Source organism: Adiantum capillus-veneris, chromosome 28 (genome assembly GCF_014529385.1).
Source record: "Adiantum capillus-veneris isolate H3 chromosome 28, ASM1452938v2, whole genome shotgun sequence".
Taxonomy (NCBI): Eukaryota; Viridiplantae; Streptophyta; class Polypodiopsida; order Polypodiales; family Pteridaceae; genus Adiantum; species Adiantum capillus-veneris.
In genome coordinates, this window is record NC_140958.1 from 94,447,008 (window position 1) to 94,735,365 (window position 288,358).

General features: G+C 43.3%; 2 protein-coding genes and 1 pseudogene across 2 annotated transcripts; all 3 read right to left on the bottom strand.

The window, feature by feature from the left end:
- Window positions 1-438: 438 nt before the first annotated feature.
- On the bottom strand, window positions 439-22,931 carry LOC147420910 (polarity axis stabilization protein). Its single transcript, XM_086504814.1, has 3 exons — window positions 20,460-22,931; window positions 20,177-20,369; window positions 439-1,184 (listed from the first exon to the last, which is right to left on the bottom strand). The coding sequence occupies exons 1-3, from the start codon at window positions 22,424-22,426 to the stop codon at window positions 948-950; spliced, it is 2,397 nt and encodes a 798-aa protein (XP_086360940.1). The 5' UTR covers window positions 22,427-22,931; the 3' UTR covers window positions 439-947.
- Window positions 22,932-23,623: 692 nt separating this feature from the next.
- On the bottom strand, window positions 23,624-24,164 carry LOC147420911 (uncharacterized; annotated as a pseudogene).
- An 84,198-nt stretch (window positions 24,165-108,362) lies between these two features.
- Window positions 108,363-222,659, bottom strand: LOC147420912 (P-loop containing nucleoside triphosphate hydrolases superfamily protein). The gene is made up of 25 exons (XM_086504067.1): window positions 222,453-222,659; window positions 222,311-222,370; window positions 207,847-207,926; window positions 207,701-207,762; window positions 207,358-207,590; window positions 207,161-207,270; window positions 206,968-207,046; window positions 206,684-206,725; window positions 206,484-206,603; window positions 206,337-206,399; window positions 206,062-206,227; window positions 205,668-205,754; window positions 205,502-205,584; window positions 204,870-204,935; window positions 195,892-195,947; window positions 195,700-195,778; window positions 195,552-195,611; window positions 195,363-195,467; window positions 156,325-156,407; window positions 156,080-156,230; window positions 155,915-155,995; window positions 114,916-114,979; window positions 114,750-114,835; window positions 108,739-108,808; window positions 108,363-108,653 (listed from the first exon to the last, which is right to left on the bottom strand). The coding sequence occupies exons 1-25, from the start codon at window positions 222,468-222,470 to the stop codon at window positions 108,601-108,603; spliced, it is 2,157 nt and encodes a 718-aa protein (XP_086360193.1). The 5' UTR covers window positions 222,471-222,659; the 3' UTR covers window positions 108,363-108,600.
- Between the last annotated feature and the right edge of the window lie 65,699 nt (window positions 222,660-288,358).

Sequence of the window (288,358 nt, forward strand, 5' to 3'; positions counted from 1 at the left end):
ATCACCCATGCAAACACTTTCACCTCAATATTAAGAGTACATTAGACTTTGAAGTCTCACTTTCACTCCTGAAGTTACTCCATTAAACAAGGTGAAGGTTCACGTTGGCATTCTAAAAGAAAAAAATGAAAGAAAAGTCCAGCCATCTAAGGCTGTGAAACAAAAAGACCCAGCAATTGACAAATTTAACACAAGAAGTTTCCAACTATTCACATGAAACCATAGCGCCAATAATAAAATTTCAAATGTCCGCCCGACTCTCTCCTCCTCTTTAAGGCTTTTGTTAGAAAGCCAAAAGTTGCAATGCCACAAATGCGTACCTGTATGGTTGTGCACATTCTCCTTGCGCGAGTTAACCAAGATACTAGGCTCCATATGAACACATAATCAAGGTCAATGACAAGCAATGCATGTTCCATAAAAATGTTGTAACCCAAGTTCAACTCTACAAATTGCACAATTCCAATTAAAATGAGAATGTTTTTTCAAGGTAAGATGAGGCAAGCTCGTTTGGCACAATTAGCGTACAATGCCATCAGTAAAAAACCTAAGCAAGCCAATGATGCTTACCCCGAAGACTTTCACATCTTTCCGACCTCGGCGGTCATTAAATTATGATGCCCTTTTCATGATTAGAGAGCTTGGGCTTTTGCAGAAAAAAATGTTATTAGCTAAAGTACAAACTATAAACCTCCTCTATCAATGATCTTTAACAAAGGGAAAGAAACGTCTTACACCTTGGGAGAAAAAACTGAAGCGACGGCACTTGGTACCACCACACTTTCTTCCTTCATGATACCTGGTGCTAATGGTCAACAATAATGGGATTCAGTGTGAAGCCTCGAGACTGAGATCCCTGTCGAACAAAACCGTTATGCTCTTCCATGCTCACACCCTCCTGTTATCGAGTATCTCGAGATCTTGCAAATGGCCAAGCTTTCCACCACTTATATATTGGGACTGTCAGCAGGCGACGATTCAGTGCTTTTTGATACTAACACAGAAAGTCTACCTGGAAGTTTCACAAACTCTTTGCTTCCTTGAAGAAGAGCTGCTTTTTGAGGATTGAACACCATCAGCTGCTGCATGTCCAATGGCAGAGCATTAAAAATCGTCCGCAGGTCAGTCCGCAGTTTCTGGCAAGCTGGAGACTCTGTTCCGCCAATGCCAGCCCGCTGCAAAGACTGTCAAAAACAAGAAAACAGACAATTTGAACTATGGCAATTGCTTATATAGTGGTCTTTTAAAACATAACACGAAGCAAGGCATGTGCCAGACTGACATTACACCAAGACATGCCTCAGCTTGCATTTGTCACATGTGTTTTTAAGGCCATGCAATACAAGAAGAAAACTTCAAGTCAGACAATGAAACAGGTCCAAAGGTACCTAGAAAGTAGCACCCAAAAGGTTTCCACAATCAATGGCACCAAACATTTATTCGCATTGATGAAATTCAAGACCGGGCCCTTTCAAATGGCTGGAAACATTTCACCACTGACAAAGTCTACCCGAATACTAAACACAGTCTACCCAAATGGCTCTTAACATGGGTACTTTCAAAACACCAGTTCTAGTGGGCTCCCTATTTTTGTCCTGCGGCTCTTCATATTCCCTGTTTTATGGGTCGTGGGGTATTAGAGGGGAGTCAAGCAGATGAGTTTCACCCCTACATAGGGGAGAGGGGGGCGTTCCCCGTCTGGCCAGAGCTGTGTGCCTTGTCCTCTCTCGTTATAGCAGAGTCGCCCGCAGGGCTTATCCGTAATGTTGAGACACCAAACTTAACTCTTGTCATGTACTACGCTTAGCTCTCATTTCATGGAAACTCCTTAAGCATGGCATATCCACATAACATCATTGCTTAGGTCATCTTATATCTGCATTACTGCTTATACAGTTCCTCTACTCACTTGTATATAAACCCTCTACTCTCCAATAAAATTAATAAGTGTTTAGTGTTCATTTGCATTGTCTCTCTCTTGATCCTCAATTTCATCATGATATCAGAGCTTTAGGTGGTTAGAGAGATGTCTAAAGTCCTGATTTCCTCTGATTGATCTCTTTAGTTCATCTAACACCCTCTTTAGTTACTTAATCTTAGTCCTGATTTAGGTCTATTATTTAGAGAGAATGTCTTACTAATCTCAATGTCTCATGGAGTTTTTCTTTGGTCTGAACCTACTAAGATAATACCTCACTCTTTGCAAGTTCCTCATTAACAGTATCTCTTGGCTCACTTCATATGCCTGGCCCCTTCATGTGTTGCTGCCATAGCTTCAACCACCACTAAGTTGGTCACTCCCATCGTACACACACAACATCTCAGTGTGCACCCATTTGCATTTCATCACCCACGAGAAAAGTCGGTCCATCAACCCCAAGCACAGCGCTAGTCCTTTGATGCGGTATCGTGGCACAGAGGGGCGGCAGCTAGTGCGCGTCAATCCTTGGTGAACCGCCATGTGTTAATACAAATCATCACCACTGATGTCAGCATCCAATTGGTGAAACTTTCGTCCACGTTATCTCCTGCCTGTTTGTTTGTGGGCTAATTCTTATTTAAATGTTTTCTTTAACAAAAATCCTTTCCTCATCAAGAGTTTGTTCACACACCCCTATGGACACACAACTCTTGGGCAACCTTGTAGTTGAGGGACCCATGCTAAGCTTGAGCAAGGGACGCGACTAAGGCAAGCTCACAATGGCCTCCAAGGATTCCAGAGCTAGATTCAAGTGCCATGGTTCTCACACAATTAAATTGATGTTGATGAAGAAAGTCTTATGGGCTATTAACAATGGTAAGGAAAGAAAGCCACAAGATCCAGCTGCAGCAGCTGCTTGGAAAGAGAAGGGCAATCGAGCTCACGCTGTCCTCAAGCTTCAACTTGACAACACTTACATTCATCATGTTGACAAGTGTGAAACACCCAACGAGACCTGGGATCAGCTAAAGCTCAAAATTTGAGCAACTAATCGAGTTTTTTAACTTGAAGTGTGGCATCAAAAACCCCTCTTGAATCTCATCTCTATTACATGCAAACTTTGATGACTCATTGTCACCACTCTCACAAACAAGCAGACCACTAAACGTCTTGATGTGCAAGCATCTCTTCTAGAAAAAGAAAAGAAGATGAATGGTAAATCTGAAGTCAAAGACGTGGTTGTCAGTACACACAAGAAAGCTTCTTTCAATAGAAAGAACAAACAGAAAAGTATTATCAAAGGTGTGCTCGTGTGTGACTTCTGTCACAAGCCTGGTCACATATTAAAATAATAATCATCAGGATGCATTGCAGGAAGATTTTTTCCCCATAAGGTTTTTACCTTAAGTCTAAAATTAAATCATGTAAGTCTTTCTTGCATTAAAGTGTTCTAGACATTGCCCATGTCATTGACATGTGGTAAGACCGCCTTCTTTCGTTTTGCAAATAATGCCCTTCAGGCTTAGCATGGTTAGGTGGTAGCATTGTATACTGAAGTAGGTTAAAATGTTGGATTTGAGGGAGGGTGTTAAGAGACCAAAGTCAACTCTAAGTCAATGTACCAGGCCTAGCTCTCATTCTACGATACACTCCTCTAAGCATGGCATATCCATAGGACATCACTGCTTAGGTCATCTCATATTGTATACCGAAGTAGGTTAAAATGTTGGGTTTGAGGGAGGGTGTTAAGACACCAAAGTCAACTCTAGTCAATGTACCAGGTCTACCTCTCATTCTACAATACATCTCATATTTGCATCACGGCTTATGCAATTCCTCTACTCATTTGTATATGACCCTTTCCTCTCTACTGAAATTAGTAAGTGTTTTGTCTTCATTTGCGCTCTCTCTCTCTCTCTCTCTCTCTCTCTCTCTCTCTCTCTCTCATATCAAGACACCCATGTCCTACCGTGTGAGACGGGCCATCACCTTGATGCGGACAAGATCACACATGCTCAAAAGTGAAACGGGAGGATGGCTGAATATTGATGCAAACATGAGGAGATGCACTCAATGCAACTTGAATTCATTGGAAAATGAGGCACATGTAACCCTTGAATGTCCAGCATATGCACACATTCGGGTCGACTTTCCCCAACTTATTCAAGGATGTACTACATTTGAGGAGCTTCTCTCAAGAACACATCCCTCTCCAATAGCACTAGGCATCTATCTTGCCAAAGTGCTAGAACATCACACCACACTCACAAACAAAATCACCACAAAATCATGACACGTCCCCTCCTTCACATGGGAAGGGGGGAGTCTCATATATGAGATTTTGGGTCCCATGGGTCATTTTGGCCCCCCTAGGACGTAAATACATCATCATCATCATCATCTCTCTCTCTCTCTCTCTCTCTCTCTCTCTCTCTCTCTCTCTCTCTCTTTGATTGGCAGATAGCCACTGGGCACGGATTGAGAGACCACAGATCTATATGAATTCTCGCCTGTTTCGAGGCAAGCACACAGTGCCACTGGACATTGTCACAAACTGCTGACGTGTCAAAGCCCAGAAGAATGGAGCCAACTTGCAGATCCTGGCCGAGGTGCCTAAACCCTAAGATAAACAAGTAACAGAAGAAGAAGTCCTACCAACTTATGGGGACCCCGTCCGATGGGACCCCAGTGACAAAGGAATTAAAATAAAGCAGAACCCACCCACACACACGCACGCAGCTGATGACGTGGCAGCAGTACGGACGCTCCGGAAATTACGTTGACAGTGCTCACGTGGCAAGCCGTACGGATTTCCGCGTTTTGTGTTGACATGCTGATGTGGCAGGCTATACGTATTTCCGTAAATTACACTGGCAACTTTTGGACATTGCTTTGGACCAAATGCTTTTGAGTTTGAAGGCTTTTCATGTAAAACTGCTTTTGGGGCCTAGGGCCTTTAAATATGAGGCCATGGGCTCATTCTCTGGCATGCTTCCTGGAGAAGGTGCAGAGTCTGGAGTACCGGCTTGTACAATATAAAGAAATACCGAAAGGGGCGCCAAGGTTTGGGATCAATACTCTCTGGGATGGAATTCCGCTACGCCGTGTCGCGTGTCGTCTCTCTCTTTCAATTCAATTGTTATTGAAGTGAGTCTGTTCTTTTCTATTGGCACGTGGTGCCCGTCTTGTGATAGACATCATCAGGGCAAAGCTTGCCACCCCCCCATGGTAGAGGACGCACTCTTCCAGACGGTCTGCTTCATCCAGCTCTCAAAGTTCAGTTGTTATTGAAGTGCTAAGAGTCTGTTCAATCTGTTCTTTTCTATTGGCACGTGGTGCCCGTCTTGTGACAGTGGTATCAGAGTGTCACAAGACGGGCACCACGTGCCAATAGAAAAGAACAGACTGAACAAACTTTTAGCACTTCAATAACAATTGAACTGAGAGAGAGAGAGAGAGAGACGACATGCGACACAGAGTGGCGGAATTCCACCCTAGAGAGTTTTGGCCCCAAACCTTGGCGCCCCTTTCAGTATTTCTTTATATTGCATCAGCACAGTACAAGCCGGTACTCAAGACTCTGCACCTTCTCCGAGAAGAATGCCAGAGAATGAGCCCTGAGCACATGTTTAAAGGCCCTAGGCCCCAAAAGAAGTTTACATGAAAAGCCTTCAATTCTAGTCCAAAAGAAATGCCAAAAAGCTGCCAGCGTAAATCACGGAAATCCGTACAGCAGTCAACACAAAACACGGAAATCCGTAAAGCCTGCCACGTCATCATGTCAGCGCAATTTTCGAAAATCTGCCGCGTCGTCAGTTTGCGCAAGTCTTTTGTGTGTGTAAGAGTCCGGCTTTATTTGAATCCTTTATGTCACTTGGGGCCCCATCGAACGGGGTCCCCATAAGTTGGTAGGACTTCTTCCTCGGTTACTTGTTCTCTTAGGGTTTAGGCCCCTCGGCCGACATCTGCAAGTTGGCTTTATTCTTCAGGCTTTGACACGTCAACAGTTTGTGACATCTCCCCTTCTTGAAAGAGAGTAATCGTCCGCGATTACAGTATACCTGCAAAACAACTCAAGCTAGCTTAAAAATTTCCGAGGGACATTCTGAGGGACATTCTGAGGGACAATCGGTTTGCTCTTTTTGTTAAGGAGTTAGCTTCTCCTTTCAGCTCTTTTGCTTAAGGAGTTAGCTTCTCCTTTCAGCTCTTTTGATCAAAGAGTTAGTTTCTTATTTCGTCCAGATCGGAACTCTTGATATTCCGGCGTAGTAGAATTAGCAATCACACCCAAACCGTATTGATCTTCCACGAGTGTCTTCATGCACTAAAATTACATACCCAGGCAATCTCATCCAATTAGGAATATTCAGTGGTTGGCACATCACAATGCAACACAAATGCTCACATATGCATGTTACAAGACATAGAAACATAAAGCCGTCAATGAACACTCCTCCCGCATAACCTAACAAGGTCCGGGCCGGGAGATATTCAACGACTCCCTCATCACTCCTCCCACATAACTTAAAAAGGTCCGGGCCGGGAGACATAGAGACCTTTTATAACCAAACGCCCCCCAGACCGCAGCCTGTGTCGTTTGGAGGTGCTGAGAGTAACCACTACTCAAACTTCTTTTTTTTTTTTCGAGAAAAAGATCCTTCTATTAGTTAATGAAACTACCCATAGGGCTACAACCACCTCTTCAAGAGAGTGCTACAACAATCATGATGGGGAGACTCTCCCAATGAAAAAACAGCAGATGTACAATGAGGCTAAATAAGAAAATGGGAGGAGGGAAAAGCCACACAGGTGGACGGTAATGCCATCTGAGTACACCCTGGACCATGGTGAAAAAAGGCCGAGGACGCCAGAGTCGAAGGAAAGCCTCTCGGCGCTCCCGCATGCGGTCGGAGCTGCCCTAGAGTCTCGAGCTGTCCTCTATGAGTATGGATCAGCTCTAGCCAAAGATCGCGAATAGTCTCTGCTGGTGGTACAAGGCGAACCTCAGAGATGCGGAAGCATCGGGCCCGCTAGATGAACCAGAGTGTCAAGCTACTAATGAGCTCCCAGCACTCCTCTCTCTCACTGCACCACTCTTGTGGAGTAAGCTCTATGGCAGGCTGGAGTGTAGGTCGCCCCCCCCCTGCATCGCTATCATCCTGCTGCTGGAAGATAGCTCAAACTGAAGTGCCAGGCCCGTGAGAGTGGAACAAGCAGCAGCCCCCCAGGTGTACTGCCGAGCTGTGAAAAGAGCAGGCCTCAGCCGAAGAACACGAAGCCACACCTGTTGTGCCAAAGAACAGTCCCAAAGACAGTGGCGCTGACTCTCCACAAGATGGTACAAGCTGCACATGCGGCCGAGAGACCGCAATGTACAAGCCAGCTCCCAACTGCTGTAGCTCTGTGTGCGATCAGCCACTGGAACAAAGTGACTCACCTCGGCTGTCTGGAGTCCCACAACTTCTCCCAAAAAGCTGCCAAGAACTCAGTTGTGAGACCCTCCTCCTGCCAATGAGGTGCTGCCGCACGGCGAGTGTCACAAGGCGGGCACCACGTGCCAATAGAAAAGAACAGACTGAACAGACTTTTAGCACTTCAATAACAACAGAACTAAGAGAGAGTGAGACGACACGCGACACGGAGTGATGGAATTCCACCCCAGAGAGTATTGGCCCCAAAGCTTGGCGCCCCTTTCGGTATTTCTTTATATTGCATCAACACAGTGCAAGTCGGTACTCGAGACTCTGCACCTTCGTACTGAAGCATGCCAAAGAATGAACCCTAACCTCATATTTAAAGGCCCTTGGCCTAAAAAGCAGTTTACAGTAAAAAGCCTTCAAACTTAAAAGCTTCTGGTCCAAAAGCAGTTTACAGTAAAAAGCCTTCAAACTTAAAAGCTTTTGGTCATCATGCCAACGCAATTTTCGGAAATCTGCCACGCTGCCCGTAGGGTTAGGGTTAGGGTTAGGGTTTCTGCAGTTTTAGGGTTTGCAGGTTTTAGGGCTAGGGTTTCCAGAATTAGGGTTTCAACAGTTATGGTTTCTAGCAGAAATTAGGGTTTCCATTCTTTAGGCTTTGACACGTCAGCAGTTTGTTACATCTCCCCTTCTTGAAAGAGAGTAATCGTCCGCGATTACAGCATATCTGCAAAACAACTCAAGTTAGCTCAAATATTTCCAAGGTCATTCCGAGGGACATTCCGAGGGACAATCAATTTGCTCTTTTTTAGTAAGGAGTTAGCTTCTCCTTTCGGCTGTTTTGATCAAGGAGTTAGCTTCTCCTTTCTGCTCTTTTGATCAAGGAGTTAGCTTCTCCTTTTGGCTGTTTTGATCAAGGAGTTAGCTTCTCCATTCATCCAGATCGGAACTCTTGATATTCCGGCATAGTAAAATTAGCCATCACACCCAGACCGTACTGATCTTCCACGGGTGTCTTGATGAACTAAAATTCGTACTGCTGCATACTGGTGGACTTTTTTTTAAAAAATCCATTCATCTAAAGATTCCTTTATTTCGTCGAAGGTGCTCCCTCCCCTCCCTCTGACCATCTCCTTCGCCATACCCCCCTCTGCGTTCGCCCCCAAGCCTCCCTTCTCTGCTCTACCTCCCGATCTTCCAGCTTGCCCTGCAGGTCTGTCGAGGATGTATGGAGAGCTCTCTCTCTCTCTCTCTCTCTCTCTCTCTCTCTCTCTCTCTCTCTCTCTCTCTCTCTCTCTCTCTCTCTCTCTCTCTCTCTCTCTCTCTCTCTCTCTCTCTCTCTCGGGATAGTTTCATCGGCTGTCAATACGACAACACAAAGGAGGGGTAGGAGGGGGCTCGGTGCCATGCAATTAACTGAGTCAACATGCAAGGCTGGGTCAATACGAGGACGCAAAGGAGTGGTAACTGAGTCAGCATGCAATCGAGAGAGAGAGAGAGAGAGAGAGAGAGAGGGGAATTTCCTGAGATTCCTCTATTCAATGATTTTCTGAAATTGAGCAGACATACTCATCCAATTTGGAATATTCAGTAATTGACACATCACAATGCAACACAAATGCTCACATATGCATATTACAAGACACAACAAACAGCGCCGCTGAGCACTCACCCGAGACAAACGGTCTGCGGTATGAAGCTACTCAACGAGTACCTCGTCACTCCCCCCGCAAATAACCTAAAAAGGTCCGGGCCATGAGCTCAGAGGACTGTACAACCAAACGCTCCCCAGACCACGGTCTGCATCGCTCGGAGGTTCAAGCATACAACCAAACGCTCCCCAGGCATCGGCCTGCGTCGTTCCGAGGTTCAAACAATATCAAGACAGTATTTCTCACTCCTCCACTCAAGAGTAAAAAGCACCAATCAATGAAATCAGTATTGAAACTAGAGTCAAACATTTCAAATTGGCACCAAGCCAGGTTTAAAGCAGATAGCATCCATTTCAAACAAAGTTCAAACAATACTTTCTCAAACAATGTTCAAAAGTATCTAAGTAGAAAACAACTAGAGAAGTCATTCGGGGTTTTGTTCGGACAATCGAACTTTGAGGACAAAGGCTTGCCCTTCTGCATCACGGTGATGGTTCAGTTCCGGACTTGAAGAGTTGCATCATTCTTGTCGTGCCAGGGCATGCCCAAGAGAACGTCGCAATTGCCCAACTTCATAATGTGGAAATCGGCTTTTCCATGATAATCTTGTATAGTCACTGGAAGTGCACCAATGAGCGGTACCACTTTCTGAGTTTGCCCCGTGGCTAGCTCAGCTTCAATTTCTCCACCCTCTGCATCATAATCAAAGTGCATCTGCTTCAAGAATTCTGGATGGATGAAGTTCTCCATGGCTCCGGGGTCAAAGAAAATAAGGGCTTTCAAGCCGTTGACTTTCCCATAAGCTCTGCATAATTCATTAAAACTCTCGAGGTGTATACCATAAATATCGGGTACTAGTCCAATAGCAGGTCTAGGCTTCTTGGCCGGAGGTGGCCGCGGGGATTTGTCTGTCGTGGGAGAAGAAGGTTGCACTGAGGACGTCGAGGGTCGCTCAGGACATGTATTGAACGTATGCCCTGTTTGGAAACATTCGAAGCATCGTCCTTCTTGTAACAAGGCGTCTCGTTGAAGTTGTGTCAAACGAGGCTGTTGAGGTTGGTTTTCACGGGATTCTCGAGAATTTGTTCGTTGTTGCCAAGAGTTCTGGTTAGTGACCGAAGGTTCTTCTATGGTAAACTCCAACTTTCCTTTCATGAGCTTGTAGCCGACCGCAGCATGGTCCATAAGCTCTTGCATGGTAGAGACTTGCTTGGAGAGACAATATTCCTGCAATGGTGATGGTAGTCCAATGGTGTAGCGCTCGCACTGGCCTCCAAGGGAATGAACTTAAAGAAGGACACCGGAAGGTACACGTCGAGAAACCTTTGGTTATAGTCGTCCATGGTTTCGGTGGCAAACATTTTCAAGTTGCCCCACTCTGCCAAAATCCGGACTTCAAACATTGAAGTCATGTAACTACGCGCAAAAACTGTCTTAAAAGCTTGCCAGGTCCTTGGAGCATGCGGTTGAGTCGTGATTGAACTCCACCATTGCATAGCATTATCTTTAAGAAATCCCACTGCTCCAGAAATCTTAGATTCTTCTGTATAGTTCCCCAAAGCATAGATGTTGTCGAATTGCTGTAGGAACTGCAATGCTTTCTTGCGATCTTTCACCCCGGAAAAAGTGAAAAATTTGACTGTCGTGCCACCATCTTTGAAATCTTTGGGTTGGTTAGGCGCATGTCCCGGGTATGGATAATAAGGGTATCCATATGGGCTCCAAACATTGTAGCCTGGTGGCAGTGGTGGTGGAGGTGGGGGCAATGGCGGTGGCAAAGGCGGTTGCACTGGATTAGGGTCAGATGGCTGCACCATATTCCTGAAGACTCCCCCGATCAGAACAGACGGCTGAGAAGGTTGCCGATTGGAAGCTCTCATACTTTCTGTCGGAGGAGGAGGTACCACCTGGGGCATCAGAGGGGGTAACATGTAGTTCAAAAATTGTTGAAAACTTTGCAGCATCGAAAGATTCTGCTGAGGATGCCACGAAAGAATGTCGTGAAGCTCGTTGAGCAGAAACTGCAAATATTCTGCTGAATCCATGAACTCCAAGTATTGGATTCTTAATTGGCTTAGGCCCTATAAGACACTGCGGTGAAGACGGGAGCGCGCCCGATGCGCGATGAAGTAAGGGTGGGAGTGGCTAATAAGTCCGGGTTGGAAGGCGAGGATACCTCCCAATAAAATTCCAATAGCTCTGTCTGCTCTTTTGTAGGACCGGTATGCTTTCAGAAAAGCACACACCTGATGCTCTGATACCACTGTCACAAGGCAGGCGCCACGTGCCAATAGAAAAGAACAGACTGAACAGACTTTTAGCACTTCAATAACAATAGAACTAAGAGAGAGTGAGACGACACGCGACACGGAGTGATGGAATTCCACCCCAGAGAGTATTGGCCCCAAAGCTTGGCGCCCCTTTCGGTATTTCTTTATATTGCATCAACACAGTACAAGCCGGTACTCGAGACTCTGCACCTTCATACTGAAGCATGCCAAAGAATGAGCCCTAACCTCATATTTGAAGGCCCTTGGCCTAAAAAGCAGTTTACAGTAAAAAGCCTTCAAACTTAAGTGCTTCTGGTCCAAAAGCAAAGCCAAAAAGTTGCCAACGTAAATCACGGAAATCCGTACAGCCTGCCACGTCATCAGCCAGCGCAAAACGCGGAAATCCGTACAGCCTACCACGTCATCATGCCAGTGCAAAACGCGGAAATCTGTACAGCCAGCCACGTCATCATGCCAACACAATTTTCGGAAATCTACCACCCTGGCCTTAGGGTTAGGGTTAGGGTTTTTGCAAATTTTTAGGGTTAGGGTTTTCAAAATTAGGGTTTGCAGGTTTTAGGGTTAGGGTTTCCAGAATTAGGGTTTCAGCATTTATGGTTTCTGGCAGATATTAGGGTTTCCATTCTTTAGGCTTTGACACGTCAACAGTTTGTTACAGCGAGCCTCTCTCTGTGGTGGCAGTATGTGACGTCCCAGGCGAACAGTGTACTGAAAGAAAGGGACACTCGGGTGGTCTACAGAAGAGAAGGGGTCCCTCCAAAGCCACTCTCCAGGATCCCACTTTACTCGTGCCAGTGGAAAGGTCTCCCAAGCCCACACTCTCCAGTGTCCAGTCTCCAGAGCTGCTGGGTCAGGATCGATGACACAAGTCCTCCCACAGATGCCCACCACTCGGATCCTCTGGAAACAGCACTCTGCCACCTACGGGGCCTCTACTGCAACTCGGTGTAAGCATCCCTCACCCTGTATCTCGAAAAACAGGGAGAGTACAGTCTCTGAGAAGCCCGAACTGAGATGAGAACCTCCAGTCGCATGAAGGCTCCCATCCATCTGGGCACTACTCTCTCGAGAGGCGTGAGCCACTCAGCTGGTACTGCCTCTGAGATGTCCTGGCACATGCTATGCACCCCTCTCATGCCCTGAAGCCGAAAGCCCTACAGCTCCTCTGACAAGCCTGAAAACTGTAGCCAGTCACCTAAAGAGCGTGCTGGACCCGCTGCCATGGGACCCCAGGAAACATGAGGCCGACTACCAACCAGGTGGCCTCTTTGAGTGCTAACATGGGGTTCCAAACAAGGGGCTGTCTCAAGTGCTCCTCCATGCAAGTAGGTTGACGCTGCTCCAGGCCTCGCCGCAGATACTCCCAAGATCGGAGTAAACTCACAACGAAGCAGTCCTCCAGTCTTCTGCTCAAGCCAACTCTGCGCATCTCTGTGAAAATCCATATGGTCGAAGGTCGCCAAGGGCCTCCAGCCAGAGGCACCCTAGCACGAAGCCGTTGTAGCAAGAACTCCTTCCAGGGCTCCCCACCTGGAAGAAGTCCTCTGACGATGAACTTCCCAAGAAGAGCTCTGCTCTGCTGTGCTGGGTCTATGATCCCAAGCCCTCCCTAAGAACAAGGAAGAGTGATGACCTGCAAAGCCACTTTGGCCCGAGCTATCTGAGTGTCACGCCCTGACCAAAGGAAGTTCCTGATTAGCCTCTCTACCTGGCTGATACAAGAACTCGAGAAAATCCAGCAAGAAGTGATGTATCACATAGTAGCCAGCAACACCTGGTTAGCCACTACAACTCTGCCTGCCAGAGAAAGCCGTGCAGAGCTCCAATGTAACAACTTCCTCCTGATAGACAGGAGGAGAGGGACAATCTGCTGCTCGGGAGACAAGTCTAAACCAACCTGACAACCCAAGTACCGAATTGATGTCCCTGGGGGAATCCACCTAAAACCCTCACCTGGCATCCAATCGGGCCTAGGAGCACTACCAACCGAGAAAGCCACTGTCTTTCTCGAGTTGATCAGTGCGCCAGATGCACAACAGAAGGTCTCTAGAGCCTGCTCACACCTGTGAAGGTTGGCCTCCTGGCCATCCAAGAACAAGGCTGAGTCGTCTGCAAACTCAGCGTCCAGCAGTTCATCTCCCCGAAAGGAAGTGCTAAGCCCCGTAAACCAACCTGCTGCGACACCGAAAACCTGCTCATCGCCTCAGCATAGAACAGAAAGAGGAAGGGGGCAAGAGGGCAGCCCTGTCTGACCGAACGTGTGAGCATGAAACGATCACCTTTACCTCCTGACAAAAGCACCTGATTGTGTGCCCATCTGTACGAAGCTAACACCCTGTGATCAAAGCATCTGAGAAGCCGATCCTGCGTAGAGTGTCCTCCAAGAAGTCCAAGTCAACTCTGTCATAGGCCTTCTCAAAATCGAGAAGAAGAATCACCAGATCCACACTACGGAACCGCGCTAGAGCAGAAGTCTCCCAAAAAGTAAAGATGTTGTCAAGAATACTACGCTCCTTGATAAAACCTGTCTAAGTCCCATGTATAAGGCTCTCGAAGTGGCTGAATCCTCAAACTCAGAGCCTTGGCAAGAATTTTGTAGGCTGAGTTGAGGATGGTGACGGGGCGCCACTGTCGAATCTCATCCAAGGAGCCACCCTCCTTGGGAATGAGGTAAATCAGGCCCTCACTCATGTTGTCACACATCTCTCCTGTGTGCAAGATATACTGAAAAGCACTACAGAGATCTGAGCCAAGCAAGTCCCAATACTCAAGAAAAACTGGGGAGTCAAGCCATCCTCACCTTGACAGCTACCACAGGGGAGTGCACTAAGAGCCGTGTGCAACTCCTCAAGCTGAAGTGGCAGCTCAAGCCTCTGACGCATCTCCTCAGTCACAAGACAAGGCATCTGTACCCCCACCTGCTCTCTGCATGCATCCTGACACTCTTACTGAGGCTCTGCAGACAGTAACTCACGATAAAAGTCGGTAGCAACTGTACGCATGTCCTCTGGCTCAGAAGCAACTGAACCGTCGGGCCTCCTCAACTGATTGACCTTGGCATGCGTATGCCGAGGTCCCACTGCCTCAAAGAAAGCAGCAGTCACTCTTGTCACCCACCTATGTCCACTAAGATCTTGTCGATGGAAAGCAAACTCATGGCGCCGCTCCTCTGTGCTAACAAGCTCCTGGCGAGCCTGCTGTAACTGCTCCTCCAACCAAGGACTGTCTGGATGTTGCTCCTGCATCCTCTGCAAGGAAGCAACGCCCCGTCGAAGACGCTGCTCCTCCTCTCTCGCTGCAGCCAGGTGAGCCAGAGACTCCTGAAGAAAGAATCGACTAAGTTGAGCTAGTCCTGAGGCCACTCTGTCAGCAGGAGAATCCTGCATGTCTAAGCTCTCTGTCCAAAGAGTCTCCACTCGCTCTCTGACTGTAGAGTCCAGCAAGACCCTCTCAGGGATCCGAAGCATCGTGCTCCCCCTCCTCTGCCTATCTGTCACTGTGAGGATCACTGGTGCGTGGTCCGAGATGGAAGTCCCTGCCAGAATGCCAATTGTCCCACCCAAGTCACAGAAGTGGTCACTAGTGTAGAAGCGATCTATCTGCGATAGATTCACTCCTCCCACTCTGCGGTCCGAGTGAGAGAAGGCCAGGCTGTCTGGGGGCCTCACAAAGCTAGAATGCCGCCACACATCCGAAACCCTCAGAGTCATACAAAACCTCTCCCAAGCTGCCAGCTCAACTCCTCCAACATGTTGAAGTCACCCCCTATGCACCAATGCTCTACCTGCGGCAGAGACTCAACAATCTGTGACCAAAACTCTGCTCGAGCACTCGCCACAACATAGATGTTCAGGAAGCCCACAAGACAACCCTGAACCTGCATAGTGATCCACTGAGCCCTGCCTAGCACAATAATCCCTCTGCCCACAATGACTTGCTGCCAAGAATCCGCAATAGTCATACATACCCCACCCTAGATGCCTCCAGGTCCAAAAGCAGCTGACCAAAAAGTATCACATCGTCCATGCAAAAGCTGACCACAACGTCTAATGCGGCTCTCACACAGATGATGCTCCTATAGCATAAGAAGGTCAATCTCTCCTCCCACAAGGCATCACTGAAGCTCTTGACGTAGTCGGCCCCTCTGACACTGAAACTGAGGCCCACCTAATCCCTGTATGTTCCATGAGTTGATCCTCATGGGGAGCGAGAGAGAACAGATGCTGCCGCAGTAGCTAAACGTGCTATCTTCGAGGCTAGCTCGGATGGGGAGTAATCCGCATCCGAGCGTCCTCTAGATAGGCGTGACTGCAAAGAGTGCCTGGCCCAAGCCCAAGTAGACCGAGCCGTACGTAAAGCAACCTCCTCTGTCCAGGAGTCCTCATGAATGTGTACATAGCATGGTGGGCACTGCGTATCAGTAAAGAAGTGAACCACAATGTGTCTACATCCTGCTACATCTGGAGGTGTCACAGCAAACTTGGCCAATGGCCAAGTTCACTCTTTGGCCAATGGCCAAAGAGTGAAGCATGTCTATAACTCTTAGGTCTCCCATGTGATGAGAGAACTCTAGAGCCTGTGTCTGTAGCCACTCCAACACTGAGTCGAGAGTCCACTCAATCTGGTCCCTGCCGCAAAGGGGAAAAGAGAAGCCAACCACCGAGTCCAAGGCCTCTATCCCCCTAGCTACAAGGAACAAAATGTGAACCTTGAAGAAGGCTGCCTCAAGGTCTGGTGAGGAGTTGCCGAGATAGCGTGTAAAGTTGTAGGCAAAGAAGTCCCCATCGGCGCTGAATGTCGAAGCTCGTCAGACCACGAGGGACTGCTGCAAAGGGAGACGTCTGTACCAGAAGAGGGGGTCGCAAGAAAGGCTGTCCCTCTCTCACCGAGCGACTCGTAGAAAAGGCGTTGTCAAGAGATTTCCTAGCAGCCGAGGATGGCCCTGCCCCCTGGGTCGACTGTGGGACTGGAGCGAGAGGGGGGTGCAGGAGCAGGGGGAGGGGGGGGAGAAGAGGGGCGAGGGGAATCGGCAAAGGTAGGGGGGCGAGAAGGAGAGGCGGAGGGAAAAGGAGGCGGGGGGGGGCCTGAAGAGGAGGGGGGTGGAACTCGGGAGGAGGGGGGGGCTGTCGAGGGTGAAGCTGGGGTGGAGGCTGGAGCAGGGACCTCGTCCTACTGAAGAGGACCGAATCGGTTCCCCGTGGGAACCCACTGCTGCTGGGCAGGCGCTTGAGGACCACTCTGAGTGCCAGGCTGTCGTTGAGGCCCCTCCGTCGACGACCACGAACCTGATGCCATCCCTCCTCTGCTGGAGCCCCAGGCTCAGAGGGTGGCTCTGCCTGTGTGCTTTGTGTGTCTGCCTGCTGCTGCTGGCCATCCCTTGAAGGCTGGGGCTGGGCCTGTGGTGTAGGTCGGGGCCTCCTCCGTGGACAGGCCTTCGCAAGATGGCCCATCTGTTGACAAATGAAGCATTGATTCGGGAGGCCTGAATACTCCACGCTCTGTCTAAACCAGCCCCCACTCATCCAAGGAAGTGGGATGACCTTCGGGAGAGTGTGGGTGTCCCTAACCAGAATGCGAACTGAGGGAATGCCGGCCGCCTTGGCAGCTTCTATGGTTGCCGTGCGAGGTGTTTCCAGGACAGCCCCAATCGCTGAGCCTATCCTGGACAAAAGTGGTAGGTACTCCCTTTGCAAACCAGGAAAGCAGACGGAGATGGGAAGGTCTACCTCCTATACCAGAACATCTGAAGCAGGGTCAAAACCATGTCTTCACTGTCGAAAGTGGGCTCGTACTGCTCGGATGGTCAAGGGGCTCATGGCGATGACCTTGGACGCCATCTCGGAGGTCTCAAACTCGATCTGATAGTAGCCTCGTCCGAGGAACTGAACATCCAAGATCTTGCCCACCTCTACGAGAAGGCGGGCATGTAGAAGATCACGCAGCTCTCCTCTGCTGGGTCTGGTACCGAGAATCTTGCAGATGACGGAAGTCGCCTGTGCAGGCGGTCCACCTCTGCGGCTAGGCTCGCTTGCTCTGTCAGTGAGAGAGCAAGTCGAATGGTGGGCTCAGCGGGGTCGGGCGAGGGGGCTTCCGTGGTGTCCCTCTGTGGCGGAGCATGAGTCTCTATTTGTGTCTACTGCTGTGAAGAAAGCGGAGGAGCGCCGACGAACGAGGGAGATCCTGCTAGACCAAGCACGTCGAGGGTGCCGGCGAGACCCGTCAAGCAGGAAAGAGAAGTCGATGGAGTGTAGACGAATGCTGGTGGTCGAGGCACACGGAAGGCAGGCGGGGGGTTGGGTAGCGGCGGGCGGGCGGGACGGGTGGGCGGGCGGGCGGGCTGTGGGCTATGGGCAGCGAGCGGGAGGATGCAGCGGCAGGTGTAACGGGCAGGGGGCAACGGGAGGGCAGCGAGTGGAGTGGCGGGCTAGTGGGACTGCTACAGCACGCAGGGGGCGGGCTGAGGGCTGCACGCAGGAGGAGGAGGGGATGAAGCTACGCGAGCGCGGGGCCAGGGAGCAGCGATGGCAAGAGCAGGGGGGTACGGACAACAGCAGCAAGCAGCGTTTTGACTGTCGCACGAGCACAATTTTGGTCTCATCTTTGAGTCCACTGCTCAGACTTCTTAATACTTCTCCCGCATAACCATCCAGGTCCGGGCCGAGAGTCACAACAACACTTTTCAATCATCATTTCTCACTACTCCACCTGGGAGTAAAATCACCAATCATTGAAACCAGTATTAAAACCAAAGTCAAACATATCAAATCGGCACCAAAACAAGTTCAAAACAGATACCATCCATTTCAACAAATTTTCAAACAATACTGTCTAGCTATAAGAAAAACAAGTAGAGAGAGTTCATTCAAGGTTTTGTTCGGACAACCGAACTTTGAGGACGACTGGCTTGTCCTTCTGCATCAAGGTGATGGTTCGGTTCCAAACCTGGAGAGTCGCATCATTCTTGTCGTGCCAAGGCATGCCCAAGAGAACGTCGCAATTGCCCAACTTCATGATGTGGAAATCAGCTTTTCCATGATAATCTTGAATAGTCACTGGAAGAGCACCAATGAGTGGTACCACTTTCTGAGTTTGCCCCGCAGCTAGCTCAGCTTCAATTTCTCCAACCTCTGCATCATAATCAAAGTGCGTCTGCTTTAAGAATTCTGGATGGATGAAGTTCTCTGTAGCTCCGGGCTCAAAGAAAATAAGGGCTTTGAAACCATTGACTTTGCCATATGCTCAACACAATTCATTTGTACTCTCAAGGCGTATGCCATAAATATCAAGTAGTAGTCCAATAGCGGGTCTAGCTCTCTTAGCAGGAGGTGGCGTTGGGGTTCTGTCGACCGTTGGTGCGGACGTCGGCTCCTCTAGTCTATCAGTGCGTTTGGGACAACTGTCCTGTTTGAAAGCATCCAAAGCATCGGCCTTCTTGTAGTAAGGTGTCTCGTTGTTGAGGCGTCAAACATGGCCTTGGCGGTTGATTTTCACGAGACTCGAGAATTTGTTCGTTGTTGGCGAGAGTTATGGTTAGTGGCCGAAGATTCTTCTATGGTAAACTCTAGCTTTCCTTTCATCAGTTTGTAGCCGACCGCGGCATGGTCCATAAGTTCTTGCATGGTAGAGACTTGCTTGGATAGACAATATTCCTGCAATGGTGATGGTAGTCCAATGGTGTATCGCTCGCATTGGGCCTCCAAGGGAACAAATCTAAAGAAGGACACCGAAAGGTACACGTCGAGAAACCTTTGGTCGTATTCGTCCATGGTTTCGGTGGCAAGCATATTCAAGTTGCCCCACTCTGCCAAAGTATTAACTAGGATGGTTATTTACGAGGGGATTATTAAGTAGGATATAGTCTGAGCAGTGGTTACTCTCAGCACCCCCAAGTGACACAGTTTGCGGTATGGGGAGCATTTGGTTGTAGAAGGCCTCTATATCTCATGGCCCGGACCTCTTACCCGTTGGCAGTCCATTATGCTTTAAATAAACTTCCATAAGCTAGAGATAAAGGATAATTCTACATCTAATGTAAACCACTTTCAAGGTGCATTGTGCATGCCTATATATATCTGTTACCGACACATACACATTGCTTCAAGGATCAAAAATAATGCACTTGATGCTAGCAATTTTGGCATACACCAGACTAAACAAGTGGAACAACCAACAGCACATTCACACAGGTATCAACCAAAATAGCTTTAAGAAAAAGTTTAACCATCCAACTACAGATCCAACCAGCTTGATTCAAGGGTCTGCAGAAGCTTTCTTTGTTCTTTCCCAGAAAGTAGCAGTTTGGTTATGTGATACTCACAAAATGAGCGAAAGCAGGGGCCATAGGAAAAGGAAACAATAGGGACAATACACAGCCATAGTTGCCAGCCGTTTCGGAAATAGTGAAACAGAAATGGCTGGGGAACTGGAGAAACAAAATTTCAGGCCTAGGAGGAAATGGGGAAACACAAAATGGGAATAAAATAAATACATAGATAGACTATATAAGATATTATAAGGAGATGTTAGATATAGCTTGTACTGAAAACTTACGACACTGAACAATTCTCATTAACCATTATATACACTTGAGACCAGTGACCACTGACTTGACCATTCGGACTTCAAAGTTCGGACCATTCACTTCACAACAAAGATACATCATACAAAATATTATTCATGATCAATGTACCACAATTCACATCAAGAGTTAAAGTCAAAAGACTTAGACTTCCATTTGAACAACAGAGTACATACTGCCCTGCCTCTGAATTTCAGAATTTCAGCTTGAATCGAAAAGCATTGTATATGTGTGTGTTAAATATTTGTTCCATAAATTCCAAATCACAAAGGACACTTAAACCACACACTTGCCGATGTGAAGCAGAATAGAAGTACCTGTATCTCAACAAGCAAATGCCTCTCAACGGCATTAAATGAATCGACCACCTCAATTTCAGACATCTTTGAAATAAAAACACGTATATCAGCTTTAATCCTAGCTTGTCTCCAAATGCGGTGTTGTTCATGTTCAGCCACAGCACGCCTTCTTTGAAACCATGGCATGAAGTTGGGCCCATTCAGAAACCTTCTGTTGAAACAAAGTAGTTGAACTGTTCATCAGAGCTGGAAAAGCCACCAAATAGATCGCAATGGAAAATCAACAGCAAGTGTGACTTACCGATAAAGCTCAAGCCAATTAGAACGCAAACGCTTCGCTAAAAACTTTCCTGGACCCCTTGCTCCAAGTCCCTCAAGAAATCCATGAGCATCGAAAGGAGGCAAAGGTGGAGGATCAACAAAAGGCGATGCCCCCTCCTGTGGTGTTGTGGCCCTCAAATAAGGTCCGAACGGGGCAAGAAAATTTGTAGTGAGCTCCAAAAAGTGTCGGCGTAATATTTCATTGTTGACTAGTGACATGGACTCCTCAATTCTTGGGGATACACCAGCATCCACAAGACGGTTCAGCACGGCTGTATCTGGCTTTGTTGTAGGGGTGTAGTTTGTCCACAAAGCCTCTCTATGCTCTGTCATAAGACATAGAGGTCCATCTCTCTTCACTCTTGCATTTTTTATCAAATTTGTTGGGGAGAACTTCTTTAAAGGAGAAAGCTGTAGCTGCAGCTGCAATCGACCTTGATTAATTCCACGATTGGGTGGACTTGGCCTCGTAACAAGTGTGATCTTGTTTGGTGCAGCCAAAGAGGGTCCAACAGACACGACATGTGGAAGGGTTCGTATCACCTTCAAAAAAAAGAGATTCGTGACCCCTAGGATCATGGGAGGAACTTGCTCTCCTTCTCTAAGTGAGTTAAGCACAGAAAAATCAGGATCATGAATCGTAAAATAAGGCCGGAAATCAACACTGCAAGGCAAAGGAGCCATAAGACCTACCAATGCTGCCACGGCTTCACAGCATTGTGAAGGAGTGGGTGCAATTACAAGCAATGGTTCTCCTACTAAGACCAGCTCCCAGAGCTCCCACAACTGCATCAATATACCTCGAAAAATCCCAAACACATCAGCCTCATGAAAGATTCCATGTGGGATAGAGGGGTTCAAGGGGCCAGAAGGAGCCATAGCAGATGTGAAGTCATCCATGGGGGTTCCACAACCTGGAGGAAGGGTATGTGCGGGAGGAAGATGCCCTCTGAGAGTTACATTTCCAACAGGAAGCTCCATTACAGCACCATGAACAGGGGCAGGCCATTGAGACACATATGCAGCTACCTGTTCCAAACCTTGTGCCCCAATATCAAAGTAAAGTGGACCCAAAATTTGCAGAAGTGATCTAAATACATTGGAATACGGTCGATCTGACAGAATTACAACTGATTTCTGTTCCCCTCCTCTTTTGAGCCGCTCATCCTTCCTTTGTCGATTAAAAACAAAACCATAGAGATACCTTGGCCCACCACTACCTGGCCCTCCTCTGGGCCCGGTGATTCCACCTGCAGATGATGTTCCTGAGACGCTTGGTGGCATAATCTGTGTTGTGGAATTGAGGAGGTGAACTGTCCCAGCCTCAGCTTCAGTACCTCTGGACCTCGCATTTGGTGAAACAAGATTGGTAAGGATCCCAGGCAACGACCATCTTCTTCCAGCTTCATCGTCATATATTCCTTCCAAACGTGCATCAAATGATGCGGAAATCTCTCTTGATATTTTCTTATTTACGTGATCAGAAACAAGAGAAGATACTGGAAACCCATCTTTGGTCACTGCAGACCCTCCTCCCGAAGAATCCCTGCTTTGTGCTCTTTCCTTGATGCCTTCTACATCTGTTCCAGAGAATTTGTCTGCACTAGAAAGCTCTGGTGTTATCGACAAAGTAGTACGAGGAATGTTGGCATTTTGTGAACTCGCAGAGACTGTGCCACGCCTCCGAACACGAAAGAAGAACATGCAATCATAGACACTGGTTCGGTTGTGACTTTGTGACATAGAATCTGGAAACGAACTAAATGCAACATCAAGCTCTTCCTCAGGACTTATAACTCCTGTTGGATAACAAGCTTCGACAACTTGACCTTGCTCCAAATCAAATCTGATGGCACAAAGGGCAAGAATCCAACGCCGCAAGCCCACAGAATCTGGCCTTGAATTGGGCTCAGAATTAGGCACTGATAGAGAGACACTCCTTCTCATAATGACTTTTACAGTCTCAAATCATAAGCTTGATCTAATCCCCAGAAAATATACAAGGAGATGTGTTTATACAGATGCACACTCCACAGGAGAGGTCGCTTCAACTTGGCTTTTCAATGAATAGAGCCAGCAAGAATACTTCACTTTGAGGCTCGGAAGCTATCATCTTGCAGCAAGTTATCCACAGGAAGAATAGCTAGCACAAAGTCCATACCTTCTTAACATTGAGCTAAAATATGCTGCAAAGAGAAACTCGTGAATGGACTGATCGACTGAGGCGCAATTCTGGTCAAAAACTGCATCCTACGAACGCCGGAGAATTGATTAACTGGACGTTGGAGGAAATGAGGGGAATGGACGTGTTTCCAGCAGGCGATCGCGATGGCGCTGAGCATGCAGATGGTTATGGCGGAAAAATGACGATGCAGTGAGCTCTTTTGAATTGGCAGACCATCGATTTGTCGATGCGGGGCATCCTATTTCATTATTGCAACCCCAGGAGATGTCTCTCTTCGAAGTACAAATTATAATCCAACATTCAATGCCATAAAATAGATAAATAACTAGTGTGCCATTATTACTTTGCAAAAAAATTCAATTCAAGTCAACACTCACTAAGTAACTCACAAGTGAATATGCTTCAATGGAAGGCAGCGCACGGGCTGGGGTAGAACTCTCGCCTCTCGTCAACTACTTTGGTTGGACATCAGTTAAAGCAAGCAACATTCACTCATGTGGATTGACTTGTGTTTTAAAGAGCGGGGGTAGAAGACGGGGCTTCCCAACTTTGCCAAAGTGAGCAAAGTTGGAAAAGCAAGGCAATGTTCACTGATGTAAGGTAGTACAAAGCCCATGCGCTACAATTAATAGACTATTTAGGAATTAAAGTCAAAAATTAAATGGCATAGTTTAGCTTAAGGTCCTGATACCTACTTAAAGCCAATTAATAGACCAAACTCAAAGAGAAGAACAAGGTACTAGAAGTTTGAAAAAGTTATAGCATCCAAATTGGCAATGTCACAACTTCATTAATTTTATGCATTGTTAGAACTCAAATGACAAAATGCAAACATGTAACTGTAGAAAGCATAGATAAAAGGAAGCTGATATAATGGAGAACATCCATTTGTAACATGTAAACATCCATTGTCGTTGTCCTTCGAAAGCATCCTTATGTAGTCACAAACTACACAATAGTCACCACCAAACATCCACCTTCTAGAGGTACATCAATGAAAAGAGGTACCAATTTTTATTGAACACAATTAAACAACATAAGTAATCCTAACATAATTATTTGCACTCCCTCTAGAGAGTCAAGGAAATAGGATATTGTAGAGATTGGGGGGAACCCTAAGGCTAAACCCCTATCCTCATCGTCAAGAAAAACAAAGTCATCATCTGTGAGACCATAAGTGTCATCCGTGTAATCATATAAATCGTCTTCGTCATTAGAGACACCAATGTTTACTAAGAAGGTCACTAGACGTCTATAGTCATCTTGGTCAAAAGGGTAGGCTTGTGCAATGGGAGAAACGCTCTCTACTAAGTATGGATCAATCGTGGTCAAGAGACGTATTAGCCATTCTAACTCATTGAAATTTCTCTCACATGCTAGCGTACCTACTAAATCCCATTCACAGGCAAGCACCGGAAAGACCATGTGAAACACTTGTGAAAAGTAACGAGGGTACCTCTCACCCAAGGCAGGAGTGGATGACTCTAGCGTACTAGCCATATCTGTACACACAGATAGATGATGGTTAGAGTGCAAATATTACAAGGGTCGTGTCAAAAGGTCGTGCCCTTGTGCATAATGTGTTTTTATGATTTTGTGTTATGTATAGAACTCGTAGGTTTCCAGATTTTTGTTTGGGGGCTCTTGCTCTTTTATTTCTTTATCTTGTTTTTGGAGTATAAGGCTTTATATATACATTCTTTAAGATTGGGAGATTAAGAGATCAGAGAGGAAGGTTGAGAGGGAAGCAAGTGAATGATGGATGTCAGCAAACACTCCCCCCTTCCTTGGGTAGATCATACCTTTTGGAATGATGTCATCACCTTTTGGAACCAATTATTCCAAGTTGTTATGGGTGAAGACGTTAACCAATAGTTTTCGACCGCCCATTGCGTTTCATCTAGTTGCAAAGGTGGTAAGGTACTCTCCCATGATTTTATTTGCAACGTTGTTGTAGGTAGTGAACTTACAACGGGAGGTGCAAACTCTTCCTTGTTTGTATGGATATGTACAATGGTAGGTGGAGGTTGTGTCGAAGCTTCTATTTCCGTATAGAAACTACATGAAGAGCAAGAAGCTTCATTTGACTTCCCTGTTCTTGAGCTAGGCGGAACAAATTGTTCTTTCTTCAGTACCCAAACTAGCTCTGGAGCGGGTGTACAGCATTCTGTGATTTTTTCTTTTCCACAATCTTCAATTCATTTTGGAGCTACGGGATTGGGCTCACATGGCCAGGTGACAAGTAAGAGCACAATTTACGTTTTGGGACCCAGATTTGATCATTTCCTTCATAGTATCCTTGGGCTTCCAATAGTTTTTTAGGAATCCAACGCGCAACGTTTCTTCACATTTCTTGGGGCAAGTGGGACGTCTCTTACCAGGCTCCTATCTTTTAGCACTAGCTATGTTTGCTAAAGAAGCTTTAGGGACCCACTTGTATATTTTCTTTGTTATATTATGATGGATCTTGTGTGTCTCAAGCTTTATTTTTCAACTACAACAGTTGAAGCTCTAGAGAGTTGGGATATGGGGACATATGGTTCAACCTCTTGGACATGCAATGGTAGGGCTAAGTGGTAGGGCTAAGAGTTGGTTTCTGCATCGTGACACCCCCAGTCCCCCAATTAATAGTGCATTTGGTGGCTATCATCCACGTGCGTCCTAGGTTTATATTACCCTCCATAGTTCCAGCAAGCATGACCAAAAATTCTTGAGCTACAACCCCATTGTCATAACTAACAGAAGTGTGCCAGATTCCAAAAACCGTAGTTTTTTTCTTATTGACACCCTTGACTTGGATAATACTCTCAGATAGAGATGGCTTTCCTAACTGACACCACACCCCATATGATAGCAGATTATACTTAGAACCCGTGCCCAATAAGGCATTATATAGCACTTTTCCATAGGCGCTATTTAGCTCAATAGGGTATCGTAGAGGTGTGTCAGAGTCCAACCAATCATCCTCTGTTTCAACGTGGAATGCATGTATAACTCCAAGGTTGGCCTCTCGTTGACGTCTTATGCGTTGTTGTCGCTCTTTAGCCTCAGCTTGAGCTTGTATCTTCTTCAATTCTGTTTGTGCCTTGGCTGCCTTTTTTTTATGGATGGCATGTAGCTCCTCTTGGCTTAAAGAATCATAGTATCTTTTAAATTTTCTCCCACTGAGGAATTCAATCGTTTTAACTCCATCAAGAGTTTCCACACGAATGGTTCCTTGTGGAGTGATTTCACATACTCTATATGGTTATTTTCTCGCATATTTCAACTTTTTCTTTTTGTTACGCACTCCGTACATAAGGACTTTATCACCAACATTGATATCTTTGTTCTTTAGATGATAGTCAAACCATTTCTTCCTTCTATCTTTCTCCACAAGTGCATTTTGCACAGCCAATTGCCTTTCTTCATCTAACCTCTCAAGGATATATAGGTGCTCAACTAAAGGGTTACCATCCCAACCTTCTTGTGAAGCTACACGTAGACTAGGAATTACAAACTCCAATGGCATAAATGCTTCTTGGCCATATACCATTTTGAATGGTGTACAATTAATAGCTACTTTGTAAGAAGTATGATAAGCCTATAGGACTAAAGTCAAGGACTAAAGTCAGCTTCAAATCCCAATCTGTGCGATGAGCTTCCACCGTTTTGGTCAAGATAGATATTAAGGTCTTGTTGGTTCTCTTAGCTTGGCCATTTGCTTGTGGATAATAAGGTGTGGATTTATGGTGAGTTATCATGAAGTTGGTAGTGAGTTCACTCCATTGATAAAATGAGTGCTATTGTTACTCGCAATCTCAAAGGGACAACCAAATCTTGTAATAATGTTCTCAAAGAGAAACTTGGCAGTTGACCTTGCATCATCCTTACGTGTTGCCCTAGCTTCCGCCCACTTTGTCACATAGTCAGTGGCAACAATAGTATATCGAGATTGAGTGCTACAAGCTGCCGGACTAATTGGGCCTACAAAGTCCAACCCCCATTTTTCAAATGGTTGAGTCACTTTAACAGGATATAAGGGCATGTTATCCTTTTGTTGTGTGCTCTTGTAACGTTGGCATTCATCACATCCTATTGCAAAAAGTGATGCATCTTTGAATAAGGTAGGCCACCAATAGCCTGATTGCAACACCTTTCTAGCTGTTAGTTCCCCTGAGAAATGTCCTTCGGCTATACCCATGTGGGCTTCTTGTAGTATGTATAAATACTCATCGTCACGAGCACAACATCTAACAATATCATCCTTCCCTAGCGTGTAGAGAGTTCTCGCAATGAGAGAATAATGTTTACATTCTTTTAACAGTTATCAAGCTATGTCCTTACGAAGCTCTTTGGGTGGAAAACCATTAACTAAAAAGTTCACAATCTTCTCACTCCATTCAGGTATGGTTTCGACTAGGAATAGAGAAGTATCGAGCAATTCATCATCGACTCCATTAAGGGCTTAACCATTAGGTATGCGAGACAAATGATCCACCATGACATGTCTTTTACCAAGTCTCACCACAACGGTAAAATCAAACTCAAAGAGAATTAACAACCATCGTGTAATTCTTCCCATGGAACAAGGTTTATTTACTAGATACAAGGCTTGATGATCCATATAGAAAACAAACTTGTTGACAAGAAGGTAGTAGCAAAATTTCTTCACTACGTAATCATACCTAAACTTTCCCTCTCTGTAGTGGTGTAGCTTCTCTTGGCATCATTCAATTGACGACTTGCAAAGCTAATGGGGTAGTCCAATTTATGTTCTCCTGGTTGAGCTAGAACACAAGTTCGATGCATCAATATGCACATGAAAAATTACATTCCAATCGGGCACTCGTAGAATAGGAGCGCTTGTCAATGTCTTTTTCAATGACTCATAAGCATGGTCACACTCCGCGGTCTAGTGGAACTCAATAAGAAGCTTGTACAAAGGACAAGCTATCTAGGCAAAGTTTAAAATAAACCGTCGGTAATAACCAACATGGCCCATGAACCTTTGAACTCCTTTATAGTTTGTAGGTGGTGGAAATTCAGCAATGGCTTTAATTTTGCTCTCATGTGTGGAAATCCCATTTTTGGACACTATGTGTCCTAAAATGACTCTATATTTAACCCAAAATTGGCATTTGAAAACAATTTGCACTTCTCAAACACTTTTTGTAAGCATGATAGATGTTCTCTCCAAGAGGAATAAACACAAAGGTCATCTAAGAAAGCTTCGCAAAACTCCCTCAAATATTCTATAAAAGCAGTGTTTATTAATCTTTGAAAGGTAGCAGGGGCATTGGTTAAGCCAAAAGCCATAACACGAAATGTAAACACTCCAAATTCGGTTATAAATGTTGTTTTAGCGTGGTCCTCTAGGGCAATTGTAATTTGATTGTAGCTAGAGTACCCATCTAAAAATCTATAAGCTTCCTTCCCTGCAACTCTTTCAAGCACATGTTCTGAATATGGCAGGGGTAATGGTCCCTCCTAGTGGCAGCATTGACCTTCTCGAGATCCACACACACTCTGAGTTTCCCATTCTTTTTTGGCACAATCACTATTGGAAACACCCATCTTGAGTGCTCAATAGGGTATATGAATCCTCATTTCACAAGCTTTTCAATCTCTTCTTGAACGATCTTTGCATCTTTAGGATTCATTGGGTAGGGTCGTTGCTGAACTGGTTTAGCCATGCTATTCATGTGGATTGGTGTGTTGCACCATGGAAGATGAAACACCTTTCATATCATGGTATGTCCAAACAAATATATCCCTAAATTCCTTGAGAAGTCCTTTAAGTACACACTCCTCAGTTTTCGTTAGATCTTGGGCAATGAAAACAGGTTTGGACTCTTCTCCTGGGTCTGCGAACTCTATTTCCTTAACTATCGCTGGACCGTCATAAACTCCATTGCTTCCATCGATAGGTTTTCTTTGAGCCTTTGTATACACAACCTTACGTTCCTCCGTGGTGCAGGATTTGAAATGTTCAGGTTGTAGGGTGTAAGTCTGTGGGGTTCTGTTGTTCTGTGGATTGTGATTTCACTTCCAATTCCTTTTGTTGTTGAGCTAACTCGCGCTTTTGTCGTCTCCTTACGGTACAGTTCAACTTTGGCTTCTCTGTAGCCTCTAGTTGTGCGATGTCAATGGGGTTGTGGTCTACATCACATAACGCTTTGAAGGTATTCACCCCAGTTATCTACCAACTTCTGATGAGCATCACATGTCCCTATATAATTAAGCCATTCTGCGATAGATTCTTTTCATTTATTCTAGCATGCACATTTGCTCAATATCGTCGCCTCTTATATCTCTTACTCTTCTTGTCTAATTTTTGACACGGCCGATCTCTAGTGAAGAGTCACTAGATGAATCGCTACTTGTGTCTTTTGCTCCCTTGGATAGATTGTCATCTAGGGTACCACTGGGCCCAGAATGGTTTGTCCCCACATTTGCACTAAGATTTTTAACTCAGATTCTTCGTCCTCATAGTCAATTTCAAGCAATGATTCTGACCCCAAATCGTGTGGGCTATAGTCTTGTGAGACGCTACTGGTTCCAATGCCAGTCAGACCTTCATCTTGTAGGTCATCAGAAGCTATATGCATTGCTTCTAGCATATTTAAGGGTATGAGTGGTGGCATTTCATACCCCTCAGGTGTTACCCAATTCGTCCCCCTGTTTCCCCAAGTGTCTATGGTTGCTGCTAGGTGGACCCAATCCACATTGTCCGACTCAGTCATCCCAGGTAGTACATCCATATAAGGAGAATCTTCCCCAACATCAGTGTCGGCTTTACACGTGTAACAATCTGCAATGGGGCCGAATGAATTGTGGTGTCAGATCTATGATCAATTATAAACCTATTTCCTAGAGGATGTGCTCGACCAGTTACAAGATCCAAACGAATGACAGAATCTCGGAAGTGCAAGTAGACATGGTTTTTAGACCAGTCATGCACCATTTTTGCTTCCCTCATGAAAGGACATCCTAAGAACATCTCAGATGCCATAGTATGCTTGGAGAAATCCATAACAATGAAGGTAATTCTTATTTTATGTCCAAAGACCTTGATCTTGAGATCTTCTAGCATCCCAATAGGTTAACAATAGACCCATTGGCCATCTTTACTAGTATGGTTGTGGTCCCAAGGTGAGGTCTTCCCATATTTTCCCATCAATTTTTAGTCACAATGTTAATCCTAGCGCCACCATCAAGGATTCCCTTCACAGTTAATCCCTTGGCAATGATTGGTATGGTTGCATTGGATTCATCTCCCTTAAAGTATTGTCCCAACTTGTTAACATATATTTGTACAACAAGGTTCTAATCTAGTTTGGGTTGTGGATCTAAGTGTTCCTCCTCTATTGGCATCTCCCTAGCTCCATCCATCTATGCAAATTGTGGTAGCCCAACCTTTAGTTCTCCATTGAGGAAAGCTCGAAGAGCTAAGAATAGCTCAGGGTCTCCATACAGTTTGGACATGATGGTGGTTCTAACCTCTAAAGCCATGAAATCCATCAATTTGGAAACATTTAACGACACCTTTTGGGCTTCCGTCCCTTGACGTGGGAAAGATGGGATCTCCATTTTTTTTATAGGGTCAGGTATTCCCTCTGTAAACATTCTTTCCAACAAGAAGTGAGTACGTCCACTTTCCCATGACTTTAAGTCACTTTCTTCTTCGATGACACTAGGTATGGCTAAGGGTCTATGGACTTGGTGAGGTTGTTGTTGCATAGGGAACACTGTGTCTGTAATCTGGATCGGCCTAGGTGCTGGCTCCAGATCCCTTTTGGTCTCTTCTACCAAACCCATTAATTGCTTGACTCGCTTGATCTCCTCTGTAGGGTTTGGGTAAGTTCCTATCTTTTTCTTGGATCCTGGCCATTGTGGCTCATGATGATCTTCCTTGTTGATTTCTATCTTAGTGGTCATTTTGGTCTCCATGGTTTCACCTAATCAGAATCCTCTTTAGCGTCGTTCATATATACGGGGTCGTCACCAGTCCCTATGTTGATCTTTGAACTGGGGTCTGAACTGGGGTCTGACTTCGCTACTTTTTGCGATCTCTTCCTTCATGTTTTCTTCTTCTTTTGAGATTGGGCAATTGATGCCGTTTCTCTTTCTTCAAGAATATAATTTTATTTTTGGAGCATCGATCGTGTGAGTACATTTACTGGTACCACAAGTATACTTTGGGATGGATCCTTGGTAACCTCAATCAAGTTTAACGGCGTGATCTTCGGTGCATTTGGATTATTCAAACATTGGGCAATCAAATGATCTATGCCACATCGATTACACGTGAGTATCGGCATTGTAGACGTGCTCGCTTGATTGGTTTGCATTAGTGTGGCGTTCTTTTGTAGCCTAATAGGACACTTGGCCACATACCTCCACACTCATAGAATTGAAGAGGTGGTCTCTTGGCAATGTAGTTGATATTTTGGCCTCTTGCAGCAAGAGCAACTACTTGATAGACAGGTTTGATTAGTCCCCAATAGTCTTTCATGTAGTATTGTGGACTTTCTTCAAGCGCACCAAACCCATAGGCAATATTAGGGTCTATATCTTCCTCACAACTTTCCAAATAAGCAATAGATGACTCACAACCCACTTGATTCACAGACGTGATTCTCGGATGTGGTGGTTGCGGTCCTAGCACTGAAGGTGGTAAGGGTGTTGTTTGAACAACATTTTGGGCCCTAGGGACCATGTGTTTTGACGTTTGTTCAAGAGGTGGGGCCAACACCAATGCACACACTCAAAGTGTGTCTGTCCATGCCAAGGTTGGTCTATTGGCAATCACATGCTTAAATACTATGCAATCCTTAGCTTGATGACCATACCTCCCATAGACATTGCAATTCCCATTAAATTTTACTCTAAAAGTAGGGCATTTACTGGTACTATGCGGACCATAGCATATTGAGCACCATTGTTATTTCCTTCTTGGATACATATGATTGTTTTGCGGAGCACAATTGTCTCTAAGACTCTCTTGAATGGCCTTGGTGAGATCTGCTAAAGTCACCTTAGATATCTTTTGCTCCTTAGCAATAGGCTTTGGGGTCATTGGCTAATGCCCCAATGCTTGCGAGCTAATAGATTTAGGCTCAACAGAGACTCTTTCTCCTTGAATCATTAAATTATCCTCAATTTGGATTGCATTGGTGGTGACTGCTTCCCAAGTGGTGATACCTCTAATGACTATTCCATTGTAGTTATCCTCATGTCGTAATCCCCTAATGAATATATCAAGCAATTGATTATTATTGAAGCGCTCATTTGGATTACAATGAGAATTCAAATGCTTCAAGCGACTAATAAAGTCTCTCACCGACTCTCCTTCCTCTCTTTGGGCTTTCTGGAGTTGAGAGGCTACACCCTAAAGCACTCCCTCTCGTATGCATTCTTTCAAGAACAATCTCCTAAGAGTAGGGTAAATCGTTTTTTCTTCCACCCTTAGGGTTCTATACCAATCCCCAGCCTTCTCTCTTAAGGTTAGGCTTAAAGCATTACTCTGATACAGGTCATTGTGTTCTCCTAGAGAATTTCATATTTGTTCAAACACTTTGATATACTTTCTCACATCCCCGTCTCCACTAAATTTTTGTGTGAGCTTGGCTATTTGAACTACCTTACTTCTAGGCTCTCTATCAAGCATGTTTACGCATATTCTCAGCAATAGATCGACCAATAGCTTGAGAAAATGTTGCCAAGTCACCTAAGTGAGCACGCACTGTGGGTGAAGGTGCTCCAGAGACTACATGTGGAGTAGGTATTGGCATTGGGCTTGGCACATAGGAAACCCTTGGGTTCCAAGTTTGGTAAGGTGTTGTGCCATGTGGTGGCCCAAAGTTCATATGTGTGGCCCTAGGCATAGCAGACATCGGATGTGACATGCTAATGCTAGCCGGTATGGTCCCATTGAAATAAGATCTTGGGTGTTGTGGTTATGGAGCATAAATTGTTGAAACAATGGGAGGTGTAGGGGCTACATGAGTACAAGGATCCATAAGTGTATACGATCGGTACACACTTGTAGGTACTGTTGCACGCATTGAGCTACCATGTAGCGGTGCTTTACTAACAAATGAGGTCCATGGCGTGTTTCTTGGCATGCCCATCATTGGGGTGAGCATGGTAGCCGTGGTGTCATCAAGGGAAAGATGAGCTAGACTTGGAAAGGTAAAGCTATCACTTGTGGGCTCAGATTGCACTGAGACCCCTGGCGAAACAACATATGGAGGATCCATCAGACTTACCGAGGGAGTCTCCATTTGCGATAAGGTTGGTTGTTAAGCCTTCCCTGTATCCAAGAATCTCATGAGACCCATTGAAGGCATGTGGATCCCCTCGTTCTATCTCTCTAGCTCAATAACCCTATGGATAATCTCACAAACTCTTTGTTGTTGATCCTCTACACTAGTAGCACCCGTTGTGGATTGTAGGACATCTAACCAACCCACGTGATAGGTGTGACCTGTGTATAGGTTGGTTAGAGTTTCTGTTTGTAGTTCGTACTCCCAGTTCTCATTTAAGAACGCTCCATCTAGGATTGAGGTGCTAGGGGTGTCTTTTGAACTAGATCCAATGTGGCTCTCTATGGGTTGACCCTTAGTGGTCTCTAATTTAGGAGCACTCGATTGCTCTCTTAGCAAGGATATTGACATAGGGGCTTTCGCTTTTAACTCTCTTTGTTGCTCTGCCTTGCGTAAGCTCTTGATTTCCTTTTCCCTAGCCGCAATGATATATCGCTCAACCTCTTGTACTTCGGCAAGGCTTCTACCATCACGTAATATAACCTCGGAGGGGAATAGCTCTGAAGAGTTAGAGGGTGCAAAGAATGGAGTATTCACGTGAACACTCTCCAAGAGCATGGGGTCTATGTTGGTCATGAATGGCGAATTTACTTCCCCACCCCCCTCATTTACATCGTTAGCTCCATGTTTGGAGCGAGTGGCTCTACTAAAGGTTTCCTTCAAGTGGCTAAGCACGCTTGGCCCGAACCGTGGGCCCATGGTATGCATGTCTTGGCTTGAGCTATCAGGATTAGGCATTGGGTAACCCTCCATGACGTCATAGTCAGAGGAAGAGTCACTAGACGCAATATGCCAGTCCTGAGTGGTACTACCTTGGGTCCCCACCGAGGGCCCGAAACCTAAGGTAGGTGGGTATTGAGAACTCGTGTAAGTCAAAATGCTCACTAGTTGCTTGGCCTCTAGCACACGACCAGAGCGCAGATGCATGTGCCTTTGGCACCCTACAAGCGTCGGCGAATACCCTTGAAGGTCAACCGATTGATTTTTTATTCGTTTTGCACCCCGTTTTCACTCGTTTTTTTATGTTTTTAAATGTTTTTTAATGATCGGTTTTTGGATTAGAGTGTGTGATAGCTCAAAACGAGCGTATTGCTCAGGGGATCGTGGTGTGCTTTACAACACATCGTTCGGTTACCCGAAGCTCCATTGTTCTCAAAAGGGTCAATTTTTACTTAAGCCTGAGGCTAAAATAAGTAATCCTAAAGGGTGACTGAGGCCTGAGCCTGAGCCTGAGCGTGGGCTTGGGCTTTGGTTTGGGCCTGGGGGGAATATTCTCGATCTTGGTCCTACCTTTAGAAATTTTAATATATATATATTTTTGGGATAAGGTCGTTGCGGTTGCGTTGCACGCGCGAGCACACACACATCTAACCTACCTACTTACAACTAACAGAGCTACTGTTACACACTAACACAATACTGCAACAACTAATTAACTAACAGATCTACTTATTGTACCTTACAGAACTAACATTATAGATCTAATACCTTAAGCTAGCACCTTATGAACAGAAAACACAGTACCTTACATAGAAAAACTAACACCTTATTAACAGAAAACAATATACAACAAAAACAAAGGTAACAAATCCTTCTCAACAAGCCACACACCTTCTTTCTCTACTTTTCCTACATTTCATAATGTACCACAAAGCAGCATAGAGTGCTATTCGAGCTTAATGCAAGGAATTTCCCCGACAGCGATGCCAAAAATGTGCGCATCTGTCACACGTGTCAAAGCAAGGGACTTGCCGTACATTGTGTGAGAGCCACAAATGGATGCAAGCACACAACCACACTAATCTAGCAAGCTCAAGAGAGCAAGGGTGTGTCACTCACCACCCTACGCTCGCCTTCGTGGAGGATTCCTCGCCGCGAAGAAGAAGGAGCTACCGCCGTGCAGTGCTCAACCGCCTCCCCGCCATTGTGCCGTCGCAATGCTCGATCACACACACACTCTCTCTCTCACGCATACACACACACACACAAGGAGATGAAGAAGGAGATGGAGATGGAGCAAGAGCACTCTTCAATTGCACAAATGAGAGAATGAGTAATTTTTAGGTTTAGGTAACTTTTATATGAGCTCGCCCATTCACACTTGCCCATGCTTAGCCAACTAACCCTTGAATGTTCTAGTTAGAGTGCACCTCTCATCGGCGATCACTCTTGCCCTTTTCCTATTGGACTGACAAGCCCGGCCCACGACTACTAGAAGTGGACGCTGGCGGTTAGCACATAGCCAAGAGCGTTGGTATAGGCTCCCTCTCTCTCTCTCTCTGTGTGTGTCTCTCTCATACACACACACACACACACACACACACACACACACACAAGGGTCTCTCTCTCTCTCTCTCTCTCTCTCTCTCTCTCTCTCTCTCTCTCTCTCTCTCTCTCTCAACAACAAGATTTGAAGCAGAAAGTGGAGCGTTCTACATACACTACAACAAAGAGACAACCAGTGAATTCATGCGAACACAAAATTGAAAGTATGAGTGATCACCATATGATCTTTTCTTCCTCTATGTGATTAAACAAAAACGATTAAAATAAACTCAATATGAACAAAAATTCTTGATAGTATAAACAAAAATGATTGATACAAACTAAATATAAGCGAAGAAACTTAACAGTATTATACAAGTAGACTAGAAATGACTGGAGTAGACTGAATATATAAATCATCAATGTATGTATATATACACAATGTTAATACCCAAATATGATCATCTATCTAAATGCCACTACAACTATGTATTAGTATCAGACTCGTCCGCACAATCCTTCTGTCCCCCAGCATGTGAAGACGATGCATTGCATGCCCGTTTCTCGTCTAGCCTCCTATCCTCCTCCTCCTCTCACGCAACAAGCTTGAGATCTCTCTCGTCGTGAACCTCCTGCATTCATAAAATTAAAATCAAATCGATTGACAATAAAAAACTAATTTGAAAACCATTTTAACTTAAAAAAATAACTCAAAGTTATAGCTATGCCTGCCTTCTTCACACTGGGTGGGTAGCAATAATGATGGAGCAGCATATGGTCATCATGAAGAGCGTCTACTACCTTGTTGTTTTTGTCGATGTGGTATTTTCTTTTGATTGTGTAAATGGAATGTACACACAATGCAACTCTACCAACTCAAATAGGGATTGTTTCTGTAATAACTCTTTCATAATGAAGCACATCCAAGATTGATTTGATGCACCTTTGAATTCGTCTCCATGTGGTATGTCAATGGCCTCCTATGGGTTGAAATGCACGCCCAATGTGAGAGGAATGAAGGGCTAAAAGCGAAAATCTTGTGCCTGGACAATAATGGAGCACTCAATGTTGGCGAGGAAAATGGCCGAGGAGAAGCTTAATGGGCTTTTGAAGTACTGGACCGAAACTAGACAATTGTTGGCACAGACTTCAAGCCGATCTAACGAGGGATAATGGGTTGAAATCTGAAAACAATGGTTGACCTGCTGCAAACATCTTGGTATGACCTGAAATCTAAAAATGTTGGTTAATATGCTGTGGTTGAGACCATGGCCTGATTTTGAAGCAAAAATGCTCAACCAATGTGCTACCAATTGTTGGCACTGTGGCTGATCTACAATGGTAATTCCAAGGCTAGCTAGTTGGAGCAAAACGGTGCTTGATTAGAGGAAAAACATTGGGCTAAACCCAAAAATGTGATGGCTGCTTGCTTCCCACTAGGTGGGTAGTAATAGTGTTGAAGCAGCATATGGTCGTCACTATTAGTACCCACCTAGTGGGAAACAATAGTGAAATCTGAAAACAATGGCTGACCTAATGCAAACGGCTTGGTATGGCCTGAAATCTGAAAATGTTGGTTAATCTGCTGTGGTTGAGAGCATGGGATGATTTGAAGCATAAACACCCAACCAATGTGCTACCAATAGCTGGCATTTTGGCTGATGTACAATGGAAATTCCAAGGCTAGCTAGTTGGAGCAAAATGATGGTTGATTAGGCATGGCTCCTAAATCAATAAAGAGAGAAATAGAATTGTCGTTTGTGGATGCGTTGGCTTCATCATATTCGAATTGGTCATCCTCCATCTTATCATCTTCATCATCATGACAATCATCCTTGCTAAGACTTGCAGCCGCCGAACTTGATTCGTCATTCTTCCTCTCCTCTGTCTCCCCCTCATCCAAAGTAGGAGGTGGAAGAGGTTGAAGATGGTCTCCACTTCATTAGTGGAAAAAATGGTTCTGCCCCGAGGTGTTACGGGAACTACAAACTAAAGTTCTGTTGGTGGATTGCTGGAATATAGATGACCTATAGAAGAGAAGCTCAAAGTGAGTAACATTGGTAACATTAATGCTAAAAGCAAATGAGAATAAAAAAGGTAGTCACTCAACTGCTCACAATTGTGGGGCAAAACTAAATTGCCATACCTCCCTGTGTGATGCACATTAGAGTCCACCATGTAGAGGCCATTCTCATGTCGTCTAGACACATTTTCAAGCCACTTGCACTCAAAGATGAAGATATGAAAGGTTCTAAAATTAGCCTTTAGTATCCTTTCAATAGTTCCACAGTACCTGGCTTCCTCACCATCTGTGTCAAAGTTTCCCATGATTCCACAATCCATGGTGGTTCTACGGTTGTCAATGTGGCACGTACGAAAGTGATGACCCTTTGACCACATAGAGTTAAAGGAAAGGTGGAGGGATTCCTTACATTTAGAGCCTCGCACCAATGACACCTTAGTCTACGGCCCCTACTTACCGTCCTACTCCCCTTCCATCGCAGAGTCCCACTCCCATGGCATTGCGGGGTCCCACGCCACTCCATTCCACTCTTGCTTTGCCAAAGCACCGTCGACGCACTTCTTATAGCGGTGCACGTTGACGCTCGTCTCAAGGTAGCGAGCACCAAAAGAGATGAAGCGGCGGGGTATCTTGTGGCTTCGCTTGTTTTGATAGTGGGGGGGGGGGGGAGACAGAGTCCCCTATTTCAGAGCGTGTCGCCCTTGATGCAAAGGATGGGGATACTGATTCACCCGTGCCAAACACGCATGGGTACTACTACAAGGTAAAATATGGTGGGGAGGTGGACTTCGGCATAACACAAGGCAGGGTGTTTTGACACCATCTTCAAATTCTTATGCATTCGACGTATAAAAATTGTTTTGTAAAGTTTAGAGACGAGCTGCCCGATCATGAACGCTACACTGAGGACATGCTGCATGCTAAATTTCTAGATGCCCCTGATCAATGTTCTTCACAACAGCGGTTGGAGGGCTACATAAAAATATTTCTGAAAAACAAGCATTCCAGTGTACGGAGAGCAGCGTCCAACCAAGTTAGAGATCTAGATAGAGCTATTGTGGTGGCAACATGGCAAATGTAGAGTGGGAGTGGGCAATGCAAAAAAAGAGCGATCAAGCTACAATGGGCTCATCCTACAAACAACAACGCAAAGCTCAAGCTAGACAAACTCCCACGCACTATGGCTCCAGAGGCAAAGCAGCATGGAAGGAAAAATATGTAAGATTGGTTAAATTACAACCTAAATCCATGATTATAAAGATTACAGTTGATGATTTGTTAGTGTTATTTCTAACTTATAGGAAAATATCACTCTTAGGCAACCAACCAGAGAGATGGTCTTTGGGAGCGGCATACAGAATTTGAAACTTGGCGATAGTTGTTCGAGAATAACCACATCTCTCACAAGAAATTCGACGCAGCGGTTGGATCACTACAAGCGGTAAGTTTAAAAAATAATTTTGTATCAACTGTTTTGAGCTGTTGATATTTGTTTAATTTGGTTTGGGTTTATGTAGAGTCAAGGTGATTAAATGTAGGTGCCTGTGGATGACGATGAGGAGGAGGAGGAGGAGGATTAGATAGAAAAATATTTGTCCAAACTTTCATAAAGTCCCAATGTGGCACAATGTATATACAACTATTTTCATTTTATTTGTAACTTTTTTAAATAGTTGATCTTTTGCACATAAAATTGTCAAGGTAAATTAAATTTAAATTCAATTTTTATTTTTTCTATATACTCGTTCAAAAAACAATTGATGTTTCATTGTTTTATGCAGGTAAAAAACAAAGGTGCTCATTTGGGTCACACAATTTTGGGTGGCCCAAATGAGGACCTTTATTTTTGAATAGGCATTTAGATGTACTATATGCGGTAATAGCAGCGGCAAGGCACGCGGTAATAGTTGCGGGTATATACCCGCGACTATTACCGCGTATATTGTTGCTTAACCACTACCGTCTTTTTTGCTCATGCTATTGCCGCATACACAATATTTTCTCTTTCTATTTTCCTTTGTTGTTCCGCGGCAATGCTAGCGGTTGTGGAATGCTCCTCTTATAGTGCTACACACCTTGTGAAAAAATAGGCCTCCTCAAACCTCGTGTGGACTCCACTCCCTAGCTTTACGTAGTGTGTTGTAATCACCCTACATGCATGTGCAACATATGTTGCATGGCCTTGATGCTATAGATGACATGATAGCCTCCCTTATTGAGGCATCACTTGGTGGTCATATAGGGTCATGCAAGCATGTTTGCCATATATAAACACCAATTTTCATGTTGGATCTAGACTCTTTGGAACAATGCTTTTGTTTCCATTGATGAGCGGGAAATATGGTTTAGACCTTCTTGCTGCATGCTTCATTGATATTTCCCCACATACAAGTATTGCATTTTCTCCATTAGATCATACTTGCATATTTTTTTGCTATGAATGCCTATGAGAGCTAGATTTGTATTCTTCAATGAGTAATCTTTTGGATCACGTCTTCGTCTAGGCATGCGATTAGATTACAGGTTCATATTTAGGAGAAAATGTTGAGAGCACGAGTAGACTCATAGCTATTTGTACAAACAGAGTCTCACCATAGCCGCGCTATGCACTCCAACACACTTGCAGACATCACATCATTGCCATTGTAGAACCCAAAGCCGGTTCATCTCAATCTTGATGGTCTCCTCTCAAATCGCTCTACTCTTGGCTTCATCTCCTCTTCAACACCATATTTGGGTGCACCCCAAAGAAGAGCGACAACTCTTGATCCTTGGAGTCAACTTACCACCTCCACCCATATATATTTCTTCTATGGATCAATTAGCACCTAGGACCTCATCGGGCTCGTTTGCAAGATCACATATTGAATGTGAACCTATTCTATAAGGAACTCACTCTCATACGCAATTATTTCACTTATGCTGCTCCTAAAGTTTGCTCCTAGTCTCTTGGTGCACAAGGTGCATGCTTGCTTGTCTTCGATTGTGCTGAAGATTGTGGTTGTACAAGGCTCCTGCTCGATGCTCATGTTGCGTCCTTTGAACTCGCTCACCTCCTAACTTCATAGTGTAATTTACTCCTTACTCGTAAAATGTTTGGCTTAAGAAGTGTGTAGCCTCTCTCTCTCTCTCTCTCTCTCTCTCTCTCTCTCATACAAGATCTAGTATGATGTATCAATTCCTTCCTATCGGGTTAAAAAGAGAAGGGTATGACCTTTTGGCTCCTTCAGATGTTTTGCATAACAATAATAAGTGCAACATCGAGGTAGCATCTAGATAGTTTCTCTTGGTTGCTTTGGAAAGAGAATCTCAACTGGAAACGTTCTTGTTGGAATAGGGTTGCAGGGGAAACACACACAACTTGGAGAAGATGAAGAAGCTCAAGGCACACAATAGAGAGTGGTTTACTTATTATGCAATAGAAAGATAAGTTAGCCCTAGAGTGATGGGTTTATACACAATGCAGAAGGGAAAAACCTCCTAGTGAGGAAAAAAAATGCCATGATGGTCCTATGTGTGTTCACACACATCACTACTACATATGTATGGTAACAAATCCCCCATGGGAGTGATGCGGTGAATGAGAGCTTGCACATAGAGTATAGGGAAGTGCGATGCCCTGAGGACATGATGAGTCCACAAAGGGGAGTACGCCCAAAGATTTGTAAAAAGCTTCAAATTTCTCACAAGACAATGCCTTAGTGAAACATCTGCAAGGTTTTCCTGTGTTGGTACATAAGCCAAGGTGATATCTCCTTTTAAGAGTCTCTCTCTCACGTAGTGATAATGCACCTCAATGTGCTTTGTGGGATCATGGAAAACTAGGTTTGTCGCAGCTGTCAACGTGCTCTGACTGTCAATTTAGATGATGTTGGCAGTGTCCTGTCCAACACCCAAATCAACCATAAGGCATCTGAGCCATACACACTCAATCGTAGCTATGAAGACTGTCTCGTACTTAGTCTCACAATTGGAAGTGGCCACAATAGGTTGCTTCTTGCTCAACCATGATATACATGAAGTGACAAGCATGAAACAAAAATCACTCGTGGACACTTGTGGGTCATAAAAACCAGCCCAATATGAGTCCAAAAAAGCATGTAAATATGGCAGCAATAATCTCCCCTTGGGATAAAACAACCCAAGATGTAAAGTGCCACTCAAGTCGCGAAAGATTCACTTGACAGGCTATCAATGCTTAGACCTTGGGCTATACATAATTCTGCTGACCTTTGAGACTACAAACTTAATATTAGGCCTTGTGTTGCATACATAAATAAGGCATCCAACAATAGTTTGGTAAAGAGTGACATTGGTAGGATCACGAGCATCATGAAGACTCAATTTCAAACCTGTTTCCATGGGAGTGGCATAGGTTTGCAATCCTCAAGTCCAAACTTACATAGAAATGTCTCTATGTAACTTGTTTGACACAAAGCAATACCACCATCTCACTGCTTAAACTGTATGAGAACTATTGCCCAAGTAATGATGCAACAACCCCAAATATTTCATCTTGAAATTAGGATTAAAATTAGTCTTAAATTCAACAATATGTGTTTCATTGGGATGAGTGATCAACAAATCATACACATACAATACAACAATGAGAAGTACATCTCCCTCACGCTTTACATATAAAGTGCTTTTTGTTGGTGGACTATTATGAAAGACTCGTTTGACCAAACGAGTGTCAGCTTTCTCATACCAAGCATGAGGAGATTGCTTCAAGCCTTACAAAGTTTTCTTACATTTTCACACTTTATCTTCTTGCCCTTAATGACAAATTGTGAGGCTCCGTTACATAAACTTCCTCAAATAAGTCACCATTCAAGAAAGCAATAATAATGTCTGATTGATGTACATTCCATCCAAAATGAGCTGCTAATGCACATAGAACATGCACAATCATCATACAACAAGTGGGAGCAAAAGTCTCTTCATAATCTATGCCTTTTTGTGATGCATAACCTTTTGCAACATGTCGAGTCTGATAGCAATCAATCTCACCATTTGGCTTGCATTTCAACTCGCAAACCCACTTTGTACCAATGTCCTTTTTGCCAGGAGGCAAATCACATAAATTCCAAGTGCCATTTTTTATAAGTGCATCATGTTTTGATTGCATGATAGCCATTCAAATTTTTTGAATTTTGGGCTTCATAAAAAAATAGAGGTTCCTCAACATCACATAAGCTAGAAACAACCAAAGCATAACAATGTGATGCATAAGATGCATGTTAAGAACATGAATGAGTATGACTAGAAAAGGGTGCATCCAATTTACTGTCACGCAAAGTATGCACCAACCATTTTTACATGCCTCTAGCCTACTCATTGTGAATTCTTTCCACACCAAGTCGTCATTGCATCAATAATATCCTGATTTGTAACATTTTTAAAAACCCCCATAGCTTGTTTATTTGCTTCATTGAAATTTACATTGAAATTTCCACCTCTAAAAAGAGGCAGCAAACTATCATAAATATCCTGTGAGCTTACATTATTGTCTTTAGTACATGACATCAAGGGCTGAACAGAGTCTCCCACAAAAACAACATCCCATGAAACCAAGATATTCTTTGTTTGTGGATGGTACAACCTGTAACCTCTGCTTTCGGCACTATAACCAACAAAAATGCATTTGACAGCCTTCTCATCCAACTTTTTGCGCTGCATTTGTGGCACCAAAGCATAAGCCAAATAGCCAAAAACACAAATGTGAAAATAGATGGCTTTCTATCATGCCATGCTTCATAAGGATTCATAGACTGCAAAGCTTTTGTAGGACACCTATTAAGTACATAAGTGGCACAGATGATAGCCTCAACCCAAAAAAATGTGTCAAAGCTTGACTTTTGACCATACATCATGCAATTTATGTAAGCGACATATTTTTTATTTCAACAATATCATTTTTTTGAGGTGTATATGGCATTGTGCATTGGTATTTTATCCCATGACTAACTAGAAATGCATTGAACTCGTAAGACATATACTCCCCCCCTCAATCTGAAGGGAGAGTGCCCATAGTACATTTAGGGACATTTTTAGCCATAGCCAGAAATTGCTTGAAGTACATAAACACTTTGGACTTATCTTTTAAGCAGATATACCCATTCATGTCTAGAGTAATCATCAATGAAAGTCACGAAGTAAAGATAATTGTCCAAGGATGGAGTTTGCATGGGCCCATAAACGTCACTATGCATAAGCTCCAACCTGCATGTAGCCCTTACTAAACCATCCTTTGGAAATTTTGAACGCTGCATCTTACCCAAAACATAGCCTTCACTAACATGCTTCACAGGTGCTTGTGGAGGTGGAAAAAAAGTAACCATATCAGACTTTGCAAACGCAACAAATTGACAAAATTCATATGGCCAAAATATGCATGCCAAAATTTTGCATTGAAAACAACCTTTGAATCCACAATTGCAATTGAAAAATTCTACCCAAACTTGTCATACAAAGTGAGCTTATATAGCCCACAATACAAAATACCCAATGCAACAATTTCATCACCAAAATTGAGATCATGAACTGTATATCTGTCATCCAAAAAATTGACAACAAGAACAAGTCTAGCAAGTGAAAATACAGACAAAAGATTCTATTTGATCCCAGGTACATAAAGTGCATCAACGAGTGTGAAAGAACTGCCCTTCGTAGCAGTCAACACAATCTTTCCAACTCCCTCGATCGGATAAGAGGCATTGTTGGCACAAGTGACTAAATTTCCATGCGGAACATCCTCAAAAGAGGTAAACAAGTCACGATGAGAGGTAATGTGCTTTGTAGCACCACTATCAAAGTACCACATATGAGCATCTGCAACAATTGATATACATGTATCATGGACATAAGGATAATAACTTCACACTACACTAAAAGCCCATTCTACATCAACATTAGTATCACAATCTCCTTTCACAAAAGACTCAACAATAGCTGCATTTGTAGTGGAACCAACCTCTTTCTTCTTAGCCTCTTTTTCCTTCAGCTTAGGACACTCCTTAATCAAGTAATCATTAGCCTTACAATAATGGCAAACAACAATGTGCATAATGCATCAAACTTGACAACTTTAGGATTTTGTTGGGTCGTAAGTCTCCAAGTACAAGCAAAAGTCTAGTAAGAATCTAGCAAAGCATCAAGAACAACCTCCAAAAGGGAATTGTCAGAAATGACTTCGCTTGAAAAAATAAGTATCTCATTAATATCCTTGATACTAGGAAAGAAAGTGTCCAATTCATCTTCCTCATGCATAATGTTTGACTCCAGCTCTTTACGCAACAATGCAATTTTAGCCTTATTGCGACTTACATAAAGACTATCCAAAATATCCCAAGCCTGTTTTGCAGATTTAGCTGAACAAATGTGAGGAGTAATAGTGCGCTTCACAGCCAATGCAATCAGTGCATAAGCCTGCACATCTCTTACATCCCACAATGAGCTTGCTTAGCCGTTAGCAAAATAGCTCTAATAGCAGCAATCCTGCCACCAAAACCTGCAACATCCTCAATATTGCATGTATCCATAGAACCAGGACGTACTTGCACAAGATTCCAAACACTCTTTGACACAAGAACATGTTGCATCATGTAAGACCACACTGGGTATTTGTACCCATCCAATCTATCCTCACTAATAAACATATGAATAAATCTGTGTTGTTGTCAGCCGTGGAGATTGGATGTACCTGATGTGAAAACTACCTGAAAAGAGGAGAAATAGCACAGGACTAACGCGTGATGTAGAGAAAATTGTGAAGAAGATTGTAAGGGACCTGTTATACAAAAAGCAGCACTACCAAAAGTTATACACAAAATGACAAAATTGCATACGCAATAGTCCCTGCTGTGGAAATGGAGATCAAAAAGAGCCCGAATGGAAAATCTAAGCAAAGCCTCAAGTGTAGCTGATGTGATTATAAGATGCAAATATATTTTCCACTTTTAGTAGGTTATTTAGCACTTCAATGAGGACATCAATGTGTATTGTTCTTTCATGCGCTTCATCAAGCACAATAATAGAAAATGCTAAGAGTTGGCTATCCACCACCCCTTCTATCAAATGTATTCCTTCTATCATAGACTTGATTTCAGTTAAGCCAAAGTTGGCATGATGTATTCCAATGAGCCGCGCCTCATGCTTGGCCCGAGAGGCCAATGCTTATTTTCCTGAAGGGGACTCCAATCAGTCATTTGACATGTAAATGCTACCCTACCTTAATGAAGCTAGATTTAAGACAAACTTAGAAGGGCTACTTAAAGACGTTGCATGCACAAGCAATCACACAAATAAATAATCACATGAATGCATCTAGAAAGAGCAAATAAAAATTGAAAAAGCAAACAAAACGAACTTGTGTATAAAGAAATTAGAGAAAAAAAAATTGAAAATTGATCCAAGACTCACAAATGCCAAGGGCGAAGTGGGAAGGAGGAAGGGACCGACAAGAAATGTATGTGAGCAAAAAAAGTAGAAGGCCCAAGCTGGTGTGTGGCAAACTTAGCCTGATAGGAGGAGGCACCACCATTGACCATAGGGGAGGAAGGTGGCGTGCATGAGATTTGCGTAATTGAACAACATAAAGCATGAAATTCCTCTCTCTCTCTCTCTCTCTCTCTCTCTCTCTCTCTCTCTCTCTCTCTCTCTCTCTCTCTCTCTCTCTCTCTCTCTCTCTCTCTTTCTCTCTCTCCGTCCCCCCCCCCCCCCGCCCCCCCTTTGGAGAGGCCTCTTCACTTGTATCAATAGGCCCAGAAAGTTGAAAAAGGCCTTTATGAAAGTTTCTTTGTTCTCAATTGCACCTTCAAGATAGAGGAGGGTTTGACTAGCCTCTACATCAAAGATGTACCTCTATATTGGCCACAACCTATTGCTTTCTAGGCATTTTGTGTGACATGCAAGTAGACCCCTAGATAGAAAATATGGTTTTCCCCACAAATAGTATGGGTAACACTACATGATTCAACATTATGGGACTCCATCCACTTTGAGGAGAGGCTCTAGGATAGTAGGTCTATAGGGAGCACTCCTGGAGTCTTGCCACTTGGGAATGTTCCTAGCATTGTTCCAAAACAACACCTTTATTGGTTGCCCAATGGGGGGATCCTTATTGTTGTTAACTAGCATTGGGGCAAGACTTTTGATTGGTGAAGGAGATAGGAACTACTCAATATGCACCCAAATTAATTAATGGGTCAGTAATAATTACATAGAAGCTATCTTGTGAAAAGGTATTTTCAAAGTTCAAACAAAAGGGTAGGGGAGAGAGGGCCCATTTCCAGTTTGAAGCAATTATCTATTGGCATGTTGTGTGTGTGTGTGTGTGTGTGTGTTTGTGTGTGTCTTTTCTGGTTTTGAGAGGGAATTCATGCATATCACCTTCCCCATGTCTCTCACTCTTTGTGTCACCAAACCTCCTATGTATTCTTGAGTTCTTGTGGTTTCCTTACACACCATGTACCTAGAAATATGTTATCATCATGCAATCATTCACGAGTTGGACATGTCATCAAACTGTGGAGGTTTTGAGAGTGATGGTCGGTGATAATGGGCTAGGGGTTCTTCTTATTAGCTATATTTTAATAAGTAAGGTTGGGTTCAAATTAGCTAGCAAGTAATTGCATATTTATGTGAGGTTTAAAGAAATAAAAAGTCTCAAAGGTTTGTACTTGGTGAGTTGCACACCCACGGGAGCCTCTTCTTTGAAAGGGCCCATACTTAAAAACTAATCTGTTTGTGTATACTTGACTATGCTAATACTTGGTAATGATTTTTTAGCCTGGGAATACTTGTCATTATAATTCTTGCATGGATTAATTTCTATTTATAAATCTATTGGAAGCAAAGTATGGTATTATGGTCCTACTGAAATCTCAGTATGATAACCTTTACTTCTTCACTAATTTGCATGGAGCCCACCTAGCTAAGCACTTAGCAGTACACCACCTTTGTACTCTATTATATTTTTGGAAATGCTCTGTCATGGGTTATGGTGGAAGATCTATGTTTGATGGATTCAATATACGAGCACCCACCTAGCCGGGCACTTAGCCGTACACCACATTTGTACTCTATTATTTTTTTGAGCTAGTGTAGCTACACTGTGTGTAAATCATGATCCTACAGTAGCAAATTGATTCCCTGAGTTGAAATTCTATCATGATATGTATAATGATGTTAATGTGAAAGGGAAGCTCTATAGAGCAGGGAAGGTTAACATATTAAATGAGGCACTTTATAGTACCAAACTCGGATTGTACAATATCAAATTTTGCATTGGCAAGGTCATCCATGTGATAAAAACAGTTCAGACTCTCTGTGTTGAGTTTTACATTACTGAAATGTCTCCAAAATAAAGGCATTAAGGAAGCATGCTTAGGTGTTTGGTTTGGTAGAATGAGGCTGTCTAATGAGCTTTGTGTTTCCATATTGTAGGAAAAAATAAAATGGAGGAATACCCTCTTCTAACCAAGTTTTTCTATACAGCTAAAGAGCTTCATGAGTATGGTATGAGCATGCAGGGTGTGCTTCCAAAGGATCTTATGGAAAAAGATCTCCCTGATGACCAGTGGATGGTTGTTTTCAAGCAACACTACCTGAAGAATGCAAAAATTTACTTGAATCATGTGCATCCAAGTCTGGTTGACAATTGCAATTTCCTGTTCCACAAGGTAAACCAAGCCCCTCCATCTTGTCGGGAGATCACTTCAAAGTTTGTATGTTTCTTTGCTTTTGAGAAAATATCATGCAGCAAAAAAGGACCCTATGCACCATAAGGTCGCATGTGTGAGGTTTGGAGAGAGTGTACTCAATATGTGTGCCAGCCGCCCGAGAGGGTTGGAGCAAGAGGTCAAAACATGGCGAAAGAAAACGGTGCCTCCCACGGAGGAGACCCGTCATCTATTAAGAAGAAGTGGTAGTAATCTCTGTACAGAGGTAGACCCCCCACAACGTCACATGTGGACACCTGACTATGTTACAGGCCTGGACAGTATTGTTGAGAGAGTGCCTCAGACATGTGCATCTGCATCTGATAGGCTCAAAGAGTGAGAGAAGCTCTATAGCAGGACAATGAAACTTTGTTGAAAGTAGAGGGTTCCAATATTGTTGCAAAGTGGATAAAAGATGACATAGAGCACTATGAAGTGCAACTTGCAAAACTAAAGTAGGAAAACCCTTGCAATGATGAGGACATCAAAGAGGTGGAGGTTGATGTGGGAGCCAGTTGGCTCACCGACTTGGAAACAGTGAGGACATGAGAAAGCTTGAGAAGGAGGTTGATATGTAACAAGTAATTTTTGACATCCATGCCTTGAGAAAGTGGTTTTTGGAAGCTTTTGGTAGTGTTAATAACTTCTATTTGCTACTACATTGGTACTTCTAATATATTTGGTGGTTCATGGCAGTATTGGTAGATTCTAGTAGGTATGGTAGTTCTAAATCATTTTGGTAGTTTTTCATATTCATGAAAGCTCTTGGTATTTTTTTAGTATCCGTAAATCCTATTTTGGTAGTTTTGTCAGCAATTGGTCCTCTTGTTTTTGTATAGTATTTGCATATTTTAGGTATATTCGTAGCTTCAGGTAGAGTTTTTGAATTTTGTATATGCTATTTTGGTAGTTTTTGTTCAAACTGGTATTTTTTGGGTCTTTTTGGCTCTTATTTCTTGTTTTGGTATCTTCTATCATGTTGATTTTAGATGTTTGATAGTCTGGTAATTTTTATGTTCTGGTTGTTTTGCAGTCTTGGTAGTTTTGAAATTTTTGGAGGCAATGGTAGTTTTGGTTGTGTTTCTAGTAGCTCTAATGAAAGCTTTTGGTAGATTTTGGTCATGCTTTGGTAGTTTATGGCATGCAACTAACAAGGTTTTTTTGGTAGTTTTGGTTATGTTTGGGTAGTTTATTTTTGTCTTGGGTGTATTATAATGCTTTTGGTACTAACTGGTATCTTTTGGTACTATTTTGGTTTCACCTTTGGTGCTTTATGGTTGTTTTCTATCAATGGTGTTTTGGTGGTATTGGTAGTTTTAGGTAGTTATGATACCTTCTGACAATGCTCTTTTGGTGGATGTGAAGATTTTTGATTTCTCTTATGTTTTTGCTACTAATTGATAGTTCATGGTTCTTAATTGATTCTTTTTTTTGTAGTTCATGACTTGGTAGTTTTGGTACTACTTGGTAGTATAATGCCTTTAATACTACATGCTAGCTTTTGGATACTATTTTGGGATTGCTTATATTGTTGTTGGTTGGCAATTTGCTGAGTTTGATATGTTGGAGGCAGCATGGAAGGAAGCACAAGGCCACACCCTCTTTGTGAAGCATATGAATGCTGATGTTAGGCTCGGAAAGAGATTCATATTATATCCTAGGCCCCAGGTTGTGGATTCGGTGGGTATGATCCATGCGTTTGGTGTGTGTGCTACATGTGGTGAGTTGTTTGAGTCTGGAGGGGTCGTTGGAACCTTTATGCTTGAGTACCGACATCGATATCACCCCTTTGCTTTAGTGCTTTGTTATAAGGAGGGATCATTGTGCCAAACCTAGTTGTATTATGGTGATCTCCGAGGTGGCAAAGTGTTGGGTCAATGGGCATCATGTTGTGAAGAGTAATTAGTATGCACGTGTATTGCAAATCATATGCTTACGTGCACTAAAACGAGGTTGCTTGTAAGTATGTGCTATCTTTCTCTGTTTTTGCAGAGGAAAAGGATGTTGCAAGGGTTGTGGGCCCAATGGAAGAAATGGAGAGGTGGTCAAGGATGGGCAAGGTGCCACAAAAAGGACGATGAGGTTACTAAAGAGATAGGGGATGTTCTCCAGGATTTAAAGTATGGTAGTGTGGAAGGGAAAGAGATCGGAAGGGACATCAATGTGATACCATGGGTTACATTGAAGCAAACAGTGAAGAAAATGGTGACTCTGAGGACAAAGATGCTAAAAAGACTAAAAACAATGTGGGAGATAAAGTTCCTCACATAGTGGAGCTAGATGTTGCGGACAAGATGCTGTTGACATAAATCATGGAGATCAAATTGCTAGCAAGGATGAGAACAGGCAAGGGGAAGGTGCAGCGGTCAAGAAAGGAGTGGAAGAACCTAAAGGCGTAGGGAAAAAGGCCAAGCAGGGGGTGGAACCCAAGAAGGAGGATGAGGGGGAGGCCGAGAAAGGTTGGAAGCCAAGAAGGGGGATGAGGGGGAGGCCAATATGGAGGTGGATGCCAAGGGGGGGGGGAAGGGGTAGATGATGCCAAGAAATGGGAAGGGGCACAAGCCAGGAAGGGGGAAGAGGTAGAAAGGGGAAAGGCAGGCAATGCAAAGAATAATGATGGGGCCGAGGATTCCAAGGGGGAAGTGGCAATAGAGGATGCCAAGGAGGAAATGGTAGCAGAGGATGAAAAATTGGACAACATCGACGGGGGTGTGGATCCAACAACTGGGGATGTTGTATAGAATCCAATAGGAGATTCTATTGATTTGACGACCTTGTCGGATGTTTTTTGTGTGCAAAGAAAGAAGCACAATCGCGCCCTTGGTCAATTGTCTTGTGCATGCAAATTGTAGCCCTTCTTATATGCTTATGTATTTCGTACAATGTTCTTTTTAGTTCACTGAATCAATTCATCTTTTGGTCTTTGTCTTTCATCTCTTGTTCTCTCTATGGTATTCTATTGCGTTCAGCTTGTAATTGTGTTCCAATGTTACTATTTATTTCCAAATCAAGTACTACACACTACAATACCAATTTGGTACCATTTATTACGAAAATGGCCCTTTTGAGTACAAAGTTTTAGTGACATACCAATTCTTTTTTTTGATATGATAATTGCATCATCTGTTTGCACTGTCTATTTGCCTCCACTCATTTGGACTATTGGTATTGTAGTAAAATCTTGGTGGCTAGATGAGCCACCGGCAAGCACAGTGCTTGAGGCTGATGTGGCTGCTAAATCTGGGTGGATGATTATGCTTGATCTCAATGGGGTAATATCGACAAGCTGCAACGAGATTCCAACAGACCTTTGGGTTTTGGACAAGAAGCTCCAACAACAGATCGTCAATGTCTATAGATTGCTAATTTTTCTTGTAAGGCCAGATGCTGACGAGTTGTTAATAACTCTAAAAACAAAGCCAAAATAATTTTGTGGTCCTACTGTAAAAGGAGAAAATTGATAGATATGTTGAACGCTTGCTTCCTCCAACATGTGAAGCAAAAGTATTTTGTAGGTAACTCATGTGAGCCTTGAGTGTTTCAAAGGTTAAGTTACACATGCTTCTAACCTCCTTTTGGCATGGCAGATGTACTCTCTTAAGAAGAATGTGAGACCTGGTGGCAGAGTATGGTGGAGGTGCTACATGCACCCAAAAGTGTGGGCGACAATCCTATTTACCTGAAGAACCTACAGACAATGTGGGAAAGGCACCCTCATTTTGAGGCTAGCAACACAATTCTGGTGGATGATTGTAGATACAAGTCGCTCAGAAATAACTATGAGAACTGTCTTGCAATCAGATCATACTACCCTGTGGTGGAATACCCTTTTTACTTGAAGGACCTCATTTTATCGTGGTTGCTTGGATGGATACGTGATCAGTACCCAAGAACGTACACTCGCAATAACCCAACCTTTGACATAGAAGATGATAATTTTAGGTATGTTGCTGATTACTTTATACAGATGGAGGGTTACTCTTATAGGTTTGATCCCCTTGACCTAGGAGATTCTTGAGCTATTATACTTGGTGAAATTTTGTATCACGACACATAATATACAATGAAAACCCACTTTTTTGGTACATTATCTCGGGATCTTGATCTCTAGTGTCTTTTCTTGTGATGTCTAGTAGTTTGTAGTCTAAAATCATATTTTTTGAAATCCTTGACATTGGTGTTAATACAATGGTGAAAATGTACAATATTTGGGGCTAGCATAGTGCCAAACTTGGTGCTATTAAATACAAAATTTGATGCTATAGCAGTACCAGACTTGATGTTATGTAGTACTAAACTTGGTGCTATGAAGTACCAAACTCGGTGCTATTCAGTACCAAACTTGAGCAATGAAGTACCAAACTTGATATTTCTTGTCATCGCTTTGGTACTGGTTAGCTCTTGTTTGGTACATGAGCTTATGCAAAGAATGCTACAGTAAAAATTTTGTAACCGCTTGTCAGCACTTTGGTGCTAGTTACTTCCTTTTTGGTAGTGGTTAGTATTATCTTGGTACTAGTTAGGGGCAAGTTGGTATAGAACTTGACAATCAATGTACAACAACCTCAGATACTAAATAGAGGAAGTGAAGAATAACAAGAAAAATAGTAAATCATGAGGAGAAAAAGATGTATTCTATCTAGGAGAAAAAGCCCACTTAAGGGTTATGGAATTGAGTTTCAAGTAACATGAATGCACCATCATCACTCTCATCATCAACATATGGCATGCTATTGTATATGTTCTCATATACTTCAATAGATAAAAAGAATTGATTGAGGACTCCTGCAGTAGGCTCCATCGGGAAACATATGGCCTTTTCAAGATGTGAGTAGATCATGACTAGAGATGTTTGATCCAATAGTCCATATGTATCAGCTTTTCCTTCAACTTGACCATAGTAAAATCCTTTAACAACCTTCCCTCCTCTAACAATCTTGTTATGCCACTTATCCTTTTGTGCTCTCACTGTCTAATACAACACTTTTGTGCATTTGATAAGGTAGAAGTCCTCTTTAGCTTAGGTTGCCTTGACTACAAAGTTATCGTCAATGGACAACATTCCCCATAATATATAAGGGAATCCTTCATACAGTGGCATGTTAGAAACTTGGCTCATTGACATAGATATTGAATATCCATCCTTCTCATCATCACCCTATTTGTCATCCCTTCCTGTATTACCAGACCCTGGTAGTCGTTTGATAGAAACATATTTACATTCTTCTATGTGCATTCTGTTTTTGCATCTTCTCCATAGCCCACTCATACATGGATCACAAAATCATGAAAGTGTTCATAGCGTACGGCACACGGGTAGTCCTTTGAATATCCATTAACACAATAAAACAAGTGAGAGCTCACGATGCTCTCACAGTCCCACTAGAAATTGTGTTGCAAATCATCCACACTAATAAGCCAGAAGACTCTATGTGTACTACACTTGTGAGACTGTTCTCTTGGCTGAAAAGTTGCATTCAAAAAGTTGACAACATCAGCCGCACACTTCATAGGCCAGCCATCTAATTTCAATTCCTCATGCGTCAAGGTTCTCTTGATGATTGTTCTTGCCCAATCATGCTCTCCTTTTCCATGGCTCGATGCTGAGAAGTTATGCATCATGTGCAAGCCTGTCAACTGATAGTACCTGGCCAAAAAATAGTACGGTCTACATGCTTTGAATTGTGAAGCAACACCATCTGACCAAAACCAATGGTGTTACAAAAAATATCCATGTTGTTTCAATCACTTTCCATGAAGCATGAAACAATGATGCACAAAAAATGTATCATGATGCATGTCATAAGCACACATGAGCCAGCCAGGGAGACATTTCTCTGCTGATAAAACGACAAAGCTAGTACTTCACTCAGGCATATGGTGGACAACCCTATTTGGGGATGCAGAGGCCTATGTCAAATGATGTGATGAATGCCAACGCACAAAACCACCCCTACGAAGAAATAAAATGCCATTAAGGCCAATGACGGGAGTACGTGCTTTTGCCAAATGGGGCATCGACTTTATTGGCCCCATAATACTGCCTGCATATAGGTCGCACGCACAATACATCATAGCAGCAGATTACATGACCAGATGTGCAGAAGCAAATGCAACACATAAAAATGATGCACGGACTACGGCTCAGTTCCTTTTCGAACATATCTTTACAGGATATGGTCTACCCATTGATATAGTGAGCAATAGGGGAACACACTTCTTGAACAACATCATTGAAAGCTTACTTGGAAAATTCATGTGATCCGTAAAAAATCAGCACCCTATCACCCACAAGCTAACACACAAGCAGAGAGCACCAACAAAATCATGTGCACTGTGCTCACTAAAATAGTCAGCGATTCAAGAATGATTGGGACAAAAAGCTACACCCTGCATTATGGGCTTACAGAGTAGCTTTTCAAACTTCCATTGGGACGACTCCTTTTAACCTTGTGTTGAGGATTAATCCAATTCTATCCATGGAATTCTTAATAAAAACACTACGAGTTGCAACACAATTAGGATGGAAGGGACACGAGCTCTCGAAGAGACTAGACACACTGGAGCAATTGGATGAAACAAGAGTAAGAGCGGTAGCCAGGATATATGCTCAGAAAAGACAAATGAATGCTTTTCATGATCAACATGTGATTAGCAAGGAGTTCCAAAAAGGGGATTACGTTTTAGTGTATACCCTAAAAAACACTCCAAGAAACTCAAAAAGCGAGGGATGGGATCTTTTGTAATACTTGATATATCACAAAGTGGTGCCATCAAGCTTGCAACATTGGCAGGAGAGGAGATGCCTAACTGGATGAGTGGCTGTAGATTAAACAAATATCTTCTTCTGCTGATACAAGAAGAACTCCAAACAATACATGCGGCAACTCAGCACAAAAGTCGAGCCCATGACATTCAGGAACGGGCATAACAAGAAGCAAAAACTAGAATATTGAAGTGGAAGGAACATGCAATTCTTCAGAGAAGGGCCCAAAACAGCAATTGTATCAACTCCCCTCCAATAGCATCCATAAAAACGGAGGATACATGGTTAGATGGCATGGATTTACACATTATGCTGCTGCAACTTGCCGATGGCACCATAGAGCATGCATTAGTAGACAGTGGGGCAAGAGAAAATGTTGTCAACTACTCCACTTTTAGGAAATTAACAAAAGAACCTCTAATGCCAAATACAATGGAGTTCAAAGTGGCCAACAAAGGCAAAATGAACGGTCTGGGACATGTAAATTTACCAATATCGGTTGATGGCACAATTTATCCTCATCAGTTTCTTGTAGTCGAGGATAAGGATCTTAACAAAGTAGTTATTCTGGGAGTGCCATGGATGCACACTTATCAAGCACACCTAACTGGCATGATAATACTTTACAACTCAAGCAAGATGACAAATCTTTCGCCACACCCTTTGTACAAACAGACTATGTATGGGAACCTCTTCAATCAACACATGATCCAATCCAGAGATGTTCTGCAATGATGGTCAATAAAATCTGGGTAAAAAAGTCCATTATGCAAACAACTTCGAAGAAATTATGGATACCCAAGCGACACGGCAATGCTAGCCCACCCACAATGCATCAACAGAAACCCGACCTCGATAAACCACCCAAGGCTTTTGTCAAGCAACCTAGGCCAATCCAATCTCAACATCGACAAGCAAAAGTGGTCAAGTGGGTATGGAAACCAAGACAAACTAACTTACCGGATGGCTTGACAATGAAGTCCACATCCAAGCAATTTCAGTGGCAACCAAAACAGAGCCCTCAATCACAGAACAAGGTAAAGTCACAACTTTAGGAGGCCACTATCCAACATAAAGCACGTTCTCTACAATTACTTCTGTTCGGACCACGCAGCTTCAACATAACCTCACCATCAAGAACCATTGAACTTATTGTTCAGAACCCATCTCTTGCACAACATTTTGTTACCACATGCATATCCTCGATTCGCATCATAGAGCCACAATATACGGTTATGCGTAGACACATACTTCCTTCCCATGCCCTTTGACACATGTTCGTCTAGGACGACTCACTCTAGGAAGGGGGGAAAATGCAGCAAGATCATCATTTTGTATATATTAGCATCATTATCATTTTTTTTCTTTTTCTTTTTTTGTCTATTAACAGTTTTTCAAAACTTTTTAACTCTTAGCAGGCATAATTATGATCCATATTAACACCATCTAAATGCCAGGTTAAGAATATGTATGTATGAGAGATTACACCAATTTTGGCCAATTAATAATAATTATAACTAATTTTCCTTTACTGAAAAGCTAAAAACGACAAATAATCAACAAAAATCAATAAGTTGAGCTAGGAAAATTGGAATTGACTATTGAAAGCAAATGTCCAAACTTCAAATCAAGGGCTTCGAAGCAAATATGGAAAGATCCAGCACATAACGGATTTTGAGCCAACTTCTAAAGGATCAAAACTGCAGATTGAAGGCTATTTGTTGACTGAATATCAAAATAAAGAACGATTCAAATTGTAGGTGATATGAACAACAAGATATGATCAATGGAGAGGTAAGTATGAATGGGACATTCCGGGTAGATTGGGAACATATAGCCAAATGGGGCATTCCGGGTAGATTGGGAACATATAGCCAAATGGGGCAACATAAGCTCAATTGCATTCAGAGAGAGAGAGAGAGAGAGAGAGAGAGAGAGAGAGAGAGAGAGAGAGAGAGAGAGAGAGAGAGAGAGAGAGAGAGAGAGAGAGAGATAGAAGCATAGGGTTTTGCACTTTGTTTCTGTCCGTTGTGACCACCTCGGTAGCTCTTACTACACCGGATTTGACAAGTATGATCATTAACCCTAGAAGAACATTTGTGTATGTCCCATACTACACAAACAACACCAAACCACCAAATCAGAGTAGATCAAAGTCGCAAAGTTTGCAAAGTGTAAAGGCCAATGGGGGACTTCAAAACTCACTCAAAACCAAAAACTTTTCATCAGTAGACCCCTAGTAACTGGTAAAATCAGGCAGTGTAAAACAATTGCAAAAGGTGGTGGAACATGGATTGCGATCCATGTTCCCCAAACCCTAAAATTAGAAAAAATTGCACAGAAGCTACCCCACAGGCCCAAGAACAACCTCCCCTAGTTGGAATTGCAAAATGCTTCCCAACATGGATCGCGATCCATGTACCTTTTTGCTAAAATCAGGGCAAGATTGTTTCACTAGCTGGGGGATGCAAAATTATGACTAACCATGTAGAAATAGTCATAAAAATTGTTTTTAAAATCATCAAATCCTCATGGTTTGTTACTTTCAGTCTGCAAATGGTTTTTTGGCAGTAATAATCAAAGGGAAAATGGTCTATTTCCAAAAAAAAACTCATGGAGTAGGGTTAGGATAAGAATATGAAGCTGCCACACAGGCCAGAGCAGCAAATGGAACTTTTTAGGGCTCTATTCCAAAATCATCTGAAACAGAAGGAAGTCTAAAAGAAAGTGGAAGACAATCATCAAAGAAATGTAACTTAAAGATGTAATTAGGGTAAAATCAAAGCAAAAGAGTACCTACAAAATTGAGCAAATTGCCGGGACTAGTTTCCCCTTTCAAATAGATTCAGATACTGATGAAAATTGGTGGGAAGCTAGGCAAGGTTGTGCTTCTCAGACACAAATCATCCAGAATCAAGACAACAAAAGATGTCAGTCAAAGGAAGTGCCCAAGAGTGGTTTCAACAAACCAATATGGTCAAGACGGAAAAAACATGGCCATAAACTAGGAAATTGAGTAAACACATGGAAAACATGTCCAAATTTGAAAATATTTCACCAGTGTGGTAGGAAGACCTATAGGAACATGTGTGCAAAAGGCTGTATCAAAATCCTTCCAAATATGTACCTTTTTGCCCAACCAAAGAAAAATTCTTACCATTTGACACAGTATATTCACGAAAGCCTAGCCATGAAGTTTCAAGTCACTTGGATTCCAAAATCCACATCAAAATGCCAAATTTCTCTAAGTCTCAGAAGGATTTTTAAAAATTGACCTAAGTACCAAACCAATGATCCAAATTCCAAATTTTTTGAACCAAGGCACCATCTTGATAAGCCCTACCAGCTGGTATTATTAGATCTTCAATATGTTACCAAACATGGATCGCGATCCATGTTCCTCAAACCCCAAAACCAGAGAAACTTGCACGATCGCATCCCTAAGTGGCTAGGAACAACCTCCACCAGTTGAAATTTCCAGATGCTTCCCAACATGGATCTCGATCCATGTACCTTTTTGCCAGAATTCATATGTTACATTATGCCCTTGTGCCTATAGTAATCCTAGATGCAATGGTGAAATTTGGGATAGTTTTGACAAAGTTATGCTCATTTTTCATTTTATGATCAAAGTTTGCATTTTCATCAACTTTCTGACAGTTTTGATCAATTGCTAAATCCTGTTTCCAATCTAAAACTGACCTCAGGATGCCTCAAAGGAAAGCACAAAGGGAGTGGGGAGCACCACCATATGAGATCATAGATATATCCTTGAATGAGAAGGCCCATATCACAGAACAGGTGCTTGAAGAAATACCAGCCAATATATTCATTGGAAAATTTCAAGCAGTGGACGGAGAGATAGTAAAGACTACCACCTTTTCAAGAGAATTATGGACACTACACCAAAAGTCATATGTGCAAGCAGGAGCCAGGTGCCTAGAGTTGGAAAACTTTCTACGACTACCACCATGGGGAACGGATTTCAGAAGGGCTCATGAACTCATAAGCTCTATTCAATACAATGGGGAAGCCACCTTAATAGACAAAGATGGAGCGACAGGGTCAAAGCATGGTTTGGTGGTACAAAAAGGAGTGTCCTTGACACAACATATGCTTGGTGATTCTTGTGTGTAAAAACCATGGGCATTTTTTTGGAACTGGGGGGGGCAAATAAACTTCTTTTTTAAGTGGACGTTTTTTAACTTTAGAAGCATGCAATCCTGAGAAGGGGTGGGGGGTGACGGCGGGGCCGGGGGGTGGGTCACGGTTGGGAGCTTTCACTCTAGCACCTCTCTCTCTCTCTCTCTCCCTCCCTCCCTCGCACGTCCCTCTCCCTGTGTCTCTCTCTCAGTTTTGAACCTTCTCGCCTTCCTTGCCGCCTCCATAGCCACCGAGCTGCTGTGTTCGAGTTCTCTCTCTCTCTCTCTCTCTCTCTCTCTCTCTATTTGCAAATGGATAGTAGCACAAGAGATTACTGGCTTGGTGATGCTCATGACCTTTCTTTCGATGAGATAGAAGGTGATGCTCATGACCTCTCTTTCAACGAGGTAGAAGGTGAAGCACAGCTCCTCTCGACGAGGTACAAGGTGGCCCAAGCAATGTTCAGCAGATGCACATCAATTCCATTAGCACTAGTATTCCAACTGCATGTGCCGATAATCAGGCTTTTCTTCGTGATTATTGGGCTACAAAGAAATGCGCACAGAGAAGCAAGGAAAGACATCCTACGTCTGGTCTTGGATTACGGGAAGCCAGGTCAAGAAAGAACATTTGTGCAGCGGTGGCTCGATGTTGGTGCAAGCAAATAGTAGGGATTGCAAAGAATGAGCAGAAGGAAATATTTCGGCAACTCCTGGACCACCAAACATTTTCCTTGCTGCAACCATCAAATTTCAGCAAAGTCGAAGACACTGTTGTATTGGGTGTGCGCAACACTTTGACTCAAATCAAGGTCCCTCATTCAACAAGTGAACTTTTTGTAAAGAGAAGCTCTTTGGCAATGATTCTGAACAATAGTACCAACTCACAATCAATAAACCAATCCAAAATGGCTACTATCCTGGGGATCCATCCAAGGAATATAGCTGCAGCAAGCTCACGGCTAGAGAATAAAGATGAAGATGAAGTGTTGCCATTGAGTGCTTGTGAGAGACAATTGCCATGAGAAACCGTTATTACCAATGAAACAAGAGATTTGATATATGCCTTTTGGACATCAGAGAGCAGAGTTTCACCCAACAAGAAAGACATATGCAAGATGAGAATTGGAAGGAAAAGTGTCGTCAAACATCCTATACATCTACTTGACGAATCTTAGGTACCAACAACTTCTAGTAATTGTACATCTTGTTTGGTGCTACTTAAGGCTTATTTGGTCCAGACAGTACCAAATTTGGTAGTCTGTTGTACGGTAGAGGGTGTTTACAGTACCAAAGAATATCTATAAAGTACCAAATCCTAGCTATCAAGTGCCAAAGCCTATCCATAGAGTTTAAAACCCTCTCTATAGAGTACCAAAACCTAATTATCCAGTACCAATGCCTATGTATAGAGAACCAAAGTCTATTTACAGAGTACCAAACTCAACGGATACCACCAAAGCCTCTCTGTAGAGTACCAAATCCTATCACTATAGGACCAGGATCTATTTACAGGGTACCCCACACTTCTGATATTACGAAAGCCTATATGTAGAGTACCAAATCCTGTCTATCGAGTACCAAAGGCTATCTATGGAGTACCAAAGCACATCTGTAGAGTACCAAATCCAGTGTATCGAGTACCAAATCCTATGTATGGAGTACCAAAGCAGATCTGTAGAGTACCAAATCCGGTATATTGAGTACACAATCCTAGCTATCGAGTGCCAAAGCCTATCCATAGAGTTTCAAACCCTCTCGATAGAGTACCGATACCTATTTATCCAGTACCAATGCCTATGTATAGAGAACCAAAAACTATTTACAGGGTACCAAACTCATCGGATACCACCAAAGACTATCTGTAGAGTACCAAATATTCTCTGTAGAGTACCAAATCCTATCTGTAGAGTACCAAAGCCTATCACTATAGGACCAAAGTCTATTTACAGGGTACCCCACACTTCTGATAGTACCAAAGCCTATATGTAGAGTACCAAATATTGTCTATCGAGTACCAAAGCCTATCTATGGAGTACCAACTCAGATCTGTAGAGTACCAAATCCGATATATCAAGTACAAAATCCTAGCGATCGAGTGCCAAACCCTATCCACAGAGTTTCAAACCCTCTCGACAGAGTACCAAAACCTATTTATCTAGTATCAATGCCTATGTATAGAGAACCAAAGTCCATTTACAGAGTATCAAACTCATCGGACACCACCAAAGACTATCTGTAGAGTACCAAATCCTCTCTGAAGAGTACCATATCCTATCTGTAGAGTACCATATCCTATCTGTAGAGTACCAAAGCCTACCACTATAGGACCAAAGTCTATTTACAGGGTACCCCACACTTTTGATAGTACCAAAGCCTATATGTAGAGTACCAAACTCATCGGATACCACCAAAGACTATCTGTAGAGTACCAAATCCTCTCTGAAGTGTACGAGATCCTATCTATAGAGTACCAAAGCCTACCACTATAGGACCAAAGTCTATTTACAGGGTACCCCACACTTCTGATAGTACCAAAGCCTATATGTAGAGTACCAAATAATATCTATAGAGTACCAAAGACTACCGACAGTACCAAATCTACGGTACCATATTTGGAACTGTCTAAAGCCAGTTTTGGCACTACTGCAGTAGTGGAATTTTACCAGTACCATGAAGTTGGTTTTTTTCTGAATCGTTTTGTTTTTGTGCCATAGGTTGAGTTGTACCAAAGATTCAAGAAGGTTCACCCAACAGTGGTAGTGTCTCTTAGATGCTTCGAGGCATTGAAGCCATACTTTGTACGGAAGTTGAAGGACATAAATACTTGCTGCTGTGTGGTTAATGTGCAGATGCTCTATTTCAAAGAGGCCCTTAATCAAATGCAGCAGACAAGTTTGGGCACCACGGGAAAGGTCACCTTTGCACTTGCTCCATTTTTTGCAGAGGTGATGAGAGAGGAACTTGTTTTGCAAACCAAGCAGTGTGTCAGCACATCACCGGTATGTGGGAATCCATCATGTGCCCAAAGCCTCCAAATTGTGAATACCATGCAAAGAAATGCGTGATGGGGAACTGCTCACAATGTGGAGTACGAAGGTTGACATTTTGTCCCGATGAGATAACAGAGGACAGCAAAGAGGTGTCTGTGAAGGTTTTCATGGAGGTTGGAACAGGACAGGTTCACGAAGGTGGGAGTGAAAAGAAGAGAAAGGACTTGATTGTGCAACGGATGAAAAGTGGGACTTTTATTAGCCCATTTTCAGCCCATCTGACAAGCTTCATCAGTCACAACTTTGTCTTTCGGTGGCAAGCCCAACAATTCAAGGACTGTTTGCAGAATTTTCCTAGCAACATTGTAGTATCTGTTATTGACTTTGCGGAGAATTATTCCTTTAAAGTTTAGAATGAAATTCAGTCAATGCATTGGTGGTCTACCCAAGTCACAATACTTGTGCACATCACTTATTTAAGAAATGCAGCAGGTGGTACACAGAAGACGCTACACTTCTACATATCGGATGACAAGCAGCATGACACATTGTTTGTACAACATTGTTTCTTGCTGCTTGACAAGTGGCTGAAAGAACGAGGACATTCTCTGCAACAACATTGGGTTTGGTCAGATGGTGCCGCTTCACAATTCAAGGCCCGTAGACCTTACTATTTTGTGGCCAGGTACTATCAAATGGCAGGCTTGCACATGATGCATAACTTCTCTGCATCCGGCCATGGAAAAGGTGAGCATGATGGGGTAGGGACAGTCATCAAGAGAACTTTGACGCATGAGGAATTGAAACCAGATGGCTGGCGTATGAAGTGTGCAGCCGATGTTGTCAACTTTTTGAAAGAAACTTTTCAGCCAAGAGAACAGTCTCAAAGGTGTAATACGCAAAGAGTCTTTTGGCTTATTGGCGCGGATGAAGTGCAGCACAATCTGCAATGGACTGTGAGCGCATCATTGGCTCCCGCTCATTTCATTGTGTTGATGGCTATTCACAGGACAACCGCACCGCCATACGCTTTCGATCACTTTCATGCTTTTGTGATCCATGTATGCATGGGTTGTGGAGAAGATGTAGGAACAGAAGGCACATTGAAGAATGGAAATATGTTTACATCAAACCATTGCCAGAGTCCGGGGATACAATTAGGGATGATGAATCAGATGACGAGGAGGAGGGTGGAGATTCAACATCGATTCCGATGAGCCAAGTGTCCAACCTGCCACTATATGAAGGATGCCCTGAAATGTTAAGTGGCATGCTGTCCATAGGGGATAATTTTGCTATGAAAGCAGCTGAGGGAAATGAAGACTTCTACATTATCAAATTCACAGAAGTGTTATACCAAACGGTGAAAGCACAAAAGGATAAGTGGCATAACAAAATTGTTAGAGGAGGGAAGGTTGTTGAAGGTTTTTTTTATGGCCAAGTTGAAGGAAAAGCTGATACATACCGGCTATTGGATCACACATCTCCTGTAATGATCTACTCACATCTTGTTAGGGCCATACGTTTCCCAATGGAGCCTATTGCAGGATCCCCATGTCAAATTTTACAATACAAGTTGTCTACTGAAGTATATGAGAGGATATACAATAGCATGCCATATCATGATGATGATATCGACGAAGGTGCGTCCATGTTACTTGAGGGCAATGAGAAGCCTTGATTGAACAACTGAATCCGGTAGTCAATAGTACCAAATCCGGTAGTCAATAGTACCAAATCTGGTAGTCAACAGTACCAAGTGTATTCCGCACTATGTGCTTTTTAGTGACCGAGTCAAGTTGTTTTTTTGTCCCTGAGATTTATATGTTCTCTCTATCTAGTTTTGTGTTGGTATGTTACCTTACCTTTCATTACATTACTATTTCAGTTGTCCTCACTATATGTGCATTAAAGCACCAAATTCGGTACTTTTTGGTACTATTGAACTTGGGTGCACGTCTGTCCACTATTACAGTACCAAATTTGATACTTTTTGGTACCGTTGAACTTGGGTGCACGTCTGTCCACTATTACAATACCAAATTTGGTACTTTTTGGTACTGTTGAACTTGGTGCACGTTTGTCCACTATTACAGTACCAATTTGGTACTTCTTGAACTTGCTGTATCACTTATGGTTTACTTTATTGCTCTATTTGGTTCTGTGTTGGTATGTTACCTTTTATTACATTACTGTTTCAGTTGTCCTCACTATATCTCTACTTTTTGGTACTGTTGAACTTGGGTGCACGTCTGTCCACTATTACAGTACCAAATTTGGTACTTTTTGGTACTTTTGAACTTGGGTGCACGTCTGTCCACGATTACAGTACCAAATTTGGTACTTTTTGGTATTGTTGAACTTGGGTGCACGTCTGTCCACTATTACAGAACCAATTTGGTACTTCTTGAACTTGCTGTATCACTTATGGTTTACTTTATTTCTTGGTATTTTTCAGTTTGTCTATTCGTATTTGATACGACCACCTTGAGCAATGTCTGGAACTACGTTGATAACATGAAAGGTATGCCAAACATAGATGCTATCTGCCTCAAAAATTAAAATGTTGGGCAACTTGGTTAGCTCCAAGAGGTTTCAACAGAATAGAGATCAAGATACCAAGATAGTATGAACAAGAAAAGTGGTTTTCCATTATGTATAGTATCGGGTTACAAAATTCCACTATTTACATGATTATGGCAATCTCCTACCTCGGGGGATCAAATTTATAGGAGTACCCCTCCATCTGTATGAAGTAATCAGTAATGTACCCAGAAATATTGTCTTCAGTGTCAAAGACTGGATTTTTGCGAGTGTACGCTGTTGGGTACTGATCCCTTATCCACCCGAGCAACCAAGGCAAAACAAAATCTAGCAAGTAAAACAGGTAGTCGGTTCCTACTACCATGGGATCGTATGATCGGATTTCCATACAGTTTTCATAGTCATTTTTAAGAGACTTGTATCTACAATCATCTACAAGAATAGTGTTGCTGGCATCGTACTTCGGGTGCCTTGCCCACAGCGTCCGTAGCTTCTTTAGGAAAACAGGCTTATCGCCCATGTCTTTGGGCACAACTGGCACCTCCGACATACGGGGCCGCCATATTTCACAGTCCTCTTGGGAGAGAATATCTGCTAATGCCAAAAAACGAGGTTAGAGGTATGCGTAACTTATGTCCTGCAACATTCAAAGCGGGCATGTCCTGCAACATTCAAAGTGGGCATGCTTTACCTGCAAAATATTTTTGCCTTCTATGGTTGGGGAAGCACGCATTCACCATGTGTAACAGTTTTTCCCTTCTACAACAGGAACACAACATTAGGCTGGCTTTCTGTTTAAGCCGTAGGATGAACTGCTCCGCATTCGGCCTTACAAGACAAATTACATCCTTTTGGAGATAGACTACCCGTGGCATGTGCTCCTTTGACAGGCACTCAAGTTCCTCAGGGATTTCGCTGCCGCTGGTTATTACCACGCCATTAAGATCAAGCACAATCATCCGCCCGCGTCTAGCAGCCACATCAGGCTGCAGCAATGTGCTTGCCGGTGTCTCGTCTAGCCACCAACTTACTACAACACCAACATACATAATGAGTGGGGACAAATACACAGTGCAAACATCATATCTAAAATAGAAAACTGGACCAAAAACTACCAAATTTGGTATTGTATTGCACAAGTGATAAGGGCTATCCGAAACAGCAAGTTGAAGAAGTACCAAATTGGTACTGTAATAGTGGACAGACGTGCACCCAAGTTCAACAGTACCAAAAAGTACCAAATTTGGTACTTTAATGCACATATAGTGAGGACAACTAAAACAGTAATGTAACGAAAGGTAACATACCAACACAGAACCAGATAGAGAGAATAGATAAAGCTCAGGGCCAAAAAATCAAGTTGACTCAGTCACTAAAAAGCACATAGTGTGGAATACAACAGATTCTGACTGGCTACAGTTTGCATGTACGGGATAATTGATCACGGGCGCGATTGCGCTTCTTTCTCTGCAAATCGGAAAGTTCTTACAGGGTCACGGAATCAGGGGAATCACCTCTTCACTTCGAAACAACATCGGCAACAGTAGAGTCAACGCCCCCGTCGGTGCTGTCCACAACAGTATCGTTCACAAGTACTTCTTCCTGCTCATCCTCGGCCTCCCTCCGATATTTGTTGCCTTCCGACCCCTCTTTGGCCTCCCCTTCACTCCCCTTTGTGGTTTCCAACCCCTCCCCAACACCCCCCTTCGTGGCTTCTTCCTCCGTGCCTTTGGGTTCTTCCTCTCCCTTCTTGGCCGTTGCATCATCGTTGCATCATCGAGCTTTGTGTTGGCAACATCCTGGCTTTCCTCCGCATCCAGCTCCACAACAACAGGGACTTTACCTTCGTCCTTGTCCTTAGTCTTTTTACCATCTCTGGCCTCCTCCTCACTTTTACTTTCGCTGTCACCTGTGGTTTTATCATCTCTGGCCTCCTCCTCACTTTTACTTTCGCTGTCACCTATTGCCTCACATCTTTGCCCCGTCACATTGTCTTTCCCTACATAATTACCTTGCTTCAGATCATAAGGAACATCTGATATCTCCCTTGTCACGTCATCCACGTCCCATATTCGACTTGCAGCCGACTTTGTGGTGTGCTAGTCAGCAACTGCAGCATCCTGCTCCTCTGCAAACACAAAGAAAGACAGCACATACTAACTTGTATGAAAACCTCACTGAGTTGCAAGTGCGCATATGTATTAAAAAATGCACACATACTTATTCTTGACAACTTGAAGCCCACTGGCCCAGGACTTTGCCAAATCAGAGATTACCATATTACAACCCGGCTTGACACACTGATCCGTGCTTTGTAACAGAGCACTGAAGCACAAGGGATGATACTGGTGTCGGCACTCTAGCATGAAGGTTCTGACTACATGTGCGTACTCCAAGGGCTCACCTCATGCAACACACATACCAAACACCGAGATCACATTTACCGAATCATTAACCTGGGGCCTAGGATATAGCAGGAACCTCTTCCCAAGCCTGATATCAGACAACATCTCCTTCACAAATAGGGTATGCTCTTGACCTTCCTTCAATTTTTGCTCCAGAGTGTCATACTCAGCCTATTGACAACCAGCGGTCCCAATTAGTTTCAAAAACTACCAAGAAGTCATACCGAGACTGGTATTTCTAAGTACTGTACTACCAAACAGAACCCAAACTACCAAAACCACCAAAACTACCAAAAACTATCAAACTCGGAAATCATATAGTACCAAAAACATATAAATACCCTCAATGCAGAACTAAACTACCCAAACCCTATCAAAACTACCAAAAGCCACTTTTTGCAGAACTTTCAAATACTACCTAAAAGTACCAAAACTACCAAAACTACCAAAATCAAACTACCAAACAAGCTTTTTGCAGCACTTTCAAATAGTACCTAAAAGTACCAAAACTACCAAAATCAAACTACCAAAGCTACTTTTGCAGCACTTTCAAATAGTACTTAAAAGTACCAAAAGTACCAAAACTACCAAATCAAACTACCAAAGCCACTTTTTGAAGCACTTTCAAATAGTACCTAGAAGTACCAAATGTACCAAAACTACCAAAACCACTTTTTGCAGCACTTTCAAATAGTACCTAAAAGTACCAAAAGTACCAAAACTCACAAAACGATCAAAATCAAACTTTCAAATAGTACCAAAACAACCAAAACTACCAAGACTACCAAAGAAACACTTTTTGCAGCACTTTCAAAAACTACCTTCAAGTACCAAAACTACAAAAATTACCAAAATCAAACTACCAATTACACTTTTGCAGTACTTTCAAATAGTACCAAAACTACCAAAGCTATCAGAATAAAACTACCATAACACCTTTTGCATCACTTTCAAAAAGTACCTTAAAGTACCAAAACTACCAAAAAGTACCAAAAATACCAAACCATAAGACAGAAGGAAACCATAAACTACCTAGAATAAAAATAGTTCTACCATAAGTACCTAACACTACCAATCCCACCAAACCAAGCATAAACAGTTCTATCAAAGGTACCTAACACTACCGATCCCACCAAACCAAGCATAAACAGTTCTACCAAAGGTACCTAACACTACCAATCCCACCAAACCAAGCATAAACAATTCTACCAAAAACTCCCAAAACTACTAGCACCTGTTTCTCTAGAATCTCCTTGTTGAGCAATGACGTATCTTCACTGATTCCGTATCGGCGGAGCATCCTTCGACTGGCAGCCAAATCAGCTTCTATCACATTGATTTCTGTGTCATCGCCAGTGTTGGCCTCTCTCAGTGTTTCCAGCTGGGTCTCATACTCCTTGATGTCGTCCATAATCTGCTTGACAAGTTTATTGGTACCCTCCGCCCTCAAGAGTGATTCTTTCTTCTACTTCAGAGACATTGTCAGCTCTTTCAGCCTATCGGCTACCCCCACACATGTCCGAGGGACTCTCCCAACCATAGCTTCAAGGTCCACAATATAATCAAGTGTCTTCTCCTCACGACGTTGTGGGGGGACTTCCTTTGTAGGGGGCATACTACCGACTGGCGTAAGTCGGGGCTTCTTGGTATTTGACGGGTGGCCTCCTTGGGAGGCACCGTTTGCCTTTCGCCAATTCTCAACCTTCTTTTCCAAGCCTCCTGGTTGGGAGGAACACATGTTGAGTACACTCTCACCAAACTTGGCCCATGCAACCCTGTGGCCCGCAGGGTCCTTTGTGGCTGCATGACACTTCTCATATGCAAAACAACGGGAAAATTTTGTAGTGATCTCCCCACATGATGGGGGGCTTGGTACACCTTATGGAATAGGAACCTGCATTCATCCTGAAGCCGTGGCTGCACGTGATTTATGTGAATCTTTGTCTTCTTCTGGCTGGAATGCTTGAATACAGTGAGCCACTGGTCATCGGGGATGTCATCTTCCGTAAGATCCTTTGGCAGCACCCCCTCCATGCTCAATCCATACTCATCATGAAGCTCTTGTGCTGTATAGCAGAACTTTGTCAAGATAGGGTACTCCTCCATCTTGTTTTTTCCTTCGATGTGGAAGCAACACGCAAGTAAAGACACGCCCTCATTCCAGCAGTCCAAATACCTGATTATTCACCCTATATGCCTCATTTTAGTTGTGCAAAACAAAACACATGGAATGAAATGAATGTATCTCATTTAGGTGACAATTGAAAAATTCAGTTGTGTACAGAGCCAAATTTGGTAGTGGTTAGTATCAAATTTGGTACTAACCAAATTTGGTTATGCTGACAGCCCTACTCAGCTTCAACTTTGTGCTATGCTCATGCACAACATATACTAATTTTTGCACTTGCATGCATGCAAGTTAGCAATCTAAAGAGCAGCTTATCCATGTAACTTTGTAACTTTCCTAAACCCTAAATTCCTAAGAAAATCCCAAACATGCACATGTACTTGCTGCATGCAAAAAAAGCAAATGCAGACCTCATCAGATAAAAGACATGCAGAAGCTTGCATGCATGGAAAAGAAAATGATAAATCACTAGAAAACGCAAAGCTCTCATAGCACCTACCTTTAGATGTTGTAGATGACCGTGGAGTCTCATCATCGGCAAAAAGAGGCCCAGGCTTAAATGAAGTCTCCACGGACACAGCAGGTTTCTCCCTCTCCACAAAGGAGGCCCCCTTGCTAGCCCTCTATTTGGGGTGTCGATGTTCCAAGGGGATTTTGCATCCATTGTCCTCTTCTTCTTCTTCCCATTGTCCGGTGACGCTTTGCCTGCTGATTTCCTTGCTGGCATCCTCATCTTCCTGATTGTGAGTAGCCGGGGAGCATGCTACCTGCAAATGTAGTGGTTTACAGAAGGTGCTGTAGTAAGAGAGCAAGGCGGAAGCTGGAAAATGTGTTGAGCAATTGCGCCGCTCACAAATGCATAGTACTGTGATGGGACTTTTGGCACAGTTTCAAAACACCACTCGCATTACTTATTGCCCCACCCACGTTTTCTTTCACGAAAAGTTTAAATCATAAAAATTTCCCTCCTACCATTCTTTAACATAGATAAAAAAAGGTTCCCTCCAAAGTGTGGACATATGTAGAAGTACCAACCAGGTAGAAGCAAAATAGGTCCTTTTTTTGTACCACCAAACCATGCTTTCACCCGATAGTCAAAGTGAAAATTATTGCAGAAATCATCAAAGAAGCTCTCCATTTGTACCAATGGACACACAATCTATTGCAAAAGACAAAAGCAATAGATAATGACAAAGCCGTCATGAAGCAAAGAGGACACAAGCTGACATATCAAGATTTGATCTACTCAGAAATAGAATTGTCGTTGCGCATTATATCGCAACATTTCAAAGTACATAAGCCACCAAGATACACTGAATCGCTGTTGCACATGGTAGTAGTAATGGCAATGGGCCTAGCAGAAAGAAGAGTGGTCAGTTGCAACTTTGGCAACTACCTCCTCGACGACATAGTAGAAGCAAATCTTAAGGGGAGCCAAAAAAGCAAGACCTACATGAATGCGGGACCAGTGCTGACTCGAATCGCCTACCAAGCATTGGGAATGATTGCTGATCTACCACCTGCAGAAGCACAGATAGATTTGATCCACAAATCCAAAAGAGCACTAAAACTTGTAGAAGGACCATCCACAACACCAAAACCAGAGGTTAAACAAACAAGGCAGAGTGCAACAAGAACGAACACTAACAGTGAAAAGACAGAGCCGGATGCATCGAATAGCGAGGAAGCAGGGTCTAAAGAAAGAGATACCCCTTCAGAATTTCAGTCTTTAGATGAGGAGTAGGGGAGTGAGTTTTCCATGAGATATACACGATTAAAAAACAGGACATCCCAGTCGGCAGAGGCCATCCCAATTACCCAAGCCAGAAAAACAATGGAAGAAGCGCAAGCGCTAAGAGAAAGAATTTGACAAAAAAAGTACGAAGAGAAAAGAAGCAAGGGAGCATAAGCGGACAATGAAAAAGAGGAAGAGGAAAAAGAAGATGTCCCTTTGCTATGCAGGCAGACAATAGCTGTAAAATGGATCAAACAACGGAAAAGACAGGAAGCGGAGGAGGCTCTAAACATTGCCAATGACATGCGGCAATGGATTTAAATGAGCTCAAACAGAAGATGGAGCAAAGAGAAAGAGAAAAGGCAAAGTGTCCATGTGTCGGTGATCTCGAATCATTTGACGAATCTACAAAGGCCAAGGAAGAAAATGATAACCAAGAAGAAAAGGGGGAGCAAGACATGCTAGGCCAGCAAGGTTATGATTTTGAATCTCCTAAAGACAAAGAGGTACCTTCAAAGGCTGGAACCAAAAAAAAAAAGTTATAGACCTTCCAGAACAAGGGGCAAATAAGGTGTTGTCACAAGAGAAGGTGGATCAAGAAAAAAATATAGCACTGCCAGAAACTACTACAGTTCCAGCTGATGTTGAAGTACTGAAAACAAAGGAAAGAACAACAGAAGAGGCTAGAACATTGGAATAGGGCCAAATAAGCCAGCAAGAACCGTGATTGCCTTGTTCGCAAGCTATAGTAGATGAAGGAGAAAACATGATCAAGTCATCGACATTGATGCCTATTTAGAGCAGATCAAGCTCCAATTCCAATGCCAAAGAGCTCTGTACAACTTGCACGAGCTAGAGCTGGAAGACACCAAGAAGGAGGCATCTAAAGCAGCTAAAAACACTCTACAACTACAAGACAAAATAGAGGAGTTGCAAAAGTTCAGCTACAACTGCAAGCAGAGTTGCAAAGAGAACAAGAAAATGTAGCCTATTACTACAAAGAAGTCCAGCAATTTAATGAGGCCAACACTACTCTGCAAGTCGAGCAACAACGACTAGAGGAGGAGCTAACTAGAGAAAGAGAGTAGAGTGAAAAGCTGCAAGAGTCTTACGTGGTGGTCAGCAAGACTCTGACCCAGCTTTTAGTCCTGCAGGAGACACCAAGCTCATCAAGCTTGACAGCTAGATCAACCTCGCTGAACAAAGAGGTCCAAGATCTAAAGGAGTCCCTTGCTCAAGAAAAATATGACAAACAAATCATGACAGCAGGGCATAGAACACTGCAAAAAGCCAAAGATGAGGAGATTAAAGAATTGAGAAAGCAGTTGAAAGAGGCCCGGGGAGATTTGGAGGCTCTGAGGACAGCACAAGCAAAGCCTGAACAAACAACCCTAGTGGAATTTGAGCAAATAGGAGGACTTGAGCATTCCACTTTTGAAGCTCACCAAACAGATGTGTCGGGTACAAGCACAGGAAAAGTAATGTAAGAATTTGAAGATCCAGCCACAACATCTATCTCGAAGTTGGCCAAGGAAGAAATTAAGCACTGGATCTCAGAAGTCAAAGACCCCTCACACAAAGAATATCTGCAATATGAATTGAAAGTGTTGGAATTGGCTGCCCTGCCCATGATCACTCCAGATGAAGTGTTAAAACCTTGGGCATGAGATGATCACCCTACCACTGATGCGGCAGGAGGCCAGATTATGGAAACAAATAATGCTACCTGCTCTAGAGCTAAACAATAGAGGGGATTACATATATGTTCCTGTCACAACAATACAAATTCAGACTATCATTGACAATCAACCCCTCTGGTGAAAGAAATGGTTTGAGCAGTGACCCACGTATAAAACATATTATAGGAATGCTCCGCAACATCTCATGATCTACCCAACTTACTGTCCCATCAACATACAACGATCCTGGGGCAACTTTTACGCATGGCAAAGCAAAAGACTGATAGTATTGGACTACCCGGTTATAACAAATCCAATCAATAACAATCCCCCATCAGAGAAGTATATGGTTCATATGCTTAGAGGGGTCATCAACATGATGAAGGAGATCCAAGATATTGCATGCCAAATGCTTGTAAAAATTACCAAGATGCTAATCACCTACATAACGGCATTCAATGATATAGAGGCAACAGAGCATCCCTTGCAGATTTTTGTCATAGGCACAAGAGGGCTCTGTTGGAATATGGAGACAAAAATCCCAAGCAAAAATTTCATCATGGGATTCTATGCAAGAGTCATGATCCTATCCTCCGACTACATGCAGAATTTTGAGGAGGCGTTCATGACTGGATCCTTTGAGGTAGACTCCTCCATATTTAATCCCATGACTAGAGATTTGCTAGCCCGACATATAGCCTATCAAAGCACTCTCAACAATAATCCTTTTAGAGAGCTGGCGACAAAAGTGGAGATCGAGGCAAGGGTTAAAAAATTAGCACCTCACTGTGACACTAGAAAAAAGATGAGTCAACTACTTGAAGACACTCAAAGACAGATTGCACAAGGACGTGCAATGAATAGGAAGGGGGGAATGTTTGGTGGACACACGGACTGATACGTAAAAGGCGGATGCACACCAACCTTGTAATCCTCGCTCATTTTTTTGAAAGAAGCTGTGTAATTCAGCTAATGAGGATTCATTTTGTAATATATTTTGTCATGCCCTCTTAGCCTCTCTGAGTCTACACCCCTTGTAAGTGGCCGAATGGCCGCGGGAAAGTCCCCTTAGCTCTTAAGTCAAAACCCTTAGTTTTTGACTTAAGAGGAGTATTGGACGTTCACTGTGAGAGCCTCTTGCTGCTATAGTTTGTAATCCACTTTTCTCCTTGTCTGGTAGTCAGAATTCATTTCCAAATAGCACATTGTGTTCCTTGTCTCTTGCTCTAAGTGTAGTCATTCTCGATTCTATTATGGTTCACAAAGTCTTGCTTGTGAGCTTAATGCATTGATTTGAGGTCTAAAATGGTTGTTTTTTTATGTTTTGACCTTGGATAAGTGTTTCTATGCTTAAGGGGGACCTTTCCGTCTAGTTCTATTTCAATTTTTTGCACATTTTTTGTGATGGATTGTGATTTATGTACCTTCCTAGATGACTGCAGAACTTGGTAGGATTGTACCCTTAAGTGTTGTAATACCTCTCCTTAAGTTTCATTGCATTCCAAACTCGTTTGGATGCCAAAAAGGCATGATAACATAGAGCCGTGAGATCAGACATAGACTAATTTTCTGACTAGGAAGTGGTTGATTTACTTTTGTTGTAGTATGAATAGCCCTCTAAGTTTACTTTGGTGAGATTGACACTCTCATTAAGTCTCAGTGCCCCATCCCGAGTCGCTTCCTTGCATATTGACATTATGTTAGTACCAAAAAGCTATGCTGTAGATGTCCATCGCGGCGATCTGATAACAGGCGCAAGCAATGTTGTTTAGTTTGATAGATTTTTCTTTTATTATGTGATATTCGATATAGAATACTAATCATTGTTTTTGACAAGAATCGTTTGCAAATCCTTATCTTTGCAACTGAGGACAATCTTGCTGTGCTGGCATAGCACTCCACTCTAGGAGGTGCGCTTGCACGTGATTTCTCATTCTATTTTGCTCTCTGTCTCTCTCTGTTTGTGTTGAGCTCGATTATGGATTTGTGCAAGTCGTGAGGTATGCAGATTTGTTGGTTTCATGGCTTGTAGCATGTTTTATTGGGTATTTTTGCAGAGCCCTCGTGCATCCGTCTGTAGCAGACCCATTATATGTTGTCTTGACACATTTGGCCTCTTGAGATGGTCTGAATTGTTGTGGTTCAATCACCAATCTAGCCCATTCATGGTCACTTGCAAACACGTCCCTTACTCTTTCTTCTTGTCTTGGAGAAAATCCTGGTGAAATTCCACACTCAAAATAGCTTGGATATGCATTGTTTTTAGCATGAGTAATGAAATCCGTGGTCACAAGTGTGGATGATGGTTTAATCTTTGGTACCCATTTGTACTTGATTGTGCTTGGCTTTGTCTATACGACCTTGTCAGACTCTATCCTCATTTTGGATTTGATTTCCAATTCGTGCTTTGGTTTACAAACCCACTTTGTCACTTGTAAAATTGCAATTTTCATTGACAATGTTGATAGGATGGTTCCACAGTAGGCTTTTTGCATGTGTGCAGACGTTTTTTGGGTGCCCAAATTTGTTCAGGTTGGTTGATGAGCTAACTTTTAGGTATCTAAATTTGTATGGTCCCCTGCATGTTATGATTGTGAGAAGAAATCTTTGGCGAAGCAACAATTGTAATTGTATCCAATGACTCCTGGTTTGTCGTCGCTTTCCACTCTTCCTTGCTGTATGCAAATGGTACCTTCACATATCCTCCTTTAAGTTTAAGCTCTAGAATTTTGGCATCCCAGTCTTGTATTGCTTTATAGGTTTGCATCCATGGAACCCCCAAGATTAAGTCTTCATTCATAGGTTCATTCGCCACTATGCATAGGAAAGTATGCGAGCAAGAGAATCCACGAACCATGATATTCAAGTTGATTTTCCCTAAATTTGGAGTGACTTTTTTGTTTCATCCCTTGAAAGCGATTTGACAATATGCAAGTGGTTGAGTAGTTGCTTTGTGATAAGTAGAATAGCTAACTACACTGATTCTAGCACTTGTATTAGCTAAGGCCTTGATCGTGTAATCCTCTTTAAGATTCATTGTGATTCGCATATCAAGACCATCAAGCCATTCGTCATTACTTTTGATGTCAACATCTGCTGGGAGTTGAATCTAAATAGTATTGAGGGGTAGAACTTGATGAATCAATTGCCTTGCTGTTTTTCTCTTCACAATGTGAATACATGTTTCTTGTTGAGAGCTTCCTCAATCACCTGATGTTGTTTAAGCTTTATTTCTTTTGTTGCATGCATTCTTTGATAAAACTCATTAGTCAAGGGTAGATGTTATTTGTAGGGTCGACGTCCACTAATCCAATTTTCCATCATTTCTCCATCTAAGGTAGCTAATTTGACAACACCACTCGATGAAACATCTTTAATGACAAAAGGATCGTGTCATTTTCTCTTGAATTAAATTATATGTTGTTTCAAGGAGTAAACTAGAACCAAATCCCCTAGTTTGAAAATTTTTAATAGCAAATGTGAGTCAAAAAATTATTTTTGTTTTTGTTTCTGTGCATATATATGGACAATGGCTGCTAGTTTTTGTTCACCTAGTTGTTCTTAGTCCTTGAGTCGATTTGAAAACTCATGCCCTTTCCATTCCAACTCACGTGAAACTCTGAGAGTGGGTGATAAGAATTCCATTGGCAATATTGCATCTAATCCATAGACCAAGTTAAAAGGAGTCTTGTTCAAGTTTGTTTCTAAGGAAACTTGATACGCCCACAAGGCTAAATGAAAATGCATCCCTCAGTCCGTTCTTCGTGAACTAACAATTTTAGTTAGTACAAAACTCAGGATTTTGTTTGCATGTTTTGCTTGATCGTTTGCTTGAGGATGATAAGGTATAGATTTGCTAGGCATTTCCATGAACTCATTCAATAAGTTTTTTATTGCTTCATTGAGGAAATGCGAACCACAATCACTTACAAGCTCAATAGAAAGCCCGTACTTAGTGAAGATGCATTTGTACAAGAATGCAGTAGTAGTTCTAGCATCCTTTCTCCTAGTGGCTCATGTCTCGACCCACTCAATTAAGTAATATGTGGCCACAATAATATATTTCACTTGAGTTTTGTATATTGGTGGTTGTATTGGACCCACAAAGTCTATACCCCACTTAGAAAATGCACGTGCTCCCAGCATATGTTGTAGTGGAATACTATCAATTTGTGTCGGCATCTTTGCTCGTTGACATGAATCGCATCGTCCAAAAAATTCTTTGGCATCAGCAAACAAGGTTGGACACCAGATGTCTGGCATCAATATAGCCTTGGTTGTGGTTTCATGAGAGAAGTGCCTCCTGCTAGAACTCCTCTTTGTTGGCACACAATCTAAGATATTGGTCTTTCCCACATCGATAGAGATGATTTCCAATCACTACATACTTGGCTGCTTCAGTTCATTAGAAAGTGAACGGGGTATAGGAGTGCCTGTTTATTTGGTAGTTCAAGGGAATGCTTAAAGCGTAAGTCAAGTTTGACAAAGCCTAAAAGAGAGGGCAAAAAAACCTATGCTAAGATTTAAAAAAAAAGCCATTTCCATATTTTGAATTTGAAAATAGTCTATTTAGTAACCCAAAAGAGAGGTGGGTAAATGAATTTTAAAATGTCCTTTTCCCACCCCTCTTCTCTCTTACTTAGAACTCATTTAAAGGAGGCACTTTTGAGCCCCCCTACCAACAAAATAGATTTTCCACATTCTCTTATTGCATTCCCTCTCTAGAATGTGAGCCAACTTTCCCTCTTTCTTCCCCCCCTTTTCTCTCTTGTCACTTCCCCTCCCAATCATTAAGGAACATTCTTGGCTGCCTCTTTTTGACAGAGTGTAGATCCTCCAAGGTTGCAGATCTGCCCTCTCTCCCACTCTCTCTTCCTTTATTGTCTTTCTATCTCCCACTCCCTCCCTCTGTCTCTCTCTTTCCCTCTCTCTCTCTCTCTCTCTCTCTCTCTCTCCCCCCTCATGCTTCTCCCACCCCAACTTCCCACTCTCTGGCTGAGAGCAATGGAAAACTCCATTACCCTCTGTGTGTGCAATAGTATTTCTCTCTCTACACTCATGATCAACAATTCAAATTCAAAGGAGATTGAGTTGCATTCCCCCCTTTCTTCCCTCCACAACATAATCCTTTTCTCCTATCTCTGAGTACTCTCCACTTCTTTTCTCCATAGACACCTTCACCTAGTTGTAGTAGTCACCATTACACATTCTCTCTAATTTGCTTGATTAACTAACACAAATGTCATTCAATAACATACCACTGCAAGACATTACTAACAAGTCAAAACAATATCGATTAAACATTGATTTAGAGTAGGAGTACGCTACTGTGCGACTTGGAACATCTAATCCCAATGCTGGAGGTCATCTATGGAATGATGGATGCAAGGCAATCAACTTATGGGTTGATAGCCATATCTACCTTAACGATCCAATGACCAATGCATCACCCCCTTTTTGTAATGTCACTGAGCTACTGGGTTTTATTGGAGATGGGAGAGACGAATTGTTTGGCTACTGTTGGAGATTACATTCAGTTTTTTTCAATGAAAGGGAAGCAAGAAAACATCTCTCTGCTGCCTATTCATCATTGTAAGAGAAGTACGTGAAAGACATTTAGCGAGTTAGAGAGGAAGCCAACGAGAAGACGAAGCAACTAAATGACGAGCATTGGGTGCAAGGCAATCAACTTATGGGTTGATGGCCACATTTATCCTGGTGTTCTAGCAACTAATGCACCACTACCCTTTCGTAATGTCACTGAGCTTTTGCATTTTATTGGAGATGGAAGAGACAAACTGTTTGGCTACTACTGGAGATTGTATTCAGCTTTTGTCAATGAAAGGAGCGTAAGTAAACATCTCTTGACTGCCTATTCATCATTGCAAGAGAAGTCCGCAAAGGTCTACAAAAAGTTAGAGAGGAAGCCAACAAGAAGACAAAGCAATTGAACGATGAGATCATGAATCTCAATGAAAAAGTACAGCAACAAAAAAAGAGGAGGAGCATCGACTAGACAATTATGCTCAACTACAACATACTTCACGAAATATGTGTCGGCGAATTGATCATCTCACACACATCCCCTCGGCTACCACATTTGTAAGCACAAGAGACAAGCAATGTCCTTACTATCCTCAAGTGGTGGAGCTCAAAAGAAACGTGTTCTTCAAACTCGATAAGAATACGGATGCAAGCTTCTGATTTTCTACATGTTCTGCAGGTTGGTGTAACGGTAATTCAATATGTAGAAACTTGGCTCGAATGATGATGGGAATTGATCCCGATGCTCAAACAATCGGACATGCTCTACAACAACATATCATCAAGCCAAAGGAGTTGGTTGAGCTACTAGATGATCCATCCAATGCTAGCATTGCTAATATTTTGCGGCATAAGTATTTCAGTGAGCTAAAGAGCATTGTGTCACCTCAAGAGATGATGGAGGTGTGTGACGGTGCAAGAATAAGTTTCAAGGCTTATGAAGCTTTGTATAGAAGTGCCACACTCAATCATCAGACAAAAGGTTGTTTCAGTTTCTACCAACACCTTACAGTGTCAGTGTTGCAAAAAAGTGCTCCAATAATGATGTTGAAATCTTACACCAATAACGATGTTGCAAGCTTGTTGGGCGGATTGTAGTATGTGGAGGATGACATGCCATTAGAAGACAACAAATTCTTGTGCTACAACAAGTTCAATGTGTATGTTGACTTGTTGAAGCTCCAAGAGTCAATTATAACATTTTAAGCGTTGACACAAGAAGAGTGTGATGGGAAAGTAATATTTGTTATGAAGCTTGATGAGTGCCAAGTTGTTAAAAATCAATGGCTCAAAAGGGTAAGCATTATGTTGATGAGCAGGGCCTTGGTGGGTGTTGACATGGAGCCAAATTCCAATGAGAAGGAAAACACTTGTTAGGTGTTCAGTCATAGAAAAATATTTGGTGGCTGGCAGCTTTTCATCTCCCACATGAGACACATGAGACACATGAGACTCTGAAATGGTATTTCAATCACACCGCAATCGTTGATGTCATTCGACAATAGCAAGAAGGATAGAGATTGCATGTTTCGGGTCTTAGAACATTTCAAGTTGAATGGCATTTGACAGGAGACTTGAAAACACTCAAGTGTATGTTAGGGTGCAAGCAAGGTGCAATGACCCTCTCTCCATGCATTTATTGCTTCCACAGTAAAGTCTCAATGGGAACTGAGGGCAAGGGTGCAAAGGCCAGCAAGTGAAAGGTGGTAAGGGTAAGGGAGGCAAAGCTACAGTCAACTCTGCAAAAGGTGTACCCACTACACAAGTAGTAGGTGAAGCACTACAATAATAGTTTCAAGTATCCTCAGTTGTGACCAGCAAGTACCCCCTAATCAAAACATGGATGATTCAAATTGGGATCCTATTCTTCTAATACCACTGATAAATATGCATATGTGCACCCTCCATGCCCGTGTACGAATTCTGGACAAGTTGCTTACGCTCCATATTAATTACGCTTGGAATATGGAGCCTGCAAAAAGAAGAGAAGACTGTATACAAGAACTCGAATCTATTCTATCAAACGTTACTCTACATGGGGGTTCAGTTGAGCTATCAAAGGACAAGAAGGCGTCTCGAAGTACGCAAAATCACCGTAATAAAGTATGTATGGGTGGTAGTAAAGCTAAAAATTTGCTTCTGAATCCCAAAGTCCCAATGAGTTTCAGTTGTGGAAAAAGGTGTGTGACATTACCACCTATAAAGGTAATGAAAGATCCCTAGGAATTAAGCGTGCCTGTGTATGGCACTCCACTGATGATATTTTTCGTCTTCTCGAAAAGACAAAGCTAACCGATGATGAGATATCCACCCTAGAGTTTGTAATCAATAGTTTTACAGCACAAATGGTGGATGATTGGGGGGAGACACACATAACACATTACATGGTGTGTTGAACATTTGATTTTTTCAATCGAAATGCATATGTATGTGAAACTAAAGTTTTTTTTTTTTCAACACATTCTTTTTGCACATAGTGCATTTTTTCTTGACACTTATGGTTCATTAGGAATTTGGAGCATCCAAGGAATGGAGCGCTCACACTATCAAGCAAAAGCAGTGTATTTTAAAAATACATGACATGGAGGTGGAAGAAAAAAGCGCAATGTCCTTCATGAGCTGTTCAATTGGTTCTACAGAGTTTTAGCAGGGAAAGAGAGAAAGAAGACAAGAGAACAAAGAAGTTTGAAATGTAGAATAGGAAAAGTGGTTAGCTTGAGGCAATCACAATCATATCATGCTTTGAGTGGAAAGATCGATTACGATGCTGGTTGGAGACAAGGTGGTGTGATGGCAGGCGTTGGGTGAAAATTTATTTAATTTTTTACACTAACCATTTCTATTGTAAACATGCATTGTCATGCAAAGTGATTTGTAAAGGTGACAATTATTAGTCCCCTGGGTCAAGTTGGTCTATTTTGGAGTCTTTTTTAATTTTGAGTGATTTTATTTTATTTTTTTAAAGTTTAAATACTATATAAGTCAAAACTCACAACTTAAAGTTCATTTCTTGTTTCCACAGATCCTCTCGAGCCCAAACGTACACGCACTCATATATTGCACAACATGGATGATACACAAGAGCTCACCACCATGCACAACCATGACACCACCACCACTGACAACACGAAAAATCCGCAACTAGCACCTCATACAGAATCCACCGCTTCCAATCCATATCCTCAACCACAAGTGGATAACCCAACATAACAACCAGCTCCAAACATCCAATCGCTCCCCCAACCTTCAACTATCGAGGATCAAAACACCATGCGATAGATTTTTAGTGACCTCTAGCCACTACATCATGCAAATCGCACACCTCTATCGGATCTCAGACCATTCGCAGCTCTAAACAAACCAACACAAGAAACAATACCTGGAGCTCAAGCAACGGCAACGCGTGAAGCTCAAGCAGCCACTACTACGTCGCAAAAATTCCCCCTATGGGTCAAACAAAGGATGATCAAAGTAATACCAGGTGATCCTGTTTCAATAGCACGAGATACCAATAGGAGGAAGAGAATGAGAGAGTTACAAAAGAAAGAGACAGCTGATAGAGAAGCACAGAGATTTCATGAAGAAAAAAGAAGACAGAGAGAGTAAGAAGAATGGTAGAGAACCGAGGCTGAGAGAGCCCACTTGGCTAGTTTACAAGCACGAGTAGAGACAGAGAGGAGAGCGAGAGAGGATAGAGCTCAGGCCGCCCAACAAGCAAAGGTTAACAACTCCAGAACTTCAAAAATTACTCAGAGAGCAAAACAATGTGCGAAAAAGAAAAAGACAAGCTCACACCTGAAGAGAAACAAGCCCAAGAAGAGAGGATGAAAAAGTACAAAAATGACCCTCCTCAATGGGCCAGAAAATCGCCTCCTCCACCACCACCAACGGCGCCGAAGAAACAACGATGGAAGCCTGGCACAGTTGCTCTACGTGAGATCCAAAAATATCAAAAGATCACCAAGCCCATAATACAAAAGGCAGCTTTCTCTCGGGTGGTAAGAGAAATAATGGACAAATATTCAGATTCTATTACACGTATCCAACGTGCAGCTCTATTGGCCTTACAAGATACCGTCGAGGATATTTTGGTACATTTTTTTAAAGATGGCGTATCTTGTATGGTGCATGCTAAGCGAGTTACTCTAAAAAATACAGATCTAGCTCTAGCGATCAATCTGACGAATGAAGGGTGACTCTATAAGAATTAGTTTCCCCATGTAACCTCCATTTATGAGATTTGTAATCTTTCCATATAATATGAATGAGTCGATTTTCTACCATTCTGTGTAATTCTAATAGTTGATTAAGTACTTTCTGTTGTTGAAGTATTTGAATCAATCAAGTTGTTAGATTTCACCTCCTCGACCATCCAAGCACCCGTCGGACGTGGGACACCTACCGATGAACATTTTGCGAAATGGAGCCATTTTGGGTGCGTACGAAGGCCGTGGGACCACCAAAATGCACGACGATGACCAACGGCATTGAACGGGCCAAAAAAAGGCCATGTGTGCCATGACGCGCATGGGCCAGTTTTGACCAGGCGATGACGAGGTCAAAACTGGCCCATGTGCACCGTGGTGCTGCACAGGGCCTTTTTTTGGCCCGTTTGGCCACTAATCATCGTCGTGCATTTTTGGCAGTCCCATGGCCTCCGTACGCACCTGAAAATGGCTCTGTTTTACAAAATGTTCACTGGTAGGCGTCCCACGTCCAACGGGTGCTTGGATGGCCGAGGAGGTGTGAACGCATTGAAAAAAAAAGATATATTGGCCAATATGTGCAATAGAAAAAAATTTATAGGAAGTGACAAAAAAAAAACAAAGCACAAAATTATTGTATAGTGCTTTGGATATTACATCATGGCTGGTCGGTTTTCTTGTAAATTACATTTGTAGGTATAGGGCAAATGACAGACTTGACACCAAAGGTTTTGATAATATCCTCTGCATTTGTTACCCCTTGACCTAAGCTTAAGGCACAATGGGAGAGGACTGACCTAGGGTGCTTTTTTGTAAAGGCATACAATGCCGCCTCTCGGTCCACCAAGATACACTTGTGAGCATTATGGGTAAGGGAATCTTCAGCAAGGATGGCACTTAATGCTTTACAATTGAGTAGCTTCGCAGAACCATGCTTGGAGAACTCTGTGTGAGCAACTCAAAGAACAGATGGCCCCAGATGGCCAATGTAGTGCCACAGGGAACTATCTCTACCCATAGGAACGTTGCGCAAACCTCCAATATGCATTGCAAACTTACCAACATGGTATGCGGTCAGCAAAGCATTTTAAACAACTTCAACACTTGCTATAGGGTACAATAGACTATCGATAAGGTTAAAAAGTGGTCACCTCAATTGTTTCATCCATCTCTTCCAGAGTTTTCCTTGTAAGGTCGATGGTAGAGCGATCTTCTCCACCCATAATGATCAGTGGTTTGTGTGGATGAAAAGCATTTTTTGGGATGCTTTCATAAAATGAGGCACATGATTTGATTTCCATAGTGTATTTGCCATGGTTTGTACCAAATTTTGTTCGTTTTCACTAGGGAGGAATGAGAGGCTTGGTGGAAGACCTTGGTCTTCAAAGTCAATTGAAAATTTTCCTTCTCTTGCTTTCCACTGGGATCTTTCATGCTCGCATAGATAGCAAGCATTGAGAGAGACTCATCTTCTCTGAGTCCTAGTGTCTTTGCAATGTCATCAAGAAACAAGAAGTGACAACCATCCACCACCACTGCAGTGAGAATTTGGAGGTCAGGAACTTCCTCCAACACCTCGTCTCCCTCTATCATCCGATCTTCCTCCCTAGTGGAGTTGGGATCTTGCAAGAGGACAAGTGCCATAGATGCTTTAGTCTACTCATAAACCTCTTCAATAAATTCATTTGATTCCTCCACAATGGTTACAAGAGGTTTCTGGTTGGCCTTTTCCTTTGATTTCCCCCTCTCCATGCCCTCAAGCACAAGCAAGACCATAACCATGTCCCAAGAGATGAATTGGGTGCCTATGCACCCCATGCGCAAGTCTATGAGGTCATCCTCATCCTCTATCTTGTAGTCCCGCTTAGTAAGCCCTTTTATAAACCTCAACAAGCAATAACAAATTTTTTTGTCGACCACATAGAGGTGTTTGAGAAAATCCACTAGCAACTACGCCATGTCGGATCCCTCGAAGACTAATGCATATTCTTCGATGTGCTCCATCATGTAGTCAAGAAAGCTTTGGAATCCCTCTACATGAAGGTTAGCAGTAGAATGCATATCAATCGTCCCCTCAAACACACTGACTAGTTCATGTGCACGATCTGCAAGTCCTATCTTCTGTAGGTGTGTGAGAAGTGCGTTAGAAGATGTTGCCATGGGTATGTTCGCAAAGAAGATGGGAAGAGAGCTGAAAGCTAGTGTTTTGTGAATGTGAGAAATGAAGTTTAAAACCTAGAAAGTCACTTTATACTCAATGTTACTTTTTAAAAGCACTTAAAATTAATGTCAATTTAACTTAAAACTATAATTATAAACAAAATCACGTGACAAGCCATTGAAAGACACCAACATTGAAAGTATTCACGCTTCAAATTAAAAAACATTTCAAACAAAATCTGAACATATTAAAAATGAAAAAGAGATTCAAAATGCCTTATGTATTAATGGGAGCGAAATCACTTAATTACAAGCTTTTACATTAATACATCACGGAAAACCAATGTTTTCACACAGAAATCTCTTCTCTTTTTTGGAACGAACAATCTTTTCATTGATTAAAAAAACATATTGATTGGGCAAGGTATATCTAAGATTAAGATACTCGCAAAGGTGACAGAGATTTCAGTCATTATTCACCGAGATGTCGTGCACAGCATTGTTGTGGAGGCATATTTGCAGATCAATTGATTCTCGAGGAGCAACATCAGAGTCTAGTGCCTCCCATTTTCCCTTCGTTAGCTTCCATCTTCTGTAGGAAAGACAATTGACAAGCTTTGCTTCGCAATATGGTATCTGCATGCCACATTGTCAGCAACTACAGAGAACTTGATTGTATCTCCTTGGTGGTTGACCACCTTAGTCTCCCATCCAGCTGCAAGGAAGCCGTTGATCGCACCTCCCCCTTTGCAAGTCCACATTGTTGGTGTCGTGTGAACACTCTGTAGTTGAAAGATAAACATGAACACATGAAGGGACATAGACCAAGTTAGGGAAGCTTTGTGGGAACCATAGGTGCACTTCATTGCTGAATGCACATCCGCCTCGATTGTCCTTTTGGTTGATGTGATCAAGACACTATCAGGCGTAGGCCATTCCATACTCTGCAAGGTTGGTGGATAACCAGATAAAGATTACCATACCCACTTTGCCTAGGCGTTACATAAGTATGATTATAAAAAAAATTGTCTCGTGAGACACGCTCCACAGATGGACAACCAACATAGAGCAGCTTGCCAAGGTCAACGTGGATGGCCTCAAAAGTTCCTGTGAAGGACTCTATTGGCTCCCACTCTTCAAAATTGGATGGGAATACATCTGCAAACATGAACAAGAAATAAAAACCTTATAGACATCAAAGCAATATATACAGCAGAAACACAAAATATACAATCTGAAAACTTGATAGAGGAGTGAAATTACAGTTTGTAGAAAACCTTGATGGAGCCATTGTTGTCTCTAGCTTTAGTTGTGAAGTAACATACACATGTTGCACCTTTGCAAGTCGCTTGCGTCATGGGTTTGCTTGAACTCCATGATCCTTCCTTTCCAATGGTGTGTTCGTGAAGCCATGTGTCTCCTTGAGGCCTTGTGTGCACCACTTGAGCTGGGTTGCATTGTCACCCACATCATTCATTTTAACTCCATCATCACCCAATATCCATTATCGTCTTGTACATTGCTGCATGAAATTGAGTTAATGACACTCCTAGGTCATCGAGTACCTGATGATGCCATGGGGAACAGAGGCACAACTTGTAGACAAACACTTATGATTAGACATTGCACATCCACGCTCTCAGCTGTATAAAGAGAAAAATTATTGACGGTACACAAAGGTGAAGGATGCCACTTGTTGTTATGCTTCTCCACCTGCTTGTTGGCTTAATGGGGAAGATAGTGTTGCAAATCTTGAGAGGGAAGGAGAAAGAGCAGGAAACCTATTGAGGAAAGAAAGAGGGATGATCTAGCAGAAGGATATGTTGCAGATCTTCAACTTTAGCTAGAGGTGTTTAGTGAGGCCCATGGAGAAATGGAGAGCTTCAGCTTGAGGAGAATGCAGCCCTCAAGAATGCAGTAAGCTTGAGGAGGAAAAGGAGGTTTAAGCTTCTGCTGCAGAGCTTTTGTGAGGGAAAACTGAAAGGAAGGAAAGAGAATCAACTTGCAAGGTGAAGTGAAGAGAAGTGAGAGATGGTACAGTAGAGAGAGAGGGAGGGAATTATTAGCACATTTATGGAGGGACCCCTTTTTAGGATAGAGAGAGGGAGAAATTGACAGCCATTAGAGAGAGAAAGGATTGGTTTTTACTCAACTATTTAGAGAAAAGTTCAATTTTTTTAATTTATAAGAGATTTTCTCTTTATATTTTATAAAAGAGTACAAGTTTGACCACTTACTTTTACGCCCTACCATACCCACCATTTCAGTCCACATGGCATCCACCCATTTGCCCCTTCCATAATCTCCTTTTTAATCCCATGGCAAATAAAGAGGCCCCCTTAGACCCCATTCCCTTCCTAATAGAACATGTAGCCATCGGGCGTTGGGGGGCATGATCTTGGTGTTCTTTTGCAAAAAACAAGCCCGGGGGGTGCATGGGGTCAACCGGACCACAAATGACCACGACGACACTCGACGGGGTCGAACGGGGCAAAAAAAGCCCCTGTGCATCATGCCGCACATGGCTTTTTTTGGCCCGTTCGACCCCACCGGGTGCCGCCGTGGTCATTTGTGGTCCAGTGCCAGATCTGCTCCCTGCGCACCATGTCGCACAAGGGCTTTTTTTGCCCCGTCCGACCCCGCCGGGCGCCACCATGGTCATTTGTGGTCCAATTGACCCCGTATACCCCCCCCCCCCCCCCCCCCCCCCCCCCCCCCCCCCCCTTCTCGCCCCATTCCGCAAAAGAATCACCAAGACGTATCCCTCGGCCGCCCGATGGCTGCATGTTCAAGGTTATGTGTATGTGTTACATAAATGAGATTTATTGGACAATATGAATTAAAAAATAATAATTATTGAATGTTAACAAAGATCGTTGACAAAAACAATTATTATGTACTGATTTGGATATTACATTATGGTCGATTATTTTTTCTACAAATTACATCTGTGGATATGGGACGAATGGCTGACTTGATGCCAAGGGATTTTACAATTTCCTCTGGGTTTGTGAACCCTTGACCTAGGCTCAAGGCGTAGTGGGAGAGGACCGAGCCTGGGTGCTTGCCTGTAAAGGCATACAATGCTGCCTCTCGGTCCACCGATATACATTTGTGAGAGTTTAGGGTGAGAGAATCTTCAGCGAGTATGGCACTTAATGCTTTGCACTTTAGCAGCTCCACAGAACCATTCTTGGAGAACTCTATGTGAGCAACTCTAAAAATCGATGGCCCCAGGTGGCTCAGGCAGTGCCAAAGCGAGCTATCCCTACCCATGGACACTTTGCATGAACCTCCTGTACGCATTCTGAACTTATCAACATGGTATGCCGTCTGCAAAGCATTTTAATTGACTTTAAAACTTGTAGTAAGGAACAATAGACATTCTATCAGGTTAAGATTTGTTTACTTAAGTTTCTTCATCCTTCTCTTCAAGATTTTTCTTTGTAATATTAATGCTAGATCAGTAATATCTACTAATCACGATCAGTGGTTTGTGTGGATGAAATGCGCTTTTCGGTACGCTTTTGTAGAAAGCGGCACATGATTTGATTCCCACTTGTGTACTTGCTACTATTTGCACCAACTTTTGTTCATTTTCATTGGGAAGGAAAGACAGGCTTGTTGGGAGATCTTGGTCTTCAAAGTCAATTTGAAAATTCACTTTCTCTTCCTTTCCACTAGGATCCTTCATGCCCGCATAGATAGCAAGCAATGTGAGCGACTCATCTTCTCTACAAATCAGTAGTACTTGTCTTTTCATCCTCCTACTACCAAGTAATATATTGTCCTTGTAGAACCCAATCTTCTAGGTCTTTTGAATCCATTTGCATGTCTTCCCTGCCAACCCACATATCGTTGGATACTTCTTGAAAAGGTGCACAAGGTCCTCACTTACCACTTTCAGCTAGAACACCTATCGGATCCAATCCCTCTGGCCGAGATGTTCACTCCTGTTGGTATAGCCCCCCATAACACTTTCCAAAGGAAGACCTTCATCAACAATGGCCACTGTGGGCTCCAAATGTTGTTAGTAACCACCATTTACCTTGCTTCTGGATATTGTTTACCCTAGAGTCTATTGAGGGATATAACCATTCTGGCGAGGCCAAGAGACAGTGGTAAACTTCTTTGGTCTTTGGTTTTCCTAGAGGTCTATTCATGGGACACCGCTAGGCCTTCCATTCAAACGTAGACTCGCACACCAGAAAAGAATACCTGTCTAGAATAGCCAAGACACTAATGATAAAAAATCTTTCAGTCATGTTTAGAAAAAAATGGGTGGTTAGGGAGTCGGCATCTTTCTAGCTCATGTTCTCATTATCCCACATATGGCGAAGATGACTGAGCCCTTTATTGTTGATCTTCCTAGCTACCTCTCTCCAAAACAAGTTTGTACACAACCCACCTTTGATAGCCATGGGGACCAATAAGATATGGAGTTGTGGAAGTACCTTGTCACCTCTCCACATTCCAACACCTCTGACACTCTATTACACTTTCGGACGTCCTAGCACTAGCTTGCACCCCATTGGCCCATTCTAGGCTTAGCCAATCACAAGCTATGGTCATATCAAGTAATAGGGGTAGCATTTGGACAAGTGTCTTTATTTCCCCCTTTGCGAGAGAGAGCTTAATTAACTAATTACATGCATCTAAATTCTCATTGGACCTCCCTAAAGGCCATCCAGTAGGATTCAGGGACACCATGAGGGCACCAGGGCTAGGGGCTTAACATGTGTCCTTAATGCCTAGGGGTAGCATTTGGACAAGTGTCCTTCTTTCCCCCTTTGAAAGAGAGAACTTAATTAATTGATTACATGCATCTAAATTCTCATTGGACCTTCCTAAAGGCCATCCAATAGAAAAGTAGGGAATCATCCGCAAAAAGCTTGGCCAAGAGCTGGTCCTTGTTTGGCAAGGTCAGCCCTTGTATCTCCCCTTTTGTGGCACTAGCTTCCAACATGGTCACCAACGGATGCGAGCCTATAGCAAAAAACAACAGGGTGAGCGAGCAGCCCTGCTTGATTGATCTTTTGACTTCAAAAACACCCACAAAGTCCTATCATGAAACAGCAGCTCATATTGGCTTCCAGCACACTAAGAGTACAAACAAGCCGACACAGTCGAGGCCCAAAGCCCAGAGATTTCATGACCTCCTCAATGAACAACCAGGTTATCCTATTGTAGGCCTTATCAAGGTCAAGTTGAAGTAGAATACACTCTTGATTGGTTAGTAATGCGTATTCAATGCCAACCATGGCCGCCAGTAATTTCGATAGGCAGAGGCTCTTTAGGACGTGTTTTGGTTTTAAATATTTCTTTTGGACCAATATAAAAGACAAATATATTTCTTTTGGATCAGTTGTATAAAAGACATTTGTCTTTTATATTGGTCCAAAAGGAATATTTCAAACCAAAATACGTCTTAAAGAGCCTCTGCCTATCAAAATTACTAGACGACAACTTTTCTTCTGAGAAGTTTACAAAGCTCTCACGTGCCCATTATGTCAGACGTTATGAATAGAAGAGAATGGTTTCTTTTTCCATAACAATATTGCAAAATAGAGAGTCCTACCTCACGAGGCGTAGGCACTCTAAAACACATCTCAATAACCATAAGTTTCCATATCAAGGTGTGGAGCGGAGAGTCCTGCCCTCTTCAGACGTAGGAGCTCTAACATGTGTAGAAATTTTTCCATTCCAATTCAGTCCAATACATAAGATCCTTGCCATAACAATGTACAATGTCTGAACTAGTGTGTTGGGTAATGTGCCCAAGGGTTTGTGTGAAATGAGAGTGTGCTTGGTGAGGTGTATTGTATATGTGAGGGTAAGTTTCAAACCACTGATGATTGTCGCAAACAAAATTAGAAGCAATAGATTGCTCATTTAGAACGTACAGTCTTGGCACATTGACTCAACAATCACAATGTTAAAAATAACTAAGGTGTAACACAAACAAAAAGTGATCCATAACCTTGTTGAAATTAAAATGTGAGACAACTTAGAAGGAAGAAAAACTCGGCAGTTCTAACTTAATAGCATAGATCAGCTAGAGTCACAAATAAACATAAAATGTAGGAACCAAATCCAATTTGATCGTATAGCTCAATGTAAGAGACTAAATTACACTGATTACTTACAAACGTCTACTATGATTAGCCTTAAATCGATTAGAAAGTGAGATGGAATTGATATACTGTTGATTGTTTTGTTTGAATAAATGAAGCAATCCTCTTGATATTGCAAACGATTGTCTCCAAAATGCTTAATAGTGTTTTTTTTTAAATTATTTTTTAAAATTTCAAAGGGTATTGACTAGTGTTCAGTCATGATATGATAAGAATACATCTTGTATAGCATGTAAAGGCCACACTACAAATATGTCTCCATCGAGCCATTGATGGAGCCGATACAAGGAGATAGTGATGAGACGAGGATGATAAGGAGAACTAAAAGGATTTGTTTTCCTCCCACATGAGTCAGGATTTAAGCATGCCTATGTATGAAGGAGACCGTGAGGTGTTGAGCCAATTATTGTCCATTGGCGATAGCTTTGTAGTGAACACAACCGAGGAGAAAGAGGACTTCTACCTTCTAGTGCACAAAAACCATGTACCAAACACAAAGAGTACTAAAGGTGTTGGGAGAAAGGTGGAGACTGATTGCTTAAAACCATTCAACCTTGCTCACAAACATCACCATCAACCTGTCCACCTATTTTTCCAATTCCCAACAACACACACACACACACACACACACACACACACACACACACACACACACACACACACACACACACACACACACACACACACACACACGCACACACACACACAGAGCATGAAATTGGCATAGACAAGATTGTAAGAGTGTGTAAGAGAATTGTAAGGGATAGAGACTTGATTAGAGAGTACACAACAAATTAAGCATAGTATAAGAGTGTAGAGAAGAGACCTACAAGAGAAAGGCCTAAATCTAGCCTCAAACTCCACGGCACCTCTCTTATGGAGTTGGTATTTAATATATTATTTGTGAGTTTAAGGTGCCAAAATTTGAGGCCCCTCTTTTACAACCACTTCACTTTTGTAAATGAGTGAAGCTCAATAGTTCTTGCATGACCCATAAGGGGAGTTCCCACTACAATTATTTACAGAGCCATAGTGGCTTATTGAAACAAAAATCTAAAATACTGTGCGAGCATAAAATGGCTGAGAGTTATTGCCTGCACCTCTTCGTAACTCCTTGCATTCCACTCTACAAAATCATCATCATCAACTCAATTAGAAAAATAAAATAAACAGCACATGATTAACCATTACGCCAGCTATCCCAATTGCAGCTAACCACTACAACAAGAGGGTGCCCAGTTTTGTAACAAAAGGACCTACATAACAAGATCATAAAAGTTGAGGGTTTATAATATGCCCAGGTTGAGGGAAAAGTTGGTACATATATCTTAATGAATCAAAAACCACCGGTGATGATCTACTCGCATTTTGCTAGAGACATACGGTTCCCCATGGAGGCTATCCCTGGCCTGCATAACCACTTTAAACTATCCTCAAAGATATATGAAAATATTCACAACAGTATGCCATATCACTATGAAAATCTCTAATTGTGTACCGCGCTTTGTAAGGAGAAGGTCCAAACTCAACTAGAGAGGGAAGAGAGAGGAGGATGGGGTTTTTTTTTAAAAAAAATTTAAACTATTACTGCGACTATTTCCATGATTGTTTCCAATGATATTACCGCGTTTATTACCTGAATTATTACCACTGATGTTACCACGTTGATTTTCAATGGAAAATTTAGTGCCTAAACTTTTAAATTTTGGCTTTAACATCCCCCCCCCCCCCCTCTCTCTCTCTCTCTCTCTCTCTCAAATTGTGGTGTTTCCCTCCTCTCAATAAAAATAAAAGAATATTGTATAAAATTTTCAAATTTGAAAAAAGAAAAGATAAAGAAAGAGAAAGAGGGAGAGAGGGATAGAGAGAGGGGGGGATAATAAGATTACACTTGGTTACGGTTAAAATAATCATTGTTACTTGATTAACATAATTGAGCATGTTCACAAAATTAGAGAGAGGAAGAGGGGGAGAGAGAGATGAATGGATTATACGACCAAAAAACTTCATAACTGCAAAATGTTTATGAATCATCTTTTAAAAGATCCCTACATGAGGCATCATCCAATTATAAGCCCATGGCTCCTAAAGCAATAAAGAGGGAAACAGAATTTTCGTTTGTGGATGCGTTGGCTTCATCATGTTTGAATTCGCCATCCTCCATCTCATCATCTTCATCATCATGACAATCATCCTCGCTAAGACTTGCTGCCGTCGGAATTGATTCATCGACCTCCCTCTCCTCTGTCTCCACCTCATCAAAAGTCGAAGGTGGAAGAGGGTCAAGATGGTCTCCACTTCATTAGTGGAAAAAATGGTTCTCCCTCGAGGTGTTACGGAAATTACAAACCAAAGTTTTGGTTGGTGGATTGCTGGGATATAGATGACCTATAAAAGAGAAGCTCAAAGTGAGTAACATTGGTATAATTAATGCTACGAGAAAATAAGAATAAAAAAGGTACATGTCACTCACCTGCTCACAATTGCACAGTAAAACTAAATTGTCATACCTCCCTGTGTGATGCACACTAGAGTCCTTTAGTATCCTTTCAATATTTCCGCAGTACCTGGCTTTGTCACCGTCTGTGTCAAAGTTGCCCATGATGGCACAATCCATGGTGGTTCTAGGCTCGTCAATGTGGCACTTACGAAAGTGATGACCCTTTAATCACATAGAGTTAAAGGAAAGGCACTACAAAATAGAAAAATATCTTTCATCAAATACAAATTAAAGATAATTTCAAGAAAAAATTTTATAATATGGTTTAGGTATATGAGTACTCTACCTTTGGTACACGCAGTCTCGTGCATACTCCCATTCTTTGTTGGTGATGTCTTCTCCGCGCGCTTTTGCTTTGGTCATTCTCTCATGAATCCACTCCGCACTAATGAGATCTCGGAAACATGCAAGGTGTCTAGGAACTGGGGGTGGCCTCCTTCCTCCATGTGCTTGTTTCCATGCTTCTCTCTCTTGCAAACACCTAGCCTTTGCCACTATCCACAATACCCACTTGGTCATAATCATTGCATTGAGAATACAAAAGCTATTGACCACTCGGGCTAGATTCATATCCATGTTAAGTAGTTTTCCCTTTCCACTTTGGAAGTGTGAAGTCATCCTTGCATCTTCCTCGTTTAACCACATGCGAGGCATTGAAGGATCAACTTGTGCCAAATACTTTGATATGTACACAAATGCCTCTTGCATGATCTACCCTTTGGCCATACATGCCTATGGTTGAGACCGTAGCTGCACAAAATCTTTGAGAGTCTTTAAAAACCTCTCTAAGAAGAACATTTATCGTGCGTGCACTACTCCACATATAGCGATCTCCTCCACCACGTGAACCAAGAGGTGAATTTGACTAAGAAGGACCGATCAAGGAAATGCATCCTCAATGGCACACACAGTTTCTATTGCAAGCGTTTGAGCAGCAGGGATAGCATCTATTTCAATTTCCTTGGAGCTCACAAATCTGCAAGAAAACACACAAGGATACACTAATTGCTAGTTGAGGTTGTTGTGTACATAAAAAAAGTGTAGCTGAGTGGAGTCTTGTGGTGTACCTTACTAGCTCTCCAAGTTTAAAAATAGCATCCCTGACTTTCTTATCCTAACATATACACATACTCACCGGTAGAATGAACTACAATGTAAATTACGGGAAGAGAAAGTGAGAGGAAGTCATACACACAAACTATAGATAGAATAGGGAGAGGGACATTACCTGAAGCTTCTTGTGCCAATCACGGGACTTCAACCCATACAATTGAACGCTTCCACCCTCCGCTTTTGTGAAGCTCCCTTTAGCAATCTCATGTATCCTATTGATGTGAGAATAGAAGCAATAGTACCCTTCATTTTGTCTAATTCTTCTTTGGCTAGCATCCATGGTGCTTTAGGAAGCACAATCTTCCCATTGGGGACACGGCGTGGAGTAGCAGAGGTGGGGAGACGTTTCCAAAGCCTCAAATTGTCCCTCGCACCTAAAGAGTCCTTCTTGCCAATAATGTGGTCCAATAGTGTTTGGGCTACATTCATGAATATGTGCATGGGATCCAAGAGGTGTTGTATTTTTAAGTCCTTCCAATATGGAAGCCTTAAAAATATGGAATACCTTGACATACCTTTTGGTGGAGGACACAGAGCTAGATTGTTGTTGTAGTGCTCTTCCCAAATGGTTGCCCAATCTGCCATCGTGATCTTTAGAGGGGTCTTCCCCTTTGTTGGAGCCTTGTGCTTGCTATGCCTTTGGGGTAAGAAATGATGGTTGTTTGGATAGATTACCTTGTGCAAGGCATCGGGCCTCTCTGTAACCAACGATGTCCCACAATTAGGACATGCATTGTGTCTCAATGCGGACAACCCTGCATACATATCATGTCGTTATAGAGAGAGAGAGAGAGAGAGAGAGAGAGAGAGAGAGAGAGAGAGAGAGAGAGAGAAAGGGAGATACCAATAATCTCTCTAAGCCTAGGATAGTCGTGCATAGTCCACATAAGGATTCCCCTCACAATGGCTTCTCTCTCCCCCTTTGCAAGTGAGAGATCGACAACATGAATGCCTCTCCATAACTCCTCCAACTCCTCGATGAGAGGCTCGAGGTAGACGTCAATATTTGACACTTTGTACTTCCTTGGCACAAGCAAGGAAAGAAGCATATTGCCCTTCTTGGTTGTCTCCTATGGTGAAATATTGTAGTTGACGATCACCACAGGCCAAGTGCTCCATGAAGTAGACTTAGTGGTGAAGGGATTGACACTATCACTTGCTAACCCAAGCCTCAAGTGTCAAGGCTCCAACCCAAACTCCGGCCATTGAGTTTTGATGTGCCTCCATCCAGGTAAATCGATAGGGACATGCATCATTCCATCATTTGAGTGGTGGTTGGCGTGCCATGCAAGAAGCTCCACAGTAGACTTGCTTTTAAACATGTGTTGAATGCGAGGAATTAATGGAAAATGTCTCAATACCTTGCGGGGTAGGTGCACCCTGCTCACTCCGGTCTTGTATCGTGCCTCCCCGCACATGAGACATGAGGTAGCATGTGCGTGCTCATTGCGATATAACATGAAATCATTAATGCATGCATAGATGCGCTCATACTCCATTCCGAGTGCAGTGAAATACGATCTAGCTCGTCGAAAATCTGGAGGTATGTGGTGACCTTTTGGCAACATTGTGCCCATCAAACTACAAGGAACAAGCGTATTAGTACAATTGCTAGGAGACAACACCCTAAAGCGAGTAAACAATATATTAAGTTACCCAAGGAGTGCATCGCCACTTTCATTGCTTCAACCAAATTTTGCTTGCAAGTTGAGGACTTCCAACAATGCCTGGAGCACCGAGTATTGTGCAACGTCATAAAGAGGTGTTTGCGCACTCACCATCAATCTATCCTCCATTGCCGCTGTGAGTGCAAGACTGACTATCCTCCTCGCACACGTCATTGTTCATGAGCTAATAACTCATCACATGTCAAAAATGTGCTCATCCTCTGCCTCAAAGTGCGACTGAGATGCCATAGGAGTTGTCGAAGTCGAGCCAATGGGAGGATCACCATTTGGTGCACCCAAACCATCCAATAGCTCTTGTCCCTGCTGTTCGGCCTTGCACGCCGGTGCACCACCACCAAACAGAGACCAATGGGGAACCTCCTCAATCGATGGGTGAGTGACACTCTCATCTCTTCAAACGCTTTTTCAAGGATGCCAAATCCTTTCGTTCTCCACGTGCTCCAATGCAATGCACCTCAAGAGAGGGATTGCCCTTTTGCACTTGACGTAAGAACAAGGGAGTTTTTCCTTTAGCCATCGATCGTGCTCAGGGACTCCGGGGGGCCACGATCATCCCAGTCAATGTCTCGCACACGTGATAATTTTTTATTTAGTCATGTGTCCTAAAAAATAAATAATTAATTAGAAAAAGTTCTAAATTCTTTTATAAAAAAAACATGAAGTTAAATTCAAAGAGAATAAATTGCAATGAGTGCTAAAATTATTTTAAACTAAAAGTGGACTTAAAAAATGCAATTAATAAACATCCAAAAGTACTACAAGATAAAGTACTCATAAAAAAATAAAAAATCTTCATTAAAAGCCTCAAAAGGCTAAGAAATGAAATAATTGATACCTAAGGGTAGAGGGGGTGGTTTATATAACACCCCCCCCCCCCCCCCCCCCCCCCCCCCCCCGCCCCTGGAACCTCGGATATGCTTGTATCCTTGAAATGACGTTATGCGGTTATACCCATCATGGAAGAAAGAGGGTCTCGACAGACATAGAGATATCCGTTGAGAGAATAAGATAGATAGAGAGAGGAAGATAAAAAAATAGGGAGATAAAAAGCAATGGTTGTAGACGAAGCAACCATTTTGTGGTGTGCGCAGTGCGCTTATGCTTCCGCTTTTGTAGAGTGCTATGAAAATGACCCTCTTTACGTGAAGCCGATGGACTCTCAGAAATCACTTTCTACTCTATCCCTTGACCCTCAAATAAGGAACTGTTGTGAAGAGATGATGTGCAAGAAGCTGTTGTGAAGAGATGATGTGCAAGATGATGGAGTGAGTAGGAGGGAAAGATAAATCTTATATTGCTTGTTGTAATGTAGATGTCAGACGAGCGACCAGCTAGTGGGGAGCATCCATCTGGCTCTTCTTTCGGTTGGTTCACATTCCAGGTGGGCTCCCACCGGGGTGGACATTGCCTCCAGTGGACCCGAGTCTTGAGGCGATGAGAACAAGCAAAGAAATAAAGATTGTTTCAGGCTAGTTAACCCTAAACCATGCGTGTCATGGGTTTATTTTGTTATTTGCAGGCATGGCCATCCTACATCTACTCTACTCAGGTTCCTCCAACGGTCGTAGATCCAGACCTACAGTGGGCTCTCTCTTTACGAGAGTAGTACCTTCATTCGAAGGAGGAATTTCTTGGCCACTATACTCCATGGCAGATTGCGACCTACGGTCTTTCTCTGCTGAACACACCATGGGGAGTCAAGGAGGGACTCCTTACCTCCAGAGTCTCGCACCGACGACACCTTACTCTACGGACCCTTCTTATCGTCCTACTCCCCTTCCATCGCAAGGCCGCACTCCCATCACATCACAGGGTTCTACACCACTCCATTCCACTCCTGCTTTGCTAGAACCCCGTAGCCAAACTTCCTCTAGTGTGCATGTCGACTCTCGTCTCAAGGCAGCGAGCGCTGGGAGAGACAAAGTGGTGGCGGATCTTGTGGCTTCGCAATTTTTGGTAGTGGTGGGAGAACGGAGTGCCCACTTTTAGAGCGTTCCGCCCCTGACGCAAAGGGCGAGGATACTAACGCACCCGTGCTAGACACGCATGGATGCTACTATAGGGTTAAATATGGTGGGGAGGTGGACTTCGACACAGCACATGACAGGGCATTTTGACGCCATCTTCAAATTCTTATACATTCAACGTATAGAAACTGTTTTGTAAAGTTTAGAGACCAACTCCCCGATCATGCACGCTACATTGAGGACGCACTGCTAGCTAGATTTCCAAATGCCCCCGATCAATGTTTTTCACAACAGTGGTTGGAGAGCTACATTTTTTTTTTTTGAAAAACAAGCAGTCCAATGTGCGACGCATAGTAGCCAACCAGGTTAGAGATCCAGACAGAAGCTATCATGGTGGCAACACGGAAAATGCGGAGTGGGAGTGGGAAATGCAAGGAAAGAGCGACCAGGCTGCGACAAGCTCATCCTACAGACAACAACGCGAAGCTCGCACCAGACAAACTCCCACACATTATGGCTCAGGAGGCAAGGCAGCTTAGAACGACAAATATGTAAGATTGATTAAATTATAATGTCGATATCACTCTTGCTCGACCAACCAGAGAGATGGTCAAGTATTAGGAGCGACATATAGAATTTTATAGTTGGCGATGGTTGTTCGAGAACAACCACATCTATCGCGAGTAATTCGACACGGTGGTTGCATCACTACAAGCAATAAGTTTAAACAAGTAAGTTTGTATCAATTGTTTTGAGCTACTGATAATCGTTTAATTTGGTTTGGGTTTATGTAGAGTAAAGGTGATCAAACGTACGTGCCTCTAGACGACGACGAGATCGAGGAGGATTAAATAGAAAAATATTTGTCCAAACTTTCGTAAAGTCCCAATGTGACACAATGTATATACAACTATTTATATTTTATTGTAACTTTTTAAAATAGTTGATCTTCTGCATATTAAATTGTCAAGGTAAAATAAGGTCAATTTTCATTCTTTGTTTTTTTTGTATACTCTTCCAAAAAACAATTGATGTTTCATTGTTTTATGAAGGTCAAAATAAAGGTGCTCATTTGGGCCACCCAATTTTAGGTGGCCCAAATGAGCACCTTTATTTTTGAATGGGCGTTTAGCGGCAATAAGCGCGGTAATAGCAACGGAAACAAACGCGGTAATAGCAACGGATATATTACTGTAGCAAATATTACCACACTTATTGCCTCCAAACCACTACCACATTCAGAGCCGCGGTTATTGCCGCGTAAGAAATTTTTTCTCTCTACATTTTCCTTTGTTTTTTCGCCTCAATGTTAGCGGTTATAGACTACTCCTCTTGTAGTGTATGAAGAAGGAAGTGAGTAAGAGGGGAGCCATACAATGTTTACCCCAACTACAGTTCTAACCACTGGCAAGAGTTGTAATTCTCTTGAATGGAATCTTATTTGTGATTAGTATTGTCTAATGCTATTACTGTGTTATCAATCCGATACTCTACAATACCAAACTTTGGTACTCCACAATACCAAAGCCAATACTTTAAAGTAAAAAACTTTGGTATTGTGCTTTATAGTTTTTAGTTGACTGTTGTGTTACTATAGCACTAAATTTTGGTATGTACTTTTTTGTTTTTAGCCAACTACTATAGTATCGAATTTGATACTCTATATTACCAAACTTTGGTACTATCTCCTACCAAATTTTATACCCTATAGTATTGTAGTACCAAATTTGATATTCTATAGTACCCAAATTTGGTACTATCTGCTACCTTTACAATCATCAGTTATTACTAAGTTATACAATACCAATCTTTGGTGCTAATATGCCACCAAATTTAGTACTCTAGTACCAAATTTCGGTTTTGTGCTAAATGAATTTAGCTTACTGTTGTGTACAGTTCTTTTGCAGCCAAAGTTATAAAGCCCAACAATATGGTAGTAATAAGTAGCGTTTCTGGTACTCTACAATAACTATCCACTTCCTCTTACTCGTCATCCCCTCCCTTGCTCTCATCATCTCTCCCCTTGCTTCTTGTCATCCTCTTCCTTCCTCTCATCCGTCCTTAAAGAGGTACTACTAACCTGGAAACTCCCACTTGTCACTAGTTCCAAAGTCACCCTTGTCACTAAGTAGTAACACAAAAGTACCAAAGTGGTAGCAAGAAAAAGTATGTGTATAAAACAATAAAGTGCACCACTCAAAACATTTAGGGATCAATGCACGCACAATGACAATTTTCTAATTTTCATGAAACTGTCAGAGGCAATGTTCAAGCTTACAAAATCATTTATACATTAGGGGGGTCAAAACGATACGAATACCCTTCCAAATATACAAAGTAGTTGGCAACATACATGGAAATGCCATCGTTGATATCAAACAAGCATGTGCTACCGCTGTAATAAGCAGTGGGGAACTTGTCAGCTAGCCACCCACAAATCCATGGATAAATGACCTCCATAAGATACTTCGGCTTTTTTGGGTCATCATCTTTTGGTTCATATGAATGAATGCAACAGCATGAGTTGTAATCATTCTTCAAGGCCTTGTATTCTTTTGGAGACACCTCGCACGACAGCTTCTATCAGCATGTATACCTACACTATGTGTTCTAGTTCAAGACACCTACACCCTCTCAAAGGTTGTTTTACTTTCTCGGGTGAGTGGTGGTTGGCTCCATCAAAGTATGGAGTACTTGGGCCTCCCGAATTAGTGCTTCATTTGTCAATAGATGGGCCATCTTGTAAAGGCCTGTCCATGGAGGAGGCCTCGACCCGCGGCACAGACCAAGACCTATCCTCCTAAGGCTGGCTAGGCCCAGCATGCAGAGACACATGGAGCTTAGGCAGGTTCTCCCTCCGAGATCGTTGCCCAGGTGGAGAAGGGATGGCAACAGGTTTGGGACCAATGTTACCAGGACTCACCACGTCAGTTTGGCACCCCTGGTGGTCGACTAGCACTAGGCTAGTAGTAGTGGGTTCCCACAAAGAACTATTTCAACCCCTTATAGTAGGACGAGCCCTCGATTACCCCTTTATCTCAGCTTCTCCTCCGAGAGACCCTCCTCCTCTCGCTCCACCCACTCCTCTACCCCCCGTCTCCATCACCTCTACCTCTCCTCATCCCTTCGTTAATTTCCCCTCCCTTCCCATTCCACCCACTAGCCCCCCTACTCCATCATCCACTCCCTCTCTTGCCTCACAACCGGCTCAGGGAACAGGACCTCCATTGATAGCTAGGAGGTCTTTTGGAAGCACTTTTGCCATGAGCCGCTTGGCGAGAGGAGAAAAAAAAATACAATCTTGTGAACGCCCCTCTTTATGCAAACGTCACCCTTTACAACAGTCCCTCGGACTGACTAGTTTCCACATCCGTCACCAATGGGACTTTTTTGCTTACGACCACACACTTCCTCGACGATTCGTCTATCGAGTTTGAGGCATACTGTTTCTAGTAGCTAGAGGGGCAAAGGCCCAACGGTTGGTTTCTATTTCCCACTCTGTGGCACGGACTAGACTAAGTGGACTCTGGACTCAATGATCAATTGGCTTCACATTTAGGCTCTTGAGTTCCCTCATCACACAAAAGACTTGGGAGTGATAGATTTGATACATACTCTGTGGCCATTGGTCAAGTTATCTCTAACACCATCGGATAGGGCAAGGTGTAGGCAGTTTGTGGTACACTTCTTTGCTGACACGCAAAGTACACCATGCTATGTATATGTACATGAGCACTTCTAGATAGAGGATGTATCCTGACGGATGGCACACTCTTCTTAGTAGGCTTGGGTTGGACAGACTCTTCAGTTACGACTATCTCGGGGTCGCTTAGATGTAGATTACTCCCCATCCAAGCTGTTCCCAAAGATAGTGAGATTGGTTGTTGTTGTAGCATCGGTTTTTCTCATTAACTCCATGAGGATCGTCTTATGGAATGTGCAGAGATTAGGTGGACCTCAGTTTCAACATCAGGAGCTTCAGTGATGCCTTATGGGTGGTACAAATGATATTCTTATGCTTCAGAGGCACCATCTTTGTGAGAGCCGGACTCGACAATGAGGTCAAATTTTGCATGGTCGTTATGAGACATTTTGGTTAGGTGCTTTTGGGCCTAGATGCATCCAGGGAGGGGTATGTATGACTATTGTGGACTCAGGAGGAGTGAATCTATCTCGAGTAGATCACTTCTACGCTAGTGATAACATCTGCAACATGGGAGGTTCTATTAAAATTCTGGCACGAACTACATTCTCAGATCATGCGCCAATAATTCTTATCATAACAGACAGATAGAGAAGTGGGAGCATGATGCTGCACTCCCTCAGAGGATCTGCTAGATCGAGATCTTAGAGAGCAAGTAGTGGCACTTTGGAAAAAGGGTTTGAGCATTCAAGGCACACATATTGATAGAGTGGCCTCTGGACTTGGTGATCTTAGTTGCTTCTTCCTTCAAGAGTCGCTTGGCTGCAACAACCAACGAGGAGAAGAAGCATCTTCAACGGGGTGTTGCTTCCTTATAGCGAATGCAAGAGCACCACGTCCCAAATTGTCCTTGATTGAAGGAGTAAATGCAGCACGCTCGATAAGAGCTCTGACTAACATTGAGGAGTGGTGTCCTGAGTTTTCCTTTCAGCGACATGCATCTCAGTGGACAAAGGTGGATGAAACAGTCACTGGGGAGTTCTTTGAGATTGTGGGGCCCTACCATGTGCACACCAATGTTAGCTAGTTGAGGAGGCCCGTTGGGTCAGTTGCTTTAGAGCCTGAGGATATGCATGCAGTTGCAACTGAATTTTACCGTGATTTGTTGTCAACTGAGCCACAGTCAGAGTGTCAGAATGCATGAAGAGAGCAGCTTTGGGCACAGATGCCTTGCCTTGTTACTGAGGAGATGCGTTAGAGCCTAGAGCTGCCTGTCTAACCAAAGGAGCTCCATAAGGCTCTTAGGAAACTCCCCCGAGGTAGTTGTCCAAGGGAGGAAGGTCTCACTTCCAACTTCTTCTTGGAGTACTAGGACATGCTAGGTTCGGATCTTTGTAGCACCTACCAGTACATTTTGCACACTGGAGAGATGCATGATAGCATGAGTGAGGGCTTGATATACCTTATTCCCAAGGAGGGAGGCTTCTTGAATAAGATCCGCCAGTGACAACCCATCACCGTTCTCAACTAGGCCTACATAATCGTAGCTAAGGCTCTGAGTTTGAGGGTTCAATCGCTACTTGAGAGCATTATACATGGGACTTAAACAGGTTTTGTCAAGAAGTGTAGTATCCTTGATAACATTTTCACCTTGTCGGAGGCGTCTCCCTTTGCGCGTCTTCAAGGAGAGGACCTTATGATACTCCTCAATTTTGAGAAGGCTTCGACAAAGTTGACTGGATTTCTTGGAGGGCACTCTACGAGAATAGGTTTATCAGATGCTTGGATCAGAGGTGTGTCAGCCCTCTACAGATGTGCGCACAATCGAGTACTCTTGGAAAGGGGAAGAGGAGAACAGTTCATGCTAACACACTCACTTAGACAAGGTTTCCCTCTTGCCCCCTTCCTCTTTCTCTTCTATGCTGAGGTGATGAGTGGATTTTTGAATTCATTAGAGCTTGGCTTGTGTCGTTAGAGAGCCCTATTAGGGGAGAAGAGCTACTTGTTGACGTTGAGTTTGCTGACGACTCAACCATGTACTTGGAGGGCCATGAGGCCAATTTGCAAAGGTGTGAGCAACCTCTTGTGTTTTATTGTGCATCAGGAGCACTCATCAACTGGAGGAAGACAGTGGATTTTTGGGTTGGCAGTTCTCCTACGCCTATTTAGTTGTCGCGTGAGGGCTTCAGGTGGATCCCCCTAGGGACTTCTATATGCTATCTAGGTTGTCACGTTGGCTTGAACTTATCCTAGAGCAGCAGACTACTCCCCTCCTCATGTCCATTAGGAGGAAACTGATTCATTGGAGTTCTGCACGACTCTCTTTGGCAGGCAAAGTTGTAGTGGTCAATCGAGTATTGTTGGCTACTATGTGGTACATCACGTCCTGCCAGATCTTCAGGAGCTCCTTCATCAACCAGCTGGAGAGACTGATCAGAAATTTTTTGTGGTCAGAACGTGACTCAGTTAGCTCGGCCCAAAGTGGCCTGACAGGTCATCACCTTACCATGTTCTCAAGGGGGCTAGGGATCATTGACCCAGCATATCAGAGAAGAGCCCTCCTTGGGGGGAAGCTTGTGGTTAGAGAACTGCTTCTAGGGGAGGATCCCTGGAAGGAGTTGTTGCTTCACCAGATTTGAGCTGGAGTCCCTCATGCGGTCGGCTCTTGGAGCCCGTCCATTGTGGATTTTGTAGAGATATGCAGAGTCGTATGAGCAGGAGATTGGAGAACCAATCTGTTGTGAGCTTGCTTGGGTCTTGGGAGCAGCTAAGGAGTGGCCTGAAGCAGCATCAACTCACATGCATGGAAGAGTGCTTGAGGCAGCCTCTTGTTTGGAACCCCATGGTTAGCACATAGAGAGGCCGCCTCGTTAGTAGCAGTCCTCATGTCTCTTGCAGTCCCATGGCATAGAATCCAACCCACACTCTCAACGAGGACTGGCTTTAGTTTTCACGCTTACCCTAGGAAATTAGAGCATACAATTATGAGGCATGAGGGGGGTTCAGAGCATGTGTTAGAACATTACAAAGGCTATACTAGCTGAGTGGCTTACCCCTCTAGAGGGAGAAGCTCCCAAATGGATGGGGGCCTTCACGCGGGTGGAGGTCCTCATTGCAGTTCGAGATTTCTCGGAGTCAGTACCTTGCATGTACTTTGAGGTTCAAGGAGAGCGTCACCTTCACAGAATCTCAGTAGAAGCTCCACAAGTTGCAGAATGCTATTTTAAGAGGATCCGAGGAGTGGGTATCTGTGGGAAGACTTGTTTCATAGGTCCTGACCCAGCAAAGCTTGAGATAGGACATTGATTGCTTTCAACTTGGGAGAGCCACCCTCTAGCACGAGGGTCTCACAGTCGAGTTCTTGTCAAGTTTTGGGAGTAGTTGTGGAACAACAAGCATCGGAGAAGAGTTACTATGTTTGAATGGCTAGTTAGCAGATGGGAGTTGGTTAGTACACAGTGACTTCTTGGCAGCATGTGCACCTTGAAGCCATCCTTTGGTGAGTGAGTGTCATTGTTTGTGGACTGCCCCATGGCACAACAGATTTGTCTTCGGGTTCTTCGGCTAATGTCAACCCTTTCCAAAGCTCGACAATACACTTGGGGCGCGGCAACCTCGTCCACTCTCACGGGCCCTTCGCTCCATTTTGAGTTGGCTTTCACCAGCAAGATGGTAGTAAATCAAGGGGTCGACCTACACTCCATCTTGCCACAGAGCTCACCCCTTAAGAGTGGCACAATGATAGAGAGTGGTGTTGGGAGCTTGTCTGTGGCTTGACACTTTGGTTCATCGGGCGGACTCGTTGCTTCCGCACCTTTAAGGCTCGCCATGTCCCACCAGTAGAGACTGTTCATGACTTTTGGTTGGAGCTGATTCATACACTTTGGGGCTAGTTTGAGAGACTTTAGGGTAGCCCAAATCACATGCTAGAGCGTCGAGAGGCTTTCTTACGACTTTGGCGCCTAGGGCCTTTCTTCACCATGGTCCAAGGTGTGCCTATATGGCACCACTAGCCACCCATGTGGCTATTGGCTCCTCCCACCTCGTGAATTAGCCCTCAATGTACATACTTTCTTTCCTCATTGGGGGAGTCTCCCCATGTTTTTGATGTAGCCCTCTTTAATAGAGGTGGAATAGATGATACTAGTCGAAGGGAGAAAATAATGATTTTCTAGAATCATAATAATGAATTTACAATATAGGACTGGAAACAATACATGGTAAAGTCTAATTGTGCTTTATCAATATCGCACATTAAATTTGTTGTCGAAGCAAGTACACTAGAATTTATACCTCCAAGGTGGGCTTATGTTGTTCATACAAGTCAACACTCAATTGGACTTTGTGAATCTTCCTCCAAAAGATATATTATATAACTATTGAAAGCAATATAATCTAATAATTATTTCCTTTTATGAATCATGCTAATAAAGAAAATATTCACATTTTCATGTGCCCGAAGGCTATCTATAAAAGATTGCTTTCATGTTCCTCATGATTATGGATGTCTCCAAAATTGTTGTTTTCAGTGTTAAATATTACTATGGATCACTTTATTATCAATCATTTGTGACAACATTCTCATTTTGGTAATTAAGTTAGCTCACCCTCACAAATTGTGTTTTTTATTTTCTTAAATAGTTTTTCGTGTAGAAATTTTAATTACGATGTGTCATATTTCATGTTGAAGTTTTATTATATATTTGTTCTAAGATAAAAGTAGCTTATTTATATGAATAGATTCAAAAGTGTGATAGGCCTTGAAGCTATGGTGTGTGCTGGTGATGGGGAGCCATGGTCCTTTGGGAGCGTGCAGAAGAAAAGAAAGAATAGAGAGAGAGAGAGAGAGAGAGAGAGAGAGAGAGAGAGAGAGAACAGGAGAGCCAAAAAAGATGCGCTATATTAATTGATAGACAACCATATATAAAGTGATACTAGCCATGCAAACTTCAAAATAACTTGAGCTATGTCTGCATGCTATAAGGGACTGTGCCCACCATGGGTATGAGGACCGAACCGGGCTTGTAAACCCAACAAAGTGTGTAGAAGCTTAATTCAAGATGTGATTTTGACTCCAACATATCCCAAGCCTGTGTTGCTAATTTTGCCGAGCGAATGTGAGGAGTAATAGTGTGCTCAACAGTTAATGCAATCAATGCATGAGGATGTGAAATTGCTGAGATGTATGTAAAACAACTTTAGTAGCAAAAGATCAGAATCTACAATATCCTCAATGGAATATGTATCCATAGAAGACGGACATACATCAATGCCCTGCACAACATTTCAAATGCCCTTTGAAACAAGAACATGCGTCATTGTGTAAGTCCACACTAGATAAATATCCCCATCTAATTTATTCTCAAAAGCAAACATTTTGAAAACATTTGTGTTGTTATCAACCTTGGTGAGTGACTATACTTGCTGATGTAAAAACGGCCTCAAAAGAGGAAAAATGATTGAGACTAACACGCGCTACATAGAAGTACCTATTCGGCAAGAAATTGCATTGATAAAAAGAATTTTATACAAGAGGATACAATTGCTTGTGTAGTATTGTTTGTAGTAAAAACTGAGACCGAAATGAGTGTGAATGAAAAATTTGAGCTCACCAAGATCTACAAGCTTTTCAAAAGTATTCGTCAACCTGTTGATGCTTGAGAATGTGAGCAAAGGGATATTGGCAACAATACCCTGAGGATGGACCATGCTCTAATACCAAATGTTAGAATTAGGGTTGCAGGGACGCACACACCCCTTGGAGAAGATGACAAAGCTCAAGACACAATAGAAACTGTATTGCTTAGTTTGTAAATAGAGAGATAAGATAGCCCTAGAGTGATGGACGTATATACAATGCATAAGGGAAAAAAACCTCTTAGCAAAGAAAAGAGCGTCTCGACGAGCCTAAGTGTATTCACATACATCCCTACCACATAGATGGTAACAATTTCTCCTTTTTAAACCCAGAGTTAAGGTCAAATAGAATCTTTTGAGTGAGAAAACCACAACAAAACAAGATTAAGTGGATTTTTTTCAAAACAAACTTCCTATAACAAGGCCACCTCAGCTCAACTGCTATAAGCAATCTTTTGATCCTTGTGTTTTGGTCTACATTTTTAAAGGCTACGACTAAGCTCTACATTGTAGAGTTTTAAAGGCTACAACATTTAGGCACGTCTTGTTCTCAAAAGAGTAGGAATCTATCCAATGGCACCACAATGCAACCCTGAGAATAAACAACCATCCCAAGTAGGTTGGAAAAACCAGACCTCCAACTTATTCACAACAATAGAACTAATGCTCTTTGCCCCCCCCACTTTGATCTATCGGTTTCATATTTACATGCAAGAATACATTGTTCATTTTGTCGAAACACATAATCTTGAGTTGCACCCTTACAACCTTTATAATACCCTTGACTTAAGTTCGATCTGCCCAATTGAAGCATACATTACTATGGGTCAAACACCAAGGCAATTTAATTTTGGATATAAGTAAGCTTATCACTATGCCATTTCACGTTTACTGCCAAGCCACTTCAAAATTTTGAAAGAGAGCATTCATACAATTCTTAAAAGAGATAGCCTTGGTATAGTTGATGACCACTAGTTCATCTCAATGAGGTAGTTAACGTGAACTGAATAATGTTTGATTCCTCAAATAGAGACGTAAATATGCAAAATATGCAAAATCACAAAGCAAAGGACGTAGATAAGCTCTGGGATGAAAGCAAAACTCACATGCCACCATGACACAAAGATAAAAATCGTGCAACGAGTTGCAACTTTGGAAACTTTAGACAATCCTAACAACGGGCTCTGATTGTGGGAAAGAGCAAGATTTGAGAAAGTGATGCAAGGTTGAGAGCCTAGCTTGTATACAACAAGAACCCCATCGGTATCAAGAGAAATTGTGACACAAAAAGAATAAATTTGATCAGAAATTGATTTTCAGTCACCTTTCACACACTGCAGCCCACTAACGTAGACTTACGCTTATCACTACGCACAGATATATGCTAAGAAATTTCTTTCAGCAAAAAGCAGCCATCTTCTCTATAAGAAATTATAGATTAACATCAAGTCCTGTTATTGATACAATAACTAGGCAATATGCAATATTTTGCAAAGTGGGCATCAGGCTCTGAATATATGGCACATAGTCTTTGAATTGATCCTTGTTGCCCTTTCTACATGGAACACAGATACCCCTTACACATGCTCCTACTGTATAAATGCTGACTAGTATTTGAGTTTCCACAAAGTTTCTTAGTGTGCGTAGACAGTGTCATTCCTTCGTGGAGGCCTATCAGGAATTGAACCTGCAACAATTTTCAGGTTGTTAAAAGAGGAGAAGTACAAGCCTGTCGCTTGGAGAAACATAGGAAAACGAGAGCGTTATTGCACCTGGTTTGAATTTTGATGCCTCATGTCTTGCAAGTTCCGGAGGCACAGGGCTATTACTCTGAATGAGCATCTGTAACCAAACAAAAAATCTCTCTCTCTCTCTCTCTCTCTCTCTCTCTCTCTCTCTCTCTCATGTGATGCTGATGATGACGACGTAGGGAGGCTTACATACCTACCCACTCTAAGTACCCTCATTTATTTTAATTTTTATGTTCCACAGACATTGTACTAGAGTAACACATGGACATCACCTTATGGTCTCATATTTTGGCCTTGTGAAGACGTTAATATAACACATCTCTCTCTCTCTCTCTCTCTCTCTCTCTCTCTCTCTCTCTCTCTCTCTCTCTCTCTCTCTCTCTCTAAAGTGACGGGGATACCATTGGGAGACTACTTGTAGGCAGGATGTGAGATCAACCCATAGAGGACTGGGGTCACGAGGTGTGGCAATCCTATTCACGTAGGAGCTTCAACCCCTCATTCGTATTGTTCGGAGAGATGAGCAGGCTAGATATATGTGGGTCGGAGTGAGAGCAGAGACAGGGAGGCCAATCTACATTGCAATATGCTATTTTGCCCCCAGCTCATCTCATTATGCAGCACCCAGGGGGCACTCACCCTACATGATATTGGATGAGGACAGATGGGAGTTCTCGAGGGATTGAGATGTCATTCTTTTGGGAGACTTTAATACCGGGACGGGCCAGTCTGCTTTTTACGATACCTCAGAGAAAATGTTGAGAGAACTAGACGTCAGTGATATGGGATTGGCCAGGTGTTTGCAAGATGAAGAGCACACTGCATATGGATTCTTATTAGATTCTTATTCTAGAGGATCCGATCCTTTATACAGCGCACACACCTTTTGGGAAAGAATCTTCGTGGCCCGACCCCAAACTTATTAGACACTCCCACCCTTCATACATCGCGCATCGGGCGCGCTCCCGTCTTCATCGCTCTGTCTTACAAGGCATACAGCCATTAAAAATCCAAGATTACACATGGGTTCTGACGAAGAAGCTGACAGATATGACATCTCCCAGTGGGAAGCCAAAAAAAAGTTCAAGATCCGGCGTGGGAATTTAATGAAAGAATGAAGATTTGGGCAAATTTTTTCGCACAAGTTTGCACGAAAAGGAGTACAAACGTCAACTACAGATTGGCAAATGTGTGAACAGATTGAGTACTCCAAGGACCCGACATTGATAACACACCTGACGTATTACCCATTTGGTAAGACTTACTCGAGATGGTGTGTGGCCATTGCTTCTCCTCTCAAGTAGGCAGTAAAGCCAAAAAGACAGACGAGTGCAAAAAAGCGGAACCTGTACTTGCACAAAGACATGGACAAGCGAAGCAAAAAGCAAAGCTTCGGAAAGGGCAAGAAGAAGACTAAGTTTCGCCCAGTTTCTGACAGTTCTATAGAGGACTCGCCTTCGGATAGTTCGGACTCCAAGATCAGAGATTTTATGCAAAGAAGAAGAATTTCTATAAAGCCAACCAGTATGACTTCCTCGAAGATAAAAGCAAGAATGTAAAACAATTCAAAGAAGATGGACACTCAATTTGAATCCTTCGCGAGATGCTCGAACATGGTGGTTTACTCTTCTACTGATAGAGGAAGCTCCAGTTAAATGGTTGAAAGGCTTTTTATTTCTTTTTGGCTGACTCGGGAGTACGAATGAGATATACAGACTGCTTGGAATCATCCTCGGATGAGCAAGGGAGATTCTTTGGACGCTTATTTCGAGAGATTTTGAAACTCTTTTCTACCAACCTCTTCATTTACGAAGGTCTTGTTGAACAGATTGAGCGGTTTCGCTGCGGATTTCCTACAGAGATCCGAGACTACTGCTTGGAACAAAAGTTGAATTCTATTCAAGAATTGATGGGTCATGCGAAACGGGGTTTTGCGATACACTGACTTATCCCACTGATGAGATCTTGACTCAGAGAACCCAACAGACTTCTAATAATGAAAGTAGAAAGAGAAAGAGTTACAAAGAAAAGAAAAGAAAGATACACGTCCCTGACAGACTCTTAGAGAAAGGGCTATCTATCTCGAAGAGGGGAAGTGTTTTGGTTGTAGGGAATTTGGACCTGTCTTGGTGCCGATTTGAATTGTTTGACTTTGGTTTTAGGTTAGGGCTCATTCTTTGACATGCTTCCTGGAGAAGGTGCAGAGTCTGGAGTACCGGCTTGTACTGTGTTGATGCAATATAAAGAAATACCGAAAGGGGCGCCAAGGTTTGGGGCCAATACTCTCTGGGGTGGAATTCCGCCACTCCGTGTCGTGTGTCGTCGCTCTCTTTCAGTTCAACTGTTATTGAAGTGCTAAAAGTCTGTTCAGTCTGTTCTTTTCTATTGACACGTGGTGCCCGTCTTGTGACATCATCTATGATCTGCCCATACTAGCATGTTGTGTCCCCCTGTAGCGCTAGCTATCGAGATGACTCAAGGGCTAGCCAAGCATGTCTATCTCTGGGGAGGTCCCATAAATTATGCATGAAGGATAACTCAAGGGCTAGCCGAGCATGTCTGTCTTCGGGGAGGTCTCTGGGTAGCTAGCTTGGCTCGAATAATCTCATGTGGCACTGAGGCCTTAGCCCGAATCAACCGAGAGATCATAGAGACTAGAGGCCTCTCCATACATCTCCATCCATTAGTTCTACCAGATCTACCATGGTGGTCCACCGAGGGTCCCCATCTAAACCCCATCGAGCATAGCTGAAGCCACTAGAGTGTCAAAAAGCCACAGCTTTGTTCGAGGTACCTGAAACTGAACCTGCGAACACATCTTCTCCAATCCTCCCGAGGCTGCATAAGCTCTCGTCAATCTAGTTTCTACTGCTCTCCTCAATGAAAATGTCGGTCCGCTGAAGACTACCCCAAGATAGGTGTATACTCCACCATCTCCTGGCTATATGTAAAAGTGGGTGCTTACCTCCTGACCCACTGTGGTGTGGTGTTAAAAACCATAACCTTCGTTTTCCCACGTTAACATACAATCCACTATTGTGGGCAAATGTGTACAACGCAGTTAAACGATGCCGCATCCCCTCCGCGGAGTCAAAAAGCAACACAATATTATCAGCATATAACAATAGTGCGATTCACGTCCCTGCCAATTGTGCTCCTCTATCACCATCCCTCTCAATGTAGTCAGGAACCTCATCCACATACATGCCAAATAGTGTAGGAGATAGCCGGCAGCCCTGTTTCACCCCAGTTACATCTAGAGATAAAGACACTCTAATCAGGTGGTGAAATGTAGCTATCTAGGTTGTGATCAAATATACACAAATCTGCCCAAAGCCACTAAGTCAAATGTTGTATCTGTGACTGATATATAGTGTCCATTGTAAAAACCTCGTGAGGAGAATGTAACATGCTCCTAACAATTGTCAAAAGTTTGTGACATGGCATGCCCAATTGGAAGGAGTCGCTAAGAGGAGAAGGGGTTAAGAGTTAAAAATTCTAACCCAAAGAATGTGAAGATGTGGTTGTGGGGCCTAAAGGGGTTAGGGATTTCAAAACCTAATCCTACTGACTTATGGGGCCTAAAAAAGACCAAAAGCGTATAGGCTGGCTGAGATTTCTGTGAATTGTGCTGACATGCTGACATGACAAGCAGTGTTGAAGAAAAGGAAAATCCCAGTGGGGGCATAGAAGAGATTCCACGTGAGTGCGCCTTTTTTCGAGTAGTCGGGGGGTTTGGTAAATTTCTGACGGGGAATCTTGACAGAGCGGAGTACAAACGTCAATTGTAGGTCAACACATGCATAAAAAGATTGATCAAGTACTCCAAGGACCCGAAATATGTGAATCACTTGAAGAATTGACAAGGTTCACTCCAGATTGCGAGAGGCCATCTATTCTCCTCTCAAGTCAGAAATGAAGCAGAAAGCAAAGCGGAGTGCAGAAAAGCACAGACTGTACTCGCAGAAAGAGTTCGACAAAGCTCTTGAAAAGAAGACAAACCAGTTGATGAAAAGCATGAAGCACACCCAAAAGAAAAGAAAATTAGCAGATTTCCCCAGTTATTTGGGCCAAAAATCAACTTTTGAGGTAGCTAGAAGATCCAAGAAGTGTGTTTGTTTCGCAGATGACGCAAATTCTTTAGAAAGTTCCAAGAGTTCGTCATCCTCTAGTTCGAATGAGGATAAGAAGAAGCAGAAGAAGCGGAGAAAATGCAAGAAAAGTAAGAAAAGCAGATCTAAGAAAAAGTATAAAATGCATAGAGAGTAATGTAGCAGTTCAGAGGAGGACATCTCGCCCTCTTTTGACAATTCAAACAGTGAGAAAAAGAGAAAGTGTCACAGGCTTGGGCACCCCAATTCGGAAATCTGACAAGACACACGAGAGAATCACTTTAAAATGCTTCAGAACTTTAAAATTTGAGTCGACACAGCCGAGTGTAGTTCCGTGCCCAAAGGTATTGGTCCCAAAACCTGGCACCCCTTTCGGTATTTCTTTATTATATGAATGCTTGAGCAAAGTACAACACCTGAGGGGTCCTCTGCTTTCAGACACTGCGTCCAAATGCTCTGCAAAGTGAGGCCCCTAAGGGTCTATTTATTCTTACAAGGGATGCCCCAAATGCTTCTAAATCAAAAGCAAAATGGTCCCAAAAGCAACTGGCTCCAAAATCTAGCACAAAAGCAAACAGTGCAATTTGCAGAAATCCATACACGCTGCCACGTCACCATCTGTCAGCGTGAATTGCGAAAGACCATACTATCTGCCACGTAAGCATGTCAGCGTAGTTTTCAGGAATCTGCAATGTAAGCATCTGTCCATATTGTCTGCCCGGGTAGTCATGCCACGTCATCTGTTTGTGACATACCCCCCTCTTGAAAGAATTGTAATCGCCCTCGATTATGCCCGCAAAATCAGACATAAGCCATAAACTAGTTCAGTAGAAACTGACTCTAAGTACCGACACACTTGAAGACACAAATCCAGCACTTGTACAAAGACGATAGTCACATTACATCACATCACATCACATTCAGATCATATCGCATAGAATCTAGGAGCATGATTCTTGGCAACGTATTTAGCAATCACATCTTTAAAGACCTACATCAAGGAAGAGAGGGGGTACACCAAACTGCCACACCCCAAGGATAGATGCAACCCAAGCGCCCATAAAAAAAAAAAGAAAACCCCTCCAAGCATGCAACATGCACTCAAACAGAACATACTGCCATCTGCATCAAGATCTACAACAATTCCCCAAGCGGAAGGAGAAACATCTCCGATAGAAACAATCTGGAGCAAGCCAAGCCAACCCCGAATACCCATCGGGAAGCAGCACAGTAGCCTCCGACAAATCTGCAGCAAGGAAGAGAGGGGTTCCACCCAACTGCCACAAGCACAGATGCAACCTAACCGCCTATCAAAAAAGAGAAAACAAGAAAGAAACAACACGAGCACAATGCGCTGCTTATCAAATACAATGGTCTATGTTTGTGACAGAGCATTAAAGGCAGTGTAGATCTTTAAATAAAAGGGTTGAGAAATTGTTAGTTCATCCCAGACTAGCATTCTACAGCAGCAACCTATGCCTTCCACATGGGATTGATTAGACCAATCTATTACAATCCCATGTGTAAGGCACACAAAAGGGTGAACTGATTGACCGTTCATGCTAACCATCAGAATGGGTCATGAAATCTTTGTCTATAGGCATAATCATGTGTGCATGGCACCAATGCACAACCTTCTCTCAGCATCCACTTCCTCTCCCTTCACACCACAGCATGCAGCCCCATTCAACTCACAGAACAGAGTGTAGCATACTCCCTGCTAGAAGCCAGAACACGCTTTCACATGGCTAAATTCAGGGGATGTGAAAGCGTGCATGCACACTGCATGGTTGCTCGTGCAGAGCTTCTGTTAGCTACTTGAGAACTTTGCCTTTTGAGTAGTAACACGCAAGGTAGAAACCTAACTCTTTTGTACTTTTGCAAGGTTGCACCAGGTCATTTCCAGGGGAAAAAAAATACCTGCTTCAAGTCAAAAAAGACCTCAGTATCATATAGCGTCAAGAAAGTTGTGGCAATCCCAGTCTTTCCAGCTCGCCCCGTACGACCTAAGCAATAAAAAAAACATTGCTTACTCAGCCAATTCAAACATAAAGAAATAAATTGGTACTGAAACATTGGCACTTACCTATGCGATGAGTGTACATCTCAATGTTAGAGGGCATGTCAAAATTGATCACATGTGCAACATCCTGACACAGCAGAATCTCTCTCTCTCTCTCTCTCTCTCTCTCTCTCTCTCTCTCTCTCTCTCTCTCTAACAACAGGTCGAGTTCAACTCTCCTCGTCGGATAGATCTTTAAGGTCTCTTAGGATAGGTTCCTACGACATTAAAATTCTCCTCTCTCTCTCTCTCTCTCTCTCTCTCTCTCTCTCTCTCTCTCTCTCTCAGATGTGGTAGATTGGTTATGCCATTTCCCTCTTGAATAACAGGTCTTGAGTTCAACTCTCCTCGTCGGATAGATCTTTATGTCTCTTGGGATAGTTTCCTACGACGTTAAAATTCTCTTCTTCTCTCTCTCTCTCTCTCTCTCTCTCTCTCTCTCTCTCTCTCTCTCTCTCTCTCTCTCTCTCCGCACGCATGGAAGACAAATTGGAAGCCACCAAGGAAAGATGGGTCGAAGTCGTCAAGAAGAATATCAAAAGAGAGGCGAAGGAGGAAGCCCAAAAGGATGAGGCGCTCATTGTACACACAAACATTGAGGAAGAGAAGATGCACCAAGCCCGACGTCTCAATATACCAATGATGGGCATAAAAGAAGAAGAGGGGTCCAACTGGAGAGTGATGGGAAAGCCCTATGCACAAAACTAGGGTACAAGGAAGAAGAGGAGCCACCCTTCTCCAAGGCGTGGAGAGCCGGCAAAGATTTACAGAGAAGAGCCCTCATCCTCCAATTCACCTCCAAGGAGTCTCAAGCTAGTGTCACAATCTTGGGCACCCCAAGTCAAGAATCCGACACGAAACACGAGAGAATTCATTTCAAAATAATTCACAACTTTAAACACAGTTCAATTCGAGACGACACGGCTCGGTGGAGTTCCCTGCCAAGAGGTATTGGCCCCAAAAAATTGGCGCCCCTTTTGGTATTTCTTTTTATATTAATATTTGAGCAAAGTACAACTCCCACAGGTGCTCGCTCTCAAACTCTGCGTCCACATGCTCTGAAGAGTGAGGCCCTTAAGGCTCTTTTATTCTTACAAGGGATGCCAAAGCAGAGCCCCCAAAAGCAGTTAAACTCAAAATTGGTCCAAAAGCTTCTAACTCAAAAGCAAAAAGTTTCCAAAATCTGCCAGCAAAAAGCACCAACACAATTTGCGGAAATCCGTAGAGGCTGCCACGTAAGCACTGTCATCGCAAATCTCGGAGTGCCACATCAGCAGTCAATGCAAAATCAGGGGAGTCCGTACCGCCTGCCACATCAGTGTCCGTACAGTTTGCCTGCATGTGTGTGTCCGGGCAGAACTGCCACGTCTTAAATTTGTGACATACCCCCCTCTTGAAAGAAATTGTAACCGCCCTCGATTATGCCTGCAAAACAGACAGAGGCCATAAACCAATTCAGTAAACACTAACTCTAAGTACCAACACACTAGACACCACACATCTAGCACTTGTACAAAGACGACAGTCACATCACAAGACATTACATGACAAATCAATCATAAAAAAGTTCATTCCAAATCTCAGACCATGACTGCCAGCAACGTATTTAGTAACCGCATCTAGATCCATCCCGGACCTAAATGATGTCAGATTAACTAATCCCATTTTGCGACAATGTCTATATAGATTTTTCGTCTGAAGCACTATCGTGTGCAAGTAATCATTTGCCTCAAGCACTATCGTGTGCGAGTAATCATTTCTCGGGATCCCAATCCATCACGAAGTTCAGACTGAACAGAGTGGTCCAATGATTCAATTCCAACTGTGTGTCTATCTCATCCGTGCTTGAAGCTAGAATGGAGTTTCCTTCTGCCGCAAGAACTCTTGATGTGAAAACAACATTTCCATTGAATTGGTCGTGATTCAATCATCACGTTCATTCGGGAGCTGTCACTACTCCAAAATCATCATCATCTCATTCTTAATCTATTATTTGTTCACAAATAGTAGATTTTTTCATAAAACATTAGTTTCATTCAAAATTCATGATACTTATCGAAATCATTCTGGAGCTGTCATTGTTCCCAATTGCATTCATCATCATCAATTTCACTTGTTATCTAAGTTCTTCTAGACAACATTAATCTCATATATAAATGAGATTTATCTTGGGAAATTTCAGTTTCAAAGTTCTTCATTCACACACTTAGCTCATACTGAACACGGTGGTTTCAATCATCTAGTCATCTCATCCGTCTAGCAGTCTTGATGCACCTAGATCCTTGTGTAGCCATCTCATCCCGCAGAAACTCTTGATGCGCTCACCACACTATCCACTCATCTCATTCATATGGGAGTCTTGATGAACTAGAATCATTCAACATGCGTCATCATTCATTCATTCAAATTCATCATTCTTACCTCGAATCGAAAGGATATCCGATTCATTCCTGAGCTGTCGTCGCTCTCGATCTCACCATCTCATCCTTGATTTCTACTGCAAAGCAGACAAGGAGATGACTCACCTTGTTGCCAAAGAGTGGATGTCCAGCTCCATGCTTCCCAATCCAAAAAGATGCAAGTTCCTCGCTCCTATTTCCGGTTATTTGTCACAAACAACCAGATTGTCAATACATCAGTATCTCTTTCAGTGTCCTTTGCAATATCTGGTTCATATTCTGGCCAACAGTTCTGTTTCAGCTCTTCTTTGCGAGTAAAGCTTCCGCTTTTTTGCACTCGTCTGTCCTATTAGCTTTCATCCCGTCTCGAGAGGAGACTCAATGGCCTCACGCCATCTCGAGTGAATCTCATCAATCGGATAATCCTTCAGGTGTTTCGCAAATCTCAGGTCTCTAGAGTACTTCTTCAATCAATCTTTTCACACCCATGTCAACGTGAAGTGGGCGCTTGTATTCTGCTTTGGCAAACTTCTCCACCAAAAATTTGCCCAGATTTTTATTATTTTCTTCAGTTCCCACCCCTGATTTCAACTGGGAGGTGTTATCTCTATCAGGATCTCCACAAGAACCCATGTGTAATCTGGGATTCTGAATGGCTTTATGCCCTGCAAGATAGAGCGATGAAGATAGGAGCGCGCCCGATGCGCGATGAAGGGTGGGAGTGGCTAATAAGTTCGGGGTCGGGACACGAAGATTCTTCAATATCAATTTACAAAGTGCCCAAGTGCCATGTCTGCTCTTTGATAAGACCGGTATGCTTTGAGAAAAGCACACGCCTGATGATCTGATACCATTGTCACAAGCTTAGGCACCCCAAGTCGAGAATCTGACACGACACACGAGAGAATTCAATTCAAAATAATTCACAACTTTAAATCACAGTTCAATTCGAGACAACACGGCCCGGCGGAGTTCCATGCCCAGAGGTATTGGCCCCAAAGACTGGCGCCCCTTTCGATATTTCTTTTTATATTAATCTTTGAGCAAAGTACAACTCCCGCGGGGGGGTGTCCGGGCAGAACTGCCTACTTGTGTGTGTGTATGTGTGTGTGTGTGTCTGTGTTTGGCATAACTGCCACGTCATCAATATGTGAGCTAGAGGAGCCTCTTATTTACCTTGACGACAACCTCACAAAGATGCAACAAGACCATCGCCAAGCATGCATGCCTAGAGTCAAGAAAGCTCGTAAAGAAGGGAAGAAGGTAGTATACCAAGATGGTAGGGTCATCATTGATGGCAATACCGTCGCGTAGGGACTCATGGCTTGTGGGACACATGAGGAGATCCACCTCGCCGTTTGGAACTGCAATGCGGACCTCATTCTTCTGCCGGAGACACATGAGAGCCCAGAGAGGAGTCTATCAAGGATCCAGGGCTTTCAGTGGGAGCCTTCACATCGAGGGAGCACTCGCCAGCACAACACACGAGGGTTAGGAGAGGGTGGCTATACTCTTCAGACAGGGACTCCACAGCAAGATACATATTGCTGCACAAGACCCACAAACCTGTTACCTTTGGATCCGCTTTGAGCTATCCCGGGACAGGATTATCTACATCGCCCTCTGCTACTTCGCCCCCTCAAGCTCTAGATTTTCTACCATAGAGATGGAAGAGGAGGGGAAAGAGAGATTATCCCCATACACATGCCTGTCAAATGAGATCATGGAGTACGCCACTGTCACAAATTGCTGACATTTCAAGCCACTGAAGAACAGAGCCAACCTTCAGATCCCAGCCAAGAGGCCAAAACCCTAAGAAGAAGCAACAGCAGCAGAAGAAGAAGTTTTACAGACTTACAAAGTCTTGACGAGTGCCTATTTTTAAAGAAGAGTTCCCACCAACTTACGGGATCCTGTGCGATAAAGGAATTAAAAATAAAGCAGAACACACTCAGAAGACTTTGCACAACAAAATATGATGACGTGGCACTTGTACGAACGTTCCAGAATTCACGACGGATTTTTAGGAAAATCCCAAAATTTTAGGAAAGCGTTTTTTTTGGGGTCAGCTTTTCATATTTAATGCTTTAAGGCTTTGGGCCTTTAAATATGAGCCTTGGGGCCCTCTCTAGCACTCTTCAACGCACAGATTGCACAGGAGGTGCTCCTCGACTGTTGTACTTTGCGAATCAATAATAATAAAGTAATACCAAAAGGTGGGGCGCCAACGTTTGGGGCCGGTGCTCTCTTGGGGTGAAACTTCGCCACTTCCAGTCTCGTGAGAGGTGCTCTCTCTCTCTCTCTCTCTCTCTCTCTCTCTCTCTCTCTCTCTCTCTCTCTCTCTCTCTCTCTCAGTTCAGTTGTTGTTGAAGTGCTTAAAGTTGTTTAGTCTGTTCTTTTTCCGTTGGCACGTGGTGCCCGTCTTGTGACAGTGGTATCAGAGCATCAGGCGTGTGCTTTTCGGAAAGCAGGTCCTACAAAAGAGCAGACAGAGCAAACTAGAGGCTACTCGAATTTTATTTAAAGTCTCTTCGGGTCGTGACCACGGACTTATTAGCCACTCCCACCCTTACTTCATCGCGCACTCCCGTCTTCACCGCTCATGTCTTACAGAGCATAAGCCATAAAGATCACTTGCAAGAGAAGGATCCACGATTTGTTTCAACTCACTGTTTTTCTCAAAAGCAGTGCCATGTAGATGTTGATGTCTATAGCTACCAAGCCGCACACTCCAAGGACTTGGCAAGCTTTTAAGAAAAAAATTTCCCGAAGTTATATGGTTTCTAACATCTTCCTCCGGAGTGCAACTTCTGGCAGAGTGCGTCCTGAAATGCTTCCCATGGAAATCCTAGTAGATTATAGCTTGTAATTTCTCGACATCTCTCAATAGGGTGTCTTGTTTCGAGCTAAAAAAAACTTTGGAGGTCGAGTGTGATTGCCAGGTCTTGGGACTTGTTTCGACTATTCAAGAGTTTATGGATCATGCTGCGGTCGGCTACGACCTTACGGAAGAAACCTAACCATAATTTTTGGTGCACGTTTTAGGATAGAAAGTCAGAGGACTTTTCGAGCTCGACTGATGTCGAGATTGCTTTTTGTCTTTGAAATCTGTTGAGAACTTGTTTGGTGATCCTGTTTCGAATTTGTTTAAAAAAGATGGTATCTGTTTTTGAACCTGTCTTCGTGCCGATTTGAAACGTTCGACTCTCGTTTTAAAATTGGTTTCAATGATTGGTGATTTTACTCCCGCGTGGAGTAGTGAGAAATGTTGTTTTGGTATTGTTTGAACATCGGAACGATGCAGACGGGATGTCTGGGGAGCATTCCGTTGTATGCTTGAAAACCTCGGAACAACGCAGACGGGATGTCTAGGGAGCGTTTTGTTGTATGCTTGACAACTTCGGAACGACGCAAACGGGATGTCTGGGGAGCGTTTAGAGTTGTATGCTAGAAAAACCTCCGAACGACGCAGACAGGATGTCTGGGGAGCATTTGGTTATATGCTTGAACCTCCAAGCGACGCAGACTGCGGTCTGGGGTGTACAGTCCTCTGGCCTGGACCTTTTTAGGTTATTTGCGGGGAGAGTGACGAGGTAATCGTTACGTAGCTTCATACCGTAGACCGTTTGTCTCGGAGGAGTGCTCAATGGCGTTGTTCGTTGTGTCTTGTAACATGCATATGTGAGCATTTGTGTTGAATTGTGATGTGCCAGCCACTGAATATTCCTAATTGGATGAGATTGCCTGGGTATGTAATTTTAGTGCATCAAGACACCCGTGGAAGATCAGTGCGCTCTGGGTGTGATGGCTAATTATACTACGCCGGGATATCAAGAGTTCCGATCTGGATGAAAGGAGAAGCCAACTCCTTAACAGAAGAGCCGAAGGAGAAACCAACTCCTTAACAAAAGAGTTGAGAGGAGAAGCCAACTCCTTAACAAAAAAAAAAGAGCAAACTGATTGTCCCTCGGAATGACCCATGAAAATTTTTGAGCTAACTTGAGTTGTTTTGCAGATATGTTGTTGTCATGTGACACATCTAACCCTATGTGTACGTGGACAAGCTACAGCATGCCCAGAGTTCAGTTCACTCAAATCAGTCTAGGATAGGAAGTGATCTGGCACTTTTGTGAGTCTGTTCGCAGACGTCATGCCCAGACACTTAGTGTAGATGCATATCCTCTAGTTGCACACATCATGATCATCAACATTACCATCAGAATCCATCAAGGGAATTTTCAAGTGCATTAAACCTATTTTCTCTATTTTTGACATTTTTCACTTATTTATTTAGTGACACTTGTTGGGAACTAGGTAGGGGCAATTTTGCTAATGAAATATATAAGGAAACCAAAGCTAGCACTTTCTAGAGAAGAGGCAGCAAGAGCATTGCTCAACAAGAACCTTCTCAAGCAAGACTACCCCCAAGAACCTGGCGTTTTCACCCAAAACCCCTAGTGTTTTCAGCCTTGGAGACTTGGCGATTTCAGCCCTCAGCCTGGCGTGTTTGGAACTTCCCACTTCAGCTAGCGAGTTCAAATCAAGTACCTACTGCAGCATTTTTGGACTTATCAACTAACGCCAGTAAGACAAGCAAGATTCAGCCAGCATTTTGTTTCACTTCAGATCGCTGCAAATTCAGCCAGATTAGCAAGCGATAGCCCTTGTTGCACATCCCTACCGCAACGGCGTCTTCGCAAAGAAACCTCAGCACTCCTAGCGTTTTTGCAGCCTGTTGTCAAGCGTTTTTACAGCCTGCAAGTCCAGCGTTTTCAGCCATAAGCAGTGTTTTTTTCAGCCATCAAGTTAGCAGATCAGCCCCCAACTTGGTGCAGCAGTTACTGATTCGAAGCATTCTGTTTTCAGCCCTAGTCTCGTCATCGTCGGCACTACCATCGGCCTCGACATAGCATCACTTAGATTTGCATCAGCATCTTCTACCAAATTGTGCAATCAATAGTAGACCACTCTCGCCATCGAGAGTGGGGCCCTTGGAGGAGGGTTTGACAACTTCCCTGGTGTCGTATTCTCTTCTGTCTCTATCTCTCAGTCTCATGCACCTCATTCACAATGTCCATTCACTTTGTTTGTGTCCATTGCACTCTCTCACTAAAGGAACGGAAGGCTCTCCCTTCCGTAAGTAAAAGGAACCCTTGAGCACAGTTCGGAGCACTCATCTTGAGAAAAGTTCAACATTCACTTCCGCTGCACCTAGCAGTTGTAACCACGGACGATTACTTTCTTTAAAAAAGGGGGGATGTCACAAACTGCTGACGTGTCAAGCCACTAAAGAACGGAGCCAAGGCCAAAACCCTAAGAAGAAGCAACAGAAGAAGAAGAAGAAGTTTTACAGACTTACAAAATCTTGACGAGTGGCCTATTTTTAGAGAAGAGTTCCCACCAACTTATGTGTCCGATGGGGCCCAAGTGACATAAAGGCATTAAAAATAAAGCAGAACATACTGAGAAGACTTTGCACAACAAAATATGATGACATGGCACCTGTACAGACGTTCCGCAATCCGTGGCGGATGTTTAGGAAAATTCAAAATTTTAGGAAAGCGTTCTTTTGGGGTCTGCTTTTCATATTTGATGCTTTTAGGCTTTGGGCCTTTAAATATGAGCCTTGGGGGCCCTCTCTGGCACTATTCAACGCGCAGATTGCAGAGGAAGTGCTCCCCGACTGTTGTACTTTGCGAGTCAGTAATAATAAAGAAATACCGAAAAGGCGCCAACGTTTGGGGTCAGTGCTCTCTCTCTCTCTCTCTATCAGTTCAGTTGTTATTGAAGTGCTTAAAGTTGTTCAGTCTGTTCTTTTTCAGTTGGCACGTGGTGCCCATCTTGTGAAACTACACTATGGGAAGTCTTCCTTATGGGAGACGTCAATGCCAGGACATGCCAGAACCAGTGTGAGACATACAACACAGAGGACCTAGTGGCACTATTCGCCGAACAGGAGGAGGCCACCATGAGAGATTCGGCAGTCACAGCTCGCATTACAGAGTATAGCCATCATTTGCTCACATTAGGCTCTCAACACTGTCTCGTTATTTATAACGGGATGGCACAGTGGCCCACCTCAAGAGGGCAAACATGCATACCACACGGAGTTGCAGCCAGGGGGGGGGGGGGGGGGGGCAGTACCGTGGATTACATCATGGGATCCAGAGAGGCCACCTACCTAATAAGCTCTTTCACCATCCAACCCATACCGATTGGAACCGACCACACCTATCTTGCACTCTCCCTCACTGGCGACGCCACACCCCACACATCCATGACACGCTCCCCACACACCACGATCCATTTCACAATGAGCTAGCCCCCTTATACTCAATAGAGATCGAGAAGGGACTCTTTCTGCTCCACCGCTCTACACCACTACCTATGCTTGCCTCCCACATCACATCTATTCTTCAGACATCAACCATCAGCCCTTTCCAGCAAACCACCCATACATGCCACACTCCTCCCCCCAAGGACTATGCCACTGAACCGCTGATATGATGATGAGTGAAGAGACCTCTACAGTCGGCTGCGTGCGTAGGGGACTGAGAGATCACTAATCGAGAGGCTAGACACCAGATGTAGACTCTCATGCGCCAAAAGCGGTGAGCTTTCGAGGAGACACACAAGCTAGAGCTATACCACCTATTCCTGAGCATGGACAGTGCCACAGCATGGCGCACCCTTCAGGAGCCACGACCAACTACTCCTATTGAGGATCCACAGGAATGGCACGATTATGCAGAGAGACTCTATGAGGTGCCGAACCAGCCTCCAATCCCACAACCACCTAGGCTTCGACCCACGAGCTCTTCCTTCTTCACAACACACATGGTCAAGAAAGTCATTCACCGCCTGCAGCACCGCCCATCAACAGATCATACAGGATTACAGAGTGATCACCTCATTACACAGCCATCACGATATCCCCGTTGATTGTGTCACAAAAGACGGAAGCGTAAACTAGCTTTTAAGTGCAATTCATAAACTCAAGCGAATTGAAATGAGAGCGAAGAGCTTGACACGTCATTGGGGACTAGAAGATGGGTTGTTCGCCCACCATAAAGAAAATATCTACTAAGGGAGAATCTTTACAAGCACAGGAACGGGCAAACGCCCGTCCTCTATTCTTTCTTTGTGCTTTTGCTGCTTCTGACTGAGAGAGTGAGAGAACTACTCTCTAACTGCTAAGAGGATTTTTCCCCTTTCTGTGAGATTTTGGAAGCTCTCGTAAGCGAGAGTCAATCTACCACAAACCTCCTCGGAAGCTCTCAAAGAAGAGAGTCTACCTTCCACTAATTGGTCACCTTCATACCTATTCATTCTTGCAATAAACACAAGGAAGAAACACGCAAAACGCACACACACGCTTGCTGTAAATTTCTGCACATAACTTGAAATTCTTAAATGATAGAGATGATTGAGATTCTATGAGGGCTCTGTTGAAAAACACCCTAATGGAGGTGATTAGGGGCTGAAAACAGAGAATTTACATGCACTACACTAGAGAAAGAGAGTGTATGCTACAACATTACACAACAAAACTTCTAGAGAAAGTGGCTATGGCTGTGAGAGCCCTTATTCTAGACTATGCCAGCTCAAAGCTAACACATATGTCCGAGGGGCTGCTCTCAAGCTTTAATGGAGGGCTCCATCGCGTAGAGCACGCTCACATTTGGGGGGGGGCGTCACAAATTGCTGACGTGTCAAGTCATTGAAGAATGGAGCCAACCCTCATATCTCAGCCGAGGGGCCTAAACCCTAAGAATCAGAAGCAGTAGAAGAAGAAGAAGCGGAAGAAGTTCCCACCAACTTATGGAACCCCGTCCAATGGGGCCCAAGTGACAAAGGCATTAAAATAAAACTAAACCCCGCACACACACACACACACACACACACACACACACACACAAACAAGCTAATTTACCAGCTGATGGCATGGCAACTGCTTTGCAGATTTCCGAATTTTACGCTAACTGTTGACGTGGCAGATTGACGGATTTCCGGATTTTATGTTGGCTTGCTAACGTGGCAGATTGTACGGATTTCCGCGTTTCACACTAGCTACTGACGTGGTAGAGCTCTACAGATTCCTGTATTTGCGCTGACAGCTTTTGGACTAGTTGCTTTTGAGTTTGAATACTTTTAATGTAACTACTTTTCAAGGCTAAGGGCTTACGGCTCATTCTCTGGCATGCTTTAGTACGAACTTGCAGAGGGTGGAATACGAGCATTGTACTGTGTTCAAGTGATATAAAAAAATATCGAAAGTGGCGCAAAGGTTTGGGGTCAATACTCTCTGGGGTGGAACTTCGCCACTCCCAGTGTCATCTCTCTCTTTCAGTTCACTTGTTATTGAAGTGCTTAAAGTTGTTTAGTCTGTTCTTTTTTGTTGGCACGTGGTGCCTGTCCTGTGACAGTGGTATCAGAGCTTCACGCGTGTGCTTTTCTGAAAGCATAGCGGTCCCGCCAAAGAGCAAACAGAGCAAATCGATGCTTCCAAAGTCTACTGGAATTTTATTTGAAGGATCTTCGTGTCCTGACCTTCATACATTGCGCACCGAGAGCACTCCCATCTTCATCACTCTGTCCTACAGGGCATAAGCCATAAAGATCACTTGCAAATAAGGATAAACACTCTCTTCAAGCCGTTGTTTTTCTCAACACAATTTCCACTGGCTAGCTTTTGGGAGATGTAGTTTTTGAGTTTAATGTTTTTGGGGCTCTGCTTTTAGCATCCCTTGTAACCCTTTATAAGTGACCCAAGGGGCTCACTCTGCAGAGCATCTCGACGCAGAGATTGAAAGCGAGCACCCGCTGGCAATTGTACTTTGCTCAAACATTAATATAAAAGAAATAATGAAAGGGGCGTGAGTCTTTGGGGCCTATCTCTCTTGGCACGAAACTACGTCCGGCCGTGTCGACTCTTCATTTTGTGAAGTGTTTTGAAGTGAATCTCTGCTCTGTCGCGACAGAATCTTGACTTGGGGTGTCCAAGTCTGTTACAGTGGTATCAGAGCACGACCGATTTCTCTTCTACCGGGAAATCCGATCCATTTTCTCGCGACACTCATGGATTCCGAAAAGAACCAATCAACCTCTTCTACCACCGTTGAGGCGGGAGGAGGCAACACACAAGATTCAAACAACTTAAAAGAAGATGAGTACGGGCCACCTCGGCGTACACAATATGAACTTTTCGAGATGCAACGCCGACAACAGGTTGACGTGTCACAAGGCGGGCACCACGTGCCAATATAAAAGAGCAGACTAAAAAGACTTTTAGCACTTAATAGCAATTGAATTGAAATAGAGAGAGGCGACACGCGACACGGAGTGGCGTAATTCCACCCCAGAGAGTATTGGCCCCAAACCTTGGCGCCCCTTTCGGTATTTCTTTATATTGCATCAACACAGTACAAGCCGGTACTCGAGACTCTGCACCTTCGTACTGAAGCATACCTGAGAATGAGCCCTAACCTTATATTTAGAGCCCTTGGCCTAAAAAGCAGTTTACAGTAAAAAGCCTTCAAACTTAAAAGCTTCCGATCCAAAAGCAAAGCCAAAAAGCTGCCAATGTAAATCACAGAAATCCGTAGAGCCTGCCACATCTCTAGCCAGCGCAAAATGCAAAAATCCGTACAGCCTGCTTCGTCATCAGGCCAGCGCAATTTTCAAAAATCTGCCACGTCGTCCTTAGGGTTAGGGTGAGGGTTTTTGCAGTTTTAGGGTCAGGGTTTCCAAAATTAGGATTTGCAAATTTTAGGGTTAGGGTTTTCAGAATAAGGGTTTCAGCGGTTAGGGTTTCTGGCAGAAATTAGGGTTTCCATTCTTTAGGCTTTGACACGTCAACACTTTGTTACATCTCTCCTTCTTGAAAGAGAGTAATCGTCCCCGATTACAGCATATCTGCAAAACAACTCAAGTTAGCTCAAAATTTTCCGAGGGTCATTCCGAGGGAGATTCCGAGGGATAATCAATTTGCTCTTTTTATTAAGGAGTTAGCTTCTCCTTTCGGTTGTTTTGATCAAGGAGTTAGCTTCTCCTTTCTCCAGATCAGAAGTCTTGATATTCTGGCGTAGTAAAATTAGCCATCACACCTAGATCGTACTGATCTTCCACGAGTGTCTTGATGCACTAAAATTACATACCCAAGCAATCTCATCCAATTAGGAATATTCAGTGGTTGGCACATCACAATGCAACACAAATGCTGACATATGCATGTTACAAGACATAGAAACATAAAGCCGCCAATGAACACTCCCCCCACAAATAACGATCCAGGTCCGAGCCATGAGCTGTTCAACGACTCCCTCGTCACTCCTCCCGCATAACCTAACAAGGTCCGGGCCATGAGATATGGAGGCCTTTTACAACCAAACGCCCCCCTAACCGCAGCCTGCGTCGTTTGGAGGTGCTGAGAGTAACCACTGCTCAGACTTCTTAATACTCCCCCGTAAATAACCATGCAGGTCCGAGCCATGAGTAAAAACAACAATTTTCAATCATTCATACTGCCCCCGCAATTAACCACAAGGGTCCGGGCCATGAGTTAAAACAACAATTCTCAATCATTTAGTACTCCCCCCGCAAATAACCACAAGGGTTCGGGCCATGAGTATGAACAAGGATTCTCAAACATCTTTTCTCACTACTCCACCCGGGAGTAAACTCACCAATCATTGAAACCAGTATTAAACCAGAGTCAAACATTCAAATCGGCACCAAGACAGGTTCAACATAGATACCATCCATTTCAAACAAAGCTTCAAACACTACTTTCTCAAACAAGGTTCAAAAGTATCTAACTATAGAACAACTAGAGAGTTCATTCAGGGTTTTGTTCGGACAGTCGAACTTTGAGGACGATTGGCTTGCCCTTCTGCATCACGGTGATGGTTCTGTTCCGGACTTGGAGAGTCGCATCATTCTTGTCATGCCAAGGCATGCCTAATAGAACGTCACAATTGCCCAACTTCATGATGTGGAAATCAGCTTTTCCATGATAATCTTGAATAGTCACTGGAAGAGCACCAATGAGCGGTACTACTTTCTGAGTTTGCCTTGTGGCTAGCTCAACTTCAATTTCTCCACCCTCTGCATAATAATCAAAGTCCATCTGCTTCAAGAATTGTGGATTGATAAAGTTCTCTATAGCTCTTGGATCAAAGAAAATTAGGGCTTTCAAACCATTGACTTTTCCATATGCTCGACACAATTCATTTGTACTTTCAAGGCGTATGCCATACATGTCAAGTACTAATCCAATGGCCGGTTTAGCTCGTTTGGCTGGAGATGGTCCTCTGTTTCTGTCGACCGTCAACGTGGGAGTCGGCTCCGCGGGTCTGTTAGTGCGTTGGGGACAACCAAAAGAGTTATGTCCTGTTTGAAAACATCCAAAACATCGGCCTTCTTGTAGTAAGGTGTCTCGTTGTTGAGGTGTCATACGAGGCCTTTGTGGTTGACTTTCACGAGACTCTCGAGAATTTGTTCGTTGTTGCCGAGAGTTGTGGTTAGTGGCCAGAGATTCTTCTGTGGTAAACTCTAGCTTTCCCTTCATTAGTTTGTAGCCAACCGCGGCATGGTCCATAAGTTCTTGCATGGACTTGCTTGGATAGACAATATTCCTGCAATGGTGATGGTAATCCAATGGTGTATCGCTCGCATTGGGCCTCCAAGGGAACAAATCTAAAGGACACCGGAAGGTACACGTCGAGAAACCTTTGGTTATATTCGTCCATGGTTTCAGTGGCAAGCATTTTCAAGTTGCCCCATTGTGCCAAAATCTGCACTTCAAACATAGAAGTCATGTAACTACGTGCAAAAACTGTCTTGAAAGCTTGCCAGGTCCTTGGAGCATGCGGCTATGTCGCGATTGAACTCCACCATTGCATAGCATTATCTTTAAGAAATCCCGCTGCTCGAGAAATCTTGGATTCTTCTGTATAGTTCCCTAAAGCATAGATGATGTCGAATTGCTGTAGGAACTGCAATGCTTTCTTGCGATCTTTCACCCCGGAAAAAGTGAAAAATTTGATTGTCGTGCCACCATCTTTGAAATCTTTGGGTTGGTTTGGCGCATTTCCCGGTTATGGATAATAAGGGTATCCATATGGGCTCCAACCATTGTACCCTGGTGGCGGTGGTGGTGGAGGTGGGGGCAATGGCGGTGGCAAACGCGGTTGCACTGGATCAGGGTCAGATGGTTGCACCATATTCCTGAAGACCCCGATTGGAACCGACGGCTAAGAAGGTTGCCGGTTGGAAGCTCTCGTACTTTCTGGTGCCGGAGGAGGAGGTACCACCTGGGGCATCAGAGGGGGTAACATGTAGTTCAAAAATTGTTGCAAACTTTGCAGCATCGGAAGATTCTGCTGAGAATGCATCATGCCGCGAAAGAATGTCCTGGAGTTCGTTGAGCAGGAACTGCAAATATTCTGCTGAATCCATGAATTCCAAGTAATGGGTTCTTCATTGGCTTATGCCTTGTAAGACACTGTTGTGAAGACGGGAGCGCGCCCGATGCGCGATGAAGTAAGGGTGGGAGTGGCTGATGGGTCCGGGTTGGAGAAAGAAGATACCTCAAATCTCTGCTCTTTGGTGGGACCGGTATGCTTTCAGAAAGCACACGCCTGATGCTCTGATACCACTGTCACAAGGCGGGCACCACGTGCCAATATAAAAGAGCAGACTGAACAGACTTTTAGCACTTAATAGCAACTGAACTGAAATAGAGAGAGACGACACGCGGCACGGAGTGGCGTGATTCCACCCCACAGAGTATTGGCCCCAAACCTTGGCGCCCCTTTCGATATTTCTTTATATTGCATCAACACAGTACAAGCCGGTACTCGAGACTCTGCACCTTCGCCAGGAAGCATGCCAGAGAATGAGCCCTAACCTCATATTTAAAGGCCCTTGGCCTAAAAAGCAGTTTACAGTGAAAAGCCTTCAAACTTAAAAGCATCTGGTCCAAAAGCAAAGCCGAAAAGCTGCCAACGTAAATCACGGAAATCCGTACAGCCTGCCACGTCATCAGCCAACGCAAAATGCAAAAATCAGTAAAGCTTGCCACGTCATCACGCTGTCAGGAGTTTTTTGGAGCAAGGGATTGCGCATATGTACATACACATGCATGGTGCATCAAATAAAGGATTGCCCATTTTCCTTAGCCATGTGGTTATGTGGGGCCCACATGTGTACAGGTAGGACAGGGTGTACATAGTGCATCGATTTTCACTATTACCAGTACCACTGTGTTTTTTCTACAATAAGGAGGAGTTGGTAGCGCGTAAAACTTCTCGAGGAAGCTATCCGTGGGCCGACGACGTGAGGTCAGCAGGTGCGTCAGATGGCATCTAGTGGCGTCAGGAGGGCGAACGAGGTCAATATTTGCACGCGGATGAGGACGGACACAACGTGGGTGTTTTCTGGTGAGAGTTATGCAGAAAGGTCATCATTAGGACCACTTTTTGGGGCCACTTCACGTGGTGGCGAGATGCATTATTGGAAAAAAGCTGAGTGCCAGGTGTGCGAATGATGCAAAAAGGTGACAACTATGCACTGCGAGGTCAGTTTTTGGCCTGTTCGGGGTCCGTTTGAGGTCATCTAAAAGGCCAAGGGTGCCCAACTAAAAAATCTAAGTGTGGGAACTGAAAAAACAGAGAGAAGACCAGAAAAAACGTGGAGAAGAGAGGAGGAACAGCCGCAGGTGTGTTTTTGCTCATTTTGGAGCCTGTTTTGGCCGTAAACTGCTCATCCGAGGTCAGATTTGAGCACTTTGACATTGTAGACTGGGGTTTTGGGCCGTTCCGGACGCGATGGCGCTGTCCATTTTGCCAAATTCCTCACTCTTTTTCTGCTGTTTTTCTGTGTAATCTTCTCCGGTGAGTGAAGCTTCTTCTCCAATTTGTGATTGTATCTGGTATCTTTTACCCATATTGTGTGAGCTGTTTGCCCCATTGGTGTTGGCCCAAGCTCATTTGTATCTAAACATCAGAAATTCTCCTCTTTTGAGCTGAGTTTTTTGGGTATGTGTATGTGTGTGTGTGTGTGTGTGTGGAGTGGGCAAGTGGATAGTCTCTCTCCTCTCACTCCAGAAGTGTGTTCCCTGTCTCGGCCAGGTGTGTTGTGTAAGCCGAGTGGTGCCCCATAGTGTGTGTGTGTATCTTCCCAAGAGTGTGTGTCGGGTCGTTATAGAGGCGCTGTGTGTGTTTTCATCCCGCTCACATTCTTTTGGCGCCCCCACGGAGGATCTTCTTCGAGTACCTTCTGCTTCGAGCTTCGGGATTGCAGGTTGCAGATTACAGGTTACAGGTTACAAGTTACAAGTTACAGGGACAGGTACAGGTACAGGTACAGGTGATTCACACAGGTACAGATAGCTGGAGTACAGTGATATACTAGCAGTGATGTCACTTGCAGTTGTTGTGGGAATGCATCACTTGGCGCCTATTTGAGCGCATTGTCTGCTGGATTGTACGTTACTTGTGGAAACTGCCATTGTACGCATTTGTGGAGCCATACTTGGTTGTATTTGGCAGTCCCAGCCATTTCTGAGACTTGGTCTGGAAGATAGTCATTTCTGAGACTTGACTATATGCGATTTGCATTAGCCTTCGTGTGAGGGTCGATAACGTGAGGTTTTTATTGAGCTGGGGGATTCTCAAATGTGGAGATCCTTTCGGTGATACAGGTAGCTGGAGCACCCTTTTCGTGACCTCGCCATAGGCTATGTACTAGTGAGTCCTATTTGATGCTCGGGTTCTATTGTTGGCAGTTTATGCATACAGATACAGTCTATATTTTGGGTTCTCATTGCTCTACTTCTGAGGAAACTCTATCAAAATTTTTCCAAAGTATGATGGCTGGTCTTTTGGTCTTTTGAGCCATTTTATGCTGTTATGCTGCTGAAATTTTGGCAAAATCAGAGGATAAGACAGGTGCGCTTTCTTGGGAGCTTCATGGTTGGCTTTAATGGATGATCAAAATGGCCCTCAGTTCACTCCTTTTCATTTAACTCAAAGAATTCAGATTAATGTTCATGTGTCCAGGAAGATCTTTTTCCAGCAGCGCATAGTCTTTATGTTTGGGCCAAGAAGATTGAGAGAGATCCTGGAATGTCCTTTGCCTGTTGTCATTCTGATGATTAACTATGAAAACTCATTTGATGTGCATGTGTTTGTCCTTATCTAAAGCTGAGCTCCATTGAAGTTTCTGGGGATTGGGTAGTGAAAAGTTTTGGGTTCTTGCACGTGTGTTTGAAGGGGTTCTCTAGCCATGGCTTTCTCTTATCCGGAGTTTCATGGAAGAAGTGATGAAGATGTGGAAGAATTTTTGGAAAAGATGGAGGTTGCCTGCATTAGCAACCAGATTCATGACCCTGCGCAGATGTTACGCCTTCTCCAAATTTGTTTGAAGAGTGATGCACGAGCTTGGTCCAAAGCATTTGAAGAGGAGTTGCCTATGGCTGATCTACCCATAAGGTTGAGTTGGGACAATCTACGACATGGATTGGAAGTGGAGTTTGTGAAGACAGAAGATCCTGACAAAGTGTGGCAAGAAGTACAGGCTTTGGTACAAAAGGAAGGTGAGCCAGTAGATGTGTACATACGAAAGTTTTCATTGGCATGGGAGCGAATGTGCAAGGGTTTAGCACCACAGGTACCCCCGCCTGACATGATGAAGAAGGACAGGTTCTTAGCTGGTCTTTGGGAGAATATACGTTGGAGAGTGGAGCTAAAGAAGCCTAGGACATATGAAGATGCACTAGAGGTAGCAAGGAACAAAGAGTGGAAGCTGAGGAAAATGAGCCAGTTAGGGGTGGAGTCTTTGCCCATGAGGTCTGAATTTCAGCCTATGGACTCTTTACAAGGTCGTATGTCAGGGGTTCATCATGAACCAGTGGTTCCTGTTACTACTCAGGTTATGCCAGCAGTGGTCACTACAGCAGTGCAAGATGATGGCCTAAGGCAAGACATGAGGCAAGTGGTTGATTTGATGAAGAATCTCAGCCTAAACATGCTAGGTCAAGTGGGAAATAATCGAGGTCGAGGGCGGTTTGCAAATCAGCCAGGAGGTGAAGAAAGGCCTAGGAATGGTGTTGGACAAAGCAATGGTAGGTTTTGGAGGCAGACGCCCACATGTTATAATTGTGGAGAGTTGGGTCACATCAGCCCACAATGTGATAAACCACCAAGGATGGGGGGAGACATGTATCCATTGCCAAGACAGGTGCTAACTAGGTCAAATGATTATGGCATTGAAATTAAGGGAGACGAAGGAACCAGTGGACTGACCCAGGAGGAAAAAGGGAAGACAAAAGTGCTAAGTATAGTCACCTTGGAGAAGGCATCAAAGCTAGAGGATACATTAGTGATGCCTATTGGGAAGAGGACCACAGAGGATAAGGAAGGAAGAAGTGCCCCAGGTCCTAGTAAGAAGAAAGGAAAGAGCCATGAAGGCGAGGATGTCAAGGCCAAGAGGAAAAGGAGAGCTCGTCGAAAGTTTCGTGTTTCAGATTTTCCACTAGGGGATGGGCAATTAAGCTATGACTTGAAGGAGGATCTGACGAGCAGAAAGGGAGATGTTACTTTTGGGCAGCTTATAGAGATGGTGCCTAAGCTAAAGCGACAGTGGAAGAGGATGGTTAACCCAATGGAGAAAGAGCCAGAGAGAGGTTCAGTGAAGGTGTTGGCAATGGACGAGCTACCAGACATTTGTCCAATAGTAGATGTGTGGCATAAAAGGAAAAATTTGGGACAAGGTTATGTGGATAGCGGAGCCCAAATATGCGTCATAATACACTCATGCGTTGAGAAGATGGGTCTCACAGTGGCTGGGGTGTCAGGTTTTCGGATCAGATTGGCAAACCATCAAAAAGTAAAATGCTTAGGTGTTGTAAAGAGCTTAGAAGTGGAGGCATATGATGCAAAGGCAGTGGTTGATTTTCATGTGATGCCAGCAGGGTTGGGAGCATATCCTATTATACTGGGCAGACCGTGGTTACGTGCAGTGGGAGCTGTTCAAGATTAACGACATGGTACGATTAGCCTCTATGGAAAGACAGGTACCAAGAAGCTTTATAATATGGACACAAGGAAACGATTAGAGGAGCTTTATGAAGATGAGGATGAGTCTAGTGATGAAGACTCTTCCACGGTGACAGATGAGGACAGTGATAGCACTACCAGCAGTGATGAGGATGCTGATGTTGCATTTCTTTTGATGGACAAAGAAATCCAGGAGATTGGTTTAGTTGCATTTGCGAATGAGGTTGAAGATGAAAGTGAAGGGCCTTATGAAGTGATTGAAGGGCTGATGCAAACCAAGGTTGAGTTGTCAAAGAAGCAAGAATTAATGACGCAAATGATTAGTGGAGACCTCTCAGCTATGGAGAAGGATATATATTTGCACATGCTGGCTAGTTTTCCTGATTTGTTCATTACTTCATATGAAGAGATCAGAGGGTTCAAGGGCGAAGAGATGCATATAGAGCTGAAAGAAGGTGCTAAGCCAGTGCGGCAAAGGCTAAGAAGGATGGGTCAAGAGCAAATGGAAGCCTTGCGGGTAGAGGTGGACAAGTTATTGAAGGCAGGGTTCATAGTTCCAGTGGAGACCACAGAATGGGTGAGTCCAGTTGTAGTCAGTCCAAAGAAGGATGGGAAGTGGAGAATTTGTGTGGATTTTAAACCCTTAAACGCAGCCACTAAAAAGAACCCATATCCTCTTCCATTCATTGATCAGATCTTGGATTCAGTGGCAGGTTATGAGAGGTACAGTGTGTGTGATGGTTTCTCAGGCTATTTTCAATTGAAGATTGCTCTTAAAGACCGCACAAAGACAACTTTTATTACGCCATGGGGCTGCTATTGCTACACAGTATTGCCATTTGGGTTGTCAAATGGACCTTCCTTCTATCAAGAGAGAGCAAATTGGGTGTTGGAACCATTCATTGGTAGTTGTGTTAAAGCTTTTATGGATGACTTCTGTGTCTATAGCAGTAGGGCTGATCACCATGAGAAGCATGGTATTGGCTCGATATGATGAATGTGGAGGACAACTAAATCCAAAGAAATGTCATCTAGCACAGCCAAGGGTGAAGTTATTGGGCCACATGGTGTCAGAAAATGGCATTGAGGCTGATCCAGAAAAGGTTAAGTCTATTATTCTTCTTCCATCACCTATGAGTACGAAGCAATTGGCAACCTTTATACACAAAGTGAAGTACATGGCACGGTTTATTCCATTGTCTTCGCAGCTTCTTTATCCATTACAGCAAGTGGCAAAGCATGATCCATTGCAATGGGATGACAAGTGTGAAGAAGTGTTTCAAGAGGTGAAAGAGGTGTTAGGGGGGTTGTCAGCCATGCAGGCTCCTGATTGGGAGAAAGTTTTTTATGTAAATCCATCAGTAGGGGATGATGCCATTGGAGCCATGCTATTGCAAAAGGGGAAGGGCAGCCATTATATGAGGCCAGTGTATTGTGCAAGCCGAGTGAAGTTGGTAGCGGAGAGAAAGTTATCGGAAGTAGAGCTAGTGATGGCCACTGTAATATTTGCTTGTCGACGATTTCGTCATTACTTGCTACCACTGCCTTTTGTTTTCTTGACGAGTTATGCTTTTTTGCCACAGTTAATTAATGGTATTAACATGTCAAATGTGGTGAAGAAATGGGTAATTGAGCTGCAAGAGTTTGAGTTCTCTTTTCTAGTGGAAGATAGTACAAGGGCTACCCTAGCTGATTTGTTGACCTACAAGGAGAATCCCCTTATTGTTAAGGAAGAGGTGGTGAGAAAGGTAGTTGAAGAAGTGCCACAGATCAGCAATGCACATGTGTTGTTCTTTGATGGTTCATACAGAAAGAGCCATGATGCAGCTTCAGGGGGTATAGGACTTTATGATCCAGAGGGGAAGCTAGTATGCAAGAGAGGGTTCAAATTGGATGCGCATAGTAACAATGAGGCTGAATATGCTACATTGGAAGCCGGATTACACATTTGTTTGAAGCATGGGGTTCGAAGGTTGAGCATAAAAGGTGATGCCTTGTTAGTGGTGAAGCAAGTGCTGGGTGTGTGGAAGAGCAAGAACACCTCATTGAAGGAAATGTGCTTTAGAATTAAAGGCCTGTTAAAAAAGTTTGAAGCATGGAGCATCAGACACATTGAACGTGCTCTAAATGGAGAGGCACATGAAGCAGCTCAAGGCATGATTGGGGAGCTATTCGTGTTGAGGACCACTTTACCTCTTTATCATGGCCGGGAAAGTTTGGCTCAAGAAGAGGAGTTTTTGCTAACAGGAATCATTCCAAAGGAGATTCAGAAGTCTAAGAAGTATGGCTTTGTGCGTAGAGCATACAGGTACAAATTGATTGGTGATGTCTTATACATGAAAGGGGCTGATCTCGTGTTGAGACGTGTACCTTGGCGGGAGGAGCTTTACAGAGTGTTGGAAGAGAATCATGAAGGCGCATGTGGTGGCCATTTTGCTCTAAAGATCACCTTGCATAAGATTTTGCAAGAGGGGTATGTATGGCCTAGTTTGCACAAGGATGTTCACCATTGGTGTAGGTCTTGCAATAGGTGTCAAGCATTTGGGAAGAGAGTGTTGAAGCCAGAGCTACGAAAAACCATTATGGCATTTGATGTGTTTGAAAAGTGGGGGATTGATGCAATAGGCCCGTTACCTATCACAAGCAGAGCAAAAGCTATATTTTGACGGCAGTGGACTATCTTTCTAGATGGGCAGAGGCTATAGCAGTAAAACAAATCACTGCAAAGGATGTGGCAAAATTTGTGTATGATGAAATATGTTGCAAGTTTGGGGTGCCATTAGAGCTACTTTCAGATAAAGGGCCAGGATTTCGAGCTAAACTGCTAGATTTTTTATGTGCAAAGATGAAGATTAAGCACCAGCATACCACTCCTTATTACCCACAGTGTAATGGCTTAAATGAAAGATTCAATGGTGAGTTGGTACAAATTCTTTCTAAAGTGACAGAGCACCAAGGAAAGAATTGGGATTTGGAATTGCCTAGTGCATTATGGGCTTACCGTACTTCGGTGAAGACAGGTACAGGGTTTACTCCATTTCATTTGGTGTATGGAAAGGAAGCACTATTGCCTGTGGAGGTAGAGTTTCCTGCGGTCAAGATGTTAGAGAAGTTGCTTGGGCCGCCTAGTGATGCATTCAAAGAGAGGCTCTTGCAGTTACAAGAGGTCCAGTTGGATAGGATGAGCGCATTGGAGCATTATGGGCAGATGCAGGATAAGGCTTTGGCAAAGATAAATGAAAAGGTCAAAAGTAAGGGTATCAAGAAACATGACTTGGTTTTGCGCTACAACAGTAAGCTGGACAACACCTTCCAAAAGAAGTTTCAAATTAAGTGGGAAGGCCCTTTCAAGGTAGTGGAGTGTTTTCCAAATGGCACATATCAGCTGGCTAACCTGGATGGTGTTCTACATAAGTCAAGGGTAAATGGGTTGCGTCTTAAATTGTATCATGCTAGATTGATGATGGTGGAGCAAGATGAGCTGTCTATGGATCAAGGAGTGTTGGTGAGGGATGAGGAGACCTGTGATGCGGCGAGTCTTATATCTCTCTTTGCTGCTGCTGATCATGAATGATCTAGCAGGCTAGGGGATGGGCAAATTATGTCATGAGTTTTTTGGAGCAAGGGATTGCGCATATGTACATACACATGCATGGTGCATCAAATAAAGGATTGCCCATTTTCCTTAGCCAAGTGGTTATGTGGGGCCCACATGTGTACAGGTAGGACAGGGTGTACATAGTGCATCGATTTTCACTATTACCAGTACCACTGTGTTTTTTCTACAATAAGGAGGAGTTGGTAGCGCGTAAAACTTCTCGAGGAAGCTATCCGCGGGCCGACGACGTGAGGTCAGCAGGTGCGTCAGATGGCATCTAGTGGCGTCAGGAGGGCGAACGAGGTCAATATTTGCACGCGGATGAGGACGGACACAACGTGGGTGTTTTCTGGTGAGAGTTATGCAGAAAGGTCATCATTAGGACCACTTTTTGGGGCCACTTCACGTGGTGGCGAGATGATTTATTGGAAAAAAGCTGAGTGCCAGGTGTGCGAATGATGCAAAAAGGTGACAACTATGCACTGCGAGGTCAGTTTTTTGCCTGTTCGGGGTCCGTTTGAGGTCATCTAAAAGGCCAAGGGTGCCCAACTAAAAAATCTAAGTGTGGGAACTGAAAAAACAGAGAGAAGACCAGAAAAAACGTGGAGAAGAGAGGAGGAACAGCCGCAGGTGTGTTTTTGCTCATTTTGGAGCCTGTTTTGGCCGTAAACTGCTCATCCGAGGTCGGATTTGAGCACTTTGACATTGTAGACTGGGGTTTTGGGCCGTTCCGGACGCGATGGCGCTGTCCATTTTGCCAAATTCCTCACTCTTTTTCTGCTGTTTTTCTGTGTAATCTTCTCCGGTGAGTGAAGCTTCTTCTCCAATTTGTGATTGTATCTGGTATCTTTTACCCATATTGTGTGAGCTGTTTGCCCCATTGGTGTTGGCCCAAGCTCATTTGTATCTAAACATCAGAAATTCTCCTCTTTTGAGCTGAGTTTTTTGGGTATGTGTGTGTGTGTGTGTGTGTGTGTGTGTGTGTGTGTGTGTGTGGAGTGGGCAAGTGGATAGTCTCTCTCCTCTCACTCCAGAGGTGTGTTCCCTGTCTCGGCCAGGTGTGTTGTGTAAGCCGAGTGGTGCCCCATAGTGTGTGTGTGTATCTTCCCAAGAGTGTGTGTCGGGTCGTTATAGAGGCGCTGTGTGTGTTTTCATCCCGCTCACAACGCCAGCCCAATTTTCAGAAATTTGCCACGCCGTCCTTAGGGTTAGGGTTAGGGTTAGGATTTTTGTAGTTTTAGGGTTAGGGTTTCCAGAATTAGGGTTTCAGTAGTTAGGGTTTCTGGCAAAAATTAGGGTTTTCATTCTTTAGGGTTTGACACGTCACCAGTTTGTTACATGACGAGTGCACAAAGCACATGCTTCAGTTTGCTATTGATCCCGAGTTTACAAAATTTTTAACTCAGCAGTGCATAGCTGAAGTGCATACTCAGTTGCAGAAAGCCACCGAACCACCAATCAAGAAACCTCCTACTCCGAGGATGTTTACAGAAGAAGAAGTTCAAGAGATGGTTCAAACCCAAATTAGTTAGCTTTTGGACACGAAGAATTAATCGAAAAAGCAATTGAAGAAGCGCAAGACTACCCTGGTTACTTGGGCCGTCAATCTTCTTTTGCATCTGCAAGAAAGTAGAAGAAGCGTGTGCGTTTTGAAGGACTACCCAGTTCTTCTTCCTCTTCTTCTGACACTTCTTCTAGCTCTGAGGAAGAGAGAAAGGGCAAGAAGCGAAGCAAAAAGCAAAGCTTCGGAAAGAACAAGAAAAAGGCAAAGAAACTCAAATTCCGACCAATTTCTGATAGCTCTACGGAGGAGTCATCCTTTGACAGTTCGGACTCCGACAACCACATGTTTTATGCAAAAAAGAAGCATTTCTACATAGCCAACCAATACGCCTTCCTCAAAGATAAGAGCAAATGAAATTTTTTTCCCCTCAATATGTACAATTTCTATTCACATACGGGCTCCTTTTACCAATTTATTAATTTTTTTGGGATATTCCCCTCTGTAGCTACATACTTCTTCAATCCTTGTATTCACATGCTAGCTCCTAACTATTAACGAATCAGTGAAAGGAGCCAGCATGTGCATACTAGCTCCGATAGCCCTCTTTTGCAAGCTACAAGCATGCAAATACATACTCGCTCCGTTCCACTCACATTAGCAAAAATCTCAGGAGATTCCATCTCAGTAGAGGTAACTTTGGAGCACAATCCTAGGCCATGGAAATCAAAACCAACCATCAAATTTGACCTCATGACCTCTATTGCGCGGAGCAGTCTCTTGAGCTAGCCAAAACGTTGGAAGAGTGCAGTTGATCTCAGTGCGAGTTGCAAAGTACAAAAGAACAAACTCTTTGTGCCCTCATCCCTCCCGCAATGTATGTCTCCCTCCAAATCCGAATCCTTTTCTGGATTCCAAGATGCTCCGAGGGCTTTGGCCTTCATCCAGTAGTTTCACATAGACTTCTTTGGAGGGCATTACTCAGAGCACTCCAAGATCAGGAGGGCTGCATCTTATGCTCGAACATGGTGGTCCAATCTTCTTATGAGGAAAGAAGCCTCAGTCAAGTGGTTGAAATTCAAACGACTCTTTATTTCTTCTTGGCTGACCCAAGAGTACGAACGGGATGTAACAACCCCTTGGAAACATCTTCGGGTGACCAAGGGAGATTCTTTGGACGCATATTGCGAGAGGTGTTGGGACTCTTTTCTACGGACCTCTTCATTTAAGAAGGTCACCTTTAAAGAAAAGATTGAGCGGTTTTGCTTCAGACTCCCTACACAATTCAGGAATACTGCCGTGAACAAAAGTCGTATTCAAGAATTAATGGGTCATGCAAAACGGGGGTCCTCGATACATTCGGGGAATTTGACTTACCCACTGATGAAATCTTGACTCAAAGGACCAGACACACTTCGAACGATGAAAATAGAAAGAAAAAGAGTCCCCAGGAAAAGAAAGATACAAGACCCTGACTGACTCTTAGAGAAAGGGCTAGCTATCTTAAAGAGGGGAAGTGTTTTGGTTGCACGGAACAAGGGCACATCTCCGCATAGTGCCCCAAAAAGACACAACAAGGACAGAGTGAAGACAGGCCAGAGAGTTCTAGAGCAGTAGAGGACCGTGGCGGAAAAGGCATGATGAAAGCAGGACTAGTACCGGATTGGATGGGAATCGACCCAAGCCAGATATATGAAAGTACAGAACTTTGCGGAGCTTGGGGCAAAGTGAAAGATCAAGAAGCCCTTATCCTTTTCAATGGAGGAGCCAATGCCAACTTCATTTCACCTAAATTGGGGGCACGGCGCGGCTCGAGATTACGCCTGACAAAATGGAGCCACCGGCAGAGGCAATTCTAGCGACGGTCGGACGGAATGTAGCCATTACGCTTGTCATTGGAAAACTTCGTTTGCATTGTCAAGGGTATTTAGGATACGAGGACTTTTAAATCATGCCTTGGGAAGGGTGTGACGTCCTCCTAGGAGTCCCTTGGTACCATAAGAACAACGTCATGGTCGACTATCGGGCCAAGAAAGCGACTTTGACAAATGAAAAGGGCAAAAAAAGTTGTACTATATGTAAAATTGAAGGGCGAGTCCGTCCCTATTGTATCGGCTCTGGCCATTTCAAAATTAATGAAATCCAATCTTTTTTGTTTACTCGATCTATTTGAAAGAGTTAAATGATGAACATCAAACAAACATGTCTGAACTTGACAAAGAACGCCAAGATTTTCTCCACACACATGCTGATTGTTTCTCTGAAGGCCTACTAGGCGAGTTCCCCCCATCTCGTCCTGGGGATCATACTATTGTTCTGATTCCTAAAGCACACCACCGAAACGGCCACCTTTGTGTTAGCCCGCCGAGCCCAGCATGAAGAAATCATGAACCAAGTGAAAGACCTTGAAAAGGGTCTTATCCAGCAGAGTATTTCATCCTACTGATCCCCGGTTTTGTTGGTATTAAAGAAAGACGGATCTTGGAAAATATACATTGATTATAGAGCTCTCAATAAAATCACTATCAAGAACAGGTTTCCGATTCCAAGGATCGATGACATTCTTGACCGACTTCAGGTATTCTCTTGTTTCACCAGGATTGATTTGAAAAGCGGATATCATTATATCAGAATCCCTTCGGGAGATGGCTATAAGATATCCTTTTTCGGACAAGCTTCAGTTTATACGAATTTTTGGTGATGCCTTTCAGACTTACCAATGCTCCAGCCAATTTCAACCGAATGATGGATAGGATTTTCCGAGAGCATTGATCTTTTCTCGGCACTTTCTTTGATGATATTATAGTTTTCTCCAAGGATGAAGCAAAACATCGACACCATATGGTACAGGAGTTCAGGCATTGCGTGATCACAGATTAGTTACCAATGCCAAAAAGAGCGAGTTTTTCTTGCCGGAGATACACTTTCTGGGACACATCGTCTCAGCAACAGGAGTACAAATGGACCCGGCCAAGATTCAAGATTCAGACTATCCTTGATTGGCCAGATTTGAAGAATGTTCATGAAGTTAGAAGCTTCTTTGGCTTGTGTTCTTACTTCACGCGGTTCATTCGGAAGTTTGCACAGGAACCTTCTCCTTTGCACATTTTGACTCACAGAGAAGTCCCTTCTTGTGGGACCGACAGAGGTTACTGCCTTTCAGCCACTTAAGGAAAAAACTGACTACAGGACTAGTGTTGGCTTTGCCAGACTTGCAAAAGCCATTCGAAGTTTATTGTGATGCTTGTGGTCGTAGTCTTGAAACGGTCTTAATCCAAGAAGGCCATGTGATTGCTTATGAAAGCAGATTGTTTCAAGAGCAAAATTGACAGCACAAATTTATGAGAAAGAGCTATTGGCAGTGATCCATGCTCTTACTCAATGGCAACATTACGAGCCGATTTCAAGGTCTTTATTGATCATCAGAGTTTACGCTACTTCTTGTCACAGAAGCAGCTTTCGGAAATGCAGATGCAGTGGACTAACATCTTGTCACAGTTTCACTTCCTGATTTGTCCATGTTCACGGACAAAAAATCTTGGTGGCAGATGCATCGTCTAGGAAGCCCCTATTCTTGGCTATTTCCGCGATTCATCATAGAAGCTGCGAGGATATGGTTGATCAATACGCCACCGATCCTAATTTTTCCGATGTATTCACTCGAATACTGAATGAGGAGGTAGTATCGGGATATTCCATACGGAATGGCTACTTGATGAAGAAATCGATAGCCGTTGAGAAAAAAAAGTCCACCTTTTATGGGTCACCGCAGCATCGACACCACCTTGAAAGGTGTGGAGCGTTATTTCTTTTGGCCGAGACTCAAGAAGGATGTGGACGACTTTGTTCGCAATTGTTTAGTATGCTAGAAGGTCAAGTTTGACAGGCATAAGCCACAGGATTACTACAGCCTTTACCCATTCCCACCCACCCCTAGAAAAGTATTGCAATTGATTTCATCTTTGATCTCCCAAAGACACAGAGAGGCCCCGATGGCATTTGGACTGCCTATAACACATTTAGGAAGCAAGCTCACTTCATTCCAGTGAAGAAAACGGTCAAGTCGGATCATTTAGCGAGACTGTTCATTGCACAAATTTTTCGATCCCATGGCATGCGTGAGACAATAGTCTCCGACAGAGATCCCCAATTCACGAGTTTGTTTTGGAGGGCTATTTGGGAGAACATTGGCACACAGTTGCAGTTCAAGTCATCATCCCACCCGTAGACAGATGGGCAATCTGAGATTGCAAATCGGGTGTTCTGGATGCGACATTTGAGATGATTGAAGGTGCTCCGAAAGTTCCACCCTTTCTCGGCACTAAAGACACGAGGGACTTGGACACTGCTTTTGCCAAGGTCAGGGAGGCTTTACAAAAATCTCAAGAACGACAAAAGAAGGCAACGGATCAACATCGACGAGATTTGAAATTCAAGGAAGACGATTGGGTGCTCTTACGTTTTGAGAAGGCACGCCTAAGGAAACGAAAAGGAAAGGAGCGGCTTTTTCCAAAGCTTAGCATGAGGTATTATGGCCCTTTCCAAATAAAAGAAAAGATAAATGATGTCTCCTTTCGACTCAAGCTGCCCGATACTTGGAAGATTCACAATTCATTCCATGTGAGTCTCTTGAAACCTTTTAAAGGTGATGTGCCAATTGATGGGGAGCCTGATGAGCAACCCGAGGTGGAAGAAAGCGAGGAGATACTCATTCCTGAATAGATTTTGGCACACAAGGAAAGAAAGATGAAAGGTAAAGCGATTCGGCGGTTCTTGGTTAAATTCAAGAACTATCCGGCATTGGATGCGAAGTGGATGGAGGAGGAGGATCTAGCAAATACTCCTCACATTTTGGACCTTTACCTTCAAGCATTCGCTTTAGCATAGTCTACTCCAATAGAACCCCGAAGTCAGCAAGGGTAAATCTGGTCCTGCGAGTTTGCACAAGAGGGGAGTCACTCCGCTCCTTTGTCAACAAATTACCTCGATTTTGAATAGAGTCACTCATGTCCCCTTTGGGTTTCAAGGATACTAATGGGCTGACTAGTATTCTGTTGTATGACTTTATGAAACGGAATTCCCAAAATTGAATATGCTTGATTTGTACTCTCACTTGACTTGTTTGAGTGCAAGAACTGAAAGACGAAATGACTGCAACATTTTGGTCTCATAAATCTCTATAGACATGATCGCAATAAGGATTAGTTAATCGAGCATCAGTGAGGTCCAGACTCGATCTAGATGCGATGACTAAATGCGTTGCTGGCAGTCATGGTCTGAGATTTGGAATGAATTTTTCTCTGTGATTTGTCATGTGATGCCTTGTGATGTGACTGTCATTTTTGTACAAGTGCTAGATGTGTCATGTCTAGTGCGTCGGTACTAACAATCAGTGTCTACTAAGATCCTTTGTTTGTTTTGTAGGCGCAATCAAGGCGATTACAATTCTTTCATGAGGGGGGTATGTCACAAACTGATGACGTGGCATGTCCAACTTATGGACCTTTGCCGAGGGGCCTAGGTGCCATTAAAAATAAGCGAAGAGCATGTTGACGTGGCTGTTGTGCGGACGGCCGCAAATCACGTTGATTGTTGTACGGACGCTCAAAAAACGCGTTGGCTGTACGGACTGCCAGAAAACGCGTTGGTTGTTGACGTGGCCTGACTGTACAGAATTCCGCGGTTACCACCGGTTGCTTTTGGTAGCGCTAGCTTTTGGGAGAAGTTGTTTTTGAGTTTGATGCTTTTGGGGCTCGGCTTTTAGCATCCCTTGTAACCCTTTATGAGTGACCCAAGGGGCTCACTCTACAGAGCATCTCGACGCAGAGTCTGAGAGCGAGCACCCGTGGCAATTGTACTTTTCTCATAAAGATTAATATAAAAGAAATACCGAAAGGGGCGCAAGTCTTTGTGGCCTATCTCTCTAGGCATGGAACTACGTCGAGCCGTGTCGACTCTATATTTGGTGAAGTGTTTTGAATTGAATCTCTGCTGTGTCGCGACAAAATCTTGACTTGGGGTGTTCAGGTCTGTTACAGACAATCTGGATACAACTAGCCACATCGCAAACTGCAGAAAACTGAAAGCCAGGGTCAAAAACCTCTCCTAAAGAGAATAAAAAGTGCCCTAGCAAGCTAAGTGGAGAGAGGATGGCAATAGCCTGTGAAAGATAGGCACTTCCACCAAAAGTTGACTCTGCAACTACATACAAAAAACTGAACCACCATAAAGATAGGCACTTCCACCAAAAGGAGATTTTGAGGCTCTCCTTTTGGGCATCCTTTGTAAGAATAAATAAGTTGGTTGGGCACTCATTAGTCAGAGCATCTGGACGCAGAGTCTGAGAGTGAGCGCATGTCTACTCTCTTGTACTTTGAACACAAATTAATCTAAAAAGAAATACCGAAAGGGCCGCCAGTCTTTGGGGCCGATACCTTTGGGCACGGAACTACACCGGGCCGTGTCATCTTTTGTGAGCTATTTTAGAGTGAATCTCTGCTGTGTCGCGGTAGAATCTTGACTTGGGGTGTCCAAGTTTGTTACAACCTGGCACTATGTACATACATGTAAAGTGGATGTGGTAGTGCTTCAAGAGCATAATCAGCATCAGTTTGCTGGTCAGACTTCTTATTTTGTGGGATATTGGATTGCCTATGCAAGCAATGCAAATTACTCGGGAGTGCTTATGCTAGTTCGGCATGAATTACAACCAACTATTGCTTATAATGACCCAAACGGAAGATGGATGGTGATTCAATGTATTGTTAATGGGGAAGTCTTCGAATTAGGAGGGGTTTATGCTTTTACAACTTCTAATGATCGTGCCATATTATAGAGAGATATTTCCATGTACAATTGGCGTTCAGATGCATTTCTCTGTGGAGACTTTAATAATGCACCAGCTGTTGCCGATAATACAACGGGTCAGTCACACATGTTGCGTATGGAATGTCAGGCTTGGGACCATATGGTGCGTTCCTGTGATGCATTGGATCTGTGGCCACTTTTGCATAATCGGGATTCAGGATTTACCTTCCAGCATAATGTTCGATCCTCTTATCAAGCTAGCCTTGACCGCTAATATCTTTTTCACAGACAGCAATCTAATACTTTTGTATGTGATATGAGGGTCGACTACACTTTATGCCTTTCGGATCATGCTCCTATATGTTTGGCTTTACGCTTTGGTCTGTATACCGAGATTGCTTCTTTGCCTAAAAGAGGACTTTTACATGTCAATAATGCATATCTAAAGCATGAAGGTTTCCGTGCTATGATTGTGGACATAATCCCGCCTTTGCTCTCCCATATGTACATAGATATGGATGCTGCGTGGTTCCGCTTTGTGATGAGGATCCAGAGTGTTGTTAGCAATTATGGCAAGTATTATATGTCTCAAATGCGTGATGATGCACAGCAGGCAAGAGACACTTGTCAAAGATTGATGCATATGGATAATTCCTCTACGCTTCCGGAAACTGAACTTATGCATTGGTTTTAGCCCGTACTTCTATACGGCATAATGATGAGCGATAAATTGGCCAAATGGCAGACGCGTGCAAGGCAACATGCTTTTGTTGATAAAGGATGTGCTTCCAAACAGTTTTCAAGCACTTGCATCATTCTCGTCGCTCTCAGGACATTAAAAGAGTTAAGCTTTCCTCTGGAGAGTGGACATCTTCATCCCGACAGTTGGCAAAGGCTTTGGTTGAGCACTATGGAAAGACCTTTGAAGCTCCGGCCTCTCTTACCCATGAAGCTAGACCAACACGTAATCTTTTCTTGTCAGATGTTGCTCCTGTTATCTCTGTACACCAAGCACAAGATTTGGAGGTTACGTTCACTGAGGTAGAGTTGCATGCAAGTCTAAGAGACGTAGGGAGATGGAAATCTCCTGGTTGGGACGGGCTTACTGTTGAGTTCTTCCTGTCCTTTTGGGAATACCTTAAGGAACCTTTATTGGTAATGATGAATATGGCTTGGGAAAAGCAAGATGTACCCCTTTCTTGGAAGGAGAGGTTGCTCAAGTTATTGCCAAAGCATGTCTTTTGTGAACAATTTTCCCATTGGCGGCCTATCACCCTTATGCCAGTAATATACAAATTGATGGCCAAAATGATAGTCAACCGTGTTAAGGATTACCTGCATGAAGGACTTCATCAATCCCAATATAGTTTCATACCTCGCCGGCACATCACTGACAATTTGGTGAATGTCATTATAGGCATGGATATGCAAAATACACTCAGCAGGATGTGTTGGTTATGCAAGTTGATATTGAAAGAGCTTTTGATACTGTTTAATGGGATTATATCGCAGAAACAATGCAAAGACTGGGATTTGGGCCGAAAATTTTGAGCCTGATTTTTCTCATGTATGCTCAGAGCACTTCTGCAGGTTTGTTGAGTGATTCTATCACAGACGCCTGGAATCTTGGGCGCTCGGTCAAACAAGGGTGTCCTCTTAGTGCTTTGCTTTAAGCAATTGCTTCGCACCCCTTGTTGTTACATCTTAAGGCCCTCACTTCCTCGATTCTGCATGGCCTTGTTCTGCCTTCCGGAAAGCAATTTATTGGCCAAGCATATGCTGATGACTCTCTTTTCATGCCAAAAAACGTTAAGGAGGATGTGCAACAGATCGTGCATGCTCTGCATTTATTTGGCTTGGCAGTTGGATTGCATGTTAATTTTCGTAAATCCAAGCCAATGGCTCTGAAGAAATTTGATTGGCATAGGCTTCTATGGCCCTAGGAGATTGTTTCCCCTCAGACTATAGTACGCCATTTGGATATCCGATCGGTTGGAATGTGTTCGTAACACAGAAACTTGAATGGGTGTTACAAAGAATCCACTTAAAGCTTAGCAATTGGAAATTGTCAACTTGGCCATTGCATGTGCGACTTAGTATTGTTCAATGCATGATGATGGCCTATGTGCAGTTCTATTGCCACTCTTATACTGGCCTCAGCAGTGCCTTGGGTCTCTTATGTCATGTATGCTGGAACATTTATGGCATACTTCCTCCCACAAGAAAGGATTACGGTTTCTATCTATGGATAAGCAATGCACGCCTAAGCGATTGGGAGGGATTAATATTCTCGATTTGTGTCAGCACGTTTTGGCTCCCAAAGCAATGCTTCTACCTACACTGGTGGATCAGTGACAGCCATGGACGCTCATGATTTCGCATTTGTGTGAAGGCAGTGTCACACATTCCTTTGGTCATTGGCATCCTTCCTATGGATGTCGTTTCTGGGCAGTTGGATGGACATGTTCCAAGATGTCCCTTCACTTTGTCTCTTGTTGCGGATTGGAAGGCTGTCACCTTGCACTTATCTTGGCACGGTCGTCAATCTCTTCCAGGAAATTCACTTCGGTTGGAGAGCATTCATCGGAGCGAAGCATTCTCTCTTACTTTGGTTCAATGTTCTCCTCGACAAGCTTACTTTCTTTTGGCAAAAAGGGATCTGCTAGGTTGATCAAGTGGGTGGATAATGAGGGATGAGTTCTTTCTTTTTCGCTTGCTGCTATTCATTATGACTTGGGAGCTCATTATCGACACTTATGGCAACAAATTCAACAGCTTCTTGCAAATGTTTTTCCGGTGCCTACACGGTTTGCGGACTCTCGGTCAGACATATTAGGATGGACTGTATATCCGCAGGGTTTGTTTATGCCTTGCTGCAGTCTGATGCATGGATTGTGGCTCATGGAAATGATTTGTGGTCGCTCTCCAGATCTCAACTGTGGTGGCAAAAAACACTCTCGCATTTGGAGGAGTCATTTGCCACTTAAGGAAAACGTTTTCTTGTGGAGATGCATGGTAGGCTCTCTACCGGTTGGTACTTTGTTGCATGCACGACGTATTGCTTCCGCTCGTTGTGTCCAATGTCATGGGGCTGACGAGTCGGTTACGCCTTTGCTTTGGAATTGCCGCTGCTCCCGGACTTTCCTCAGGCAAGTGTCCTCTGCTCTCTGCCTTTGTTTCCCATTTGCAATCGTGTGTGTGTGCGTGTGTGTCCGGCGATGGGAGCATCCACTCTTCCTGCATCTCCCTAGCTCTACTACTCAATCACTCAGTATACCTCTACTGGTGATATTCCCTGTATCCCTCCTATTGTCTCTACTCAAAGCTCTGGACGGAAGAACACTTTGATTTGTCTCTGGGTGTCTCCCAGTCTATTAGCCTCTCTCTCTCTCTCTCTCTCTCTCTCTCTCTCTCTCTCCATGCTTGATGCCGTTGAATCTCCAGTAGATATAGTCCAAGACATCTCTGATCCTGGTATGTCATTACTCTAGATAGAGGCCCAAAACCCTCTCTAAAGAGGCAATGAAAGCACCCATGTATCTCATAGTATGTTGTATAGTGGCATATGTAGTGGAGCTCTGTCTCTAGTTGTCTCTGACACAGCTGGCACCCTGACCTCAGCTGAGATGCCTCGAAATCGGCCAGTCTCCATCTCCAACTGGTATGATGATTCCGAATTTGTTCAATAGCACAACGTAGGCCATGACACCATTCTCTGTGAGTTGGAGAAAATGCCCCATGTAGGTAGTCATCTTCGTGCCTAGCTCCTGTATAGGTTGTATCCATGTCCTCTGGGTATTCACCTGAAACACATCCTGTCATAGAAGCCTAGTGACTTCCCTTCATGTCACAGAGAAATGAAATGAAATGTTATATTAACGTCTTCAAAAGGCCAAAATGACCTATGAGACCAAAAAGTTACAATTGGTGAATCTGATACCATGTCTGAGTACGGAAATTACAAAGTTGCCAAGTTAACAAAGAACTAACACTAAAACACTAAGGAGAAAGGAAATAAGGGGGGGGGGGGGGGGGGGGGGGGGCGCTCATGGGTTCACATGAAATCTCTCATCGGTCGCTGTCGGATCTCATCGACCTCCTCCATGGTCAGAACTCTGGTTGGGCATCTTGCATGTCGAGCTAGAGTGATCTGTATCTTCTGTTGCAACCTTCGTCGCTAATGGGAGAGCCCCCGAGGTCGTGGACGTCTGGATCTGCCAAGTTCAGGGGCTCTGTCAAGCAGTGTACCTCTAGTATGTTTAGGCTCTGAGATCTGCTGTAATGACTCCTCTGTTGGCCCTCCTCCCTCTGGTGTAAAGAACTCTGTGATTCGTCTCTGAGACTGTCTTTCCCCTGATGTCCTCAGCAAGCTCTCCCTAAGTCTGCACAGCTCTAGCAGGAACAATCCGAGACAATTATGATCCCTGTATCTCATGACTCTAGAAAAAGGTCCGAACCCTTCTCCGAACAGGCAGTGGAAGCGGCCGCGTATCTCATAGTATGTCGGGCAGTGACATGTGTAGTGCAGCTCTGTCTCTCGCTTTAAGTTACATAAGTGACATATCCTGGCTCTTGCCGGCACCCCTCGAAATCGGCCAGTCTCGATCTGGAGATCCCATACACCATGCATACAGGAAATTGATCTCGTCAGTGCCTCTACCACGAGGCGGGGGGGGGGGGGGGGGGGGGGGGGGGGGGGGGCGGCTAGCTCGGCTCGAATAATCTCATGTGGTACTGAGGCCTTAGCCTGGATTATCCGAGCGATCATAGAGACCAGAGGCCTCTCCATACATCTCCATCCATCTGTGTTGCCAGATCTCCCATGGTGGTCTACTGACGGTCCCTATACCTGAACTCCATATCTGGAGTTACTAGCGTGTCAAAAAGCCAAAGCTTTGTTCGCGGTTCCTAAAATTGAACCTGCGAACACATCCTCTCCAGTCCTCCCAAAGCTACATATGCTCTCGTCAGTCTAGTCTTTGATGCTCTTCTTAGTGAAAACACCGATCCACTGAATACTACCCCAAGATAGGTATATGCATTTGTGTACTCCACAGTCTCCTGGCCATACATAAGTGTGGGTGCCGACCTCCTGACCCACTGCGGTGTGGTGTTGAACACCATAACCTTGGTTTTCCCCAGATTGACCGACAGTCCACTATCACGAGCAAATGTATGCAGAGCATCCAAATCACGTTGCATCCCCTCTGGGGAGTTTGAAATCAACACAATATCATCAGCATATAGTAACAGCGGAATCCATGTCCCTGCTAGTTGAGACCCCCTGTCCCCCTGCCGCTCTACATAGTCTGAAAACTCATCCACATACATCCCAAAAAGAGTCGGGGATAGGGGGCATCCCTGCTTTACTCCAATAGTGGACTGAACCATGTCAGACATTCCCTCAGTGGTGCGTACCCGCCCTATCACTGTCCTGTATAGAGCCAGAATACCCCATATCAGCTCTGTAGGCACACCCATGTCCTGTAGTCTGCGTATAAGTCTGGCTCTCGGCACTGTGTCAAAAGCTTTGCGGAAATCCACAAAGCTACAACACATTCTCTTGCCATGGTGTCTACCCTCCTCAATAATAGCTCTGAGTGTCAGAATCTGGTCAAAAGTGGAGAAACCTCTCCTGAAACCTGCTTGCCCTGGTGCTCTTATTCCCTCTCGCTCTGCCCATCTACTCAGCTCTTGCTCAAGAACGGATGCATACAACCTAGCTAATGTGTGGCCAACCATGATGGTGCGATAATTCGCAGGAATCATGGGATCTCTTGACTTGAAAATAGGCACAATCGTAGAGATACTCCAAGTCTCCGGGAAGCCTTCATACATGGCTCGAGTAAACATCATACCCAAGAGCTCTGCAAGCATATCCCTGGCATGGATGAAGTGCTCTGCTACCAGACCATCATGATCATGTGCTCTCCTTGTCTTCATCTTGTCAATGGCTTTCCTTACCCTCTCGGCAGTAAAGAAAGAACATGTCTCTGGGCATGTCTCTAGTGGGTCCGGCAGGGGTGGTTGCCCTAATGCTGTGTAGAGAGATGTGGCATATTCCCCCCATGTCTCAGTGGAGGTGACCGCGGGCGGTGGTGAATGCTCGTGGAATAGCCTCCATGCTTCGCCTGAGTCCTAACTTATAAATAGCTGATATAGATCCCGCTCTAGTTGAGATAGATAGGCCCTTTTTTTCGTCTCACTAGGCGGCGAAAGATAATCCGTGACTGTCTATGTGTGGTAATACCCGTGAGCACTTCCCTCTGTAGTTTGATCCTCGTCTCTCTGCACTCCTCATCATACCAACTGTTTTGGGGCATGTTCCCAGATCGTCTCCGTGTTGGCTAGCTGTGGGGGTATGCCTCTGATGCTGCATCATGGAGCGTCTCTGTCAATATCTGAGTGAGTTCATCTAGTGGCCGTCCCGGCTCCTGTCGGTGTGGAAAGCAAGTAAAACCTCCAGCTGCCGAAAATCTTTGTAGACCATTCACAATGGCCAATCTGTGTGCGGTTCCCATCTATCAAGTATCTGCCATATTCAATGTATTCCTCATCTTGTGATAGTCTGGATAGACCCATCTTTGTGACGTCCAGCTCCCTAAGCATCTCTTCGAAGTATCATAAAATATTGTCTGGTGGTGGGCAGTCCTAGCATTGAAATCCCCTAGTATGATAATGTCACCATCCTTGGAAAGCCCCCATATGTCATTATCCAAAATAGCAAAGGGGGATTGTCCTCTAGGTGATGCATATACTGACGTACTAGGAGGAAAGTAACAAATAGCAATGTAGAGGTATCTGCCCATCTCTACCCTGAGCCTCACCCACATGTACCTAGCCTGTTCATCCTTGCGTGCTATATATATCATTGGCTGCAGTTCCTCCCTGAATAGAACTACCACTCCCCCTGAGCCTCGTCCTTGATGCTCCGATCTGGTCTCCTGTCTGCAGGCTGTCTCCCACCTATATCCACTCACCTGTGGCATGGATTGTCCCGGTGCTTGATGCGTCTCAGAGTAGAAAATGATGTCTGTCCCCGTGAAGCTATCCTCAAAGGCCCCTACATCAAGACAGAGTGACCCATTACAATTCCAGGTTGCCATCTTTAGTGTGGTCCCATAGGTCTCGCACCGTCATGCGGGGCGTCGCTCCAATATCACCACCTTTCCATCCATGTAAAAAGCGATCTTCCCCTTTTCCCTTGCTACTCTTATTTCCGGCATTACTTCTTGCATATGAGCAACCTGCGAGAGGGTGAGGTCATCTCCAAGAAAGATGCCAGTCTTCTTTAGAGTCGGTCTCTTCTTCAAGAAGTCTTTCTTTGCTTCCATGGAGGGGAAGCGGAGAATGAGTGCCCTTTCCGTCGAGGTTTCTCCGTTGCTCCCACTTTTCTTAGTGCCCACTCTCCAAGCCCTCGTATGCATCTGCTCGTTGACTCCCACCAGAGTCATGAGTTGTTTCACCTCTTTATCCACATTGTCTTGGTCTCTGAGGCCACATACCCTTACGTGTAAGGCCCGTACACGTCTCCTTTGCTCCTCTTCTAGTGGCAAGTTGATGATGGTTGGCGTGGGAGTGGGGGTTATTTCCTTGCCTTCCCCTTTCTTGACAACCTCGATCCATTTTTCGGCCTTTTCTGCTTTTTGTTGGGTCTTTGTGATGATATCTACCCACGAGGACGTCATTTCTTTTTGTTGCTCCCCACTTCTTTGATGGCTCGCACTTGTTCCTTAATCGTGTTAAGCTCTTCGATGACAGAGGGTTGAAGCTCTCCTTCTTCGAGGGCATTCTGCGATCGCACCTCTGCAAGCTCTTTCTTGAGTATTGCGATTTCCTCATCTTGGGCCTTCACGAGATCCTCGAGAGTCTGTATCGTGCTTTCCTATATTGCCACTCTTGCGTCGAGTTCGTTAATTGTACCTAAGAGGTGGCAGTTAATCTGGTTGATGGACTCGCTCAATTCTTCTTTGCACTTTTGAATGGCATCCTCCACTGGGTCATCCTTGCTATTTTGCTTTCTCATGATTGAGAGTTCGCAACAAGAGAGGGGGAGGGTGAGGGGAAAGATGGGGGGGGGGGGGGGGGGGGGGGGGGGGGGGGGGGGGGACAAAGGCAAAGCTTTTTTTTTTCCTTCTCTCTCTACACGTGCAGGCTCTTTCTCTCTCTACGCTCGCAGTTTTTTTTCCTCTCTCTCTCTCTCTCTCTCTCTCTCTCTCTCTCTCTCTCTCTCTCTCTCTACGCTTGAAAAAATGTCTCTTTCTCTCTCTACGCCTAAAAAACGCCTCTCTTTCTCTCTCTACGCCTAAAAACGCATGTTTCTCTCTCTACGCTCAGGGACCACTCTCTCTCTACGCTCTTGGACCAAATTCTCTCTCTACGCTGGGAAAGAGTGCTCATTCTCTCTCTACGCAAGGGCTGCAGGAAAGGGGGGCAGTGAGCAGTGGGTGGGGGGCAGGGGGTGCAGCGCGCGCGGGCATGGGCATGGGGCGGGGAGCGCGCGAGCGAGCAGTGGGTGGGGAGGTGCAGCGCGCGCGGGTGCAGAGCAGGGGCAGGGCAGCAGGAGCAGGGCAGAGCAGCGGGAGCAGGGGGGGTGCAGCGCGCGCGGGCAGAGAGAGAGAGAGAGAGAGAGAGAGAGAGAGAGAGAGAGAGAGAGAGAGAGAGAGAGAGAGAGAGAGAGAATCTAGAGAATACTGAAAGGGGGAAAGCCTGTTCATAGAGAAACCATGTAGCTCAAATCATGCAAAGCAATAGATTTTCAGATAATGGAGCTACAAATTAATACCCAAGAGGACAAGGAAGAAATTCTTACCAACCAAAATAAGGTGGTTCCATTTTTGGAAACGCAGAAAGACTATATATAGGAAGAAGTAACTTCACAAATTGACGAGAAAAGAGATTTGTGGCATGTGCAAAAGGTCAAGTAAAGATGGAAGTCCTACAAGATAAAGAGGAACAAAAGGCAGCTTATATTCCAGATGACAAAATCTACAATGGAGAGTCAAGCCATTCCATTCATTGATATCGGAGATTCCAATAACAATCAAAAGGAGCTGTGTGATTTGAGATATATGGTATTTTACCTTGTACAACTATTTTGTGGCTTTTTTCAGCAAGCTGAGAGTTTAAGAGAGAGGTCTTTTCCTTAACTTTCAAGATAGATTTCAAATACGAAGGTAATCTTTTTGAAACTTTATGCAAGTCCAATACTGAGGTAAAAACTCGGGAAGACAAACCAAACATCCAGGTCCTCAGTAACAGCAAGCCAACATTTTAAAAAGAAGCACATGCCATTTCATCTCGAGAAAGTTAAATAAAATTTGAGTAATATCAGGCCAAAGTTGCTAAAGAAACCAAAGCAACTTGTCTGAGAGTATAGCTCTTGCAATAGGTTATTATCTGCTCCCCTCATTGGGAACTTTTTACCCTCATAATCCTTCAAAACATATAAGACACACACATTCACACAAACTCCTCGACCTGCATGACCAACTTCTTGTCTTCTAAACTTTATCCTAATAATCCTTCGGAACAAATATGCCACACACATTCACACAAACTCCTCAGACCTACATGACCGACTTCTTGTTTCTAAACTTTATCTATAGCTTTTGATTGAAAGACAAAACTTTTCTTCAGTTTACAACAAAAAGCTTACCGGAATGTCAATACCACGCCCAGCAACATCGGTTGCCACCAGACAGTTAAACCTTTTGTTGCGGAAGCCTTCTAAACTTATCTGTTTGATAACCAACATGAACCTATGTCAATTTGGCCCCCCCGGTGTGGCGGACTGCAAGAGATGGAAACAAAACAAACTCACCTCTCTCTGATCCTGAGTCTTTCCACCATGAAGAGTTGTCACACGATATCCCAGCTTGTCAAGTTGTCTTGCCAAAGCATCTGCTGATTTCTTGGTATTTACAAACACCATTGCAGTTTTCTCTCCAAGATCATTCAGCAAGCGTTGCAATCTGAGAACACCCGGGTTAGAAAAGGGGGGGTAATATTTGAAAAATACCATTGTTAGCATAGAATGTGAAGCGAGATGGTTCTATAGTGCAGTACCTATCCAGCTTCTCAGCCTCTTTGACCATGATAACGTGTTGCGTAATGAGTTCAGTCGCCTTGCCTGCCGTGCCTATTGTAACCTACAGAAAAATGAAATCTCTCAATCTCTCTCTCTCTCTCTCTCTCTCTCTCTCTCACACACACACACAGTGCCATCCGGGCCAATTTGGTGCCACAGGGCAATTTTGGCATGGCTGGTTTTTCCGACCAACAGATACATATGGCACGAGTGACGCAAAATTTCAATGGCCAAGGGGCGCCGATGATCCCTATTCCAGTGCCCATGTTGCAGACAATTCCCTATGACAATTTGGGAGCACTGGAAAAGCCAATTGCCTACAAAGAAGGTGGTGCAACTGTGAAGTTTGATACTTTCAGCGGCTTTGAGGATGAGGCAAAGGCTCTTACTTTCCTCCAACAGTTTGATACAGCTTATGCAAGGGGGATTTTACAAAGGCCTCCATGGTTAGGAAAGCTGCTACTTTCTTGAAAGGCAATGCACTTAGATGGTGGACAGCACTGTTGATGCAAGGACAGGCATCGACCACATGGGTATACTTCAAGCGAATGTTTTCATCTACATGGCTGTCAAATGAATTTGAAGCCGATGTCATGAAGGATTGGCACCAACTCACTGCAGCTACTTGCAAGAGCCTACAGGAGTACAATCGGAGGTTTTGTAAAGCGTTACTCTCAGTAACCTCCTACATGTTTGTGCCACTAACAGCGGAGATTGAGAAGTATTGTTGTGAGCTGCCTAAAGGGCTTCGAGATTACTGTACAAAGAACAAAGTGGCTACCCTCACTCTGCTTATGGAAGTTGCCAACACTGGTCTTGCCTTGTTGAAGGGAGAGGACAATGGGTTTCCGGGCAACTTGAAAGGGGGTTAGCAAAAGAAAAATTCAGCAAAGAAGCCCATTGTGAAAGTTACTCCTGAAGCATCCCAGGGGTCAAAAAAGGTAAACAAAGTCAAGGACTCAGCCGAAACCTCTAGAGCACGGGCTAAGAAATAGAAAAGGAAGCCTTCTGTGTGCAAGTCGTTCGAGGAAAAGAAAGTTCTAATGGCTACGAACAAATGTTTCCTATGCGAGCAACCTGGTCACTTTGCTACAAATTGTCCACAAAGAAGAAGACCAGCCGATTTGGATGACAAAGAAGACAGGAAAGGCAAGAAGGCCCAAACCACAGCCGGTTTAGTGCCAGATATGGTGGGTGATAGGCCAAGTTCAGATGCCAGTGAGCTATGCAAAGCGTGGGGTAAAGTCAGAGACCAAACAACACTTATCTTCTTTGATCCACATACTAAAGCAAACTCTATCTCAGCGGAGTTGGCCATCAAGTTGGGCATCAAAGCTGAAGAGATGGGGTACACAGCAGAGGCAGGGTTGGCATGTCCTGGGCACTCAATGTGTGACGCCTATCATTGGAAAGTTGTGTCTGCATATTCGGTCATATGTGGGCACAAAAGAATTTTACATCATGCCACTAGAAGGGTGCGATGCGCTGTTGGGAATCTCGTGGATGTTGTGTATACATAAAGTGTTGGATGCCTTCAACAAAAAGAACACACTTCAGCATAGGGGCAAAACTCACATGCTTGATGTAAAGCTTAGAGGGGAGTCTGTCCCTATTGTGAGTTCCAGCAGGGGAATTGGTTTCGCGCAAGTTTTGGGGCTATTCTACTGCTGAAATTTGGCCAAATCAAGTGGTATCTAGTTGGATATAGATAAAGGATTCCCAGAACCTTACTTTGTAATTTACCCTCTCAAAGAATAAAGAAATACCGAAAGGGGCGCCAATTTTGGGGCCTACAGGTTGTCGGCATCTGCTCGGAGCATTCTAGCTTCCGAGCCGTGTGTGGGATTAAGTGTTAATTCCCGTCGCAGGTTTCCTTTGCAAAGTACTCTGTGTGTGTCTAAAGTAAAGAATTTCGGGTGAAAGCCAACGCCTACTGCCCCACGGGCCGGTTTCATGGTTCCATTGCCGGGATATCAATCACTTTTTCCTCAAGAAGTGAGCCTCGGTTGTTTTGGGTAAAGACATAGAGTATAGGAACGCGGGATTACACTATGGCCGACAAAGGGAAGGGCATTATGGAAGAGGGTTCCTCTTCACAGGACAGACAGGAAATGCCGCATGTACACCCTGCTAAAAAGCGATCAAATTAGGGTTGATTTTCTGCTGCATTTTTAGGGTTTGCAAGTATGAACCAAGATGAGATAGGGAGAGGTCTCACGGCGGTAGATTGGCCACTAGATCTCTTGCGAGACTGACGTGGGTCTGCTAGGTGACACGCTGCTTGCCGATTCTCTGAGGCGATTGCTTGGATTCTTTGACGCATCGGTAAATCATCTTGAAATTTGAGCCTACTTGGTCGTGGGTGGTACATCAATGTTGTGGAATTATGCTCGTTTGCAAAGGGAAGAGCCTCTTGCACAGGTAAAAAGTTAAGGGACAGGTTGCAAGATGCTATGTGGTGAAGTTCAAGAACTATCCACCTATGGATGCAAAGTAGATGGAAGAGCATGAACTGTCAGAGTCACCAAATGTATTGCAGCTTTACCTTGAAGCCTTTGGGTTACAGCCTACGTATGCCCCAATCCACTGCCTGCAAAGGAGGGGTAATGATAGAGCTAGCACATCAAATGTACTCATGGATTTAGTGCAACAGCAGTGTACAGTTTGACAAAAGTATGAAGGTCTCATTAAGTCATCTGTACATATGTTTTGGCAGTCTTTCTTGCGGATACATGCGATGATAAAAGGGTGCTTACCACACAAGATCATCTATGGCATGTATTTAGGGTATGCAATCGAGGACGTTTGCGATTTCAAGAGGGGGGTATGTCACGAGGACGTGGCAATTGCTAACCTTAGTTGTTGGTTTCTTTCCAATGATTTTTGTTTACTTTTGAAGACCCTCTTTTTGAAGTTGCAAATGGTCGGACATATGTATGGCCAATGTGAATGGTAGTTCACCCGCAGACGGGAAGTTGGTCGGCACTGGAACTCGTAAAGTAAAAGGATGTCTAGGCTCAGTTCAAGATCATGTAGGTATCCCCGTCGCACTTAGCAAGTTGGTGGATACTAGGAAGTGAACTCAATAAAGGTATAAAGTCAAGGTGGGATCACTAAGACAAAGTATCCAACAGTTGGGCTACATTGCACTTTTGGATGCGGTCCCAATGAGCATAAATGGTCAGATGACCAATGGGAGCCCCACGGAAGCATCTCCTAAAATTTAGGGAACTGCTATTTTGGGCCATGAAATCTGTTCGCGTCATTACCTTCGGTATGACCAAGGGAACATTTTATTACTTTGCTGCAAAGTCAACTGATGCACCGGTTGAGAGATTTATAAGCAGGAAGCCGAATGCGGAGAAATTGCATGTATGAGTGCCAAGTGGCACTTTTTGGTCAATTTACCAAGTTTTGGAAAACAAAACTCGTAACTGACTTTTTGGAGCAGTTTTGGAGGCTGATAACTGTGATTTTCAGCCATTTCTCTCCATTTTTGAGCTTCCCATGACTTTACCTAGGACAAAGAAGCTCATTTTCAGCATTGGAAGGCGTCAGATGCGTGTTTACAGGGCTATTTTTCTGCGTTTTCAACGATACGCAGGTTTTGGCAACCATGGAAATCTTCTCCTTTTGCATCTATTTGTTCACAGATGCATTACAGGTCAAGGGCAGCAGAGGGGGCGCTTGATTTATGCTAGGGGGATACTTCATTGAGAACCTGTCACAGGTTAAGAGCTATGGAGTGCTTTCTTTCCCTCCCATGTACAGTGTGGTGCTAGGAGTGATGCCCTGCACACTACACACTGCTCTCTCTCTCTCCCCTACGTGCAGTTATGTGATGCCCCACAAGAGGGCTCTTCATTTGACTGATGTACAACTTTGTGGGTTCATGCTTTTGTGCTGAGGCAAGAGCCTCCTTGAGCAAGAACACGGGTAGCTAACTGCTACTCCAAAGCAGGCACCGGTGAGGGTCATAACCTCACCGTAGACGTGCGTTTTCAACGTTGTGTATGCGCTGTAAACTGACTGTTTTTCAGCAATACGGACGCCAGAACCATTGGGAATAGTGCCCCACTCGCAAAGGACAGTTAGGGGACAGTTTGGGGCTGAAAATAGGGCAAAAACCAGTGGGGAATTGGTTTCGCACAAGTTTTGGTGCTATTATGCTGCCGAAATTTGGCAATGGAAGTGAATTCCAGCAGGGGAATTGGTTTCACGCAAGTTTTGGGGCTATTATGCTGCCGAAATTTGGCCAAATCAAGTGGTATCTAGTTGGATATAGATAAAGGATTCCCAGGACCTTACTTTGTAATTTACCCTCTCAAAGAATAAAGAAATACCGAAAGGGGCGCCAATTTTGGGGCCTACAGGTTGTTGGCGTATGCTCGGAGCATTCTAGCTTCCGAGCCGTGTGTGGAATTAAGTGTTAATTCCCGTCGCAGGTTTCCTTTGCAAAGTACTCTATGTGTGTCTAAAGTAAAGAATTTCGGGTGAAAGCCAACGCCTACCGCCCCACAGGCCGGTTTCATATGCTCTTACTACAGAAGGTTTATCACGAACATTGTTGAGATTGCTTCACCCCTACATGCTTTGCAAAAGAAACACGTCACGTTCAAGTGGACACAAAAAGAGATTTCAACTTTTAATTTCTTAAAGGAAATGATGACTTCGGATCCAGTAAATGTCCTACCAGATCTCAAGAAGTCATTTGTCGTCCAGTGTGATATGTGTGGCAACAGTATTGGGGCAGTGTTGATGCAAGATGGTCGGGTAGTAGCTTACGAGAACAGAATCTTGCAAGGGCCAAAAAAGAGGATGCAAATCTACGAGAGAGAGCTACTGGCCGTGATTCATGTGCTTTCTAGTCGGAAGCACTACCTTATGTGTTGATTTTGTTCTTCAGACAGATCATCAAGCCTTGTAATACTTGTTGATGCAGCCAAAGTTATCCAAAAAGTCATACAACGGAACGCTCCTCAGACATCGGCCTCCATCGTTCCGAGGTTTTCAAACATACAACGAAACGCTCCCCAAGCATCGGCCTGCGTCAATCCGAGGTTCAAACAATACCAAAACAGTATTAAAACCAGAGTCACACATTTCAAATGGTCACCAAAACAAGTTCAAAACAAATACCATCCATTTCAAACAGGATTACCAAACAAGTTCTCAAACAGAACTCAAACTTAAAAAACAATCTCGATATCAGTCGAGCTCAAAAAGTCGACTAATTTTCCATCCAGAAACCTACATAAAAAATTAGGGTTAGGTTCCTTCCAGAGACAACCACAACATGGTCCTCCATCAGCTCTTGGACAGATAGTGTTCCTCTGACGGCGATGGTAGTCCCAAGACATAGCAATCACACCGAACCTCCAAGGTCATCAGCTCGTGAAGAGACATCTACTAAGAGATGTCAAGAAATTTCAAGTTATAATGTGCTAGCGTCTACATGCAAGCATTTCAGGATACCCCATTCTGCCAGAAGTTGCACTCCGAAGAAAGATGTCAAAAACCATATAACTTTGAGCGAGAAAGCTTGCCAAGTCTTTCGTAGCTATAGACATCAGCATCTGCGTGGCACTACTTTTGAGAAAAACAGTGACTCGAACCAAATCTTGGATCCTTCTCTTGCAAGTGATCTTTTTGGCTTATTCCCTGTAGGACATGAGCGGTGAAGACGGGAGCGCGCCCGATACGCAATGTATGAAGGGTCGAAGTGGCCAATAAGTCCGGGGTCGGAGCACTTCAATAGCTACTATACTGAAAGAGAGAGAGAGAGAGAGAGAGAGAGAGAGACGACACACGACATGGAGTGGCGAAATTCCACCCCAGAGAGTATTGGCCCCAAACCTTGGCGCTTCTTTCGGTATTTATTTATATTGCATCAACAAAGTACAAGCCGATACTCCAGACTCTGCACCTTTGCCAAGAAGCATGCCAGAGAATAAGCCCTAACCTCATATTTAAAGGCACTTGGCCTAAAAAGCAATTACAGTGAAAAGCCTTCAAACTCAAAACATCTGGTCCAAAAGCAAAGCCAAAAAGCTGCCAGTGTAAATCATGGAAGTCTGTACAACCTGCCACGTAATCAGCCAGCGTAAATCACGGAAATCCGTAAAGCCTGCGACGTCATCATGTCAGCGCAAATTTCAAAAATCTGCCACGTCATCAGTTTGCGCAAGTCTTGAGAGTCCAGCTTTATTTAAATCCTTTATGTCACTCTGGGCCCCATCGGACGGGCTCCCCATAAGTTGGTAGGACTTCTTCTTTTGTTATTTGTTCTCTTAGGGTTTAGGCCCCTTGGCTGACATCTCCAAGTTGGCTCCCTTCTTCAAGGCTTTGACACGTCAGCAGTTTGTTACATCTCCCCTTCGTAATTGTCCGCGATTACAGAATATCTGCAAAACAACTCAAGTTAGCTCAAAAAACATATAAATCCGAAGGACATTTGGAGGGACAATCAGTTTGCTCTTTTCAATATTTATTAAGGAGTTAGCTTCTTGTTTCTGCTCTTTTGATCAAGGAGTTAACTTCTCTTTTCGGCTGTTTTGATCAAGGAGTTAACTTCTCCTTTCGTCCAGATCGAAACTCTTGATATTCCGGCGTAGTAAAATTAGCCTCACACCCAGACCGTATTGATCTTCCACAGGTGTCTTCATGCGCTAAAATTACATACCCAGGCAATCTCATCCAATTAGGAATTTTCAATAGTTGGCACATCACAACGCAACACAAATGCATGTTACAAGACATGGAAACATAAAGCCATCGATGAACACTCCTCCCGCATAACCTAACAAGGTCCGAGCCGGGAGATAATCAACGACTCCCACGTCACTCCTCCCGCATAACCTAAAAAGGTCCGGGCCGGGAGATATAGAGGCCTTTTACAACCAAACGCCCCCCAGACCGCAGCCTGCGTCGTTTGGAGGTGCTGAGAGTAACTACTGCTCAGACTTCTTAATACTCCTCCCGCATAACCATCTAGGTCCAGGCCGAGAGTCACAACAACAATTATTTTACAAGCATACAACCAGACGCTCCCTAGGCATCGGCCTGCGTCGTTCGGAGGTTTTCAAACATACAACGAAATGCTCCCAAGGCATCAGCCTGCGTCGTTCCGAGGTTCAAACGATACCAAAACAGTATTTCTCACTTCTCCACCTGGGAGTAAAATCACCAATTATTGAAACCAGTATCAAACCAGAGTCAAACAATTTAAATCAGCACCAAAACACGTCAAAACAGATAGCATCCATTTCAAACAAATTCCAAACAGAATCACCAAACAAGTTCTCAAACAGATTTCAAACTTAAAAAGCAATCTCGACATCAGTCGAGCTCGAAAAGTCGATTGACTTTCCATCCTTAAACCTGCACCAAAATTAGGGTTAGGTTCATTCCATAAGGTCGTAGCCGAGCACAGCATGGTCCATGCAAGCATTTCAAGATACCCACTCTGCCAGAAGTTGCACTCCATGGTTTCCATGGCAAGCATTTCAGGATACCCACTCTGCCAGAAGTTGCACTCCGAAGGAAGATGTCAGAAACCATGTGTAACAAACTACTGACGTGTCAACCTACTGAAGAATGGAGCCAACTTCTAGATGCTGGCCGAGGAGCCTAAACCCTAAGAAGAACCAGTAACAGAAGAAGAAGTCCTACCAACTTATGAGGACCCGTCCGATGGGGCTCCAAGTGTCACAAAGTGATGACATGGCTGCCCTAAACCATAATTCTTCTGAAACCCTAATTCTTCTGAAACCCTTACCCTAAAATCAAAAACCCTAATTCTGTCCGAAACCCTAATTCTGTTGAAACCCTAACCCTAAAATCAAAAACCCTAATTCTGCCCGAAACCCTAACCCTGAAATCAGAAACCCTAACCCTAACCCTAACCCTTTGCTGACATGGCACACTGACACGTGGCTTGCTGTACGGACGCCAACGCGATATACGAAAAGCTGGCAGCTTTTGGCATCGCTTTTTGGACCAGGAGCTTTTGAGTTTTAAAGGCTTTTCACTGTAAAAGCTTTAAATATGAGGTTAGGGCTCATTCTCTCGCATACTTCAGGACGAAGGTGCAGAGTCTCGAGTACCGACTTGTACTGTGTTGATGCAATATAAAGAAATACCAAAAGGGGCGCCAAGGTTTGGGGCCAATACTCTTTGGGGTGAAATTCCGCCACTCCGTGTCGCGTGTCGTCTCTCTCTTTCAGTTCAATCGTTATTGAAGTGCTAAAAGTCTGTTAAGTCTGTTCTTTTCTATTGGCACGTGGTGTCCGCCTTGTGACAGTAGTATCAGAGCATCAGGCGTGTGCTTTTCAGAAAGCATACCGGTCCTACAAAAGAGGAGACAGAGCTATTGGAATTTTTATTTGAGGCATCTTGGACTTAATAGCCACTCCCACCCTTACTTCATCGCGCATCGGACACGCTCCCGTCTTCACCACTCATGTCTTACAGGCCATAAGCCATTAAGATCACTTGCAAAGAAGGATCGGATATTTGTTTCAAGTCACTGTTTTTCTCAAAAGAAGTGCCATGCAGATGTTGATGTTTATAGCGACCAAGCCGCACACTCCAACTACTTAGCAAGCTTTCAAGAAAAAAAAAATTGTCCGACGTTATATGGTTTCTGACATCTTCCTTCGGAGTGCAACTTTTGGCAGAGTGGGGTATCCTAAAATGCTTGCCATGGAAACCCTAGCAGATTATAACTTCAAATTTCTCGACATCTCTAAGTAGATGTCTCTTCACGAGCAGATGACCTTGGAGGTCCAGTACGATTGCTATCTGGGGACTACCATCACCGCCAAAGAAACATTGTTTCAGGATGGAAAGTCAGTCGACTTTTCGAGCTCGACTGATGTCGAGATTCCTTTTTAAGTTTGAGTTCTGTTTAAACATTGTTTGAGAAAGTATTGTTTGGAATTTGTTTTAAATGCTTGGTATCTGTTTTGAACCTGTTTTGGTGCCGATTTGAATTGTTTGACTCTGGTTTTAATACTGGTTTCAATAATTGGTGATTTTACTCCCGGGTGGAGAAGTGAGAAATACTGTTTTTGTATTGTTTGAACCTCGGAACGACGCAGGCCGATACCTGGGGAGCGTTTCGTTGTATGTCTGAAAACCTCGGAACGACGAAGGCCGATGCCTGCGGAGCGTTCCGATGTATGCTAGAAAACCTCCGAACGACGCACGCCGATGCTTGAGGAGCGTTTGGTTGTATGCTTGAACCTCCAAGCGACCCAAACTGCAGTCTGGGGAGCGTTTGGTTGTACAGTCCTCTAAACTCATGTCCCGGACCTTTTTAGGTTATTTGCGGGGAGAGTGATGAGGTAGTCGTTGAGTAGCTTCATACCGCAGACCGTTTGTCTCGGGGAAGTGCTCAGCGGCGATGTTTGTTGTGTCTTGTAACATGCATATGTAAGCATTTGTGTTGCATTGTGATGTGCCAATTACTGAATATTCCTAATTGGATGAGATTGCCTAGGTATGTAATTTTAATGCATCAAGACACCCGTGGAAGATCAGTACGGTTTGGGTGTGATGGCTAATTTTACTACGCCGGAATATCAAGAGTTCCGATCTGGACGAAAGTAGAAGCCAACTCCTGGATCAAAAGAGTAGAAACGAGAAGCTAACTCCTTGATCAAAACAGCAGAAAGGAGAAGCTAACTCCTTGATCTAAAGAGCAGAAAGGAGAAGCTAACTCCTTCATAAAAAGAGCAAACTTATCGTCCCTTGGAATGTCCCTCAGATATTTTCTCGAGCTAACCTGAGTTGTTTTGTAGATATGCTGTAATCGCGGACGATTGCTCGCTTTCAAGAAGGGGAGATGTAACAAACTACTGACGTGTCAACCTACTGAAGAATGGAGCCAACTTGCAGATGCTGGCCGAGGGGCCAGTAACAGAAGAAGAAGTCCTACCAACTTATGGGGACCCGTTCGATGGGGCCCCAAGTGTCACAAAGTGATGACATGGCTGCCGAAAACCCTAATTCTGCTGAAACCCTAACCCTAAAATCAAAAACCCTAATTCTGCCCGAAACCCTAATTCTGCTGAAACCCTAACCCTAAAATCAAAAACCCTAACTCTAACCCTAACCCTGGTTTGCTCACGTGGCGGGCTGACACATGGCCTGCTGTACGGACACCAGCGCAATTTACGAAAAGCTGGCAGCTTTTGGCATTGCTTTTTGGACCAGGAGCTTTTGAGTTTTGAAGGCTTTTCACTGTAATTGCTTTTTAGGCCAAGGGCCTTCAAATATGAGGTTAGGGTTCATTCTCTGGCATGCTTCAGTACGAAGGTGCAAAGTCTGGAGTACCGGCTTGTACTATGTTGATGCAATATAAAGAAATACTGAAAGGGACGCCAAGGTTTGGGGCCAATACTCTTTGGGGGTGGATTTTCGCCACTCCGTGTCGCGTGTCGTCTCTCTCTTTCAGTTCAATTGTTATTGAAGTGCTAAAAGTTTGTTCAGTCTGTTCTTTTCTATTGGCACATGGTGCTCGCCTTGTGATACCATATAACTTCGGGCAAAACTTTTCTTGAAAGCTTGCCAAGTCCTTGGAAGTGTGCGGCTTGGTAGCTATAGACATCAACATCTGCATGGCACTGCCTCTGAGAAAAACAACAGGTCGAAACAAATCTTAGATTCTTCTCTTGCAAGTGATCTCTTATGGCTTATGCCCTGTAAGACATGAGAGGTGAAGATGGGACTCTTTGTGAATTGTAGATAATTGTTGCGTAAGATGAATAGCAGCTGGATTCTTGACTTGATGGTGTCTGTGGATATCCTGTTTGGAATGTTGACCATAATTAGCAAAGAATGGAGTGTGACGGGTGGAGGCATGAAAGCTGTTGTTATAGGAGAATTCTACTAGCAGTAGGAGCTCGACCCAATTATCCTGGTGATAATTGATAGTACAACGGAGATACTGTTCCAAACTTGATTTACTCTCTCTGTTTGTCCATCACTTTGTGGGTGATTGGCTGAGGAGAGGTTGATTTGTACTCCGAATAGCTTGAATAAGCTTTTCCAAAAGCTAGAGATGAATTGTGGGCCTCGATCAGAAACTATGTCATCCGGTAATACGTGATAACGATAGATATGCTGTAGAAAGAGTTTCGTCGTACCTTCGCCGGTGATGGTTTTAGTGGTTGAAATGAAGTGTGCCCTTTTTGTAAACCGATCCACGACTACTAAAATAGAGTCAAATCCTTGTGACAAGGGTAGCTCTACAATGAAATCCATGGAGATGGATGACCATGGTTTGCTTGGAATGGGCAAGGGATGGAGTAACCCATGAGGACGATGACGAGGGGCCTTTGATTTATTGCAAGTGTCACAAGTGCCTACATACTCCTTGACAAGCTTCCACATTTGAGGCCACCAAAAGTCAAGGGAGAGAAGCTAAATTGTCTTATTAACCCCAAAATGCCCTGCTAATGGAAGATCATGCCGTTGTTGAAGTACCTCCAAGCGTGTTGGTCCTGGCGGAATATAGAGAAGACCCTTATAGTAAATTAGTCCATCAATTTCTTGAAAGTCCTCATTAACCTCTTATCCTTGTAGTAGTTGTCTAATATTCTGAGCAAGTGGGTCTTTGGCAATTTGCGTCTTCACCTTAGAAAGAAAAGTTTAGCTCATGGTGGCGTTTAGCTTAAGCTGCTCAGGTTTCAAAATCACTGACTCTTGTTGATCAAATGCTGCGTCGCCTTCTCTAGGTGCAACGTAGGATCTTCTTGATAAGGCATTTGGCTTACCTTGTTGACGGCCAGGTCTATAAGAGATAAGAAAATCAAACCATGAAAGGATACCACTCCACCTGGCTTGGAGACAATTCAAGACGCGGAATGCCATGAAGTATTCCAAATTCTTGTGATCTGTATAGACAGTGATCTTACGAGGAGCTCCTTCAAGTAGGGGACGCCAAGTGTCGAAGGAGTCGATGATTGCTAAGAGCACTTTGTCATGGATTTCATAATTGATTTTTGCAGCAGAGAACTTGTGGGAATGAAAAGCCACTGGATGTACTCGACCATCCTCTTATACGTGGGATAAAATATTGCCAAGGGCAAAATCTGAAGCGTCTGTTTCTAGGATGAAAGGCTTTGTAAATTGTAGGATCTGCGTGAATTAGAATGCGTGCGGTCGTGAAAGCTTGCTTGAGAGTCTGAAATGCTTTCGCGGCCTCTCGAGTCCCAGACAAACTTATTATGGCATGTCAACCTTGTGAGTGTTGTAACCACCTTGGAGTATGCCTGTATAAAGATACGATAAAAATTTGCAAATCCAAGGAAACATTGAACATCTCTTACCGAGGTGGGTGTCTCCCAATCAAGGATGGTTCGAACCTTCTTTGGATCCATAGAGATTCCCTTTTCAGAAATTACATAACCAAGAAATTCCACCTCAAAGAGTTAGCTTCTCCTTTCGGTTGTTTTGATCAAGAAGTTAGCTTCTCCTTTCTGCTCTTTTGATCAAGGAGTTAGCTTCTCCTTTCGTCCAGATCGGAACTCTTGATATTCCGGCATAGTAAAATTAGCCATCACACCCAGACCGTACTGATCTTCCACGGGTGTCATGATGCACTAAAATGACATACCCAGGCAATCTCATCCAATTAGGAATATTCAGTAATTGACACATCACAATGCAGCACAAATGCTTACATATGCATGTTACAAGACACAACAAACAGCGCCGTTGAGCACTCCCCCCAGACAAACGGTCTGCGGTATGAAGCTACTCAACGACTACCTCGTCACTCCCCCCTCAAATAACCTAAAAAGATTCGGGCCATGAGCTCAGAAGACTGTACAACCAAACGCTCCGCAGACCGCAGTGTGCGTCGCTTGGAGGTTCAAGCATACAACCAAACGCTCCCCAGGCATCGGACTCCGTCGTTCGAAGGTTTTCTAGCTTACAACGGAACGCTCACCAGGCATGGGCCTGCGTCGTTCCGAGGTTCAAACAATATCAAAACAGTATTTCTCACTTCTCCACCCGGGAGTAAAATCACCAATCATTGAAACCAATATCCAACCAGAGTCAAACAATTCAAATCGGCACCAATACAGGTTCAGAACAAACACCCTCCATTTCAAACAAATTCCAAACAAGATCACCAAACAAGATCAAACAAAACTCAAACTTAAAAAGCAATCTCGACATAAGTCGAGCTCAAAAAGTCGACTGACTTTCCATCCTGAAACCTGCACCAAAAATTAGGGTTAGGTTTCTTCCATAAGGTCGTAGCCGAGCACAGCATGGTCCATCAGCTCTTGGACAAACAGTGTTTCTTTGGCGGCAATGGTAGTCCCGAGATAGCAATCGCACTGGACCTCCAAGGTTATATGATCGTGAAGAGACATCTACTGGGAGATGTCGAGAAACTTCAAGTTATAATCTGCAAGGGTTTCCATGGCAAGCATTTCAAGATACCCCACTCTGCCAAAAGTTGCATCCAAAGGAAGATGTCAAAAACCATACAACTTCGAGCAAAATTTTTCTTGAAAGCTTGCCAAGTACCAGGAGTATGCTGCGTGGTAGCTATCAACATCTGCATGGAACTAATGTCTCTAAGAGAATCAGTGACTCGAAACAAATCTTGGATCCTTCTCTTGCAAGAGATCTTAATGGCTTATGTCCTGTAAGACATGAGTGATGAAGACGGGAGCGCGCCCGATGCGCGATGAAGTAAGGGTGGGAGTGGCTAATAAGTCCGGGTTGGAGGGCCAAGATACCTCAAATAAAATTCCAATAGCTCTGTCTGCTCTTTTGTAGGACCGGCATGCTTTCAGAAAAGCACACGCTTGATGCTCTGATACCACTGTCACAAGGCGGGCACCACGTGCCAATAGAAAAGAACAGACTATTAACACTTTAATAACAACTGAATCGAGAGAGAGAGAGAGAGAGAGAGAGAGACGACATGCGACACAGAGTGGCGGAATTCCACCCCAGAGAGTATTGGCCCAAACCTTGACACCCCTTTCGGTATTTCTTTATATTGCATCAACACAGTACAAGCCGGTACTCCAGACCCTGCACCTTCTCCAGGAAGCATGCCAGAGAATGAGTCCTAACCTCATATTTAAAGGCCCTTGGCCTAAAAAGCAATCACAATGAAAAGCCTTCAAAACTCAAAAGCTCCTGGTCCAAAAAGCAATGCCAAAAGCTACCAACGCAATTTACGAAAATCGGTACAACCTGCCACGTTATCATGTCAGTGCAATTTTCAAAAATCTGCCACGTCATCAGTTTTTGTGTGTGTGCGGGTCTTGCTTTATTTCAATCTTTTATGTCACTTGGAGCCCCACCGAACGGGGTCCCCATAAGTTGGTAGGACTTCTTCTTTTGGTACTTGTTCTTCTTAGAGTTTAGGCCCCTTGGCCAACATCTGCAAGTTGACTCCATTCTTTAGGGTTTTGCCTTGTCAGCAGTTTGTTACAGATCTTCACAAGTTCACGCACATTTAGGGTTTTGCTCACCACGATATCTGCATGTCTGACCCGGCTGCAACCATGTGAAACCATCAGCAACCCCCCCAAGTAGGTATGTCATCACTGCCAACCAGTAACCCATAGGATTTATGCCAGTTAATGCGTGCACCACTAGCAATGCAAAAAACCTCTAGGGCCTCCCGCATGGCATCCAGAGCAGCTAGCAAATAGCGCAACATCAGTATAGTGTCATCAGCAAACTCCTAATCGATAAGGTCCGGAGCTGTAGGTATTGGCATGGTCAAGCCACGAAATGCATGACTCTGAGCACGAAGAAAGTCGGACATAGTCTCTCCTACAAACAGATACAGATATGCTGCTAAAGGACATCCCTGACGGACAGATCGAGAAAGCTCAAAAGTGCGACTGACACGGCCACCAATAGTCATAGCACTGCTGGCAGTCCTGAAGAGAGCGGAAATGCCTGAGATCCATCTCGAAGGGAAACCCATCCTGGCTAAATGATCCTTCGAGAAAGTCCCACTCAACACGATCGTATGCTCTCTCGAAGTCTCTCTCTCTCTCTCTCTCTCTCTCTCTCTCTCTCTCTCTCTCTCTCTCTCTCTCTCTCTCTCTCTCTCTCGCAGCACTACTCATTCACAGTTTCCACTCTTTTGTTTTGCTCATTGCACATTCTTTCTCAAAGTAAGGAAGGCCCTCCCGTCCTTTAAGTAAAAGGAACCTTGCGCATCCATTGATCGAATCCTGAGCATACACGATCATTCACTTCCGTTGCACATTAGAGAGAGAGAGAGAGAGAAGAGAGAAAGTGTCACAAACAGCTAACGTGTCAAGCCACTGAAGAACGGAGCCAACCTGCAAATCCCAGCGGAGGGGCCTAAACCCTAAGTGAAGAAGCAGAAGCAACAGAAGAAGTTTTACCAACTTACAAAGTCTTGCCGAGTGGCTTATTTTTAAAGAAGAGTTCCCGCCAACTTTTGGGAGCTTGCCGATGGGGCCCAACTGACACAAAGAGAAAATAAAGCAAAACCCACATGCATAGAAGATGATGACGTGTCAGTTGTACGGACAACCCGCAAAATGCGCCGACTGCTGAAGGGGCAACTTGTACGGATTTTCGATTTTTGCGTTGGCTTGCTGACGTGGCAGCCTCTACAGATTTCCATGATTTATGCTGGCTAATTTTCAACGCCAACTTTTGGGACAGATGCTTTTGAGTCTGATTGCTTTTCATGTAAGTTCTTTCAAAGGCCAAGAGCCTTTAAATAGGTGCAAAGGGCTCATTCTTTGGCATCCTTCAGTGTGAAGAGGCAGGGAATTCCACCACTCCGTGAAACAAACTTGTACACCCGAAGTCAAGATTCTACTGCGACACAACAGAGATTCACTTCAAAACAGTTCTTCACCACTTCAAATCACAGTTCAAAAGAGAGTCGACACGGCCCGGCATAGTTCCGTGCCAAGGGGTATTGGCCCCAAAGACTGGCGCCCCTTTCGGTATTTCTTTTTATATTAATCTTTGAGCAAAGTACACCTCCCGTAGGGTCCTCCGCTCTCAGACCTCTGCGTCCAGATGCCTTGAAGAGTGAGGCCCTTAGGGCTTTCTTACAAGGGATGCCAAAAGCAGAGGTTCAAAATCAGTCAAACTCAAAATCAAAAGTTCCAAAAGCAATTGATCCTCAAAAACTGGTAAAAAGGAGCCAGAGCAAATTACGGAATTCCGTACATTACTACCACGTCAGCAGCTAGAGCCTAGCACAAAATCAGTGATTTCCATATAGTACTGCCACGTCAGCTGTCAACGCAAAATCAAGGATTTCCGTACAATACTGCCACGTCAGTTGTCAACGCAAAATCAAGGATTTCCGTGCAGTCAGTCACATCATAACTCTGTTGTGTGTGTGTGTGTGTCCGGGTTGCACTGCCACATCATCAATTTGTGACATACCCCCTCTTGAACGATTGTAATCGCCCTCGATTACACCTGCAAAACAAACAGAGGCCATAAACTGTCTTAGTAGACACTGGTTGTTAGTACCAACCCACTAGACACAACACATCTAGCACTTGTACAAATCGACAATCACATCACCGGACATCATAGGACATCACATAACAAATCACATTCAAATTCATTCCAAATCTCAGACCATGATTAATCGGCAACGTATTTAGTAATCGCATCTAGATCCATCTCGGACCTCACGGATGCCCAATTAACTAATCCTTATTGCAATCATGTGTATAGAGATTTATAAGACCGGATGCTACAGTCATTTCGTCTTTCAGCTCCTGCACTCAAACAAGTCAAGTACAAATCCATTAGTATCATTTCGGGAACTCCAGTTCATAAAGTCATTCAGCAGAATACTGTCATCCTAGCAGTATCCCTTAAGGGACATCAGTGACTCTAAAACAAAATCGGGGTAATCCATTGACAAAGGAACGGAGTGACTCCCCTCTTGTGCAAGCCCGCTGCACTAGATTCACCCATGCTGAAATCCGGGTTCTATCGCTAGATTATGCTAAACCGAATGCTTCAAGGTAAAGTTCCAAAATCTTAGGAGTATCTGCTAGGTCCTCCTCAATCCACTTCACATCCAATGCCGGATAGTTCTTGAATTTAACCAAGAACCGCCTCACTTTACCTTTAATCTGTTTTGGAACAAGTATCTCCTCGCTTTCCTCCACTTCGGGTTGCTCATATGGCTCCCCATCATCGGGCACATCGCCTTTAAAAGGCTTCAAGAGACTCACATGAAAAGCATTATGAATTCTCCAAGTGTCGGGCAGCTTCAGTCTAAACGAGACATCGTTTATCTTTTCTTTTATCTGGAAAGGTCCATAATACCTCATGCCAACCTTTGGAAAAAGCCGCTCCTTTCCTTTTTGTTTTCTTTGGCGTGCCTTCTCATAACATAAGAGCACCCAATCGTCTTCCTTTAATTTCAAATCGCAACGATGTCAATCTGCTGGCTTCTTATGTCTTTCTTGAGATTTCTCTAAATCCTTCCGGGCCTTGGCAAAAACAGTGTCCAAGTCCGTCGTGTACTGGTCGGCTTCAAAAATCTTCTCCAGGGTCTGGGGAATGTTTTGATCTACCAATTGATTCCCTTTTTCCTTTCTTTCCTTGTGCCCTTGGACCTGCAAGTAGCATCTTTCACTTCCCTGTCCATTGGCACGTCAGAATCAATCATCGAAACCCTAAGGTGCTTTATCATCTGATTCCTCTTCCTCTGAAATCCTTTGATGAACTTGCATCTGGTTTCCTTAGTTCGTCGGAACCCTCTAATTCGCCAGAATCCTGTAATGAGCTATCATCTGGTTCCTTTGTTTCATTCTCTTCACTGGAAGACTCTTACCTTTTTGATACTATCCTGCTCGTCGCCGCATAAGTCAATGAGCCGGCATGCATTCCATATCGTTGCTTCATCATGTCCCTTGGCATCAGACTTTTGGTTTAAAGCATAGTCTTGAATCTCTTTAGCAAATCATAGCAAAACCGCTCAATCTAGTCTTTCAAAAGAATCTTCGACGAGTATCCCAAAATCTCTGGCAATAGTCATCCAATGTATCTTTCTCAATCATTTTCAAGTGATGCCAAGGCATGATGACATCTCTTGCATATTCATCGTTCTTTTCAAGTAAAATGCCGCGTTTCGCTCCTTTGAATGTCCTCTGTGTACTGCACTTTGGAGACCTGTTCAGAAACTGTTCAGAATCTGGTCGTGGATTGCGAACGAAGGGATTGTGATGCTCTTCCTCTCTTAGCCTCTCTTGCCTGCACCAGGCTCTGATACCATGTAAAGAAAGAGGATGCAAGAGAGCTACACAAGACAAGCACAAAGCACACAGAGATGGAAAGCTTCTTCTTCTTCTCACAGAAAAGAGAGTACAAAATGACTAAGTGCTAAAACTGAAAAGTAGCACATATGTACATGCGGTCACTAAGTGTGAACTCGCTAGAAGCGTACTAGGCTGGCACTATAAGTGTAGTCCAGCTGTAGAATCACCGGCATAGATCCTCCGTGTCGGTCACCTAACGCGCCAATGAGTAAATGCCGTAAGCGGCCAAGACTCGTAGTGGATGCCAGCTCAAGATGTAGAGCTCGACATCTCAACAGAGAGGCTCTCAGCAGGAGAGATCAACTTGGCTTATGTGCCAACACAGGACAACCTTGCAGATCTTTTCACAAAGGCATTGTCTTGTGAGAAGCTTGAAGCTTTTCGCAAAGCTTTGGGCTTACTCCCCTTTGTGGACTGTGACAAGAAGTAGCGTAAACTCTGATGATCAGTGAAGACCGTAAAATCGGCTCCGAGTAGGTAATGTCGCCACTGAGTAAGAGCATGGATAACCGCCAAAAGCTCTCTCTCATAAATCTGTGATGTCAATTCTGGCCTTGAAAACAATCGACTCTCATAGGCAATGACATGGTCCCGTAGTCAATTTCTCTTTCAATGTTTGAAAGGCAGTCACCTCTGTGGGTCCCCACAAGAAAGGGACTCCTTCTGTGTCAGAATGTGCAAAGGGGGAAGCGACCTCTCCAAACTTTCGAATGAACCACCGGTAGTAAGAACACAAGCCCAAGAAGCTTCTAACTTCATGAACATTCTTCAAGTCAGACCAATCGCAGACAATGTCATTTTTGGCCAGATCTATCTATACTTTTTTTGTTGAGACGATGTGTCCCAAGAAATGTATCTCAGTCAAGAAAAAAAAAATCGCTCTTTTTTGAATGTATAGGCAATTTATGCTTCCTCATTGTCTGGAAAACCCACAAATGATCGATATTATCTGAAAATTCAAAAAGTCGTCTTGAAAGCAATCTTGTAGACGTCTCCAGGAGCAATATAGATCTCATGATAATCACTTCTTCATATCAATTCGGCAAGTAGAATTGTGAAGTCTGTCGAGTATATCATCGATCCTCGTAGTGTCGAAATCTGTTCTGGTTCATTGTTTCTTTATCTTGGCCTCGGCTAACGTTGTAAGGTGGCCGGTTCAGTGGTGTACTACCAAGAATCAATCATATGATCTTCACGACGTAAAGGAGGTAACTCGCTTTATACGCCTTCAAAGAAAGAGTCAGCCTCTTTTGCAGAAAAATTTTGTCGTTTCTTTTCAAGGTCAAACATATTCGACCTTCAATCATTATTCAATTCTTTCAAGAAAAATCGAGTAAAGAAACTGAATTTCATCAAGTACAATCTCTCTTGCCCTGCATTTGTCAAAAGTCGCTTTCGTACCTCGATAGTCAACCACGACGTTGTTCTTGTGGTACCAAGGGATTCCTAGGAGGACTTTACAACCTCCCAAGGGCATTACATAGAAGTCCTCGTGCCCTAAACACCCCTGATATTGCAAACAAAGTTTACCAATGTTCGGTGTAATGGAAACATCCCGTCCAGGTGCCGCTAGAACTACCTCCGCCTGTGGCCTTAGCCTGTCGGACGTAATTCCAAGTTGAGCCGCCAATTCAAGTGAAGAAGTTGCCCTCGGCTCCTCCATCAAAGAAAATGAGGGCTTCTTTATTTTTCACTTTGCCCCAAGGGCGGCAAAGTTTCGTACTTTTCGTTCATCTCATTCGGTTCGGGCCCCACTCAATGTGATACTAGTTCTGCTTTTATCTTTCCTTTTCTTTTGCACTCGGCTGCTACTCTGAAACTCTCAAGTTTATCTTCCGGTGGTCCTTTGAGTTCTGCTCCATCTCTTTCTGCGTGTACAGGTTCCGCTTTTCTGCACTCGTTTGTCCTTTCGACTTTCCTCCCTAAATGACAGGAGAAGCAATGGCTACATGCCATCTCGAGTAAATCTTATCAATCAAGTAATCCTTCAGGTGTCTCGCCAATCTCGGGTCCCTGGAGTACTTAATCAATCTGTTCACACATATGCCAATCTGCAGTTGATGTTTGTACTCCGTTCTGGAAAACTTGTCCGTTCAAAAACAAAATTTGCCCAAATCTTCGTTCTTTTATTCAGTTCCCGCATCATATTTTCAACTTTTCTTTGCCTTCCTACTGAGAGGTGTCATCTCTGTCAGATTCTTCACGAGAACCCATGTGTAATCTAGGATTCTTTATGGCTTTATGCCCTGTAGGACAAAGCGATGAAGACGGGAGCGCGCCCTATGCGCGATGTATGAAGGGTGGGAGTGGCTAATAAGTCCGGGGTCGGGACACGAAGATTCTTTCACAAAAGTCTGCGTGTGCTGCAAAAGGGATCGGATCCTCCATAGAAGAAGAATCTTTCTGTGCTCTGATACCACTATAACAAACTTGGACACCCGAAGTCAAGATTCTACCGCAACACAACGGAGATTCACTTCAGAACACTTTACCACCACTTCAAATCAAAGTTCAAAAAAGAGTCGACACGGCCCGGCCTAGTTCCATGCCAAGAAGTATTGGCCCCAGAGACTGGCGCCCCTTTCGGTATTAATCTTTTAGCAAAGTACAACTCCCGCAGGGTCCTTCGCTCTCGACTCTGCATCTAGATGCCTTGAAGAGTGAGGCCCTTAGGGCTGTTTTATTCTTACAAGGGATGCCAAAAGAAAAGCCCCAAAATCAATCAAATTCAAAAGCAAAAGTTCCAAAAGCAACTAATCCTCAAAAATTGGCAAAAAGCAGCCAGCACAAAATTAAAGAATTATGTACATTACTTCCACGTCAACAGCCAACAAAAAATCAGGGATTTTCGTATAGTACTGCCACGTCAGCTGTCAGCGGGAAATCAGGGATTTCCGTATAGTATTGCCACGTCAGCTGTCATCACAAAATCAGGGATTTCCGTGCAGCCAACCACATCATCACTTTGTCGTGTGTGTCCGGGTTGCACTGCCACGTCATCAATTTGTGACACTCCGTGTCGCGTGTGCTCCCTCTCTCTCTCTTTCAGTTCAATTGTTATTGAAGTGTTGCAAGTCTATTCAGCGTAACCGCGAAATGTTTCAAGGCCGAAACGTTTCACCCTGAAACGCGGCGTTTCATCACGAAATGTTTCAGTCCAAAATGAGAGCACAGTGAAACGTGAGACCGAAACGTGCGTTTAGCCACTTTGAAACTAAAACTATGGTAACTTGTTGTTAGCGAAACGGCTTGTGTTTCACTTGGTGAGCGAAAAGTTTCAAGGCCCGAAACGTTTCACCTCTCCTTACTTGCCGAAACGCATTTCATGGTGACGCTGAGTCTGTTCAGTCTGTTCTTTTCTATTGGCACGTGGTGCCCGACTTGAGAGAGAGAGAGAGAGAGAGAGAGAGAGAGAGAGAGAGAGAGAGAGATTATGGTGACATCCTCGAGAGGGGAAGTCGCTAATCTGGATAGGCAATGTGTTCAATCCTTGGGAAGTGGAGTACAAAAATCTGCAATGATTGCTTTGCCTCCTTTGCAAACTTCTGACTTCTCATTCTTCCTTGCTTCTTTTGCTTGAACAATTGTGTTGATCTATCCTTCAACTGCAATGTTGTCACCTCATCTAATATCCACATCTTTGTGCCTTTGAGTGATTTTGTATGCTTCATTTTATCTACTTTTTCAAAAAAAATCATAAAAGAGAAAGATGGATAGAAGCCTCTTTCTTAGAACGTAATATCCATGTCTGTCAAACTACTGACGTGTCAAGCCACGAAAGAATGGAGCCAACCTGCAGATCCCTCTCGAGGGGCCTAAACCCTAAGTGAAGAAGCAGCAACAGAAGAAGCAGCAACAGAAGAAGAAGCAACAGAAGAAGTTTTCCCAAATTGCAAAGTCTTCCCGAGTGGCCTATTTTTAAAGAAGAGTTCCCACCACCTTACAGGACCCTGATCGATGGGGTCCAAGCCACCTAGAGACATTAAAAATAAGGCAAGACCTCACACACTCAGTCTTTTGGCGTAAACTGTTGATGACGTGGCAATTAAACACGCCCACATGCTGACGTGGCAACCTGTACGGACGTCCTTATTAGCCACTCCCACCCTTACTTCATCGCGCATGGAGCGCGGTCCCATCTTCAGCGCTCTATCTTACACGGCATAAGCCATAAAGATGACATGCAAGAGAAGGATCAAAGATTTTTGAGCCACCAGTTTTTTTTAATCAGAGGCAGTGCTATGCAGTGGAGGATGTCTATAGCTACCAAGCCGCACACTCCAAGGACTTGGCAAGCTTTCAAGAAAATTTTTGCCCGAGGTTACATGCCTTCAAACATCTTTCTTTGGAGTGCAGCTTCTGGCAGAGTGGGGTATCTTGAAATGGTTGCCGGAAACCCTAACAAATTACAACTTGAAATTTTTGGACATCTTACAATAGGTGTCTCTTCTCGAGCTAACAACCTTGGAGGTTCACTGTGATTGGTATATCTTGGGGCTACCATCACCACCACAGGAACACTGTCTGTTGAGGCATGTTTCGACTATTTAAGAGCTTATGGACCATGATGCAGTTGGCTACAACGTATGGAAGAAATCTAACCCTAATCTTAGTGCAAGTTTCAATACAAAAGGCTTGTCGACTTACAAGCTGGACAGATGTCGAAAATGCTTTTTCAATTTAAATTAGCAGTTTTCTGGATCTGTTTGAGAAATTGTTTGGTGATCTTGTTTGGAATTTGTTTGAAATGAATGGTATTTGTTTTAAACCTGTCTTGGTGCCGATTCGAACTGTTTGACTCTCGTTTAAATACTGGTTTCAACGCTTGGTGATTTACTCTCTGGTGGAGTGGTGAGAAATGTTGTTTGGTATTGTCTAAACCTCGGAACGACGCAGACGGAATGTCTGGGGAGCGTTTCTTTGTATGCTAGAAAACCTCCGAATGACTGCAAACGAGATGTTTGGGGAGCGTTTGGTTGTATGCTTGAACCTAAAAACGACGCAGGTTGAGGTTTGGAGAGCGTTTGGTTGTAAAAGGCTTCTATATCTCCCGGATCAGACCTTTTAAGGTTATGCGGGAGGAGTGATGAGGGAGTCGTTGAACAGCTCGTGGCTCGGACTTGGATGGTTATTTGCAGGGGGGGTGTTCATCGGCGACTTTATGATTCTATGTCTTGTAACATGCATATGTGAGTGTTTGTGTTGCATTGTGATGTGCCAACCACTAAATACTCCTTATTGGATGAGTTTTTCTGGGAAGCCAAAAACCCAAGATATCAAGAGCTCCAATCTAAAGTGAGAAAACTGATTGTCCCTCGGAATGACCCTCGGAAATTGTTTTGCACATACACAGTAATTGTGGACGATTACTTTCTTTCTAGAAGGGGGGATGTCACAAACTGCTCACGTGTCAAGCCACGGAAGAACGGAGCCAACCTGCAAATCCCTCTCGAGGGCCCTAAACTTTAAGTGAAGAAGGGGCACCAGAAGACGTTTTACCAACTTGCAATGTCTTCCAGAGTGGCCTATTTTTAAACAAGAGTTCCCACCAAACTTACGGTACCCCGTTCGATGGGGTCCAAGCAACCTAAAGACATTAAAATAAAAGCACGATGCAGTACCACACACTCAGTCTTTTGGCATAAACTGTTGATGGCGCGGAATGTTGCACCTGTACGGACGCCCGCAAAACGCGTTGACATGCTGACGTGGCATCATGTATGGACGTCCGCCAAATGCGCTGGCTGCTGGCATGGCAAATTGTACAGATTTCCTGCTTTTACGCTAGCACCAGTTTTTGAGGTTAGATGTAACAGACTTGGACACTCCAAGTCAAGAATCAATCGCGACAGCACCAAATAACCACTTCAAAACAATTCACAGATCACAATAGATTTGCACTGGCCCGACGGAGTTCCGTGCCTAGAGATATTGGCCCCAAAGACTGGCGCCCCTTTCGGTATTTCTTTATGTATTAAAATCAATGTCAAAGTACAAAGAGCGGTTAGGGTTTCACTCTCAGACTCTACGTCCACATGCCCTAAGAAGTGAGCCCTAAACCACTAATTTAAAGGTTACAAGGGATGCCCAAAAGCAGAGCCCCAAAAGCTTCAAAATTAAAAGCAAAGAGTTTCTCTCACAAACTCTCTCTCTCTGTGGCTTTAATAAAATAAAGCAAGTTTTATTCTCTCTCTCTCATCAAATCAGCGTGGAGAAAAAGCAAGGACTTGAGTCGCTGGGTGCTTTTTTTCCACCTCCGCAATTTCCGAAAACTGCTGCCATGTGGCATGGCCGCCTGATTTTAGGGTTTTTGGCAAAAATTAGGGTTAGCAATTTTTTAGGGTTTCTGGCAAAAATTAGGGTTTCTGTTGTCGATAGCCACGTCATCACTTTGTGACATACCCCCCTCTTGAAAACATTGTAATTGACCGCGATTACGCCTGCAAAACCGACAAAAGCCATAAACCATCTTAGCAGACACTGACTGTTAGTACCTACGTACTAGAAACACACATCTAGCACATGTACCAAATTGACAGTCACATCTCACGACATCACAGGACATCACTAGACATCACATGACATTCAACATTGATTCGGATCTTAGACCATGATTTATCCGCAATGTTGCTAGCAACGGCATCTAGATCCAATCGGGACCTCATCGATGTCCGATTGACTAACCCCTATTGCAACCATGTCTATTCGAGATCAATCAGACAAAAATGCTACAGTCATTTCGTTTATCAGTTCCTGCACTCTAAAGAAGTCAAGAACAAATCGAGCCGGTGAAAAGAAGTTGGCCTTGGCTCCTTTAAAAGAGCTTCTTGATCCTTCACTTTGCCCCAAAAGCGGCAAAGTTTGTACTTTCATTCATTAGATTCGGTGCAGGTCCCACGCCATGTTTGTACCAGTTTTTCTTTTCTATCTGCCTTTTCTGCCACGTCCCTCAGCTGCTCTCAACTCTCAGGCATGTCGTCGTCTTTCTCATTCTGTCCTTTTTGTGCCTTGTTAGGGCACTTCGCGGATTCTCCGCATCCAAAGCACTTCCCCTCTCTGATGAAGCGAGCTCTCTCCTCAAGAGTAAGCTTGGGTCGTGCATCCTTTTTCTCTCGGTTGCTCTTTTTCTTTCTACTTTCATTCCCAGAAGTCTGTTCGGCTCGTTGTGTCATGGCCTCATCTATGGGGTAGGTCAGCCTGCCAGAGTGAATGGCAAAGCCCCGCTTCGCATGACTCATCAACTCCTGAATAGAAGCTGACTTCTGCTCCAAGCAGAGATCTCGGATCTCTATAGGTAGACCCAAGGTGAACCGCTCAATCTGTTCTCTGAACGAGATCTTCTCGAATGAAGAGGCGGGTAGAAAAGAACTCCAGAACCTTTCACAATAAGCATTGATTGTATCTTTCTTAGTCATTCGAAGATGGTTCCAAGCAGCTCGTATATCTCGTTCATACTCTTGCGTCAACCAAGAAGAAATAAAAAGCTTCTTAAATTTCAGCCATTTAACTGACGCAGTCTTGTTTAAAAGAAGCGTGGACCACCAAGTGCGAGCATTCCCCTTAACGTAAGAGGCAGCTCTCTGAATCTTGGAGTGCTCTGAATAGCGTCCTCCCGCGAAAGCGATATCAAACTGTTGTATAAAAGACAAAGCCTTCGAAGCATCTGAGTATCCTGAAAAAGTATCAAACTTGATCGAGTGGCCACCTTCCTTAACCTCTCGGACTTTCTTGCTTTCATCTTCGAGAGAGTCATACTGGTTGGCTTTGTAAAAATTCTTCTTGTTCGCATAAGACTTTCCATCGTCGGAATCTCAACTGTCTGTAGACGAGTCCTCATTAGAACTGTCAATCTCTCGGCAAGATTTAGCCTTCTTTGCCTTCTTCTTGCCCTTTCCGAAGCTTTGTTTCTTGCTTCGCTTTTTACCTTTTTTGTCTTCTTCGCTGGAATTTGAAGAGCTAGAAGAACTGTCAGAAGAAGAAGAAGAAGAAGAAGAAGAACTGGGTACTCCTTCAAATCGAACACGCTTCTTCTGTTTCTTTGCCTTGTCAAATGTCGACTGACGACCTAAATATCCCGTGAAGTCAGTGCCTTTCTTCTACTTTTTGGCTTTCTTTTGCGCGTCAAAAAGCTGAGCAATCCGTGCATCAACCACCTCTTGTAATTCCTTCTCTGAACACTGTTTGTGATCAGAAGGTTTCTTGAGAGCGGGTTTCAAGGGTGGTGTAGTGGTTTACTATCACTACGCATGCACTTCCTGAAAAGAAGTCGCACTCATATATTTTGCCAATTTCAGATCCTTCGCAAAACTGAGCATCATCTTTGTTGCATCGCCGATCAATTGACGACGCTTCATCTCTCTTTGCTCTCCCTGAGTAGGCCGAGGCGGGCCATACTCTTTGACGGAATCTTCGTTGTGATCCCTGCCCGCATCTCCAGATGCAGAGGGAGTCCACTGATCCTTGTGTAAGCCATAGGTGCCATGGAAAAAAACTTGGGGATCGGATTTCCCGTAGAAGAGAAATCGGCCGTGCTCTGATACCACTGTAACAGACTTGGACACTCCAAGTCAAGAATCAATCGCGACAGCACCAAATAACCACTTCAAACCAATTCATAGATCACAATAGATTTGCACTGGCCCGACGGAGTTCCGTGCCTAGAGATATTGGCCCCAAAGACTGGCATCCCTTTCGTATTTCTTTATGTATTAAAATCAATGTTAGAGTACAAAGAGCGGTTAGGGTTTCACTCTCAAACTCTGCGTCCAGATGCCCTGAGAAGTCAGCCCTAAACTACTAATTTAAAGGTTACAAGGGATGCCCAAAAGCAGAGCCCCAAAAGCTTCAAAATTAAAAGCAAAGAGTTTCTCTCACAAACTCTCTCTCTCTTTGTGGCTTTAATAAAATAAAGCAAGTTTCATTCTCTATCTCTCTCATCAAATCAGCGTGGAGCAAAAAGCAAGGACTTGCGTCGCTGGGTACTTTTTTTCCACCTCCGCAATTTCTAGAAACTCTTGCCACGTGGCATGGTCGCCTGATTTTAGGGTTTCCAGCCATTTTAGGGTTTCAGCCAGCAGTTAGGGTTAGGGTTTCCAGAAATTAGGGTTTCTGCAAAATTAGGGTTTCTAGCAGAAATTAGGGTTTGCAGGATTTTAGGGTTTCTGGCAGAAATTAGGGTTTCTGTTGTCGGTAGCCACGTCATCACTTTGTGACATTAGATGCTTTTAGAATTGAAGCTTTTCATGTAACTACTTTTGAGAGGCCAAGGGCCGTTAAATTTGTGCCATAGGCTTATTTTCTGGCACTCTTCCGAGTGAAGGTGCAAAGGATAGAGTACCGGCATTGTACTGAGTTAAAGCAATATAAAGAAATACCGAAAGGGGCGCCAAGGTTTGGGGCCAGTGCTCTCTTGGGGTGGAAGTTGGAACTCCACCACTGCCTATCTCATGTCATGCATCTCTTTCAGATCAAATGTTATTTGAAGTGCTTAAAATTGTTCAGTTTGTTCTTTATTGTTGGCACGTGGTGCCCGTCCCCATAACAATGTCAAAAGAGAAAATCTGCCAGAAATTCTTAGTGAGTATGTAACAGACTTGGACACTCCAAGTCAAGAATCCACCGCGATAGCACCAAATAACCACTTCAAAACAGATCACAATTTATTCGACATTGGCCCGGCGGAGTTCCGTGCCTAGAGATATTGACCCCAAAGACTGGCGCCCCTTTCGGTATTTCTTTTTGTATTAATCTAAGTTCAAAGTACAAGAGTGAGGGCAAGCGCTCACACTCAAACTCTACATCCAAATGCTCTGAGTTGTGAGAGGCCTACCTGCTTATTTATAGATTACAAGGGATGCTAAAAGCAGAGCCCAAAAGCTGAAAATCAAAAGCTTTTAAAATAAAGCAAAAGCTCTTTCTCTCTCTTTCTCTTTTATGCTTTAATAAAATAAAGCAAAAGGCTTTCTCTCTCTTTCTCTCTTATGCTTTAATAAAGCAAAAAGGCTTTCTCTCTCTCCCAACATGCTTAGCCAAAAAGCATGCCAAAAAGCAAAATTGTCGCAGCTGCAGCCTCCGCAAATTCCGCCGCGATTTGCGGGCTGCCACGTCATCAGCTATACGGAGTTTGCTACGTCAGCATTTTCTGTCCCGCAGCCAGCTAGCCAGGTCAACAGCCACGTCACCTTTTCAGCCCGCCCAAAGGGGTCCTTGCCAGGGGTGTGTGTGTGTGTACTAGGCAGCCACGTCACCAGTTTGTGACATACCTCCCTCATGAAATCATTGTAATCGCCCTCGATTACGCCTACAAAATAGACAGAAGCCATAAACTGTCTTAGCAGACACTGACTCTTAGTACCTACGCACTAGAACACACATCTAGCACATGTACCAATCGACAATCACATCACAGGACATCACAGGACAACACATGAGAAATCACATTCAACATTCATTCAGATCTTAGACCATGATTTATCGGCAATGCAGTTAGCAATCGCATCTAGATCCTCTCCAAACCTCACAGATGCCCGATTGACTAACCCCTATTGCAACCATGTCTATTCGAGATCATTCAAACCGAAATGCTACAGTCATTTCGTCTATCAATTCCTGCACTTAAACAAGTCAAGAACAAGTCAGTTTCATATTTTTCTGGAATTCCATTTCATAAAGTCATCAAGCAGAATACTGTCAGCTCTCAGTATCCCTGAAGCTCAAAGACACATCAATGACTCTAGTATTCAAAAATCGAGGAATTTGTTCACAAAGGAGCGGAGTAACTCCCCTCTTGTGCAAACCCACTGCACCAAATCTTCGGCCAAGCTGAATTATGGGTTCCATTTGGAGTAGACTATGCTAAACAAAAAGTTTCAAGGTAAAGATTCACATTCCGAGGAATATCTGCTAGGTCTTCCTCCTCCATTCGCTTCGCATCCATTGCGAAGTAGGTCTTGGATTTAACCAAGAACCGTCAGTTCGCTTTACCTTCTTTGTTTGCTAATTTTTGTTCTGGAACGTGTATCTACTCGTTTTCGTCCAATTCGGGTTGCACATCTAGCTTCCCATCATCGGGCACATCGCCTTCAAAAGGCTGTAAGAGACTCACATGAAAAACATTGTGAATCCTGCAAGTATTCTGGCAGCATCAGTCCAAAGGAGATATCATCCATCTTTTCGGAAAATCTAGAAAGGTCCATATTATCTCATGCTAAGCTTTCAAAGAAGCCGCTCCTTTCCCTTTTTTTCTTTCTCAGGGGTGCCTTCCCATAATGTAAGAGCACCCAATCATTCTGCTTCCATTTCAAATCGCGACAATGGCGATCTGCTGCCTTTTTCTGTCTTTCCTGAAATTTCTGCAAAGCCTTCCGGACCAAGTCCCTCGTGAACTGGTCGGCTTCAAAGAAAAATCTTATCTTTCGTGCTAAGGAAGCGTGGAACCTTCATAGCAACTTCAAGAATCTCAAATGGCACCTTCGCCATCAAAGAGTTAATCGTGTTTCTATTAGCATAATCCACCAAAGGTAAAAACCTTTCCCAAGTAGTCTTTTGATCCAACAAAGAAGACTTCAACAAATCCAATACCACTGAATTAGCAATCTCTGATTGCCTGTCAGTCTGCGGGTGGAACGAGAACTGCAGACGCGCCTATGTTTTCCCAAATAACCGTCCAAAACAAACTCGTGAACCTGGGGTTTTGTCGGAGACAGTCGTCTCAAGCATGCCATGTAATCTGAAGACCTGGGCAATAAACAGTCGTGCCCACGCGGTGTTCTCGAGAGATGAAATCCATTGCAATACTTTCCCAGGGGTGGGTGGGTATGGGTAAAAAGGCTGTAACAATCCCTGTGCTTTATGCCTATCAAACTTGACCTTCTGGCATACCAAGCAACTGCTCCTCGTCCACATCCTTCTTGAGTCTCGGCCAAAAGAAGTATCTCTCTTCCCCTTTCAAGGTGGTAGCAATGCCGCGGTGACCCACATAAGGCGGACAGTGGCATTCGGTTATAACCTTTTCCCTCAACGGCTGTGTAACGCACAGAATGATTTTCTTGATCAAGTAGCCATCCCGAATGGAATAGTCCGCTACTATCTCCCCTTTCTGTATTCAACTTCATACATCTGCAAAATTTGTTCTGTGGCGTACTCACCGACCATATCCTCGAAGTTCCTATGATGTATCATGGATATAGCTAGAACCAACAGCTTTCGGGAGAAAGTATTTGCAACCAATTTCTTTTGTCCCTACACATGGCCAATCCGGAAGTAAACCGTGACAAGATGTTTTCCCACCGCATCTACTTTTTCCGATAGCTGCTTCCGTGACAAGAAGAAGCGTAAACTCCCATCATCTGTGAAAACCGTAAAATCGGCTCCGAGTAGGTAATGTCGCCACTGAATAAGAGCATGGATAGCCGCCTAAAGCTCTTTCTCACAAATATGTGGTGTCAACTCCGGCCTTGAGAACAATCGGCTCTCGTAGGCAATGACATTGGCCTTCTTGCACTAAGACCGCATCCAGACTACGACCACAAGTATCACAATATACTTCAAACGACTTCTGCAAGTTCGGCAAAGTCAAAACTGGTCCAGTAGTCAATTTCTCTTTCAAAGTCTGAAAGGTAGTCACCTATGTGGGTCCCCACGAGAAAGGGACTCCTTTTTGTGTCAAGATATGCAAAGGGGAAGCAACCTCTGCAAACTTTCAAATGAACCGCCTATAGTAGGAACACACTCCCAAGAAGCTTCCAACTTCCTGGACATTCTTCAAATCGGGCCAATCACGAATAATCTCCATCTTGGCCGGATCCATCTGCACTCCTGTTGTGATCTCGTAATGCCTAAAAGACTTGAAGCAGATGATCTCTATGTTCTGCCTCATCCTTGGAGAAAACAATGATGCTCGTCAAAGAAAGTGCCAATAAATAGTCTATACTCTCAAAAAATCATGTCCATCATCCGGTTAAATGTCGCAGGAGCATTGATAAAGCCAAAAGGCATCACCAAAAGTCGCCCGAAAGACTGTCTTGTAGACGTCTTCCGGCACGATTCGAATCTCATGATATCCACTCTTCAAATCAATCCTGCTAAAACACGAGGATTCCTGTAATCTGTTGAGTATATCATCGATCCTAGGAATCGAAAATCCGTTCTTGATGGTGATTTTGTTGAGAGCTCTATAATCGATGCACATTCTCCAAGATCCGTCTTTCTTCAAAACCAACAACAATGGAGAACAATACGGTGAAGTACTAGGCTGGACAAGACCCTTTTCCAAGAGGTCTTTCACTTGGTTCATAATCTCTTCGTTCTAGACTCGGCTCACACGGTAAGGTGGCTGGTTCGGTGGTGTGCTTCCTGGTATCACATCAATAGTATGATCTTCAGGACGAGCGGGGTGGTAACTCGCCTGACAAGCCCTTTGAAAAGCAATCGGCATGAGTGTGGAGAAAATCTTGACGTTCTTTTGTTCAGGTCAAAACATATTTGACCTTCATCCATCTTTCAGTTCTCTCCCAAAAAAAATGAGTAAAGAAACTGAAGTTCATCAAGTACAATCTCTGAGCCATTCAATTGTCAAAGTCGCATTCTCGGCCCGGTAGTCAACCACGGCGTTGTTCTTGTGGTACCAAGGGATTTCGAGTGGAACGTCTCAACCTTCCAAGGCAATTCCATAAAACTCCGCGTGCCCCAAACACCCTTGTCATTGCAAACGAAGTTTGCCAATGCTCAATGTAATGGCAACTCGAACTATCTCCACATGTGGCCTCAACCTGTCGGACATAATTCCAAACCGAGCCGCCAATTCACAAGAAGTTGGCCTTGGTTCCTTCAAAAGAGCTTTCTGATCTTTCCTTTTGCCCTAAAACAGCAAAGTTGTACTTTCATTTACTTAATTCAGTTCATGGTCCCACGTAATGTGGTACCAGTGCTGCTTTTTATCTTCCTTTTTGCCACGTCCCTCAGTTGCTTTAGAACTTTCTGGCCTTTCTTCATCCTGTTCATTCGGTGCCTTTATAGGGCACTTCGCGGAGATATGTCCAGTCCCCACATCCAATCCCTTCCCTGATGTAGCAAGCTCTCTCCTGAGGAGTGAGCTTGGGTTGTGCATCCTTTTTTTCTGGGTTGCTCTTTCTCTTTCTACTTTCATTTGTCGAAGTCTGTTCGGCTCTTCGTGTCACGATCTCATCGGTGGGTAGGTCGAACTGCCTGAGTGAATGGCAAAAGTGGTGAACACTTTGAATGAAGGTGCATGAGACTGAGAGATAGAGAGAGAAGAACACAACACCAGAATGTTGTCAAACCCTCCTCCGAAGGCCCCACTCTCTATGGCGAGAGCGGTCTACTATTGATTGCACAAATCTCTACAATGCTATGGACTTGCCGACGATGAGACAGGCTGAAATCTGAAAACGCTAATGGCTGAAATCTGCAAATCTTTATCTGTTGAATTCTGACTCTATGTCGGTGACAATGTCGATGGCGACAATGCGACGACGATGTGCTGAAAACCCTAAACCCCGTTTCGCATGACTCATCAACTCCTGAATGGAAGCTAACTTTTGTTCCAAGCAGTGATCTCCGATCTTTGTAGGTAGACCCAAGGTAAACCACTCAATCTGTTCCTTGAACGAGACCTTCCTAAATGAAGAGGCGGGTAGAAAAGAGCTCCAGAATCTCTCGCCATAAGCGTCCACTGTATCCTTCTTGGTCATCCGAAGATGGTTCCAAGCAGTTCGTATATCACGTTCATACTATCGAGTCAGCCAAGAAGAAATAACAAGCCTCTTGAATTTCAGCCATTTAACTGGCGCAGTCTTGTTTAATAGAAGCGTGGACCACCGAGTTTGAGCATTCCCCTAAAAGTAAGAGGCAGCTCTCCGAATCTTAGAGTGCTCTGAGTAACGCCCTCCCGTGAAGGCGATGTCAAACTGTTGTACAAAAGACAAAGCCTTCTAAGCATCTCTATAACCAGAAAATATGTCAAAATTTAATTGACTTCCACCTTCCTTAAACTCTCGGACTTTCTTGCTTTTGTCTTCCAAAAAGTCATACTGGTTGGCTTTATAAAATTCTTCTTCTTTGCATAAAAGTTGATATCTCAGAGTTTGAATTGTCTATAGACGAGTCCTCAATCGAACTGTCAATCACGGGGCAAGATTTAGACTTCTTCGCCTTTTTCTTGTCCTTTCCGAAGCGTTGCTTTTTGCTTCGCTATTTGCCTTTTCGGTCTTCTTCGCTCGAGTCAGATGAGCTAAAAGAACTTTCAAAAGAAGAAGAAGAAGAAGAAGAACTGGGTACTCCTTCAAATCGAACACGTTTTTTCTGCTTTCTTGCTTTTTCAAAAGTAGACTGACGGGAAATGTAACAAACTGCTGACGTGTCAAAGCCTAAAGAATGGAGACAACTTACAAATGTGGCCGAGGGGCCTAAACCCTAATTTTTGCCAAAAACCCTAACTGCTGAAACCCTAATTTTGGAAACCCTAATTCTGTAAACCCTAACCCTAAAACTGCAAAAACCCTAACCCTAACCCTAAGAACAGCAAGAAGAGTTTCAAAAATTCCGCTGGTTGATGACGTGGCAGGCTGTACAAATTTCCGTGATTTACGCTGGCAATTTTTTGGCTTTGCTTTTGAGACAGATGCTTTTGAGTTTTGAAGGCTTTTCACTGTAACTTCTTTTCAGGCCAAGGGCCTTTAAATATGAGGCTAGGGCTCATTCTCTAGCATGCTTCAGTACGAAGGTGCAGAGTCTGGAGTACCGGCTTGTACTGTGTTGATGCAATATAAAGAAATACCGAAAGGGGCGCCAAGGTTTGGGGCCAATACTCTCTGGGGTGGAATTCCGCCACTCCGTGTCGCGTGTCGTCTCTCTCTCTTTCAGTTCAGTTGTTAATGAAGTGCTAAAAGTCTGTTCAGTCTGTTCTTTTCTATTGGCACGTGGTGCCCATCTTGTGACAGTGGTATCAAAGCATCAAGCGTGTGCTTTTTTGAAAGCATACCGGTCCTACAAAAGAGCAGACAGAGCTTTTGGAAATTTATTCGAGGTATCCACTCCCACCCTTACTTCATCGCGCATCAGGCGCGCTCCCGTCTTCACTGCTCATGTCTTACAGGGCATAAGCCAATTAAGATCACTTGCAAGAGAAGGATACAAATTTGTTTCAAGTCACTGTTTTCTTTTTCTCAGAAGCAGTACCATGCAGATGTTGATGTCTACAGCTACCGAGCAGCATACTCCCAAGTACTTAGCAAGCTTGCCACAAAGCAAGCTTGCCAAGGGTATCCTGAAATGCTTGCCACGGAAACCCTAGCAGATTACAACTTGAAATTTCTCGACATCTCTCAGTAGATGTCTCTTCTCGAGTTGATAACCTTGAAAGTCCAGTGCGATTGCTATCTTGGGACTACCATCGCCGCCAAAGAAAACACTGTCTGTCCAAGAGCTGATGGACCATGCTGTGCTCGGCTACGACCTCATGGAAGGAACCTAACCCTAATTTTTGGTGCACGTTTCAGGATGGAAAGTTAGTCGACTTTTCGAGCACGGCTGATGTCGAGATTGCGTTTTAAGTTTGAAATCTGTTTGATCTTGTTTGGTGATCCTGTTTGGAATTTGTTTGAAATGGATGGTATCTGTTTTTAACCTGGTTTGGTGCCGATTTGAATTGTTTGACTCTGGTTTGATACTGTTTTCAATGATTGGTGATTTTACTCCCGGGTGGAGAAGTGAGAAATACTGTTTTGGTATTGTTTGAACCTCGGAACGACGCAGACCAATGCCTGGGGAGCGTTTCGTTGTATGTTTGAAAACCTCGGAACGACGCAGGCCGATGCCTGAGGAGCGTTCCGTTGTATGTTTGAAAACCTCGGAACGACGCACGCCGATGCTTGGGGAGAGTTTCGTTGTATGTTTAGAAACCTCGGAACAACGCAGGCTAATGCCTAGGGAACGTTTCGTTGTATGCTTGAACCTCCGAACGACGCAGGCCGATGCGTGGGGAGCGTTTGGTTGTATGCTTGTAAAATAATTGTTGTTGTGACTCCCAGCCCGGACCTGGATGGTTATGCGGGAGGAGTATTAAGAAGTCTGAGCAGTGGCTACTCTCAGCACCTCCAAACGATGCAGGCTGCGGTCTGGGGGGCGTTTGGTTGTAAAAGGCCTTTATATCTCCCGGCCCGGACCTTTTTAGGTTATGCAGGAGGAGTGATGAGGGAGTCGTTGAATATCTCCCAGCTTGGACCTTGTTAGGTTATATAGGAGGAGTGTTCATCGGCGGCTTTATGTTTCTATGTCTTGTAACATGCATATGTGAGCATTTGTGTTGCATTGTGATGTGCCAACTACTGAATATTCCTAATTGGATGAGATTGCATGGGTAAGTAATTTTAGTGCATCAAGACACCCGTGGAAGATCAGTACGGTCTGGGTGTGATGGCTAATTTTACTACGCCGGAATATCAAGAATTCCGATCTGGACGAAAGGAGAAGCTAACTCCTTGATCAACAGAGTAGAAAGGAGAAGCTAACTCCTTGATCAAAACAGCCAAGAGCAGAAGCTAACTCCTTAATAAAAAGAGCAAACATGATTGTCCCTCGGAATGTCCCTCGGAAATTTTTGAGCTAACTAGAGTTGTTTTGCAGATATGATGTAATCGAGGACGATTACTCTCTTTCAAGAAGGGGAGATGTAACAAACTGCTGACGTGTCAAAGCCTAAAGAATGGAGCCAACTTACAAATGTGGCCGAGGGGCCTAAACCCTAATTTGTGCCAGAAACCCTAACTGCTGAAACCCTAATTCTGGAAACCCTAACCTTAAAACCTGTAAACCCTAATTTTGAAAACCCTAACCCTAACCCTAACCCTAAGGGCAGCAGGAAGAGTTCCGAAAATTGCGCTAGCTGATGACGTGGTAGGCTGTACGGATTTCCGTGATTTACGCTGGCAGTTTTTTGGCTTTGCTTTTGGACCAGATGCTTTTGAGTTTTGAAGGCTTTTCACTGTAACTGCTTTTCAAGCCAAGGGCCTTTAAATATGAGGTTAGGGCTCATTCTCTGGCATGCTCCCTGGCGAAGGTGCAGAATCTCGAGTATCGGCTTGTACTGTGTTGATGCAATATAAAGAAATACCGAAAGAGGCGCCAAGGTTTGGGGCCAATACTCTCTGGGGTGGAATTCCGCCACCCCGTGTCGCAGTCGTCTCTCTCTCTTTCAGTTCACTTGTTAATGAAGTGCTAAAAGTCTGATCAGTATGTTCTTTTCTATTGGCACGTGGTGCCCGTCTTGTGACAAGAAATAGCCCCGAAAGTCAGTGCCTTTCTTCTGCTTTTTGCCGTGCTTTTCAAGTTTGTTTTGCGCATCAAAAAGCTGAGCAATTCTTGCATCAACCACCTCTTCTAATTAATTCTCTGTATACTTCTTGGGAAGGAGGTTTCTTGAGAGCGGGTTTTGGGGGTGGTTTTCTGGTTTTTTGCCACTGCGCATGCACCTCCTCCAAAGAGGTCTTGCTCATAAATTTTGCCATTTTCGGGTCCTTGGCAAAATTAAGCATCATCTTTGGTTGACGCTCCATCTCTCGACGCTCCGCCTGAGTAGGCCGAGGCGCCGAGCGGGCCATACTCCTTGCCTGAATCTTCGTTGTGATCCCTTCCCGCATCTCCGAATGCAGAGAGAGTCGACTGATCTTTGCCTGAAGCCATAGGTGCCGCGGAAAAAAATTTTGGGACCCGGATTTCCCGTAGAAGAGAAATCAGCCGTGCTCTGATACCACTGTAAAAGACTTGGACACTCCAAGTCAAGAATCCACCGCGACAACACCAAATAACCACTTCAAAACAGTTCACAATTTATTCGACATTGGCCCGGCGGAGTTCCGTGTCTAAAGATATTGGCTCCAAAGACAGGCCACCCTTTCGGTATTTCTTTTGTACTAATCTGAGTTCAAAGTACAAGAGTGCGGGCAAGCGCTCACACTCAGACTCTACGTCCAATGCTCTGAGTTGTGAGAGGCCTACCTACTTATTTATAGATTACAAGGGATGCTAAAAGCAGAGCCCGAAAGCTAAAAATCAAAAGCTTTTAAAATAAAGCAAAAGCTCTTTCTCTTTTATGCTTTAATAAAATAAAGCAAAAGGCTCTCTCTCACTTTCTCTTTTATGCTTTAATAAAGCAAAAAGGCTTTCTCTCTCTCCCAACATGCGTAGCCAAAAAGCATGCCAAAAAGCAGAATTGCCGCAGCTGCAGCCTTTGCAAATTCCGCCGCGATTTGCAGGCTGCCACGTCATCAGCTATATGGAGTTCGCTATGTCAGCATTTTCTGTCCCGCAGCCAGCTAGCCGAGTCAGCAGCCACGTCACCTTTTCAGCCTGCCCAAAGGGGTCCTTGCCAAGGGGTGTGTGTGTACTGAGCCACGTCACCAGTTTGTGACAAAGTACAAAGTCAATTCTATTAGAGAAAATTCTGTTAAGAGAGAGAAAACAGTCACCAGCTTCTATAGAGAAGAGAGAGAGAGAGAGAGAGAGAGAGAGAGCTGTTTTCGGGAGAGAATATCCTTACAAAAAGAAGAGATAATATAGAGACACAGAGTCAGTGTGGGGTAAGGAGGATTCTTGCCATAACTCTCTGAGATTGGCATGGAGCACCTTTTCATGGAGAGAGTCACTAACTGGCAAACATACACACAGTTGAGTTGTGTCTCGTGTTAGAAGAAGCTAAGGTGGATGATACCTTGGGCAGGCCATGGCGAGAGAGGAGCAGCCGAGATGAGGCAAGAGAGATAGCGAGAGAGAAAGTCGACACTGCACAAGAGAAAAAAACGCTATGCTATATTGATAATTTTCCTTTGTAAAGAATTACAATATATAGCAAAGTGCCATGCAAACTGGTAAAAATAACTGAAGCTTTCTTGATGCCAAGAGGGCTTGTTCCCACGTGCTGACATCAAAATAAATGAGGGCTTGGAAACCCAACAATCCCCCCCTCAAGCCCGAACTAAACAGGCCACTCTCATGATACCTCGAGTTTTTGGTGTACTCGTCAACCGTGAGTTTTATAAAGGTTCTCTCACAACAAAGGATTTTGGTGTATCCATGGGAGAGAGGAGCAGCCGAGATGAGGCGAGAGAGAGAGAGAGAGAGAGAGAGAGAGAGAGTCAACACTGCACGAGAGAAAAAACGCTATGCTATATTGATAAGTTTCCTTTGTAAAGACTTACAATATATAGCAAAGTGCCATGCAAACTGGTAAAAATAACTGAAACTTTCTTGCATGCCATAAGGGCTTGTTCCCACGGGCTAACATCAAAATAAATGAGGGCTCGGAAACCCAACATCTTGGACCTATACGCAAAAACTCTTAACCCTAAAGCCCGTCACAACAGGCATGCGTGTTATATTAATGTACGAGCCCAATATTTCAAAGGACAAAGATACTTTTCAATCTCAGATTTATTTCAAAGGCAACTATGGCATTTGATACCGAGGACCATGTTTACCTTTCTCACCACTTGGTTTTCTTTTCTCATAATATTTCTCTCAAAGGCCAGAGGCCATTTGGTATTTGTTGCAATGTTTAGTAGTCAATGGGTTTAACTTATCATTATGATTTTGAGTTTATCCCTATCACGTTAAGTGTGTATAGCCAGCACATATACACAAACATGTAGCAATACATCAACAATAAACCATACCACTACTGGATTTCTTAAATACTTGCGCGCCAAGCGCTCTACTGCAGGGGGCATTGTTGCACTAAACATGTAAGTTGTTCTGTAAATTTTCTTGTCATCCAGCTCCTGCAAGTATAAGCCGTCTCCAATTAATACAGTACTTAAGAAATCAATCTGAGAACACGTAGCATGTTAAAAGTAGAGCTTCACCTCATCCTCGTTCTCAGGTTTCAAATTGCTGGATGGCATTGCATCAAGAACTCCCACAACCTGATTTCAAAGGTTATCATTTATTAAAAATATTTCTAAAATAAATATTGCTATTCAGAAATCAGCATTAAAGACACCAATGCCTTACTTGTGGCTCAAATCCCATGTCGATCATTCGATCAGCTTCATCCAGAACAACATAATTGCATTGATTTAGCACTGCATATCTGCAAACACCAAGTTCTTACACACCCATTTACAAGTGGCACAACGTGACACATTAGCAAAGCACAACATTTCTTGATTTTAAAACTTCAAGAAACAGAGGAAGTTCGCCAACCTTCTCTCAAGGCAATCAAGCAAGCGTCCTGGTGTTGCTATGACAATTTCACACCCCTGTAGCAGTTAATCTCTCTCTCTCTCTCTCTCTCTCTCTCTCTCTCTCTCTCTCTCTCTCTCTCTGTGCGCGCGCGCACGTGTGTGTGTGTGTGTGTGTGTGTGTGTGTGTGGCTGTTTTAAGTTAATACATAAGAACTTAATAGTTCAAGAGACAACTAGCTTTAGACCAGTGACAAGGGGTAGCACAAAAACAACTCAGTCTTTGAATTATTTTTGTACATAGATATAAGAATGAGGTCTCATTCTAGTGTTTTTATACATGGGGTAGTCAATATTGATTGTCCTATAATGTGACAAGGGTCTGGAGCAACAGTGCCATACAACAGCTAAGCCAAAAAAATTCCAAGAAAGGGCAGACTCCTCACCTGCATCCATTCAAACAAGACAACTAATCTATTAGCGTTTTACAGGTGTCAACGGATTATATCAATTGTTATCCATGTCTATCTTACAACCTCTTTAACTTAAAACCATCGTCCAAAGTAATCATGAATTCCAATTTTGGAGAGTATAAGGTGTACTTTTTGTTCTTGTTAAGTTCATTTTAAAACTTGTAATTAAAACGATCATCACTCCTTTAAGATACAAGTGAATTTTTGTAGGTTTTATAGATAAGGTTATTATATACTCCAGTTTTTAAAGACCTTAAGTAGTTATTTATATACATAAAATTATGATCAGAAGGCCACTACCCCTTCCGATTGAAATGTTTTACTCCCAATTTTTGTCCCAAATTATTTTGTATTGCACTTTTGAATGTCTTGGTTTAAAAACAGTCGAGTGTTGCCATGAACTTCCAAAACGCAACTCAATCAATCTAAGAAATCATTAAGACCAAACAAGGGAACGAGGTACCATTCCTTCCCCCACAATTTTTTTTTAATCCAAAGCCAACATAGTAGCCCATCCTTCTATTTCAGAATAAACTTAAAAACCAAGGTGTTATACATCATCTATCTCAAGTTAACTGCCCAATGTGGTTCCATTATTTATTTTGGCTTTTAGGTATTTAATTTACCTTATTTGCCAAAGTCTGGGTATGACAATTTACTGAGGTTGGTATATATGCATTCCCTTGCCTCCATTGTATAAAACATTCAGTTATTCGTTGATTAGTTTAGGAGACTCTCTCTCTCTCTCTCTCTCTCTCTCTCTCTCTCTCTCTCTCTCTCTCTCTCTCTCTCTCTCTTTGATCTCTACGCTTTTGCATCGTCGACTTTGACATGGTATCAAAGCCGTGTCGTTGAAGAACCTTGGTGGAGGCCGAGCTGCACCTTCAGAGGAAAAGACCTGCAAAGCTTAAGGAGACCCTCCCTTGTCATCGGTGCCTAACCCCCCCACATCGGCGTTCTAAAACACAGACCCTCTAATGGCATCTGACAACACCCGTTGCTTGCGTTTTTGAAACGCAGATCTGCTGCTGCCGCCCAGCCTTGCTGCCCTTGCTGCTAGCGATTTAAAACGCTAGCTGGCAGCCCTCCTTTAGAAACGACACCTGACCCCCTTCTCTCTCGTTTTGATATGCAGCGACAGTTGTAGTCTCCCTTGTCAGTAGTGTTTTGGAACGCCATTTGCAGCAATCCCTTGACGGTGACCTCTTTTACTCACCAATTGCCGGAGACTCAAAAAAATCTTCCACCTCTCCTAGCGTTTTAAAACCGTACAAGTTGAGGCCCTTTTTTTTCTAGCGCCCTGTGGGCATGGTAGGTGAATCACCGGCCAATTGTTTTGGAGTTTTGGGAGTTTGAAGTTGCATACCTATCTCCCCCTTGGGAGACGAAGCGGCGGACATTAGAGCTTAGGAAAGGGTGTGGAGTGTCTTGGACGAGGTGAGCAAATTGGAGCTCAAGAGAGGGATAGCAAATTTTGTGGAGCCACCTAGGAGTAGTAGACGAGTGGATCGTCTTGTTAGTGCGGCCACCCTTGGGGTACGAGAAGGATTCATAGATTATCAAATCTTGCAACTTCAACATGGCCCCCCCTTGCTCGAGCGCTAGCGACAAATTGAACGGTAATAACTACGCTTATTGGAATTTGATCATGTGACTCTGGTTCTCACGAAAAGGCTTATGGGATATTGTCGACGGCTTGGAGCCCCTTCCCACGAGGGATCCTAACACCAGACTTATTAGCCACTCCTACCCTTACTTCATTGCGCATTGGGCATGCTCCCATCTTTATCCCTCTGTCTTACAGGGCATAAGCCATAAAGATCACTTGCAAGAGAAGGATTAAGGATTTTTTAAGCCGTTGTTTTTCTCACAGGCAGTGCCATGCAGTGGTGGATGTCTATAGCTACCAAGCCGCACATTCCAAGCTTTCAAGAAATTTTTTGTCCAAAGTTACATGTCTTCAAATATCTTTCTTCGGAGTACAGCTTCTGGCAGAGTGGGGTATCTTGAAATGCTTGCCACAGAAACCCTAGCAGATTAAAACTTGAAATTTCTCGACATCTCTTAGTAGGTGTCTCTTCTCGAGGTGATAACCTCAGAGACCTAGTGTGACTGCTATATGTTGGGAGAATGACCCTCTGAATTTTTTGAGCTAACTTGAGTTGTTTTGCAGATATGTTGTAATCGTCCGCGATTACTTTCTTTCAAGAAGGGGGGATGTCACAAACTAATGACGCTACAGAACGGAGCCGACTTGCAGTTCCCGGCTAAACCCTAGAAGCAGCAGAAGAAGTTTCACACAGAATTACGTAAAGAATGATGATGTGGCAGAGCTGTACGGAATCCCGCATTTTACACTGACATGATGATGTGGCAACTGTATGGACACCTGGATTTTGCGGTGACGGGTGCTAGTGTGGCAGTGTACGAATTTCCGCATTTTGCGTTGACAAGTGCTAAGGTAGCACTGTACAGATTTTCGTAATTTGTGTCGGCAGCTTTTTACACCAGCTTTTGGGGTCAGATGTGCCATGGGCTCATTCTTTGGCATGCTTCAGTACGAAGGTGCAGAGGGTGGAGTACCGGCGAAGTACTGAGCTCAAGCATTATTATTTTTCTCCTGTTTGATGGGTGATTTAGGTTTGGAAATGGGAGCTGGTGAGTGGGTTGGGTGGTTCCTACCTCGCCATCAGATTTGCACCATATAATGCTTCTGCTTGCAGGTTGAAGAATGTAATAGCCCTGTTGATCATCGCCAGAGATGGCTCCCGGATTTTTGGTGCGCAGTCTTCTTGCGGCAGTGATGTCTCTTTTGCTGGAATGCGCTGTTGTATACAGCCTTGGAGATCTGGAGTTGATCATAGGGCTGAAAACGCTGGTGCTAAGGGTGTCAAAACGCTGGTTTCTGAGTTTAGAAAACGCTGGCTGATTAGGGCTGAAAAATGCTGGTCTGGTCCTGCTGCTATGATTGCTAGCTGGTGCTGGGTACTGCTGGTACTGTTAAGACCTCCATCCACTCCTGCAATCTACTGGGGCATGCCAGCGCTAGGCTGCAAGGAGAATTGGGTCGAACAATTTTAATTCAAAGCTTCCACGATTTTTCGTAAATTAATCCCTAAAGGTCACTTATTAAATTCAATGACTTAAGTGATGGTTCACACGCAGTAACATGCCTAAATGCTGAAATGACTATATTGTGCAAGAGAGGGAATGCATCTAAGACCGGCCTGGGCATGCACGTCCTGCTAGAGGCTCACAAAGTGCCAGGCTAGGTCCTAGGCTAACTACGACTGACGCTAGACTACAAGAAAAGCTTGTCCACGTGGCGCAAGTGCATTGCACATGTGACAATCGGAGATTCTTTGGTAGAGTTTTCCGCCCCCTCTCGACGTCAGGGGGGCTTCAACTCTTTGCTACTTTCTTCCCTCACTCCCTGCTCCTAGCTTTTGTTGTATCACCCATCTTTTGTAACTTTGCATCACTGGTAGTTTTTCTCCTATGGTTTGTAATCATTGAATATCTCAGGAGTTTTTTCACTATCAAGTCCGGCATGTGTGTATGCCTACAGGCTGATGTAATGCTTTTGGGCTTGTACTTTTGATTACATAATATACAAAAGGGTAAAGCCCAACTTTTTTGCACACGCGCGCACACACACACAGGTATTGCTACCGGCTATGATTAATTAAACAAAAGCCCTCTCTCTCTCTCTCTCTCTCTCTCTCTCTCTCTCTCTCTCTCTCTCTCTCTCTCTCTCTCTCTCCAAAGAAACAAGCTTATCTCAGACAAGCTTGTGGTTCCCCTATATCAAGATCATGCTATAGCTTCTAGTACTTACCCACTCACGCACACAACAAATTTAATTTGAACCATACACAGTTGGTACCTTGCACCCTGAGTTGATTATCATTAATATAAATATCCCCCCTGATCAATTCTAAAAAGGAAAAAATTATAAAGGGATAAAACACCACCTCACCCCCAACAAACCCCCCTTGTCTGCTACTTTACCCTTGCTCTAGCTTGGGACTTTGTACCTGGCTGCTTCTTGTAAATTTCCCATCCCTTTTGACCCTGGTGGGAGTGTACCCTTAATAGGGAGCGTGGTAAAACCTTACACCTGGTCGTGGCATTTTAATGCCCCTTAATTTCATCTCGTTCTTACGAGGACCTTTCACACTCACTTGTGCAAACTCCTACCCTATCTCTCTCCGTCTCAGCCTCCACTATACAAGCCGAGGCAGCCGCATTGGCTTTCTGTCTTGAGATTCACACTCGTAGATTATACCAATCGTGGGGGAGTCACCACTCGGTGCAAATCATGAGGCTTCAACCCTGCAGTAATGCTATAAAAAGAGGGGAGGGTGCTTTGGCCCCTCAGTTAGCCTTGGTTGCGCTTTGTGTGTATGTTAAAGAGAGGAGAGAGTGGGTTGTTGCTTACTGTGTTGTCATGCAGTTAATTGAACAACCTTCTCAAGTCAGTGATTACCACACTTGTTCTAATTGATAGCATGTACTTGAGCTTGTTGACATACTACTGCACTCTTTATGTGCTTTTGATGTTTTCTTACTGTCTACATACGGTTAGTATTGATTCTGGTTCATGCTTGAATAGGTTTTCTTATTATAACTGTAACAAACTGCTACGTGTCATAGCCTCAAGAATGGAGTCAACTTACAGAAGCCGGCCGAGTGGCCTAAACCCTAAGAAGAACAAGAAACAAAAGAAGAAGTCCTACCAACTTATGGGGACCCCGTTCGATGGGGCCCCAAGTGACATAAAGGATTAAAATAAAGCAGGATCCACACACGCCAGAACTGATGACGTGGCAGATTTTCGAAAATTATGCTGGTATGATGACGAGGCAAGCTGTACGATTTTCTGCGTTTTGCACTGGCTGATGACGCGGCAGGATGTACGGATTTCCGCAAATTATGTTGGCAGCTTTTGGCATTGCTTTTTGGACCATAAGCTTTTGAGTTTTAAAGGCTTTTTACTGTAAATGCTTTTGGGACCTAGGGCCTTTAAATATGAGGTTAGGGCTCATTCTCTGGCATGCTTCCCGGAGAAGGTGCAGAGTCTTCACCGCTCATGTCTTACAGGGCATAAGCCATTAAAATCACTTGCAAGAGAACGGATCCAAGAGTTGTTTCGAGCTGCTGTTTTTTTTCAGAGACAGTACCATGCAGATGTCTATAGCTACCAAGCCGCACACTTCCAAGGATTTGGCAAGCTTTCAAGAAAAAATAAAAAATTTGCCCATAGTTATATGGTTTCTGACATCTTCCTTCGGAGTGCAACTTCTGGCAGAGGGGGGTATCCTGAAATGCTTGCCATGCAAACCCTAGCAGATTATAACTTGAAATTTCTCGAGATCTCTCAGTAGATGTCTCTTCACGAGCAGATGACCTTGGAGGTTCGGTGTGATTGCCATCTCTTGGGACTACCATCGCCGCCAAAGAAACACTGTTTGTCCAAGTGCTGATGGACCATGCTGTGCTCGACTACGACCTTATGGAAGAAACCTAACCCTAATTTTTGGTGCAGGTATCAAGATGGAAAGTTAGTCGACTTTTCGAGCGCGGCTCATGTGGGGATTGCTTTTTAAGTTTGAATTTTGTCTGAGAATCTGTTTGAGAACTCGTTTGGTGATCCTGTTTGGAATTTGTTTGAAATGGATGGTATCTGTTTTGAACCTGTCTTGGTGCCGATTTGAATTGTTTGAATCTGGTTTTAATACTGGTTTCAATGATTGGTGATTTTACTCCCGAGTGGAGTAGTGAGAAATTATGTTTGAGAATGCTTGTTCATACTCATGGTTCGGACCCTTGTGGTTATTTGCGGGGGGAGTATTGAATGATTGAAAAGTGCCGTTTTTTTTTTACTCATGGCCCGGACCCTTCTGGTTATTTACGGGGGGGTATTGTTGTTGTGACTCCCAGCCCGGACCTGGATGGTTATGCGGGAGGAGTATTAAGAAGTCTGAGCAGTGGTTACTCTCAGACCCTCCAAACGACGCAGGCTGCGGTCTGGGGGGCGTTTGGTTGTAAAAGGCCTCTATATATCCCGGCCCATACCTTTTTAGATTATGCGGGAGGAGTGATGAAAGAGTCGTTGGACAGCTCATGGCCCGGACCTAGATGGTTATTTGTGGGGGGGGATGTTCATCGGCGGCTTTATGTTTCCCTATCTTGTAACATGCATATGTGAGCATTTGTGTTGCATTGTGATGTGCCAACCACTGAATATTCCTAATTGGATGAGATTGCCTGGGTATGTAATTTTAGTGCATGAAGACACCCGTGGAAGATCAGTACGGTCTGGGTGTGATGGCTAATTTTACTACGCCGGAATATCAAGAGTTCCGATCTAGACGAAAGGAGTAGCTAACTCCTTGATCAAAGCAGCCGAAAGGAGAAGCTAACTCCTTGATCAAAAGAGCAGAAAGGAGAAGCTAACTCCTTAATAAAAAGAGCAAACTGATTGTCCCTCGGAAATTTTTTTGAGCTAACTTGAATTGTTTTGCAGATATGTTGTAATCGCGTACGATTACTCTCTTTCAAGAACGGGAGATGTAACAAACTGCTGACATGTCAAAGCCTTAAAGAAGCCTGCCGAGGGGCCTAAACCCTAAGAAGAACAAGTAACAGAAGAAGAAGTCCTACCAACTTATGGGGACCCCGTTCGATGGGGCCCCAAGTGACATAAAGGATTAAAATAAAGCAGGATCCACACACGCCAAAACTGATGACGTGGCAGATTTTCGAAAATTGTGTTGGTATGATGATGTGGCAGGCTGTACGGTTTTCTGCATTTTGCACTGGCTGATGACGTGGCAGGCTATACGGATTTCCGTAAATTATGCTAGCAGCTTTTGGCATTGCTTTTCGGACCAGAAGCTTTTGAGTTTTAAAGGGTTTTTACTATAAACTGCTTTTGGGGCCTAGGGCCTTTAAATATGAGGTTAGGGCTCATTCTCTGGCATGCTTCCTGGAGAAGGTGCAGAGTCTAGAGTACCGGCTTGTACTAAGTTGATGCAATATAAAGAAATACCGAAAGGGGCGCCAAGGTTTGGGACCAATACTCTCTGGGATAGAATTCCGCCACTCCGTGTCGCATGTCAGCTCTATCTCTTTCAGTTCAGTTGTTATTGAAGTGCTAAAAGTCTGTTCAGTCTGTTCTTTTCTATTGGCAGATGGTGTCCGTCTTGTGACAATAACATTTTTTTTTGTATTACACTGTAGCTTGGTATTGAGCTCTGCTTAATAAAACCACTGCATAATCCAAGTAAATACTTGGCACCCTTCTTGCCACACTGTAACCAAAACTCTGACAGGGATATCACAACCTGCTGACATGTCAAGCCACTCAAAAACCAGTGGGTTAGGGTCCTCCGAGCCTAGCCCTAGCCGACTTGCAGATCGCGGCCGAGGTAAGAGAAGAAGCAGCAAAAGAAGCAGAAGCAGCAAAAAGAAGTTTTACCAACTTACAAAGTCTTGCCATTTCGCCCAACTTCTAAAGAAAGATCCAACCAGTTTATGGAACCCCGTCCGATGGGACCCAAGGGCATTAAAAATCAAGCCAACACACACACACAAAATTATTACGTAAAAACTCAATGACGTGGTAGCTGTACGGACGCCCGCGAATTGCGTTGCAACCTGATGACGTGGTAGAACTGTACGGAAGCTCCTAGATCTGTGTTGGTTGCTTTTGGGAGGCCAGATGCTTTTAGAGTTGAATGCTTTTCATGTAATGCTTTTAAATAGGTCTCAGGGATTGCCGCATCAACCGGTTGTGACATCAAATGCATGTGTGCAGAGAGTTAGAGTCTACTGAGCTTTTTTATTGTCCAATGTCTGTTTTGTAGGCGTAATCGAGGGCGATTACTCTTCACAAGGACATAGACCCGCATAGAATCGAAGAGAAGAGAGAGAATCGGCCGTTGTACGGAAAAACCAGAAAATGTGTCTCTGTTCGCAGGCGATGACGTGGCAGTCCGTACACTGCTGACATGGCATCCCCATTGGTTCCAGATAAAGCAATTGACTTTTATGGCATCAATATTTTTAGCAGATGAGATTTTGAGCACCAACTTTTGTAATTGGTTGCTTTCAAGGCCACAATGCCTATAAAAGAAAGCGATAGGGATCACTTCTGGTAGATCAGTGCATGGTTGCACGATTGCAGAGTTACTTCCGAGCAGTTGTACTCTGTGACTTACCAAAATAAAAAGAAATACCGAAAGGGGTGCCAGACTCTGGGTCAAAGGGCATCTAGAAGTGGAACTACGCCACTTCATGTCTCAACTACAGATCGTTTTCAAATTTAAGTGTTATCTATTTTCAGTCCTGTTCGTGTCACTGCTATGAATTTACTGCTTCGCCAGTGGCTTGCCAACTACAGGCTACTTTTGCAACAAAAAGATCTAGTTCTATCATTCACCAAGTCTTTTCTAAGAGAGTTAACAATCAATGTAAAACTGTACTATGTGGTATAACGATCAAAGAAAAAAGCACTACTCACCTGCCGAAGTTTGAAGCCCTGCTCTTCAATTGATTGTCCTCCAACCACAGAAACAACTCGAATATCCTAAGCCAAAGCCCCAATAAGCAAACAAGAACACTGGACAAGCTCAGCAATACTAATTATGTATTAAAAAAAGAAATGTGGTACCATAGAGTGAATCCCGATCTTCTATTAAAGAAGAAACACACATATGTCTGAAGTAAAGTGCCAAAGAATTGGTCGTCCATTGATGGTTTATTTTGTACCGAAAAATACAAGGTCACTAGTCTATAACCCTCATAATATGTACCCGAATCCCAAATTTTAATCTTGTCCAAGAAAGAGTACAACCCTCCCCTTCCCCCCCCCCTCCTCCCCCCAAAAACCAACCCATCTGCCAACAACCACCCTAACAAACAGTACATCCAGGCCAAATGGCAAAACAATTGAAGTGCTTAGGTGACCCAAGGTTTGAATCTTTGAAGGCATACAAAGGTAAAAAGGGCCACGACTGCCAATCCTTTGTCTATACTACTTTTTTTCTTACATATTACTAGTTATATTCTTGGTCTTGAATAAAAGAAGACAAACCACTCATTGCATCAAGCGGCCCAATGAGATTTACACAAGTAAGAGTTTCATAAATCTACCAGGTAGTGCGCAAATTTCACAGTTTCTTCTTCAATCTGTTGAGCCAACTCCCTTGTAGGAGCCATGACAACTGCGTATGGTCCTGACATATGGCATGAAAAGCTGAATATCAATTACATGCACTATACAATATGACCTCTTAGATAAAATGAGCAAATTTCTCACCTTCTGCCTCGTTCTCCTCCGTCATTGGTGGCAATTTGGATATATATGTCAACATGGGCAACACAAAAGCAGCGGTCTTGCCAGACCCTGCACAAATGAAGGAGACAAAGACTCAAGCCAAATTCCTTTCTGGTCTAAATACAACAGAGGCTTTCTGAAACCTGGTTTAAAACTTGAAGTCTCGCACACAGAAATAAACACACTCAGACATATTAATACATGTATGCACGTATTTCATGCCAACATAATAAAGACTCAATGCTGCATTCTCCTGGTCTTTACCCAGCTCATAGCAATATTAACAGATCCAAATAATGGACAGTGTTCAAAGCTTTATTGCCTCGACGGCTAAAGAAAGCCATCTTGAAAAGTGACGCTGAACAAAGGTCCTAACCTGTCTCTGCAATACCAATCACATCTCTTTGTTGAAGTCCCAGTGGGATTGCAGCCATCTGAATGGGAGACGGCCTCTTGTAGCCAGCTTTATAAACTGCTTTAAGTAACTCAGAACTAAGAGCACCTTCTTCCCAGTTCCGCATTGGTCTAGGAGTTCTAGAGCCCTGGCACAAAACATGATGGATCATAAATAACTCTTACAGACTGCAACTGTCAATTCAACACGTGTTTACAAGTGATCAAAAACAGCTACAGAAATATTTGCTCTCATACTTTGTATGAGATATTAAAATCTTCTCGAAATATCCTCCAATCTCGTTCTGTCATTTCCTCAAGCTGTATACAAAATAAATTCAATTCATTAATTAGGACTTGATCAGACTATCTTTTGCTGCATAAAATCTAAAGACACGAGCTTGCCTTCTTCTCAGACCAATGGCGGTCTACTCGCATGTCAAATGTGTCATAAACATTGGCAGCAGCATCCTTTTGCTTTTGAGCCTCTGCTTCCTCTGGTTTCTCTTCAACTCCATCTCTTTGCTAAAACAAGATTCAGAGTCTGAACCGCACTTTAAATAGAGCAAATTCAACATAAACCATGTGCTGTCTTGAGTCTTTACCCGAATCTGAGCCCGCAAATCCTTCTCGTTCTTTGCAGCAAGCTGCAGTTTATATAGACAAAGTTGTTAAAGAACAAAGTTTATCAATGATAAAACTGAGCCAACATGTACTGCACAGTGCTCTAGGATCCAAAACAGATACTCAATAGAGTTTTCTTTTTTGGCACACCATTTCTCCATTGCTCACAAAGACAGGATCAAAAGCTTTGAATACAGAGAAAAACCTCCCGTAGTACTTCATATGTAAGTTGTTTCCAAGACTATAAGGACAAGCAATTGCATACCTTCTTCTGCTCCCTCCTATCCATTCCAGCACGAAAACCCCTCCCAAACAGTAATTGTGCTTCATGAGGGTTCTGATACCTGTTCATCAGATGTGACAAGAAACTGACTTACTAAACCAAAAATCATGACAATCAACTTACAAATCGGTTTGTAAATTTATAAAATTTGCACGATTTTCAGAAAATATCTTACAAGGCATTCATATCTCGTGAAGTGTCTTCAGTGTTTTCCCAATCAAACGAAAACCTGAACTTCTCACTAGGTTTTACAACCCTCTTTTTGGGTTTCTTCCCACCTAGATACTGCCACATACAACAAACAAAGAGGTCAGCGTTCACTTTGTCTTTACCAGCACACCTTCATTAAAAAGAGAGACCTAGAAAATGAACCTGTTCCTTTATTGCATCGAGCTCCTTTTCTCTCTCCCTGTGGGCCTGCTTCTCTGCTCTCTCCCGCTCCCTACTTTTTATCTCTTCTTCTCTCTCCCTCTCTCTTCGTTCACGCTCTCTTTCACGATCCCGTTCACGATCTCGCTCTCGATCTCGTTCACGATCTCTTTCACGATCTCGTTCTCTCAGCTCACGCTCATACTCTCTATCTTTTTCACGCTGCCGGTCCCGTTCTACAATCAATGCAACAAACCTTATCTGTATAAGTAACAAACACACTGTTAACTAAGGCAACTTTGGGGTGGTTGCAAACAAAAATTCCCAATATTTGTCAAATACTTACCTTCTTGTTGCTTGCGACTACTTTCTGCGGCTGCTGCAAGTTGTTTTCGCTCTTCCTCTTGTCTAGATTTCCAATAAATGTGCTGGCTTGTTAATCACATGAATCACACAAAAAGAAAACAGTGTTTGGCAAACCTTTATACAAACCTTTTCTTCTGTTCAGCTACTTCCTCCTCCCGGCGCCGCAAGGCTAACTGCTGCCTTTGAGCTTTGGTGAGGAAAACAGGCTGTCATTATAGGAATGCCATTATCAGCAAGTACTAGACACACTAAAGAGCAGGCACCAAGATAAAATGCAACACTCTGTCATTATATTTCTTCTTATTAAAGGTTTGTAATAAAAAAGTTGATGAGGGTACTTTTCCTGGCCCCTAATTTTTCCTGGTGCTTCAACATTTTTCAATCTTAGGCTGAGGGTTTTCTTGAACACACTGTCATTATACTTTTCCTTATTGGAAGCTTGTGACGAAAAAAATTCAATCTAAACTGACAAAGTTTTCCTGGCCCTTAATTTTTCCTAATTCTTCAACATTTTGAGCCATCATCACTCTCTTTTTTTCATCAACATGCTGCAGATCATAAGATAATCAAATACACTACTGGTCTTCATTCTGTTTTTGGTCACTATCGCAATAGTAGACTTGACAATGTGGGGGGACGCCACAATGTAAAGTCTACTACTTGCCATAATTTTCTTAGGTCATTTTTGTGTTGAGGACTAAAGTATCTTTTTATCAGGATCCAGTAGTAAAAGGAATAGAATAAAAGAATGTGAGTTCATGTTTGCAGAGCTTTTCTTTTTGATGCCAAGCAGTGAGCTTAATTGAGGCTATGCACAAAGTGCAGGCCCTGATCTATGTCCTTCAGTAAGTGTGGCAATGTGTCCTAGCATAAAAATAGATTTCAAAGTGATTCTCTAAATATTGTGGATGACATAAAGGTGGAATGTCTTGGTTCTCAACATTCTCTTAACTTTTGGTTAGTTCAGTAGGGTCTTTACTTCAAACACTACAATGTATTTAACCCCCAAAAGCAGCTTTTGCATCTTTGGAGGTAGCACATCCAAACCCAAATATGTACAGCCAAGTACTGCTCACAACATTATCAAGTCCTCCCTAATATAAGTTCACCTTCACAATTACAAAGTTTTGAAGTTAGCATATCCAATATGTATTATATTAATCTACCAAGAAACTCCTAAGTTCGGATCCTTAACCAAACAATAATGATCGTCACTTAGAAAGTGGCAATGACTATTGTTACTGATCACAAGAGTAATCGAAGGCAATTACATTTCTTTAAGAGGGGTAACCTGTCCTTATTCGAGCATGGAAACATGGTACAGGGAACAGGGTGAGTGTCGGGATCGAGATGACAAGTTTGGGAACCGGACCAAAACGAGGGGAACAAGAAAATTCCTTTTTTCTCGATTTTTTGGAGCTACACGTATGTACCATAGTGCTAAGCATTGAATTGCACCAAAAAAAAAACAAGAAACGTGACTCATAACAGCACAATACGCCAATTAAACATCGATGGCATTATGGCAAACACAAGTAGATTAGTACATGCCTCAAGGGCTCAAAATGGCAAGTGATAAATAAGCAAAAAAAGGCTAAAGCCTAACTAGAAAGGGGGCGAGCCCACAATGGCACATGTCACAAATTGATGACGTGGCAGTACTGCCCAGAGACACACATGTGGACTGACTGATGACGTGGCAGCATGTACGGATCTGTCGTGAAACACGCTGATATGCTAGCAGTATGGACACTGACAGGCTGGCGGGCTGCTGACGTGGCCACTATACAGACAGGTGGCATAGCAGCTGTACAGACGCCTGCTTTTTGCGCTGACATGCTGACGTGGCAATTGTACGAATTTCCGCAATTTGCGTTGCTGCTTTTACTGGCAGATTTTTGACTGGTTGTTTTTGGGGCTACTTGCTTTTGAGTTTACTGCTTTTGGGGCTCTGCTTTTGGCACCCCTTTGTAAGAATAAAAGAGCCCTAAGGGCCTCACTTCTTAGAGCATCTGGAAGCAGAGTATGAAAGCGGAGGTTCTCGACGGGAGTTGTACTTTGCTCAAGGATTAATATAAAAGAAATACCGAAAGGGGCGCCAAGTTTTGGGGCCAATACCTCTGGGCACGGAACTACGCCGAGCGGTGTCGTCTCAAATTGAACTGTGATCTAAAGTTGTGAACTATTTAAGTAATTCTCTCGTGTGTCGCGACAGAATCTGGACTTGGAGTGTCCAAGCCTGTGACAATGGTATCAGAGCATCAGTGTGTGAAATTTTTGACCCAGCAGTCGATGGCTGAGGTGTATACTCAGTGGCACAAAGCCACCGAGCCACCAATCAAACCGTCAATCAAGAAGCCTCCTACTCCAAGAATGTTTACTGAAGAACAACTCCATGATGCGATCCAGGCCCAAATCAATCATCTTCTAAACACAAAGAAGCCATCAAAAAAGCAATTGAAGAAACATAACAAGGAAACTGATTTCCCCAATTTCTTGGGCCAAAAATCCACTTTTGAAAACGCTTGAAAGCAAAAGATGCGTGTCTGCTTCGAAGGATTGCCCAATTCGTCCTCATCTTCTTCTGACAACTCGGATAGCTCATCTTCTTCTGACTCGAGTGATGAGGACAGAAAGGGCAAGAAACGACGGAAAGATCATATGTTTTATGCAAAAAAGAAAGCACTTTTATAGAGCCAATCAATATGATTTCCTCGACGACAAGGGCAAAAAGCCCAAAGAATTCAAAGAGGGAGGACAGGCAATAAATTTTGAGCACTTTTCAGGGTTTTGAGATGCTCCCAAGGCTTTAGCCCAACAGTTTGACATAGTATTTTTTGGAGGCCGCTATACAGAGCACTCCAAGATCAATTTGCTTTACATTCGGGTAACTTGACTTACCCATCATATGAATCTTCAACAGTCATAGCAGAAACAAACAACAGAGAGACAGACGACCTCCACTGACAGAAGACCAGAGAGATGAATATTTCAAAGCAGGAAAGTGTTTTGAATGTGGAGAACAAGGACATATAAAACGGCACAAGAACCAGGACGACTGACAGATTGAAAGGACAGCAGGACGAGGCGATACTCGTTCCAAAACAGATTTTACATAGAAAATTATGGGTAAACTAGCACTATTTTGCTTTATGAATTTATGAAATAAGACTTTTTTGGAAGATGATTTTAAATTTTGAATAAAACTAATGCTTTATGAAAGAATCTGTTAATTCTGGACAGAGAGCAGAATTAAAAATGAGACGATAATTTTGGAGCAGTGACAGCTCTCGAATGAACCTGATAATTAAATCACGATCGATTCAATGAAACTGTAGTGCGCGCATCAAGAGTTCCTGCGGGATGAGATGGCCACACAACTGGAACTGAATGATTGGACCACTCTGTTCAGTATGAACTTAGTGATGGATTGGGATCCCCGGAAATGATTACTCGCACATGACAGTGCTTGAGGCGAATGATTCTCGCATACGACAGTGCTTGAGGAGAATGACTACTTGCACACGACAGTGCTTGAGTCATATGGGATTAGTTAATCCGACATCAGTGAGGTTCGGGATGGATCTAGATGCGGTTACTAAATACGTTGCTGGCAATCATAGTCTGAGATTTAGGATGAACTTTTCTGTAATTGATTTGTCATGTGATGTCCTCTGAAATCATGTGCAGTGATGTGACTGTCGTCTTTGTACAAGTGCTAGATTTGCGTCGTCTAGTGTGTCGGTACTTAGAGCCAGAGTCTATTGAATTAGTTTATGGCCTCTGTCTGTTTTGCAGGCATAATCGAGGGCAATTACAATTATTTCAAGAGGGGGGTGTGTCACAAATTGATGACGCGGCAGTACTGCCCAGAGACACACACACACATGGACTGACTGATGACGTGGCAGCATGTACGGATCTACAATGAAACACGCTGACAAGCTGGCAATACGAACGCTGACAGGCTGGCGGACTGCTGACGTGGCCACTATACGGACGCCCGTTTTTTGCGCTGACATGCTGGCGTGGCAGCTCAACGGATCTCCACAATTTGCATTGCTGCTTTTACTGGCAGATTTTTGACCAATTGCTTTTGGGACTACTTGCTTCTGAGTTTACTACTTTTGGGGCTCTGATTTTGGCACCCCTTTGTAAGAATAAAAGAGCCCTAAGGGCTTCACTTCTTAGAGCATCTTGTCAGAGAGTCTGAGAGCGAAGGTTCCCAACGGGAGTTGTACTTTGCTCAAAGATTAATATAAAAGGAATACCGAAAGGGGCACCAAGTTTTGGGGCCAATACCTCTGGGCAAGGATTTACACCGGGCCATGTCGTCTCAAATTGAACTGTGATCTAAAGTTGTGAATTATTTTAAGTAAATCTCTCGTGTGTCGCGACAGAATCTGGACTTGGGTGTTCAAGCCTGTGACAGCACATCAAACCCCAAAAGTGCTTGCCTCATGAGAACGAATATGAGAGCTTGAAAGTTAAACTTTGAACCCTTAATTCTTGAGAGAGTAGAATCTAGATACTAGATAGATATTGGAGAGATCAAACCTTTGGAGCTTGATGCTTGAGAGAGTAGAGAGAGTTTGACTCTTGAGAGCTTGCAAGTTGTGAGAGTAGAGGGAAGGAGGAAGTGAGGCTTGAGGCTTGAGCTAAAAGCTTAAACCATAAAGCTTGAGCTTGAGGCTTGAGTATAATGTATTGCATAATGCATTGAGGAGGCTAGGAGGCCATCTGTTACAAGCTTGAACACTCCAAGCGAGAAATCAATAGCAACACACAAACAGAAACTGCAAAATCATTGAACTTTATGAAGGAGGGAGGGAGAGAGAGAGAGAGAGAGAGAGAGAGTCGACACGGCAAGGCAGAGTTCCGCGGCCAGACACTGTCCCCAAAGACTGGCACCCCTGCCAGTATTTCTTTATTATTATGTTGCAACGGTACAACTCCTAAGGGTCCTCTACTCTCAGACTCTGCGTCCAAATCCCCAAGGGTCCTTATAAACAATACAAGGGATGTCCAAAAGCACTTTTCTCAAAAGCACTAAACCCCAAAAGCATTTGCTCCCAAAAGCTGCCCAAAACAGCCAACACTATTTGCGGAAATCCGTACAGCATGTCACATCAACAGTGCAGCACAAATTGCCAAATTCCATACAGCTTTGCCATGTCGACAATCCGTACACCTGCCACATCAACAGTCAACGCATTTTACAAAAATCAGCCTTAGACTTCAAGCTTTGGGTTTTTAGGGTTTTGGGCCCCTCGGGCGGTGCTCCATAAGTTGGGTGGGAACTTAAGAGTTAAAAATCTTTATTCTTAGTCCCCTCATCAAATCCTTCTTGGTTAAAAACATTCTCTAGTTCTTAGCATCAGATTCTCTTGTACACTCGGCCATTTCTCTTCCAGTTGGGCATGCCACATCATCACTTTGTGACACCATCTTTTAAAGCCGTCCAAAAAGAGTCCCTAAAGCTTGTGTAAAAGGGCCCCAATGTAAGAAACTGTTGGCATGTCAAAGCCTAAAGAATGGAGCCAACTTACAGATGTGGCCGAGGGGCCTAAACCCTAAGAAGAACAAGTAGTAGAAGAAGTGTGGGGACCCCGTTCGATGGGACCCCAAGTGACATAAAGGAAGAAAATAAAGCAGGATCCAGACACACACAAAAACTGATGATGTGGCAGATTTTCGAAAATTGCACTGGCATGATGACATGGCAAGCTGTACGGATTTTCGCGTTTTGCAATGGCTGATGACGTGGCAGGCTGTACGGATTTCCATAAATTACACTGGCAGCTTTTGACATTGCTTTTTGGACTAGAAGCTTTTGAGTTTTAAAGGCTTTTTACTGTAACTGCTTTTCAAGCCAAGGGCCTTTAAATATGAGGTTAGGGCTCATTCTCTGGCATGCTTCCTGGCGAAGGTGCAGACTTTGGAGTACCGGCTTGTATTATGTTGACTTTGGAGTACCGGCTTGTATTATGTTGATGCAATATAAAGAAATATTGAAAGGGGCGCCAAGCTTTGGGGCCAATACTCTCTGGGGTGGAATTCCGCCACTCTATGTCGCGTGTCGTCTCTCTCTTTCAGTTCAGTTGTTATTGAAGTGCTAAAAGTCTGTTCAATCTATTCTTTTCTATTGGCACGTGGTGCCCGTCTTGTGACACCCAAAGCTCCCAAAAAACTAGTCATTTCTGCTCGTTTGAAGTCTAAAACAAACTTCAAAAATGTGTGCGTTGACCGTTCCCCCTGACGTTCCTGGCCGACTGCCATTCTAGAACGCCATTGTCACAAACTTGGGCACCCCAAGTCGAGAATATGGCACGACACACGAGAGAATCACTGAAAATACTTCACAACTTTAAAATCACAGTTCAATTTGGTCGACAAGGCACGGCATAGTTCCATGCCCAGAAATATTGGCCCCAAAAGCTAGTGCCCCTTTCGGTATATATTTTTTATTTTTATATTAATGCTTGAGCAAAGTACAACTCCCAAAGGGAACCTTTGCTCTCAGACTCTGCATCCAAATGCTCTGTAGAGTGAGGCCCCTTGGGCTTATTTATTCTTACAAGGGATGCCCCAAAAGCTTCTAACTCGAAAGCAAAAAGGCAGAAAACCAACTGGCTCCAAAATCTAGCAGAAACCAGGCAAAATTGGTAAAATTTTAAGCAAATGGTTCACCTCGTTGCAACAGAGTCGAGGTCCGGTTCCATGTTAAATGATTTCATATACATGTTCCTTGCTCCTACTAGTTATCTGCACACAGACAACAAGATATTGGTATCCCTTTCGGTTTCCTTTCCAAAATCTGTTCTAGAGCAAGTATCTCTTCGCCTTGTAATATCTCCTCTGAGAGGTATTATCTCTGTCAGATTCTCCACAAGAACCCATGTGTAATCTGGAATTCTTTATGACATATGCCTTGTAAGACAGAGTGATGAAGTTGGAAGCACGCCCAGTACGCGATGAAGTAAGGGTGGGAGTGGCTAATAAGTCCAAACTCGGGACACGAAGATTCTTCAATGACAATTTCCAAGTGCCCAAGTGCCCTATCTACTCTTTGATAGGACCGGTAGGCTTTAAGAAAGCATACGCTTGAGCAAAGTACACAATTCCGAAGGGAACCTCTACTCTCAGACTCTGCGTCCAAAATTCAAATGCTCTAAAGATTGAGGCCCCTTGGGCTTATTTATTTCTACAAGAAATGTCCCAAAAGCTTCTAACTCGAAAGCAAAAAGCCCCAAAAGCAATTGGCTCCAAAATCTAGCAGAAGATACGCAATTTGCGGAAATCCGTACAGGCTGCCACGTCAACACCTGTCAACGCAAATCACAGAAGTCCGTATTGTCCGTCACGTCAACATGCCAAGTCAATCTGTCTATACTTTCTGCCACGTCAACATACCGTACAATCTGCCACGTCATTTGTTGTGTGTGTGTGTGTGTGTGTGTGTGTGTGTGTGTCCGGGCAGTACTGCCACATCAACATTTTGTGACAGACATTCCGAACGGCCAACCTTGTGATGCACCTAAAACAGCTTCGGCTCCCTGTAACAAACTGCTTACGTGTCAAAGCCTCAAGAATGGAGCCAACTTACAGATGACGTGGCTGTCCGAGAGCAGAAACCCTAACCCTAATTTCTGCCAAAAACCCTAACTGCTGAAACCCTAATTCTGAAAACCCTAACCCTAAAACCTGCAAACCCTAATTCTGGAAACCCTAACCCTAAAACTGCAGAAACCCTAACCCTAACCCTAAGGGCAGCAAACAGATTTCCGAAATTTGCGCTGATATGATGACGTGGCAGGCTGTACGGATTTCTGCGTTTTGCGTTGGGTGATGACGTGGCAGGCTGTACAGATTTCCGGGATTTACGCTGGCAACTTTTTGGCTTTGCTTTTGGACCAGATGCTTTTAAGTTTGAAGGCTTTTCACTGTAATTGCTTTTTAGGCCAAGGGCCTTTAAATATGAGGCTAGGGCTCATTCTCTGGCATGCTTCTTGGAGAAGGTGCAGAGTCTAGAGAAGGTGCAGAGTCTGGAGTACCGGCTTGTACTGTGTTGATGCATTATAAAGCAATACCGAAAGGGGCGCCAAGGTTTGGGGCCAATACTCTCTGGGGTGGAATTCCACCACTCCGTGTCGCGTGTCGTCTCTCTCTCTCTCTCTCAGTTCAATTGTTAATGAAGTGCTAAAAGTTGTTCAGTCTGCTCTTTTCTATTGGCACGTGGTGCCCGCCTTGTGACACTCCCTCCATCCCCTACTGTTCCTAGCCATCCCCATACCCCTATTCCCCCAACCTAGGGTGTCGTCCCCCATCCCCTTGTTTCTATGCATTCGAGGCGATAATGGGCTTCGTTCTCTCCTTCTCATCTCTCGCATTAAAGCAAAGAAAGAGCTACACTAAGGAGCCCACGTGGCGATCATCATTGTCAACCATACACCAAAGAATTCGGGTATTTGTGATAGGTATGACGAGTTGTTTAAAAAGTTCAATCACTTGGAAGGCCTACAATAAAGCCTGTAAAGGCAAGGCAAAGAAGAACTTTAACGAGAATGAAAATAGTAAAAAGAACTCTGCAAATTCTTCTTCTCTATAACCAGAGGGCACCACATGTCAACGGAAAAGACCAGACTAAATAGACTTTAGCTGCTTCAAAACGATTGAACCTGAAAGGGAGACACTTCACAAGAGACACAGAGTGGCGGAGTTCCACCTTCAGAGTGCACTGGCCCCAAACTGTGGCGCCCCTTTCGGTATTTCTTTATATTGCTTCAACACGGTACAACACTCGAGGCTTTGCTCATCTCCGGCGGGTAGTATGCCAAAGAGAGCCATGTACATATTTAAAGGCCCTTGGCCATCCAAATGCAGTTTACATGAAAAGCTTCAAGTCTGAGAGCATATTCATCATCGTCTTATTCTCGATTTCACCTGCGAAACAGGTAAAATTTTAAGCTAATTGTTACAAACTGGTGACGTGGCATGGTCTGGACACATTCTCCAGAGCCAGCACAGGACACACCCACACACCTTGGCTGACAGGCAGTCCCGTAAAACGCAGAGAAATGCTGACGTGGCAGTACGGCAGTTTCCGAGAATTGCGGCGGAAATCCCGCTGGCAGGTGCTAACGTGGCTGCCCGTACGGACTCCCACTTTTAACGCTGCCCAGCTTTTCTCTACGCAAAACCTACGCAATCATTTTTTTTGGGAGAAGCTTTTAGAAGCTATGCTTTATTTTAAGTTGCTTTAAAAATTGGCAGCTTTTGGAGCTCTGCTTTTGGCATCCCTTGTAATCAATAAATAGGTGGGGTTGGGATCCCACTCTGCAAAGCATCTGGACGTAGAGTTTGAGAGTGAGACCCCTCCCACTCCTTGTACTTTGAGTTGCAGATTAATACAAAAAGAAATACCGAAAGGGGCGCCAGTCTTTGGGACCAATATCTCTAGGCATGGAGCTCCCTCGGGCCGTGTCGAATCAATTGTGAGTTGTGAATTGTTTTGAAGTGAATCTCTGCTCTGTTGCGGTAGAATCTTGACTTGGAGTGTCCAAGTTTGTTATAGTGGTATCAGAGCGTGGCCGATTTCTTTTCTACTGGGAAATCCGATCCTTTTCTCGCGACACTTATGGATTCCAACAAAGGACAGTCGACTTCTTCTGCATCTGAGAATGCGGGAAGAGATCACGAAGAAGATTCTCACGAAGAGCACGGCCCGCCTCATCCTACTCAAGCGGAGATTGAAGAGATGGATCGTCGACGATTGGTTGACAATGCCACAAAGATGATGATGAATCTTGCGAAGGATCCGAAATTTGCAAAATTTTTGACTCAGACATCCTTCGACGAAGTGCACTCTCAATGGCGGAAGGCCACAGAACCGCCCCTCAAACCGGCACTCTACTCCGAGGATGTTTACAGAGCAAGAATTAGCAGAGGTGGTTGATACATGGATTACCCAGCTTTTTGACGCAACCAACAAAGCCAAAAACCACGACAAAAAGCAAAAGAAAGAAACTGACTTCCCAGGTTATTTGCGTCGTCAATCTACTTTTGCCTCGGCACGAAAGCAAAAGAAGCATGTCAGATTTGAAGGAGTATCCGGTTCTTCTTTTTCTTCTTCTGACAGTTCTTCTAGCTCTTTTGAGTCGTGTGAAGAAGACAGGAAAGAGAAAAAGCGAAGCAAAAAGCAAAGCTTCGGAAAGGGCAGGAAAAAGGCAAAGAAGCCTAAGTTTTGCTCAGTTTCTAACAGTTCTACAGAGGACTCATCTTCGGATAGTTTGGACTCCGATGATCACAGATTTTATGCAAAGAAGAAGAATTTCTATAAAGCCAACTAGTATTGTAAGGTGCAGCGGAATGAATGTTGTATTTTCTCAAGATTAGTGATCTTTATTGCTCAAGGTTCCTTTTAGTTCTTAGGGAAAGAGAGAGCTTTCCATCTTATGGAGAGTGCTATGATCACGAAGAAAGTGAGTGGATATTGTGCGTGCAAGTGAATGAAACTGAGAGAAGGAGAGAGAAGAGATACGACACCCGAGAGGTTGTAAAACCCTCCTCCGAAGGCCCCACTCTCGTCGGCGAGAGTGGTCTACTTTGATTGCACAAAGGTGTACAATGCGAATGCAATATGGACTGATGCAATGGGACTATGCCAATGACGACAGCGGCGATGACGATGACGACTTCGTGGCTGGAAATTGGGATCTTCTATCTGCTGATTTTCATGGACTGTTTCGGGGCTGAAATGACTGGTTTTTACTGCTGCTTTATGGCTGAAAATGACTGTTCTTGTCGGGACTTAAGAGAAGATGAAAACGCTGATCTTCTAGGACAAGATCTGCATCTTAATGGGCTGAATATCTGCTGCCAAAAACGCTGCCATGGGCTGAGATTTACTAACGCTAGGGCTGTTGTTCTCCTTGCCAAAACGCTGGCTGTGGATATCAAAAACGCTAGCAGTTGGGGGCTGATCTGATTGCAAGAGGGAAAAACGCCAGATGAGGGGAGATGGTGGCGATGGATCTGATGCTGAGGGGGGGGGTACTGCAGAGAAGTTGCCTGTTGAGCGGGAAGCTCCTGCTGCCTCTTCTGCCAGAAAGTGCTAACTTGGGTTTGCTTATATATTAACTTAGCAAAATTGCCCTACCTACTTTTGTTGGAAAGTCACTTAAAAATAATAAGTGAAAATACCAATAAATAGGAAAATAGGCTAAATGCACTAGAAAATTCCCCTAACTAATGCTAATGGATTCTGATGGGAATTCCGATGATCATGCTGTGTGCAACCGAAGGATATGCATCTATGCTAAGTGACTGGGCATGCACGGTCTACGAATATACTCACAAAAGTGCCAGATCACTGCTAATCTAAACTGACTGGACTAACTGAACCTTGTTGTGGTATAGCTTGTCCACGAACACATAGGGTTGGGATGTGGCACGTGACAAGTATGATTTTCTGGAGGATAAAAGCTAGAAAGTTCGAGAATTTAAAGAAGGTAGACAGTCAATTAAATTTGATACTTTTTCTGGATTCCGAGATGCTTCGAGGGCTTTGGCCTTCATATAGCAGTTTGATATAGCTTTCTTTAAAGGGCATCACTCAGAGCACTCCAAGATTCGGAGGGCTACCTCTTACTTCAAGGGAAATGCTCGAACATGGTGGTCCACTCTTCTATTGAACAAGAAAGCGCCAGTTGAATGGCTGGATTTTAAAAGGCTTTTTATTTCTTCTTGGTTGACTCGGGAGTACGAACGTGACATACGAACTGCTTGGAACCATCTCCGGATGACCAAGAAAGATACCTTGGATGCATATTGCGAGAGCTTTTGGAGCTCTTTTCTACCCGCTTCTTCATTTAATAAAATCTCGTTCAAAGAACAAATTGAGCGGTTTACCTTGGGACTTCCTACGGAGATCCGAGATCGCTGCTTAGAGCAAAAGTCAAATTCTATTCAAGAACTGATGAGTCATGCGAAACGGGGCTTTGCCATACACTCACGCAGTTTGACTTACCCCACAGATGAGATCATGACGCAAAAAACCGAACAGACTTCTAAAAATGAAAGTAGAAAGAAGAAGAGCCCCAGGATCAAAAAGATAAGGATGTACGACCCCGGCTCACTCTTCGGGAGAGAGCCAACTACATCAAAGAGGGGAAGTGTTTTACACGCGGGGAACCTGGGCACATCTCCGCTAAGTGCCCTAAAAAGGCACAGAAAGAACAAGATGAAGAAAGGCCAGAGAGTTCGAAAGCAGCGAGGAACGTGGACGAAAAGGCAAGATGAAAGCAAGACTAGTTCCAAATTGCATGAGTACTGACCCAAGCACGATTGATGAGAGTACAGAACTTTGTCGAGCTTGGGGCAAAGTGAAAGATCAAGAGGCCTTGATTTTCTTTGATAGAGGAGCGAAGGCCAACTTCATTTCACCTGAATTGGTGGCGCGGCTCGAGATTACACCCGATCGGACGGGACTACGAGTACAACCAGTTCTAGCGGCACCCGACAGGGACGTAGCCATTACACCTGTCACTGGGAAACTTTGGTTGCATTGTCAGGGGTATTTGGCCTTGGAAGGTTGTGATGTTCTCCTGGGAGTCCCTTGGTACCATAAGAACAACGCCGTGGTCGATTACCCGGCGAAGAAAGCGACACTAACTACTGAAAAGGGCCGAACCATTGAACTTGATGTGAAACTTAAGGGCGAGTGCCCCTACTGAGTCTGGTAAGCTCGCTACTGCTGCTCGCCCCCCCCTTGTTGCGCCATTGCTACCCTCCCCCCCCCCCTCCCGCTGCCCCTACACTGTCCCCCCACCCCCTTCAGCCCCTGCGCGTTGCCCCTCAGCCCACCCGCTGCCCCCCCCTATCTGCGCGCTGCCCCAAAGGCTGCCCACAGCCCGCTGCCCTCCTCTCGCTTTGCCTTCCCCACTCCATCCCCCCGCTCGCTGCTGCTTGTGCACCCGCACATTGCACGGCTTCCCTCTTCGTCCTCGCCGTCCCCCCATCACCCCCCCCCCCCCCCCTATCCTCTTCGCTCCCAAAGGCCCTCTGCACCTGGCTCGGCAGCACTTTCTCTTCGGAAAAAGTGCCTGGCTGACTTGTTTGCAGGTTTTTTCTTCACCGCCCGCTTCTTCGACTCAACAGTAGACACAGATGGAGGCTCCAGCTTCACCACAGAGGGACTCGCCTTAAGCCCCCTCGCCCGACCCCACTGAGCCCACCATTCGACTTGCTCTTTCGCCGACAGAGCAAGCGAGCCTTGCCGCAGAGGTAGAACGCTTGCAGGCGACTTCTGTCATCTGCAAGGTTCTCGGCACTCGTCCTAGCAGAGGAGAGCTGCGAGACCTTCTCCAGGCCCGCCTCCTCGCAGAGGTGGGCAAGATCTTGGATGTCCACATTCTCGGACGGGGGTACTACCAGATTGAGTTCGAGACTTCCGAGATGGCCTCCAAGGTCATAGCTATGAGTCCATTGGCCATCCGAGCATCACGCGTCCACTTTCGACAGTGGCGACATGGTTTTGACCAGACTTCGGATGTGCTAGTAGAGGAGGCGGACATCCCCATCTCAGTCTGCTTTCCGGGTTTACGGAGGAAGTACCTTCCACTTCTCTCCAGGATTGGCTCCGCCATTGGGACTGTCCTGGAGACACCTCTGCATTGTAAAATGCTCCTGATGGAATCTGATGGTAATGCTGATGATCATGCTGTGTGCAACCAGAGGATATGCATCTAATCTAAGTGTCTGGACATGCACGGTCTACGAACAGACTCACAAAAGTGCCGGAACACTTCCTAAGCTAACTGAACCCATGTCATGAAGTAGCTTGTCCACGTACACATAGGGTTAGATGTGCACGTGACACCGCAACCAACCGCAATGGCCATCAAGATGAAAACCATGTAAAAGATTATGACCTCTTAGCATAAAAACCCACAAAAAGCAATGCATAGACTCATAAGTTTACTAGCGCTATCTCTCTTCAACGTTTCCAGAACAGGATCACAGATTCGCAGCCTACATCTCTTCCTGGAGTTTTGGAGTTGAGCGGCCCCCTTTTAAGCAAGGCTGAACACGAATAGGCCGGATGATTGGTAGCAGAGGCTCTCATCCAAGGTGCAGATGGAGTGCAAAAGGAGAGGAGAGAAGGTGACTGCAAACCACAAGCTGAAGATGGGAGGCCACTAGAGGAGGAGAAAAAGCCGCGTCCAAGAGGGAAGTTACAAAGTACATTGTGAACCCTCCTTGCCTAGAACTTTGAAGCAATGTGGGTGCTCCACCAAAGCCTATTGCTTGCGATTTTTATTCAAGAAAGTAAATTTGCCAAAATACAAAAAGAGACCAGATAGAAAAAGTCTCATTGGTTTCTACACCACGTCACAATCCTTTCTTCTCCTATGTCCGGTTTAGGTCGTACTTGGTGTTAAACATCCACAAGCGCTGGGCGCCTCCTCCTCTTAGGCCGAGGAAATAGCATCCTCAGATTAAGCACCCTGAATCAGAAAAACTTTTTGCTTCTTCTACATAATTGAAAATTTGTTTCATTTTCTCAAAAGCACAAGAAATCAAGTAGTACCTTGGCCTGTTGTTCAGCCTCTTCCTTCTGTTTCCTCAAGCGTTCCTCCAACGAAAGAGGCTGCAAAACAAGACAGAGAGCTGAGTTTACGCAAAATAGGAGATAGTTATAGTTCTTTAGATAGTGAGAAGAAACAACTTACCGCAGGCGTGCTAGCCATTGAAACTCGACTTACGGATGTCGTGTGTGTGTGTGCGCGCGTGCGTCCGCGCTAAACGCCAGCTCGATCTTTCGCTGAGGCTTGCGCAGCGTTGAAGCAAATTTCTATCAATATGATGTAATTCGCTAAGGCTTGCGCAGCGTTGAAGCAAAATTGTTGCATAGAAGTGAGTAAATCTTGCAAGGGTTTTACGCGTTTCAAAGACTTAAGACGCTTGAACGAGAACTAGTCTTGCTTGGTGGACGTTGCTATAGAACTTACCAGGAGATAAGCATATTGACATCAAGCATCTGGTACTGAATTAAACAAGTACAAAGTGCATTGGAGAATTTTCAAAAAAGATGTACATGTCATCATATATGTTTAATAAATACACATGGACATCTTTTTTTAACTCTATAGCTGTCGTAAAATGGTCCACATATACAAGCGTTGCGAGGATGATGATGGCCATCACTACATGGGGAGATAGGATGCACACTTGCCTTCAAGCCAACAAATAGCATGGAGTCACCCTTCGCTGAGCTGAGGCCCATGAGCATGGAGGTGCCAGCCACATAGCTGAGGCAGGCAGGCACACACGCCACTTGTGTTGTAATAGAGCAGCTTCTTGCATCCAACATGGTCTAGCAAGGATGTATCCACCAACAGAAAGGTGATCTTGAGCACCCCCATGTCGTTGCGAGCTTTCTAGCCTCGCTCTGAATTCCAACCTATCCAAGTTGGCCCTCTTTTTAGTGGTTTAGTATACCAACTACACACTCTGGATGGGCCTATTATTGAGTGGCAAAAAACCTCGAGTACCCCTCATACATACGGGCAAATACAACCTCCTTCCTTGTGGAACAAGGAAAAGTTGCAAAATAAGTCCAAGAAAAGATGCCAATTATGAATGACGTGTAAGCAAGAAGTTCCATTAGCCTAGTATATCTCCTCAAAATCAGCGGACTACTTGCCTCACCCCTATCTCACACGTAGAGGCTAGAGGCTTTCGTGGGGTGGCAGGTCAAGGGACAGTAGGTGTGCACATGTGGTGTGTAGCGCTTTGGAATAGTCTAGAGCAAATGTAGTCACTGGTGCAAGCGTCCGCACGCCAATAGGGGCAAGGCCATTGGCAGTTGACATAGAGGCGGTAGATCTTTGGTCATCAAATTCTAATTCCAACAAGCATCCGGAATCGACGCACTGGTTTACTATAGCCATGTGGTGTTTGGTGGTGGTGTTGGAGACCAAGGGAAAATATCTAGAGGAGATCATCCACGGGCCTGATATTCCTCCTGGTTCTTTCTATCACAACCCTCAGAAAATAAAGGGCAACAAATGTACAAACGGCATGCAATTATAAAGCATGAGCTTTTCAATGCAGGAAAGGCAAACTTTGGTTATTGTCTTTGCCTTATTTATCATCATGACATCATCCTCCCTGTGTTTGGTGTTATGTTGGTGGCAAAGCTTGATTTCCAATGGCCTAAGCCATGTAAAGTGGCCAATTGTGGATTCAAGAAACAACATTAGGCTTACCATGTAACCAAACAACGAAATACTCTATCACCCACACATGAGAGGAGAAGAGAGAATTTGTGCAACAATGGCCTAATCTTAGCCCCCAAAGTACACATCACAAATCTCTTTGCACTTGGGTATTTGATCTTTTTAAAGTAACTTGTGCCAATTTTAAACCCTTCTTTACAAGTATGTCATTCTCTCCATATTTTTACAAGAGGTGCTTCCCAAGAGCATTATTTATAAGGTAACTTGTTTCAGAGTAAGCTATGTACAAATGAATTTATTAGGCAGAAACCACGACAGAAACTATGACAAAAATGTAATACTGCTCCACAAACCGCCTTCAGCTCTAATCTACATTCCAGATGTCAATTAAATCACTAACCTGGTGATTCATCATAGACCAGATGAGATGGTAGGGGGCCCTCAAAATGGTCTCAATAAACTAATGTGGAAAGCATTGTGTATGTGCGAGTGAGAAGGAAAATCAAGTTTAACTATGACATTATTGATGACATGGGAGATGCAAAAGAGTCTATAAAAGCGAGGAGCAAGTTTATTAGTGTCGACACTTTGAATCCTACGATTTTCATTTCCCAACATAACATAATCTCTCGCTTTGAAAACATGATTCATGTAGTTCTTGTTTGCATGCTTAGCGTATTGTTCTTGTGAGTGTTTTATGGCGACACAAACATTAGCTAAATAGAATGGTAATCAACAACAAAATTATCAAAAGTTGGAACAAAGTTAGACAATTGAGAAGTTGGTGTTGAATGTCCATAAACAAATTTAAAAGTTGATTTTCTAGTGGCAGAATGAGTGGTGGTGTTATATGTAAATTGCAAAATTATTAGTAATCATTCCGCTTTTTTGGCTATGAATGCACATAGCTGATAGTGGCTCGAGGACAGCCTGTCCACGAAGGTATGTGAACTATTTGATGGAAGAGATTCTACCTGACATACTTTTAATAAATGAATAATTGTGTGATTAGTAACTTCAGTCTATCCCCATTAGATTTAGGATAAAAAGATGATGTGAAATCTAGTGTAGTCCCCAAATTTTCAACAAATGAATAATTGTGTGATTAGTAACTTCAATCTATCCATTAGATTCAAGATGAAAAGATGATGTGAAATCTAGTGTAGTCCCCAAAGTTTCAAAAAAATATTGGTTTGAAAGGCACTATAGAACTTTGAATCGCTAAAATCCTAAATTTAGGTGAACCATGATGTGCAAAAATAGATTTCAAGGAGATGAGATACGATTGTTTATTGAAACAATCAATCATTGCCCAAATCATATCATACTTATGTGTAGTAAGAGAAAAACCAATAATGAAATTCATTGAAACAAGCTCCCAAGGTCTTTCCAAAATGGACAATGGATGTAAAATTCCTAATTTCTTCCATATGGTAGACTTAATATTTTGACAAACCAAACAATTTACAACATACTTCTTCCTCAATGTGTATAGTAGGCCCAAAGAAATCATGACACAATTTTTGGTAAGTGGTAGCAAAACCTTGATGATCGGCATATGTCATTAGACGAAGTGACTATGTAACACAGCTTTTGCTTGGAATATAGACACTAGTCTTGGGTGGTGCACTCCAAAATAATAGTGTAACATGCTCATTCATGTACATGTGGATGCAAATGACGTACTTTATGATGATACATAGATTTTTAAGACGAGGTCTTCTATTGAGTGCATCAGCTACGACATTTCTTGTACTAGGTTGGTACTGAATAATAGACTCTAAATTTTGAATGAAAGGGGCCTAATTGTTGTGTTTGTTAGAAATTAAAGGCTGAGAGAGGAGATATTTGATGCCCTATTGATTTGTTTTAATGGCAGAATTGAAACACATTCAATAGTGTTTCCAAATATTAAGTGTATGTACAAAATCTTTGAGTTCGTCATAAGTGTTGTACTTACTTTGAAAATGTTTAAACTTTTGAATTTCAAAATCAATTTGGTAATTATGTAGCATAAGTGTATCACCTATGTCTTTTCCACTAGCATCCGTTACAACAATAAAGAATGGATGAGAAAAATCAGACATTGTTAAAACAGGTACATTTGTCAATGACTTTTTCAAAGTTTGAAAAGATCAGTCATGCAAATCAATCCAAACATAAAGTGTCATTCTCTTCAAAAGCATTACTAAAGACACTACCTCTTTCAGTTTTTTTTACAATTTATCTACCCAAGAAAAAGGGGATATGTTGTTTATTGTGACCTTATTCAAGGCTCTAAAGTTTTTACACATATGAAAGGTTCCATTTTTCATCTTGAGTGTTGACAAAAAGAATAGGTGATCCGTATGGTGAACTATTAAGCTTAATAAGTCCCCTATCTACCAATTCTTGGATTTGGTATGTATCTCTTTATGTGCAAGTGGATTTACATGATAAGGTGCGAAACATAGTGGTTCACTTTCAAAATGATGTCAATTTTTTGTCTTCTAGTCTAGTAGGTGGTAAACCAAGTGACACTTGAACAATCTTGAAATATTGTGAGAAATGACATGTTGTTTAGAACATGTGGGTGTTTCATAGGAAATTATTTCATTGACAAGGACTAAGTACATTTTTTCTTATTTACAGATTATTCTCTTGGCTTGAATGTGAGATAAAACTACACTTTTTGCAAAGGTGCAATAAGATATGCTCGTCGTTGAAATTGAAATTTTGCATGATAATCATTAAGTTCTCCACTTATGGATTGCGATTGTACTTTTGGTTATTAAACATGGTTTCACTTTATGCTTAGATTTGATTTGAGAGAGAGAGTTAATATGCTAGACGTGACAAATAAATTATGATTGCTCCCATCACCAAGCAAAATAGCAATCTCTATGCCTTCCACTTTATCTTTAACCATTAATAATGCATGAGGTGAAATTGGAATACCTGGATGTACATTTTAATTGTTGTTGTAATTTGGGTTGTATGCTTCTTCAAAGTTACCTTTTCCATCCAAGTCATCTTTATTTGGTGTTCCTAGCTCTATCATGTTGGATATAGTAGATTGAAAGTTGTTATCATGATGGATTGAGTTGTTGTTTTGTGGCTTCTAGTTGTTGCGGTTGTTGTTATTGGCTCTGAATTTGGACACATATGCAAAGTATGCATGTGGTCTATTTTCTAAACAAAAGGCTTTTTAAAAGCTCTAGATCAGAACTGATAGCCTCTCATCTTTTGGTAACTCTTATGTGGGACATGTATCGAGGCATTGTTTCCTTCACTTTTTTGTTCCCTTTTTGTTTCAAAGCATAGATTTGTGACACCGTGTTGTGCTTGATCCCCCTTTTAGAGAAGTCCCATGAAAATTCTTGCAAGAGGTTTTCTATGTGTAGAAAATTATCTCTATTCACTGATTGGAACCACATCAAGATTGTTCCTTCCAATGTCAACCGAAATCCTTTGTACTCGGTGTAAAAACCTACAATTTGTTCAGCTCTCAAAACTTGTTTGAAGAGTGAGATATGAGCATATGGATACCTTGACCCATTATATTTTGTCTTGACACATTTGGCCTCTTGAGATGGTCTCAATTGTTGTGGTTTAGTCACCAATCTAGCCCATTCATGGTCTCTTGCAGAAACGTCTCTCAATCTTTCTTCTTGTCTTGGAGAAAATCCTGGTGGAATTCTCTCTGATATATGTTATGTCATCGTTTTTGCCTGAAAGTAAGTTGAGATCAGAGTACCCTTGTATGAAAATCTTTCTAGGTCAATTGGATCAACAAGTTTGTACTCTCGTTCATACTTATCTACCATCAAAACTTGCACTCCTTGGGTATTTGTATACATGAATACATAGAGGTTTTTATGGTTTGTCAAATCTCCAACATTGGATTCTACACACTAATAGAAGGTATGTTGATCTCTGTTTTTGAACCTATACAAGCCCTCATGAGCCTAATCTATTAGAGCTCTCATGGCTTCACTAGTTTTGCTGAATTTCGCATTGGGTTTGTTGATCAGAAAATACCTCTCCTCTAGGTCTTTGTCAATTATCACTCTCAAAGGTGTTGCAACATTTCTTGCAGTTTGCATGTCTCTACGTTGAGTAGAAAACCCTAGTGGTGGATGACTGTCATGGTTAAGGCTCACTCAAAACTCTCAAGATAGCCTTTGATAGGCCCACTTTGGCTTAGTGCAACTTATCCCTTTTTGTCCCTAGACAGATCTCTCAGAAGTCATGTCTTTATGATCCTTTGGTCTATGGAAACTCGTTTTTGGGTATCTTAAAAGTTAACAAAAATTTTGGTGAATTGCACTTGAAAGAACACTCAAAACAGTCTCAGGACTAGGACATAAGAACTTTTGCTTGTATCTTCGTCTCCGAAGGTTATTTTTAGCTCAAATTGGAAACTTGAGATGTACTCAAGTATATCTACAAGGTTATCAAATTAGATACCTCCACTATGAACACGTACATGGATTGCAATCCATGTTCCTTTGTCAAGTTTTGACTCCAATCATGGTAGTAGCTAGACAAGGTCACATATAGGCTTTGTATCAATTTTTACCAAATTTTGAGGTTGGGGTACATGGATCCTGATGCATGTTCCACCCAATTGGACTTGATCATTAGGGAGCATGTTACACTCTATATCCACAAGTTATATCCCATTGGATTCGTTTTGATAGGTCAAATGTCCAGCCCTAGTTCTACTTTGTTGTTTTGCGTCTATCTTCTGTTTTGATGTCTTGACCCAAATTTGTTGACTTTTTTTCAAAATTGGACTTGAGGATATGTTTCCTTGTGTATGCACTACAATTGGACTTGATCATTGGGGAGCATGTTACACTCTATATCCACAAGTTATATCCCATTGGATTCGTTTTGACAGGTCAAATGTCCAGCCCTAGTTCTACTTTGTTGTTTTGCGTCTATCTTCTGTTTTGATGTCTTGACCCAAATTTGTTGACTTTTTTTCAAAATTGGACTTGAGGATATGTTTCCTTGTGTATGCACTACAATTGGAAAAGTTTCAAGTCAATCTGTCATCGTAGGTACATGGATCGCGATCCATGTTTGGAGGCCAAATTGATTTTTCTTGGTACTATCAAGATTAACATGATTACTAGATGCTATGATATCAAACTTTTTGGGTTTTAACCTCTAGATTGAAAATTAGGTCAATGTTTGCACTTGATAAGAGTACTTGGGCAAATTTGGGATTTTGATATCCAAACAAGATGAAAATTTGGGATTAGACCGGAAATATCATGTAGATCACACTGACTAGGTTTTTGCTCAAAAATTTAGAAAAGGTACATGGATCGCGATCCATGTTTGGAGAGCTTTTGACCCCAAATTTGAAAAACTCATAGATGAAGGTATTTCTAAGCTATCCCCAAAATCTTTTTAGATTTGGACAAGTTTTTGTCGGTCAAAAGTGAAACCCTAGGTCTGACTTTGCAATTTTTAGCCTCGAGGTGGTTTTTGCCCTTTTGACCCACTTTTTGAACTTTTTTGATCACCTTGCTTTGGAAAGTATTGCTTAAAATGGTCTCTCCTACACGCTGGTATACTTTCTATCCCAAAACTCAAATACAGTACATGGACCACGACCCATGTTCCATCACTTTTGGACTTGGGATTTGGTGAGATGATAGCTTATGATGTAGCCTATCCCCAAAATCATTTTGAATTTGAATTAGTTTTGATCAACCAAAAGTGAAATCTGAGTCTAGTTTGGCCGGTTTTTACTATCTCTTGCTTTAGCTCTTTTGACCACTTTTTTTGTAGCTTTTTTGCCATTGTGTCTTTCAAGAAAATTATTTGTCTAGGTCCTAGCTACCTACTGCTTAAATCTCAGTCAAAATCTATGATGAGGTACATGGATCACAATCCATGTTTGACCTCATTTTGCCATGAAATTTGATCAAATGGTTGTCTATGCTATGTTGATGCTAGTACCCAAAACTTTTTGGATTTGGATCACAAAATCTTAAGATATGCCCAATATTGTGTGTGAAATCCTTGTTTTTGTGGTTTTTCCCATGTCATCCAATTTTGATGTGATTTTTAATTTCTTTTTGCAAAAATACTTTATTAGAGCAATGTCCTACTGATACGGAGTATCACTGATCAATTTTCTGCAAAAATGGTCCCTGGGGTACATGGATGGTGATCCATATTCTCCACAAAATTTGCCCAAACTTATCAGTTTTTTTCTTGTATTCTAAAGCTTTTGATCACCAGATTTTTGGTTCTGGATCAGATCTCGGGTCTCTACCATCAAATTTTTAGAATTTCAAATTTATGGTTGGTTTGGTCAAAATATGGTTTTCAGCTCTTTTTGCCCCGATCTTTTCAACCCAATTTGATGCTATTGATTTTGTACTAGAAAGAAACTAGGAACAAAAACGAACAAAACAACATAAATGAAAGTCGTAATAAAAATGGTACAACACTCTGAAAGTAATGAGAAAATTGAAGAATGGAATGTTTTTGGCTATCTCACTCACAACTCTCTTTACCTCTCAAGAATATATCTAGTAAGTCCTTGACTTCTAGCCTCTACCAAGCATTAAACCCCGTGTCTAGTTGTTTTATTGCTAGTGTAGATGGAATGGAAAGATAAATCCTTGGAAAAGAACTCTCCTGGGTTACTCACCATCTAAGGATCATTCTCCGGAAATGACATCAATGTTAGTGAGTCATCGCGATCAAACGTCTGTAGCATAGCTATATGGCATTAGCAAAATATGTCAATACTCAGGGAAGTGACTCGGATGGGGCACAAAGACTCTTTGAAGTTGTCAGCCCTCAAGAAGTGAACCTAACAAGCAAATGCATCAACTCAACAAGCAAGCCACCACTCAATGATCAAAGATATATGCCTATGCCCTTTCTCACCACTCTAGGTCATCACGCTGTCGGGGGATAATTGTGTGAAAGGTGAGCCGAGAAGGCACCGGTCCCCTGGCTGTGAGAGGTGCGGGGGAAAAAGGTGTAGCAGACACAATTAACGACAACAAAGTTTAAAACAAACAGTTCGCTTAATTCCAGTTAATCGACAGAATCCATGGTTAAATAATCACTATGGAGGCTTAAATGCTCTTTACAAGAAGAAACCTGGCTTAATCCAGGTGCTAAACAAGAAAATGATGATGTTCTGCTTACTCTGCCTTCTGCTTCCCGATTCGAATGGTTAATAAACTTCGAGCAAGTTTCGAATGGCTAATGAGGCTTAGGGAAGGTTTAAGATGGCTTAAGAGAGCTTATGACTCGGGTAATGAGAGCTTAGAAGTTTAGGTTTGGATTAGGGATAATAGGATTAGCTTAATTAAGGACAAGGTTAGGCTATGAAGCTTGGTTCATGAATTCGAGAGAGATTGGGCTTCAAGAGAATAGGATTAGCTCACTTATGAGAGCTTAAGAGATCAAGCTTGAAGATTCGAATAGGGTTGGATGGTATGTGAGGTTAAGAGAGGATTAATGATGGCTTAAGGGCTTTTAATAAATCTTAAGAGCTTTGCTTCCTCTTCCAGAGAAAGCTAGCTTAATGAAAAATGAGGAGGAGAGCTCATGAAGGAGAAGAGCCCCAAAAAAATTGAACATCCGTTGGATTTTGCTCATCCTCCCCTCTCTTTTATACTTTGCATGTCTTCTACTTGCTAAAAATGGCTAGGCACCCATTAGCGATGTTGCCAATGGGTCCTCCCCCTTGGTGACATGGCAAGGCCAAATTGGACCAGCTTGAAAGCTCGCGGGAGTAGCTCCGAAATTGATTGCGAGGTTGGCCTGAGCATCTTTCGCTTCTGTAGCGGGCTCGTCAGAGCATATTAGTGCCCAATGCGAAGCCTTTCATTTCCTCCTACGCTCGCTGCTCGCTGCCATCTCCTTCCTCTTATTTTTAATTGGCTTCACACTCCATAATTAAAAAAACCCTATTGTTTTGGGTGGCCACCCCATGGGCGGGCATTGGTGAAGTGGCTTGGCTTGGCCGGTCTTTGTCTTAGCTCCTTGGGCGGCCAACCTTAATGGGCACCACATTAAGCACTCATATTGGCAAAGCATTGCCAGGCACCGCATTTTTCTGTGGCCAAAGCTTCCTTCATTGGCGGCATTCGGGCACACTTACCGGCCATGCAATGTTGGTACACATGTCGGGTAAGGCTAAGCTTGGGACTTCAGGTCTGGAACACATGTCAGCCAAGACAAAGCCTAGCACCTCTTTTTTTCTTCAGCAAGCTACAGCCATGTTGGCATTTCCCCACAATCATTGCATTCCAAAATCTGGGTAAAACTCAAATTTCCCAGATAGCACTCCAACCGAGCCGACCAGACTGGTATGGAACTGGCCCCCAATGCATCTTAAACGGTCAATAACTTGACAACCGTAAATCCGATCATTGATCTGAAAAGACCAACATGCTCCACAAAGTGAGCACTTCAGCCTGACGCATTCATTTCATTCTTGTCCCCTCAGCTGCAGTTGCGTAATCCGTTACGGATCTGCTACCGTCTCAACTTAGCTCCGATTGACGAGCCGTAAAGACAGGCTGGTAGAGCACATCGAGTACTTCAACTCTGATTACTAAAATCCCAGCTATAACCACTTCAAGCATACTCACTATTTAGCATTACCAAGGCATCTTTTGGCCCTTAGAGCCCCATCTGATACACTTTCAGCTTAGAAATTGGCTTGTTAGCAAGCCCTTATAACTGCTGAACAATCATGCAGGATTCAAATACACCTGACCGACATTCCTTTGCTTATTTTCTCGTCATGGGAGCGAAGCGGCACGACATTCACCCCCTCTGAACTTGCACAGCCTCCGGTCTGTGCATGTTTAGAGGTCTGTGCAGCTTGAAAACCGGTCTGTGCCAACCGGTTTTCAAGCTGCATCTTCCATAAATACCTTAAGTTACTTGTCATCAAGCTCACGTAGTTGGTAAAGACATGTAAAACAAAAGAAGGTGTAAATCATAACATCAATAGTTTAGCTCAATTATCTGGTAGCTGTCCCATCACAAATCTTTGAACCGTAGTAGTCGTATCTCCAAAGCATTCAATTATGAAAAATCTGTTTAGTGAACCCCGCCAAACTCAAGTGCTCCAGTTACTTATGCACACGGCTTGACCATCAGCTCTCTTTAGGGAACCCTGTCAAGCTCAAGTATGCCTTACTCTGTCTGCACACGGAATGGTCGTAAGTCCTTTACCTTCAAGTTCTGGTAGTAGAACCATCTCAAAAGATGTGAAGATACTATAAAAATTGTTCAAGATGTCAACTGGAAGCTAGCCATGTAAGCTTATTGATCATATAACCAAAAACACTTCTGTCTTAGTATACATCCAAAAAATAAATCTACTGCCAAGTAACCTACTACAGGAAAATTAATGATATCTTTGAATCTGCAAGTTGCTCTTCAATAGCTCCCAGGATCAAATGGAATAATAAGGAATTGCCCCAATAGTGGAGTAGCATAATATCCACATAAACTCACACATCGTGTATCAATCAACTTCAAGAATTTCTGCTCCAAATATGCTATTCCTAGATCTAGTAGAAAGAAACCACTATGTAGACCCAAAAATACCCATCCATAGTGAACCTGCTTTTGAAGATCTTTCAAATCATCTGGATCAAATACCATAGCATTGATGGCCTCCACAATATACTAGAGCTTCACCTGAAGCATAGTGCAATAGCCACATCTCATAAACTTTTAGTAACTTAAGGTCGTTACCAGCAATAATTAAAGAATTCTGACTCCATTTTACTGGTAGCCAGGACATCATTAACATAAGAATTACTAAGAATAGTATCCAAATCCAGCGACAGTTGGCACATCGTCCAAGAAAATGAAAAATCTTGTGCACTTTATGCAGTATCAAGGATGATTCAGCATCATCACCCCCTCTAGCTTCATAGCCATTACGAAAAATCTTAGGACTTTCTAGACCTGTATCATCAAAGAGATTTTTACCTGGCTTTTGAGGTTGATAATGAATAATAGCTTTATTCTAAAGATCTTCATCCATAACATCCTTGGGAAAATCAACCTTGGAAGTCTCATGATTCATCAAAGCTATAGGAGTTGGCTCCTCTTGCAGCCCGTATATATGCATAGATGTACAATCCATGTCAATATCATGTTCCCAATCAGCATGATGTAGGCAATCTTCAATATCATCCTCTGCTTCCTCATATGCATCCATGCTACTTAGCAAGCCATTATTACTTTGAAAAGGTTCATCAGGCACCCCTTCTAAAGGGGTACATGCATCTCAAAGCTCTTCCATATTGCTATAACCTTCTCCTTCAGATTGGGCCAAAAACCCATCAATTATGGAATCTGCTTCTGTAATAATTGAATCGGCAAACATATTGCCAGAAGCAACCATAGGCTCATTGGCATTATTAGGTACATCCTGTGTTAGGTTCACAGTCTCGGCCACTTCATCAGCTATTGTATATTTGAGTATGCAATCATCTGTAATAAATCTACTACCCTGCTCAGCTATAGTGCCGATAGAGCCATTAGAAGCCTGTAGTGGCTCGTCTTCTTGATAAACTTGCTGAGAGCATCCCATGCCAAGATCAGTAGCTTGAAAATATTTTGTTGTACGGTTTAGCTCTTCGCTGGAACCATTATTCGAGGTAACTTCCATGCAAGCAATCTTCAAAAAAAAATCATACATTTGTGTTTCAACGGTAAATTCATTATGTACCTTTTCTCGGTTGCTCAAAATATGGTCCTTTGTCGTTGAATTTGCTACTTCCAAAGTTGTATTTGCCTTGGCTTTACTTCTTGCAGAAATATGATCCCAAAATTGATCATAATTAAGGAACTTCATATGATCCCCTTCTTCTTTATCGTTCAAAAATCTCCTTCATTGCTAACTCGATAATTCTCGAGCTTTCATGAACAAAACCATCTACAAAATAGTCCCATTGTGTGGGGTATGTCTCTGCCAGTTCTTGGACCTTATCTTTAAACTCAGAGGTTACCACTTCTTCAAAGGTTGAAATCATCCGATCTTCTGGAATTCCTCGACTCTTCATCTCCGCTTGATAGCATGCAAGGAGTCCATCTGGATCATGCCCTTGAAAAATTCCATAATGCTCATGCACGGCATCAAGTGCCATCTCCACTGCATCATCAAGCTGCTTTTTCATCTTCATAGCTTTTACTTCTTGCAAGCATTCCTGAACTAAGCCCAACATTTTCGGCAGATCTGCTGTTGCTAGATTTGTATCAAATCTATTCAGGTTGTAATCTTCAATAAACTGCTTCAATTCTGCTAGAATCTCTATCTTGACCTCCCACCCCAGCTCGTTTTGCGTCGAGTTCACCAAGAATGTCGGGGGATAATTGTGCGAAAGGTGAGCGGGAAGGCACCGGCCCCCTGGCTGTGAGAGGTGCGGGGGAAAAAGGTGTAGCAGACACAATTAACGACAACAGAGTTTAAAACAAACAATTCGCCTAATTTCAATTAATCAACAGAATCCATGGTTAAATAATCACTATGGAGGCTTAAATGCTCTTTACAAGAAGAAACCTGGCTTAATCCAGGTGCTAAACAAGAAAATGATGATGTTCTGCTTACTCTGCCTTTTTGCTTCCCGATTCGAATGGTTAATAAACTTCCAGCAGGTTTCGAATGGCTAATGAGGCTTAGGGAAGGTTGCTTGGATTAGGGATAATAGGATTAGCTTAATTAAGGACGAGGTTAGGCTATGAAGCTTGGTTCATGAATTCGAGAGAGATTAGGCTTCAGGAGAATAGGATTAGCTCACTTATGAGAGCTTAAAGCTTGAGTATTCGAATAGGGTTGGATGGTATGTGAGGTTAAGAGAGGATTAATGATGGCTTAAGGGCTTTTAATAAAGCTTAAGAGCTTTGCTTCCTCTTCCAGAGAAAGCTAGCTTAATGAAAAATGAGGAGGAGAGCTCATGATGGAGAAGAGCCCCAAAAAAAAAGAACATCCGTTGGCTTTTGCTCATCCTCCCCTCTCTTTTATACTTTGCATGTCTTCTACTTGCTAAAAATGGCTAGGCACCCATTAGCGATGTCGCTAATGGGTCCTCCCCCTTGGTGACGTGGCAAGGCCGAATTGGACCAGCTCGAAAGCTCGCGGGAGTAGCTCCAAAATTGATCGCGAGGCTAGCCTGAGCATCTTTTTCTTCTGCAGCGGGCTCGGCCGAGCATCCTAGTGCCCACTCCATAATTAAAAAAAACCCTATTGTTTTGGGTGGCCACCCCATGGGCGGGCATTGGCCAAGCGGCTTGGCTTGGGCGGTCTTTGTCTTAGCTGCTTGGGCGGCCGGCCTTAATGGGCACCACATTAAGCACTCATATTGGCAAAGCATTGCCAAGCACCGCATTTCCCCCCGGCCAAAGCTTCCTTCATTGGCGGCATTCGGGCACACTTACAGGCCATGCAATGTTGGTACACATGTCGGCTAAGGCTAAGCTTCGGACTTCAGGTCCGGAACACATGTCGGCCAAGACAAAGCCTGGCATCTCTTTTTTTCTCCAGCAAGCTGCAACCATGTTGGCATTTCCCCACAATCATTGCATTCCAAAACCTGGGTAAAACTCAAATTTCCCAGATAGCACTCTGACCGAGTCGACCAGACTGGTACAGAACCGGCCCCGTGTGCATCTTAAACGATCAATAACTTGACAACCGTAAATCTGATCACTGATCGAAAAAGACCAATGCTCTCCACAAAGTGAGCACTTCAACCCGACGCATTCATTTCATTCTTGTCCCCTCAGCTGCAGTTGCCCAATCCGGTACGGATCTGCTACCATCTCAACTTAAAACTGTCATAACTTCTTATCCGTAGCTCCGATTGACGAGCCGTAAAGACAGGCTGGTAGAGCACATCGAGTACTTCCAATCTGATTAATAAAATCCCAGCTATAACCACTTCAAGCATACTCACTGTTTAGCATTACCAAGGCATCTTTTGGCCCTTAGAGCCCCATCTGATACACTTTTAGCTTAAAAATTGGCTTGTTAGCAAGCCCTTATAACTGCTGAACAATCATGCAAGATTCAAATACACCTGACCGGCATTCCTTTGCTTATTTTCTCGTCATGGGAGCGAAGCGGCACGACAACGCCATTTAATCGACTAAATGGACTCGGATTGTCACGAAACTTTGAGGGAAGCTTCACTAGGCCTAAAGGGACAAGTCTACAAGGCTTAAAGCATGGTTTAGTGGTACAAAAAAGACTTTCCTTGACACAACATAGGCTTGGTGGTTCATGTGTGTAAAAATAAAGGACCCTTCAATTGGAATTGGGGAGGGGCCATATTTTTTTTTTGTTTTTAAAGACGTTTCTAACTTTTGAGACATGCCATTCCCGAGAAGAGATGGGGGGGTGATGGGGCGGGACCAAAGGGGGTTATGATTCGAACCTCTCTCTCTCTCTCTCTCTCTCACACACACACACACACACACACACACACACATGCGTGTGTGCACACACAGAGTTTTGCATCTTGCAACTTGCCTTTTGCATAACCACCAAAGTTGTTGTGGTCTGTGCGTGTGCGTGTGCGAGTGTGTGTGTGTGTGTGTGTGTGTGTGTGTGTGTGTGTGTGTGTGTGTGTCCATGGCCAGAGATAGCCACAATGAGTAAGTAGCAAGGTCCACGAAGCTCCATAGCCATGGCAAGCACGCTCCATAGCCATTGTCAGCTCTCTCTCTCTCTCTCTCTCTCTCTCTCTCTCTCTCTCTCTCTCTCTCTCTCTCTCTCTCTCTCTCTCTCACGTGCTCCTTGCCAATGTACTGTGCTATAGGAGATTACTGCTCAAGTCATCCACAACTGCTCTCTTTTGATGACCTGGAAGGTGGTCTGAGCATGAATAAACAGATGCAAAGCCATCCCATTAGCACTTCCATTTAGACAGGTCTCACTAATTAGGCTTTTCTTCGTAACTATTGGGCTACAAAGAAATGAAAATAGAGAAGAAAAGAAATGCGTCCTTCTTTTTCTCTTGGACCAAAAGCCAGGACAACGAAGAATATTTGCAAAGCGATGGCACGATGTTGGCGCAAGCAAACACTGGGACTGTCAAGGAATGAACAAAAGGAAATATTTCAACAACTCTTGGACCACCAAACATTTTTTGAGCTGCAAAAATCAAATTTTAGCAATGTTGAAGAGACCATTCTATCAGGTATGCGCAACACTTTGACTCAAATTAAGGTCCCGCACTTAGCAAGTGACATTTTTGTGAAGAGAACCTCTCCGACAATGATTTTGAACAATAATTCATGTGTGACCTTAGTAAACAAATCTAGAATTGCTAATGTCCTGGGTATCCATCGAAGAAATATAGCTGCTGCAAGTTCAAGGCTGGAGAATAAAGATGAGGATGAAGTGTTGCCATTGAGTGCACGTGAGAGACAATTCCCTCGAGGAACCGTTATCACCAATGAAATAAGAAACTTGGTTTATGCCTTTTGCACATCAGAGACCAAAGTTTCACCTAACAAGAAGAACATATGCAAAAAGAGAATTGGAAGGAAAAGTGTTGACAAGCATCTTGTGCATCTAGTTGATGACTCTCAAGTACCAACAACTCTTAGCAATTGTAATTTGTTGCTGATTTGGTCAAGACAATACCATATTTGGTAGTTTGCTATATGGTAGTGGGTGTGTATAGTAAGTACCTTACAAAGGTTATATACAGTACCAATGCATTCCTATGTAGTTCCAAAATTATCTTGCATAGAAGCAAAGCCCTTGTGTAGTACCAAATTGGTGTTCAATTGTATAGTAGTAATTCCAAAGCCTATCTATAGAGTACCAAAGCCTTGGTATAGTACCTTTTCCTTCCCTAGAGGCACCAAAGCCAATCTATAGAGTACCAAAGCCGCACTCTATTTCACCAAAGCCTAATTTTGTAGTACCAAAGTCTTTGTGCAGTACCAAACTTACTCCATTTATAGTACCAAAGCATTCTTGTTTATCACCAAAGCATTTGCAAAGTACCCATATGGATACTCTTCTGCATGGAGTTCTACTATGAGTCAAAAGCAGTCAGATAGTACCAAATTTAAATTTTTGTTACATGGCACTAGTCCTCCACAGTACCAAAGGGCTTTGTATAGTACCCAAGCCACTGTAAACCACCAAATTTGGTACTCTCTTGCATGCCAATGGTTGTATATAGTACAAAGATTAAAGACTACAAAACCAATTTGATAATATCTTGCATATGAATGGTTGTACATATAACCAAAAGCCTAAAGACAATACCAAATATGGAAAGAGTATGTTATAGTACCAAAGGTTGCATGAATAGTAAACAAGCATCTTTGAACTACCCAATTTGATACTCTCCTGCATGCACATGGTTGTACATAGTACCAAAATCCTAAAAATAGTACAAAAAACAATCCAATTTTCTACTCTCTTGCATGCCAATGGTTGTGCATAGTACCAAAAGCCTAAAGACAATACCAAATATGGAAATGGTATGTTATAGTACCAAAGGTTGCATGAATAGTACCCAAGCATCTTTGAACTACCCAATTTTGTACTCTCCTGCATGCCAATTGTTGTACATAGTACCCAAAGCCTAAAGACAATACCAAATATGGAAGAACCCACTTCGTTGTGTATTGCTGTGTATTGGTTCTATATTGTACCAAAGAAGGTAGAAATGAATAATTTTGGTTACCCAATAGGAATTTTGGTACTCTGGATTTTTGAAGTTTGGTAGACTACCAAAGATGGTTCTATATACTATATTTGGTACTGTCTAGAGCCAATTTTGGCACTACTGCACGAGTTGCATTTTACCATTTGCATGAAGTTGGAATTTTCTAATCTTCTTTGTTTTGGTGCCATAGGTTGAGCTATACCAAAGATTCAAGAAGGCTCACCCTACAATGGGAGTGTCTTTTAGATGCTTTGAGGCATAAAATCCATACTTTGTTCGAAAGCTGTAAGAGCAGTATACTTGATGTTGTGTATCCCATGCACAGATGCTCTATTTCAAAGAGGCTTTTAATCAAATTCGAAAAAACAAGTTTGGGCATCACAGGAAAGGTCACCTTTGCACTTGCTCCATATGTTGTAGAAGTGATCATATAGGAGAGTGTTTTGCAAACCAAGCAGTATGTCAGCACATCACTGGTATGTGGCAATCCATCATGTGTCCAAAGCCTCCAAATAGTGAATACCATGCCAAGAAAGGCTTGATGGGGGACTACTCGTATGGAAGCTGAAATTTTTTCCCAATGAGATAGTTGAGGATAGCAGGGAGGTGTCTGCGAAGGTTTTCATGGATGTTGGAACGGGACATGTTAATGTAGATGGGAGTGAAAAGAAGAGAAAGGACTTAATTGTGCAACAAATGAAAAGTGCGGGTTTTTAGTGCTTATTCAGCTCCTCATGCAAGCTTCATCAAGCACAATTTTGTCTTTCGCTGGCAAGCCCAACAATTCTAGAATTGTTTCCTCAAGTTTCGTAGCCATGTTGTTGTTTTAGTTATTGACTTTGCAGAGAATTATTCGTTTATTCAGAATGAGATTCAGTCAATGCATTGGTGGTCTACTCAAGTCACAATACTTGTGCACATCACTTATCTAATAAATGTAGTAGGTGATGTTCAAAAGACACTACACTTTTTACATATCAGATGACATGCATCATTTACATTGTTTGTACATCATTGTTTCATGCTTCATGACAATGGTTGAGACAACATGGACATTGTTTATAGCACCATTGGGTGGTCAGATGGTGCTACTTCACAATTCAAAGCCCATAGACAGTATTATTTTGTGGCCAGATACTATCAGTTGAAAAGCTTGCACATTATGCATGACTTCTCAGCATCATGCCATGAAAAAGGAGAGCATGATGGGGTAGGAATAGTCATCAAGAGAATCTTGACGCATGAGGAATTGAAATCAAATGGCTGGCCTATAAAGTGTGCAGCTGATGTGGTCAACTTTTTGAATGCAACTTTTCAGCCAAGAGAACAGTCTCACAAGTGTAGTACATAGAGAGTCTTCTGGCTTATTGGTGTGGATGATGTGCAACACAATCTCTAGTGGACTGTGAGAGCATCATGGGCTCCTGCTCATTTTATTGTGCTAATGGGTATTCAAAGGACAACCCGCGTGCCGTACGCTTTTGAACAGTTTCATGATTTTGTGATCCATGTATGAGTGGGCTATGGAGAAGATGCAAAAATAGAATGCACATAGAAGAATGTAAATATGTTTCCATCAAACCACTACATGAGTCTAGTAATACAAGAAGGGATGACAAACAGGATGATGAGGAGGAGGATGGATATTCAAATTCTATACTGATGAGCCAAGTTTCTAACATGCCATTGTATGAAGGATGCCCTGAAATGTTATGTGGAATGTTTTCCATTGGCGATAAATTTATAGTCAAGGCAACCGAAGCTAAAGAGGACTTATACCTTATCAAATGCACAAATGTGTTGTACCAGACGATAAGATCACAAAGGGATAAGTGGCATAACAATATTGTTAGAGGAGGGAAGGTTGTTAAAGGCTTCTGCTATGGCCAAGTTGAAGGAAAAGCTGATACATATAGCCTATTGGATCGAACATATCTAGTCATGATCTACTCACATCTTGTAAGGGCCATAAGTTTCCCGATGGAGCCTATTGTAGGAGTCCTTAATCAATTCAAGTTATCTATAGAAGTATATGAGAACATATACAATAGCATTCCATATGATGATGATGAGAGCGATGATGGTGCACCCCTAAGTGGGGTTTTTTGGGGACGGGTATGGAGGGAGATTTTGAAGGAAGCTTTTGAGGGAGCTTTTTCATTACAAACTACTTGGGTTATTTTTCCTAGCAAAAAGCTCCCTCAAATGTCGCTGAAGAGAGCTTTTTGGTGGAATCTTTGTTTGTTATTTATCAATCCCTTAGAATTTTCAAACTATGGCTGTTTTTGAAGGAGTACGAGCGGAAGTGTGATGCGAGAGAGAGTGCGAGAAGAAGAGCACGACGATATGGTGAACTCGCTCTACTGTAATGTGTAGAGCATAGTGAGTTCTTATTAGGTTTTAACAAAAGAATATGTGTACATACCTGGCGGCCCGCCCACTTACCTGGGCGACCACATTGGGCTTTATACCCCAACAACCTCCCACTTAAAGTCCAATGTGGCACTTTAAGTGTGAGAGAAGCTACTATACAAGCTAATATACAAGAGATGTAGAGAAGTGATGTACTACCCTACACCTAACTGCTTGCGAAAATGCGCAAAGCTCTCTGAGGGAAGTCCTTTTGTAAGTAGATTAGCAGGATATTTCTGTGGTGTGAACTTTGACAAGCTGAATTTGCTTATCCTCGATCATTTCCCTGATGAAATGATATTTCACATCCACATGCTTTGTCTTTGAGTGATAAACTGGATTGCGAGCTAATTGTATAGCACTCTGACTATCACAATATAACACATGCATCTCTTCTTTGATTCCCAAATCTGTTACTAGTCGATTAAGACAAATTGATTCTTTGCATGCCTCTGATGCCGCAACATATTCAGCCTCTATAGTAGACTGAGTAACACAATCTTGTAATCTAGAACGCCATGATACTGCTCCACTAGCCAATGTAAAGACATACCCTAACATAGACCTTCGGTTGTCTAAGTCACCTGCATAATCTGAGTCTGTAAAACCCTTTACACTTAGCTCCTGACTCTTATAGCATATACGCATACTCTTTGTAGCTTTCAGGTATCTCATATTCCTTTCACTGCCTCCCAATGTTTCTTGCCTGGGTTTGACATGTATCGACTTACTACTCCCACTGCAAATGCAATGTTTGGGCGAGTAGCAATCATTGCATACATCAAACTACCCACTGCAGACGCATATGGAATCTTATCCATTTCAGCCCGTTCTTCCTCAGACACAGGACAATCTTGTTTGCTAAGTTTCACATATGGTGGCAGTGTAACACTCAATGCCTTTCCCTTCTCCATATTGAAACGTTGCAAAACCTTGTCAATATACTCTGTTTGAGCTAACCAAATCAACTTCTTTGATCTGTCTCTCTCAATGCGCATACCAAGAATATGACTTGCCTCACCCATGTCTTTCATGTCAAACGATTTTGCCATCTTTGACTTCAAAGCTGAAATTTCTTCCAAGTGCTTGCCAGCAATCAACATGTCATCCACATACAAAATAAGGATCAACCAACTACCATCCTTAGCCTTCTTTGTATATAGACAGTGATCGAACTCACTACGTTTGTAGCCTTGAGAAAGCATAAACTTGTGGAACTTATGGTACCATGCCCTCGGTGATTGTTTTAAGCCATAAAGACTCTTTAACAACTGGCATACCAAATCTTCCTTGCCTTTCTCAACAAACCCTTCTGGCTACTGCATGTAAATTTCCACATCTAAATCACCATGCAAGAACGCTGTCTTGACATCCATTTGGTGCAACACCAAATCTAATATGGCAACCAATGCAAGAAAGCATCTCAATGTAGTCATCTTGACCACCGGAGAGAAGAATTCATCAAAGTCAATGCCTTGTTCTTGCTTAAATCCCTTAGCAACAAGCCTTGCTTTGTACTTTGGCTGACTATCATGAGTGGTGATCTTATACTTGTGAATCCATTTACAAGGTAGAGCCTTTTGCCCTGTGGTAATTTAACTAGCTTCCATGTCTGGTTTTTATGCAGAGCTGTCATCTCTGACTGCATGGCCAATTGCCAATTCCCGGAGTCCTTCATTTGCACTGCTTCCTTGTAACATGAAGGCTCATTGCAATCACTCAACATGACATAGTTCATAGATGGAACAAACCGATCAGGAGGTCATAAGATACGTCCCGATTTACGCAAAATAGGTGGCTGAGGCTCAGCCACAACCTGTGGTTCCAATCTATCCTGTCCTTGCTCCTCTTGAGCCCTGACATTTTGCAAATAACCAGAACGAGACAAGATTTCCATTCCCTTCTTGAACATATGTCCTAACCGGCTATGCCACAAAGAAACGTTCGGCTGCTCGGTTACATTGATTACATTTTTAGAGACATTTGATACATAAATCATGTAAAGTCCTCCAGACTTTACTCCATGTGCTACTGTCATAGAACCCTTGGATACCTTCCACATGTTCTGTCCAAAAGTGGTGACGTAGCTAGCATCATCAAGTAAACCTGTGCTGATCAAGCTCTTTGTAATTACGGGAACATGTCTCACATTTTTCAGCGTGAAAGAAGAGCCATTATGAAACTTCAAGTGAACATCTCCAACACCTAAGATCTCACATGTCTGCCCATTGCCCAGCCGAACATGATCTTTAGTGGTCACATAAGAGGTAAACCACTCCTTGTTTGGAGACACATGAAGTGATGCCCCTGAGTCTATAATCCGGTCACTCAGTGCATTTCCATCAGATGCTGTAAGATGAGCTGAGTCCAATGTATTCTTCAAGAAGTAGATGTCTCCTGACACTAGATTGTCATCCTCTGCAACAGTGTTTGTCACATTTATTTCTCGAATCTTCACTGAGGACTTTCTTCTCACCATGGTCTTCAGCTTTCTCTTTGCCTTTTTCTGCTTTCCATTCTCTGTAGTCTCTTTTCATGTGACCCTTCTTGCCACAATGGTAGCATTCTATGTCACTCTTGCCTTTCGCACTGCGGGACTTGCTACGAGACTAATTCCTCTTTCCACCTTTGTCCTTTTCTTTGGTCCTTCCCTTGACAACTAAGGTTGTTCCTTTGCCTTTGTCCATTGTCTTTCTGTTGGTTTCTTCAGTAAGCAGACTGCCTTCTACACCTGCTATGGTCAAACCATCTGGAGGTGCAGAATTACTCAAAGCGGTGCGAAAAGTGTCCCAACTTTCCGGCAATGTGATCAACAGGAACATAGCTCTAACAGGTTCATCAAACTTGACACCTTGAGCTGACAACTGACTGTAGATGGTGTTGAATTCATTCAGATGATTGGACATAGGTGTCCCTTCTTTCATCTTCAAGTCAACAAGCTTCTTAAGCCAGTATACCTATGAAGCTGCACTCTGCTTCTCATAAAGATCACTCAATTTTGTCCATGCTTCATAAGCCGACATCTCGTCTGCTACATTGAAGTAAACACTTTCTGCCAAAGTCAACATAATGGTAGAAAGTGCCAATTCATCCATTTCGCTCCATTCATCTTCGTCCATATCTTCTAGTTTTATCCCCTTGAGCTTTATAGGTTTTATCTGCTTCTTTTGTACCAACACGTGCCAAATCTGCTTCTTCCCCAATGGGAAATTGGTTCCATCCAGCTTCTTGATATTGTAAAGAGCAATGTCCTGTGATCCAGCCATAGCTACGCTTCACAGTAGTTTACTTTCCTGGGAAAAATTCGGCAGAGTTTCCCCTGTAAACTGACCTCTGAACCAATATCAACCTGTTAGATGAACCAAGAAAGCTTCAGATTCTGCAAAATTTTTGGCAGAGTCTCCTTTGTAAAATGGCTCTGGTGTACTAAAAAACAGACCAAAAACAGCTCAAAAAACACTCTCTCTCTAACACTGTAAGCTGCGGGTAAACCTGTCTTGCACCTGTACTGGCTCTCACTGTCCTGTAAGCATAGACTGCGACAATGCCTCAACGGCATTAAAGCAAAGATGCAATCCCAACTGTCTAACTCACTGTCAATACATCCTAGCTACCTATCTAAGGGTGCTCAATGGATCGCTCTAAGACTTGTATCACCGAAAGGATCTCAACATTCGAGAATCCCCCAGCTCAATAAAACCTCATTCGACCCTCAACAAAGGCTGCAGTAAATCTGACAGTACATAGACTTCCCACAAAGTCATACATCCACAAATTTCCCACTGTATGCTGTAGCCGCTGCGGTGGTTGTTTGCTGCGTGACTCACAGCCAACAAACCCTCAACAGACATACATCATCTCTAACAATACATCCCATGTGGAAGTACCTGCAATGTCAGGATGAAATCTAGAATATTAAGCAGCAAACACAAGCTACCTGATGAACTAGTGGATGTCGCCTACAGTCTGTGTGTAGGTGCGCCCGTGTCGTATGTGACACGCCTCTTAGAATTGTGAGTCGTCTTTCGTTGTGTAGACAACCACAAATCAGCACTCTAGAAGTGCAGATACCCTCAACACTTGCATTCGTAGGCCGAAACCCCAAATTTGCAGAGTCGGATCTGCACCCGCCAAGACCATGTAGTCGAAAATGGCATGCGCAGAGCTTTGTCGAAGCCAAACGGTGGTCGAGATGACCTCAGAATGAAATTCTGAGAACACCAAGTCCTTCGGGCTCTCCCATAGAATTTGGGGCCGTGTCTTCGCATGTCAAATCTCACTCCAATCTGAGCAGGTGACTCTGGCTACCTGCAAATGCTACCCCGAGCCTCGATATGAGCCCTGATACCAGTTGAAAGAGTACGAGCGGAAGTGCAATGCGAGAGAGAGTGCGAGAAGAAGAGCACAACGATATGGTGAACTCGCTCTACTGTAATGTGTAGAGCATAGTGAGTTCTTATTAGGTTTTAACAAAAGAATATGTGTACATACCTGGAGGCCCGCCCACTTACCTGGGCGACCACATTGGGCTTTATACCCCAACAGTTTTTGATAAAGCTTATGCTTGAAACATATTCGAAGGAAAATTTGGTATAAATTTTGGACATGTGAGTCTCGACAGTGGAATCAATTCGACAGATTAGTACACAATATCTATTAGCAAAGAAATATGTTATGCGCATGAAGTAGACAAAATGCTAAACAAATTCAACCTAGCACATAGCATATACAAACAAAGTAATATGCAAGCTTCAAGTAGAAAAATTTCAAAACAGTTAGTGCCACCCAACAAAGAAACATGTTATGCGCAAAGTTTATGATCTTCCAAAAAATTGAGATGACATCATCTTGAAGGTGGAATGCTCAATAAAAAAGTTACAATACAAAGTCACTCCGCAATTACATACAAAGTTGCAAGCACTCAATGGAAATTATATTGCACGTCTACAATTGAACACACGTAGCAGATCTTCATTTGTAAGCTTGCTCTGATGGACGAACATATCGTGGTTCAAATCCAAGCCAAAATAGCATAGGAAAATGTAGTTTATATGCTTACATGCCATATATGGTTTACTTTGTGCCACTCATTCTGCAAAGTCTCCACATGTACACATCTAACTACTGGCAACATGCACTTTGTACCTCTCTCCTCGAACTTGAGAAGAAGATGTCTCCACCATGAATTTTTCATGCTTGCCTGCCTTTACAACAATGTGTTGAATAACATGTGCCTCCATGGTTATGGCTGATTCAATTCTCTTAGAGACCTGAATTGATATTCCTGGCCAATAACACTCATTGCTGGTTCTCCTTGCTGCGATCTTATTTACTATGAAGCCCCCTATCTCCAAATCTAACAACTCCAAGGCATTTATGTTTGCTCCCTTCTCCACATGCCAAGTGCTAGGTATTCTTGCAGGGCATTGAGTGATTGTGTTGCAAATTTTCCACATGTAATCCACACTATCATTGTAGAACCACATGAATTGTGCCTTTGAAGCGCTTCCCTGACTAGTGGAATCACCTCTTATCCATGTACGAATCCCCCAAAAGGAAGGTGCAACCGCACCAGCACCTGTGTTCTTACGTTTTTCTTGCATTTACCAAATCTAGAACCCAACCACCCTTGACACTAAACTCTACTACCCTTTTCGAATACGACGCAATGCCCACATTGTCTTATGAATATCTATCTCTTCTACTATCAGCCCACTCTCGTTATCTTCGGCCTCTTGAGCTGCCATTGTAAATGCTGTTTGTGTTCCTCGACGATTGCGAGGAACGTTATGTGTAATATATTCAGGCCGGCACGACATGTTCTCCTCCTTCTGGCTACTGTAATATTATCTCGCTCCATTGCTGGTCTTTGATATAGGGACGTACCTCTTAGACCTTCTTCAATATCTTTAGCAATAGTTGCAGGACCTGGTGCTTTTTCTTGTTGTGCACGCCGACCAAGCTTTTTTGCTGAAGGACCTGCTCCATGATATCTACCTTTGACAAAAGCAAGCATCTTCACACTTTGCAACAATGAGTTTGATAGATCGAAAACCAATGCATCATACAAGCTCAACAAATCTTTGTTTCCCTCGCCTGCTAGCCAGCTTGCATGCTTTGTTTCTGCAAGGTTTGTAGTTGGAATGCATGATAAATCATCTACCTCCTGCAAAATAAAAAAAGACCTGTAAATGCATTGAAGTAAATAATTATACATGCCACTAATACATATTCCACATAGTTTTACCCCAATAAAGTGTTTTCTCCACTGAGGATAATGCACGTGCCACCAACTAAGCCAACATTCCATTTGTGACAAGTTATTGTCGGATACTTTACTAGTTGCCCACCAAGCTCGAATAGTCCTATACAAGCTTGTTGCCTCATCCTTGCTCCTTGCACATCGCCAAAGTTCACATAGACCAAGGCTACGTTTTGTTTAAAAATAATGAAGCAATTCAACTCCAAAGCCTAAATAAACTCCTTCTTTTAGTATCTTGGATTGATAGACAATCAGTCTTCTTATGAAAAGCCACACGCTCAATAACACTGCATAGGAGAGATTCTGGGCTGCAGAAATGCAGGCAGAGAGAGAGAGAGAGAGAGAGAGAGAGAGAGAGAGAGAGAGAGAGAGAGAGAGAGAGAGAGAGAGAGAGAGAGAGAGAGCACGATTTACATCTTGGGGAGCAAGATTGCTTGTCGGATGGTTTTGAAAAACAGCAGTTCACGCCATGCAACATAGGAGGATTTCACCACGGATGTTCTCAATGTATGCAGACAATCCATCTCTCTCTCAAACCTACTTTCTAGTTTCTTGCTCCAAGTGCTAGCGCTTAGGCATTTGACCTTGCTCGACATCAACAAATTACAAGCACTAGCACTTAGGCAATCCACCTTCCTTGGCATCTACACAATCCAAGCGCTAGCGCTTAGCTAGTGGGTGTTGGTGTCCATTTATCTTGCCAACCAAAATCCCTGCAAGCGTTGAATTGGCTTCAGGGGCAATTTGAAGCGCTAGCACTTAGCCAAAGGGTGGCCTAGTATTTTGACAAGCAAAATCATGGCAAGGGTTGAATTTTGTGGGGGCAAGGAAAAGATTAGTCGTTGACAACCGTTGGCATGGCATACTTATTACTGAAATGCTCTCTCGGAGAATCGGCCTCCATAAGCCTGTCTATTAGGGATGGCCACTTGACTGCAGAGGAAGGAGGAGAAGGAAAACAAGAAGCTCAAGGAAAGGGAGTAGGAGGAGGAGTTTGGTTGAAGGGATAGGATAATAGTAAAGAGAGCTTGCCTTGCTGAGATGGATGGAATTTGGGGGAGAGAGAGAGAGAGAGAGAGAGAGAGAGAGAGAGAGAGAGAGAGAGAGAGAGAGAGAGAGAGAGAGAGAGAGAGAGAGAGAGAGAGAGAGAGAGAGAGAGAGAGAGAGATTGAGTTATCGTCCATGGAGGTCAAATATGACCTATGGGACCGAAAATCAAAACTTTACAAGGGGTTCATTCTGAGTCAGATACATCTCAGTTAAGGACTGAGGGTCCAAGGAAGGGTTAAAAAAAGAGAACAAAACCTAAGGAGGGACATGTGAGGGGGTAGCCGGTTTGGGAGTTCGAAACTCCTGGACAATGGCTTTACCTCCTCGGTAAACTGCCCATTTTCCTGCTGCATGCGCTTCTCACACCTTTTGGAGTTCTACCTTCTTCTGTTTGAGTTGAGCAAGTGTAAGATCTTCTGCAAACCAAAATTTTGTGTCTTTGAAAAGCCCTAGAGAGAGTCTTTGTTCATCTAGGATGGATAGGAGTTCTACACATGGCATGCTAATTAATAACTCCTAATCTTTCATTTGCTAAGCATATCAACCATAATTAATCTCTCTCTCTCTCTCTCTCTCTCTCTCAATCCCCCTATACCTCCATCAAGCTAGCCTTCTAAGGTGAGCGCTCACCTTAGAAGGCTAGCTTGATGGAGAGAGAGAGAGAGAGAGAGAGAGAGAGAGAGAGAGAGAGAGAGAGAGAGAGAGAGAGAACAATTTTTACTCACTGGTTTAAAATAATGGAGTAATGGAAACCATCCAATGCTTGTATCTGTTGCTTGCATGATATATTGAGAAAGCGAGAGATAGAAAGATAGAGTAGAAAAAGATAGTAAGATAAACACTGTTATGGAAGCAGAGAACATGAGAGAAATCTAGAAACAAGTATATCAGTTACAAATAAGAGAGCCATGGCAGGGAGTGATATGAAGGATATGATTGAGAATTAGCGGGGTTTGAAAATGCCTATTAAAAAACTACAATGTAGACTGGAAGTTTGTAGAGCTACAACAATTGGCTACAAGCACCTAATTGTAATGTAATGATCAACTTCATTGCTAGATCATGTCTTTATATTCAAAGCCGATCTATATCTCTCTATTGTCTTTTGTCTGGATGTTCTTATGTGTTTTTCTTAATCTTTTTGGTGCTATCCCACTTTATTCCTTTCTTAAGCTCTACATTAAGGTTGTAGCAGTTCAAAGAAGTAAGCGATCGGTAGAGCAAGAGATAGAGAATCGGATGATTATGGTTTTTTCTTTTTGTTGATTTTGCAGAGTTTTTTGTCTTTGCATTAACATCTAAGATGGAAGATGGCCAAGAAAAGTGATGTTGATGCATACATCGAATTTATTTTTCAATGGCAAAGCTATTGGTGTTGGAAAAATAGATAAGACTTCAAATTTGGTAAAGCTTCATGGAAGCTGATTGCCGGCTGGATGCTTTTTGATTGCTGTCATTGAAGTATATGAAGGGAAAGACGCTCCTCTGCCTCATGTCCCTTCTGAAAATAAAGAGATAACTACTTTGAAGAAGGCTGAGAACATTTTTGTTGCATTGCCTAGAAGTAAATTGGTAATTTCTTGTTTAACAAAACTAATGGCCTATCGTTGATATTCTCTGAGTGACTCATATTGTGTTTACATTTGGAATGGATTGACTATTAAGTTTTCTTTGCTTTTCATCTCGTAAAATAGTAGGTCACCAAGACTGCAAGGACATAACTGACACAAATGTCACCATCCGCTACTGTCGGCCATTACATTAGTAGCCAGCCAGTTAGTGATGTCCCATCATCACATGTTTCTTTGTTTGAAAAATCTAAAAAGGAAACAAAGGGTAAGACTAAAGTGCAAGAAGGAACATCTTCAGGGTTTGTGAGAGACGCTCTAAGTTCGGATGAGGATATCGAAGACAAAGAGATGGAGGCTTACATGACAGCAAGTGCAAATGCAGGGGGGGAGTTTCCTATTAACGAGGATGCCACTATGTGCAAGGATATGTTGTCCAAGCATCTTAAAAATTTGAAGGTGATTGTGATACTATGTATTGATCTTAAGAGGTGACAATCGATGGTTCCCATCCCACGTATATAACATTTTTCCAGAGAGGTCACCCCAACATGTATCTCTGATTTTGGCATCAAACTCCTCATTCACCATTCGCCACAAAGGATCCCAAGCTTGAATGATAGTGTCATCAACATCAATGCTAGGATGGCCAGGTACATTGATAGAGCATATGAAGCACCCCTTTGGCTCATAATATCCCTCCGACAAAAAGGTATCTGCAAGTGGCTGGAGATGCTTGGAATCCCAGCTTACTTGTCTTGATTTCTCTAGTTTAAGTAACTGGCAAAGAGGAACCCATGGCGACAGAGTCTCATGCTCTATCTGGAATGACCAAATTATGTCTAAAAACTTAATCTGCGTGAAAGATCAAGGTCCAAACTAGGCATGGATGTCAAATGTATACTATGAATGCTGTTGTGTACATTTCCTTCTTCTCTTGCTATCGACGCCCAAAAAACCTCAACCCTTAGCCACTCTCTAAACACAAAAGAGTCTCCTAGTTTTTCAAAACATATGTCACATAATTGAATTCCATACCAAGCTACAGAGGTTGATTGTAAAGGCAATGTCCAAATGTGCTCACTTGTCTGTGGGATGTCCAAACTCTTAACTTCTGCCTGGTCACTAGATGCCATTGCATGAAGAATGAATGTTTTCTTCACAGGCAGAAGATCTGCACATGCCAATCCGTACAGTCTTTCCTCCGTTAGCCACTTTGGTTTGTTGGTCCACTGAATTGTACGCAATGTCCTGCATAGAAACCAACAAGGATCAATTTCTTACCTATCAGCACATGACAGGGTCAAACAATATACCTCCACCATTCATCTCCTAAAGCTGGATCAACAATAGCCAAGGCCTGTTTTGTAATTCTTTTGGACGGTGCATCTGTCTCAAAGAAAGCCTTTTTATTATTGCTTTGAAACTCCAAAGGAAGCATTTTTTCCCTCGCAACGATGATCTTTTTCAATGCAAGAGTGTATTTTTCTTGCATGTATTGCATTCTAATTAATTACATATTGCAAGATGCAATATTTGATGCAATCTACTGTAAAAACCCACAATGTTACTTATAGGATGCAATAGTTTAGACATTAGAGCCACATGCACATTATACCATGCATTTCTCCCTACCCTCTTGTCAATGTCTGCATGCATCCAACTGTAGACCACACATGGAAGTTTCTCCTTTATTGCCTCCTTCGAAGCAAGCCCCATTGCACACACCATCCATAACATATCATTCTAGGATGTTGCAATGTATCTCGTCTCATTCAATCTACATTGGATTAAGAACAATAGAATGACAAATATATTTTTCTACGACGAAGACAACACTTGAAGCTATATTTCCTAAAAGGTCTTACTTGTTTATATGCATCCCAATGCTTAGCATATCAGTCTCATTTAAAGTGTCTACTGCCACAAGCTCGAATGAACCCTTGGATGCAAATCGTTATCTTTCTTGTAGACCACACCTGCAATCATATGAAATATCATGCTGCAATTCACCCCATAACGTGAACTCAAAGGGACTACACAAATAACAAAACTCACTCTATTTGAGAACGTCCATCCAAGCTAGTAAATGTTTTGGTTTTGCAGCTGGCGGTGGCGAGCGTGTCCAAATTCTATATCTAGGCTTGGAAAAAACAGAGGAAGATTTGAAAAATGCTTCGTTGACCTCAAGGGGTGGAAAAGTGTCTGATGTTGATGCGAGATGGGTCCTCGGCCTCTGATTCATTTGTGAATGCATCTATTCTTTTTTTGCCATCAAACGCGCCTGTGTATGGGCTATCTGAAACAGAGGTGCCTGATTGGAACAAAATGGAAGCATGCCATTTTGGACAACTCTTACAACTTGCATTGGCAACTACTGATGACACAGGTGTGTTCATGGTTGTTTGTCTTCAGATAGTTATGGTATGGTGCATGATTTAGCCTCTGTTGTTGGTTGGCGAGAAGACCACTTGAATGTGGTTGTGTGTAAGATACCAGTGTGCAAGACAAAGAGTAGAACCATGCACACGTTGTTGGTGTCAGCTATGAGAAAAAAGCAGACTTCAGAGGCGATTGACATTCCATCGATGCTTGGTACAATTTGCTGCAAGAGGATGATTGGACACGAGCAGAGGATGGGAAACTGATGCGAGGTATGGTCTCTCTATCATTGGCTCCAAGTGTATTTTTCATTTGTCAGGTAAGTAAATTTTGTTACAAATATTTGTTCTGTAGAGGGCATGGAACGTGGACATTGGTTCCTTTTTCAATTGCTTGCACAATACACTGATGAGAACGACTTTGTTGTTCAATACGGAGGTGATTGCGGTGCATTGGCCTTAATGGGTAGCCAGATGGGACATATGATGACAATATTTGAGAGCAATGAGGATGTCTCCAACAAACTAAACAATGTTTTAGAGATGCAAGCCCATCGACTGCGAGAAATTCAAGAGCGAGACAAGAGACTGGCAGATGAGGTTGAGCGTTCTCTAAAAGCAGCATCTCTTGTGGAGCCGCATCCAAAAATTGTGGAACTAGATCCACCGGCCCATCCCATATAGTATATTTTTAACAAGATACCACAAATTATGTATAAGATGCTATTTGTGGTATTCCATTGTATGCGCATGCTTTGAATATTTTGATAATAAGTAGATGTGTCCCGTTTGTTCACAAATACTTGAAAAGATAGCTTTTGCTAGTTTTCTTTGATAAGATCATTACTTTTGTACTCACTTGTATGTTACTTAATTCTAAAGAGCTACGTGTGTTTTTGGCTACTTTGTAAGCTAAGTCATGCACTATGGTTGTCCTGAGTGGTTGGTGTGTATAGCAGAAAGAGAGTTTTTTTGTCTATTTGACTCAATCAATGAAACGAGTATAGAGAAAGCTTTTTTGAAGAAATAATCAACTTAAAAAAAAAAACGAAAAAGCTTCCTCCAATCCCCTACTCGGTTTTTTCGCCTAGATAGAAAACATCTTCTTCTCCTCACGATTTACTGTTTTTCTTGTTATTCTTCACTTCCCCTGTTTAGTATTTGAGGTGTTGTACATTAATTGTCAAGATGTATACCAACTTGCCCCTAACTAGTATTATAATTATACTAACCACTACCAAAAGGGAAGTAACTAGCACCAAAGTGATGACAAGCGGTACCAAATTTTTTACAGTAGCATTCTTTGCATAAGCTCATGTACGAAAAGGGACCTAACCAGTATTAAAGTGATAACAAGCAGTATCAAGTTTGGTACTGGATAGGACCGTGTTGGTACTTCATAGCACCAAGTTTAGTAGTGTATAACATCAAATCTAGTACTGTTCTAGCACCAAATTTTGTACTGAATAGCACCAAGTTTGGTACTATGCTAGCACCAAATTTTGTACATTTTTTTGCCATTGTATGAACACCAATGTCAAGGATTTCAAAAAATATGATTTTAGACTACAAACTACTAGACATCACAAGAAAAGACACTAGAGATCAAGATCCCAATACAATGTACCAAAAAAGTGGGTTTTCATTATATATTATGTGTCATGATACAAAATTTCACCAAGTACAACAATTCAAGAATCTCCTAGGTAAGGGGGATCAAACCTATAAAAGTAACCCTCCATCTGTATGAACTAATCAACACATACCCAAAAATATCATCTTCTATGTCAAAGGTTGGGTTCTTGCGAGTGTACGCTGTTGGGTATTGATCACGTATCCATCGGAGCAACCACAATAAAATGAGGTCCACCAAGTAAAAAGGGTATTCTTGGCCTACCACCACAGGGTAGTATGATCTGATTGCAAGACAGTTCTCATAGTTATTTCTGAGCGACTTCTATCTACAATCATCCACCATAATTGTGTTGCTAGCATCAAAATGAGGGTTCCTTGCCCACATTGTCCGTAGGTTCTTCAGGTAAACAAGATTGTCGCCCACACTTTTGGGCACATGTCGAACCTCCGCCATACTCTACCACCAACTCTCACAGTCTTCTTGGGAGAGTACATCTGCCATGCCAAAAGGAGGTTAGAAGCATGCATAACTTAACCTTTGAAACACTCAAGGCTCACATGAGTTACCTGCAAAATGCTTCTGCTTCACATGTTGGGGGAAGCAAGCGTTCAACATATCTATCAATGTTCTCCTTTTACAACACGACCACAAAATTATATTGGCTTTCTTTTTAAGAGTTATTATGAACTCGTCAGACCCAAAGGCCTGTTGGAAGCTCGTTGCAGCTTGTCAATATTACCCCATTGAGATCAAGCATAATTAGCCACCCAGGTTTAGCACCACAGCAGCCTCAAGCACTGTGCTTGCCAGTGGCGCATCTCTCCAAACGATGCATAGCACATTCATGCGACTTGTGATTGGACGGAATATCAAGGCCACTTTACTTAAAGCTCTCAACAACTTCAAGTGTCTCATTGTTGTACACAATGCATGGCTTCTTCCTATGGTTGGTTTTCACAAGCATAACCTTTGTTTTGGATGCAAGCAAATGTTCTCAAGGACAGCCATAAGCTTTTGTGCATCCTCTAGCGTGTGTGCTAGAAGCACTACATCATCCGCATACAACAAAAGCATGATTACCGCGTTGCAAATAGTCACCTCTTCAATGCCTTCTTCTTGCATGAAGTCAAGTACCATTTGTTCCAATTGATCAATGCATAGACCAAAGAGAGTTGGTGGCAACGGACATCCTTGTTTAATCCCAGTAGTGTTTAACCCCAATAGTGCTAACAATTTTTTTTGAAAATTCCTCTTCCCATGCGCTATTAACACGTCACCTTCTCATAAATTTGAGAAACTGCAAGCATAAACTTACTTGGCACTTGGAGTTCTTCCATTCTTCTCCACAAATTATTACGTGGAATCATATAAAAGGCTTTCTTAAAGTCCACAGAACAACAATACAATCGCTTGCCTTTCAACTGACTTTCCTCCATGAGAACACGAAGAATGACAAGATGATCAATGGTGCTATGGCATTGACAAAAACCTGCTTGTCCTTTTGCATGCTTGTCATTCTCTTCAGGCGAATCACTCAATTTCATCTCCATTATGCACCCAAACAACTTTGCCATAAGAGACCCAATCATTATAGTCCGGTAGTTGTTTACATTCTTCACATCCCCTCCTTTATTCAAAGGCTTGACCCAATTAGTACTCCAATCATAAGGTATACCATGTTGAAGTGCAAGGTTGAACATATCATACATCCACTCATGGGTGAAATCTCCCGTCCATTTGATCATCTTCGGCTTGATACCTTGAAGATCTCCCACTTTGTGAGTGGCCAACTTTTCAAGCCCACCGCATACATCCTCAATAGTAAAAAAAGAGAACATATATGGGAATGAACCATAAAATGGTATTTTTTCAGCATTTTTTTGCTCATATAGTTTCCTACAATGTGTGTACATATCCATAAGACTCAAGCTACCAAAATTCTCAACCCGCGTGCCCCTCAAGTTTCTCCAAAATCTTCCACATGCACGTGCCCTTTTTTTGGACTTGAGAAAGTTGTTTCTTTACTTTCCATCTTCTTCTCAATGCTTTGTATGTATGCAAATGACTTTGATAGTTGTCTTTGTCCATAGTTGCATCAAGCTTTACCAAGGACTTTCGAGCATCTTGACATTCTTTATCAAACCACCTTTTCCATGATCTATCTTTGTTGATACCATGGATATGCTTTATGGCAAAGCATTCTTCGGCACAAGAACAAATAACTTTCTTGAAAGATTCCCATTTAGTTTCCACTGGTGCATCATATTGAGGCTTTGTCATCCATAACTTTTTCTCAACCATTTCAATGTACATTGGTGACCGTTTGAAATCCGTACATAGTGATAACTTCTCCTTTGGCTAAGATTATCATGCTTAGTTGCTTCTCCACATGCAAGGTCAATACATAAAGTTTGATGGTCTAATTTCAGGGTCCATTGGCCAAGCATAAAACTCTTTATGCGATACATGATGGCTTTGGAGAGTAGCATATAGTCATTCACACTATCCCCATTATGTTTTCTACATGTAGATCCATTGGTTCCACTCCACAAAGATACACCATTGGCAATGATCATACCCGTGCTATTACACATGTGTAAAAGTAACTTTCCATAGTGATCCGGCTCTTTCTCATCCATTGAAGTACGATCATACAAGTGAACTTCCATTAACTCCCTTGAAATGTATGGAATATCAAATTGTTGAGTATCATGTTGCAATGTTTTTGTGAGAGAATTCATATCCCCAAATACAATAACATCACCTTTGCCTTTAAAATAAGCAACATCCTCTTCGAAATAAAAAAATGGGTGATCTCTATTCATGCAAGCATACAAGGGTAATCATGATGAGTATTGTAGCAACCGACTACAAAAATGGGTTTTTGGTGTCATAATTTTTAGCTATACATAAATTTTGTACTTATCATCTTTCACAATTGATACAAAGTCTTCCAATCCTTTCTTAACCATACATGCTATCCCTCCTTGCCCTCTTTGTTGCTTGAGATTCTTTGACCACATCGATGAATGTACATTGTAATCCTCCAAGCCATTAATCCTTTGTGTATCATGCTCCCAAGTTTCGAGAGAGAGAGAGAGAGAGAGAGAGAGAGAGGAAAGAGGATGTGGGTGGAGAAACTCATCAAAACATGTGAGAGTATCCCTCATTCTTCTATCTAGTAAATAATAAGGTGTGTACAAATGATGGATGGTCGGATGGACACCTCTAGTGCATGTTGTCAGGGTATGAGGCACACCGCATTTACTCTAACATGTAGTGTAGATTATGTGTGTGTGCACGTGAGAGAGAGAGAGAGAGAGAGAGAGAGAGAGAGAGAGAGAGAGAGAGAGAGAGAGAGAGAGGTAGTTATTGCCTCTTTCCACTCCAAGGAAAAACAAGTGATCCAAGGAAATAAAAATTCAAGGAGAGGCTCACACCCATGGCTAAGCCACTCCACCAAGACTTATTCCCTCTTTCCACTCCATGGAAGCACAAGTAATCCAAGGAAATTAAGTTCAAGGAGAGGTTCAAACCCATGGCTAACCCACTCCACTAGGAGTTAGATATTCCACACAAAAGTGAAGCAGAGATACCGATCAAATGGAGGGGAAACCAACATTAGGCTTAACTCATCTAAGTATAGGGAGGAAAAGGATGCCTTATTATATTCATAAGGGGTCATAGGCTCCACAACAGAGAAAGACTTTAGTAAGAGAGCAGTTCCAAAATAGGCAGGGAATGATCCACAACTATATAAATAATAAAGGTTGTTTAGCCATCGAAAAGGGCCAAGAGCCAAGGTTAGGGTTAGGCTTCAACATTGTATGATAAATCTATCCAATAGTTGCAGATGCATTATAAAAAGGTGTAACGACCACGGCCACTTCATAGATTGGCCAATTATATTCAAGACCAAAGGCTGATTTCCATCACGAGAGGTAAGTTAGGTTGGGAATGGCCATACCTTATAGAGAAGTGTAAGGCTCAATTTCAAGATTTGAACTCAAAAGAACTAGATCTTCAGGACCGGTAACCCTTTTCATCCCCCCTGCCTCCCAGCCCCCCAAACTCACAATAGTGAGTGTATGTATTGTATGCACTGGAATAATGTACAAAGAAACCTCAAGCTCTTGTCGAGCCTCAAGGGACATTAATTTACATTATACAGAAACCAGGCTACCAAATGCGGCCATCAACTACCCCATTAGAATGGCATTGATGGCCCACTGTCCTTCCTTTTACCGATGGAGATAATCAATTCATTGATTTCAAGTACTATCTTTGTGAAGCTAGCCATTACAAGGTCATTGTCAAACATTGTACGGTTCTTGGCCTTCCAAATTTCCATTTATAGTAGAACTTGACAATTTGAGTGCATACCAGAAGTGCCTGGCTCTTCAACCTCATGCCTCCAAGGAACAAGTCATTATAAGAGAAACTTGTCCTCCATGTCCTTTGAACCCACCTAGACATTTTCTCTACTAGACCATAGATAGTCGGGTAGTCCTTGAGTAGGCATGCGGGGTCCTCACAAGCCATTTTGCAACCGCTATATCTATCTGAGCTGATCCCTGTGGCATGAATTTTCACTCCTGTTGTAGAGCCCCCCGTGATATTACCTTCCATACAAAGAACGTCATTGCCAGAGGTCTATGTGGAGACCATAAGTTATTCACTACCATCCCCCATCTTGCCTCCGGCCATTGCTTTCCCCATTGCTCGTTGAGGGGAGAGAACCAATCTGATGCAATCATAAGAGAAAGATATACATCCTTGGTTTTTGGTTTCCCAAAATGCCTATTCTTTGGCCAATGCCAAGATTTCCACATGAAGTCGGATTCACACACTGGGATACAACAATTGTCTAGCCCTTTGAGAACTCTAATTTCTAGCAATATTTCTATCCCACTAAGATTAAACTAAGAAGCGAGTTGATCAATACCTTTCCAACTCATGTTATTGCTATCCCCAAAATGAGCCAAATGTCTTAAACCTTTATTGTTTGTCTTTCTGGCTATGTCCCTTCAAAGACAATTCAAAGGTATGTTACCAACTTTAAAGAGCCAAGGGACCAATGTAAGATGTATTTCTCGAAGTACTTGGCTCCCCACTCAAGTGCCTCCACTACTCTATTGCACTTCCGTACTAGCTCGCGCAATGTTCCTCCCAGTTTAAGGTTGGACCACCCATGGGCAATCAACTTGTTGTGCATCTCTAGGCCTTTCCACTCACCACCTTGGGAAAAAATTTTAACCTTCCCAATCATGTCCCTTATCATAACATCTCATGCATGGTCCTACTCAAAGATTGCTGCCATAAAAAATTTGGCAGACTGGACCTCTGCATGGATTACCTGGTCTAGAATCCCCATCCCTCTTTGCTTCATAGGTCTTGTCAAGGTGTCATATTTTTGGTGTTATTTTTCCATAGGAATCTTTTCACTATTTTAAGAGACTTCTTCTCATGGCACTTGGCTAGCTTTAAAATCGGGCTAGTGAAGGCTATGTAAGGGACCATGAATGAATTGATCACTCTCACCCTACTCGGGAGGGGGAGCAACACATACTCCCATCTTTATATCTTGCTCCTTACCTTGTCCAAGACCCATTGGAATCTTTGCTTGTGCGATACCCTAACCCCCAATGAAGCACCAAGGTGCCTAAATATCATATCTTTTGACACTATTTCTCCAATCCACACAGAGGGATCTAAAGAATTGTTCTTTGAGAGAGGAACCAATCTTGATTTTTCAACATTGCATTTTGATCTGGAGGCTATGACAAACATTTGCACAATCTCCAGTGCTTTTCTAACTATCTAGGGACAAGCTTTGATGAGGGGAGTAATCCGCAAGCAACTTCACTAGGAGTTGGTCATCACTAGGCAAAAGCATGCCTTGAATCTCCCCTCTCATAGCACTATCTTCCAGCATTGTAACCAGTGGATGTGAGCCGATGGCAAAAAGCACAGGGGCAAGTGGACATCCTTGCTTGATCGATATTTTGACCTCGAATGTGCCCATAATTCTATTGTTAAACAAAAGCTTAGAAAATCTTCTCACACTACGGGTGATATCTAACCAACACATTGCGAAGCTCAAAGCTTTCATGATGTCCTCAATGAAAGACCACATAATTCTATCATAAGATTTGTCAAGGTCATGTTGCTGCAAGACATAGTCTTGTGTGGTGAATGGTGCATATTCTATTCCGACCATTGATGTTAGGATGTTATCATAAATAGAGCTTCCTTTGATGAAAACATGTTGGTGACGAGTGATAGACTTATCCAAAATGGGAGAAAGTCTTAGAGAAATTAACTTGGCAATAATTTTGTGAGCTACTAACATCATGGTTATGGGCCACAAATGTTTTAGTTGGGAGCAAGTGATTTGCTTTGGGATGGATTTTATGAGGCCCGTAGTAATGCATGAATCAAGGCTCCATTGACCATGGATGCATGATCAGGGACTTTAAATCCTCTCAGAATGCAAAAAAGAACACCGTAGTTAGACCATCCCATCCCGGGTTTTTTTCTTTGCCCAACACCTTCAGTGCAAAGAAGCATTCCTCCTTAGTAAAGGGCTTCTCCAAGAGGGTAGATTCTAAAGGTGCCACCATTTCTTGATGCTCCTCATGATCTTGCCCCTTGCTTCCTCTATTTCCTTAGTTTGACTTCCGATAGGGTAAGCCTTTTTTGATAAAATGCAAGAGTAACACATAGCCAAGACGAAAAGGTATCAAAGCCTCGAGAGGAGTTACAAACAAGTTATATCAATGTGTGTGTGTGTGTGTGTGTGTGAGTACACATAAGACACATATATACATACATTGATGTTTGTGGATTTATGTGTGCATGTTGTAAAGATGAATGAAATAATAAGGTGGACTTTCAAATGCCTCTTTGGTCCTGAAAATCCAAAGAAGGAGTGGAGCTCAATTGGTCTACCGATCTATTTCCTTATTTGTATGGGTATATATACTTACAAACATGTCTATGTACATACATACATCCACTCATCTCTCACTCCTATACAAATGCGTGCATGAAAACACACACCACCATGCTCATGCATGCACGTGCACGCGCGCGCGCACACACACACATAGACACACATATATGCATATATATATATATATATATATATATATATACATACATACATGTGTGTGTGTGTGCGCACGCATGTGTGTGTGTGTCCCTTGAGACACTCGAGGGGGAGCCTACCCCGAGAGGTCAAGTGCATGCAACTTGGAGAAACGAGGTTCTAGCCAACTTGAGCTCCTTTGCTATGGGGCAGGCCAAAAGATGGCCCTTCATCACCTCTAGCTCAATGCACTCTCAAAGGCCTTGTTGTCTCCTCACGGTCAATGTTGAAAAAGTGTGCATAAGCATGGTTTAGGATTGGTTGGGTGATGAGGCTTCTCGGGCCTCAAATACATGTCCAAGAGGTCTCTATAGAATCATCTTAGGCAACTTTGAACAAACTCCAAAAATCACCAAAAATGCCTTCAGCCCCATAATACCGAGTGAGTACCAAAATCTATTGATAGTCTTTGCAGCTCAGTGGCATGCACCTTCTATGTGTATTTGTGAATATTATTTGCATTTCACATCAAATCCATCAAGCCCTCCATGTGGAGTATTCAAATGTGAGAGAGGGATCCCCGGTTTGGGAGATATGGATCGCAAAAGCTAGTGGCTAAAACACGCCAAACCGATGGCCTTGTGAAGGACTCTCATGCAAATTAGGTGCCTTGTTCACCTTGGGTCCTACTATCTTGGAGTCCCTATGCTAGGTAGAGTCCCTGTGTACCCCCACGTTGAGATTCAGGGGAGCGCACTCCCATTGCTAGGCCCTCTAAAACTCAACCGCACATCCACTATGAGCCAAGACGGTTGATCAAGGAGAAATCATGGGGCAAGACTATGCCCCATCATCCATCATTCCCACTCAGGGCCATCATGTGTAGCCATGACACTGAGCCGTGATTCACCGAGATCAAGTGATGCATTTCTAAAAGAAAAAATTACTTTTTGGGATAAATGGTATACTAGAATTTTCCTCTATGTCATAGGACCTCAATGATATCCTATGATCGTGGTTTCTTGAAAAATAGACAGTCTTAGAGTCAATTTTATAGAATGAGGTGTAAAGCCACGATTGTAGCTCAAGCCGCTTAAGTGGCTCAAACGCAAACCTAGTGTTAAGTGTGCAGTGTTGGTGTGCACTGATTTAGGCCCCTTTCTATACACATGTGTTTGTGTGTTGGAGTATTTATCTTTTTACCTTATCCACAACTTGAACCAAATGATTCAAAAAGAGAATTGACAAAGGTAAATAAAAGTGAGTACATACATTTTTTCCATTAAATATACATACATTTGAAATAGAATTTTGATGTTTTAATTACATATAAGAAGAAAAAAATGAAGTAATAGCAGTAGATGTTTTCTGCTTAGTTTGGTCGAATAGCATTTGAATTCAAATGTAACAAAAGTCAAAATTCTTACGTGCAACCATCATGCAAACAAAAAAATCATTAGCATTTTTTTTTAGTCATGGAATTCAGGTATATGATGGTCCATGTCCCTCTTATCCATGCATTCAAATATGCTCAATGCTGATAAGAAACTTTGTCTAGAGCCATATACGCCTATGTCAGGTAAGAATAAATACCTTAGCCGTGTTCGTACGTGATAAACATGATTATCAAAGCACAATACTTAGCTAGATAGGATTAGAAATAGATTTTCATAGCAGAATACTTAGTTAGGTTAAGAGCCATAGACTTTAGCCCTCATGATTATGGAAAAAACCCTTCCAAGCATAGTTTTTAATTACTCTAACATAGTGTTTAGCTGAGTTTAAGAGCAATAAATGACTTTAACTCTCATGGTTATGGAGGATATTAAATAACTAGCATTGAAAGAGTTTGTTTTAATGCTTTCTTGGAGCTTAAAACCTGCAACTTAAAGAAATAGTTCAATCTTTTCATTATCCAAAGTAGCTTGCTCTATTCCTAACAGCTGAGCATAGTTCCGCTCAAACTCTATCACCAGTTTAGTGCTGGAAAGTCCTTGTTTTGGCTTTGCAACCCATTCCAAGAAGGTCATTTTTGTAGCCCTTTCAGAGTTCTCCATGAAGTATTCCTCCTTTAGGGCTAATTTGAATTGCTCCCAACCTCCTCCATGCTCCTCCCTGATTCCTCTTACACGGTCTCCAATCTCAGGGACCACAACAAGCTCAAAACCTACAAATTATGTCCATTTCTGGAACCCGTTGTAGCTCCATCTCCTTTAGATAACCACGAAGACATCTTTCCCTTCAAACTGGTCCATTTTGTTCACAATAGCTTGAAGGGCTTTGGTTGCTGACACCTCTTTTCTTTCTGTAGCCTAATTGTTGTTGCATAAACATAGAAAATGCTTGAAAATTTGCATTGGGCCTTCATCAAAATACATGCTCTATTGATCTTGTTGATCCATAGCTTTAATTATTTGTATTTAAACCTTCAAAACAAGTTTTGGAACCCTCACCCCAACTAGTTCGTGTCGAATTCACCAAGAATGTCGAAAAGTGTGCGGTCTAGCTGGGAAGGTGTAAAACCTTTGGTTGTGAGAGTTCGTGATGAGAATCACAAAAAATTTGCTAAAAAGTGTTTATGAAAATCACCAACCCTCTTCCTAAGATGGTTTAAAATTGAAGAGCGTTCGTGATAGAGTAGTCACAAACCCTCTCTCCTATTATGCTTGGACTTTGCTTGTTCTTGATAGCGAGTTCGTGATGAAAAGATCACCAATTTACATCCAATTTTACTTAAAAAGAGCAACTAAAAACAATAAAATTTCAGCCATGAAACCTCAACTCTCATACAAGCATAAATCCCATTCAAAACCCAAACCTCTTTCATGGAATCATGTAGCCTCGCCCCCAACTACATAGTCGTAACTTCAAATAGTTGAAAGGGATACACGAGCTTCCACCTTCACGATAGCCATTTTTTGATTTTGCAATGATTTAAGAGCTTCTAAACTGAAGCCTACACACCATATTGATAAAGGGAAACCCTAATTCACTCCCTCACAAGCTCAGATATAAGATTGCAATGAGGCAGGAGTGCACTGCAAATAGATTGAGCAACCATGAAGGGAATTGCATAGTAGGGGAGAATTGCAAGTTTTTTCACTTAAAAGCAGCCTTCTCTCTCTTCCCACGGTGAGATGAGCTGATGCGTCAATTTTTGGGCCATTTTTCACTTTGGACGAAAACTAGGCCATTTTGAACTCATTTTTACCCAAAAAATCCATTTTTGATGTGAAAAATCTCAAACGAAGTCTAAATCACCTACTAACAAAGATATTATGTAGAGGATCAAAGCCAATGTATAGAGTATCAAGGACTTTGTATAGAATGGGATTTAAGCTAGCTCAAGGGACGCTCAATTCTCATTGGTTCCCCTAGTAGGCTATCGGCGAATGGGATTAAGGGTAGCTCATGTGGGACTCAATTCTTACTGGTTCTCTTTGTGGGCTATCCAATGAGATTTAAGCTTGCTTTTATAAAGTTTAATTTTTTTTGGTTATTCATATTGGCTATCCTATAGGATTCAAGCTTGGTTGTGTGCAATATAGCTAGGAGTCTGCTGGCATGTGTCCTTTAACCCCTATATGAAAGAGGTGACTTTCCTAGAGTGTGTGTGTGTTCTCTCTCATCTCCGTACATATACGTTTTGCCCAATGCAGGGGGGGGTGGGGTGGGGGTGGGGGAGTCAACCTAACCCACTTGGGGTCCTTGGTAACCTTAGTGTCAACATTGAATGGTCTAAAATACCTAGTGTTGACATTGGTCTTTCCATTAATCCTAGGCTCAATGGAAATTTCCACTTATCCTTTGGAGGCTTAATGAAGCTTACCATTAAGGTCATTTAAAGATTCATTGGGTCCATGTTGCTCTTTGGTAGACTATATCTCCTCTTGGTCCCTTGCTGAGATAATTGCATTAGCACATATTAATATTCTGACTCTTTCTCCCTTTATCTTTCCATTTTAAATAGCCAATTTAATATGAAAAAATCATTTGGGAAAGTTAGATAGTCATTTATGACATTACCTTGCCCTTGAAATCATAGTCGTCCTCAACTATGAGGTAGGAAAGATAAAGCATAGTGATTAGTCCATGGTTTCCTAGTGTGTAGAGGATCCCTTTTTACCCAACGACATCTTTCCAAAATGGATGCCTAGTCAATTTGGTGCTTGGGAGACTTAGCTACCACAAGCATGTCTACTCTATAGTCCATATCAATACTCCGAAGTAGATTGACACTCAGAATTCCATTTGAAGGCTCCAATCACTGCCACAACACCATCGCCGCTTCTACTGGGCGCCATTGCATCGCCGCCACTAGACAAAATTGCCGCCCAAAGAAAAGTGTGTCGTGTAGAGATTGCCCACTTCTGCTGGCACATGCTCCTCCCTCTCCTGCATCTACCCCCCCCCCCCCCCCCCCCCCCCCTTCCTTTTCCCCATCGCTAGCTCCACCCCCCTCCTCCCCCCCCCCCCCCCCCCCCCCTACCAGCAACCCTGCTGCGCGTGCGCTGCCCTTCCCTCACGCTGTCCCTCCTTGTCGCCAGCCCCGCCTTTGCGCCCACCGACTACCCTCTCCCGCTGCCGCTTCCAGCCTGCCTCGCACTACCCTCTTCCGCTGCCGCTTCCAGCCCCCCCCCCGCTCATTTCATTCTCTGCCGTGCTCTCCCCAGAGGTTTCTTTTGTTCAGGCTCTGGCAGTGCCGGTTTCTAGATAGTGCTTGTCGAGGTCTTTCTGCAGAGAAATTTCTCTATCCAGTCCTTCTCCGCCACAGTAGCAGACACAAATGAAGGCTCAAGCTCCACCACAGAGGGAATCTGATGAAGTCCCCTTGCCCGACCCCGCTGAGTCCACCATTCGACTTGCTCTCACTCCGACAGAGCAAACGAGCCTAGCCACAGAGATGGAACGCCTACAGGCGACTTCCTTCATCTGTAAGATTTTCGACACCAGACCCAACAGAGGAGAGCTGCGTGACCTTCTCTAGGCCCGCCTTCTTGCAGAGGTGGGCAAGATCTTGGACGTTCAGTTCCTTGGATGCGACTACTATCAGATAGAGTTTGAGGCCTCCGAGATGGCATCCAAGGTCATCGCAATGAGCCCCCTGACCATCCGAGCGGTTCAAGACCACTTTCGATAATGGAGACACAGTTTTGACCCAGCTTTGAATGTTCTGGTAGAGGAGGCAGACCTTCCCATCTCCGTCTACTTTCCTAGTTTGAGGAGGGAGTATCTACCACTTTTGTCCAGGATAGGCTCAAACATTGGGACTGTCTTGGAGACACCTCGCACGACAGCCTCAGTAGTTGCCAAGGCGGCCAACATTCCCTCAGTTTGGGTTCTGGTTAGGGACACCCACACTCTCCCAAAGGTCAAACTACTTCCTCGGGTGAGTGGGGGTTGGTTCAGACACAGTGTGGAGTATTTGGGCGTACCAAATCAGTGTTTCATTTGTCGACAAATGGACCACACTCTCCCAAAGGTCAAACTACTTCCTCGGGTGAGTGGGGGTTGGTTCAGACATAGTGTGGAGTATTTGGGCCTACCAAATCAGTGTTTCATTTGTCGACAAATGGGCCATCTTGCGAAGGCCTGTCCACGGAGGAGACCCCGACCTACTCCACAGACCCAGCCCCAGCCCTTAAGGGCTGGCCAGCAGACAGAGCAGACAGAGCCACAGAGCACACAGTCAGAGCCACCCTCTGAGCCTAGGGCTCAAGCGAAGGAGGGTTGGCAACAGGTTCATGGTCAACGTCGGCAGGGGCCACCGCGCTAGCCTGGCACTTAGAGTGGTCCTCAAGCTCCTGCCCAGCAGAAGTGGGTTCCCACGGGGACCGTTTCAACCCTCTACAATAGGACGAGGTCCTTGCTCCAGCCTCCAACTCAGCCTCACCTTCCACCGCCCCCCCCCCCCCCCCCCCCCCCCCCCCCCCCCCCCGAGTTCCCCCCTCTTCCCCCTTGCCCCCTCCTCCTTCTCCCTCTACCTCTCCATCTCGCCCTCCCGCCTTTGCCAATCCACCTCGCGCCCCCTCCCCCTGCTCCCTCGCCTCCTCTCGCTCCTGTTCTGCATCCCTCCTCGGCTGCTAGGAGATCTCTTGGTAGTGCCTTTGCCACAAGTCACTTGGTGAGAGAGGGACAGCCTTTCTTGCGACCCCCTCTTCAGGTACAGACATCTCCCTTTGCAGTAGTTCCTCGTGGTCTGACGAGCTTCAACATTCGTCGTTGTTGGGACTTCTTTGCCTATGACTTTACACGATTTCTCGGCGACCCCTCACCAAACCTTGAGGCAGCCTGCTTTAGAGTTCATGTGCTGTTCCTTGTAGCTAGGGGGATAGAGGCCTTAGACTCAACAATTGGCTTCTCTTTTCCCCTACCCGGCAGGGACCAGGCTGAGTGGACTATAGACTCAATGTTGGAGTGGCTATAGACATAGGCCCTAGAGTTCTCTCATCACATGGGAGACCTAGGGGTTACAGACTTGCTATAGACTCTTTGGTCATTGGCCAAGTTTGTTGTGACACCTCCAAATGCAGCAGGATGTAGACACATTGTGGTTTACTTTTTTGCTAACACGCAGAGCCCACCATGCTATGTACCATACACGAGGACTCCTGGATAGAGGAGGTTGCTTCATGCACAACTCGATCTACTTGGGCTAGACACTCTATGCAATCACGCCTATCTTGAGGACGCTCAAATGCAAATTACTCCCTATCCAAGGGTGCCTGAAAGATAGCACGATTAGTTGCTGCGACAGCATCAATTCTCTCTTGCTCCCCATGAGGATAGTCTCATGGAATGTACATGGACTAGGTGGGCCCGAGTTTTAGCGTCAGAGGGGCCGGCTTCATCAAGAGCTCCAACGATGACTTGTGGGAGGAGAGATTGACCTTCTTATGCTACATGAGCATCATCTATGTGAGAGCCGCATTAGACGTTGTGATCAGCTTTTGCGTGGATGATATGAGACTTTGTGCTCAATTGAATTTGGACCTAGAGGCATCCAGGGTGGGGTATGTATGACTATTGCAGATTCTTTGCAGCAGGCTATTGTGAGCAGAGGGATTAATGTGCCATGCAGAGTTCAGTGGATCACTATGCAGGTTCAGGGTTGTCTTGTGGGCTTCCTTAACATCTATATGCTCAATGTGGCAAGTGCACATGTAGAGTTTTGGTCTCAGATTGTTGAGTCTCTGCCGTCGCCGCCTGCAGGCAGAGCAATGGTGCATACGGGGTGACTTCAACATGTTGGAGGAACCCTTTGACAACAGGCTTGGTGCATACGGGGTGGCATCCATACTACTATGCATGGAGTTGAGTTAGCAGCTTGGGAGAGGTTTTGTATGATGCTGTGGGTTTCAGATATGTGGCAACATTGTAGCTTTGTGATCCCCCAAGACAATCTGGCCTTCTTCGTTTGGAGTGTAGAGTGGGAGGAGTGAATCTATCTCGGATAGATCGCTTCTACACTAGTGACCACTTCTGTGACTTGGGTGGGACAGTTGGCATTCTGGCTGGGACTTCCTTCTCAGACCATGCACTAGTAATCCTTACAGTGACTGATAGGCAAAGGAGGGGGAGCACAATGCTACGCATCCCTGAGAGGGTCTTGATGGACTCAGCGCTCAAAGAGCGAGTGGAGGCTCTCTAGACAGAGAGCTTAGACATGCAGGATTCTCCTGCTGATAGAGTGGCCTTAGCACTTGGTCAGCTTAGTCATTTCTTTCCTCAGGAGTCTTCGGCCCTCCTGGCATTGCTTCCTTGCAGAGGATGATGTAGCAGCATCCAGACAGTCCTTGGTTGGTGGAGCAGTTACAGTAGGCTCGCCAGGAGCTCGTTAGCACAGAGGAGAGGCGCCATGAGTTTGCTTTCCATTGACAGGCATCTCAGTGGACCCAGGTGGGTGACAGATTGACAGGCGCTTTCTTTGAGGTAGTGGGACCTCGGCATACGCATGCCAAGGTAGTCAGTTGAGGAGGCCCTACAGGTCAGTGGCTTCAGATCCAGAGGACTTGAGTGTAATTGTTACTGAATTTTACCATGAGCTACTACTTGCAGAACCCCAGTCAGAGCATCAGGATGCATGTAGAGAGTAGGTGTGGGCACAGATGCCTTGTCTGGTGACCGAGGAGATGCGTGAGAGGCTTGAGCTACCTCTACAACTAGAGGAGCTACACACGGCTCTTAGTGCACTCCCCCGTCGTAGATATCTAGGTGAGGATGGCTTGACTCCCAGCTTTTTCTTGGAGTATCAGGACTTTCTTGGCTCAGATCTCTGTAGTGCTTTTCAATACATCGTGCACACAAGTGAGATGCCTGACAGCATGAGTGAGGGCATGATCTACCTCATTCCCAAGGAGGGTGGCTCCTTGGATGAGATTCAGTAGTGGTGTCCCATCACCATCCTCAACTCAGCCTATAAAATTCTTACCAAGGCTCTGAGTTTGAGGATTCAACCACTTCTAGAGAGCCTTATACATGGGACTCAGATAGGATTTGTCAAGGAGCGTAGTATCCTTGACAACATCTTTACTTTTTGGGAGGCTTCTACCCTTGCTCGGATCCGTGGTGAGGATTTGGTGATTCTTCTTCTCGAATTTGAGAAGGCCTACGACAGAGTTGACTGGGATTTTTTGGACTGCACTCTACGCAGAATGGGCTTCTCAGATGCTTGGATCAAAGGGGTCTCATCTTTGTACAAACGGGCACGTAGTCAGGTGCTTTTGTTAGGAGGTAGAGGTAATCGTTTCATGCTCACACGTCTAGTCAGACAGGGTTGCCCTCTTGCCCCCTTCCTCTTTTGTTCTATGATGAGGTGATGAGGAGGTTTTTGGTTCACAGTAGGTTGGTTTATGTGGCTTAGCACTCCCTATTTGGGGAGATGATCTACTGGACGCTGAGTTTGCAGACGACTCAGCCTTGTACTTGGATGGCTAGGAGGCCAACCTACACAGGTGTGAGCAGGCTCTTGAGACTTTCTATTGTGCATCTGGTGCACTGATAAACTGGAGAAAGATTGTGGCTTTCTCGGTTGGTAGTGCTCCTATGCCTGTTTGGATGCCAGGTGAGGGTTTCAGGTGGATTCCCCCAGGGACTGCAGTTCGGTACTTGGGTTGTCAGGTTGGTTTGGACTTGTCTCCCAAGCAGCAAATTGCTCCAAGGAAGTTGTTACATTGGAGCGCCGCACGAATTTCTTTGGTAGGCAGAGTTGTAGTGGCCAACCAACTGTTGCTGGCTAGTCTGTGGTACATCACTTCTTGTTGGATCTTCTCGAGTTCTTGTATCAACCAGGTAGAGAGGCTAATCATGAACTTCCTTTGGTCAGGGCGTGACACTCAAATAACCTGGGCCAAAGTGGCATGGCTGGTCATCACTCTTCCTTGTTCTCAGGGAGGGTTGGGGATCATAGACGCAACACAACAGAGTAGAGCCCTTCTTGGGAAGTTCATCGACAGAGGACTTCTTCCAGGTGAGGAGCCCTGGAAGGAGTTCTTGCTTCAACGGCTTAGTGCTAGGGTGCCTCAGACTGGAGGCCCCTGGCGACCATCGACTCGATGGATTTTCACATAGATGCACAGAGTTGGCTTGAGCAGGAGACTGGAGGATCGCTTCGCTGTGAGTCTGCTCCGATCTTGGGAGCAACTGTGGCGAGGTCTAGAGTAGCGTCAGCCTACTTGCACGGAGGAGCGCCTGAGATAGCCCCTTGTTTGGAACCCCATGGTTAGCATTTAGAGAGGCCGCTTGGTTGGTAGTCGGCCTCATGTTCCCTGGGGTCCCATGGCAGAGGAACCAACACGTTCTTTCGGTGACTGGTTATAGTTTTCAAGCTTGTCAGAGGAGCTTCAAGGAATTCAGCTCTACAAGGCATGAGAGGGGTGTAGAGCATGTGTTAGGACATCTCAGAGGCAGTACCAACTGAGTGGCTCAGACCTCTCGAGTCAACAACACCCAGATGGATGGGAGCCCTCGCACGGCTGGAGGTTATCATCTCAGTTTGGGCTTGCTCAGAGACTATACCCTCCCTGTTTTTTGAGATACACGGTGAGGGACACTTACACTGAGTTGTAGTAGAGGCCCCGCAGGTAGCAGAGTGCTGTTTTCAAAGGATCCGCATGGTGGGCATCTTTGGGAGGACTTGTGTCATAGATCCCGACCCAACAGCTCTTGAGACTGGCCACTAGAGACTGTGGGCCTGGGAGAGCTATCCACTGGCACGTGCACAGTGGGATCCTGGAGAGTGGCTTTGGAGGGATCCTTTCTCCTCTATAGACCATCCAGGTGTCCCTTTCTTTCAGTGCACTGTTTGACTGGGACATCATATACTGGTGGCACAGAGGGAGGCTCGTCCTGCTGCAGCAACTCATTGGCAGGAGGAGGGTCTCACAGCCGAGTTCTTGGCAGCTTTTTGGGAGAGGTTGTGGGCAAGATGAGTCACTTTGTTCCAGTGGCTGGTTGGACACAGAGCTACAGAAGTTGAAAGCTGGCTTGTAAATAGTGATCTCTTGGCCGCATGTGCAACTTGTTACCATCTTGTGGAGAGTCAACATCATTACCTTAGGGACTATCCTTTGGCACAATAGGTGTGGCTTTGTGTCCCTCGTTTGATGCCAGCTCTTTCCACTGCTTGGCACGCAGTACACTTGGGGGCAGCTGCTTGGTCCACTCTCACGGTCTCGGCACTTCAGTTTGAGCTATATTACACCAAGAGGATGATAGTGATGAAGGGGGGTTGACCTACATTCTAGCCTGCTATAAAGCTTACTCCACAGGACTGGTGCAGTGAGAGAGATGAGTGTTGGGAGCTCATCAGTGACATGACACTCTGGTTTATTTGGCGGGCCCGCTGCTTTCGCATCTTCGAGGCTCACCATTTACCACCAGCAGAGACTGCTCGAGATCTTTGGCTAGAGCTGATCCATACTCTCAGAGGATAGTTTGAGAGACTCAGGGCAGTTCCAATTGCATGCGGAAGCACAGAGAGGCTTTCCTTCAACTCTGGCATCCTGGGCCTTTTTTCACCATGGTCCGAGGTGTGCTCCGATGGCACTACCGTCCACCTGTGTGGCTTTTCCCTCCTCCCATCTCTTGATTTAGCCTCATTGTACATATGCTATTTTTTCATTGGGAGAGTCTCTCCATCATGATTGTCGTACCCCTCTCTTGTAGAGGTGGTTGTAGCCCTATGGGAAGTTTCATTAACTAATAGAAGGATCTTTTTCTTGAAAAAAAGAAAAATTGCCACCCCTGACCGCTCGTACCGCCATGCGTAGGGCCCAAAGATTTCCCGACATGGCTATGGGATGAGGGAGCTCCCCTCTCTCTCCCTTTGTGTGCTACTGAGTGGCTCATTCCCTAGCTTTATACACGAAGCTCACGCATTGCAACTTTGCATGTGGGTCCATAGTGCTGCCACATGGTAATCCCAGCTCGCCCTCTCAACAAATCCCCCCACAACCACTTGAACCTCCGTGCCCTGCTTCTTAGTGCTCATGGATTTAATCTTCGAGTTGTAAGGTGCCACCAAAATCTGCCAACCTTCCACACTTGGGCTTCGTCGAGCACGGCCTTCGAGGCCACCAAAAACAAAAAAAGCTATCTAGCATCTTCTCAAGGCTAGCTACACTCAGGCTTATCTTAACCACCGAGACCCTAATCAACAAGCCGTCAAATCTTTCCAGACCCACACAATGTGTACTATCTTTTCAAACTCTATCAAGGCCCATGAAATGTGATACGCCACAATTTCCAATGTGACAAAGTGGACACATACCTAGCCCTCGACAAATTTTCAACTGGCCATAACTTTCCCTCAAGGGCTCTAGTCAGTTAACCAAGAAGACCGACATGCTCCACAATTTGAGATCTACAATCGTATCCACTTGCACCAGCTCTGGCCACTTGCCCATACCTGACCTAGCCGTCGAGGATCTGTAAAGCCTTCTAACTTTGGACTGGCATAAGTTTCACATCGTGGCTCTGTTTGGCGAGCCGTCTACATGGTCTTCTAGAGCATCTTGAGTACTACATTCTCGGGCACTATCTGCACTTACAAAACATTAATTTGCCATCCCAACTGGCCCTTTTTGGAGCCTTCTTGGCCTAAAAAACCACATATACCATACATTTCCCCTGGCCTTTGCTTGCCCAGGTCCTCCATACCGACTTAGACTCTTTGCCCAGCACTTGTATGCACCCATAGCACGGATCGTCACCACTTCTAGCTTTGAATCACTTTGCATGTACAAACGAGCTTTAGGAAACTTTAGCGAGACCCAATCATCTTGCTTGAAGGTCAAGGTTCTTTTGTGCTTATTAGCAACAGCCTTTTGCTTTGTTACCATATACATGTGGTAGTGATGTGTGTGAACACACTAGGACCGCCGGGGCATTTTTTCCCTCTTTAGGAGGTTTTTTCCCCCGTGCATTGTATATACGCCCATCACTCTAGGGCTATCTATCTTTCCATTGCACACTAAGTAACACACTCTCTATTGTGTGCCTTGAGCTTCCTTCATCTTCTCCAAGATGTGTGTGTTTCTCTGCAACCCTAATTCCAACAATTGGTATCAGAGCAGGTCACGCCCTCCCGGGCTTAGTCGCCAGCTGCTCCAGCACACGCCTGCTCACTTTCTCCAATTTCAGTGAGCTTTGGCGAGCGATCGCAGGTCGACAAAAATTTTGGGAGATCTCGAAGAGCTTGGTCTGCTCAGAATTTTGATTTGGGTTCATTTCGGCCTCCGTTTCCACTACACACAGTACTGCACAGGCTATTTCGTCATTTTGTGCAAAATTTCTGTCAGTGCCGTTTTCTGCATAACAGGTGCCTTATAGTCTTCTACGGTTTGTGCTATATAGCACAGGTTGTTCCCGCTCCGTTTCTCCTATTTTCGGGCAGTTTTCACATCAGGTGTAGCATTTACCATGGCTGACAACAACAACACAGATGTGTTCAAGATGTTTGCTGCTGAGGACAGGTTGGATGGGGACAACTACCCTATGCGGGCTTATATGATGCAACATGTTCTTGTGTCAAAGGGTGTCTGGAACATTGTGCAGGACATTGATGTACGTCCTGGTTCTGAGGATGTAGGCGATGTTGAGGATGTTGCAGGTCTTGCTACAAGGATTGCAACTGTTAGAGTTGTTTTGCCTATGATAGAACAAGCTCGTTGGGATGTTAAGGATGCGCAAGCTCATGCATTGATTGCATTGTCTATGAAGTGCACCATTGTTCCTCACATCCGTTCTGCAAAATCTGCAAAACAGGCTTGGGATATTTTAGCAGGTCTTTATGCAAGCCGCAATGAGGCTAAAATTGCTTTGCTGCGTAAAGAGCTGGAGTCGAAGATTATGCATGAGGAAGATGATATGGACACTTTCCTTGCTAGTGTCAAGGATATCAATGAGCAGCTTATTTCTGCAGGTGAAGTCATTTCAGACACTTCCCTTGTGCAGACTGTTCTTGATGCCTTACCAGATTCCTACCAGACTTTTGCTAGTACTTGGAGACTTATGACCCAAGGAAATCCTGAAGTTGTCAAGTTTGATGCATTATGCACATTGCTGTTGCAAGAGTCACTTTCTAGAAAAAATAGGACTAGGCAGCGTGCAGTTGAACAGGCTTTTATTGCTTCTCAAAGAAAGGGTGGTAACAGTAATGAAGCCACTTCTTATGGTTCTGCTGCGAGTGGCAAAAATTCTGTTCCTAATGCTTTTGCTGGCAGCACTTCGTCTGGCAATTCTGGTGACAAGGGCAAAAAGAAGATGCGTTGCCATTATTGTAAAGCCAATGATCACTTGATCAAGTCGTGTCCTAAGTTGAAGGCCAAAGAGGCTAAGAAGAAAGAGGGTGGTTCCACTGCAAATGCTAGTTCCACTACAAATGCAGCCATTGTTGAGTCTTCTGTGAAAGGAGACTATAATGCTGATGTTGATGCAGAATGGGCTTTTAGCGCAGAGTGCACTTACAATCCTGCTGTCCATGATGCATGCTTGTCAGTTGCTGTAGATTCACATGTGTGGTATTTCGATAGTGGTGCTACAAAGCACATTACCTCACATCGTGAATTGTTTACCTCTCTCCAGTCTATCCCTCATGGGAATTCAGTCACTTGTGCCAACAACGCCTCTTATCCAGTTCAAGGAGTTGGAAAGATTGTCCTCACTGCTGCTAATGGCAGTTCCTTCACACTTGTTGATGCACTTTATGTACCTGGGATCAAGAAGAATCTCTTGTCTGTATCCGCACTTGCTAGACTTGGACTTGTAGTCAAATTTGTGGATGACAGATGTAGAGTTCATGATCTCAGTTTTGGTGATGAAATTGTTGCATCTGGCTTTTTGTGCGGTGGGCTGTATAAGCTCACTTTGTATGACAAGTGTGGACAAAATTTTGCAAATGCTGTTGCAGATTCAAGGGCTATTTCAGATGCAAAACTTTGGCATGCACGTTTTGGTCATCTGAATTTTGCCAGTTTGCTGCGTTTGCAGAAATCTGATATTGTTGCTTCTTTGCCGCCTCTTGAAGCACCTGTCAAACATGTTTGTGAAGGCTGTATTTTGGGTAAGATGGAGCGTTCTGAGTTTCCAAAGGATGGTTCAGTTCGGGCCACATGCAGGTTGTAGCTTGTGCATAGTGATGTTTGTGGGCCCATGCAAACTCCTTCCTTGGGTAATTACCTGTACTTCGTGACTTTCATTGATGATTACTCCAGGCATGCATGGGTATTTCCGCTTAAAGCAAAGTCCAAAGTTTTTATGTGCTTCAAACAATTTCTGGTTATGGCTGAAAATGTCTTGAAATGTACTATGGGCACCCTCCGTTCCGATCGAGGGGGGGAGTATATGTCTCATGAATTTAATGCATTTCTAGCTAGTCGTGGGATAAAACACCAATGTACAGTGCCTTATACACCTCAGCAAAATGGTGTTGCTGAGAGGAAAAATAGGTCACTGACGAAAATGGCACGATGTATGGTCAAAAGTCAAGCTTTACCGCATTCTTTTTGGCTTGAGGCCATCATGTGTGCCACTTATGTACTTAACAGGTGTCCTACGAAAGCTTTGCAGTCTATTACTCCATATGAAGCATGGCATGATAGAAAGCCTTTGATTGAGCACATGCGTGTTTTTGGCTGTTTGGCATATGCTTTGGTGCCACAAGTGCAGCGCAGAAAATTGGATGATAAGGCTGTCAAATGTATTTTTGTTGGTTATAGTGCTGAAAGCAAAGGTTACAGGTTGTATCATCCACAAACAAAACATATTCTGGTTTCACGGGATGTAGTGTTTGTGGAAGATTCTGTTCATCCCTTGCTGTCATGTACCAGAGACAGTAATATAAGCTCACAGGACATTTATGACACTTTGTTGCCTCTTTTCAGTGGTGGAAATACGAATGTAAGTTCCAATGAGGCAAATGTACAGCCTATGGGGGTTTCTGAAAATGTTTTAGATTAGCCTATTACTGATGCAGATGTACATGATGTACTTGATGAGGAAAGGGCTGAAAATGAGCAGGCTAGAGGTATGCCAAAATGGCTGGTGCACACTTTGCGTGACAGTAAATTGGATGCACCTTTGTCTAGTCATACTCGTTCAGGCTCTTGCCATGCATCTTATGCATCAGATTGTTATGCTTTGGCTGTGTCTGGTTTACATGATGTTGAGGAGCCTCTGTCTTTTGATGAAGCACAGAATTCAGAAAATTGGATGGCTGCCATGCAATCAGAATATGATGCGCTTATAGAAAATGACACATGGACTTTATGTGATTTGCCTCCTGGCAAAAAGGCCATTGGTACGAAGTGGGTTTACAAGTTGAAACGCAAGCCGGATGGTGAGATAGATCGCCATAAGGCTCGACTTGTTGCAAAAGGTTATGCACAGCAAAAAGGTATAGATTATGAAGAGACTTTTGCTCCCACTTGCCGTATGACTACTGTGCGTTTTCTATGTGCATTGGCAGCTCATTTTGGTTGGGATGTACATCAATCAGACATTGTTACTGCTTTCTTGAATGGTGACATATTTGAGGAAGTTTATGTAACGCAGCCTCGCGGTTTTGTCATAAAAGGACAAGAGGACAAAGTGTGCAAATGTTACAAGGCTTTGTATGGGTTGAAGCAATCTCCTCCTGCTTGGTATGAGAAAGCTGACACTCATTTGGTCAAACAAGGCTTTAATAGTCCAACAGAAAGCACATTGTATGTAAAGCGTGAGGGTGATGTACTTCTCATTGTGGTTCTTTATGTTGATGATTTGCTGATCACTGGACCAAATGAGAGACATATTTCTGAATTTAAGGCTGATTTGAATGCTACTTTCAAGATGAAAGATTTGGGATTGTTGCATCATTACTTGGGTATACAGTTTAAGCAATGTGATGGTGGTATTGCCTTGTGTCAGAAAAGTTACATAGAGACTTTGCTATGTAAGTTTGGACTTGAGGATTGCAAACCCGCCACTCCCATGGAAACAGGTTTGAAGTTGAGTCTACATGATGCTGGTGATCCTGCTGATGTCACTCTTTACCAAACTGCTATTGGCTGCCTCATTTATGTATGCAACACGAGGCCAGATATTCAGTTTGCAGTCTCACAGGTCATTAGATTTATGCATAGCCCAGTGTCTAAGCATTGGCAGGCAGTGAAGAGGATTTTCCGCTACCTTAGTGGCACTTTACATCTTGGCTTGTCTTATCCCAAGGGGGGATCATTGCCGCCAGACTTACATGCTTTTTCGGACTCAGATTGGGTTGGTTGTTTTGACACGCGAGTGTCCACAAGTGGTTTTTGTTTCATGCTTGGCAGTTCATGTATATCATGGTTGAGCAAGAAGCAACCTACTGTGGCCACTTCGAGTTGTGAGGCTGAGTACAGGGCAGTCTTCACAGCTACGATTGAGTGTGTATGGCTCAGACGCCTTATGGCTAATTTGGGTGTTGGACAGGACACTGCCAACACTATCTACACTGACAGTTAGAGCGCATTGGCAGTTGCGAAGAACCCAGTTTTTCATGCTTGCACAAAGCACATTGAGGTGCATTACCACTATGTCAGAGAGAGGCTCTCAGCAGGAGAGATCAGCTTGGCTTATGTGCCAACACAGGACAACCTTGCAGATCTTTTCACAAAGGCATTGTCTCGTGAGAAGGTTGAAGCTTTCCGCAAAGCTTTGGGCTTACTCCCCTTTGTGGACTGATCCTGTCCTCAGGGCATGGCACTTCCCTTTACTCATGTGCCATCTCTCGTTCATCGCATCACTCCAGGGGGGACTTGTTACCATATACATGTGGTAGTGATGTGTGTGAACACACTAGGACCGCCGGGGCATTTTTTCCCTCTTTAGGAGGTTTTTCCCCCCGTGCATTGTATATATGGCCATCACTCTAGGGCTATCTATCTTTCCATTGAACACTAAGTAACACACTCTCTATTGTGTGCCTTGAGCTTCCTTCGTCTTCTCCAAGCTGTGTGTGTTTCTCTGCAACCCTAATTCCAACATGCTTTTGCTAGAGACAAATATTACTTCTTAATTCTTTTGAAAACGTTCTTTTATGTCTCGGCTATATTCATCAGCAAAGAAGATCTTCCCATGTACTTTGAGTAGCAAGGGGCTTTTGGATCTTCCCTCTATGACCTCAAATGGTGCTTTTCTTGTAGAAGTATGTACAATGCTTTTGTACACATGCTCTATAAGAGATGATAATGTATGGGTAGGCATCTCATGATTTCTTCTTTTGCAAGGTCTTCATTGTTGGTATTTGGTTGAACAAAATTTGGCATTTCTTGCAATTATTCAAACACATCCTCCAATTTCGATACATTGTTCAATTTTCCTTCCTTGGGCCTTAGGGATAAACACATTCCTGAGACAACCATCCCCATTCTTATTGTCAGGAGTGCTTGGACATGAAGCTTGAATATTTCTTCATCGTAGCACATAAATATGTATGTTTGGTCTTAAAGCATAATCATGGATGTTAAAAGTTCCCTTGCCTTGCTCTCTCTCTCTCTCTCTCTCTCTCTCTCTCTCTCTCTCTCTCTCTCTCTCCCCTTAGCCTCTTTACCTCTATTTGCCTTGATCTCTCTATCTCTATTCTCTTTTTCTCTATGTCTATCCCCCCTCTTCATTTATCTCCATATCTCTCTCTCTCTCTCTCTCTCTCTCTCTCTCTCTCTCTCTCTCTCTCTACATCTATGCGACTGATCTCTCTATCTCTTTTTTTGTTTTCTCTTTGTCTATCCACCACCTCTCTCTCTTATATAAGTCTCCCTGCCTCTAGCTCTATCCATTTTTCTCTCTATCTCTCTTTGTCTCTATTCTCTTTCTCTTTCTCCGTGAATAGTCCTCTTTATATCTCTCTTCTCTACCTTCTCCCTATCTCTCTCTCTCTCTCATACTACCTTTCTTAACAAGACTAATATTGTGTGTGTGTGTGTGTGTGTGTGTGTGTGTGTGTGTGTGTGTGTTCCAGTAACAATTATAGAATAAAAACCAAAGAATCCTTTCAAATTACAAAAGAAACTAGAAACTATGTCAATAAAAAGGTGGTACTCCCACTCATAGTACAAAGTAGACTCTATACACAAGTCTAAGAGAACTAAGAGCCTGAAGATATATAAGTCCGCCATCTTCAAGCCAAAGAACTTTGAAAACCACAGTTGAGAAGGTAACCCTCACCTGCACCCATGGAAACAACACAACTTTCAGTTAGCATTGGCACCGTATGCAGGTGATGCATGGGTATCCCACATGTTATAGATGTCAACCAACTAAATTGCTTTCAAAGATAAATAATAAAAAAGGTGAAGCTACTTTATTATTTAGAGATGGTTTCATTTACAAGGGAAAAAACCATTTGGAGCTCCTTTTACTTTGCAAGCTCTCATGAGATAAGGATGGAAACAAGTTTTATGAGGCAATTTAGCCCCGAAGTGGGCCACATATCCCTGTTTTTTGACTTTACAGAGTTTGACATTAATTGCCACTATTTTTCTAGGGTTAATGAGATAGTGCTCATATGTGCAGTCAATCTATACTTTGGAGTCACCTGTAACATAAAAGGATGTTAGTAAGTAAGTTCTACTCCTCCCTAGACAGAGTCGAAACATATATAAGGTAGTAAGTATAAGTGGTACTCTCTTAAACACATATAACATATAGCAGGGATATTTTGTGGTACCATATATCATCCAGAAACTAGGAAAACAAGCCACCATGGCCCATACACTCGAAGTAATAAGCAACCACTTACAGTTCCATAGGCGACTTATTGCACCCTTATCTACCATAACCCACGACTTTATACAACCATACTCTCAACCATATTCAATATAATCTTGTCCCCCAACCAAACATTTAACCATGTACGTCCAAGTAGAGCAATTTTACAAGGGACCACAAAACTAAGCCATCCTAGACCTTAATTGAGCAAGAGTAGTAAGCTCAACACCAAACCCTATAGCTCAAATCATGTACAACTAAATTGAGCAGATTTTCAAGGGATCACAGTCCTTAGATGTCATAGTCCTAATTGAGCAGGAATAGTAAGCTCAATACCAAACCCTGAATCTCAAACCATGTACGGCCAAGTTGAGAAAATTTTCAAGGGACCACAATACTCAGACGGCATCAAAAATGATTGAGCAAGAATAGTAAGCGTGGTATCCAACCCAAAAGCACATCAATAGAAGAATACCTGCTCTACGACAGTTTATTCAAAACAAACAAATTACCAGGTTATGGTTTTTTACCCACCAGTAGGTCAACCTCATCATGTAGGTTCCTTCCCTAAGTGTTAAGAAGGACTTCACACATCATATTTTAACCTAAACAAAGGTTCAAGGTCCTCCAGTATTGCAAGAGGATACCTCTATTCAATGAAAAACCATGCCTATGACCGATACGTATCTATGCCAGGCCGATGTTTCTCACCCAACAAGTAGGTCAACCTTACCATATACGGTCCTTCATAAGAAGACCTTCAATACTAATTTTAAGCTTTTTTAGGGCACCATTCATCCAGTATTGCAGGATGCTACCCTCCTTCAATGTTAAAGCAACCCAAGCCAATGACAGGACCATATATGTGTATTGACAAAAAACCCTACACTTTTGAAAGGAAATCACAAACCAAGGACGCAGATACAAACGGTTGCACTTATTTATGATTCATCAATAAATTGAAAGCATTTCCTAAAGGTGAATAACCAACTGTGCCATAAACATAAAAGGCTCAGTAGAAGTGACATTACAATCTATGCATGAGGAATAGCACCATAACATCAAGTGAATCAAACCACACCATTCGGACAACAATAAATACTAAAATGGTACAACATAAGTTTCCATTCAAGTACCTCTATTGGCCTATGCATGAGGAATACCAACTAGAGAATTACAACCCATCAAATGATCGGACATCAGTCCATTTTAATGCCAAAAATCACCTGAGATTGAGTCTGAGCGGCCAGATCCACAATGGCTTGCTTCTCCTTGCCCTTTGCCATAGATCCAATACTTAACACTACCTCTTAGTAGGAAAGGACATATACAGTTGTAATGTATAAACTATTACACTCGAGTACACACACACACACACACACACACACACACACACACAACACACACACACACACACACACACACACACACACACACACACACACACAACACACACACACACACACACACACACACACACACTATCAATGCTAAGTGAGCTTGTAAAGCTCACCTTTTATAGGGTTTGGAGTAGGTAGCACCTTCCTTCATGGTTGTAAAAAGGCTGGCCCGACCTCATTAGGTGAATGGTGCAACAACGTCGCCAAGAAGAGAGAGAGAGAGAGAGAGAGAGAGAGAGAGAGAGTTTGGAGCTAGTGGTAACTGTCCACCTGCACTATAAAGCGGGCTCAACATCAAGAGGTAGAGGTAGCCAGTGCCACCTCATATAGAGAAGGGGGGAGAGAGAGAGAGAGAGAGAGAGAGAGAGAGAGAGAGAGAGAGAGAGGATGAGATAGAACAATAGTGCAAACCCGCCAGGAGGGAGCCACCATGGGTTTAAGCGAAGCATGACAGGGTATGCAGAGCCATGAAACCCGTCACAAGCACATAACCAATATTATCTACAAGGGTTAGGTACCATTAAGGTATCACCCTCTAGTAAATTCAAGTCATCATTTCACCCAAGGTTCAAAGCTTATCCAATCAACCAAGAATCTAGCAAGGTAAAATGTCCACCCCATTTTTACACCAAGGTTTAGATACCATTAGGTACCACTTATTTTTTTAAATTATTTTTTTCAAGTCAATCAATTTTTACACCAAGGTTTAGATACCATTAGGTGCCACTTATTTTTTTTTTTTCAAGTCAATCAATTATACACCAAGGGCACCCTCGGCCAACAATCCTAGCAAAAATATACCAAGGAAAATTCAATCATGCCAGAACTAGCCACAAGTGTGTGTGTGTGTGTAGAAGATGGGAGGAGAGAGGGCTAGCGAGGGAGGGGGGAAATCTATGGTTATTCATTGCAAAAACCCTGCAAGCTGAAATGAACGTGCAAAATTATTTAGAGGCATGATCTCAATGGTATTAGATTAGGGTCACAATAAACATTTGTATGGGTGTCAATATCATAGTGTGTATATTATCGATGCTAATGTGAGTGGTAATTCAGATGTCAAAAAGCATTGATAAGATTTTGAATGCCTAGTAGCGATGTTAGAGAATAAGAAAACAATTCAAAGTTGTGTGTGTGTGTATGTACATACATACATACATACATATATACATACATACATACATACATACATATATATATATATATATATATATATATATATATATATATATATATATATATATATATATATATATATATATATATATATATATAGTGGTTGTTATGGAGCTTGCCTTTAAGAAAACCAAGAGTAGACCCAAGTTTTAGTGTATTACAGTAAAAGACTTCAAGATTTGACCTAAAAACAAGGAAAACTTTATGTTCCCCCCCCTTTTTTCCACCGAATAAGGAAAATATAATTTACCTTGGATATAGTTTGATTGAGTTTGGACTCTCTCTCTCTTTGTCTCACTCTCTCTCACTCACTCACTCTCTCTCTCTCTCTCTCTCACACACACACACACACACACACACACACACACACACACACACACACACACACATTGGTCATTGACATAAAATTGTATTAACTCCTAGGGCCATACATTACTATGATAATTGGGCCTAGAAGGTGTGTGGTTTATTAACAAAAACACGAACTTTTCTACTAGGTCACATTCATAACTTTTCTTTATTATTGAGAAAGTCTAAACCCACCTAGTGCACCATAACATTTGAAAAATGGGCCATGGAAGTTTTTGATTCTTACCTGCTAACAACATTCATGAAGATGTTTTTGGATGATTTTAGTGTTTCAAGAAACAAAGATGGACATTTGTTTCATTTGAAGTTATGTTTTGAGAAATACAGGGAGGCTAGAATATCACTCACCCCTACCAAGTGTGCATTTGCAGTAAAAAGGGGCATTTTGTTGGGTCACATAATCAGTCAAGAGGGCATTGCAATTGATCCCAAAAAGGTGGAAACGATTTTGAAGGCACATGCTCCCAAAAATGTCAAGTAGCTGATGAGATTTGTTGGACATGTTAAATGGAATACAAGGTTTTTAAGATACCTAGCTCATGTATGTCTACCCCTGACTCATTTAACCAAAAAGAATGTGGATTTTGTTTGGAAGGAGGAGCAAGAAAGGGCTTTTACTTTATTGAAGAAAATGCTAGTAATTGCACCTATCTTAATCCCTCCCAATTGGAAACAACCATTCCACCTGTTTGTGGATGCTTCTCATTCAGCCATTGGTGCAGTTTTGATGCAAGAAGCTAAAAAAGGTTGGTCTAAACCAATCTAGTATGCAAGCAGGGTGTTGTCCTCTACAGAAAGAAATTATTCAATCACTAAAAAGGAATGTCTGGGGATGTTTTTTGGACTTTAAAAATTCATGCATTATTTGTTAACCAATCAGGTAACCATTCATGTGGATCATCAAGCCCTGCTGTATTTGGTACACAAGCCATATTTGTTAGGAAGACTGGCTAGATGGGTTCTATGATGCAGGAATTTGACTATGCAACAATTCACAAACCAGGTCAGGAGCAAGTTATTGCAGATTATTTCAGCAGATTGGCTATAGGTGAAGTTCCCACTTAGGCAATTAATGAATTACCTGATGCAAACCTGTTTCCAATTCAAGTGATTCAAGACAAGGATTCATGGTATGCAAATATGTTGTACTTTCTTCTTGAAGGTGTTTTACCAAGACAAATGGTAGTTACACAAAGAAAGAAACTTGCATTGCAAAGCAAGTCTTTTACAGTAATAATGGGAGTTTTGTATAAAAAGAAAATTGATCACATTCTCAGGAGATGTGTGGAACATTTTAAACAAAATACAATATTATTGGAAGCTCATTGAGGTAAGGCAGGAGGACATTTTTCAGGGGATATCACAGCGATGAAAATTTTACAAGCAGGTTTGTGGTGGCCATCAGTCTTTAAAGATTCCCATCAGTTTTTAAAGACATGTTTGACATTTCAAAGGGATGACAAACCCTTGAATGCTGATAGGATGCCTTTACAACTTGTTTTACCACTTGAACCTTTTCAAAAATGGAGGTTAGATTTTGTGGGCCTTGTGAAGCCAACAACAAAGTTTACAGGAAACAAATATATTCTTGTGGCAAAACAGACTATTGTACCAAGTGAGTAGAAGCACAGGCCATGAAAGACAATAGAGCAGAGAATGTGGCTTAATCTCTTTAGAAAAATATAATGACTAGGTTTGGATGTCCGGTGGAATTGGTTTTACATCAAGGAGGACACTTTATCAATAAAGTAATCATGAAGCTTATTGAATATCACCTAATTATCCATAAGAAGTCCACATTTTAGAATCCACTAACAAAACTCTGGTAAGAATTTTGAAAAGAATTGTTTCAGAGAACAAGGAAAGACTGGGAGACAAAATTAGATTCAACATTGTGGGGATTCAAGACAACATTTAAAGTAAGTACAGGGATGACACCATTCAAGATGGTGTATGGCTTGGAAGCAATTGTTCCAATGAAATTTATTGTTCTTAGTTTGAGAATTGCAATTCAATATAAATTGTCAGCAGATGAATCATTAGTTTGTAGACAGGAGCAACTACTGAAATTGGAAGAAAGGAGGATTCAGGCTGATTATGTAACTGAAGCTATCCAAAGGAGAAGACAGGCTTGGGTAGATAGGAATATCAAATACAAATCATTTTCAGAAGGAGATTGGGTCCTGTTGTATAATAGTAGACTTGGCAAGAGGGCAGGAAAACTCCAACTGAGGTATTTGGGTCCTTTTCAAATTGCAAAAGAGATAGGGGATTCGACATTTTTACTGGCAGACTTTGAAGGAAGAATATTCCCTAAAGCAATGAATGGTTTTCGACCAAAAACTTTAGTGGATGGGAACCCTCATCTCAAGTGTAAGATTAATGATGAGTTAAAGCATGTGGCAAATTTTGTGGGGATTTACATGGTTAGTGGTGAAGAGTCACGTCGGGTAATTTGAAAATTTGAATTTAAGAGTTACCCCGAACACATTTTACCCCAAGCTTCTTTACACTTACCCTGCGCACGTTTTGCCTTCTGCGTTTTGCTTCTCTGTGTGGCCATGTCCAAAAAACCTCTCACCATTGATGTTTCTTCTGCTTCACCTTCTCAAAAGAATGATGAGCATGGTATTGTGGGAACAAGAAGGTCAGCAAGGAAAGCTTTGCATACTAATCAGGCCATTATTGCTGTTGCAAATATCATGATTGATGAAGAGCTCTCTACACCTCTTGAAGAGTCACCACTCGCCATGGAAGATGGTCTCGTTGATTACACAATCCTTGACATGCATCAAGAGTTGGATTTTAAGGTAGTAGCACACAAGGAATGGCTCAAGAGGATTGGTCTTCTTCAATATGCTATGTTGCCCTGGAAGCATTGAAGGAATAATAATTCTCTCATGACCTTGTTAAGCCATGTTCAAGACACTAAGGGTAATATATTTGGAAGTTTTTGGTTAAGCCCAGAGTTAATCTCCAAAGTGCTTTAGTTACATTTAGAGGAAGATAACTCTGTTGGGAGGGCTTCAGATGCTATGATGGAATTAGAGTTTGGACAGGCTCAAGGTGACAGAGGCTACTACCCAGTGAGCAAACTGCAGAATCCTTTCAGATTTCAGCAAATCAAGTGGTATTTGGAAAAGGTATGTGTTTTGGTCAAACTTAAGTATATTTCTAAGGAAAATTATGCTCTTCTTCATGCTCTTGAGGGTGGAAGAAAGATAGGTTGGGCCAACCTACTCTTTCAAAGGATCAATTTAGAAGTGTTTTAAAAGAAAAAGAGAAAGGACAGATCCACAAAGATTGGATCTTTTCTCATTGCACTACAGGTTCATGCAATAAGCATGACAACTTTGGGGGGAACTACCTTAAGTGCTATAGAATATGGGGGTTTGTCCAACAAAGATTCTTTTGGTTATGAAGCTCAGGCTGAGAGCAGGAAGGATACATGGGTAGTATTCAGGATGAGAGCAGAAGGAAAAGGTTGAGGGATCCTCAAAGCCAAAACAGGTAGCCATCAAAAACTGACAAGGATGAAGATGACATGTGGAAAAGGTTGGGGAATCAGCTTAATATTGATCTAGACACTTTAATGGGGACACCAAAACCCATTACAAATGTTCAAGCAGGTAATTTTTTCTCTTTTAAGCCCTTTTTGAAATTGAAGAGGAGGAAAATGGAGAGTCCTGCCATAGAAGCCAACTAGGATTTGGGGGAAGGAGTATTGCTTAGTAAATTTGGAGATCAAGCTACTATTTTAAAAGTTTATAAGGCTCTTGGCCTTGTTAGAAAGGAAATGGTTTCTCTAGTTAATATTCCATACCAAGGTTTTGCCAGGGAGGAGCAAACTAATGAATATAAGCTTCTTGAAAAGCAATATGAGGCCTCAAAAAAGAGTTTGATAATTTCAAAGTGCAGAAGCATGTAGATGTCTTTTAGGAACAGAAAAATAAACAAGAGAAACTCCATCAGGTAACTGAGGAAGCTGCACATAGCCGTGAGGGAACAAAGGATTTCCACACTCTTATAGATGTAGTTGAGACACATGAGGCTATGAATCTAGATGTAAGATCACCTGTTACTGAGCAGGGTACTGATCAAAACTTGAAGGAGTTCGAGGCAAGTACAGGTACTGTAGCA

Excerpts from the sequence above, each read along its gene's own strand:
- LOC147420910 (XM_086504814.1), bottom strand. The coding sequence starts at position 22,426 with ATGAGAAGGAGTGTCTCTCTATCAGTGCCTAATTCTGAGCCCAATTCA. Across the intron at positions 20,370-20,459 it reads AATTGGCTTGAGCTTTATCG|AAGGTTTCTGAATGGGCCCA; the intron begins GTAAGTCACACT and ends TTGTTTCAACAG. Across the intron at positions 1,185-20,176 it reads ATTTGCTTGTTGAGATACAG|TCTTTGCAGCGGGCTGGCAT; the intron begins GTACTTCTATTC and ends TGTTTTTGACAG.
- LOC147420912 (XM_086504067.1), bottom strand. Across the intron at positions 207,047-207,160 it reads TCACGAGATATGAATGCCTT|GTATCAGAACCCTCATGAAG; the intron begins GTAAGATATTTT and ends TCTGATGAACAG. Across the intron at positions 206,228-206,336 it reads ATTTTAATATCTCATACAAA|GGCTCTAGAACTCCTAGACC; the intron begins GTATGAGAGCAA and ends GTTTTGTGCCAG.